The 227,294-nt window shown below is 38.5% G+C and overlaps 7 protein-coding genes across 19 annotated transcripts; 3 read left to right on the forward strand and 4 right to left on the reverse strand.

The window, feature by feature from the left end:
* The first annotated feature begins 329 nt into the window (after positions 1–329).
* Positions 330–155,196, forward strand: LOC106091255 (PAN2-PAN3 deadenylation complex subunit PAN3). Of its 12 annotated transcripts, none has more exons than XM_059360123.1 (16): positions 330–446; positions 13,415–13,801; positions 18,590–20,638; positions 116,912–116,988; positions 118,829–118,921; positions 129,127–129,639; positions 129,709–130,198; positions 133,861–133,977; positions 140,069–140,189; positions 140,273–140,398; positions 140,477–140,606; positions 140,680–140,816; positions 141,023–141,214; positions 141,292–141,454; positions 145,623–145,739; positions 147,845–155,196. In XM_059360123.1, the coding sequence occupies exons 3-15, from the start codon at positions 20,605–20,607 to the stop codon at positions 145,731–145,733; spliced, it is 2,304 nt and encodes a 767-aa protein (XP_059216106.1). In that variant the 5' UTR covers positions 330–446; positions 13,415–13,801; positions 18,590–20,604; the 3' UTR covers positions 145,734–145,739; positions 147,845–155,196. The 12 variants fall into 12 exon arrangements, with proteins under 12 accessions (XP_059216106.1, XP_059216126.1, XP_059216086.1 ...); XM_059360143.1 differs by lacking the exon at positions 330–446 and adding an exon at positions 13,070–13,227 and having other exon boundaries at positions 140,480–140,606; XM_059360103.1 differs by lacking the exon at positions 330–446 and adding an exon at positions 13,072–13,227.
* Positions 155,197–164,283: 9,087 nt separating this feature from the next.
* On the forward strand, positions 164,284–183,226 carry LOC106091248 (synaptobrevin). 2 transcript variants are annotated; one of them, XM_059371041.1, is made up of 3 exons: positions 164,284–164,391; positions 173,646–173,905; positions 182,856–183,226. In XM_059371041.1, the coding sequence occupies exons 1-3, from the start codon at positions 164,387–164,389 to the stop codon at positions 182,885–182,887; spliced, it is 297 nt and encodes a 98-aa protein (XP_059227024.1). In that variant the 5' UTR covers positions 164,284–164,386; the 3' UTR covers positions 182,888–183,226. The 2 variants fall into 2 exon arrangements, with proteins under 2 accessions (XP_059227024.1, XP_059227023.1); XM_059371040.1 differs by lacking the exon at positions 164,284–164,391 and adding an exon at positions 173,057–173,509.
* Positions 183,227–191,713: 8,487 nt separating this feature from the next.
* On the forward strand, positions 191,714–194,461 carry LOC106091247 (vesicle-associated membrane protein 2-like). Its single transcript, XM_059368864.1, has 3 exons — positions 191,714–191,866; positions 191,953–192,212; positions 194,454–194,461. Exons 1-3 carry the CDS (start codon positions 191,805–191,807, stop codon positions 194,459–194,461), a joined length of 330 nt encoding a protein of 109 aa, XP_059224847.1. The 5' UTR covers positions 191,714–191,804.
* Positions 194,462–199,577: 5,116 nt separating this feature from the next.
* On the reverse strand, positions 199,578–200,315 carry LOC106091257 (uncharacterized). Its single transcript, XM_013257728.2, has one exon. It carries the CDS (start codon positions 200,225–200,227, stop codon positions 200,054–200,056), a length of 174 nt encoding a protein of 57 aa, XP_013113182.1. The 5' UTR covers positions 200,228–200,315; the 3' UTR covers positions 199,578–200,053.
* Positions 200,225–205,740, reverse strand: LOC106091256 (uncharacterized). Its single transcript, XM_013257727.2, has 3 exons — positions 205,614–205,740; positions 204,787–205,355; positions 200,225–200,501 (listed from the first exon to the last, which is right to left on the reverse strand). The coding sequence occupies exons 2-3, from the start codon at positions 205,075–205,077 to the stop codon at positions 200,322–200,324; spliced, it is 471 nt and encodes a 156-aa protein (XP_013113181.1). The 5' UTR covers positions 205,078–205,355; positions 205,614–205,740; the 3' UTR covers positions 200,225–200,321.
* A 3,451-nt stretch (positions 205,741–209,191) lies between these two features.
* On the reverse strand, positions 209,192–212,286 carry LOC106091258 (protein ST7 homolog). The gene is made up of 3 exons (XM_013257729.2): positions 211,696–212,286; positions 210,527–210,975; positions 209,192–210,458 (listed from the first exon to the last, which is right to left on the reverse strand). Exons 1-3 carry the CDS (start codon positions 211,835–211,837, stop codon positions 209,466–209,468), a joined length of 1,584 nt encoding a protein of 527 aa, XP_013113183.1. The 5' UTR covers positions 211,838–212,286; the 3' UTR covers positions 209,192–209,465.
* A 4,623-nt stretch (positions 212,287–216,909) lies between these two features.
* LOC106091259 (putative neutral sphingomyelinase) lies at positions 216,910–226,296 on the reverse strand. The gene is made up of 5 exons (XM_013257730.2): positions 226,090–226,296; positions 225,340–225,513; positions 225,091–225,274; positions 222,892–223,049; positions 216,910–218,255 (listed from the first exon to the last, which is right to left on the reverse strand). The coding sequence occupies exons 1-5, from the start codon at positions 226,128–226,130 to the stop codon at positions 217,502–217,504; spliced, it is 1,311 nt and encodes a 436-aa protein (XP_013113184.1). The 5' UTR covers positions 226,131–226,296; the 3' UTR covers positions 216,910–217,501.
* Between the last annotated feature and the right edge of the window lie 998 nt (positions 226,297–227,294).

The raw sequence follows: 227,294 nt of genomic DNA on the forward strand, positions 1-227,294 counted from the left end.
ATTTTTTATTTTTCTCAAATAAATAAAGAAAAACGAACAAACAAAAATAATGCCCGCAATGGTTTCAAGTGCTGCCACTATAATGGTTTTTTGCCATTCTCCTTACTACAAACAGAGTCGTTTTTTTATCTGGAGTTTGACAGCATTTCGCTCGAAAATCTGAACTTTTTGAAAGAAGTCCATTTATGGCCTTCAGAATGGAATTAGTTTATCTCTGTGTAGCTTTTTTTTCGACTATTGGATAGCAAAATCGATTACTCAACTTTTGAATTCTTTGAAAGTCGACTTCGACTTTTGTACACAAAAAGTCAACTAACCGATTAGTCAAAAGTCGACTCTGGGATCCCTCAAACAACATAACACAAACGAAATGTGAAAAATAGCAAAATAAATTAAAAAAATGTATTAATGTATTAAGCTATAAAACCATGTTGGTGTTGTGTAAAGTGAGAAATTGTTTTAATAATAACAAAAATATGAAATATGCTACTGGCCTAACCATAAATGAAAGAAATAAATGCAAAAAAAAAAAATATGTACATGAAATGGTGGATGGTTGTTATTGTCGAAGACAAAAAAGAAATGAAGAAGCCACCAACCAAGAAGAGGAAGCAATGTCCAGAGTTCCCATAAAAAAAGTGTTCTATTACTTACCAATCAAGCTTTGTATTTGTGTAACCTTTGGCAAATTCTGCAATTAATTGTATATGATGACCATAATGGGGAATGTGTGGAAATTAGATGGAATAATGTTACCTTTTATGTGGTGCCAACAAAAACCGGTCACAGATTTTCGTTAAGAACTGAGATATGTTGTAGGGGGCATTTTTTTATGGCCTACTTGTGTTTTTGTTTGTGTATCTGCCAAAGCAATTTGCAAATTGTTTTGTTTGTTTTTAAGCTTTTTCGCCAGTCTTAAATTGCGTTTTAATTTTTGTTAACTTCTAGTCTGTCTCCCGGTATGTGATGTGGTGGTAGTAGTAAAGATCAGTAATGTGATTGGTTGTTTTTCTTTAAAAGAAAATATGAGATGGGGGGAATCAATGTTTCTGGATTTATCTATCCATGAAGGAAGGCCTGTTTGGTTAATTGCAAAAGAAAGTGTAGTATATTATTGAAATTTAAAACAAAGTATTAAAATTAATTACCTATTGTAAATTTTTGCATTTCTTGTTTTACACTCTGTGTGTTTACAGTTATGGGTTTTTATCGTATTTGTTGGTATATTTGTTGTATTACCTACACACTCTGCAAAGGGCAAAAGCAAAGCATTTCTCTAGCATAACTTTTGCCCCTTTTTCTCGCATGCTATATTATAGTTTTTTTCCTGGAGTTTATTGCTGTCTCTTGCATTTGCTTCTCTGTTTTGTTTTCTTTTATGGTTTATTATTATCATTTCCTTGGGGGCAAAGGAGCATCAGACATACTGACAAACAGCACACACACACATAGAAACACAAGCATGCACTCAGTTGGTATATATAGGAATCAACATGCAAATATGGCGTCGCAATTTGCAGCTGTTCCCCCATTCGGATTCATATGTTTTTTGTTTTGTTTTTTTTTTCCCCCTATGCCTTGGTTAAGTTTCTGGCAGTATGTCTGCCTCGTCAGGTATTATAGGTGACAGTAGCGTAGCGCAGTAAGTGATGGCTTACGTTGATATCAGTGTTTTTTTTAAGGAATGCATTTCTTTCAACGCTTGCTGGTAATCAATCAACTGAAATTAATTATGCCATTGTTTATGAGACCGGCTATATTTTGTTTAATTAGAAGAAAGAGGGGGAAAGAGAGAGAGAGAGAGACATTTTAATATTATTTTGTGGTGGGCTTACAAGACAAAACAAAATGCAATGTATTGGGTTGCCCAAAAAGTAATTGCGGATTTTTCATATAGTCGGCATTGACAAATTTTTTCACAGCTTGTGACTCTGTAATTGCATTCTTTCTTCTGTCAGCTGTTACTTTCAGCTTGCTTTAGAAAAAAAGTGTAAAAAAAGTATATTTGATTAAAGTTCATTCTAAGTTTTATTAAAAATGCATTTACTTTCTTTTAAAAAATCCGCAATTACTTTTTGGGCAACCCAATAGAATGCATCACTGATTTCGATGAAATGTGGTACAAAGACATCGTTAGACCTCAGGACCACAAATCTGATGACTGTTTCGACAGGGCAAATTGCAATGCATTCCACTAGGGAACAGGGGCAAACTTCTCACATATCAATCAGTGCAGTCCGATTCAAGTTTAAGCCCAATAATAAAGGGGCTCCTTTTTATAGCCGCGTCTGAACGGCGTGCTGCAGTGCGACACCTCTTTGGAGAGAAGTTTAACATGGCACATGTGTTGCCAGCATTAGGAGGGGAAAACCACCGCTGAAAATTTTTTCTGATAGTCTCGCCTGGATTCGAACCCAGGCGTTCAGCGTCATAGGCGGACATGCTAACCTCTGCGCTACGGTGGCCTCCGACAGGGCGCACCTCCGATTTCGCCGAAATCTGGTATGTAGATCCCGGGTTTAATTTTTAGACATGTTTTATCACTTTCGTAATCTACTCGACAATACCTTTCATTTGATACCCATATTTCCTAGGTTCGCCCACTTCCCCCCAAGGGCGTTTTTTACCTCTAGGGGGGCCAGTCCCAAAAACGGACTTCAGATTCGTGTTCCTGGGATCAAAATTAGGGGGATGAATAAAATGAAAAGATCGGTGGTGCGCCCTGTACAGTGCATTTTTGCCCCTGTTACTAGGCCTTGGACTGTGGACTACCCTTGTGGCCAAAAGCACCGCCTTGGGGGAAGTGTAGCCAATTGCATGCAACAAATTTTCTTTCTCAGCACGCTGAGTTGGCGTGGACCGTGGAATACCCTTGTGGCCAAAAGCACCGCCTCGGGGGAAGTGTAGCTGCTCTCAACAAGTTTTCTTTCTCAGCACGCTGAGTTGCTCTCAACAAGTTTTCTTTCTCAGCACGCTGAGTTGGCGACTAAGTTTCTATTCCCAACAGCCACAAATTTCTGTAGAAGGGTCTGTAAAGTCTGTGAAATGTGATCAGATATTTTATGCTTGGAATCGTTATGGCATGAACTTTTATAATCAGCTGCCGACGTACTTCGGAACAATGTGTCCGAAGATTTGGTGGGAGATATCTTGCCCCTGTTCCTTAGTGGAATGTTCATGGGCAAAATTTGCAAAAAAAAATTGCATTTTTATCTTGAAATCGTCAAGGTGGACGTTTAATTTTTTGCGGATGTAATCAACGTAAGGTCGCTCCTAAAGTCTTGATCGTCGGCATAGGTCAAGATCCATGCCCCTCTGGTTGTTACCTAATGTTACAACTATATGAAGCACATTAAAGTCTGCTTGAATCCAGCGATTATAGCCGAACAGCAGGCGACTGAAGTCAGGCCTATAACGTGGGGCACAACTACCAACTGGCGGTTTGTGTTCCCTATCTCGGGAGTACCGGACTTGGTTGTTGTTGTAGCAGTGTTATACACTGCGGCGGCAGCCCTTGCCGATGAAGAACTCTATCGGGTCAATCCGGTACGTACAACCGGCTGCCATGGGATTGACCGGACTTGGTTGATGCCCCGGGTTCACAATAATGCAAGAAAGGAGTTTCAATAAGACCACTTCCCCTTCATAACATCGTCTGCGATTCTTTCGCCCACATTAAAGTTGTGACAACTTTTAAAGCTGCAGTTATTGGTCATTTTCGATTCTTGGATCTCAGCGACATTTATGTTTTTCAGACCCCTAAAGTCCAAAGTAGTCAGTATGACTACTCTCCCGACTCGTCAAACAGAGCGGAGAGAGGAAATGCACCCTCCCTATGCAAGAGACATACCTCAATAACACCGACTGATGATGAAGAAGGTCTCGGCAAACAGAAGATGAACTAGGTCCGCTCAATCCCTGCAATATTATACGTAGTAGGAACTCCGGGGTGTGGCATCCCCATGCCCTATGATAATTCCATTGGGTCTGTCCGGTGCAAAGTAAAGGCCGCTTTGAATTATAGGGAAGTCCTTCTGCCATGGGAAGTCTTGCTCATTGTCGAGACGTATTAGGACAGACAGGGAGCAGAACGCATGGCAATTCTTTGCAATCAAAAGGATATCCCCGGCACGGTTTGGCTGTGAGCTCCACCCATCGGCTGAAACATTGGGGTTCGATCTGTGTGGTGTTCAAGAGAAGCCTAGCTGCGAACTATCGGGCACGTCCACAGGGTGCGGAAAGTGGAATGCTCCATACGGAGTAGTTGCAGTATCGAGCGGAGAGTCTCAGTGAGAGGCCAGGCGGCACCGGCTCTTGCACAAATACTGAGTGCCTATGATGCTCGATATGACCAAGCTGGTTGTTGGCGCCTTTAAATAACCAATGGCCATCCTGTTCCTATGGTGATCGGTTCTTCGGAACGGAACGAGCTTGCTCACATACAGAAGCTTGACGAGGATCGCCACCTCCACATGAAAATGTGGCTACAACAACAACATCCATTTCAATGATAACGTAGGAAGAAAACGACATCGATGCGAGATCCGGTACACTGATATGTGGGATGATGAAGAATCTCCTTGGGAGTTAATTGAGGAAAGTGTTGACTACATTTATGGCATGGGGCAATACCTGGCTTCTTCCTTTTGATAGTTTTTGCTGGTAAGCCTCGTTTACTAAAATCCTCATCTTCATAGGTATCATATAAAGTACCATGCCAGGTCAATCCCAATCATTGAGCTATGGAGGACAGTTTTGCTAAAATTTGCGTTAAAGGGCCTGAAGTTGATCTGAAAACAGATAAACTCGCCCCTTCTGTTGGACCTTCGACTTAAAATTGCACTGAAATTTTGTCTTTGGGGAAAATTTCACTGAAATTTTTAGGGAAAAATTCATTGAAATTTTGTGTTTAAAGAAAATTTCGCTGAGATTTTGTAATTCACTAACCTTGTCTTTAGAGAAAATTTCATTGAAATTTTGTATTTCACTAACATTTTGTCTTTAAAGAAAATTTCATTAAAATTTTGTCTTTAGAGAAAAATTCATTGAAATTTTGTCTTTAGAGAAAATTTCATGGAAATTTTGTCTATAGAGAAAATTTCATGGAAATTTTGTCTTTAGAGAAAATTTCATGGAAATTTTGTCTTTAGAGAAAATTTCATGGAAATTTTGTCTTCAGAGAAAATTTCATGGAAATTTTGTCTTTAGAGAAAATTTCATAGAAAGTTTGTCTTTGGAGAAAATTTCATAGAAATTTTGTCTTTAGAGAAAATTTCATTAAAATTTTGTCTTTAGAGAAAAATTCATTTAAATTTTGTCTTTAGAGAAAATTTCATGGAAATTTTGTCTATAGAGAAAATTTTATGGAAATTTTGTCTCCAGAGAAATTTTACTGAAATTTTGTCTTTAGAGAAAATTTCACTGAAATTTTGTCTTTAGAGAAAATTTTACTGAAATTTTGTCTTTAGAGAAAATTTCACTGAAGTTTTGTCTTTAGAGAAAATTTCACTGAAGTTTTGTCTTTAGAGAAAATTTCACTGAAATTTTGTCTTTAGAGAAAATTTCACTGAAATTTTGTCTTTAGAGAAAATTTCACTGAAATTTTGTCTTTAGAGAAAATTTTACTGAAATTTTGTCTTTAGAGAAAATTTCACTGAAATTTTGTCTTTAGAGAAAATTTCACTGAAATTTTGTCTTTAGAGAAAATTTCACTGAAATTTTGTCTTTAGAGAAAATTTCACTGAAATTTTGTCTTTAGAGAAAATTTCACTGAAATTTTGTCTTTAGAGAAAATTTCACTGAAATTTTGTCTTTAGAGAAAATTTCACTGAAATTTTGTCTTTAGAGAAAATTTCACTGAAATTTTGTCTTTAGAGAAAATTTCACTGAAATTTTGTCTTAGAAAATGTCATTGAATTTTTGTCTTTTTAGAAAATTTTATGGAAATATTATTGATTTATTGATTTTTTCCACTAATTTTTGTATTTACTCTTAGAAAGGTCTTATTTGAAAAGTCAAATACAGCTGTTGACAATACGAAAATCATAAATATCAATTACTGAAATTTTTGGCAATCAATTGAAAATGAATAAACTGTTTTTATTACTACTCACTCACTCATTTATCAATTAGGCTTCTTGAATTTGTTGTTGCGAGACCAACAGTATTTATTTTTTTTTCATTGGTTTCTTATTGAAGAGAAGATCTAAGTTAAATTAATGTATTTTAACTCTCCCTCTTTGCCATGGCACATTTGTCAGTTGTGTGACGACGACAGTAACATCTAAACATGTTGGACGCTATTTAAACTGTTAGTAAATGGATACTGTTCAACTACTCTACTCCTGTTTCAGAAAATGTTTTTTTAACCCGCAATAAGCACCATTCCATTGGATACGAAACGGAATTCCGCCTCAATTATTTTTTATTGCTTGAATTTTTTGGTTTTGTTAGCATAACATTCACACATGCAAGGCATTACCATTTGAGAAGGCCTGTCCGTCTATCTGTCTAGCTACTCTTCGAACTCATACATCGAAATAAATTGACTATAAGAGTGGCAACACCAACTTTCGTTTGTTTCGTATTTTCTCCTTGAAATGCTCTCTCTGGGTTTGTTATTGCGTTACGAGGCTATAGTGTTGCCCATATGTTAGTTATATGATTAATGGTTATTTAAAGTAGTGACGCTCTTGGGGATGTTAAACCCCATCGATTGATAACCAATAAAAGTAGCACATAAGCTTTAATAATAAAAAAAATTATGAAAAGTTCAAGTGGTGAAGTTGGGAAATAAAGAATATATCGAAAAGTGCATATATCTGAGCAACAAAGACATAGGTAGTAGGAGTTAAAAAAACACATTACTTCAAATTTCATCAAAATCGGATGAAAAATACGTCCTCTTGACAAATAAATTAAATTGTTCTATTTGAACGCTCCACGTTTACACTTGGAGCAAATCCAGATTTGCGACGAGATTTCCCACACATTTGCAGTGCAAGCAAATCTACTTATTTGAGGAGATTTGCAAAAAATCTCCTTCGAAATTCAAATGTAACACTGCGTTTGTATTGAATACCGGTTATTATCGCTAGTTTTGGACAGCACTTTTTCTCAACATTTGACAATTTCTTATTGGAATAATAAAATTTTGTACTTAAATTAAAAAAAAAAACGTTTTACGAAATTAATTGCTGACCGACCACACGTACAGCTGTGTTAAAAAAATATATAGGAGTGCTACCATACTTAGCACAATTGCTGGAAGTGATACCAAAACACTTCTGAAAAATCAGATAAGAATTGCGCTCTCTAGAGGCTCAAGAAATCAAAACCCAAGATAGGTCTTGTGCCTAGCTTGACTTTGTGCCTAGCTTACTCTTCCGAAAGTTATCGTGCTTTCAACAGACGGACGGACGGACATGGCCACATCGACTTAAAATGTCATGAGATCAAGAATATATATACTTTATGGGGTTTAAGACCCATATTTCAAGGTGTTACAAACGGAATGACGAAATTAGTATACCCCCTTCCCATTTAATATTTCATTGAAGGACATCATCGGGGATAACTGGAAATGCTGTATATACTTTTAATGCTGGACGGCGCTTCAAAAATCCACCTACTGCTCAATACTCAACCGGATCCCAAGGATGGCAACAGCCGCACTGACGACGACACCATCTGATGCACTGAATTTAGAAGCTACATCTAATGCCTCTGGACATTAGGACTGGTGGATGGCGCTTCAAAAGTCCACCTGAATTTAATGCTACATCCAATGCATGTGGGCATTGTGGCTGTAAAAATTGCTGCAACCACTGCCGTGAGGCTAAAGTAGCTTTCTCTTTGGTCAAGTGGCGGCTACGGACACTGTGTTATCCTTGATACAATATCCGATGTTTCCGGCAGGGTGGATTACAATCTACCAGAGCCGCTTTTTGAGCTATATCGGTCCATGTTTTGACATAGCTGCGATATAAACCGTTCCTGGATCTCTTGAATTCTTGAGCCCCTAGAAGGCGCAATTTTCATCCGATTTGGCTGAAATTTGGCATGAGGTGTTTTGTTATGACTTCTAACATCTGTGCTAAGTATGGTCAAAATCGGTTCATAATCTTAAATGGCTGCCATATAATCCAATCTCGGTTCTTGATTGCTTGAGACGCTAGAAGACGCAATTATTATCCGAATTGGCTGAAATTTGACATGGAGGGCTTTATTCTGATTTCCAACAACTATGCTAAGTATGGTCGAAATCGGTTTATAACTTGATATAACTCCCATATAAACTGATCTCCCGATTAACTTCTTGAGCCGCTGAAGGTGCAATTCTTATCCGATTTGGCTGAAATTTTGTACAACGGCTTCTTTTATCAACTTAAACATAGGTGCCAAATATAGTCTAAATCGATAAATAACCTGATACAGCTACCGTATAAATCGATCTGCCGATTTTACTTCTTGAGCCCCTCTAGGGCGCAATTCTTATTTGATTTGACTCAAATTTTGCACAACATGCAAATCAAGTGTGGTCCGAATCGGTCCATAACATGATACAACTCCAATAAAATAGCAATTCTTATCAATTTTCCTTTTTTTGCCTATAAAGAGAAAACGGGCAAAGAACTTGACACAAGTGGTCCATGGTGGAGGGGATATAAGATTCGGCCAAGCCGAATATAGCACGCATTTACTTCTTATTACAAAAAATCTATCTACATTAAATTAATTCGTATCACCCCGATGTTAAAACAAAACTTTGATTCAGTCTTAATATCGGCGGTGATTCGGTTTAAATACCGGTTATCCAAAGTAATTATAAATCACAACACTATCACCATATTAGTCCACCCGCAGTGTGAACCTACACCCTTTTTACATTCTAAAATTCAATTTTAGCTTGTGGTTTGTTTTTCTTTTTTTTTTTGCATATTCCTCGAGTTGGAGAGAGGCTATGTCAGTTGTGTATGGATGTGTGTGCGTCTGCATGTCTGTAAACTTCTTGTTTATTATTTTTCTCAAATCCTAATAGAGAGAACGAGGATGAGAGATAGTATGAGAAAGAGAGAGAGAGAGGGCATTGCCGAGTGCATATGTTTTAAGTAAAGTTCGACTGCCGCTAGGGGGTTTATTTTTGTTTTGCAAATTTTAATGAAGTGTGAGAGCCAATGTATTTGATGCACCAACAAACATGTGTTGTTGTATATTTCCCATATTGTTGATTTAGTAAATAAATTTTTGTTACTACCCAGCTCATTATTGAAGAGTTTGCTTTTGTTTACAAACACTCAGCGCCAAAGAAATGTTGCAGGGGTTGTCAAGTAAGTAGTTAGTTTATAGGGGAACATGAACTAGGCTCGTAGGTCCTTAAGGTAAATAGTCGGAAAATTTCAATATGAACTATAAATAGGTATAAGTCGGGAATCTCCAAAAATAACGTTATCTAAGCCAAAATCTAAATTTTGTTAACAAAAAAACCAGTAAAATTGTGATAAGTTCGGTCGGACCGAATCTTGGGAACCCACCACCATGGATTATGCTGAAAATGTATACAAAATAAATTTAGTTGAAGGGCAAAATTTTGTTCTACATACAAAACTTCTGTCAAACTAGCAAAAATTAAAGCTCTAGGTATCGTAAAAGGGTGATCGAGAGTCAGGTTTACATAGGAGTTTGACCTATTTGGACCGTACTTGGCACAATAGTCATAACAGATCACTATGTGCAAAATTTCAGTCAAATCGGATCAAAATTGCGGCTTCCAGGGGCTCAAGAAGTCAAATCGGGGAGATCGGTTTATGTGGGAGCTATTGTATATCAGGTTATGGACCGAGTTAAAGCGTAGTTGCACAGTTGTTGGAAGTCATAACAAAACACTATATGCAAAATTTCAGTCAAATGGGATGAAAACTGACGCTTCCAGGGTCTCAAGAAATCAAATCGGGAGATCGCTTTATATGGGAGGTATATCAGATTCTTGACCGATTTGGACCCTACTTGACACAGTTGTTGCAAGTCATTGCAGAACCCTATATGCGTAATTTCTCAAAGGCATCTTTCAGGGCCTCAAGAAGTCAAATCGGGAGGTTAGTCAAATCGGATCAAAATTGCGGCTTCCAGGGGCTCAAGAAGTCAAATCGGGGAGATCGCTTTATATGGAAGCTATATCAAGTTCTTGACCGATTTAAACCGTACTTGGCACAGTTGTTGAATATTGTAACAACGAGAGATCGGTTTATATGGGAGCTATATCTAAATCTGAGCCGATATGGCCCATCTGTAATCCCCACCTACCCACGTTAATATTAGGTATCTATCCGAAATTTCAAGCGGCTAGCTTTACGCGTTCGACCTCTATCGTGAATTCGACAGACGGACAGGACATGCCTAATCGACTCAGAATTGAGACGATCAGGAATATACTTTATGGGGTCCTAGAACAATATTTCGAGGTGTTACAATCGGAATGGCTAGGTTAGTATACCCCCATCCTATGGTGGTGGGTATAAAAATAGCTAAATAAATATCAAAAGCAATCTGCTTCTTCGGTCGACATTTGGCCAGTGTTTTCAGTAGTTTAGTGACACAGACAGCCCTTTTTGGTATATTCGTCTGCCCCTTTCAATTCCTGGAATATCATTGTGTCTGGAAACTTTAGTCAGCGCTATGCCGTCAATGTCAATCTTACTTTCCTCGAACTGAAGGCCTTTAGAGCTCCATATAAATTTCAAGCTTCAAAGGAGACAAATCCCTTCTTAGGATTTAATGTGGTTATCGCTATGCGACATCATACCGTTCAGCGGTTTCAGTGATATACCGATATAGAGTGTATTGATGTAAATCCCCGTTTCCCATTCGTAATTTATCTTAGAGCCTTCATCGATGGACAGATTTCTCCTCGCTTTGGGGGTAATTTCGCCGTGCCCGAGGATTCGTTGCAGAAATATATAAATGTTGACACAAAGAGAAAGCCGAGTGTATGTGGGTATTGGCATTTAGCCATATTATTCTTGTAGACTTAATTCTACTTAGTAATTCTATCCAGTGGTCCTTCGTCTGGAAGTCTAGTGTAGCTAAGTAGGTGGAAATCTTTGATGAAATCTTTCGGTGACGGAGACCTTTATAGGTTCTCCAAACATCGGTGTGATTCGTTTCAGAAGGCCCAAATAGGAATTTTCAGCATATTACAAAGATTCTGAGGTTAAAATCTTGATGAGTAGTCTAGTCTTCATTGGGATCCTTCTCAGAAGACCCAAAGTCGAATTCTTTGGGTCTAGGGAAGGCTGGTGATTCTCTGGAATGTCCAGATGATTTGGGGATAGATGATACCTTGATATGTTCTCTAGTCTTAACTGGGTATTTTTCTCAGTAAGTCCAAGGCTGTATGCTTCGGGATGTCCAGAAGACTCAATGTCAGATACCTTGATATTTTCCCTAATCTTCGTTGGGACCCTTCTCAAACGATCCAAACTGGGATTTTTCGGGCTATCTAAGTGATTCGGGGATAGAGACATTGATAAATACTCTAATCATCTTTGGAACCCTTCTCGAGTTGGGATTCTTCGGAATATCACAGGGAGTCGGGGGTAGAGACATTAATCTAGTATTTGCTGGAACCCTTCTCAGTAGGACAAAATGTGAAATCACGGGCGCAACATGCGGTAGGAGAAGAATAGCTTGTATGTCGGGCATATGAACGACTGCCGCAGCTCAAGCAAGGGAACTGGGACAGGAATTCAACAAGTGACCTTAACAAGTACTCAAGCAAAAAGTCTTCGACCAGAGATCTTAATAAGTAATCCGAAAATGATACAGGGGATTTTGAAAGGAGTGCTAGGATTCTATAGAAATAATCCTTTATAGGTTATCCTTGCAGGGATACTACTGGTTTCTACAGCAGGAGACCCTAATAAGAACTCTTAACAAGAATACGACACCGTTCTACAAAAAGGACCTTAATTAGGACACCTATCAAGAATATGACAGGATTCTATAGCAGAAGTTCTTAATAAGTATACCTAGCAAGAGTACGACTGGACTCTTACCTTAATAAGTACTTCTACAATTGCTTAACTTTTGCAAGTTGCTTTTGTGGGATTGCTTTGCAGAGTTGCATTTTTCAACGCAACGCTTAAACACAAAGCTCAACTGTTTTGGCCCTAAGTGGGTCTGACCGCAGACTGCCACTTTAACATAACCTAACCTATCCCTCGCTAGTGTTAGCGACATTAGCGTGGTAATCAACTTCGCTACAAAGTGGTGTAGCTCTGCGGTACGCCGTTCGGACTCGGCAATAAAAAGAAGCTTCATCGATCAGCACTCATTAATAGGGGTGTTTGTGTACTCAAAAATCTGTACAAATTTGCACAATTTGTTACTGGAAGTCGTTCGCGTACTGTATTTGCCAGCAGAATAGAGCGAAAGAGTCCGCGAGAGCAAGCGAAATTTGAGACTTTGGTAATTGGGAGCTTGCAAATTTCTGCTGCGGGTTTTTGAACAGCTGAAATTTTTAGCTTTTTTATGAAAACCAGCTGTTTAATTCAAATAAACAGCAAAAGAGATTAAAGGCTATTTATTTTCTTTCTAGTTTTAACTGGAAAAGTACGCGAGCAGACCTAATATGAAAGTAGTATCACCGCTGTTTTCTCATAGAATACTCAAGGGAAAATTTGCACTAACATAAAGCCTTCCATAATTGTTGTACACCTATTTAACCACTGTAGCATTACGAAAACTAAATTAAGGAGTAGTGAATACAAAAACAAAGTTTACATTCTCATTTTCCTTGTTCCGCACAGCTACAGTGGCATTTTATTCGTAAATTAAAAAGAAAAATATATCCTGATCCCCCCATGCAGTCAGTACAAAGTCTGTTTTGTGTGCGCGAATGTAAGCTAGTGTGAGAGAGTGTATCCATGGGGGATACTCGTGAGTGTTTATTTGCAATTTCTATTTTGAGTATTGTTTTTCGCTCTGCATGTATTTCACATCAGTGTGTGTTGGAGTGTGTGAGTGTGAATGTTTGTCCATGACGTCGAAAAAAATAACACCAGGCAACAGAAGAAGAGTTCTTCTTTTAGTTTCATTCGATACCTTACAGGAGAACAACGTTCGTTGTCGTTGGCGGCGCAAAGCCCAATGCAAATTCAATATGCGGAACGGTTCAACCGAGCGAGTGTGTTGAATGTAACCAAATAATCATAAAAATACAAAACAAATGTAAATTGGAAAATGTTTTCAAGTCTGTCCAGTAGCAGGCAACCATAATGGATGATGTTGGGCAATAAAAGAAAGAAGAATATATTTTTGTTTGCATTTATTTCACAAAGTGTCTGAAATTTATTTAAGAAAACAAAGTGTTGTTAAACATATGATAATATTTTCTATGTTTCTTGTTTATTTTTAGCCATCAATATGTGCGCGTATTTTGTAAATTTTTTTCAATGAAAAAGATGAAAATCAAAAAAAGAAAATATATATATACCTATACAAATGTATGTACATAGACAAACAACCAACCAAACAACAAAAGAAATATCTTCATACGTCCCCCCTTAAACTTTTATTTTAACATAATAACACAAATGATAATAACTTAAAACATGCAACAATAATAGCAAAAAAAAAAACAACAGCACGAACAAATCAAATAAAAATGTAATTTAAAGTAATAAAACGAAAAAGTGTACCCATCGAAATTTTGACATCAACATCAAGTAGCAGCAGCAGTAGCAACATTTACATTTTACATGCATACGCATACATATGTATGTTTATGTTCCGCCAACAAAATGTATGTAAATATCAAGTGTTTCCTTGTGTTTTTTTTTCGCTTCTTGTCATTGTCGTCGTCGTCTTCTTTTTCAATTGCTTTGAAAATGTCAGACTGACAATATACAATACACCACAAAAATATATGCTGTATATATACTCACACACACACACATTAATACACTTGCCCATACATATTCGTCCGTTCATCCAGTTATCCTAGCCAGCCTGCCATTCATATCCTTATTAAATTCCCAACAGAGTTTTTATTGTCATAGACTCGCATCAGCAACAACACTGACACACATTCATATCTACATCAACATACATTATTTACAAAAACAACAATAAAACTATCACACATTAAGAGAGTTATTATTACGTGAGGAATTAAACAGTTGAGACTGAAAGAGAGAGAGAGAGAGAGATTTTGCATATTTCCTTGACATTTACTTGCGCGCTCTCCATAATAATATCTCGGGTTAATGCCTCTCTCATATAATCTTCCTGTTCCTAGTGTTCTATTTGGCAAACAAAAGTTTCTTACTTTATTTTCCTTCTTCTTTCGTAATATCCTTGTAACACTTATTAGGGTTGCCATTTTGCATAAAATGTCTGATTTCAAACAAAAAAGAATTCTAAAGGCAATTTTTGCTGGCATCTGCTGCTTTATAGTGCAGTGCAATGAACTAGGTATGAAAAGGACATTTATTCAGGACAGCGAAGTTCTGAATAAACTACCTGTTCAGGCTTATGTAGAACATCCATAGATAAATTATATATAAATAAAGAATTTGAACTTCGCGCATAGACTGGTTGGTGGCGCTTGTGAATATAGATAAATGAGAATTATCTAAGAACATGTCGCAAGCAGAGTTCTGCTCTCAATATACTAAATATGCACTATTTCCTTTCCCGTGAAGAAAACTATGGCGTAATGCACGTATATAGGGTTTCCACTTGGAGCAAATCTAGATTTGCGACGAGATTTCGGAAATTCCGTGTTTTCCAACGAGGTTTCCCATCATTTTCAATGAGAGCAAATCTACTTATTTGAGATTTGCAGCAAATCTCCTCCAAATTCAAAGCATTACTGCGTTTGCATTGAATACCGGTTATTATTGGTATTTTTGGGCAGCACTTTTTCTTAACATCTGACAATTTCTTATTGAAATTATAAAATTTAGTAGTAATTTAAAAAAATCGTTTCACAAACAAAAACGCTATCAAAAGCGTCGCTGTTGACAAATAAAAACCGCATAAATCGTATTGGAAAGGGGTTTTGGAGATTATCTCAAATCAAGTGGATTTGGGCTTTAGTGGAAACATGGTTTTAGCTTACAATATGTATATCTTTCTTTTTTTATTTCCTTTCTTTTTGCTGAAAATTCGATTTTTTATTTTTTTGTCAGAGCTGCTTGCTTTGAAGAAAAATAAAATAATTACCGACACTTATAAGTTTGTTATTTGCTGTCTAATTTTGAGAGCACAAACATTTCTCTGTTATTTTAATTCTCTTTGGGTCATCCGCCGTCAGGATTGCCAAATATGTTTTTTGCAAATAAGTGTTACCACCTTATGGCAAACAAACAGACATGCACTGAAAACTTTTTTTGCGTTTTATTTTCGCGCTTCACGGCTTGTCTATTCAGTACTAAAATACATATATGCGTCTCCCCTCCTATACATTTATGCGTCTCCCCTCCTAATGCTGGCGACATTTGTGAGGTACTATCCCATGTAAAAACGTCTCTCCATAGAAATGTCGCACTGCGGCCGTTCGGACTCGGCCATAAAAAGGAGGCTCCTTGTCATTGAGCTCAAAATTGATTCGGACCGCACTCATGGATAAGTGAGAAGTTTGCCCCTGTTCCTGATTGGAATGTTCATGCTCAAATTTGCATTTGTTTATGTCTCCATGTTTAGTAGTGGTCATCCGTTATCTTGACTCGGAGCAATTTTGTTCATTATTTTTGCAGACCAATGCCTTTGGGTTGACTCGGGGGATCAAAGGATACCAAGTAAAAGTTCTTATTGGCTTTAAGTGACCAAAAATCCACGAGAATCATGGTTCCATCCTCATTTCAATTGTGAACAATAAACTCCACTTGGTGTCACCCGTGGACGCTTGGTAAAATCTACAGGTTGTTACATACTATAAAAACAGCCAAGTTCAGCCGGGTTGGATCTTGGGTACCCACCACCATGGATTCTGTTAGAATGGTGTGTTTATTCGTAGGCCAGTGTAGCACATTCAGATAACCTAGTGAGAACAAGTAAAAGCGCGGTTAGTTCGGCCGGGCAGAATCTTATATTCCTTTTTCAAATATATATTTGAAGAGAGGCTAAACAAGATATACCCCAATGAAATAACTCCTATAGGGGATACATCAAGTTATGGGTCATACTACTCATGACTACAAGAAGTCATAAAAAAACATTACGTTTAAAATTTCAGCCAAATCATAACTGCACCCATTAGAGGCCCCAGAAGCCAAATCGTGCGATCGGCTTATAAGGCTTATATATCAGGTTATGGACTGATTTGGACCATCCCTAACAAGGCACGGTTGGATGTCAGAACAAAATGCATGGAAAATTTCAGTCAAATCGGATAAGCATTGCGCCCTCTAAGGGCTCAAGAAGTCAAGTAACAGAACATGGGCCGATATGGCCCATATATTGGGTTGCCCAAAAAGTAATTGCGGATTTTAACAAATTTTTTCACAGCTTGTGACTCTGTAATTGCGTTCTTTCTTCTGTCAGTTATCAGCTGTTACTTTTAGCTTGCTTTAGAAAAAAAGTGTAAAAAAAGTATATTTGATTAAAGTTCATTCTAAGTTTTATTAAAAATGCATTTACATTCTTTTAAAAAATCCGCAATTACTTTTTGGGCAACCCAATACAATCCCAACCGATCTACACTAATAGGAAGTATGTAATTGTGCGTGCATAATTTCATTGTGTCTCCCGTTGAAACCATATCATTCTTATTGTCGTACCTAAGGAGACTTGCCAGAAACACATTTGCAAGATCGCCTGGATTAAATTAAGACGTCTATGGGCTCAGTAATTTAAATCGGAGGATCGGCTATATGGAGGATATGTCTATATCGACGTTTTGCTCTGAGAAACGATCGTAGAAGGCGTTCATGCTGCCCTCACAGGATAGGTATTCTTGGCATGCTCCCTTTTGAGTTCAAAGTCGTTCTGTTGTATATACCCGATCACTGGGGGAACCGGAAGAGAGATAACTGATTCAGTAGCACGATCGGCGCTTGTCAACGATCCTTTCCTGGCTCGCTCATCGTCTCTTAGAGAATGTCCACACTTCCAGCAGAGCCAGAAACCCTTCCAAAGAAATTCTTTAGCTCTTCAAACCTATCTCGTCGTCACATGAACCGTTGGCAGAGCATTAAATGGCTTTTTAATGCACACCTATGCCGTGACCGTCCGATCGGCCAGCAGATTCAACATCAATAGCGTCTTTAAAAAGATGGGTCGGTAATCTACAACATAAATCCATCCGTGTATATAAAAGGTCCTGCAAAAGCCGGGGTATTCCAGCTTGTCAAAGGAAGACCTCACCTACCATATAAACGTCCAAAGGCTTACGATCGAATCCCGTCACATCTCGTGGCAAAGTTCGCTCCAGAGATCAGCACCGCTGCGGCTCGCTGTACCCTGTACAGATCATCGTTCGTGACTTTTCGATCCTGGGAAATGGGGAACCTCCAGCCCAGATATCATTGTAAGGGAAAATGACCGAAATAACTGACTCCAAGGTACACAATGCACCACACCGCATTTAGACTGCCGCAAGCTCAAATCCCTATAAGATTAGAAGAATACCCACAGTTCGGGAAAGGCCAAACTCCCGACCCCATAAGAGGGTCTTCTTCCACTAAACATAAAAGTGCAAAACCATAAGATCGAGCGTGACATTTAGTGCCTTCCTAGTGGCAGTCCTCCACGCCCCAGAGCTCAGGACCGCTGCAGCACCTTATAGTCAAACGATCTCGATCCACGGAGGACACAGCTGCTAAGAGCCTGATACCCTACCGGTCACCCATAGGGTTTTCAGTCTAAGAGTAGTCTTTGTCGCCGTACACCCAACATAAAGGTGCAAAGGCGTAAACACATAGTCTACCGCTTCTGGCCCCTGCCTTAACTCACTATCGATTTGCTAGAGGAGTACACCGCATCCCGAACGCCGATACTCTTTTTGTTTTTTTTGTGAATCCCTTGGGTCCTTGCCCATCCAGACAATTTCCCTAAGCAAGGTCGGTATTGCTAGGGATAAGTGACCACTCATCATGATGGCAACATCATCCGCACATGACATTGAAATCGGGCCTGCAGATTTTGAACCTTTAGTGTGAATCCCCTCAGTCGAGCATTGTTACCAACTTGGCTACATTTATCAATTGTTGTCATTGCAAGATGGGGCAGGATTCACGAAATAAAGCAACCGACAAATAATTTTTTGATTTTTTTTACAGAACTCGCCATTGAAAATGACAACTTGTTTTATGTTTACTTTCATTATTTGTTTACGTTTTCTCCTAATCGTGGCATATTTTTTTTGGCACATCCTTAATTTCATGGAACTTTTTTGCTTTCGAAGAATTAAGTAACCTTCTATTAGTGAACCCTGAAGATTACCGTTACTTAAGCCTTTTCGACTTCAGTTGGCATTACTTTCAAAAGTGTAACTTTTTATTGACAAATGGCAACTCTATTGAGTTTTACTGTTACTACCTTACAAAACGACCATACTGTGACATTGCTTCAATTTTATTCTTTACAGCTTTAGTTTTATTACATCTTCCTTTTTGAACCAGAACATCAGCAAAACAATCACGAAACGAATTTCCATTAACAAAAAGAAATTGTAAAACAAATAAAAAAACAAAGTGCAAAAAAATAAAAACAATAAAATTGGATAAAAACAACTTCCACTAACAAGTATAAAACTCTTAACAACGCCATCATCCATACCAGTCCTTTAATAAATGCAGCAGCTTCCCCTTCCATGCTAAAGTGTGTGATTAGTGAAAACCACAATAATAAAAAAAATTAACAAAGAACAAAAAAACATTGGCGAAAATATACACATCAAACACAGCTGAGCCAAGTGTGTGAGAGTTTAAATGTGAGAGAAAGAGAGAAATCGTAAAATATGCAAGACTAAAGCAGCAGTGCAAAAGGCATTTTGCAAAAACACCACATATTGTATTTACTTCGACTTAAGCGCCAGACACAGCGCAGAACAAAAGTATTTTGTTTTTATTTTGGTTATGTTCTTATCGGTGAGCTTATGTTTTTGCATTTTTCTATGCACCTCAACAAAACAAAAGCAAGCAACGTAAGCGACAACAGAAACTGAAGCAGCGGGCGCAACAGCAGTAACTAACGGCAAAGTCATAGCCAATAACAAACAATCAACCAACCAGACAAAACCAGTCTTTGCCAGCCAAGCAGCCAACACAAACATCTGTTTCGACCTCTATATAACTTTCTTTTTTCGATTTTAACACTCCACACTGAGATTTCCATAATAAAAAGCCTACTCTCTTGCTAGCCTAACACACCGTGTGTCTCTCACTCTCTTAAAGTGTTGATGGGTGAGTGTTGTTTGATTGCTGTTGCCAATGGTATATGCTCCAGCTCTTCAACCCTCCTCCAATAAAAAATCTTGAAAAGCAAAACAAAATTGAGAATAAACAGACATAAAAACAACGATGACATGCCCCCCTTCGAAGGCATGTTTGAGTAGAAAAAGCCTTTGGGAGAGCAACTGTTAATGTTTGTATGTGTTGGTTGTCAGTGCAAAACGAAAAAAAAAAGAGATAGGGGAGCACCAAAACAAACCATAAAGTGAAAAATAAACTACTGGCGGCAAAAACGGTGTTGACAACAATCAAAACATCATCACCAGCTGCAGCTGCGTCATTGAGAGATAAAGAAACAATCGCAAAAAAACGCAATTGCAGTCTATTCGCCATATCAATTGTCAATTCGTCCATCAAGCATATATACAAGTCCGAAGATTTGAAGTATGCTTAAAAATATCTCCCACTCATCGCATTAAAAAATCAACACTTGGGTTGTGTGGTGTGTTGTGCTGCCGACCCTCATGCCATGTAGGTTTTGCTATGAGTGAGAGCTAGGTTATCGAGAACCACACTAATTGCAGAATTCTTGTCCACTCAAAAAAAGAAGACGACAGACAACAAGTCAAGCCAGTGAAGAAACCGAATTAAGCAACGATAAAAAAAAAATAAATAAACAAAACTAAATGCACTTTATAGTACCATTCTCAACGTCGACGTCATCATCATCCTCATTCTCATATTTACCAACAATAACAGCCATTAAAAGAGCACTGCCACCAGCAGCAGCTGTAGCATAAAAACTGCAGCAAGCAACAACAACAACAACGTCTGCAATTGCAACAGTTTTCTAAAGAATTCAAAACAAAAAGTAATCACTCGGTAATTCTCACACGTTCACCAGTCCACCCCTTCACCCATCATCATTCCCCCCTTTTATAGCAACAACCGGCACAGACTATGTGTAGACCCCAATCTTAACAAAAAAAAAAACAACCAAAAGCAACAACACCAATAAAAGTCACACAGACACTAATAAAAAGAACAAACGACGAATGTATTTAGCTAGCCAACAAAAACAACAAAAGAAATTTTACCGAACAGCAACAGAAGCGGTAGGAGCCGCAGCAGATAGAGAAACACAAAAGCAACAAGAACCGCAAAAAGACAACAACACACGGCGTAACATAAAACAAGTGATACTTGAAAAATGTCAACGTTCTTAAACAATTTCTTCCCGGCAGGTAAGTGTGTAGAAAAAGATGATGATAATGATGATACAAAACAAAAACGCAAAATAAGACCTTACCATCCATATACAATATATACACAACCATACGTATTTATGAGGTATATAGTTATTTATGTGCTGAGCATTTATGTATTTGCCCTTTCTCCATTTAATGGGGACCCCCTTCACAGTTTTAGAGTGGCCAGATTGGTTAAAATTGATTTTGGGATTTGTGATTGGGTATGAAATTAGAAGAATTAAGATTTGGGAGAAAAGATGAGATAGTTTGTTCTGGATTGTTATGAGAAAAAAATATTTAGATCTTAGAGTTAACATGTCCAGCATGGGAAAAAAAGAGATAGTTTATTCTGGATTCTTATAAGACAAAATACTTAAATCTTGAGTTACCATGTCCACATACATATGACGCTAAAGGTCAGTTTGCAAATGTTGACGAAAACAACCGAAAAAAAAATTGTCCGCAGTGGTTATGCAAATGCATATTTGCTCATGATCATTCTAGGCGTAGCGGGGAAACTTCTCTCATACCAACGGGTGTTGTCTGCAACAATGGTAAGAGACTGCCTTTTTATTGCAGAGTCCGAACGGCTAGGGATCCCAAGATGGGACGAAAAGTCGACTTTAAGACTTTTCGACATATTTCTACAAAAATTCGATTTTTTTTTAAAAAAATTTGCAAATCTTTCTAAATAAAATTTTCTTTCAAGTTTTCGTAGATTTTTGCCATCAAGATATAATCATCCCTTTGTATTTTCATAAAGGGATTAAGAGTTTTTAATGCAAAATTGGCACATTTGTATATAAAAATCACTTCGCTCGCTTAAAGCCAATATGGCTTATTGCAAAAGCTTCCACATTCCCGTTTACTTTTCCCATTTTATACCCTACACTACCACTGTGGTACAGCCGAATCTTATTTACCCTCTACCATGGATTCCATTTGTCAAGTTCTTTGGCCGATATCTCTTTATAGACAAACAAAGGATAACGGATAAGAATTTCTATACTATTTTAGCTATACCAAGTTATGAACCGATTGGAGCCAAACTTGGTTTGGCTGTTAGAGACCAAGGTGGAATTCGTTGTGCAAAATTTCAGCCAAACCGGAGAAGAAATGCTCTCTCTAGAGGTTCAAGAAGTATTATCGGGATATTGGTTTATATTAGAGCTATATCAAGTTGTGAACCGATTTGGGTCATACTTGGCGCAATTGTTGATGGTCATATCAAAACACTTCGTGCAAAATTTTGAGCCCCGTAGAGGCTCACGAAGTCAAGATCCGAGATAGGATTATATGGGAGCTATATCAGGTTATGAACCGATTTAGGCCATACTTGGCGCAGTTGTTAAAAGTTAGAAAAAACACTTCGTGCAAAATTTCAACTAAACTGGATAATAATTGCGACCTCTAGCGGCTCTAAAAGTCAAGATCTGAGATCCGTTTATATGGGAGCTATATAAGGTTATGAAACGATTTAAACCATACTTGGCACAGTTGTTGATGGTCAAACGAAAACACTTCATGAGGATGAGAAATAGGATAAGAATTGCGCCCTCTAGAGGCTCAAGAAGTTAAAACCCGATATCGATTTATATGACAGCTATACCAAAATATGAACCGATTTGGCTCTTTTACAATCCCTACCGACCTTCACTAATATGATTTTTTATGCAACATTTCGGACGAATCGGATAAGAGTTGCGCCCTCTAGAGGCCCAAGAAGTGAAAACCCGATATCGATTTATATGGCAGCTATACCAAAATATGAACCGATTTGGCCCTTTTACAATCCCTACCGACCAACACTTATAAGAAGTATTTGTGCAAAATTTCAAGCGCCTAGCACTACTGCTTCGAAAGTTAGCGTATTTTCGACAGACAGACGGACGGGAGGACAGACGGACGAAAATGGCTAGATCGACTTAAAATGTCATAACGATGAAGAATATATATGCTTTATGGGGTCTTAGACGCATATTTCGAGGTGTTACGACGGGATGACGAAATTAGTATACCCCCCATCCTATGATGGAGGGTATAATTAGAGGTCAAGTCCCAGGGGGTGCGACCATGTGAAAAGGAGAAGACAAACATCTAAGGGTGTCTCTAAGCACACCGGGAAGGATAGTAAAGTATATACATATATATATATATATTATTGATCGTCATGACATTTTAAGCCGATCTAGCCATAACCGTACGTCTGTCCGACCATCTGGTGCAATTGTGCAAACTTTCGGAGGAGATATGCTAGGCGCCTAAAATTTTGCATTGAAACTTTATATTACTGTAGGTCGGTTGAGATTGTTAAAGAGCCAGATCGGTTCATGTTTAGATATAGAGGACATATAAACCAATCTCCCGATTATTCTTCTTCAACTTTCTTCCTCTTCTTGAAAGCGCAATTCTCATCCGATTCGATTGAAACATTCCACGATGGCATTTCCTATCACCTCAAACAAATGTACCAAGTAAGGTCCAAATCAGTCTAAAACATGATATAGCTCCCATGTAAACCGATCTCCCAAATCTACTTCTTGAGAGCCTCTAGAGGGCGCAATTTTTATTCGATTTATATGAAATTTTGCAAGACGACTTCTTATATGACCACCAACAGTTATTCTAAGTAAAATCCGAATCAGTCTATAACTTGCACAGACATTTCTGGGATACTGGAATCTGTGGGTATGCCTCTAGCGACATGTAAGCTAAGTTTTCAGGACCAGGCCCGGAAGATGGTCACAAAGAGGGGGCTGTGAGCATTCCACAACTATGTGACCTAATCTAGACTTGAAGAGGTCTACTGCTTTGCTGTCATTGAACAGAACAGGCGTCTCAGTCATTGCGTCCGTCATGACAGGTCACCGTCTAATCGGAAAACATGCTGACAGACTGAAGGTTGCCAGCAACGACTTTTGCAGAAGCCGGGAGGTCATCGAAGAAGATGACTTTTCCTATCACCTCAAACAAATGTAGCAAGTATGGTTAGAATCAGTTCAAAACGTGATATAGCTCCCATGTAAACCGATCTCCCAAATCTACTTCTTGAGCCTCTAGAGGGCGTCATTCTTATCAGTGTATAGAACTTGGAAGCCACTGTGGCGCAGAGGTTAGCATGTCCGCCTTTGACGCTGAACGCCTGGGTTCGAATCCTGGCAAGACCATCAAACATGTTCATCAATGGCAACGTTTGTTAGGTACTATGCCATGTAAAACTACTCTCCAAAGAGGTGTCGCACTGCGGCGCGCCGTTAGGACTCGGCTACAAAAAGGAGGCCCCTTATCATTGAGTTTAAACTTTAATCGGACTGCACTCATTGATATGTGAGAAGTTTGCCCCTGTTCCTTAGGGGAATGTTCATGGGCAAAATTTGCAATTTTTTGCACAGAACTTGGCAAATGCGAGCCATGATGAAGGGTATATGAGATGCGGTCCAAACGAACTTAACATGCTTTTACTTGTTTTTGTTCGGCTAAAGATTTATTAGCTCTAAATCAACATAATGAATTCATTAAAAATGTACGCTCAGTTGTTTGGGGCACATTCAAAAGGCGTGTGCTGAATAATATTTTAAAATTTTTGACAAATGACATGTTTTTTTTTGTCTGTATGGAATACTTTGTTTGCGATCTAAGAAATGAAGTTTTAACAATGCCTGACCCCCAATGCTTGACACAAGTGATGGGTAGTAAATCAAATAGCCAATTTTTAATTTATTGCCGTTATAATTGTTAGCATTTAATGAATGTTTCATTCATATGCGTGTTTTAAACCTTTGATTTCTTTAAAAAACAGTATGGTGATAAATTTTGCATTACGATAAAATTTCAGTGAAATTTGAAATGAAATTTTCCCTAAAGGCAAATTTTTATTGAAATTTTCTCCTATGATAAAATTTCACTTAAATTTTCTCCACACGAAAATATTTGTAATTTTTTTCTTCTAAAAAGAAAATTGTATTAAAATTTTCTTTAAGGATAAGATTCGTACTTCGTATTAAACCAAAATTTTCCAAAAATTTTGAAATTTTAGGATTTTTTTGTAGTTTCTTAAAGAGAAAATGCTTTGCTTGAAACCTCAATAGAACACGAAAAAAACATTTGCCTTCTTGGGATTTGCATTTCCTTAAAAACAAAAAAAAAAAAAAAAAACACTCCCGTTTCCCAAAAGACATTTTTCTTCATTTGAGCTTGTTTCTGCCTTCATCATTTCATCTATGAGCTGCTTGTGTCTTTGTTGTGTTGGGCCGCTGGCAGTCCCATGCACATTTTTCTGTCTTTCGGTCCGTCCATATGTCTGTCTGCCCGTTTATTCCCCATTGTTTTTCTTTGCCACTACGCGAACTTGAATACAAATTCCACATTAACCTTTATTTTTCTGAGAAAATCTAAGGCAACAGAGAATGGGGAGCAGCAATATAACGAACAACAACAACAATAACAACTACAAAACACAGAAAACCCAAGAAAACATGTAATTTTTGTTACAGCCCCCTTTGGGGATGTCTTCTGCTGCTCTGGCTCTCTGGGTTGATTTCGAGAAATCTTCATTGTTCTAAATCAGCACCATACCGACATACATGTATTATACTCGTACAACCTAACATATATAAAATATGTAATGGTTGGTATATATACATACATAAATATGTTTGATCCAACAGTTAGTATGGTCTTACATGCATGCTAACATTGAAACATATTTTAGTTACGTTTATATACATTATATATACAATTGATGATAGTTTGTAGATAGTATCAGCAACAGGTCTTATGTTTGGTTTGCCAGCCAGTAAACTATGCATGGAGCCAGTCGGAGAGGCACTCTTATTAGGAAGGCCTTTCCTTTTCAATGTTCTTTTCCCTAAAGACAAAATTTCTGTGAATTTTCCCTAAAGACAAAATTTCTATGAAATTTTGCCTAAAGACAAAATTTCTATGAAATTTTGCCTAAAGACAAAATTTCTATGAAATTTTGCCTAAAGACAAAATTTCTATGAAATTTTGCCTAAAGACAAAATTTCTATGAAATTTTGCCTAAAGACAAAATTTCTATGAAATTTTGCCTAAAGACAAAATTTCTATGAAATTTTCCCTAAAAACAAAATTTCTATGAAATTCTCCCTAAAGACAAAATTTCTATGAAATTTTGCCTAAAGACAACATTTCTATGAAATTTTGCCTAAAGACAACATTTCTATGAAATTTTCCCTAAAAACAAAATTTCTATGAAATTTTCCCTAAAAACAAAATTTCTATGAAATTCTCCCTAAAGACAAAATTTCTATGAAATTTTGCCTAAAGACAAAATTTCTATGAAATTTTGCCTAAAGACAAAATTTCTATGAAATTTTGCCTAAAGACAAAATGTTTAAGAAATTTTGGCTTTTGGGAAAAATTTCATAAAAATACAACATTTGGATTGGAGGTGTGAACGTGAGTCGTGATTTGTCGTGTCACGCGTGAGTCACGTGATTCGCAGGTGAGATTCAAATCCAATCACGTGATTTTGCGTGACCGTGATTGAGTTAAAATTCTTCGCGCGTGTGAAATCATGCTCACGACACTAATCACGACTCACGGGAAATCGTTGCTCACGTGACTCTCACGAGTAACGGTTAAATGAATAATTTTCCATCCAGCGATGTGATTTTCTCGTGAGTCGTGCGTGAGAGTGCGTGCGTAAAATTTTCGTCTCGTGAGCGTTCGAGAGTAATAAAGGGTGATTTTTTTGAGGTTAGGATTTTCATGCATTAGTATTTGACAGATCACGTGGGATTTCAGACATGGTGTCAAAGAGAAAGATGCTCAGTATGCTTTGACATTTCATCATGAATAGACTTACTAACGAGCAACGCTTGCAAATCATTGAATTTTATTACCAAAATCAGTGTTCGGTTCGAAATGTGTTCATTCACCGTAACGTTGCGTCCAACAGCATCTTTGAAAAAATACGGTCCAATGATTCCACCAGCGTACAAACCACACCAAACAGTGCATTTTTCGGGATGCATGGGCAGTTCTTGAACGGCTTCTGGTTGCTCTTCACTCCAAATGCGGCAATTTTGCTTATTTACGTAGCCATTCAACCAGAAATGAACCTCATCGCTGAACAAAATTTGTCGATTCACTGAAAATGATTTCACTGAAAATGATTCACTGAAAATGATTTTCAAGCGTTGCTCGTTAGTAAGTCTATTCATGATGAAATGTCAAAGCATACTGAGCATCTTTCTCTTTGACACCATGTCTGAAATCCCACGTGATCTGTCAAATACTAATGCATGAAAATCCTAACCTCAAAAAAATCACCCTATATATTTTTTCTCGTGAGCGTGTGTGAGCACGATTGTCTCGTGATTTTCTCGTGAGTCGTGCGTGAGTGGAAAATCACTCACGCGCACATCTCTCATTCGGATTCTCATAGAGATTTTGGAAATATTAAACAATCAAATAAAAAAAATCGTATATAAAATGAACTTGCAATATTTCACGAACAATAGCTCTATCAGAGGTGTGACTCGAGATATCAAACATAATTGTGTCGATAAGTATCGTAAATAGGTCTTTAAATAAATTTGTCGTGAATTCCTGATTCTTTCGTAATTCGTAAATTTGCCCTGAGTCATGAGTTTTTCGTTAGTCGCAATTTTTTTTCGTAAAACATGCGTGAATGATAAATTTCGCACGTGAGCGTAAGGTATCATGAACAAATTTGTGCATTTGTTTGATTTTTTCTCGTGAGAGTGAGTGAAATATCACTCAAGGGCAAATTTCTAGTCCTTACATTAACCTTGCAAATTTTTGCTTCTTTAGTAGCCAGATAAAATGCTTCTCTAATTTGAATAAGGGGAGAGTAATGTTGATGTGAGAAATACCGCCTTCTCTACATAGTGGTGTCACTCAGCGGTTCTTCATTCGGGCTTTGCTCTAAACTGAATTCCCTAATTATTGAACTTAAATTCAAATCAGACATCAGTTATTGTTGTAAAAGAGCCCTCTTTGTTCCTCAATCGGATAGTCCAGGGAATTATGCATTTTTGTTTAAAAAAAATATTTCCCGGGATTATTTTAATCAAATATTTATTTTAAAAAGGAAGCTGGTTTTCGCCTCGCTTCATTTCGTTGCATTGCATTTTTTTTTTCATTACATTGCATATCTTCCTGCAAATGTCTTTGTTGTCATTCAAGGACCAACAGTTCTTGAGCATATGTCCATCATAGTTTATCGATAACTTGGGATGTTATCGTATACAAATGGCGTCACGTAGATTTTACGACGTCAAACTTTAAATGTCACACGAAGGAGATTTTCGATTCGTGCGTTGTTATCCCCGTGTTCTTCATATACACATACACACACACATAGCCAAACAAGTCCATTTCAATCATCTCCTGCCATTTGCCTCTCAAATTGAACTTTAAACTTTTTTGAACACAGGATGGATGGATAGCTGTGCCATTTTTATCGTCGTCCATACACATTGTTGTTTTTGTTTTTTTTTCCACAATGTTGGTTTTTGTGTTGTGTTTTATCCCCCCACACTCGTACTGTGGTGATTTACTCACTGCCTTTCATACTCCCTCTCATGCGGTGGCTCTCTTGGGGCCTTTATCTGTTGTTATTGTCAAGGGAGATTATATGGCATTGTCATGTACATACACACATATATACACAATATATTGACTTGGCGGAGGAGGGGATAACAGGTTTCATGTTGCAAGAATAAGTTGCCACATCGCTTAAGACAACTAGCAGTGTTGTGTGAAACCAAAACATAGGACTAACAACAACACGACTACAAAGAAAAACAACAATTGCTACTGCAACCACAACAACTGCATGACGCTCCACAAAAGCTCATCTTGTGGGGATGCCAATGATCAAAACAAAAACTCTGATAATCATGAAAACAGGTACCCAAAAAGAAGACCAACCACAAGAAAACTACAACGCAAGAGCGCACACACCTCGACACAGTCAGTCAATGGTAGAAGCGATTCTCGCAAAACAATTGACCAACAACAGCAGCAACCAGGAGCAGTCAGTCAGTTCGCATCGCAGCCACAACACCAACAGAAGAATGCCATTTCCGGTTTTCTTCAATGGCCAAGAAGTCGTTTGCTTCGCCTTTGATTTGCACCATCCAAGCGCAATGTAAACAAGTTGACCTGAAATATAAAACTGGATTTATTGTAAGAACTTTGTTGATGGGTTTTGTGTTATAGACAACTGCTCCCGGAAGAGCATGTGAGTGAGAATGGAAAACTAGTTTCGTTTTGTTTTTTTTTTTTTTTTTGATTTGTTTTGTTTTTCTTGGTATATGAACTGAGAGGGTATATAAAAACAAATCACAAATCAGAGAATTATTTACGATATGTTGGTGAGAGGTGGGATAGTTTTAGAATGCTCTTCAGGCGATTGATGTGGCAATTTTTTTGGAAAATAATTTTATGAATTGAACTTTTCATATTCAAAGTAATAAATGGAAAGGTATGAACGCTGCATTAACGGTGATGTTATCAGTCCTTTGTTGAAATTTTTGTATAAAGAGTATAAACATTTTGTCTTCAGAGAAACTGAATTGGAAGTGTCACATTGGAAGGCTCGCAGATGTTGGGCACTATGTAGACGGGCCGTAGGCTCGAAATGGGGCCTGAATCTGAGAATAGTCCACTGGCTCTACAGGAGCGTGATTAGACCAATACTTACTTGCGCCTCAGTAGTTTGGTGGATTGCTATGTAGAAAAAGTGCTAAAGGGTGATTTTTTTGAGGTTAGGATTTTCATGCATTAGTATTTGACAGATCACGTGGGATTTCAGACATGGTGTCAAAGAGAAAGATGCTCAGTATGCTTTGACATTTCATCATGAATAGACTTACTAACGAGCAACGCTTGCAAATCATTGAATTTTATTACCAAAATCAGTGTTCGGTTCGAAATGTGTTCATTCACCGTAACGTTGCGTCCAACAGCATCTTTGAAAAAATACGGTCCAATGATTCCACCAGCGTACAAACCACACCAAACAGTGCATTTTTCGGGATGCATGGGCAGTTCTTGAACGGCTTCTGGTTGCTCTTCACTCCAAATGCGGCAATTTTGCTTATTTACGTAGCCATTCAACCAGAAATGAGCCTCATCGCTGAACAAAATTTGTCGATAAAAAAGCGGATTTTCTGCCAACTTTTCTAGGGCCCATTCACTGAAAATGATTTGCAAGCGTTGCTCGTTAGTAAGTCTATTCATGATGAAATGTCAAAGCATACTGAGCATCTTTCTCTTTGACACCATGTCTGAAATCCCACGTGATCTGTCAAATACTAATGCATGAAAATCCTAACCTCAAAAAAATCACCCTTTACATAAGGACCATACAACAGGTTCAGACAACATGTTGTCTTGTCATAGGCGGAGCGATGGGGACCATGCCTACTAGGGCCCTCGAGACTATTCTAGATATCCGACCCATTGACATACAGATTAAGTGTGAGGCAGACAATGCGGCTATGAGACTTAAGGCGATGGGAGAATGGATTGAGGATGGGAGCAGCTCATACCATCGCGGTTCGATCGAGGCGACGATAGGAAACCTGGAAGGAATGAAAGAGGTTTCCGATTGGATATCTGAGATGAACCCTCAGTTCGAGTGCGAGGAACTGCTGCCAGGGGCATACTCTTGGATTGACAGAACTCTAGTATTGCCATCTGGAAGATCATGTAACACGGATGGATCAATGCTGGAGGACAGGGTGGGCCTGGGGTTTACATAGAGAACTCAGGGACGGGAGATCTGTTTAACCTGCCTGACCATAATACGGTCCTGCAGGCCGAGATCCGGGTGATCGCGGAATGCGTGAGATGGTGTGGTGCTAACGTAAGGACGTCGAGTGTGGACATCTTTACGAACAGTAAAATTGCCATAAGGGCAATAACAACCAGAACGGTAAGGTTATGAACAGTCTTGCAGTGTAAGAAGGAGATCAACGCATTCTCTGAGGATGGCAAAATCCACATCATTTGGGTGCCGGGCCATAACAGAGTTAGGGGGAATGAAAGGGCAGATGATTTTGCAGTGGGGAGAGAGAGAACTGCAGTCGATAAGCTTGGTTAACCCGAAGCCTTTTGGGTCGACGCAGTCCAAACTAAAGACGTGGGCGATGAATGCGCACACAACACTGTGGAACAGCGAAACGGTCGGTAGGACGACGAAAATCCTATGGGATTTACATTAATAGCCTCGTCTTCGTGAGAAGACGAGGCTATTAATGAGAGGAAGTAAGAAGGAGGTCAGTATAGCTATTGGTTTCATAATGGAACACATAAGACTACGAGCTCACGTATCCAAAATCGGTGCGGCAAGTGATAGCATGCGTAGGGCATGCGGGGAAGATGATGAGACGTTGGAGCATTTCCTTTGACACCGTCACTTAGGGGGGACACAATACCAGATATGAACGAACTTAGGGACGTGCCATGGAAAACAATTAAGGATTTTGTAAGTAGCACGGAATTCCTAACTTAGATTACTGGCTTAGGTGTATGTCTACAATGGCATTCTGAAATTTTGTCTTCAGGGACAATTTCATTGAAATTTTGTCTTTAGGGAAAATTTCACTGAAATTTTGTCTTTAGGGAAAATTTCACTGAAATTTTGTCTTTAGGGAAAATTTCACTGAAATTTTGTCTTTAGGGAAAATTTCACTGAAATTTTGTCTTTAGGGAAAATTTCACTGAAATTTTGTCTTTAGGGAAAATTTCACTCAAATTTTGTCTTTAGGGAAAATTTCACTCAAATTTTGTCTTTAGGGAAAATTTCACTCAAATTTTGTCTTTAGGGAAAATTTCATTGAAATATTGTCTTTAGGGAAAATTTCACTAAATTTTCTATTTAGAAGAAATTTCACTGAAATTTTGTCTTTCGAGAAAATTTCACTGAAATTTTGTCTTGAGAGAAAATTTCACTGAAATTTTGTCTTTAGAGAAAATTTCACTGAAATTTTGTCTTAAGAGAAAATTTCACTGAAATTTTGTCTTTAGGGAAAATTTCACTGAAATTTTGTCTTTAGGGAAAATTTCACTGAAATTTTGTCTTTAGGGGAAATTTCACTGAAATTTTGTCTTTAGCGGAAATTTCACTGAAATTTTGCATTTAGGGAAAATTTTACTGAAATTTTGTCTTTAGGGAAAATTTCACTGAAATTTTGTCTTTAGGGAAAATTTCGCTGAAATTTTGTCTTTAGGGAAAATTTCACTGAAATTTTGTCTTTAGGGAAAATTTCACTAAATTTTGTATTTAGAGAAAATTTCACTGAAATTTTGTCTTTGGAGAAAATTTCACTGAAATTTTGTCTTTAGAGAAAATTTCACTGGAATTTTGTCTTTAGGGAAAATTTCACTGAAATTTTGTCTTTAGGGAAAATTTCACTGTAATATTGTCTTTAGGGAAAATTTCACTGAAATTTTGTCTTTAGAGAAAATTTCACTGAAATTTTGCCTTTAGAGAAAATTTCACTGAAATTTTGTCTTTAGAGAAAATTTTACTGAAATTTTGTCTTTAGAGAAAATTTCACTGAAATTTTGTCTTAAGGGAAAGAGAGAAAATTACATTGAAATTTTGTCTTTTTTGTTCCGAATTAACCTTAAAGTGTCTTAAAAACAATTGCTTTCATTCATATTAAATTTCCAAAGGAAAAAACTAATTGGATTTTTATAGAAATACATGAAGCATAATATTTATTTGCTCGATTGAATCTGAACTGTAATTTGTTCAAATGATTCCAAGTTACTAAACTTTTTTTTCTGTTTGATTTTTTCATGTAAATATTGCTGGCATAAATTTGTTTAGATTCCCTTTAAGAGAATTGCAAAGCAATGCCAACATGACGAAAAAAACTTTTACCTTTGTTGCCAATTTTCTTTTATGCGCAAAATTTTTCTATCCATACCCCCCCACACACACAGATACACATACACACTGAATGAAACTTCATTAGCAAACTTTCTGAATTGAAATGATGAATAAATATTTGCGAGTGTGTTGTAAGCAAAAATTGGGAGTAAGTATGGATGCAAATATTTCGATAAAAAAGTTAGGATACTCTTAAGGAAATGATAGGAAAATTTCATTCAATGGATTCAAGAAGAAAAGAAAATTATAGAAAATATCATATTACAAAAAAAAAAAAACTGTTCTTTGGGGTAAACGAGTAGGAGGGATAGCGAGTTTTGTCTAAGGCATCTAATTCGAGAAATTTAATAACGCCAATGGAATTTGAAGTTTTATTTTTTGCTTTTTTGGAGCGTGGGCAAGCCTGAACATTTTATGTGAGCTGCCAATTCCTCCATTTACCAACATTTTCCCTTATCCTTACCAGATGGTAATGATTTCATACTTTTCATATAAGCTAGGTAGGGTTAGGAAAAGTATCGAGATCAAGGAACTAACTCGGGTAAGCTGCTAACAGAGCGATCTGATTGTGTAGGTCGGGTAGGTTTGGTCTGGGAATGTGCTCCCCTTGAACAAAAGACGTTGATAGACAGGCATTAACAGACAGACATTACCACTGAAGCACTGGTCCTTGGCAGATAAAAGATTCCCCTGCACAGAACCGGCAGCCACGGTTTTGAAGTTATATTAAGATGGAACCTTGAGCGTTGACAGGGTTTATCTTCGTCTACTTACGGACTCACTTTATTAGATTTATTTTCAAAATTTCCCAAGTTTGCATTAGCGAGCCAAAAAAAACCTCAATAACCTTAAACTCTGACACAGTGCACTTTATAATATTTGGTGTGTGATTAATAGCTCCGCTGGCAACCCATCGGCTCCTACTGCTTCATTGTTTTTTACAACTATTTTGACATAACAGGGCCATAAAAGACGCATTTATTGTCCGATTTCGCCAAAATTTAGGACTGTGAGTTGTATTAGGCCCTTAGACATCCCTCGTGAATTTGGCCCAGATCTGTCCAGATTTGGATATAGCTGCCATATAGACCAATCTCTCGATTTAAGGTCTTGGACCCATAAACGACGTATTTATTGTCCGATTTCACCGAAATTTGGGACAGTGAGTTGTGGTAGGCCCTTAGACATCCCTCTTGAATTTGGCCCAGATCGGTCCAGATTTGGATATAGCTGCCATATAGACCGATCTTGCGATGTAAAGTCTTGACCCCATAAAAGTCACATTTATAATCCTATTTCGCTAAAATTTGTCACAGTTACTAATATTAGGTTTTTTGACATCCTTCTCGTATATGGTTCAGATTGGTTTATATTTGGATGTAGCTACCAAAAAGACCAATATTTTGTTCTATAAAATTGAACAATAACTTGTATTTATTAGAACACTCAAAGTCCGTGCCGAATTTGGTCCAAACCGAACCATATTTCGATATAGCTGCTATAGGGGCATAAACTTTGCGTTTTTCATCGGATTATGACGAAAGGTGGTTTACATATGTACCCGAGGTGATGGGTATCCAAAGTTCGTCCCGGCCGAGCTTAAAGCCTTTTTAATTGTTTATGGATTGCTTTGTCTTTACCAAAGCAATGAGTCTGATATTCTACTCTTTTTACAGCTTTCACTCTAGCTACTGGATTCCTTGATGAGCTCTTACATTATTTATGTTGTTGCAATATGAGCGCTAAAATTCATCAGATTTAGAAATACCCCTCATATGTATGCGATATGCACACTGGCTATGACTGAAGAAGCCACAATTTTGTTCCGATTATTGCCAAATTTGGTGAGAGATTTACTATTTGATGTCTTCAAACGTCTGCCAAGTCTAATCAAATTCGATTCAAATGCATATATGGCTCTCATCTTTTGTCTTCCTCTCCCTTCATCATTTGTTTTTATTATCCATTTCATTAATGCTAGATGTGCTTTACATTCAAAAAGTTCATCGAACACATCCTCCTCATACATTTTTAAAGGTTATTTAAATTGTTTCACATTACCACTTAAACATAAAAGCTTCAAAAATACTTTTATAAGCTAAAAAGCCGTTAAAATTACTCTTCGTCTTTATTGTTGTTTATCTGTTATATGTGCACTGGGGGAATTATGTATGTGTGTGCGGCATAATAACTGTATATGTGTCGTTGTTGTTTACCACCCACCCAAAGGAAAGTTTAAAAAATAGCTAAACGGGTGAAAGAAGAAATAAATTAAAACAAAATGTTGCATATTTTTCAGCGCACAGCTACTCACACACATTGACATGAACCGGAAACACCTATTGCAGAGCTCTTTCTACATAAATAATGACTGCTTCTTGACACATACGCAATCTCATGGCCATAGCAGTAGCGTCAAATCTCCACGGAAATTGTAGAAAGAATGCTAAAATGAGTTATTCATATTTTAATGGCCATCCTTAATAGAAAGCTTGAGGGCGAGGGAAATGGCTGCTAAGAAAGCCCAGTAAAAATTCTTAGAGTAAAGACAAAATTTCTGTGAAATTTTACATTAAAGATAAATTTTAGTAAAATTTTCCCTAAAGACAAAATTTCAGTAAAATTTACCCTAAAGACAAAATTTCAGCAAAATTTCCCTAAAGACAAAATTTCACTGAAATGTTGTCTTTAGGAATAAATTTCACAGAAATTTTGTCTTTACTCTAAGAATTTTTACTGGTGCGGATTGTGTCATCCTCAAAGAAGGCTTTTATCTTCTTTTCACAAAGCCTGTTCGTGACCTTACTGTCCTGGTTGTTATTACCCTTATGGCAATTTTACTGTCCGTAAAGATGGGCATACTCGACGTCCTCGCGTTACCACAGCACCAACCCATGCATTGCGTGATCGCCCGGATCTCCGCCTTCTGGACCGAATTATGGTCAGGCAGTCTAAAACAGATCTCAGTCACTGGGTTCTCAATGTAAACCCCCAGACCCACTCTCTTCTTTAGCTTTGATCCATCTGTGTAGCACGATCTCCCAAATGGCAATATCAGTTCCCTCAATCCAAGATTGTGCCTCTGACAACAGTGTCTCGCATTCGACCTCAAGTCTCATCTTAGGTATCCGATCGAAAACCTCTTCTAATCTATCCGGGTTTCCTGTCGTCGCCTCGATTATACCACGATGGTATGACCTGCTCCTATCCTCTATCCATTCTCCCATCGGGGTGTGGTCCTTTTCGCGACGCCTAGGCCAAGACAACATGTTCTCTGAATCTGTTTTATAATCGTAATGTAGCACTTTTTCTCTATCGTCCACCAAACTTTTGAGTCGTAAGTAAGTATTGCTCTAATCACGCTCCTGTAGAACCAGTGGTCTATCCTTTATTCAGGTCCGTCTCCTGTCTACATAGTGCCCAACATCTGTGAGCCTTCTCAGTACGCTCCTAAATGTGACTCTTCCAATTCAGTTTCCTGTCCAAAATCACTCCTAAGTATTTGACGTTGTCAGATGTCGAAATCGTTATATTGAGGAAACATGGTGCGTCAATTTGACCACTTTAGTCTTCCTCGTGAACAGGCAGTTTTCAGTTTTCTCTGGCTTAGAATTGAGACACCTTGCCTTGCCTTGTCGGCCTTGGGTATAAATACCACTCATGCTTTCTGCCAGCCTTTCGGAGTATATGCAAGTCCCAGGCACGCTGTGAAAATATTGGCCAGATGGGGCGCCAGATAGTCGGCCTTCTGTAATAACGCAGCAAATATTCCATCTGGTCCGAGTGACTTAAAACGTTGGAAGGTCCTCAAGGCTTCCTTTATCATAGTTTCTGTAATGATAAGCCTTCGATCCCTAGAGAGAAAACTTTGATAAAATTTTCCTTATCGTAAAAATTTCAGTAAAATGATCCGATAGACGAAATTTCTGTACAAGATTTTCATTGATTTTTTCTCTTAAAACAAAATTTCAGAATTTAGTGAAATTTTCTCTAAGAGAAAATTTTAGTGAATTTTCTCTAAAGAGAAAATTTTAGTGAACTTTCTCTAAGAGAAAATTTTAGTGAAATTTTTAGTGAATTTTCTCTAAGACAGAATTTTAGTGAAATTTTCTCTAAAAAGAAAATTTTTGTGAAATTTTCTCTAAAGAGAAAATTTTTGTGAAATTTTTTCTTATAGAAAATTTTACTAAAATTTTCTCTAAAGAAAATTTCAGTCAAATTGTCTGTAAAGAAAATTTTAGTGAAATTTTCTCTAAAGAAAATTTTAGTGCAATTTTCTCTAAGAGAAAGTTTTAGTGCAATTTTCTCTAAAGGGAAAATTTTAATGAATTTTCTCTAAAATAAATTTTAGTGAATTTTCTCTAAGATAAAATTTTAGTGAAATTTTTTCTAAAGAGAAAATTTGAGTGAATTTTCTCTAAGACAGAATTTTGGTGAAATTTTCTCTAAAGAGAAAATTTTTGTGAAATTTTTTCTTATAGAAAATTTTACTAAAATTTTCTCTAAAGAAAATTTCAGTGAAATGGTCTGTAAGAAAACTTTAGTGCAAATTTTAGTGAATTTTCTCTGAGAGAAAATTTTAGTGAATTTTCTCTAAGAGAAAATTTTAGTGAATTTTCTCTAAGAGAAAATTTTAGTGAATTTTTTATAAGAGAAAATTTTAGTGAATTTTCTCTAAGAGAAAATTTTAGTGAATTTTCTCTAAGAGAAAATTTTAGTGAAATTTTCTCTAAAAAGAAAATTTTTGTGAAATTTTCTCTAAAGAGAAAATTTTTGTGAAATTTTTTCTTATAGAAAATTTCACTAAAATTTTCTTTACAGAAAATTTTATTTTTAAATTTTCTCTAAAGATAACTTTAGTACAATTTTCTCTAAGAGAGTTTTTTGTTGAAATTTACTCTTGGTCGGAGTGGTATTTTTCATAAAAATGTCTCGAAATGTATATAGCTCCCATATAAACCGATCTCCCGATTTGACTTCTTGAGCCCCTGGAAGCCGCAATTTTTGCACATAGTGTTTTGTTATGACTCTCAACAAATGTGCCAAGTACGCTCCAAATTTGTCTTTAACCACATATAGCTCCCATATTTTAGCAGAATCCAGAGTGGTGGGTTCCCAAAATTCGGCCAGGCCTTAGCAGGCTTTGATTTGTTGTTGTTTTTTTTTTAATGTCGAAATTTGATTTTGAATGCTTTGCTGGGTTACTGCGCTCTTACCTTCCTCCCCCGTGTTCTCTTCCATGTAAGTGGGTGTTTTTTGTGATTTAGCATTTACCTCTTCTCCCTGGTGGCACCAAGTCTACTTCCTATTCTCATGTGTACTACATTTATTCCTTGTCGTTTTTGTTTCTTCTCATGTTTCCCAACAATATCACCATTTAGTATTCGTATATGTGCTATTTGACGTCGCTACGTCTACAATTGCTGACAAAGTGCGTTAATTCAATTTACAACGCACTCATATCGCTAAGGCGCTTAACAACCTTTCTTTTTTTTAGTGCTTAAAGGAATCCGTTAAGGGCATGGGATAAATGGGTTGGGGCATAAAGAGTGACAAAATAATGGGTGATTTGTCTTGCCACCATATGCCTGTGGAATGTGAAATGTAATAGGGCGTTTAATTAGAAAGAGAAGCGCAATTGAGTTGGTGAAGAGGCGCGTAAAAAAATTTAGCTAATAAAAGTTTGTTATGCAGGGTGATATTTTAGCTATTATCTTTTTGGCAATACTGATTTAAACAGCTCTCGCACGTTTCGTGTTTTGCTTCACTGTTAAACATCTTCAGTTTGGTCTATAATTTAACCATGAATTGGCTTACAAACGAACAACGTTTGCCAATTATTGAATCAAAATGAGTGCTCTGTTAAGAAAATTCATCGCGCGCTTCTTCCATTGAACGATGAAGCTCATGTTTGGCTCAATGGTTATGTATGTAAGCAGAATTGTCGATTTTGGAGCAAAGATCAGTCGGAAGCATTGCAAGAGCTACCAATGCATTCAGAAAAAGTCACAGTTTGGTGTGGTTTATGGGCTGGTGGCATCATTGGACCGTACTTCTTCACAAATGATCCGAATCGTAACGTTACTGTGAATGGTGAGCGCTATCGTGAGATGATATCCATCCTTTTTTTGCCCAAAATTCAAGGGCTTGACATGAATGACTTGAGGTTTCAACAAGACGGTGCCACATGCCATACAACACGCGTAACCATGGACTTTTTGGGAGACGAGTTCGGTGAACATTTTATTTCACGTTCGGGACCGGTCAATTGGCCGCCTAGATCGTGCGATTCAACGCCCTAAGACTGTATTTTTTTTGAGGGGGGTGCCACATGCCACACAGCACCCGTAACAATGGAAGGCGAGTTCGGTGAACATCAAATGGCCGCCTAGATCGTGCGATTTAACGCCTTTAGACTATTTTATGTGGGGCTATGTTAAAGCTCATGTTTATACAGACAAGCCCGCTTCAATTGACGCATTAGAAGACAACATTGAAGCATTTATTCTTGAGACAACGGCCGAGATGTCGGAAAGAGTATGCCCAAAATTTCAATAAGCGGATAGACCATTTGAGCCACATTCACGGTCAACACTTGCATGAAATAATTTTCAAACATTAAAATTTATGGATCGTACTATCGATTCAAATAAAGCTATCACGGATTTTTCTGAATTTTATGTGTTTTTATTTTTTGAAAACTTTCCTATATCTCCTAAAAATGACCCTTTAGTACCACAAAAGTTTGTCATTGGTACTCATGCTTCGGGGAAAAAGTTTGAAAATTGTATTGGTTAAAGCTTGACTATGTTGAGTAGCCCCTGTTGAAATTGGGTATGGTCTGTGTGAATTATGAGCAAGTCACATATTCTTAACTGTCATGGGGATTAGTAAACAGACATAAAATGAAGCTGTCGGCAGGTTTCGTTCTGCGGCCTATTTATTCACAAATGTGGCCGTTCACTTCAGCTGGCACCCCATCGGCTCCTGCTGCCTTTTTGACTAACCGGCATATCCTTCATACCGTTGCCTGTTCGATTCGTAAGAAACCTCCCCACCGCTACAATTTAAGACCAAGGGTTTCTCTAGGTTAGGTTAGGTTTAAGCGACAGCCTGCCATCAGACTCACTTGACGTTTTCGTCACAGGAACAGAAGAAGGAAGATGCCTTCTAGTTCCTACCGTTGAACCGTGCAGATTGCTTAAGAAAGCCCAATAACTTGCGAATGTTCACATCCGCTAAATCAGACAGGTTCTCAAAGAAATGAGAACCTTAAGTAGATCTCCTTCTGGCTGCTAGTGCGGGACACACACACAGAAGGTGTTCTATAGTCTCTTCTACTTCGATGTCCTCACAGCTTTTGCAGAAGTCGTTGCTGGCAACCTTCAGTCTGTTAACATGTTTTCCTATTAGAAAGTGACCTGTCATGACGGACTCAATGACTGAGACGTCTGTTCTAACCAATGACAGCAAAGCAGTAGGCCTCTTCAAGTCTAGATGAGGCCACATAGTTGTGGAATGCTCACAGCCCCCTCTTTGTGACCAGCTATCATTCGTTGAACGGTTTATTTTTAGATTCACTCCATATTCTCCGTACGCCTCTGTAGGTAAGAGATGGTGATCTGGCAACATTTCGTATATGTTTCCAATGGAAACCACACAGATGGGACCTCAATGTTTCGGCCTGTGTGGTGCTCACAGCTATCCCGTGCCTGGGTGGGTTTCCAGGGTGGGGATTTCCAAGATTCGACCCAGCCAAACTTAGCACTGTTTTACTTGTTTTTACTTTTTAAAACTTCTACAAGAATCGTATCAAATTTTGACCTGTAGATTTTTATTCTGTTTATACCCTCCACCATAGGATGGGAGGTATACTAATTTCGACATTCTGTTTGTAACACCTCGAAATATGCGTCTAAGCCCCCATAAGCACAAGAATGCTCTTACTTGTTTCTTATTAATTATTCCTTTGAATAAAATCAATTTTTTCTACACCTGCTTCAGTAAAATCATGTTATTTTACTGCAACCTACAAACCCACCACTCAATCAACTTTTATTTTAAATTCAAATCTAAAGCTGTATTTAAATCAATCATAAGCCTAAAAGTATGCTCTCCTCATCATGCTACTTGGCATCCTTTCAGCCATGCAACATAATTGAGTAATGTTGTAAGTGCAAGCAGCAACGTGTCCCAGCGCATTTCTAATATAATTAGAAAATTAATTAGGGTATAAATAAATCATTTGATAGCTACTGCTGCTGCTGCCTCCTTCTACATAAGAGAAAATCAACTCGCACTTAAATACACACCAAAATAACCGCCACTCAAGTTTAGTAGTATTTACCTAAGAATTATACATACGGATACATCAAAATGCCATATATATGCATGTTTGTGCATGTGTGGCAAATGCTCATATAACATATATTAGTACGATGTGTTTGTATATGTAGGTGCCACTTCAAACCGGCCCAGCCCCCATAGTAATATATCTGGCCTTTTGACATTTTTAATCTCCCAAAAGTAGGCAATGATTTGTAGGATACACGACACTAGCAACAGCAGCAGCAGCAGCACACATGTCAACGTATATACATACATCATTATAGATGAAAGAAGGTATTTTTCATTTAGTATATGTATTTTTTTTTGGTATAGTAGGGTGTAACGAAAATAACGAACAGACCAGGCCTCTGGTGGTAAACGAACCCATGACCTCCGCAGTGGTAATCCAAGCACAACAACAACAACAACAAGTGAAAGAGCGTTAAGCTTCCGCCGGGCCGTTTGTTGTTTGTTTTTCCCGACTAGACTCGAAAACGGCTGAACCGATTTTCTTGAAATTTTCACAATATTGTGTAGGATGGTCTAAAAGGAATAAAAGGCTATATTATTTTTATACCCTCCACCATAGCATGGGGGGACACTAATTTCGTCATTCCGTTCGTAACACCTCGAAATATGCGTCTAAGACGCCATAAAGTATATATATTCTTAATCGTCATGACATTTTAAGTCGATCCAGCAATGTCCGTCCGTCTGTCTGTCGAAAGCACGCTCACTTTCGAAGGAGTAAAGCTAGGCGCCTGAAATTTTGCACAAATACTTCTTATTTGTGTTGGTCGGTTGGAATTGCAAATGGGCTAAATCGGTATATGATATTTTTTTGATGCCTTCTTGAGCTTCTAGAGGGCGTAATTCTTATCCGCTTCTAGAGAGCGCAAAACACCACGTGTTTTGATATCATTTAACAACTATGCCTAAATCGGTTGATAGCCCGATATAGCTGCTATATAAACCGACTTTGGGTCTTGACTTCTAGAGTTTCTGGAGGGCGCAATTCTTATCCTATTTGGCTGAAAGTATATGCTAAGCATGGTCTAAAAAAGCAGTCCATAACCTGATATAGCCGCCATATGAAGCGATCTCCCGATTCGACTTCTTGGGCTTCTAGGGGATGCAATTCTTCACCAATATAGTTAAAATTTTGCGTATATCGTTTTAGTATGACTTCCAACGACTGTTTCAAGTATGGTCTAAATCAGTTGATAACCTGATATAGCTGCCATATGAACCGATCTTGAATCTTGACTCCTTGATCTTCTAGGGGGCGCAATTCTTATCCGATCTGACCGAAATGAAGCATAAAGTGTTTTATTTTGACTTCCAACAATTGTGTTATGTATGGTGTACATCAGTCCATATGCGGATATAGCCGCCATATAAACCGATCTCCCGATATGACTTCTTGTGCTTCTAGAGGGCGGCAATTCTTGTTCAGTGTGGCTGAAATATTGCAAGTGGCGTTTTGTTATGACTTACAACAACTGTGCCATATATGGTCTAAATCGGTTCATAATGTACATAGCTGCCATGTAAACGAACGATCTACCAATTTTACTGCCTGAGCCTCTGGAGGTTGCATTTATTACTCGATTTGGAGAAAATTTGGAGGTGGTATTTTTCTATGACTTGTAACTGCCATGATAAGTACGATTCATATCGGTCTATAACATGATGTAGCTATTATATATTTGAAAAAGTCATACAAAAAATATGTCTATGAAAACAAAGTCAACTTTAATTAGCGGAGACACAAACCCATCCAATTTTCAGCATAATGTTAACACATTAACAGAGCGCTGTTATAAGGCTTACAGCAAATGCTTAGTAATAAATAAGGGTTTCAGTTCCAAATTTTGCAAAAAAAGAAGACATAAAAACCCAAAATAAATCAAAAACGCTTTAAATTTTACAAAACGTACTAAATTAAGCAAATATTTACCATTTTCATGAATATACAACAACTTTTCTAATAAGTGCTATTCGAGAGAAAAATTAGCCCAATTGTGGTCAATTGGGAAATAGTGGGCTGACCCCGCTTATGGGAACTATAATATGGATCACACTCTTTTCGAATCTATTCAATGTGGGACCCTATGAGTTAAAGAAACCAAGATATTGGGGATTTTTGGCAAAAATTTGGTAATTTCCTATTTTTCAGAGTAAATGGCCCACTGTGGTCAACTGGGAAATTGTGGTCTAAAACCGCTTACAGGAAATATGGCATGGAGCACACTCTTTCCGAGTTTGTCCATTTTGGAACCCTGAGTATTAAAGAAACCAAGATGTTGGTAATTTTTGGCAAGATTTGGTATTTTTTTCTAAAAATGCCCCATTTTACATAGTAAATGACCTACTGTGGTCAACCTGCAAATAGTGCGCTTAAATTGCTTACAGGAAATATAACATGGACCACGCTCTTTCGGAATCAGTTCATTTCGCAACCCCATGTATTAAAGAAACCAAGATATTGGGGATTTTTGGCAAAAATTTGGTAATTTCCTATTTTTCAGAGTAAATGGCCCACTGTGGTGCACTGGAAAATAGTGGTCTAAAACCTCTTACAGGAAATATAGCATGGACCACGCTCTTTCCGAATCTGTCCATTTTGGAACCCTAGGTATTAAAGCAACCGAGATATTGGCGATTTTTGGTCACATTTGGCCTTTTTTCCTTATGATGTCCCATGTTTCGGAGTCAATGGCCCACTGTGGGTTATTGGGAAAAAGTGGACTGAAACCGCGTTACGGAATTTGAAACCCTTTGTATTAAAGACAACAAGATATTGGCGGTTTTCGGCAAAATTTCTTATGATGTCCCACTTTTCGGAGTAAATGGCCCACCGTGGTCAGCTGGGAAATAGTGGTCTAAAACTGCTTACAGGAAATGTAGCATAGACCACGCTCTTTTCGTATCTGTCCATTTTGGAATCCTATGTATTAAAGAAACCAAGATTTTGGCGCTTTTTACCAAGATTTGAGAGTTTTTCCTAATAATGCACAATTTTTCAAAGTAAATGGCCCACTGTGATCAACCGGGAAGTAGTGGGCTAAAACCGCTTACAGGAAATATAGCATGGACCACGCACTTTCGGAACCGGTCCATTTTGCAACCTTATGCATTAAAGAAACCAAGATATTGCCGATTTTTGGCCAAATTATGTAAAAAGTTTTCCCTTATAATGTCCTATTTTTCATAGTAAATGGCCCACTGTGGTCAACTGGGAAATAGTGGGTTGAAACCGCGTATAGGAATTTGGAAGGAATTATGACGTCCCATTTTTCAGAGTAAATGGCCCACTGTGGACAACTGAGAAATAGTTGGCTAGAATTTGTCACAAGCGTTTCATGGTTTAGGTTGTATAAAATTCGGCCCTGCCGAATTTAACTTGTTTTTATTTTTTTTGTTAATTTTTTTACAGTTTTTTTTATTTTTCTTTAAATATTTTTTATATGTTTGTGTGTATTTTTTTTTGCTTTTTTATTTTTATTTGCGTTTTGTTATCTTTTTTGTCGTTTTTAATTTTTGTTGTTTTTTCCAAGTTTTTTTTTGTTTATATTTTCTCATTTTTGTTCCCCCATCATTCGTTACACCCCAATGTGCCTTTACATAAAAAAATTATATACATTTAAATGAAACGATAGTTGTTGCAAAGCCAAGCAGCAAATGATAAATGATGTCATGCTCACTGGGGAAAATTATCGTCTGGGATTTTTGTCCTTTATAAATAAATGGCTTCGGTAGTACACTCTGACATTAAATAACATATGCCCCCTAAAGTATGCTTCATAATTAATTTTTTCTCCGATCTTAAATTATACTATGGCTATTTTCGAATCAGAGCTTTTAAATATTCCCAGAGCGATTATTTAACGGGAAAAGGAAATAATAGCCAAGGGTTTTTATGAAAATTACATTTTGTCTGCATTAAATGCTGCAGAACAACATTTAATAGCTTAAACCTGAAATATTTACCCAAAAAAATTCTAATAAAAAATATTTTTTTATATTTTCAGGTAATTTTTTTTAGAATACTATAAACTTTTTGAATAGAAAAACAAGTAAGTAAATTAATTTTAATATGTTTTTCACACAGTCGACTTTTAAGACTGAAACTAATTTATGTGATTCAGGTCTAATTTAGATGTTGGATCAATTATCTGTAAAAGAGGTTTTGCGAGTAGAAGTTGTCGTTGTTGTTGTAGCTCCATTTCTATACGTGGAGGTGGCGATCCTCGTCTAGCTCCTATAGGTTGAGCAAGCTCCTGCCGGTCCAAAGGACCGTTCGCCGTTTTGCAATTTTCAATTAAAAATTTGGCAGTTTTCAATTAAAAATTTGGCAATTTTCAATTAAAAATTTGGCAATTTTCAATTAAAAATTTGGCAATTTTCAATTAAAAATTTGGCAATTTTCAATTAAAAATTTGGCAATTTTCAATTAAAAATTTGGCAATTTTCAATTAAAAATTTGGCAATTTTCAATTAAAAATTTTGCAATTTCCAATTAAAAATTTAATTTATTCAATAATTTTTTTAATTGAATCTTAAAAAATGTTCAAGTATGGTACTTAAGTAAATTCAAATTAGGGCTATTTTGTAATTTTTTTTCAAGTTCACGCCGGAATTTGAACCCGGACGTTCGGCCTTATAGGCGGACATGCTAGATAAGTTGAGGTTAGGTTGAAAAGAGGGTGCTCATATTAATCGCCCCATGCCACTATGGACATACACCTAAGCCAGTAATAGGCTCGTTGTGCACTCTAAATACTAAAAAAGTAGTCTCGAAAAAGATAACCCACGTTAGGAATTTCGTGCTACTTACAAAATCCTTAATTGTTTTCCATGCCACGCTTCTAAATTGGTTCATCTGGTATTGTGTCCCCACCCAAGTGTCGATTAACAGCGAAAGCCGGGCAATGACATAGATAATACTCCAACGTCTCATAATTTTCCCCGCATGCCCTACCACCTGCTATCACTTGCCGCACCGATTTTGCATGAGTGTGTAGTCTTGTGTGTCCCGTTATAATACCGAAAGCTGTACTGACCTCCTTACTTTCTTTTAGTAATAGACTCGTCTTCTTACGATCTGGATCTCCTCATAGGATTTGCGCCATCCCACCCACCGTTTCGCTGTTCCACAGGGTTATATGCGCATTCGTCACCCATGCACTCAACTCGGACTGCCTCGATCCTTCAGGTTTCGAGTTAACCAAGTTTATTGGCGACAGTTCTCTGGCCTTCACTGCCAAATCGTCTGCTTTTTCATTCCCAGTTACTTCGCTATGGCCCGGCACCCAAACGATGCGAATAGTGCCATCCTCAGAGAAGGCGTTAATCTCCTTAAATTCCAAGACTGCTCCCGATTTTACCGTCCTGGTTGTTAATGCACTTATTGCCTGTTTAGTGTCCATAAAGATGTTCATACTTGATGTCCTCGGGTTAACACCACACCACCTCACGCATTTCGTGATCGCGCTGATCTCCGCCTGCATGACCGTATTATGGTCAAGGCAGCCTAAAATAGATTTCACTAACTGGGTTCTCAATGTAGACCCCAGGCCCACTCTGTCCTCTAGCTTTGATCCATGCAGATGGCAATCCAAGACTGCCGCTGGCAGCAGTTCCTCACACTTGACCTCAAGTGTCGTCTCAGGTATCCGATTGCGATACCTGAGACGACAATTATACCGCGATGGTATGAGCTGCTTCTATCCTCAATTCATTCTTCCATCGCCTTTAGTCTCATAGCCACACTTAATCTGTATGTCTTTGGGTCGGATATCTAGAATAGTCTCCAATGCCCTAGTGGGCGTGATCCTCCGATCGATCCGCCTATGTTAAGACAATATGTTCTCTGAACCTGTTGTATTATCCTTGCGTTGTACTTTTGCTCCATCGCAGTCCACCAAACTACTGAGGCGTAAGTAAGTCATCACGATTCTAAAGACCCAGTGGACTATCCTCTGATTTTGACCCCATTTATAGCCCGTCGGCATAGTGCCTAATAACTGTAAGTCTTCTTGGTACGCTCCTGAATGTGACACTTCCAATTCCGTTTCCTGTCCAAGATCACACCTATGTATTGACCTTGTCAGATATCGAAATCTATCCATTGAGAAAACGTGGTGCGTCAACTTGGCCCACCTTCGTTTTCATTGTGAAAAGGCAGATTTCAGTCTGCTCTTGGTTAACATTGAAACCCCTAGGTCTAGTCCAGTCGTGTGCCATCTGCAAGACCCTTTTCTCCCTTCTGTATAGCTGGTTCGGATCCTTTCCGCTTAGAAAGAAGTATCATAACATCGTCTGTGTAACAGACGGGTTCAAATCCCTACTCAGTCAGCATCTTTAATTGTTCATTTATGATTGTCATGCTAAACTCTGCGCCACAATGGCCTTCAAGAATTTTATTTTCACAAAGTACATATATTCTTGACCGTCCTAAAAATCTCTGACAATCTAGTCATGTCCGTCTGTCCGTCCGCCTGTTAAAATCACGCTGATCTGGCGATTTAAAGTCTTAGGCCCATTAAAGCCACATTTATTATACGATTTTGCTGAAATTTGGAACAGTGAGTTGTGTTAGGACACTTGACATTCCTGTTCAATACGCCTCAGATCGGTCCAGATTTGGATATCGCTGCCCTCTATACCGATCTCCCGATTTAAGGTCTTGGGCCCATAAGGCCCAGGGTAATAAGGCCCTAAGGTCTTGGGCTCGTAAAAGGTGCAGTTATTATCTCATTTTGTTGAAATTATTTACGTTTGGCCTCTATACTTTCGTGCCAATTATGGTAAAGATCGGACTATATGTGGATATAGCTGTCATATATATTCCGATCTCCCGGTTTAAGATCTTGGGCCCATTAAAAGCGCATTTAATTGCCGATATAGCTAAAATTTCGGGCAATAGGTTGTGTTGTAAGGCCCCTCGACTTTCGTACCGAGTGTGGTCAAGAACAGGCTATATTAAGATATATCTGTCATATATTCCGATCTCCCGATTTAAATTCTTAGGTCCATAAAAGGCGCGTTTATTGTCCGATTTCAATGAAATTTGGCACAGTGAGCTTTATTAGGCTTCTCGACCTTTGTGCCCTGTATAGTTAAGATCGGTCTATATTTAGATATAACTGCCATCTCCCGATCTAAGTTTTTGGGCCCATACAAATCACATTCATTTTCAAACTTCGCTAAATTTTGGTAGAATGTAGGTTTCAGCACTTATCATAACTTTTCTATGGAGAATATTATTTTTATTATCTCAACTAACTTAGATTTATTCTCCATATTATAAATGTCTACTGTCACATACATAACATATATGGTTAAAGTCTTGTTCGCGCGAATAAATGCCACATTGACATTTATGCATGCGGGTGAGAGACCTCATTCTGTTTAAAGGGTAAAATCACAATGTAAAGATGCTATCCTCCTTAAAGAGTGCTTTGGTTTTATTTTACATAATACTCCCTAAAGTATACTTTAGTTTTCTGTTGGACTGTTTTTCCTTTTGTCGTTTAACAACACAAACATAAACGTCAGCAGTTTCGCAAAAGACATTAGGGTGGCAGAAAATTGAAAAAATGATAATAATAAGTTGATAAGTTGAAAATTTTTATTTTAATATCAGCAGACAAATTTCTCTGGGTGTAAAATATTTTGATGCCATTTTCAACAAAAACATTAAAAAAAATTTTATCATTACAAAATTAATGATAAAATTTTTTAATGTTTTTGTTGAAAATGGCATCAAAATATTTTACACCCAGAGAAATTTGTCTGCTGATATTAAAATAAAAATTTTCAACTTTTGAACGGCATCATACAAAAATGTTGAACTTCTAAACATATATTGAAGCATTTGCTAAATATAATCCCATGACGGCCGGTTGTACGCATCGGATTGATCCGATGGAATCTTCATCAGCAAGGGCTGCCGCCTCAGTGTAAGTGTTCGTCCTTTTTCGTCATGGGAGAGACACACTTCTGGTCCGTGCCGTGATTGAAAAGAACTCAGGAACCTGGTTCCGTTCGGTTTGCCAGAACCGCCTCCCTCATCGGTCGATGTCGGTGAGGTGTAACTGGTGCATGGAGTGGGTACATTTTCGATCTTGCTCTGGCCTTACATCACAACGGGAGTATAGTCACTGAATATGTTGCAAGGTGCAGTGCGAACATAGACAGCAGTGGATTGCAAGCGTCGTCGCCTTCTGCGTCCTCGTCGTTGGACTATTTAACCCACCTGACCTCTCCCGTGTGGCAATATACGCAACAGCAGCATCCCAGCTCCAATATTGCCAGGCCAGTGCCTCCAGGTCTCCGTGGCAAGATCGATGAGATTGTAGATTTCATGAGTCGGAAGAATATATTGGCTGCAGCGATCCAGGAGACCAACACCTGCAACTTGCACAATTGTCATGGATACCATGTGCTATGTAAGGATCGCTTAAGGAATGGAGGTGGGAGATTGGTCTTTCGTGCAGTATAGACACAACTCCCCTGCGCCTGGCGTTAGTGACCCCTACATGGATTACGTGGGGATAGCAGTCAGGTCCGGTACTGCTGAGATAGAGCTATACAACGTGTATATACCGCCGGTTGGTTACTGTGTCCCAATTAATTAAGCCTGGCTTACAAGCCCGACATAAGTGGGCTACTATCTGGCCATAATCGTCTGGTTCTAGAGGACTTTAATGCGCATCACACTTCATGGCATTCTCTCCTAGGTAACGACCAGCGTGGCATAGCTTTGGAAGAGCTGATTGAAAGCTCCACGTTTTGCACGGGGAATGAGGATGCCCACACTAAGATTTCGAGGAGGTGTAGCAGCTTGCCAGACATTTCCATTGCATCTTCTCATCTCCTGAGTGAAGTATCCTGGCAAGACGTCATTTCTTTGGGATCAGACCACCTCCCCATAATTCTCACCATCGACCGACCACCCGATTTCTTAACCTCTGAGCGCCGAACGTTCATCAATCGGAAGAAGGCCGATTGGGCTGGCTTCAGAGAGTATACCAATCGCCGCTTCAGTGAACAGCCACCTCCCTCGGATGCGCTAGTGGCCGAGAGGAAATTCAGAGACATCATTAACGCAGCAGCCGCTCGCGTGGCATAGCTTTGGCAGAGCTGCTTGAAAGCTCCACGTTTTGCACGGTAAATGAAGAAGCCCCCACTAGGATTACGAGGAATTGTAACAGCTCGCCAGACATTTCCATTGCATCCCCTGAGTGAAGTATCCTGGCAAGCCGTCATTTCTTTGGGATCAGATCACCTCCCCATAATTCTCACCATCGACCGACCACCCGATTTCTTAACCTCTGAGCGCCGGTCGCTTATCAATCAGAAGAAGGCTGATTGGGCTGGCTTCGGAGAGTACACCAATCGCCGCTTCAGTAAACTGGCACCCTCATCGGATGCGCTAGTCGCCGAGAGAAAATTCCGAGACATCATTAACGCAGCAGCCGCTCGCGTGGCATAGCTTTGGCAGCGCTGCTTGAAAGCTCCACGTTTTGCACGGTGAATGAAGAAGCCCCCACTAGGATTACGAGGAACTGTAACAGCTCGCCAGACTCGCCGAACGTTCATCAATCGGAAGAAGGCCGATTGGGCTGGCTTCAGAGAGTATACCAATCGCCGCTTCAGTGAACAGCCACCTCCCTCGGATTTGCTAGTGGCCGAGAGGAAATTCCGAAACATCATTAACGCAGCAGCTGCTCGCTTTATACCAGGCGGTCGAATATTTCAAGTGCGGCCCAATTTCCCGGAGCAGGCAGCGGTACTCGCAGACGAGCGTGATGGGATTCGTTGTACGGACTCCGCTAACTTTAGAATCAGCGAACTGAATCTGGAAATAAACAGGGTAGTCAACGAAAATAAGCGGAATTTGTGGCTGGAACACTTGGAGCAATGTAACGTAGGTAACGGTATAGGCAAGCTGCGGTCTACTGTGAAATCACTCTCGAACCCCCGTAGACGGGATGACAGGACCTCAATCACTTTTGGCAACCTAACTGTGACTGCTCCGAAAAGATGCGCCAGGTTATTCAACCGTCAATTTATTGTGCATCCCGAGATTGACGGGGCAAGGAGGAGAGCCATTCGTCGTATCCGTGGTCTTCAAGCCGATGGGCAGCTATCACAATTTACGATAGGCAAAGTTACGAATGTCACCCAAGTCGTTGGGCCCCGACGGAATCTCCACACTGATGCTGAAAAATATGGATCTGCCTGGAGTTGAGTACCTTACGACTGTCCTCAACCTGTCTTTGAACACTCTTATAGTTCCCGATGTCTGGAAAATGGGCAGAGTGATCGCGCTACTAAAGACTGGAAAATATCCGAGTTTGGAGGAGTCCTACAGACCGATCTTCCTTCTCTTACCAGCAGCCAAGACGCTTGAGGCATTACTCCTCCCAAGCTTCGTTGGAGAATTTCCATTCGCGGAGCACATCAGCATGAATTTCGAAGACTGCATAGCACAACAACAGCTTTGCATGCCATCACCACATACATTTGCGGTGGCTTTAATCAGCCCAGGCCATGTGATAGGACGGTCCTCGTGGCATTGGAGCTATCGAAGGCATTCGACAAGGTCAGCCATGCCAAACTATTTGAGGACATCACCAACACGTCCCTCTAGCCAGGCCTGAAACGCTGGGTCGCGATTTATCTGTGTGTTCGCCAGTCATTTGTGGACTTTCGGGATAAGAAGTCGAAGCACCGTAGAGTGAAACAAGGAGTTCCCCAAGATGGGGTAATATCTCCGGCACTGTTTAACCTCTACCTATCCTCCATTCCACCCCCTCCAGACGGCATAGAGATCGTTTCATATGCGAATGATTTACGATCATGACATCAGGCCCCCCCACCCATTGTTGACATACGAACTTGCCTCATATTTCCCTGCGAGAAATTTGAAGATATCTGCCACCAAATCTTCAGCCACATTGTTCACTACAAATATGCGTGAGGTGAATACTGAGCTGACTGTGATGGTCGATGGAGAAATAATTCCGATCATCATGTGTCCCAAAATACTTGGCGTCACATTTAACAGCTCTTACACATTCTTCCCACATGCCATAGCAATTTGCGATAAAGTCAAAAGTAGAAACAAGGTCCTCAAGGTCCACATGGTGGCAGCACTTGGCGTGCAGACAAAGAAACCTTGTTGACCACGTACAAAAGCAATTGGCCGGTCTGTGGTAAGTTATGCAGCGCCAGTGTGGTCTCGTCAACTTTGTGACACGCAGTGGAATAATATTCAGATCTGTCCGAATGCCGGCCTCCGAACTGCGACGGGCTGTCTCCTCAGTGCTCATGTGGTCCACCTTCATCAGGAGACAAAGATCCTACCAGTGCAAAGACATAACTACATGCTGTCTAAGCAATACCTTTTGGGCTGTTATCGCAGAGACCATCCAAATCATTATCTTGTGGATAGATATCCACCGCCCAGAAACCTTAAGGTAGATCTACATGATCTAGAGCGTGAGGTTCAGCGCTACAAGAGAGACTTTAGATGAAGCGGCATATCAAGCGGGTCTAGACAACATTCATGCAGACACGGTAGCAGATGCGGTAAATGGCTACGGGGTGAATGTAGTCCTTGGAGAACGATCGCCTCCCATTGCACCTGAAGAAATTGACCTCCCCCGGAAAACCAGAGAAGTTCTGGCTCAATTACGTTCCGGCACATGCAGCCGCCTCAATTCCTACAGAGCAAGGATTGATGCCGATGTGCAAGATGTATGTCCCGATTGTAATCAGGGACCGCACGATACACGTCATCTGTTTAACTGCCCGGCCAGACCCACTCGACTCAGACCCAGATCCCTGTGGACGCACCCCTTTTTGATCGCAGAGTTGTTGGGTTTTGACACTCAACAGAATCAAGCAGACGAAAGATAGAACACAATAAACTGCTACAACAACAACAGAGTAGGTCGGTTGGGATTGTAAATGGGCCATATCGGTTCATGTTTTGATATAGCTCCCATTTAAACCGATCTCCCGATCTAGCCATGTCTGTCCGCCTGTCTGTCAAATGCACCCTAACTTTCGAAGGAGTAAAGCTAGGCTCTTAAAATTTTGCACAACTACTTCCTATTAGAATAGGTCGGACGGAATTTGAAATGGGCTATATGGGTCCATGTTTTGATATAGCTCCCATATAAACCGATCTCCCGATTATACTTCTTAAGCCTCTAGAGGGCGCAATTCTTATCCGATTTGGCTGCAATTTTGTACAACGACTTCTCCTGTGACCTTAAAAATGTGTGCCAAACATAGTCTAAATTGGTCTATAACCTGATATTGCTCCCATAGAAACCAATCTCCCGATATTACTCCTTAAGCCTCTAGGGGGCGCAATTCTTATTCGATCTGACTGAAATTTTGTACAATGACTTCTGCTATGGTCTCGCATCATCCAAACCAAGTGTATGGTCCGAATCGGTCCATAACCTGATACCAGCTAAAAAACTTGAAAAATGCGATCCATGGTGGGTTGCCCAAAAAGTAATTGCGGATTTTTTAAAAGAAAGTAAATGCATTTTTAATAAAACTTAGAATGAACTTTAATCAAATATACTTTTGTTACACTTTTTTTCTAAAGCAAGCTAAAAGTAACAGCTGATAATTGACAGAAGAAAGAATGCAAATACAGAGTCACAAGCTGTGAAAAAATTTGTCAACGCCGACCATATGAAAAATCCGCAATTACTTTTTGGGCAACCTAATAAGATTCGGTCCGGCCGAGCATAGCAAGCTTTTACTTATTTTTGCACTACCCTAATATCTCCACCACCAATGTATGTATGTTAAAACTCTCAACTATGTCGTTTTGGTTGGAAGTGTGCGTGCGAAATCCTTTGAAATGAATTACGGCTATAATTGTGCTTGTGTGTGCACTTAAAACCTCAAGACTCTGCCACCCGACCCAGACAAGAATGCAGCCGGCCACAACCAAAGCAGCAAAATACCAACAACAGAGCCCCAACTTTTTCATTTCTCCACCAACTTGACTATGGAGATTTTGTTTCACTAAAGGATGTGGGATGTTGTTTTGGGTTTTTTTTTTCGTTGGTGTTCTTGGGTGGTGGTTGTGCTGGCTAGCGGGGTTTCTTTTCTATTTTATAACCGCCTTAAAGCAAACTACTAGTAAATGGAAAATTTTCTCTTACGTTGAATGCCTGCTGATGATTACTTGGTAAAAATTTGCCTTTTTTTTTTGTTTTGGACCTTGCGTTTTAATTTTGCCTTCCTTTTTATGATTTTAAGTCTTAGTTTCCTTCCTGGCCTGGGTTTTATGTGATGGTGGTGTTACATACTTTGATGGCACGTTTTTCTTGGTTTTTTTTTCATAAGTGAGTTTTTTTTTAACCATTTTTCCCGCAGCGTAGAAAACATGGTCGAGCAACAAACAAAAAAAAATAAAATTTAGAACAAAAACGTTAACAAAATTTTGACCCAAATTATTTAATTTTCTGTAGATATAAAGTGCCAAAATACTTTTTTTTTTGTTAATGTTGGTCGTACGTTACAGTTTTTTTTTCGCAAGTGACCATCTGGATTCTTTGTTTTTGATTGGCTTGCTGTTTTCATTGTCTTTTTAAAGTTTTTTGGGTGCTGTAACAGTTTTGGGTTTTTTTTTTATAGAAAAGAAGATAAAAAAGACAAAAATAAAGCGGAATTTTTTATGGGAATGTTCCATAGAAGGTGTCTTTCGGGACGTGGGGAGACGACAGAAGCTGGTGTTATAGGTATAATTTCGGTGGCTCCGTATCACATCTTCAGCTGGTGATTTTATATGCTGGGCACAGCCGGCAAGATGATAAAACCACATCTTCAGAAGCCATGCTTTAGGAAGGTGAACCCTGAAGGTGACAAACCACCAGGAAGATTCAAAATTAAAGCCCTTTTCGGGGCCAATAGTCCTCTATGGTACGCCAGAATGCTTCCAATATGGGAATTTGCTACCCGGGAACTTTAATGTAAAACTAATGGGTTGCCCAAAAAGTAATTGCGGATTTTTTAAAAGAAAGTAAATGCATTTTTAATAAAACTTAGAATGAACTTTAATCAAATATACTTTTTTTTACACTTTTTTTCTAAAGCAAGCTAAAAGTAACAGCTGACAACTGACAGAAGAAAGAATGCAATTACAGAATCACAAGCTGTGAAAAAATTTGTCAACGCCGACTATATGAAAAATCCGCAATTACTTTTTGGGCAACCAATATATCCGATTCAAATGATGAATGGCCGAATATGGTCCACATAACCGAATACTTAACCATCATACTTAAGAAGGTACGAGTAGTTATAAAAGCTTCGCTGAGTTCCATATTACGACCGGACATCTACAATATCAGCTACTAGGGTATATTGGAAATAGAGTTGCCAGATGAAACATATTTAATTACTGACATTAACACGCGTTCTGTCCATTTGCTCAAGTCTGATTAGGTCTCTGCGCTCTTTCTCCAATTTCTAACACCTAGTTTCGAGAAGACTTTCTTCTAGTGGTATTTCCAAGGGAGTTGTGGTTTACTACCACTTTGCGTTTCCAGTACCCTTTTAGTACCCTTTCCACGTTGCCTCAACAGAACGATTACATTATCCAACAAGGTCAAATGCTGAGAAGATTCACAGATTGTGGAGACTATGTAGATTGGCCGTAAGTTCGAAATGCGGCCTGAATCCAAGGGGAGTGTAATTAGACCAAAACTAGCTTACCACCATGTATTGTAGTTTGATGGACGGCGATGGAGAAAAAGTACAACACGAGTACATTGCAACAGTTTCGGAGAACATTTTCTCTTGTATAGGCAGGGTGATAAAGATCACTTCTACCAGGGCACTGAAGTCTATTGTAGATACCTGTCCCATAAACATACAGATTCAGTATGAGAAAGCCGCTACGGCTTTGAGACTTAAGGCGATGGAAAGTGACTGTAAGATAGGAGCAGGTGAATGAATTCGCCAGCTTACTGATTGGATATCTGGGACGGTACTGGAGGGCAGGGTTCGGTCTTGGATTGACGGAACTCTGGCATTGTCATTTGATAGTTTATGCTATATAGATGAATCGAAATTAGGAAACGGAGGGTCGTACATAATCTAGAACCATTCAAAATTTCAAAGAGTTTTCTGTACCCGTTCCTACACGACAAATTTTTTACTATTTTTTTTTTTTTTAATTCTTTCCCATTTTGAGACGTATGAATCTCAAGCTATATGATAACGTTGGCATAGTAGAACGTATTAAACTACAATAATTAACAATGGCTGGGTTGCGCCTACCGCATTGGCACGATGGAGTTCTTCATCGGCAAGAATTGCCGCCTCAATTTACAAAACACTTCTTGTGTGAGAGGGTAGTTTAAATAACCTCTCCTATGGTAAGAGGTAGTTTTAGTACTCTTTCCTATGGGAAAGGATAGTTTTAGTACCCTTTCCTTTTGTAAAGGCTAGTTTAAGTATCTTTTCCTTTGGGAAAGGGTAGTTTTAGTACCCTTTTCAAGTTGGCTAGGACATGTTATCATACTGAAGCCCCAGCTTACGGCATTTGATGATGAACGTGGCAGTAAACGCAAAAGGGTACTATAACTACCGTTTTCCAAAGGAAAGTGGACTAAAACTACCCTTTATCATAGGAAAGGGCACTAAAACGACCCTTTCCCATACTAAAACTACCCTTTCCCATAGAAAAAGGCAATAAAACTACCCTCTCCCATAGGAAAGGGTACTAAGCTATACTTTCTCATAGGAAAGGGTACTAAAACTACCCTTTCCCATAGGAAATGGTACTAAAACTATTATTTTCCACAGGAAAGGGTACTGAAACTACCCTACTAAAGGGTAATACCAAAACTACCCTTTCAGAAAGGAAATGGTTCTGAAACTACCCTTTACAAAAGGAAAGGGTAAGTTTAAAAACATTGGAAAATTTAAAAACAACTAACTTTTCCTATTGAAAGGCTATTAAACCTACCCTTTCTCAAAGGAAAGGGTACTAAAACACCATTTCTCATACGAGAGGGTACTAAAATTGAATTTCTTATAGGAAAGAGTACTAAAATTGCCCTTTATCATAGGAAAGGGCACTAAAACGAGGAAATGGTACTAAAACTATCATTTTCCACAGGAAAGGGTACTGAAACTACCCTTTCCCATAGGAAAGGATTCTAAAACTACCCTTTCCCAAAGGAAAGTGTACTAAAACTACCCTTTCCCAAAGGAAAGGGTACTAAAACTACCCTTTCTAATCGGAATGGGCACTAAAACTATCCTTTGTACTCGGAAAGGGTACTAAAACTACCCCTTCCCAACGGAGAAGGTACTAAAACTTCCCTTTCCCAACGGAAAGTTTACTCAAACTACCCTTACCCAACGCAAGGGGAACTAAAACTACCAAAGCAAAGGTTACTAAAACTACCAAAGCAAAGGTTACTAAAACTAACCTTTCCCTAAAGGAAGGAAGTACTAAAACTACCCTTTCTACCCGAAAAGGTTACTAAAACTACCCTTTACCCGAAGAGTACTAAAACTACCCTTTCTACACGGAAAGGGTACAAAAAACCATTATTTCCCAAAGGGAAGGGTACTAAAACTACCCTTTCTACCCGAAAAGGTTACTAAAACTACCGTTTCTACTCGGAAAGGGTACCAAAAACCATCTTTTCCCAAAGGAAAGGGTACTAAAACTACCCTTTCCCAAAGGAAAGGGTACTAAAACTACCCTTTCCCAAAGGAAAGGGTACTAAAACTAGCTTTTCTCCAAGAAAAGGGTACTAAAACTACCTTTTCCCAAAGTAAATGGTACTAAAACTACCCTTTCTCAACGAAAAGGGTACTAAAATTACATTTTCCCAAAGTAAATGGTACTAAAACTACCCTTTCCCAACGAAAAGGGTACTAAAACTATCTTTTCCCGAGGGAAAAGGTGCTAAAATTACCCTTTCTCAAAGGGAAGGGTACTAAAACTACCCTTTCCCAAAGGGAAGGGTACTTAAACTACCCTTCACAAAGGAAATGGTTCTGAAACTACCCTTTACCAAAGGAAAGGGTACTTAAACTACACTTTCCCAAAACAAAGGTTACTAAAACTACCCTTTCCCAAAGGGAAGGGTACTTAAACTACCCTTCACAAAGGAAATGGTTCTGATACTACCCTTTACCAAAGGAAAGGGTACTTAAACTACCCTTTCCCAAAACAAAGGTTACTAAAACTACCCTTTCCCAAAGGGAAGGGTAATAAAACTACCTTTTCTACCCGAAAACGTTACTAAAACTACCCTTTCTACTCGGGAAGGGTACCAAAACCATATTTTCCCAACGGAAAGGGTACTAAAACTACCCTTTCCCAAAGGAAAGGGTACTAAAACTACCCTTTCACAAAGGAAATGATTCTGAAACTACCCTTTACCAAAGGAAAGGGTACTTAAACTACCCTTTCCCAAAGCAAAAGTTACTAAAACTACTCTTTCCCAAAGGGAAGGGTAATAAAACTACCTTTTCTACCCGAAAACGTTACTAAAACTACCCTTTCTACTCGGGAAGGGTACCAAAACCATATTTTCCCAACGGAAAGGGTACTAAAACTACCCTTTCCCAAAGGAAAGGGTACTAAAACTACCCTTTCACAAAAGAAATGGTTCTGAAACTACCCTTTACCAAGGGAAAGGGTACTTAAACTACCCTTTCCCATTGGAAAGTTTACAACAACTAACTTTTCCTATTAAAAGGCTATTTAACCTACCCTTTCTCAAAGGAAAGGAAACTAAAACTACCCTTTCTCATAGGAAAGGGTACTAAAATTGCCCTTTCTCATAGGAAAGGGTATTAAAACTACCCTTTCCCATTGGAAAGGATACTAAAATTTCCCTTTTCATAGAAAATGGTACTAAAACTATCCTTTCCCATAGGAAAGGGTACTAAAACTACCCTCTCCCATTGGATATGGTACTAAAACTACAAAACTACCCTCTCATATACGAAAGGATACTAAAACTCCCCATTCCAAAGCGAAAGGGTTTTCCCTTGGATAAACATTCCGCCCAAATCAACCGAGCGTTTAGCTGTTTTTACTTGCTCATAATCTAAATGGGGATGTGTATCCATGATTGTCATAGTTTACCCCATTCTTACTGGTTGGCAGCTATTCACTCTCTTGATTCTCTCCTTTGTTTGGACGAGATAAAATTTCAAAATATTATTGTTTTGGGGCTTATAAAAACAAATACTTTTCGTGTTTTGCCAGTTGTTTATATGTTTGCTTATTCGAGTTGTTTTTATACCCTCCACCATAGGATGGTGGTATACTTATTTCATCGTTTCGTTTGTAAAACATCGAAATATTGATGTGGAAACGAACAAAGTACATAAATTCAATGATGGAATGTGTAGGGCATGCGGGGAAGTTGATGAGACGTTGGAACATTTCCTTTGTCATTGCCTGGCTTTCGCGTCCCACAGATACTGGCACTTAGGTGGAGACACAATATCAGACATGGACCAACTTAGGGGCGTGGCATGGAAAACAATTAAGGATTTTGTAAGTAGCATGGAATTCTTAACTTGGATTTTCTATTTCGAGGTTAGTTTTTAGTTTTTAGAGCCCACAATAAACCGATTACTGGCTTGCGTGTATGTCTATAGTGGCATCTTTTTTTCAACCTAACCTATATAAATTCTTGATCGTTTTGCACATTCTAAGTGGATTTAGCCGTCCGTCTATGAAAGTCAACTTCTGTGGGATTAAAGCTAGGCACTTGAACTTTTGCACAATTACTTCCTATTAATGTAGGTCGGTTGGGATAGTTATTGGGCCATTTTGGTAAATGTTTTGCTATAGCTGCCATATAAACCTATGGTTGCCTAAAAAGTAATTGCGGATTTTTTAAAAGAAAGTAAATGCATTTTTAATAAAACTTAGAATGAACTTTAATCAAATATACTTTTTTTACACTTTTTTTTAAACCAAGCTAAAAGTAACAGCTGATAAGTGACAGAAGAAAGAATGCAATTACAGAGTCACAAGCTGTGAAAAAATTTGTCAACGCCAACTATATGAAAAATCCGCAATTACTTTTTGGGCAACCCAATATACCCAACCCATTACTATTCGATTTAGAAGAAATTATACTCCCTATATATTTGTATTACTTCTAACAGCCTTGGGCAAATGATGTGATTTCTTTAAATTTGATATGGTCATTCGAAGAACTAGCCACTTTGCGATACATGGTAAAGGGTATACAAGATTCGGCCCGGCCGAACTTGGCAAATTTTTTTCTTTTTTTTTGCCCTTGCAATGTTGGTGGTTTTTATCAATGCGGGCTATTTATGGGTGAAGCTAAAGGTTAACCACACTCTGGAGATAAGAACCAGCTGTTGAGACCAAGTTTGGATAGGCAGTGTGCATTAATAGCTTAGTTAACATTCAATTGCTGAAGTTTAAGGAATAAACGCGAATATCACTACAACACAAGTTCTCCTGGGACAAACAGTTGACATTTTTTTTTTTAAATCAACGTAATGGCCCAAATCCCACTTAAAGAAAGACTGCTAATCCTATTCATACAAATAATCATATTGACATTTCTTATAATAGTCATATATTATCTACTAAAATTGCTAATGTGGCTGTGAGAGAGAAAGCTAACACCATAAAACTATGGTTTTTGGCAAGGAAATTACGGTTGCATCAAACCCTCGAAGGAGTTTAAACCTGTGAAAATGTTGAATTTTCAGTTCTATGGATCTGATTGGAAAAAAAATGTATACACTACAAACATTTAACTATGATAATTTCCTTCTGTTGCATACACCTAAGGTAGAGAAAAATAAGAAAAATATAAACTTAATTTATTTTGGTTTTGCTTTTGTTTATTCTCATTGATATTGAAAATATTCCAATTTTTTCTCATATCTTGAGTAGGCTTACCAACAAAACCCATCGACAAAAAAAAAACAAAAACTGTCAAAATAAATAATAACAATAATAAATATGCCAGCAAATTTAAGGCGTCTTATCATTGGCTCTTTTTGGTTTGTTTCTTTTGTTATACCCTCCACCATAGGATGGGGGGGGGGGGGGGGTATACTAATTTCGTCATTCTGTTTGTAACTACTCGAAATATTCGTCTGAGACCCCATAAAGTATGGGTTGCCCAAAAAGTAGTTGTCGTTAATATAGTAGTAATATAGTCGGCGTTGAAAAATTTTTTCAACGGCTTGTGACTCTGCAATTGCATTCTTTCTTCTATCAGTTATCAGCTGTTACTTTGCTTTAGAAAAAAAGTGCGCGAAATTTTGTTTACATTTGTTTGTTTGGCGTCAATTTTAATATGGGTACCACATGTATTGAAAGAAATTCATTTAACAAACCGAATCAACGCTTGTGATATGCACCTTAAACGCAATGAATTCGATCCGTTTTTAAAACGAATCATAACTGCAGGTGAAAAATGGATTGTTTACAACAACGTTAGTCGAAAACGATCATGGTCCAAGCATGGTGAACCAGCTCAAACCACTTCAAATGCTGATATCCACCAAAAGAAGGTTATGCCGTCTGTTTGGTGCGATTGGAAGGGTGTGGTATATTTTGAGCTGCTTCAAAGGAACCAAACGATTAATTCGGATGTTTACTGTCAACAATTGGACAAATTGAATACAGCCATCAAGGAGAAGCGACCAGAATTGGTCAATCGTAAAGGTGTCATATTCCACCAGGACAACGCTAAGCCGCACACATCTTTGGTCACTCGCCAAAAATTGAGTGAGCTTGGCTGGGAACTTTTGATGCATCCACCATATAGCCCTGACCTTGCACCATCAGACTACCATTTATTTCGATCTTTGCAGAACTCCTTAAATGGTAAAACTTTCGGCAATGATGAGGCTATAGAATCGCACTTGGTTCAGTTTTTTGCAGATAAAGGCCAGAAGTTATATGAGCGTGGAATACTAAATTTGCCAGGAAGATGGCAAAAGGTTATCGAATAAAATGACAATTATACATTTGATTAAAGTTCATTCTAAGTTTTATTAAAAATGCATTTACTTTCTTTTAAAAAATCCGCAATTACTTTTTAGGCAACCCAATATATATATTCTTGATCGTCGCGACATTTTATGTCCGTCCGTCTGTCTGTCGAAAGCACGCTAACTTCCGAAGGAGTAAAGCTAGCCGCTTGAAATTTTGCACAAATACTTCTTATTAGTGTAGGTCGGTTGGTATTGTAAATGGGCCAGATCGGTCCATGTTTTGATAAAGCTGCCATATAAACCGATCTTGGGTCTTGACTTCTTGAGCCTCTAGAGGTCGAAATTATTATCCGATTTGCCTGTCGTAGGTCGGTAGGTGGTTGGTATTGGAAATGGGCCGTATCGGTCCATGTTTTGATATAGCTGCCATATAAACCGATCTTGGGTCTTGACTCCTTGAGCTTCTAGAGGGCGCAATTCCTATCCGATTTGGCTGAAATTTTGCACGACGTATTTTATTATGACTTTCAACAACTGTGTCATGTATGGTTCAAATCGGTCCATAACCTGATATAGCTGCCATATAAACCGATCTTGGGTCTTGACTTCTTCGGCCTCTAGAGTGCGCAATTCTTATTCGATTTGAATAAAATTTTTCACGATGTGTTTTGTTATGATATCCAACAACTGTGCCAAGTATGGTTCAAATCGGTCCATAACCTGATATAGCTGCCATATAAACCGATCTGGGATCTTGACTTCTTGAGCTTCTAGAGTGCGCAATTCTTATCCGATTGGAATGAAATTTTGTACGACGTGTTTTGTTATGATATCCAACAACTGTGCCAAGTATGGTCGAAATCGGTTCATAACCTGGTATAGCTGTCATATAAACCGATCTTGGGTCTTGACTTCTTGGACTTTTAGAGTGCGCAATTCTTATCCGATTGGAATGAAATTTTGCACGACGTGTTTTGTTATGATATCCAACAACTGTGTCAAATAAGATTCAAATCGGTTCATAACCTGATATAGCTGTCATATAAAGAGATCTGGGGACTTGACTTCTTGAGCTTCTGGAGGGCGCAATTCCTATCCGATTTGGCTGAAATTTTTGAAAGACGTATTTTATTATGACTTTCAACAACTGTGTCAAATAAGGTTCAAATCGGTTCATAACCTGATATAGCTGCCATATAAATCGATCTGGGATCTTGACTTCTTCAGCCTCTAGAGGGCGCAATTCTCATCCGATTTGGCTGAAATTTTGTACGACGTATTTTGTTATGATATCCAATAACTGTGTCAAATAAGATTCAAATCGGTTCATAACCTGATATAGCTGTCATATAAACAGATCTGGGGTCCCCAAAGGACGCAATTCTTATATGAATTGGCTGACATTTTACACAGATCTCCAACATATAATTTAATTGTGGTCCGAACCGGAGCACAATTTTACGCTTTATCGGAAGAATTTTTAAACCTTGAGAGTAAGTACAATAATTATATTGGGTTGCCCAAAAAGTAATTGCGGATTTTTCATATAGTCGGCGTTGACAAATTTTTTCACAGCTTGTGACTCTGTAATTGCATTCTTTCTTCTGTCAGTTATCAGCTGTTACTTTTAGCTTGCTTGAGAAAAAAATAAACCAATAAATTATTGGTTGCACAAAAAGTAATTGCGGATTTTTTAAAAGAAAGTAAATGCATTTTTAATAAAACTTAGAATGAACTTTAATCAAATATACTTTTTTTACACTTGTTTTCGAAAGCAAGCTAAAAGTAACAGCTGATAACTGACAGATGAAAGAATGCAATTACTGAGTCACAAGCTGTGAAAAAATTTGTCAAGGCCGACTATATGAAACATTCGCAATTACTTTTTGGGCAACCCAATAAGTTAATACAATTATTTGCAATTTTGGGGGGAAAAACCATATTAGGATTGTTTTATGAACCATCTTTGAATTGATTTGATAACAGAAACCCAATTCAATTCACCCTTATCGTTGTTGACATAACATGACTTTCAAATTTATTTTCGCTCCAAATAGTTTTAAGAAGCCATCTGTTTCAATTACACTAGCTTGCAAATATTATACAAAGAACGACAGGTTTCCCCTCGCCTGCTGGGGTATAACTTGCGGCGGTTAGGGTTCGTCATAGAAATTTATATTTGCAGCGACCAGAGTAGAGAAAGACGGTTATGTATTATGCATTTAGGTTCACAATCTATTTTATTGAGGTTAGAGAGAGAGAGAGAGAGAGAGAATGACGTAAGGAGTAATCTTACGCATGGCGACTACACTACGCGCGTCGTGGGCATAGGAGCTTGGAAACTACATACTTGAATGAGTTCGGGCTAGAATTCACCGGCACTGTCGAAGAACTCCGAAGGCGTTTCGGCCAATTCCTAGGTACAGAACACACCCCAGAGCAGTTAGTAAGATTATTGGAGTTGCAGGAACTTCATGATCCATCGACTTCAAAGCGTGATGGCAAAGCGAAGTTCAGCCCAAATAAAGCACACAACGTCGCTACTACTGATGAGTCAGGGAACACCACAACCATGGAATCTGGATCGCATCTGCCTGACTTCGACAGGGTGGAACGTCCGGTGGAGTTATTCCCCGAAAGAGTCCCGGCCTGATGACTCTCGTCGAGTGCTGACTTACGCACCTTAGCCGATCAGGTCCGTAAGTGGAATGTCAGCTTCGATGGTGTTAAGGAACCGCTGGAGTTCATGGAACGATTAGAAGAGTTAGCCGACATGTACGATGTCAACGCCGATATATTGCCAAAGATGATGCCTGAAGTACTTCGTGGCAAAGCGTTGGTATGGTACCGCAACAAGAACCGTGCTTGGGCCAGGTGGCCAGACTTTCGGGAAGACTTCCTTCGGCTTTTTCTACCAGTGGGGTGCTTTGAGCAGCGGGAAGACGAAGTACGGAAGCGGAAGTGTCAGAAGCCTAGAGAACCATTCCGTAACTACACGCTTCACATGCAAGATTTGATGCGACACACCCAATACACAGAGCAACAGAAGGTCGAATGGATCTTCCACAATGCGTTGCACGAATACCGATGGTACATACGCCGGCGGGATTTCCAGAATTTGCACAACCTACTCACAATGGCGGACGACTTGGAAAGCTTACCCCCATTGGTATCGCAGCCCCGGGAGCAACATCGGCGAATCGACCCTGAGGTGGGACATAATGAAACCCTGCCGCGAATCAACCCCAACACAGCTTGTCGAAACTGCGGCCAAAACGGACACTTCTCAAGTCAGTGCCGAAACGAAATCGTGCTCTTTTGTTGGGAATGTGGCCACGGGGGGTACGAACGGTTCATTGTTGCCGTAGAAATTCGGGAAACGACGGGCGTACCCGCCACAATCATGGGCAGACCTAAACACCACTCTACATCTCGAACCCTAGAAACTGGTAGCCACCATAGGCATTGGAGATCGGCGCGTCGCTGCCATCGTCGACACGGGTACGACCGGCTCATTCGTCAGCGAAACCTTCGCAAGCACATTAGGTGAAACCGGTCTTTTTACACCCTACAACCCTAGAAACTGGTAGCCACCATAGGCATTGGAGATCGGCGCGTCGCTGCCATCGTCGACGCAGGTACGACCGGCTCATTCGTCAGCGAAACCTTCGCAAGCACATTAGATGAAACCGGCTTTTTTACACCGTACCTAGCCAACTTGCCTTGGCTGACCAGTCCCAGCTGCAAACGCAGTAGGAAACCAGAAACCTTGTCGTGCCTGATGCGTCGGAGGACGTCATCCTCGATCTGGACTTTTTGGCCAAGATAGGAGCCAGAAAATCTACAGTTTCGAAATTTTTTAAGTCTATTGGGTTGCCCAAAAAGTAATTGCGGATTTTTTAGAAGAAAGTAAATGCATTTTTAATAAAACTTAGAATGAACTTTTATCAAATATACTTTTTTTAAAGCAAGCTAAAAGTAACAGCTGATAACTGACAGATGAAAGAATGCAATTACAGAGTCACAACGCCGACTATATGAAAAATCCGCAATTATTTTTTGGGCAACCCAATATATCAAAACATGGACGGACTAGATTAGTATACCCCCATCCTATGGTGATGGGTATAAAAGACCTATTAACTTTACTGATAAAAAATATCTTGCAATCAAGTGTAATTTGTATTTGTTTTTGTACGTAGATAGGAATGAGTTTATAAAATTTAAGTAAACAAAAACTCCAGTCTACAATAATTGCCCTCCATAGATAATAATGGTATCACATATTTAATGATGAATCGATAATTGGTTACTGATTAACGGAATGTCTAAATTAAACTTCAAATCATGATATGACTGAAGATAAGTCATTTTAGATTTCTCAACAATTTAAATGTAACTCAGAGGTTAGCATGTCCATTTATAACGCTGATCAAATCCTTGCGAGAACCTCGAAAAAATGTTTCAACGGTTGTTATTAAAGCTGACAAACTATCGATAACAGCAACATTCGATGCAGGGTTGCCACCCTGTCATGATTCAAACTTTTTAGCAGAAATATGTTCAAACCTAAAAAAAATTTTCAAACTTAAAAACAAATGAATGAATTTAAACTCGCCTTAAGAGTTTATTGTGCAGAATTTTCCAAAATTTTTAAACAATGTATCATAAGATTTAAAAAAAAATAATTTAAAAAAATAAAAAAAATATTTTTGTTTTTGCAAAGGTTTAACCCTTTATGTCCCCTTCGATTTTTTTCAATTATGTCTCAAAATGTTCCTTACTTCGTCACCTTTCTACCCTACAAAGGAAATTTTGGGACAGCCATGTTTGTAAGAGATACAAATTAATTATTCTGGTCACCCCAACTCTCAATGCCCGCCATAAATTTGAAATTTTTTTTTTTTTAATTTTTTGATACTTAATTTTAAAATTAAGAAAATTCTGCTGACATATAAACCGATCTTGGGTCTTGACTTCTTCAGCCTCTAGAGGGCGCAATTCTCGTCCGAATTGACTGCCATAATGTAATGTTGTGGTAATGTTTTGGTATCACTTCCAACAACTTTATTAAGCATGGTTAAAATCGGTTCATAACCTGTTATAGCTGCCATATAAACCGATCATGGGTCTTGACTTCTTCAGCTTTTAGAGGGCGCAATTCTTATCCGATTTGTCTGTAATTTTGCACATGGTGTTTTGGTATTACTTCCAACAAGTGTGCTTAGAATGCTTGAAATCGGTACATAACCTGGTATAGCTGCCATATAAACCGATCTGGGATCTTGACTTCTTGAGCCTCTAGAAGGCGCAATTCTCTTCAGATTTGGCAGAAACTTTATACAACGACTTCTCCCATGACCTTCAACATACGTGTCCAATATGGACTAATTCGATCAATTGGTTTAATACAGCTCCCATATAAACCGATCTCCCGAATTTACTTCTTGAGCCCCTACAAGGCGCAATTGTTATTATATTTCACAATGGCTTCTGCAATGTTCAACATTCAATTCATTTATGGTTCGAATAGGCCCATAACTTGTTTTTAAGTTTTAGCGGTTTGAACATTTTTCTGTTAAAAAATTTTGCGGTATGTAAAACCGGCTGCCGTGTGACTTGAACTTCTGGTAGTCGTCGAGGAAAGTGTAGTGCAAAATTTTGGTAATATTGGCCAATAAAAGGAATAGAATTGGAATAAATGGCCAGAGAATGGAAACTTAATACAGACTTACTAACAGGGACCCGACGATGAAACCATTACCGACTTTATAAAGATTCGGGAGACTAGGATAGGCAAAGAACCTAATACGATGATATCAGGCAGTATAGTGACGGGAAATTCAATGCAGTCTAAAGAACAGGAAGCTGACGATGAGATCATAACCTAATTCCAAGATTTCCATCTACTGGAGGACCAATGATTGAGGTAATCCAGATAAACCCTCACCGGAGCGAGACTGTTACACACGCACGTCGTAAAAAAGCCGAAGTTTATTGGGATGTGTACTACACACGGCTCAATACAATACAATAAGATCAACAGAACGGCAAAACGTGCCTCCCGGAAGCTATTCTGCGAACAGGTCGCTAGTCTTAATGATGCCGCCTAGTTAAAAAAGTTTTTCTCAAACACCCATGCCCAAAGTGAAACTTTAGTAGACGACATGGGAGTGAGAGCAGAGACAACGGAGGACATGTTGAGGCTTTTGATGAAAACTCATTTTCCACAGGCTACGACGGCGCTCACGGAGATACCGGAATCTTGGAATAATGATGTTGGTCAAAGGTTTATAATTACGAAACTTATGGTGAAGGAATCCTTGAGAAGCTTCAAATCATTTAAGTCACCCGAACCATTATGGAATATTTCCGGCGTTGTTACAGAAAGAGGCAGACTATCTGGCACCCCATCTGACCACTATTTTCACAGCGTGCCTGAGACTTGTATATAATCCGAAAGCCTGGCAGGAGGCAAGGGTGGTATTTATACCCAAGCCCGACAAGGCAAGTTATGCGACACCAAAGGCCTACAGATCTATAATCCTAACGTTCTTTCTACTCAAAACCATGGAAAGTACTGTGGATACCGTGATAAAGAGTAGAACATCCAGCGAACTGCTCAAATACAAACAGCATGCCTATGTCAAGGGAATGTCGGTAAAGATTGCCCTGCACGAGGTTGTGCATAAAATAGAAGAATCCTTCGATGCCAAAACGTACTCACAGGCGGTATGCATTGACATCGAGAGGGCTTTTAACTATGTGCGGATCGACACATTGATCCAATTCTTAGACCAGTACCGGGTGGACCCGGTCCTTAGAGACTGGATAAACGATATGCTAAGGAATAGGTGGTTAAATTGTGTGTACCATGATATAAATAAGATATAAATAAGAGAGAAAGTGGCACAAGGCCACCACAGGGAGGCATTTTATTGCCACTCCTATGGGTGACCACCATAAATGACCTATTACGGATGCTGACTGAGGAGGGATTTGAGACCGCCTGCTACGCAGACGATGTTTTAATACTTCTAAGGGGTAAGGATCCGAAACAGCTATGCAGAAGGGCCGAAAGGGTCTTGCACTGGGCTGGACCCAGAGGTCTCAATGTTAGCCCAGAGAAGACTGAAATATGCCTGTTCACGAGAAAGACAAAGTTGGGACAATTTAATGCACCACGTTTCCTCAATAAAACGATTTCGATATCTGACAAGGTCAAATATTAAGGTGTGATCTTGAACAGGAAACTGAATTGGAAGTGTCACATTCAGGAGCGCACTGAGAAGGCTCACAGATGTTGGGCACTATGCTGGCCATAGGCTCGAAATGGGGCCTGAACCCGAGGACAGTCCACTGGCTCTACAGCAGCGTGATTAGACCAATACTTACTTACGCCTCTGTAGTTTGGTGGACTGCCAGGGAGAAAAAGTTCAACATAAGGAACATACCACAGGTTCAGAGAACATGTTGTCTTGGCATAGGCGGGGCGATGAGGACCACGCCCACTAAGGCACTGGAGACTATTCTAGATATACGATCCATAGACATACAGATTAAATGTGAGGCAGTGGCTGCCTCACATTTAATCTATGAGACTTTAGGCGATGGGAGAATAGATTGAGGATGGGAGCAGCTCATATCATCGCGGTATAATCGAGGCGACGATAGGAAATCTGGAAAGAAGGGAAGAGATTTCCGATCGGATAACTGAGTTAAACCTTGAGGTCGAGTGCAAGGCACTGCTGCCAGCGGCACATTCTTGGATTGACGGAACCCCAAAATTGCCATGGATGGATGGATCCTAACTAGAGGACAGAGTGGGCCTGGGGGTATACATTGAGAACCCAGGGACTGAGATCTGTTATAGACTGCCTGACCATAACACGGCCCTGCAGGCCGAGATCCGGGCAATTGGGCGGAATGCATGAGGTGGTGTGGTACTAATGCGAGGACGTCGAGTGTGGACTTTACGGATAGTAAAATTGTCATAAGGGCAATAACAACCAGGACGGTAAGGTGTAAGAAGGAGATAAACAAAATCCGCATCGTTTGGGTGCCTGGCCAGAGGACTGCCGTCAATAAACTTGGTTAACCCGAAGCCTCTCAGGTCGACACAGTCCGATTTAAGAGGGTGAGCGACGAATGCTCATGCAACCCAGTGAAATAGGGAAACGGTCGGTAGAACGGCAAAAATCCTATGGGGGCAAAAATTCCAGATCGTTAGAAGACAAGGCTATTACTGAAAGAAAGTAAGAAGGAGGTCATTATTGCTATTGGTATCATGACGGGACACATAGGACTAGGAGCTCACTTTGTGAACTCAGTGCGGCAAGCTATAGCATATGTAGAGCATGCGGGGAAGATGATGAAACGTTGGAACATTTCCTTTGTCATTGCCCGACTTTCGCGTCTAACAGATACCGGCACTTAGGCGAGTGGCATGGAAAACAATGAAGGATTTTGAAAGTAGCACGAAATTCCTAACTTAAATTTTCTTTTTCGAGGTTACTTTTTTTATTTAGAGCGCACAACAAACCGATTGCTGGCTTAGGTGTATTTCATCAACCTAACCTAACCTGGTCAAAAAATGCGATTGCAGTGGCTCAAAAAGTGGAAATCGGGCAATATACATATATGGCAGCTATATCGAAATATGAACCGATTTCAGTGAAATTCACCAGTAATATTTAAAGTCAATAGAAAATCGTTCTTGCCAAATTTCGAGAGAATCGGTTAACAAATGAGCACTTAATTGAAATATTTCTCAATATCGTACGAACATATGGGAGCTATATCTAAAACTGAACCGAATTTGACCAAACATCTTCGACTGCGGCTCGCCGTTCAAATTCGGCTATAAAAAAGAGACCCCTTGTCATTGAGTTTAAACTTGAATCGCACAGCACTTATTGATATGTGAGAAGTTTCCCCCTGTTCCTTAATGGAATGTTCATGGGCAAATTTGCATTTATCAATTCGAACGATAGTCTTAATTAGCCCTCGGTTATGAATTACAAAAAAAATAAAAGATTAGATTAAATATAAATGCCACTTTGTTTAATCATGGTCAATGTCAACATACTGCCAGAACCGCTACCAACTATTTTGTCACTCGATTCGTCCGCCATTTAATCCAAAAGCAACTGTTTTTCCTAATTAAAATCAGCTGATGCCGATGCGTTGCCAACAAATCGAGTGACACAATGTTAGTGGTTTTGCCAGTCAATGTCTGACGATAAAATTTCCCCCTTAGAGTTTTAAACCCCACAGTTACCTTACCCAATAGAAAGGTGACTAATATATTTCTTTACAGACTTTCAGTCCAAAGTAGTAGATGTGCAAATTGAATGATTTTGGCTACAAATTAAATGCTGTTAAAAGTTTATTATTATTTTTTTAAGTAATAATTCAATAGACGTGCTTATTGTTGTTTATTTGGCGTTTATTTTTTTGTTTGCTATGTTATTCCACTTTTAAATATTTTTATCAATAAACAATTTAAATTATTTTATTTTTTTAATACCGGCTTTTTAAATTTTAAGGCGCCAGACACCACATCACACCACACATATTATCAATTCACATTAATCAAGGTTTAATTTAATCGATCACAACAATCAGTTCAGAAATCGAAATTGAGAGAAAGAAGACAACAATGAAAAATTATCCAGAAACGCATATGCATGTCGAAAGCCTAAGAAATGTACATGTGTGTATGTATGTTCGTATCATTGGTAATATGTGTGTATGTATTCATGTATCTTTTGGATTTCATGTTCTCTTTCTTTTTTGCCCATTATTTAAACACCCCTTTCTCTCAGTGGCTAAAGCGCTCATGGCGAGTGTTGTCATTATAGCGTTTTTCATAAACAACAGAGAAGGAAATTGTACCGCGAGAAACGTTTTTTTCAGCATTAAGAAAAAATAACTGACTGAGTTTGCTGAGTAATTAGGTTAAAATATAGTAGCTGTCTGCAAGGGAAAGTCTTCTAATTCTTACCGAATAGCTTTAAAAAAAATGATAACATCGGAATGTTCTCATCCTCTATTCTAGACAAGCCTTCAAAGAAACCTAAAGTGGATCTTCAGATGGCTTGCGCTGGTCACTTCAATAGCATATGTTCTATAATTTCCTCTTTTTTGATGTCCTCACAGCTTCTGTAGAAATCGTTTCCTGAAATCTTGAGTGCCGTATGCATGTTTCCCAACAAAGAATTGAGTTATCATGACGGCCATGATGAGTGACTCTTCTGCTCTAGCCAAAGACAGCAAGAGGATATACCTTTTCAAGAAAAAGTTGGGCCTCGTTTACAACCCCCAAATTGTGCCCGTTTGTCACCCATCGAACTACGAGTTTCAGAGTTCAGTTTTGCATACAGATTTCAGTCTCCCTGGAGGGGGTAAACTGGGTCCTAGCCTTACAAGTTTGTCTAATGTATAATTCTTTGGGTATCTTGTCGACCGGCCCTAGAAAAGTTGCAATTTGAACTACCTGATTGAGATATTTTAGTCCACTTTATTGTCTAGTTGGGAAATATCCAAAAATGGATTTGAATTTTCGCTCTATTACCACTGTGGGTGCATTATACAGGGTTTTTTCTTCACGGACGCTACAAAAGTAGACAGAAAACGACGCCATATTTTTTTGTCGCTCTTTTGACATTTCTCTCCTCAGTAAAGTTTGCCATTTCATGGTGGATGTGTATGTATGCGTCGTATCTTCGTGAATTCGGCTGAGCAACGACCTGCAAACGATTCGGATTTTCATCGAAAAATCATCTTGAAGATAATCATTTCTGCTGAATGTTTTAATGACTTTGAAAACATCGTCTGTGTTCCAATGTATTAAGGCGTTGCCAACCATTCAATCCGATTCGATTCTCAGCAGAAGCACAACTTTTTACGCTCTTTGAAAACGATAGAGAATAGTAGTTGTTGAACTGGTCACCATGCATTGGAAAATTGTACACCAGGCGTTGCCAAAATATAAACACCCGGAGACAGTTTTGTACGTTTCATTCAGAAAATAGAGTTTTGATTTATGAACATTTGTGGTTAATCCGATAACATCTGTGTATGGAGTCAATATTGACAACATGTGCCTAATTTTTTCTTTAGGTGTATGGATTTGGAGTTGTGGTTGATCTGATAACACCTGTGTGTTGAGTCAATATTGTGCTTAATTTTTTCTTTGGGTGTATGGATTTGGAATTCGAAGTATTTTTTCTAATCCAGCCTACATCGTCACAATCTGAAAAAGGTTCTGTCGATTATATATGAGCTTAGGAGAATACCAAGGGCAGTTCATCTACTATCACGCACAAACTATGCAGCTTTTTCCTTCTTTCCAGACTTCCTATGGCTTATAGCCATAGGAAGTCTGGCGCATCCATTGTAAAAGTCAAGGTTTGGTAGCAGACAACAATCTATGGCCTGATGCCACGAGCGCAGTTGTTGGGTCTTTGTAATCGATTCTAAACCTTTTTCTGAGCTTCAGCTAGCGTTCCAATGGAGAAATGTACCTACGTATTTCAAATCACTCACTGTTTAAGGAAAAGCCGGTGCCGCCCGGGCTCTCACTGAAACCGCTGATTGTCCTCGACAGCAGTTACAACTACTCCGCATACCTACGGATCATTCCACTTTCCGCAACCAGTGACAACGATAAACACCGCACATATCGAAGCTCAAAATTCCGGGTAGGTAGTAACGTGAATTGTTTATGCTACTGTATAGCCAAGTTCTGCCTCTTATTTAATGAATGACTTTTCGACTACCGTCCAAAACAGGCGTTTTTCCCACCCCTTTAATGTTGACACTACTGACCGACCGATTGATTGCTTGTTTATGCTCCTCTACCTTTAAATATGTGCATTTGTATTAGTGATATCTGTTGTTTTACTATTTCACAAATTATTTGTGAGCGCTACAAGCAATTACAGAGCACCAGAGAGAGAAAGAGAGAGCGAATTAATCAAATGATACTCACCTCAAGAGGAGAGCAGACAAGAGTAAAACTGTCAGAGAATGTGGCGGTAAATTGTCTCTGTGGGGGCAAATCATGTTACCAATAATGTTGACGACTTTAGTCATTCAACGGTTTCTTAAACAGACGGCTGTGTCTCTCTTTAGCCTATCGTAAGTGAGCGCGTAACGTAGTACCTACCATCCGTGTATCGTGGCCAGTGTCGTGTCTTTCGTTAGCAGCAAGCGCGCTTTGCTATTAAGTGTGTGTTTGATTGTTTGCTTTATTTTTTTTTCTTATTATTATATTTCTTCATTTTGCTTTCGTTGCCGTTTTGTTTTTGTATACATACAAGCCAACAAAACAAAAAGAAAAAAACACGCACACATGTGTTCGTCATCATAATCACCATTACTATTGAAAGAATAAAATAAGAACAGCTGTTGCGACAAAGAAAACATCAGCAACATCAGTGCCAATAACAAAGCCAAATCTAAAGTTAGCAAAGGCAATGAAAACCAAAAAAAAAAGAAACAAAAACAGTTTTTTTGTGTGATATTGACAGCTAAAATACAGTGACGGCTACGACACACTTACACATGACACCATAAAGAAACGTAATAGAAAACAATTGCTTTTCCTTGCGTTTTATTATATTTTGTTTTACTTGCTGCTGGTGTCTTTCCAATATTTACTTACCTTCGTTTTTTGTCGTAATGCGTTTATGTGTTTGTGTAGTGTATTGGGGATATGATGCATACGTTTTATGGATTTCATAGTCCCTCACGCGTGAGTGAGTGAATGAGTTAGTTGAACGAGCGTAAAAGCAACAACTACAAATAATGTTGCCATCGATGCCAGATGTGTATTGAGAAGAATTGTTAAAATTTGCATAAAATAAAGATGAGAAGGAATATTATTTTATTGTGCCTTTAAAAACACTCTAGGTATGGTGGGACTGAACCGCTAGCTTTTTTTGTGTGTAGGGTCAAGTATTACAGCGACATATTCCAAAATACTAGTTTGTGAATTCTTGGCCACATCAGAGACACATATTCGACCGGGTTGTACAAAGCGGTATGCTGCCGGCTTAATTAGGTCACGAAATTTTCTTTCACCCTCAAGTAAATTTGGGGAGGAGGTTGTAGTTTAGTGAAGCGACGATTAGGGTTATCTCTGAAGTTATTCCTATCGGTTTTTTTTCTTGATCGATAGTCGTGTGTAGGTTGCAAATGCAAATTTGTCCATGAACATTCCATTAAGGAACTGGGGCAAACTTCTCGCAAAAAAATGAGTGCTGTCCGATTCAGTTTTACGCTCAATGATAAGGGACCTCTTTTTATAGCCGAGTATGTCTATAGTCGAAATACTATTTTAGGAGGGTTATAATCCAGAGTTTCGAGGAACTAAGCTGAGACATGGCTTCTGACACCATTGGAAAGGCGGGTTTTGGGAAAAAGACTTTACAATCGAAAATTATTTGGTGCTATAATTCTATGTGTTTCTCCTGAATCTAATCAAGATGTTGCTGGATTTCAAAGCTCTGAAGCCACACCATACACTCTGTACGCAATGACAAAATAAACCTATTGACCGGTTAGACTTCTTGACGGAATAGCTTTTTATACCCTCCACCATAGGATGGGGTATACTAATTTCGTCATTCAGTTTGTAACTCCTCGAAATGTTCGTCTAAGAACCCATAAAGTATATATATTCTTGATCGTCATGACATTCTAAGTCGATCTAGCCATGTCTGTCCGCCTGTCTGCCGAAAGCACGCTAACTTAAACTAAACCGATCTAGGATCTTGACTTCTTGGGGCACTAGGGGTCGCAATTCTTTTCCGGTTTGGCTGAAAATTTCCATGAGATGTTTTGTTATGCTTTCCAACAAGTGTGGTGGTTCAAATCGGTCCATAACTTACATAGCTGTCATATGAACCGATCTGGAATCATGATTTCTTGGGCCTCAAAAGGGCGTAATTATTACCCGATTTGGCTCAAATTTTGTACAACGACTTCTCTCATGACCTTCAAATTACGTGTCAAATATGGTCTGAATCGGTCTTCAGCCTGATACAGCTCCCCAATATACCGATCTACCCATTTTTCTTCTAAAAGCCCCAATTCTTTTTCGATTTGGCAGAAATTTTACACATAGACTTCTACTGTGATCAATGGCGGAGGGTATATAAGATTCGGCCTGGTTTCCTTTTAAAAACAAGCTTCCCTGAGGCCTTATCTTGTTTTAATGGAAACACATGGGAATAGTTGCCCTCCTCTATAAATCAACAAATCTGGCAGCCTTGCTCCCATCTTAGTAACGTTGTTAAGCTTTCACGTTGTAGAAAGTGTGTGAATATTTTGGTGTCGTTGTTGTGTGTTGTGCTTTACTTATCTCCAACACGCCCGTTTGTTGTTACAAAACGTCGTCGTATCTATCGAATGTTGTGCTTACGATGAAGAGTGGCTGGCTCAATGGTTGGTTGGCTCCTTGTCATCATCATAGTTGTAGATGATAGCTTTACACGTCCGCACATATTAATAGTACCTAGTTGTTGGATATTGGCTCGTGTTGTACAAAACCATCAGCAATAGCCGATGATTGCCTGCGTATTGCTGTGTTTGCATTAGATGTAGCTGTTGCCATTATTATTATTAGTTTATTTTATTATTGTGCCACATTGAGCATCTTTATTATTGTACACACATTGGTTACTCTGCTTTGCTTTGCTATATCTTTGCCATCATCTTTCATATACAAAAGTATCTATTTCTCAAGACGATCAGTAAAGTCAATATAAAGTGTTATGAATAACAATAACAACACCGGCGTAACATACAAAATCCACCACTATCACGCACACACACCACGGTAACCAATAACCTAACTCAGCTGTGGCCAACAACAACAACGACAATGTTGTAAACAGTATGCCAACAAAATTATACTACCTAGGTGTCAAGCCTACAACGTCAGCAGTTTCTTTTTTCGCTCTCCTCTCTCCCCTCCCTCCTGTTTAGTTAACAATGTGGTGTGTTGTGTTGTGTTTATAATACATTGTACGTTATCGCCTTTAAGAAGTGTTGGTTCTGAAATCAGCTGTCATGCACACCTGAGAATTGATTAACTTTTATAAGGAAATCTAAAAACACCATCCTCGTAGGTATTTCTGTTCGTCTATTTTTTTTTTTTGGCTCATTAAGAGAGTTTTAATGATAAAGATAAATATGAAAGTAAATATACATTTACACACATCAACACATACATACATGCATTGTATGTGCCTTTTATCAGATGTGTGGTAGGTAAGGTACTAACCGCAATAAATTTCATTGGATGAAAACCCAACAATGTCATGGGCCTTTACCAACGGCGAAAATACTTGTTTGGAAAAATAAATTCAAACATAGATTGTTAGCTGTTGACGTCGACGTCTAGTAGACGTAAGGTAGATTTACACTATTTAGCTAAGTGTGTTAAAAAAAGTTAATATAGATTCAAATATTCATACAAATACAATATTTTTTTTTTGTAGAATTACCAAAAAACAGAAAAATCGACTTATGTTTGAATATAGTTTCCATATAGATGGATCTGAATTGGAGTTCTTAGGAAGCAAACTTTTTATTCGATTTGGCTGAAACTGTTTATGTGCAAGTGCAAGTATGATTTCCCATATGAATGCCAAGTATGGTCCGAGTCAGTCCGAAACCTTTGTCACTTTTACATAGTCGAAAGTGAATGAGGGCCAATGGTCTCTACTAACCGGGGTTTTTAGAATAATTTGGCAGAAGACTTACTGGAGCCTAAGTCATATTGTCTCAAATGTGGCAGCTTTGTATTTCAATTTTGTTTGTTGAATATCCTCACTAGGCACTTGTAGAAAATATCCACTTATTCACCAGACTATTTTAAGTTTTGCCAATGTAAGTCGTTTCGTATTGTAAGTAGGTAAATGGGTCCGATTGATAAGATCATTCGATTCAAAATTCTAAAGTAACTGGAGTAAATAAGTAAAAGAGTGCTAAGTTCGACCGTGCCGAAACTTACATACCCTTCACCATGGATCTTTTGTCGAGTTCTTTGCCCGGTATCTCTTTTTAGCCAAACAAAGGATAATGGATAAGAATTGGAACGCTATTGAAGCTATATCAAGTTATGCGATTCGGACCATAATTATATTGAATTTTGGAGACCATAGTAAAAGTCATTTTGTAAAATTTCAACCATTTCGAATAAGAATTGCGCCGAATAAGAAGCCGTTGTACAAAATTTCAGCCTAATCGGAAAGGAATTGCGGCCTCTGGAGGCTTAAGAAATGTAATCGGGAGCCGTCCGGTCCGGCGGATCTAAAAAGCTAAGATGTTTGAATCCAAACCTATCGAACGATAGGGTCTTCCCAAGTTGAAGATCATGTGGTTATTGCGATATTTTACAGTGCAAGTTCCGTTATTTCTGCTCAGAAAGCTGGGCGTGTTGATATCCCACGAGAGCACTTTGCGTCACTTCCAAATGTGCACAGAACTTTGCTTAGGAACTTCTCTTCGCTCTCCTTCTTAAACCTACCCAGGGCTTCACGAAATTTTCCCATCCCTTGCCAGCTTCCCAAGTTCTTACCTTTTAAATCTTTGCTTAAACCATTTGCAACACATGTGGGTCACCTTAAATCAAAAAAGCCTTCTATTTACAAGGCCTACCTATTCTACTGATTGGGTTACATCGTATACACCTCCCAAGTCTATATATGTACTATGTATTTAGGATAAGTGGGTGTTTTATAGCACAAAAGCTAAATATATTTACCTTTTCATTATATTGTGTGGGGGGAGAAGAACATTTAATTGGCATGCTGTGTGGATAAAGTAACCATAAATATTTTTATTAGACACACTTCATTAATTATGATTGAAGAAATGACAAAAGACTTACATTCGTACAAACACACAAACACACACACACTCAATGCCCTAATGAATTCGACTAAAGTTAAAGCCGTTTAGGTTTATCGATAAAATTATCGACATCAGGATGTCAATTATTATTACAAGACCCCCATAAGAGTTGCCATATCATGGGAATAGTTAATAATAAAAAAATCCCCCCAATTGGAAATAAGAAACAAAAAACAAGTTTAAGTCCGATTCGGACCATAAGTGAATTGAATGTTGAAGACCATAGTAAAAGTCATAGGGTAATATTTCAATCCATTTGGATAAGAATTGCGCTTTGTAGGGTCTCAAGAAGCATAATCGAGAGATCGGTTTATATGGAAGCTGTATCAGGCTATATATCGATTAACACTATATGGAACATGTATGTTGAAGGTAATGGGTGAAGCCGTTGTACAAAATTTCTGCCAAATCGGATGAGAATTTCGCCCTTTAGAGGCTCAAGAAGTCAAGATCTCAGTTCGATTTATAAGGCAGCTATATCAGGTTATGTACTGATATAGCAACTGTGCCATACTTAGCACAGTTGCTGGAAGTCATAACAAAACATCTCATGAAAAATTTCAGCCAAATCGGACGAGAATTGCTCCCTCCAGCGGCTCAATAAGTCAAGGTCCAAGATCGGTTCATATGGCAGCTATACCAGGTTGTGAATCGATTTGAATCATACTAAGCGCAATTATTGGAAGTGATACCAAAACACCACGTGCAAAATTACAGTCAAATCGTATAAGAATTGCGCCCTCTAAAAGCTGAAAAAGTCAAGACCCCAGATCGGATTTTAAGGCAGCTATATCAGGTTATGAAACGATTTAAACTATACTTAGCGCAATTATTGGAAGTGATACCAAAACACCACGTGCAAAATTTCAGTCAAATCGGACTAGAATTGCGGTCTCTAGAGGCCCAAGAAGTCAAACTCAAAGATCGGTTTATATGGCAGCTATATCAAAGCATGGACCGATATGGCCCATTTACAATCCCAACCGACCTATACTAATAAAAATATTTGTGCAAAATTTCAAGCCGCTAGCTTAACTCCTTTGAGAGTTAGCGTGCTTTGGACAGAAAGACGGGCGGACATGGCTAGATCGACTTAAAATGACATAACGATCAAGAATATATATACTTTATGGGGTCTTAGACTCAATTTTCGAGGTGTTACAAACAGAATGACGAAATTAGTATAACCCCATCCTAGGGTGGAGGGTATAACAAACAAAATTTTTTAATTGACTTGACATAGCCATCCACTTGACATAGCCATCAAAATACTTAACAGTTATAGTAGAGTTGCCAACACCAAATTGTTTAGCCGCTTGTTTGTTAATATGTAAATGCTGAACGACCGACCACGCAATGTGTGTAAACGCCATGCGGTTATATGTTGTGTCTCCTTCGCTTGGCTGTCAGCAATTCGCTGTGCTCATTTGAATGGGGTTACCTCATTAACGAAATGGAGTTGAAAAAAAATTAATTATAAAGAAGAAATTATGCATAACAAAAATATTAAATAATTTATGTATATCATTTCAAATTCATATTTCATAAAAAAAAGGTGTGTGTTTTAGTGAATTTCACCAAACCAATGTGAAAGAAAAGTGAGCAAAATTCAGGGAAAAATTAATGAAAAGTGTAAACAAATACAATTTTTTACAAAAACAAATATATAACAAACGACCCATCCTCCATTGCTTCCTGACAATTTCCGGCGCAACCATTAGCAACAAGTGACCACACGGATATGTGCCACATGCACTGAATTCATTATTGCAACAGGTAAATATATATGGTCTCCACCCCCAACTTTAACCCCATTACATATAAACTAAAAGCATATATGTTGGTATGTACATATGTATGTAGTTATAAGCTACTCCTTCCTTCATTACCAATTTATTTCATTTGAAACTTTGTGTGTGTGTGTGCGTTATAGGTAACTAAGAGAAACTTTTTTTGAGTTGTTTGCTGTTTTTTTTTGTGTTTCCTTTTGTTGGTTTTACAAAACCAAACCATTACCATGAATCATCATAGTTGTTTTTAAAGTTTTGGCGCTTGTTTTTTTTGTTTGAAGGGGAAAGGCTTTATAATAAAACAACTATGAAGGTAATTTCCTATTGATGGCTAGTTTGGTATGATAAGTTTGGTTATAACAGTAGCAATCTTCAAAAGAGGCCTATTTACATACAAGGGAGACACAGATAAGTAGTCGTAGTTAAAGCAAGTAAAAAGGTGTTAAGTTCGGCTGAACCTCTAAACCCATCACCATGGATCGGGTTTGTCAAGTTTTTTTGGGAAAATTAATCCATTTATTATACCAACCAACTCACAAAACTAAAAACGTTTTTGGACAAAATTTTGAGACTCTACTTTTAACCGTTTGAAAGTTAGCTTTCTCTCCAGACGGACGGATATGGCCTGATCGATTAAAAATATCATGACGTTCAAGAATATATATAACGGGTTTTAGAGTTGTTAAATTTTTTTGGAAGACAGCACTGGTAATTGTGTCCAAACGTCATCGGCGAAAATGAAAAGTATTCATTATACTCTGCCATTTCATCAGGGAGAAACTCACAAACGAGCACCGGCTGAATCGATTTTTATGAAATTTTCACAGATGGTAGAGTTTGGGCCACCGGTGAAAATAGGGTACTACATTTTTTGATATCCAAAGGGGGGCGGACCCTCCCCCATTCCCCAATTTTCAAAAACGCCATATCGCGGAGATCCGTGCACCGATTTAAGCGAAATTTTGTATGCCACCTTATGGTACCCCAAAAACACGAAATTGGTAAAAAAAAATTTGGGGTCAAATAATCTGGGGGGACGCCCCATCCCAAAACCCACACGAACGGACATGTGCATCGATTGGGACACAATATGGGTATAAAATGAAAGGTATTTAAGAGTAGAGTACGAATTTGGCATACAAATTTCACTCTTAAAAATGTTATGCCACAAAGTGTTATACTGTTATACCACAAAGTGTTATACCACAGTGCTATTCTTTTATTTTACAGTGTTATACTAATATATCACAGTATTATTTTATTATACCGCAGTGTTATATTGTTATACCACAAAGTGTTATACTGGTATAGCACTATGTGTTATACTGATATATCGCAGAGTGTAATACTATTATACCACAAAAGTGTTACACCATAAAGTGTTATACTCTTATACCAAAAAGTTTTATACCACAAAGTGTTACACTCTTATGCCACGTAGTTTTATACCGAAGTATATATATGCGATATACTGATATATCGCAGAGTGTAATACTATTATACCACAAAAGTGTTACACCATAAAGTGTTATACTCTTATATCAAAAAGTTTTATACCACAAAGTGTCACACTCTTATGCCACGTAGTTTTATACCGAAGTGTTACACACTTAATCCCTAAGTGTTATGCTCTCATACCACAAAGTTTTGTACTGTTATACGAGAAATGCCTTTTATATTTTGGGATGGTACAACCCTTATATTGCAATCTGCCAACTGACAGCTCTATCGAAATGCTTGACATTTTTGAGGTTATACGTACTCAGAACGTTTTGACATACGAGCGCGATTTGTGTTGTCTACAATAACTTACAAGATTCATCTCACCCAAAAAATGGAATTAAATCGTGAACATATTCGTGCGATTATTTTTTACAACTTTCGACAACTTGGATTAACTCAATAACAGTGCATCGATGAACTTACCAGTGTTTATCGATGGTATGGTGAATTCAACATTCATTCAAAATTGCATGAACATTTGTTCGCGTTGGATCCCACACAATAAGTACCACGTAGTGTTATACTGTTATACCACGTAGTGTTATGCTGTTGTACCACGTAGTGTAATGCTTTTATACCACGTAGTGTTATGCTGTTATACCACATAGTGCAATGCGCCCACGCTGTGTTATACTGTTGTACCACGTGGTATTATACTGTTATACCACGTAGTGTTATACTGTTGTACCACGTAGTTTTATGCTGTTAAGCCACGTAGTGTTATATTATTATACCACATAGCGTTATACTGATACACAACGCTGTGTTATACTGTTATACCACGTAGTTTTATACTGTTATACCACGTAGTTTTAAATTGTTATACCACGTAGTGTTATACTGTTATACCACATATTGTTATAATGTTATACCACGCCGGGGTATACTGTTATACCACGTAGTGTTGTACTATACTTAGTGTTGCACTGTTATACCACTTAGTGTTATACTGATGTACTACGGAGTGTTATGCTGTTATACCACATAGTGTTATACTGTTATACCACGCTGAGTTATACTGTTCTACCACGTATTTTTATAATGTTATATCACGTAGTGTTATACTGTTGTACCCCGGAGTGTTATACTGTTAAGCCACGTAGGGTTGTACTGTTATACCACGTAGTGTTCTACCGCATAGTGTTATATTTATATATACCACACATTGTTTTACCTCGAAGTGTTATATCAATATATACCACTTAGCGTTATACTGTTATACCACGTAGTGTTATGCTATTATACCACATAGTGTTATACTGTTATACCACGTAGAATTATACTATTATACCACGTAGTTTTATACTGTTTTACCACGTAGTTTTATACTGTTATACCACGTTGTGTCATACTGTTATTCAACGTTGTGTTATACTATTATACTACGTAGTATTGTACTGTTATATCACGTAGTGGTTTACCGCATAGTTTTATATTAATATATAACCCGCAGTGTTATACCACATAGTATTATATTAATATATACCAAATAGAGTTTTACTGTAATACATAATGTTATACTGTTATACCAAATAGTTTTTCATTTTTATACCACAGTGTGCTTTATTTGTATATACCACATAGTGTTTAACTGTTATACCGAAGTGTGTTATATGAATATAAACCACGTGGTGTTATACTGTTATATCACATAGTGTTGTATGAATTTATGCTATGCAGTTTTATACCACATAGTGTTATTCTGTTCTACAAACAATGTATTTTACTGTTATACCACATAGTGTTATACTCTTATACCACAAAATGTTATATTCTTATACCACAAAGTGTTATCTTATTACTCTTATACCCCTAAGTGTTATTCTCTCATACCACAATGTGTTACGTTATAAAAAAAATGTTTGTCCATTTGTTTATTTTGTCCGTTCCGTATAGACTCAAAAACGGCTGAACTTATTTTCATGAAAATTTAACCGATGGTAGAGTTTTTATATATACCGATTGGGACAATATGGGTATCGAATGAGTGGTATTTGGAATTATAGTACATATCTGGTATGAGAATTTGATCCTTACGGGGCCTCCCCAACCCCATAACGGGCATGTATGTCCAACGACACAAAATGAACCTGGTATTCATAATTGGAACAATGAGCGACCGCTCCACCCCCGGGTTGGGAACAATATGGTAATTCAATGAAAGGTATTCGACAGTAAAATGTGAATCTGATATGGATATAAGGATCTAAGTATCTAGAACATATGAATCAATACAATAGGTGAATCAAATAAAAAGTCTTTGAAGGAGATGTATACAATATGGGTATCAAATTGAAGGAAATTGGAGGTAGAATAGGAAAATTTATAAAAATTTTGCGACAAGAGCCAAGGTCGAACCACCCGATTTAAACCATACTTGGTACATTTGTTGGATATCATTACAAAACACGTCGTGCAAAATTTCATTCCAATCGGATAAGAATTGCGCACTCTAGAGGCTCAAGAAATCAAGACCCAAGTTCGGTTTATATGGCAGCTATATCAAAACATGGACCGATATAGCCCATTTACAATACCAACCGACCTACACTAATAAGAAGTATTTGTGAAAAATTTCAAGCGGCTAGCTTTACTCCTTCGGAAGTTAGCGTGCTTTCGACAGACAGACGGACATGGCTAGATCGATATAAAATTTCACGACGATCAAGACCTTTATGGGGTCTCAGACGAATATTTCGAGTAGTTACAAACAGAATGACGAAATTATTATACCCCCTATCCTATGGTGGAGGGTATAAAAATAAAGTTTTTCGCTGAGTTTGTTTGTTCCGAAAAGCTTCTGGACCCATATGTCTGCAATTTTCACATATGGTAGAGTTTGGCACCCCGATGAGAATAGAGTACTTCATTTTGCGATATACCCGAGGGGGCAGACCCTCCCCTATACCCCAGTATTCAAACATCGATTTAAGCGAAATTATGTATGTCACCTTATGGTAATACAAAAACACAAAATTCGTATAAAACTTTGGGTTGAAATAAACGTGGGGGACGACGCCCTACCCCAGAACCCATCCAAACGGACTTGCTTACCGATTGGAACAATATGGGCATCAAATGATAGGTATTTAAGTGTAGAGTGCTCCCCCGATACTTAGGGCTAAATTAAATCATAGAATACGAAACTTTTATACAAGTTTGGGGTCTATTCCCTGGCGGGACGCCCACCCCAAACGGTGGCCCAAATTAACACATCGAACGGGACAATATGGGACTCAAATGAAAGGTATTTGAGAATACGATACTTATATAAAAATTTAGGTCAATAACCAGGCGGATCGCCCTACCCCAAAATTATGCCCCAAATGGAAGGGTACACCAAACGGGACAACATGTGATGAAATGTACTTGAGGGAGGAAAGCTCAGTGCGCGTAGAATTGGGGAAAATTATATATTAAGGAAAGACCCTTCCCTTCAATAAGAAAATTCATGTAAGTTTAATAAATATTTTAATCCATTAAAAAATAAAATGATGTAAGTATTTCTAGGATTTGGAAACACTTTGCAAATTATTGCTCTTTTCTGTATTCAAATATGATAAGGGTTTCTTTTTTGCAATCATAAAAGCAGTGTACAAGTATGCTTAACGATTCTAAAGATGAAACATTTTTCACTTTGAAAATATCATGTCCTAATCAATTGCAGGGTTGAAGCTATGACTATACCATAAATCTTCCCATCCTTTTCCTTTAGAGGTCATAACGAAAGGTTAGCTCCTTTTAGATCATTTATTTCGGCAATTATTCATTTAAAATTTATGATTAGCTTAATCATGATGTGCCCCCCTCCCCCCAACCATCTAAAAGTGCCTAGTTACGCTTGTGCTATACAACAAACCACGCCAGCTGCTGAGGCTGATATCAGCGTGAATGAACATTTTCCGTGATGGTGTTGCGTGCGATACGTGCGTCGACGGACCGTAACTTATCAACGTTGGTTGTTTTTTTTTTTTTTTGCATGCTTCTTTTTCGCTTTTCAAGTAACAAGTATTGTTTTCATATGCTGTTTTTTTTTTAATTTTCGTTTGCTTCTTTTTCTCTTTTGCGTTTAATAAATATTTTCTTTATTAAAATTTCTTATGTTTTCTCTTCTTTTTTTTTTTTTTGTGTGATGAGGTTGGAGTGTAGGCAAATTGTGGTGATGATGATGCTGATATTGTTGTTGGTTAAAAATAAAATGAAAAAAAAAAACAGAAGATGAAGAAAACATTTCTTCTTTCACTTTGCATTCTACTCGCTTGAGTTGATGCCACCATAATCATCAGCGACTCAACAAAAACCCCAACTACCAAGCACACAAACACACAGCTGGCAGTAATTTCATGGGGCTAACATTTCATGGCTGTTCCTCCTACTGATCGGCCTATGGAAGTCATGGCTATACCTGGTGGTGTTGCTATTTTCAACTGGGGTAGGTCGTTGTTTAATCTACAAAATACTACAAAAAGAGGTTATTGAAGTTAATTGCGCTGTATAAGCTATTAGAAGGTGGTTTCCTTGGTTCTTGTATGTTGTTAATTTAATTTTATTCAAATTAATTTTTTTAATTATTTTCTGTGTCGCTGACATTTTATGTGAATTACCTACCGAGTTGATGGTTGTAGGCGGAATGCCTGGTGGGTTCGCCATGTGGGCGGTATTTTGTGATAGCCTTAAAAACAGTTTGGAATTGCAGTAACCACAAAATGGTTTATGTTTGGTCAGGTCGAAACTTATATTCCCTTCAACTTAGATCACATTTGTGAGAAGGCTACAATTTATAGAAGAAGGTAGCAATTGGAAGTCATAGCAGAAGTTTACATGTTAATATACCCTCACCATAGGATGGGGATATACTAACTTCGTCATTCCGTTTGTAACACATCAAAATTTCCATTTCCGACCCTACAAAGACGATTCAACGATGTGCGTTTGTCTGTCCGTCCGTCTGTTGTAAGCACGCCACAGCCTTCAAAAATTGAGATATTGAGCTAAAATTTGACACAGGCATGTCTTTTGAACCGAACTGCCGATTAAGGGCCTGAAGCCCATAAAGCTTTATTTATTATCCGATTTCGTTGAAATTTTAAAGAGTGAGTTGTATTAAGCCTTCCTTCATCCGACCAGAATATTATACAGATCAGACTTTTTTAAGATATAGCTACCATATAGACCGATCTGCCGATTAAGGGTCTGAAGCCCATAAAAGCTTTATTTATTATCCGATTTCGCTGGAATTTTAATCAGGGAGTTTTATTAAGACTCCCGACATTCGATCCACATGTGGCTCAGTTGGGACTAAATTTAGATATAGCAGTCATATAGACCGATCTGTCGATTAAGGGTCTGAAACCCATAAAAGCTTTATTTATTTATTTTCCGATTTCGCTGAAATTTTAAACAGTGAGTTGTTTTAAGCCTCCCAACATCCGATTTAAACATGATTCAGATCGGACCATATTCGGATATAGCTGCCATATAGACCGATCTACCGATTTAGGGTCTGAAACCCATAAAAGCTGCATTTATTATCCGATTTCGCTGAAATTTTAAACAGTGAGTTATTTTAAGCCTTTCAACATCCGACCCAAATATGATTTAGATCGGACCATATTGGGATATAGCCGCCATATAGACCGATTTGCCGATTAAGGGTCTAAAACCCATAAAAGCTGAATTTTTTACCCAATTTCGCTTAAGTTCGAATTGGTGAGTTTTATTAAGCCTCTCGACATCCGATTCCAATATGGTTCAAATCGGACTATCCACTATGACCTTCAACATATGTGCAAAATATGGTCTGAATCGTTCCGTAACATGATATAGCTCCCACAGAAACCGATCTCCCGCTTTTACTTCTTAAGCCCCTAGAGGGCGCATTTCTTATTCGATTTGGCAGAAATTTTGCCCAATGACATCTACTATGGTCTCCACCATTCATGCAACATATGGTCTGAATCGTTCCATAACATGATATAGCTGCCACAGAAACCGATCTCTCGATTTTACTTTTTGAGCCCCTAGAGGGCGCATTTCTAATTCGATTGGGCTGAAGTTTTGCACAATGACAACTACTATGATTTTGAACATACGTGCCAAATATGGTCTAAATCGTTCCATAACATGATAAAGTCCTCTAATAAACCGATCTCCCGATTTTATTTCTTAAGGCCCTAGAGAGCTCAATTATTATTTGATTAGGCTGAAATTTTGCACAATGACGTCTACTCTCGTCTCTAACATCCAAGGCAAGTATGGCCCGAATCGTTTCATAACCTGATAAAGCGCCAATAGCATGACAATTCTTATCCGAAGAACTTGACAAATACGATCCATGTTGGATGCCATATAAGATTCACCCCGTAAGAACTTAGCAGCCTTTTACTTGTTTTCATTTCTGAAAGAGGCGAGACCGTAACAGTGCCATCATTTGTAAAACCCCGTTTACGCTGTTCGTTAAATCCGGATTAAAGACTCTCGTCAGCTGATTTTATAAAGGGAAAACAGATGGTTGAACCATTAAATCCGGATTTAAAGAGCAATGTAAATGTGGTTAAGGTTTTGTTCTTTAAAGAAAAGGTTCTTCCGTTTTTGTTTTAACATTTTTTCCCCATTAAATATTTTTCCTTGGGTGTACTACGGCTTGAAACTTGGCCTGCTTGCTGTCTATTGGTTGAAATTGTCTGGTTGTCTTATATGATTTTGCATTTATTTGCCGCCTGCATAGGAGTAGAATAAAATGGTATGCATACTCGAATGTTAAGCGCCATTTCGTCATAGAAAAATATAAGCCGCCTTTACTGTTACTGTTACGGTGGCCGGTAGCGGTGCAAATTACCCTATGTCTTTTGATACTTTAATCTATGCTACACTGTGGGACAGAAAAGTTTGGCAATTTATTTGGGTTTGATAATGATTTCATTCAAAGTATTCATTAAAGATAAATAAGGTCTAAATTAATATCGGCACTTTTTCGTTCACTGGTTCATATCGCAGCTACATGAAAAAGCTATTTTATAAAAACCGCTTGAACGTTATTATTTAGTTAGGTTGCAAATCAAATGAGTGGCAACATTGTCAAAATTGCATTATTGCCACCCCCATATTGCCAATGTGGCAACATTCTAGCAGCTGACTGATGTAAATAAAGAGTGGTGACCAAGTGAGCGATGTAATTGTTGTACAGTAATTGTTGATAACTGAGATGAAATATGCTTACTGAATTGATGAACGAAAAGGATCGTTCATTTTCCAATTCGTTAATTTTTCTTCTGTTTTTCGTTCACCGCTTCATTTTCCTCGTGGTGTGTAATGCTATCTGATCTCGACAGAAAAGGAATTTAATGAAAAGAGCATCATTCGAATGTGGCAACAGTGTCACAATAGCATGATTGCCACCAACATTTTGGAAATGTGGCAACATTAGAGCAGCTGATTGATACAACAAAAGAGTAGTGACCAAGTGAGCGATGTAATAAATGTACAGTAATTGGTTGCTGAGTTGAAATAGGTCAGCTGGGCTGATGAACGAAAAGGATCGATGGACGCAAACTAGTCCAATTCGTTCATTTTCTTTTCTTTTTCGTTCACTAGTTCATTTTCCTCGTGGTGTGTAATACTATCTGACCTCCATAGAAAAGGAATTTAATGAAAAGAGCATTATTCGAATGTGGCAACAGTGTCACAATACCATGATTGCCACCAACATTTTGTCAATGTGGCAACATTCAAGCAGCTGTTTGATACAACAAAAGAGTAGTGACCAATTGAGCGATGTAAAGAACAGTAATTGATTGCTGAGTTGAATTAGGTCAACTGAGCTGATGAAGGAAAATGACAGACTAATGCAAACTTGTCTAATTCGTGGATTTTAGTGCAGCTTTTAAACGAACTAGTTCGTTAACATGAACTCAAAAGTTCATTGGCCCTTACTGAACTTGTTCGTCGACCCTAAGTTGACCAGTTAGTCAACACTAACTGAACTAGTTCAGTATTTGATTTCTGAGCAGAATGACACACCCTGAGTTCATGAACGAAAAGAATAGACTTTTATACAAAATAAATCAATTCGTTCATTTTAGTAAAACTTTTAATGGAAGAACTAAAATAGTTTGTAGCACTAACTGAATTATTTCGTTAAACTAACTGAAAATTCGCCCGAGTAGCCGCATTAATAGCATGCTCGGATTACCAGTGAGGAAGTCGTGGGATCGATTCCGACTAAAGGTCTGGTCTTTCGCAACTGTGGTATCCCAATGGACTTAAATTTTCTAAGTGAGTCAGTTTAAAAAAAAAAACTGCCATTCTTACCTATCTTATCTTACTGAACTAGTTCGTCGATACTAACTGAACGTTAACTAACTAAATTATCCAGTAACCATATGTTAAGGAACAGGTGGATAAATAGCGGGCCCCATGACAAATATAAAGAAGAAAATGGCACAGGGCACTCCACAGGGGGGCATTTTATCGTCACTCCTTTGGGTGATCACCATAAATAACCTATTACGGATGCTGACTGACGAGGGATTTGAACCCGTCTGCTTTGCAGGCGATGTTATATCCGTACCAGCTATGCAGAAGGGCCGAAAGGTTCTTGCATATGTCATGTGACTGGGCTGCAACATAAGAACCATACAACAGGTTCAGAGAACATGTCTTGGCGGAGCGATGAGGACCACGCCCACTAGGGCACTGGAGACTATTCTAGATATCCTACCCATTGACATACAGATTAAGAGTGAGGCTATGAGACTTAAGGCGATGGGAGAATAGATTGAGGATGGGAGCAGCTCATACCATCGCGGTATAATCGAAGCGACAATAGAGACCTGAAAGGAAGGGAAGAGGTTTCCGATCGGATACCTGAGATGAGCCTTGATGTCGAGTGCGAGGCACTGCTGCCAACGGCACAGTCTTGGATTGACGGAACCCTATTATTGCCATCTGGAAGATCGGATTACACGGATGGATCAAAGCTAGAGGACAGAGTGGGCCGGGGGGCCTACATTGAGAACCCAGGGACTGAGATCTGCAGGCAGAGACCCAGGCGAATACGGAATGCGTGAAGTGGTGTGGTGCTAATGCGAGGACGTCGAGTGTAAACATCTTTACCGAGAGTAAAAATGCCATAAGGGCAATAACAACCATGAGGGTAAGGTCACGAAGAGTCTTGTAGTGTAAGAAGGAGAGGATGAGGATGGCACAATCATCATCGTTTGGTTGCCGGGCCATAACGGAGTAAGAGGAAATAAATTGGCAAACGATTTGGCAGTGAAGGCCGGATAAACTTGGTTAACCCGAAGCCTTTCAGGTCGACGCCGTCCGACTAAATCGCGTGGGCGACAAATGCGCATTTATCACGGTGGAACAGCGAAACGGTCGGTAGGACAACAATAATCCCATGGGGTGATCCCGATCGTGAGAGGACGAGGCTATTATTGAAAGGAAGTAAGAAGGAGGTCAGTATAGCTTTTGGTGTCATAACAGGACACATAGGACTACAAGCTCACTAATGCAATATCGGTGCGGCAAGTGATAGCATGTATAGGGCATGTACTTAGGTGGGAACACGATACCCGACATGGACCAACTTAGGGGAGTGGTATGGAAAACAATTAAGGATTTCGTAAGTAGCACGGAATTCCTGACTTAAAATCTTTTTTCGAAGTTACTTTTAGTTTTTAGAGCGTAAAACAAGCCGATTACTGGCTTAGGTGTATGTCCATAGTGGCATGGGGCGGATAAATAATATCTGCACCTTCTTTTCAACCTTACCTAACTGAACTAGTTCATCGACACTATCTGAACTAGTTCGTTAACTAATTAAGTTAGTTCGTCAACACTAACTGAACAAGTTCACACCGCTAGCTAAACAAGTTCGTTAACTAACGGAATTATTTTGTCAACTCTAATGAAATTTTCCAAATGCTGGCAACATATGTGAGGTACTATGCCATGTAAAACTTGTCTGCAAAGAGATGTCGCACTGCGGCACGCCGTTCGGACTCGGCTATAAAAAGGAGGCCCCTTATCACTGAGCTTAAACTTGTATCGGACTGCACTTATTGATATGTGAAAAGTTTGCCCCTGTTCCTTAGTGGAATGTTCATGGGCAAAATTTGCATTACTCTGTGGCACTGCTCACCAACACTAAATAAACCAGTTCGTTAACTTACTGATCTAGTTCGGAGTCACCTATTGATCTAGTTCGTCACCATTTACTAAACTAGTTCTTCAACACTAACTCAACTAATTCGCTTACTAACTGCATTAGTTAGTATACTAACAAAACTAGTTTGCATCAGTCGTTCCATTTTACCCAGCCACTAAGTGAACTAGTTCGTGTCAGCCGATACCTTTTGTTGACCCCAGTAATCACATGCCGCCAATCCACTTACTTGGTTCAACTTTCAATTTCGTAAACACTTTCCTTAACTAACTGAAATAGTTCGTCATCACTAACTGAACTAGTTCGTTCACACTAATTGAAGTATTTCATCAACGCAAACTAAACTTGTTTGTCAACTAACTGAATAAGTTTGTTAAAGCTAACTGAATTAGTTTGTCAACACTATCTGAACTAGATCGCCAACACTTAATAAACTAGTTCGTTAACTAACTGATCTAGTTGGTCAGCACTAACTGAGCTAGTTCTTCGCCACTTAACTAGTTCTTCAACACTAACTGAACTAATTCGCTAACTAACTTCATTAGTTAGTTAACTAACAAAACTAGTTCGCATCAGTTCTTCCTTTTTACCCAACCACTAACTGAACTAGTTCGTGTCAGTCGATACCTTTTGTTGACCCCAGTAACCACATGCTGCCATTTACTTGGTTCAACTTACAACTTCGTAAACAGTTTCGTTAACTAACTGCATTATTTTGTCAACAGTAGCTGAACTAGTTCGTTCTTGAAGTATTTCATCAACGCTAACTAAACATGTTTGTCAACTAACTGAATAAGTTGGTTAATGCTAACTGAATTAGTTCGCCAACACCACCTGAACTAACTCGCCAACACTAGTTCGTTAAACAACTTCGCTAGTTGGTCAACACCAACTGAACTAGTTCGTCACCACTTACTAAACTAGTTCTTAAACACTAACTGAACTAATTCGTTAACCAACTGCTTTAGTTAGTTACCTAACAGAACTAGTTCGCATCAGTCGTTCCTTTGTACCCAGCCACTAACTGAAATAGTTTGTATCAGTCGATATCTTATGTTGACCCCAGTAACCACGTGGTGCCAATCCATTTACTTGGTTCAACTGTTGGCTGTACCAACAGTTTTTGTCATTTGAAAAAAGGAAAGCAGTGATTTATACTATTTAAAAAAATCCGTTAGCTATTCAGTCAGCTTTTTGTAGTGGTCAACTCTTTCTTTTGACTAACTATAGCTACAAATTGGGACACATTTTTTTTGGCAGTGCTTTAAGATCTTCTGCAAACCACTGTACCAACAATACTGTTAAATCTACATTAGCCTAAAGCGACCCCCCACACCCAAGTACTACTGTTGACGATTAATAACGACTCACACTTACTCTCGTAGTCATGCTAAGACATATAAAACTAAGCTAAGCTGACGTTAGGCGTTTTTTTTTTTCATTTCGTTGAGCTTCGAGCTGTGTTGTGTGTTTTCTGTTCAAACGTGATTTGATAAAAATTGGGTCAAAATGTGGTATTCAATGTTGTTGTGGCGTTTTTTTTTGCTTCTTTTTTTCAAAGTTAAATTGAGTGGCAGTCTGGCGACTAGACCTGAGCTTTAGGTATGTCTATGAGTGTGTTTCGGCAAACATAACAACTCGTTTCAGTTAAAAGTCACGTTGTCAGTGATTTTGAGTTTCTTGGGCACCACCGACCACACAAAGAACGCAACGCAACAAACAATCGGTCAGTCTTAGGTGACTTCTGGGTTACGAACCAGAAATGATTTTTATTTCAGTTATATTTTGTTATTTGCTCTTATTTTTCTTCCGACTGCAGTTAGTTGCTCGTTTTTGTAGTTTGTTTTTTTTTCTAGAAATGGAAAGAGGTTATTAAAAAGCCATTAAAGTTTCATTAATAGCAATGAGATCTCTGACATTGAATTTGGTATTAGAATTTTGTTGTTGTATGGTAAAGCTCTAGTGCTTGTTAAATAGAACAATGTAAAACAGAAATAAAAATGATTTACAATGATTATAGACTCTATGGCTATATATATGATTATTTGAAAAAGGAGGCCATAGGAGTTTGTTTAAAGGTACCATTTGATGATAGTGAAAGAGGGTGAAAGTCCACTGTGTGGTGGCATTCTCAACATATTGCTATAACCCAAAAACTGAAGAAGTAAGTTTCTCATAGGCTACGGCATCTCACAAGGAAAATGCTCGGTGGCTGCAGTAATTCGCTAGACCTGCGGGAATAGACCCCAATGATATAAACTGCTCTCGCCGCTGTTTGTATAAATCCATTCTGTTACTGTTTTAATCAAAAATATTTCCAAAATCTGGATTGAGCCATATCCTGCTTGCCATACCATTCATCATAGTATGGGGGTACACCAATTTAGTCATTACGTTTGTAACACCTTGGTATTGGTCTAAAACCTAGAGCTGGCAAAATGTCGATACTAACTTTGTCGTTTCGTTTGTAACACCTTGAAATATTGGTCTAAGACATAGAGCTGTCAAAATATCGATGACATTATCGATATGTTATTTTTTGTCTGAATATCGATTGATATTTTGATTGATATTTCGGCAAAGTTAAATTTTTTGCAAAATTTAACAAATATTACCGATTAGAGCACTTAGATGAGGCCACCTTAGCTCAGAGGTTAGCATGTCCGCCTATGACGCTGAACGCCTTGGTTCAAATCCTGGCAGGAACATCAGAAAATTTTTCAGCTGTGGTTATCCCTTCCTAATGCTGGCGGCATTTGTGTGGTACTTTGCCGTGTAAAAACGTCTTCCCAAAGAGATGTCGCTCTGCGGCACGTCGTTCGGACTCGACTATAAAAAGTAGGTCCCTTTTGATTGAGCTTTAATTTGAATCGGACAGCACTCATTGATTTGTGAGAAGTGTGCTCCAGTTCCTTAATGGAATGTTCATGGGCATATTTGCATTTGCAACCGATTAGACACTGAATGTGTCCTATAAGAAATATTGCGCCTATAGAGGGCGCAAATTTGATTCGATTGGACTGGAAATCATCCGATTGTGTACGATGATTTCTCTTATGGCTATCAATTTAGTTTATTAAGTTTGGTTTTATTCGGTCTATGCATTATCATTCTTTTTGTAGACGATAACCACCGCTGAAAAATTTTTTTCTAAGGTTCTCGCCAGGATAAGAACCCAGGCGTTCAGCGTCATAGGCGGACGTCCTAACCTTTGCGTCACCATGAACATTACACGCCCACAAAACCTAGCATTTTTTCAAGAACCTTACAGGTTCCGAAGAATATCACAGGTTCCCAAGAATCTAACTGAATCCCAAGAATCTTACTGGTTCCTAAGAACCTTACAGGTTCCCAAGAACCTTACAGGTTCCCAAGAACCTTACAGGTTCCCAAGAACCTTACAGGTTCCCAAGAACCTTACAGGTTCCCAAGAACCTTACAGGTTCCCAAGAACCTTACAGGTTCCCAAGAACCTTACAGGTTCCCAAGAACCTTACAGGTTCCCAAGAACCTTACAGGTTCCCAAGAACCTTACAGGTTCCCAAGAACCTTACAGGTTCCGAAGAATCCTACAAGTTCCCTAGAACCTTTCAGGTTCCCAAAAAACTAACCGTTTCCCAAGAACCTTACAGGTTCCCAAAAAACTAGCTGGTTCCCAAGAACTTTACAGGTTCCCAATAACATTACAGGTATCCAAGAACACTATAGGTTTCCAAGAATCTTACAGGTTCCCAAGAACCTTACAGGTTCCCAAGAACCTTACAGGTTCCCAAGAACCTTACAGGTTCCCAAGAACCTTACAGATTCCCAAGAACCTTACAGGTTCCCAAGAACCTTACAGGTTCCCAAGAACCTTACAGGTTCCCAAGAACCTTACAGGTTCCCAAGAACCTTACAGGTTCCCAAGAACCTTACAGGTTCCCAAGAACCTTACAGGTTCCCAAGAACCTTACAGGTTCCCAAGAACCTTACAGGTTCCCAAGAACCTTAAAGGTTCCCAAGAACCTTAAAGGTTCCCAAGAACCTTAAAGGTTCCCAAGAACCTTACAGGTTCCCAAGAACCTTACAGGTTCCCAAGAACCTTACAGGTTCCCAAGAACCTTACAGGTTCCCAAGAACCTTACAGGTTCCCAAGAACCTTACAGGTTCCCAAGAACCTTACAGGTTCCCAAGAACCTTACAGGTTCCCAAGAACCTTACAGGTTCCCAAGAACCTTACAGGTTCCCAAGAACCTTACAGGTTCCCAAGAACCTTACAGGTTCCCAAGAACCTTACAGGTTCCCAAGAACCTTACAGGTTCCCAAGAACCTTACAGGTTCCCAAGAACCTTACAGGTTCCCAAGAACCTTACAGGTTCCCAAGAACCTTACAGGTTCCCAAGAACCTTACAGATTCCCAAGAACCTTACAGATTCCCAAGAACCTTACAGGTTCCCAATAACATTACAGGTTTCCAAGAATCTTACAGGTTCCCAAGAACCTTACAGGTTCCCAATAACATTACAGGTTTTCAAGAACATTGCAGGTCCCCATGAAGGATTCCCAAGAACCTTACTGGTTCCCAAGAACCTTACAGGTTCCCAAGAACCTTACTGGTTCCCAAGAACCTTACAGGTTCCCAAGAACCTTACTGGTTCCCAAGAACCTTACAGGTCCCCAAAACCTTGTATTTTCCCAAGAACCTTGGAGTTTTCCTAAAACTGTATAGGTTCCGAAGGGCCTTACAGGTTCCCAAGAAACGTACTGAATTCCTTACTGTATGAGCAGATTCTCAAGAATCTCTCATGATCCTAAGAACCTCTCATGACCTCGCAGATTCCCAAGAATTTAACAGGTCCCCAAGGTTCCTACGGGTTCACAAGAACCTTACAGGTTCCCAAGAACTTAACATGTTGCCAAGAATCTTACAGGTTCCCAAGAACCTTACAGTTTGACAAGAACCTTACAGGTTGCCAAGAACCTTACAAGTCCCCAACAACCAACAAGTTTACAGGTTTCTCAAAAGTTTACTGTTTTACAAAAGCCTATCGCATCCAAACCTTTATTTGTATGGCTATACAATCAAAAATATTACTGGACAGCCTGTTTTGGATCATTAGAATGCATTAGTTAACCATAGATCATAGATCCAGACACGAGAAAGGAGAGCCAGAACGCTCTCGTATAACGATACACATGCATGTATGCTCATCCTGGTATGAGAATTGGCCCTCACCCCATGAGGATCTACTTTCCTGAGTGCCCACATATGATGCAGGTAGTCCCTATCTGAACCATTTCTTCATGTTGATTTTCATGTGGAGAGGTTAGGGTTACCGTCCTAATGATGGGGCAATGAGTCCAGGTGATCCTACCTTTCCAACTTAAGCTCCCTTCCACAATGTTCGACAAATGGCGAAGAAGTCACTCGTCGAGACCGAGCCCTTCCATGAGGAGAGGTTAGGGTTGTCTTTTTAAAAGATTTCCTAAATCGGCGAAGAACCGTTTGTATTGCCTGGCAAAGTGCCCTAATGAGAGGATAATGTGTTCAGTTGATCTGATATTCCCAGCTTAAGCTCCCTTCCACAATGTTCAACACAATGGCGAAAAAGTCACTCGTCGAGACCGTGACCTTCCTGCCATATTTGACCAATTTATTATTTCCTGGAATGTTGCCGTGTCCCAGAAACAAGACATTGTTGTGTAATGTGCTTAGAGTTTTGCATTGCTTCACGCTCTTTGATCTTGCTGGCCCTAAAATCAATTTCTTGTCCTCATAGATTCTGAATACTCCCCTTCAGTTTTCGATTGAGTTAATCGCACACAGCTCTGACTGAAAGTTATGTCCGACAGTCTCAACAATATGTTGGGATCAAGTGCATGGGGGTAAATTTTTGCTCAGGTTTCCAACTCCATCATGATCGAGGTCTTATCGACAGCACAGTGTCCGCCACTCAAACTTCTCTGTTATGAATGCGTAATCGAGCGAAAAGCGGATTACACCCCTGATCATTTTATTCAGTTCAACTTGAAGCAATCCCTCAAAATTTTAGTCTCTTTGTCCCCAACATCATTATCCGTATATCAAATTTCCCTATTGGGTATGCATATCTATAAGATCCTAGGTTAGGTAATGTAACCTTAAGATCCTAACATGTATTACTCTTGATGCCGGTGGTCTAAAATCTTCCCCAGTTTTCCCTTGGCGTTTATCGTATCGAAAATGTAATTGTGGTCGTTCCTTTTCTATTTTTAACAAATACGAGTTTCCTCAGCCTAAACTATTCAATATCGGTTCCAATTGTCAGTATTGCCACTCTAAACTTCCGTACTTCTGTAGGATTAAAAGGCTCAGTGCTGCACTCTGTAATCTTTTTCCAGGAGGATGGCTTGTAATCGAGATATGCAAATGCAAATTTGCCAAGACACATACCCTTAAGACATATCAATGAGTGCTGTCCGATTCAAGTTTTAAGCTCAATAATAAGGGGCCTCCATTTTATAGCCGAATCTAAACGGCATGCCGCAGAGCGACACCTCTTTGTGGAGAAGTTTTAACATGGTTGCCATACCAAATGGTACAATACCTCACATTAGGAGGGAATAACCACCGCTGAAAATTTTTCGAACCCAGGCGCTCAGCGGCATAAGCGGAGATGCTTACCTCTGCGCTACAGTTGCCTCCGAAGTGTATATCATCGAGGTATAGGCTTAGGAATTTTCCTTTCTTTGTTAGAAGCAGCGGCCCAATTCAGAGACGCAAGTTTGAATTTTGTTGCTTTTTACATAGAAGTAAACAGAAGCAGTCCCGTTTTTTCCGGTTTCATCCCAAGTTCATTCATCATTTTCAAATTCGATGGTCTTCTGAGTGCTCTTTCTATAATTAATGATCGTTAGCAAGTATTTGCCTCGCGCAAATAGCTTGATAACGTTTGAATATGCGCTAAATTTATTTCCTTGTTTCTTCAGACCAATTAGAATTTAATTCTAAACGAGATGCCAGAAAATAGGCCGTCTTAGGTTATTTTTGTTGTCGTCCAACTTTTGATCATACCATCTCCCAAGTCCGCGTTAATAATTTTGCAGTTCATGATATTACCCTGTTTTGAATATACTGAGGTTAAACCCCATATTGGTCGTATTCGTTCTGGAGAACCGTTTAGGTTTTCAATATACATAGGCGTATGTATATATGGCACCACTAATATATTAAGACCCTACGTTACGTTACCACCACTATTCAGAGCAAACATATCGAAGATCTCCCTCCCTCCACCTCTAATGACAAATCGCGCACACTTTTAGTCGGCTGGCTGTAATCGTCACAGGGTCATTGAAATTTTACGTAATGTTTATTTATATGTGTGTGCAGTGTCGTCCGGGTTGGTTGCATTGAATGGGTCGCCCCCCCCTTTTTCGCCTTTCTTTTCGCCACTGAAAAAACAAATGCATTTCAATTTCTTAATTATGAAGAGTGCAATGAACACAGAAGCAGAGCGCAATGCGCTACTGTATACTTGAAACGAAGTGCATGCAATTAGGGACGAAAGCAAAATAAAAAAGCCAATAACCACAAACACATCTCATCTCATCTTTTTTACGTGGTGCCGACCGAGCCTTATATAAATACAATAAACATCGATTTGAAGGCATGTGTAAACGAAGAGTGCATTCACAGGGGAGAGTAAATGAATGTGTGTGTGTATGTGTTGAGTGCAAGAATTTTAATTTCAATGATGTTTATAATTCAAATAAAACCGATTGTTTATTTTTGCTTTAATAATCGTTAATCTCACACTTAATAGAAAGTTGCGAGAATCAGCCAGCCAGTCGGTTTTATTGCGATAGTCCCAGACTGGGTGACGGGCAGTGTTGCCACAAGAAACTCTTTTTATTTATGAACAATGTTTTTTTAAATAGGTAATGAAAAGTATTTTAATCACAGCTCATTAATAAATTACGTTTGATTAATTTATTTTGTAATTATGTAACTCTATGGAACAGCGAAACTATCGATAGGGCGAAGAAAATCCTATGGGGAGATCCGGATTATAAAAAGACGATGCTGTTACTGAAAGGATGTATTAAGAAGGATGTCAGCATATTTTTCGGCATCATAACGGAGCACATAGGACTACAAGCTCACTTATGTAAATTCGTTGCGGCAAGTAATAGCATGTGTAGGCCTTGTGGTGAAGATGATCAGAAGTTTGACTATTTCCTATGTGATTGCGAACACCGTAATAATAAGATGGGGGCACAATACCAGACATCAACCGACTTAAGGGCGTGAATTTTTGAGAAGCGCTGAGTTTCTGACTTCGATTTTCTTTTTCAGAGTTACTTTTTATACCCTCCACAATAGGATAAGGGGTATACTAATCTAGTCATTCCGTTTGCAACTCCTCGAAATATTGATCTGCGACCCCATAAAGTATGTGGTAGGGCATGCGGTGAAGATGATGAGACCTTTCCTATGTGATTGCGCGGCTTTCGCGGATAACGGTACTAAGATTGGGGCTCAATACCAGACATGAACCGACTTAGGGGCGTGGATTTTCTTACTAGCACAGGATCCCTGACTTAGATTTTCTTTTTCAGCGTTACTTTTTATACCCACCACCATAGGATGAGAGGTAAACTAATCTAATCATTCCGTTTGTAACTCCTCGAAATATTGATCTGAGACCCCATAAGGTATATAAACTCTGGATCGTCTCGACATTCTGATTCGATCTAGTCATATCCGTTCTTTTGAAATCACGATAGCAATCGAACTCCTAAAGCTAGCCGCTTGAAATTTTTCACAGATACTTCTTATTGATGTATATCGTTGAGATTGCAAGTGGGCCAAATCGGTTCAGATTTGGATATAGCTCCCATATAATTCGATCTGACGGTTTGACTTCTTGCACCCTTATAAGCCGCAATTTGTATCCGATTTGGTTGAAATTGCTTCTAGTGTTCTGTTACTACCTTAAACAACTGTGTCAAGTACGGTCCAAAAGGGTCTTCCTGAGCCTCTAGAACCCTCAATTTGTGTCCGATTTGGCTGAAATTTTGCACGTGGTGTTCTGTTATGACTTTGTTATGACAACCGTGTCAAAGACGGTCTAATTCGGTATATAACCTGATAAAGCTCCCATATAAACTGAACTCCCGATTTGATTTCTTGAGCATCGAGAGGCTTAAATTTTCGTCCGATTTGGTTGAAATTTTGTATATGATGTTCTGTTACGACTTTCAACAACCGTGCCAAGTACGGTCCAAATCGGTCTATAACCTCATATAGCCCCTATATAAAACCGATTTGACTTCTTGAGCCCCTGGAAGCCGCGATTGCTAGCTGATTTGTCTGAAAACCTGACATAGCTCCCATATAATCCAAACTACCAATTAGCTTTCTGCGATCCCTAGAAGTTGCAATTTTTTACTGAAATTCGGTACGCTAAATACACCTGTGCCCATCAACTAAGTGTGTATGTGTAAATTCTTAGTAGAATCCATGGTGGTGGGTTCCCAAGAATCGGCCCGACCGAACTTAGCACGTTTTTACTTATTAGTATTTAGCGCACAACAAGCCGTTTACTCGCTTAGGTGTATGTCTATAGTGGCATGGGGCGCATTAATATCTGCACCTTCTTCTTAACCTAACCTTATTAATTGTTCACCATTATGTTGAAATCAAAATATGTTATTTGAAAAATAAATTCTTGCTTTTAAGAATTTATAATCCTAAGGGGTAAGGACCTTAGTGTATACTAATTTAGTCATTCCGTTTGTAAATCTTCGAAATGTTGTGCTGCGACCCATAAAGCAAATATATATGTATTCTTGGTCGTCCTGACATTTTAAGACGATTTAGCCATGTTCGTCCGTCCCTTCCTCTCTCCGTCCGTCAGTGAAAATTACGACTGGTCGAACGAATAAAGATATTTTAAACTTCCAGACATCCGAATCAATGAGTGATTTTAAGCCTACAGACATCTGACACAAGTATGGTTCAGTTCGGGCTATATTTAGATATAGCTGCCACATAGACCGATGTGCCGATTAAGGGTCTGAAGTGCATAAAAGCTTTATTTATTACCTGATTACGCTGAAATTTGAAATAGTGAGTTGTTTGAGCTTCCCGACATCTGACCCAAATAAGGTTCAGATCGGACTATTTTTAGATATAGCTGCCGTATAGACCGATCTGGCGATTTAGGGTCTGAAGCCCTAAAAAGATGTATTAAAACCCGATTTCGCTGAAATTTAAAATAGTCTGTTGTATTAAGACTCACTTCATCCGACCCAAACATGCTTCAGTTTGGACTATATTTAGATATTGCCGCCATATAGAACGATCTGCCAATTAAGGGTCTGAAGCCCATAAAAGCTTTATTTATTACCCGATTTCGCTGAAATTTTAAATAGTGAGTTGTTTAAGCTTCCCGACATCTGACCCAAATATGATTCAGATCGGATGATATTTAGATATAGCGGATTAAAAACGAATATGTTGCTGTTGAAACTGTGACTTTTATGATAGTTCTCGGAACCTGAATCAAATATGAGCCAAACCAGCTCTTTTTTACATATAACTATGGATATGGTAGTGGAGCTATAATAAAATAGGATGATTAATATATCATATATATATGATATATATCCAAAGTTAACACGTTATTACTTGTTTTTTGAATAATTTATTTTTAATTTTAATGTAGTTTATAATTTTATTTAATATTATTTATTTTGCATTATTTTATATAATTTTATTATATTTTAAATTTATTTTATTCTATATTGTTTTATTTTAATTTGTTTTATTTTTTTTTTAAATTTTATTTTATATTATTTAATTTCATTTTGTTTTGCTTTATTTTAGTTAACTTCATTTGTTTTATTTTATTGTTGCATACAATTTTCTTTAGTTTTTTATTTTATTTTTTTATTTATTTAATTATATTTTACTTTATTTCCCTTTGTTTTATTTAATATTATTTAATTTGCCTACAATATTTTTGGAAACGGCAACCCTACCTTCGACTGTCTCAAAACGTTTCGCTTTTCAAGTGGCAGCATACATAATTAAGGCACGCACACACATGCGTACTCACATGTCAAGACAAAAAAAAACACAAACAAAAGAAGGCTGGCTGTACGGCTGCCTAAAGTAGTTCGGCCTCAAAAAATATATAAAATCTTGAATTCCATGGTTCAGTCGATATTCGGAACAAGCAAATTTCAGTCTTCAATTAGGTTAACCCATTTCGGATCGAACAATGGAAATATCTGAAACTACGTATTCACCAAATGAATTAAAAAAAATAACATCAAGGAATGCTGCTACGCAATTGGTATATGTAGCGCTATTAATCAATAGCAGAATGAGGTGATGTGGGAGGGAGGGTTGATTTGCCCCCCCAAGAAAGTCAAATACAAAAAAAATGTTTTTAAATACCATCGATCAATGGGCCTGCTCCAATGCGTAGTTTGATTAAAACATGCTAAAAACAAAGAGAGGTTACTAAATTTGTATATCGATTAAAGAAAATCGATTTATATACAAGTGTAGGTATGAATTAGAGGTGTGCGCGTGAGTAGTCGCGTCATGCGTGATTCGTGAGTGAGATCCATATCTAATCACGTGATCGTGCGTGAGCGTGAATCACAACTCACAACGCTAATCACGACTCCCAAAAAAATCACAAACCACGAAATATCACGACTCATAAGAAAATCACGGGTTGGAGTTCTTTCGGAAAAGTCGGTGAACTGTTTCGCGAGCAAAATATGAACGCAATCAAATGCTTTTGTTTCCATACCAAGACACGTTTTTTATCTGCACTTATCGTTTTCTATACTTGATTTATTTTTTCGGAAATAAATGAAAAAACTAACCATTTAAACCAATAAAACAAAGAAAAACAGTGCCGCAATGGTAGCCATAATGATTTCAAGGGTTACTAATATAATTTTTTTGCCATTTACCTCACTATAAGCAGCGTACTACTATTTCGCCTATTTTTCTCCAACTTTTCGCTGACGTTTGTAAAACAAAAATATTAATCGCTTCATAAAAATATTTTTTTTAAATAAAATTTTTGCCTCGTGAGTGTGCGTGAACGTGAGTCTACATTAAAAAGTCGTGCGTGAGCATGTGTAAATAATTTTTTTGTATCGGTAACGTGAGTCAAAAATCACTCACGTGCACATGTCTAGTATGAACGACATGAGTTGACTTTGTTGATTAATCGAATGATTTGGCGAGGATGAAGAAAGTAGGAGACTTAAGAATGGTGTAAAATTTCTTGCACTTAGCTTTAAACTTCGATGAATGGTATGCCACTTGCACTTTTTCTCTGCCACATCACTGTAAATGTCCTTTGTCCAAATAAGTTTATGATTTTCGATGACAACTTAAGATAGATAAACACAATAGAACTGTAATTTTCTTAGGTTGACTCATACCAACAGCAGTTTCCTTACCTGCGAATCAGCTGATTCTGTATGATAAGCTAACAGAAGCTGTGTGTTCAGTTTCAGTTTGACTGCACGAAGCAAACAAACAGCCTCGGATAACCCATTAGTTGACATACCTAGTTTTTATATTTTCTCTATTTTTTTATTTATGAGCAAACTCTCAATTATTCCGCTAGTATGAACTTAAACGCTCAAGTAAACTCAAAATTGTATTCCCACCAACAATAACCACCAATTACCTACTGTTGTATTTCACATCAAGCGATACCGATAACTATCAACTGACTTTTTTTATTCGATTACATTTCATTAAAATGCATTAAAAGTAAACACAGATTGTTTTTTGCAACTTGCTTAAAATTTGCACTTTCATCTTTTTCATCATCTATTTGCATATTAATCTCTTTTGAAGTCGATTTCATTTCTATAGGTGTCGTGTTTATTTATAGCCGGTCTAATTCCTCTTTTTTGCGTTTTACTACCTTTACCGTTAACAAAAAAAAAACACATTCCCATTGTCTTGATTCTTTTATTTGTTTTTTTTTTTACCCAGTTTCACCTGAGAGCCATTCTCATCTCATAATTGAGGTTACTGCTCGTACACTAGGAGACACAAGAAACTCATGACTGCGATCACCCCCCTCCCCACCCAAAAAGGTGAAACGAGTGTGAGAATGCAGGCAAAGAACAAAGGAGAAATGTCGTTCGTTGCTGGTTGTTTTCATTTCCCACTGTATTAAAGGCCAAAAATATAATGTTTACTTGCACTCTTTCTCTTCTCTTCTTTGAGAAATATCTACGAAACAAAATTATTGTGTTGGTACCATATGCATGTATCGAGGTATATAGATATGTTTGTATGTCAATGCCTTTCTTTATGACCAAGCAAATGATGCTCAGTTGTAAACAATCGTCCAAAGAAAATATTGCGTGAACGGAATAGGTATTGTCTTATGACGTCTGCTTAGCCAGACATTAATGGCTTGAATCACTTCGGTGAATAGGTGAGTGTCTTCGTGTGTGTACGTAGATGTTCGCTCCTAAACTTACACTACATATGTACATAGTTGGCTCAAGAAGTCATTTGCAATTTACAAATTGTCTGCAAACGCATATAAATACAAATTTTTTAGTAAAGGTTGATTTTTTAAGAGCTATAGGAAAGTTTTCAAAAAAAAAAAAAACTTCGATTGGGAAAAATGCATGAAATCTTTATTTGAATCAAAAGTACGGTTCATATAATTTAATGTTTGAAGATTATTTCAAGCAAATGGTGACCGTGCCTGTACCTCAAATGGGGCATACTCTTTCCAACATGTCGGCCGTTATCTCACGAATAAATGCTTTAATGTTGTCTTCCAATGCGTCAATTGAAGCGGGCTTGTCTGTATAGACACAAGACATGTTTATTTGCAGGAAGTGGCAGTTGCACAACAATAAAATATTAAGTGCACTATCTGTCAAAATCAGTGATTAGTGCAACTCTGATTTTGTGTATGTACGAGTTCGCGCCATTTTGCGTTGTTTGTGTGTGTTATGGTTCTTAACTTTAATGCACGCAATCAAAACACGTTGAAAGATAGTGTACTTCGCGAGAAAAATATTGTACTTAGCTACCTGATAAGTATGTCATGTATAGATAACGTAGCCCCACAAAAAATAGTCTAAAGGAGTTAAATCGCACGATCAAGGCGGCCATTTGACCGGTCCCGAACTGAAATAAAGTATTCACCGAACTCGCCGCTCAATAAGTCCTTTGTGCTGAGTGGCATGTGACACCGTCTTGTTGAAACTACATGTCATGCAAGTCAAACTTTTGCATTTTGGGCAAAAAAAGGTTGGATATCATCTCACGATAGCGCTCACCAATCGACGATTCGCATCATCTTTGAAGAAGTACGGTCCAATGATGCCAACCGCACCGAACTGTGACTTTTTCTCGATGCATTGGTAGCTCTTGCAATGCTTCTGGCTGATTTTCACCCCAAAATCGACTATTCTGCTTATCATGAACCAAAAATGAGCTTCGTTCGAAGAAGCGCGTGATGAACTTTCTTGAAAGAGCACGCGTTTTGATAATAAAATTCTATAATTTGCAAGCGTTGTTCGTTTGTAAGACGATTCATGGTTAAATTATAGACCAAACTGAAGATGTTTGACAGTGAAACAAAACATGAATGGTGCCAAAAAGATAGCAACTAAAAAATCACCCTTTACTGCCCTATGTGAATGTGTTTTTGAGTTTTTTGTTTCGCGTGTCAAGTGGTCAATACATTTGACAACATTTTGTCATCGCTCGTAAATATGTATCGAATATTGAAGTGACAAGTTACCCCTGAGCAGTGATGGAAAATTTTAATTTTGAAATGGTACTAAAAAGGTACTTTTGGGTCCGAAAGAGTACTTTTTGTCTTCCACAAAGATTTTTTTTGCCTGTTAGGGCGAGGGTCAGTTTTTTTATGATGGTTTCATTTTTCTTTCGAGACGAGCTTAAGGATCGAACATTTCTATGGAATGGTTAATGAAAGTCATAGTAGAAATCAAAAGTATTTCTTTGGAAACCCTCTACCTTAAGGTCTACACAACACAACAGAGGTGTGGAATATTTCAAGCGATGTTGATGGTAATGGTAAAAGAAACCCACAAAAGAGTTCTCAGGACTATCTATTATATATTGGAGATTTCATCAGCAATGAGTTTTTTGTTTCGCGTGTCAAGTGGTCAATACATTTGACAACATTTTGTCATCGCTCGTAAATATGTATCGAATATTGAAGTGACAAGTTACCCCTGAGCAGTGATGGAAAATTTTAATTTTGAAATGGTACTAAAAAGGTACTTTTGGGTCCGAAAGAGTACTTTTTGTCTTCCACAAAGATTTTTTTTGCCTGTTAGGGCGAGGGTCAGTTTTTTTATGATGGTTTCATTTTTCTTTCGAGACGAGCTTAAGGATCGAACATTTCTATGGAATGGTTAATGAAAGTCATAGTAGAAATCAAAAGTATTTCTTTGGAAACCCTCTACCTTAAGGTCTACACAACACAACAGAGGTGTGGAATATTTCAAGCGATGTTGATGGTAATGGTAAAAGAAACCCACAAAAGAGTTCTCAGGACTATCTATTATATATTAGAGATTTCATCAGCAATGACATTCTTGGAGGTGCCTTATCATTGATCGTAAACTTGAATCGGACAGCACTCATTGATATGTGAAAAGTTTTCCCCTTGTTCCTTAATGGAATATTTATTGACGTTGATAACAACCCACCGGCCACCGTAGCGCAGAGATTAGCATGTCAGGCTATGACGCTGAACGCCTCGGTTCGAATCCTGGCAGAAACATGAGAACATTTTTCAGCGGTGGTTATCCCCTCCTAATGCCGGCGATATTTGTAAGGTACTTTGCCATGTAAAAACCAAAGAGGTGTCACTCTGCGCCACGCCGTTCTTACTCGGCTATAAAAAAGGAGGTCCCTTATCATTGAGCTTAAAATTGAATCGAACAGCAATCATTGGATTGTGAGAAGTTTGCCCCAGTTTCTTAATGGAATGTTCATGGGCAAATTTACATTTGCATTGATAATAAACCAACAACTCAATTTTCAATCCAAGTACATTGGGGGAACGCCCGACCTCAAACAAACGTATAGACCGATCGGCACTACAGAGACCTAAATTTTGGGAGTATATCATAGAAATTGGGAAACAAGTGTCGGGGCCGCCGCTAATCTCCCAAAGCTTTCTAGAGGCACAATTAGTTAAAAAAGGCGGCAAAAATAAACTGGGCAATATCAGTTACAATTCCCAAAAGGTCCGCATGAGGCGAATTCGATAGTCGGACATCGACTAACTAGTGAATATCTCTATTTTATCGTAGCTCGTTTCATAAATCGAGAACTTCTCGTAATTTAGGATGAAAAAAAATTCACAAGTATCCGAATTGTTCGAAAAATTCGTAGTGCTTAAAAAGTCGATTTTGCAGTCACGGGGGTACTACGGTACTCCTTAGGTAGAAATAGTACCGAAAAAAGTACTAAAGTACTGACTTTTCCATCCCTGCCCCTGAGTGCTGGAGTACACCTCACCTGATTTAAAAAGTTCGTCGCAAAAATAAATTTGACCTAAGACAGAGAGTGAGAGTCATGATTAAAAAATGTTTTCCATGAAGCGACCAATAATTTTTTTTCATGGGTCTCATATCATACAGCATATGAATGTACAAATATAACTCTGGTTATACTGATTTTTAAGTGCGGATTTAATGGCTCGATCATCTGTTTTTTCCTTTATAAAATCAGCTGACGAGAGACTTAAATCCGGATTTAATGAGCAGTGTAAACGGGGTTTAATGTTATGTTATGCAGGCTCACACATGCATCACTTTCCCATTGAAGTTCGTCCTATGGTTATTTAATGTGACTTAATTCAGTTAGAATATTTTAAATTTTCCTTTATTTAGATTTTGGATGTGAATAAATACTCGTTATAAAAAATGCCATGATTCCTCCTCCACTTCTTTAACTCATTTTTCTACTGCATTATGTAATGTCGTTGAAATCTTCTTAACAAAGTGTCCTTGAATTACATTAACTTTTATGGCGAGTTTTGACAGAATTTTGCAACCCAACATAGTATATACATGTGTACATTCTTATGGATATGTACTTGAGTGATTTAACTGTATATCACATATGTGTGTGTTTGTTTGTTTCTATCACTAGCAAATTGTCAAGTCATAGACCAATGCGTTCGCATAGATTTCAGTGACATTTATTGACGGATAGACGAGTGTTTGTTTATTTTTTTCTATTTTACATGACGTTTTTTTATTTTTTCTCTAGCTCTCGCTTTCGTTCTCTCTCTCTCTCTTATCCATGGCAAACTCAAACATTAGCAATAGTTTATATTTTTTCAATAAAAAAAAACACCAATTCGTTTTTTGTTATGCCTGGTTTAGTAGACGGCGGCGCATTTTTTACAATAGCCAACGTCATGTAAAAGCAATGTTGTAATATTTGTTGTTGGCGCTGCGGCGCCAAATCGTGCACGTCGTTGTTGTCTTCGAAGTCACATCATTTAATGTAGTAGTGACGTAACTTGCTGTATTTATTTATTTATTTTTACACAAGTGAATAATTTTGTTCCTTTTTTTGTATTTTCATGAACATGATCGTGATCTTTGTAGGCTTTTTTGCGTTATTTTTTGCTTTCTATTTAATTTTATTGCATGTTGTATTACTTAAAATTTTTTTTTGTATTCGATGCCGTCGAGGGTGCGTGCAACGTCATTTTAGGCATTGTTATTGAATTGTCGTAGGTTCATAACGTAACAGAAAGAGGCAAATTTTGTTATGAATATAGATTCCCAAAAATGAAATAGTTTATAACATTTTATTAAAAAAAAAAACAATAATTATAGTATTTAAAACAACTACCTTTAAAAATTTCCACTTTTTGCCAGCGTCATAGACAGAGGAAGAGAAGAAAATTTGACAGTTTAAGCAGCATCTCTTTTTGAGTTCCTAGAAGAAAAAGCTTCAAGCAAACATAACTACATACGTAACTATGGGTTGCCCAAAAAGTAATTGCGGATTTTTTAAAAGAAAGTAAATGCATTTTTAATAAAACTTAGAATAAACTCTAATCAAATATACTTTTTTTACACTTTTTTTCTAAAGCAAGCTAAAAGTTACAGCTGATAACTGACAGAAGAAAGAATGCAATTCCAGAGTGACAAGCTGTGAAAAAATTTGTTAACGCCGACTATATGAAAAATCCGCAATTACTTTTTGGGCAACCCAATACATACATAAATACGTTCTACATAAACTAACAACAAACTAGCGATACCCAATAGTCCAGGCCACTAGTTCCAAACCTGTATATTTACTAGTTCCAAAGTAATCTAGAACTAGTAAATAAACAGTACCTGATTTAACATGGGGTTGTCATTGGAGTAACCAGTTGACCCCAGAATTAGTACTCTTCTGTTAATTCCAACGAACTAGTTCCGTAATTGACTTCTTTTGACATTTGTCAATGTTTGAAAAATATTTTTTTTTATTTTTCTGCTTGCTCCGGTTTTCATACCCACCACCATAGGATGGGGTCATTCCGTTTGTATATTGATATAAGACCCCTTAAGGTATATATATTCTTGATCGTCTCGACATTCTGAGTCGATCTAGCCATGTCCATCCGTTTTTTCTTTAGGTAAAATTTCATAGAAATTTTGTCTTTAGAGAAAATTTCATAGAAATTTTGTCCTTAGAGAAAATTTCATAGAAATTTTGTCTTTAGAGAAAATTTCATAGAAATTTTGTCTTTAGAGAAAATTTCATAGAAATTTTGTCTTTAGAGAAAATTTCATAGAAATTTTGTCTTTAGAGAAAATTTCATAGAAATTTTGTCTTTAGAGAAAATTTCATAGAAATTTTGTCTTTAGAGAAAATTTCATAGAAATTTTGTCTTTAGTGAAAATTTCATAGAAATTTTGTCTTTAGAGAAAATTTCATAGAAATTTTGTCTTTAGAGAAAATTTCATAGAAATTTTGTCTTTAGAGAAAATTTCATAGAAATTTTGTCTTTAGAGAAAATTTCATAGAAATTTTGTCTTTAGAGAAAATTTCATAGAAATTTTGTCTTTAGAGAAAATTTCATAGAAATTTTGTCTTTAGAGAAAATTTCATAGAAATTTTGTCTTTAGAGAAAATTTCATAGAAATTTTGTCTTTAGAGAAAATTTCATAGAAATTTTGTCTTTAGAGAAAATTTCATAGAAATTTTGTCTTTAGAGAAAATTTCATAGAAATTTTGTCTTTAGAGAAAATTTCATTGAAATTTTGTCTTTAGAGAAAATTTCATAGAAATTTTGTCATTAGAGAAAATTTCATAGAAATTTTGTCATTAGAGAAAATTTCATAGAAATTTTGTCATTAGAGAAAATTTCATAGAAATTTTGTCTTTAGAGAAAATTTCATAGAAATTTTGTCTTTAGAGAAAATTTCATAGAAATTTTGTCTTTAGAGAAAATTTCATAGAAATTTTGTCTTTAGAGAAAATTTCATAGAAATTTTGTTTTTAGAGAAAATTTCATAGAAATTTTGTCTTTAGAGAAAATTTCATAGAAATTTTGTCTTTAGAGAAAATTTCATAGAAATTTTGTCTTTAGAGAAAATTTCATAGAAATTTTGTCTTTAGAGAAAATTTCATAGAAATTTTGTCTTTAGAGAAAATTTCATAGAAATTTTGTCTTTAGAGAAAATTTCATAGAAATTTTGTCTTTAGAGAAAATTTCATAGAAATTTTGTCTTTAGAGAAAATTTCATAGAAATTTTGTCTTTAGAGAAAATTTCATAGAAATTTTGTCTTTAGAGAAAATTTCATAGAAATTTTGTCTTTAGAGAAAATTTCATAGAAATTTTGTCTTTAGAGAAAATTTCATAGAAATTTTGTCTTTAGAGAAAATTTCATAGAAATTTTGTCTTTAGAGAAAATTTCATAGAAATTTTGTCTTTAGAGAAAATTTCATAGAAATGTTGTCTTTAGAGAAAATTTCATAGAAATGTTGTCTTTAGAGAAAATTTCATAGAAATTTTGTCTTTAGAGAAAATTTCATAGAAGTGATGTCTTTAGAGAAAATTTCATAGAAGTGATGTCTTTAGAGAAAATTTCATAGAAATTTTGTCTTTAGAGAAAATTTCATAGAAATTTTGTCTTTAGAGAAAATTTCATAGAAATTTTGTCTTTAGAGAAAATTTCATAGAAATTTTGTCTTTATAGAAAATTTGGTTTTAAGGTAAAATTTCATAGAAATTTTGTCTTTAGAAGAAAGTTTCATAGAAGTTTTGTCTTGTAGCCAAAATCCAACAATTATTTCTAAAATTTAACACAAAATAGTTATAAATCTGTTTTACTTATATCATAATATAATGAAATCCCATTTATAAATATTATTTTTTCCCACCTATATAATCTAATCAATGTTGCTTATACTTTAATCAATGCTATCTCAAACAGAAGAAAATTAATAGCTACTAAATGGATTTGGTATTTTTTTTCTGGCTATGAGTTAGTTGCCAAAAGCGAAATGAAAACAAAAACAATTTGGGAATAAATGAATTAAAGTAATGTTTTGGTTTTGAACATTTCAAGGTCAAATTGTGAGAGAATCCAATTTGTTTTCTGCGACGTTCGCCCCCTTTATACACACCCCCTTTTTGCATATCGCGATTAAAAACAAAAGAAAACAACAAATCTCAAAGAATATTATCTGTTGGTGAGAGATTCTCTCATGAGTTTCATGTGCTGCATTAGTGTTTGTTGTTAGGAAATGAATGAAGAGACAGACACCAAGAGAACACTTTCCATTTTATTTCAAATAATTATTTTATCTTTTTGTTTATTTTTTGCTTGAGAAAAAACAAACAAATAAGTCATAATTTATTATCGATATTTTTAATAATATTTATGTGTACTTTTAAAAGACATTTTTATTGTAATGGAAAATAGCTAACTGATAAAACGATATATCATCGAAGTTATTTATGTTTGTCATGGATGTCAATGCAAAGAAGTAACTAATAGGGTTGCCATTATTTAGAAAATTCGAGGACAAGTTCAATTCAATGTATTTAGTCAAACAAATTTCAGTCATGGTTGATCTTGGAGAATAATGCAATTTTATGAAAATTTCTTTTGTCAAATGTGATGTTGAATTCAAATTTTGACTTGTGTTTTTCTACAGTTTTTATGTTTGTCCAATTCGCTTTTCTCCACTCTTACTCGACTTAAGAATGAAACAGAAGAAAGCGTGAGATATCTAATCGTTGTTCTTGGTAGCCATTTTTATGAGAGAGGGAATATTCATCTATAAGAATCTATTGTCTGTGGTCGAAAGCAGGGATCTAATGGGGATTTTACATGCCACATCATGATGCGTGGTCGTTGTAATAGTATTCGTCAGTGGCAGTTGCCCAACAACAAAATATTGAGTGCACTACCTGTCAAAATCAGTGATTAGTGCAACTCGGATTTTGTGTATGGTACCAGTATAGTTATGGTTCTTAACTATAATGCAGCCACACAACCAAAACTCGTTGACTAATAGTGAACTTCGCGAGAAAAAATTGTACTCAGCTGTTTACGGTACACTACCTGGTAAATATGTCATGGTATTCGTGAAGACAAGGATGTATGCGTCACATGTGCACATAACCATTAGTCATGGCTCAAAAATCAAAATCATTTGGTTGGCATGTTACCAGTATAGTTATGATTCTTAACTATAATACACACACACAACCAAAACTCGTTGACAGATAGTGAACTTCGCGAGAAAAAAAGTGTACTCAGCTGTTTACGGTACACAACCTGGTAATTATGTCATGGTATCCGTGAAGACAAGGATGTATGCGTCACATGTGCACATAACCATCAGTCATGGCTGAAAATTCAAAATCATTTGATTGGCATTTATCAATTACCTTTTACACAAAAATATGTAATCATTTCTTGACAGATATAGAAAAACACGCTCTGTCCAAAATATGGAAAAAGAGAAGAAAAGTATGGAACATTAAAAAAAAGAAGAAATTGATGTACCGTTTTGGCAAAAGCTCTAATCAACATGTACACACGATGAGTACGGTTATGACGTGCCGTATAAACTGCCTATAAGTTTTTTTTCGACTAATCGATAAATCGACTTTTTGTGTAAAAAATATAAAATTTCACTGTTTAGAAAAGTCGATTAAACGGCTTTCAAATCGAATAATGGCGAAAAGAATCAAAAAGTAAAAAGGTCGAAACAGATTTAGTGTTAAGTCGAGTACCTCGAAATGGACCGTTTTTTTTTTTAAAAAGAAAGTAAAAAACCCCCAAATACACCACCAAAAATCAGAAATGCACCGATTGGAATAATATGGGTATCAAATGAAAGGTAATGAAGAGTAGAATACGAATATGAATATAAGAATTGGTACCCAGGGGGTCGTTTTAACCCCACAACTCCTCCAAACAGACATATTGGACTTTCATGTCAATATGGGGCTCAAATAAAAGGTATAGGGGATTAGATAACGAACATGGCATGCAAAAATGTAGTACAAATATAAGTAATTTGCGGTCGCCCCTCCTAAAAAAATTCTCCAATGGGAATACAAGTCGATCATGGCTATATGGGACTCAAATGAATGGTAGTTAGGAGTACATTACGAATCTGGGAGGCCTTCTACGCCTTAAACTCAAATAGGTTAATTAACCCATCATGGCAATATGGGTCTCAAAGGAAAGGTATTTGAGAGTCAGAAATGAATTTGATATCCAATTGTGGGGTCAAGTTTTCGGGGGACACCCCACCCCCAAAACATCCCTAAACAGGACATAGCAATATGGGGCTCAAATCAAAGATATTTAAGAGTGGATTACGTATTTGTTATCCAATTACGAAACCAAGTGTCTGGTAGGTCACCCACCCCCATTATTCCCTCGAGTAGTTCTTATTTTCCTAAAATGGCAATATGGAGCCCAAATGAAAGGTATTTTGAAGTAGAGTTCAAATTCGATATCTATATTAGGGACGAAATGTCTGAGGAGCCATCTCACGTTCTCATAAAGATCTCCCCATTATCCTAATTTTCAAAAACGCCAGATCTCGGAGTTGGGTGTTGAGATTCAAGCGAAAATCAAGCCTAGGTTTCCCATCCCTAAAACCCGCCAATCTCGACAATATGGGACTCAAATGAAAGGTATTACGAATCTTCCTTTATTCTATGACAGAGCTGTTGAAGAAATGTGTCGCGAGATCAAGCCGGAATAACGGTCGGGCCAGTCCCCATTTTCAATATTTTGACTTGCCAAGACCAAAAATTTAAGGCGGAAAATCTTTTTTATGCTCACCGCTATATCATGGGAAGAATATTTTTATTCGCCTCGCCTCAAAAAAACGATTTACGACCCTATTTGATATTTATTCCTGATTTTTATTTTTTTTCGTTCCATGTGTCCCGCGTTTATCGAAACAATGAGCGTACAAGCGAAAACAGCTTGTAGCCTTAAATTTTGTACATATATTTTTTTAATATAGGTCATTGGTGATTGCATATGAGGCATATATATAAGAATATATCCCAAAATCCCCATAGCCCCTAAGAGCCTCAATGTTTATCCAATTTGGCTGGAGTTGACCATTATTGTCTCAAATACTCAAACCAGCCGAGATAGTTCTATAAATAGATGTAGCCCCGAATTTGTTTCTTGAACCTCCATAGAACTTATTTGTTTTGGATTTTGCCGATTTTTTTATATGAGGAAGCTTACAGTGAGCGCCAACATAAAGTGTACAAAAGCCATACTTTTTTTTGCCAAATATCTCAACTTACTTTTATCATTAAATAAATGTTGCTTCAGAAAGGAAAATTTTTTATTTTCGTATTCCGTCTAACTAGTAAATATATAGATGAAATATTTTTTTTTATTCAAATGCTTTTCTACATTTCATTTTGACGCTCACTGTATACCCACCACCCCTACACAACAAATCACGCATGAATTATTTGTATGGTGTTTTCATCTCTGGCAGTCTAAACAGACTGCACGATCTGATTTTTTTAATTCTAGGCAATATTCTAAAAAATTTTTCTACCCAATTATTAATCTTTGAGAACAAATGGGACATATATCCCATGTTTTTTCTCATAGAATGGACAATATTTTTACCATTTTGGCGACAATTTACTTAGTATATAGGACTATTCTAAGAACGAATATGCATTAGAATCCAAACTTTATCGAGCGGTTAATTCTTCGTCATCAAAGGGTTAACGGTCTTAGCAAAAATTAGACATAGATTTGTTTTAAATTCGGATTTAAAGCTGTATCAAGTTTCTTATCGGTGGTTCGATTTTCTGCTAAAGTCAAAATTAAGAAAATGATTTTTTCTTGTAAAAAAAAGTGTCTTATGAAATAAAGATTTTTTTTTTATTTTAAATTTGTATAAAAAAAAAACAAAAAAATTTAAACAAATTACTATGGCAATATAAATCATTTAAATCGGACAAGGTAATCGGGGGTCAGGCGCTAATGGGTTAATCAATTTTTACTTTTTTTTTTTTAATTTAAAATTTTTTTAATCATTTTGTTTGTATTTTCCTTTTAGATACTGCTGCTATGGATCCAATCTTTTATTCACCATCAAATGTCATACCTTCTGAAAGTAAACTCGCAACATATATGGTAAGTTTAAGAAACTAAAATGATGCTAATTAAATAAGTTTAAGATTTCATTCTAAATTTAAAAAAAAATCGTATCAGTCATAAATAAGATTAAGAAAGCAAAAAAGGAGGACGATAAGCAAAAATAAGGATATAAGCTCAGTGGCGGGCAGATGCACACACACTATGACACATTTTTTTGTACGCGAACAAGAACATTTATTTTACCGTACAAACATTTTTCATAATTTAGGAAGAGTGTTCGTCCCCGCGATGAAAAACAATCTTCTGGAAGATTTTTACGCAATTGTTCTTCCGTATGAGTTGCGAATCACTCTTCTACGATTGGCAGTCTATTGCCTGTGCAGATGTTGTAGCAACTTTTCACCACGATTCTCTTACAATCCATTGCGTTATAAGTCGTGAAACACTCTTCTGGGTTATCATTGGACAATTCATTGCGCGTGCAGAAGTTTAGGCAACTCTTCTCTTGTCATTGGCAATCTATTGCCTGTGCAGATGTTGAAGGAGCTTTTCACTACAATTCTCTTACAACCCATTGCGTTATAATCGTCCGTATAAGTCATGAAACACTCTTCTGGATTATCATTGGACAATCCATTGCGTGTGTAGAAGTTTCAGCAAATCTTCGCGACGATTCTATTACAACCCATTGAGTTATAATGGCCCGTATGACTTATGAAACCTTCTCTAGGTTATCATTGGACAATCCATTGCGTGTGCGGAAGTTTTAGCAACTCTTCGCTACGATTATTGGGCAACCCATTGCGTTAAAAATCGTCCAAAAGATTTGTTTATAAATCGCCTGAGTTAACATTTTGCGATTTTTTTTATTTTCATGCATGGTGTGTTTAGGACTTGTATTGAATTATGTTATGCGATGTTTTGTTTTGAGTGGACACCTTCCACAACACCAAACAGAATTCTCAATTGGTTTATATGACGATTGGTAATTGATATAACGAATATGAGGACTAATAAAAAAAAAACTTTTTTAAGTTTTTCGTAGTTGTTTCGTCTTGTATGAACAACTTATCTTGATATGCATTTTTTGAATCTTCCAACCGAATAACGCACAACTCTTTTAGAACCATATTTAATAAATATTCCAAAACACTTGTTTTTTACACGTCCTGGAGAGTAATGCGCAACTCATCCAGAAGAGAATTTTTTTTTATAAATCTTCCGAAACACTAATTTGTTACTCGTCCATACGATTCTTCTACGATTCTTAGGTCTTCAAGACACTTTTGACTTACTCTTTAGTAATTCATGTGGAAGATTCGCGGAACACCCTTCCAGTAGATTCATTTTGAGGATACAACTCCTCACGACTAGAGAGTGGCCACGACTCTTAAACGAGCTCGTCCGTGAACGTAACCTTCATCTAGATAATTCGCGGAAGATTGTTTGGCGATCAATATGAAAAATATTACGCACTATAGCATATTTGTCCAATGCTGATATAAATGAACAAAAATATCTCCGCAAATTTCCATAGAGATTTGTAAGGCATTTTAGTTGGGGCATCATAGACTTTTGTCGTTCACTGGATGTACAGTGAACGTCAAAATAATGCATACAGAAGCAATTGTTCGAAAAAATTTTTTTATTTCAGCCTTTAAATTCACTATTTATACAAATAAAGAAGAAGAACGACATTTTATTTAGCGATAGTAGTAATGCAAAATCATGCCTCTTGTATACTTTATTTTGAAGCTCACTGTATATACCAATTTTAGTTCTCATGTTTATCTTTCACATATTAAATCTTATTTCTTCTTGATATTATTATTATTTTTTTCACTCGAATCGAATGAAATCCATTTGAATTCAAAAGAATCGACAAAATGTTGCCACGCCAACATATGGTGTCAATGCGGGATTTTCCTTACTTAACCTGGATTCACCGTTATCGAATAAAAAATCTCAGGTAAAATTAATTGAAACCCACCCTAGATAGAGGGGTCCCCCTAATTGGGAACATACGGCATCTATGATTGTCAAAAGAAAGTCCAGTTGTATAGAATGGCTTGACATCATATTGCAGTATATCTAAAACTTTCTTCATTTAATGCCGCACAGTGGGCCAGAATCAATGTAGTCCATACAAGTCTTAAGTAGATTTTTTTTGATTCTGCAAAAAATCAAAATCGGTTCTATCTCCCCGTTAAACCGATGTTCACATTTGATGAAGCTGTTTTTATTCCAATTGGCTGAGATTTCGCATGCGGATTTTGTGTATGCCTTCCAACATACATTCCAATACATCTTCCGGAGAATATGGTAGAGCATACATTAAATTCGGCTTGTAGAACATGGAAACATTTGGTTGTTCATTAAAAAATATTTGTTGACATTTTTTATACGTTGGAATAAAAAGAAAGGCTTTGCGGAATCGAAAAACTGCCTACCGAAGTTAATGACGTTGGCCGATTTGGTACCACTGTCCATCGCAACATATATGAAGGTTCAAACATGACAGGCATCGATGCCGTTGTTCCCGTTGTAATTTAGGAGGAGCTCAATACACAAATGTTAAAAAATTCCTTGAGCTTCACCCAAAAGTAGTTAAAATCACATAGTAGCAAAATTAATGTCTTTAATAGGCCTGTTTAATTTTTGGACTGGTAAGATATCCATATTCATGTGATAGCATAACGATAACGATAGCTCGCTCTATACACAACATATGGTACTAAAAACGGAGTGTAGTGCGTAGAAAAATTAAAGGTGGAGTAAAGCTGGGGTTACATACCACGCGCAGCACTCTGCGTGCTTAAGCCATCTAATGCGCCCACATGCGTTCGTTTGGTTGTGTTACATGCAACTTTTGCTGCGCACGAATTTCTAAAAATCAGATTATTTATGTCATTTCCAAAGTTAATTTCAATGAAAATTGGCAACTATGTGGTTTAATATGATTTTAATAAAAGAATTTCTTTAATTTACGGACTGCAAAAGAATTTTTGAACAGTAAACATATTCAAATCATATGTTTTGCGCCTTGAAACGCGTTCAAAGTTAAGAGTTGGTTAACTTGCGTGCGTGCATTTGTTGTGTAACTCACACAATACAAACCAAACTATTTTAATTTTTTGACATGCACGCGTAAGTACGGATAAGTGCTGCGCGTGGTGTGTAACTGTAGCTTTACATACAATGCGTGCGCATTAAAAATACAACTCTGCAAACAAATCCAACAAAAGCAACGCGCAAAGTTAATCAACTTTGACGATTGAACTCGAGGGTCATTTTATGTTGAATAAGTGTTTTTATGCGGCAAAGCTAGAAATTGCTTAAAATGTGCGCGTTGCTTTTGTGGTATTTATTTGCAGAGTTGTATTTCTAATGCGTTTTTGATGCGCGCGCATAGTATGTTACTTCAACTTATGGCCCAAACAGAATGAGCGCGTCGAGCTTTGTTTGCAAAAATCAACTCTGCACACAAATCCCACAAAAACCATGCGGAAAAGTTAAAATAATTCGGTGCTGCATTCTGAAGTAGTGTTCTTAATCGTCAATGTAAAAATTGTTTAACTTTTGCGAGTTGAGTTTTTGATATTTGTTTGCAGAGTTGCATTTTTCAATGCGACGCTCCTCAACGCTCTAATTCTGTTTACGCCTTAAGTGTTGCCTAGTTTTAGTGTCAGTGCCAAGCAATTGTTATATTTTATTATGCAGTTATCTGTTGCTATTTCAAAAGGATTAGATATCCAGAGAGTACAACTTTGCGCTGGATATCTATCCGGTTAAAGATTAAAACAGGCCTAATGTATCACTTTATATTAGAAGCTTAGTATCTTTTAGCGTTGGTTAACTTAAACATAAGAATGTTGGAAAATTATCGGACATATATGGACAAGAAAGGCTCTTTTTTATTTTATCATGATCAAAGGAAAGTAAAATTTTTTTGCATAGATTTTACGGTGGAAAATTGCACGATACGATAATACTAAAACAAGGCCGTCCGAATGACCTCCTCAGATGCGTTTAGTTTAAAATTTCAAATATTAAAAAAAAAATATTGGCCATACACATATAAATCCGATAACGATAATTTTGGAAAATTATCTTTCCCCGACGATATATTTGCTGTGTTTTATTTTATGCTGAGTTTACATGACACATCTGATGTATGATCATTGTAATAGTATTGGTGAAAACAAAGGTGTATTCATCACATGTACACATAACCATCAGTCATGGCTGAAAAATCAAAATCATTTGATTTTTTCGATGAATGACGTCTATCGATTACCATTTACAAAGGAATGTGTAATCATTAATTGACAGATATGAAAAACACGTTCTGTGACAAATAAGATTAAGAAATGCGAAGTAAAGTATGAAAATTTAAATAAAATCAAAGAAAAGAAAAAATCGATGTACCGTTTTAGGCAAAAGCTGCAGTTAACACGATGAGTACGATCATGATGTGCCATGTAAACTCTGCTTTGGAACTGTTAAGTGCACATCACGATTAATCGATCATTATTATCTGTTATCGCATGATGTACAACTTTGCAGCACTGAAGAAGAAGAAATTTTGTCCAGAACATCTGATTTGAACTGGACAAGGGCTAAAATAAAACACAGCATTTTTAAACTGTTTTAGTGTTTGTGTGCGTGTAATATAGAGCTTTAACGATAGATTTTAGTTGTGTATAATATTGATATGTTTTTCCTAGTTCCTAACATTTGGCATCACTGACAATAACATAGACATAGAATAATTAATTATATGAAGCATATTCTGGAAAAAAGCCACTTAAAAATAGTGTTATATTTTTTTGGTGACAATTATAGGTCTGTTCGCGTACTTTTCCAGTAAAATTTTGCAGGAGATTAAGGACAGCCTTTACTCTCTTTTGCTATTAATTGAATTAAACAGCTGGTTTTCATAAGCAGCTGTTCGATGCTGCAAACTTCTGCTGGGAAAAAACCTCCAGCAGAAATTGCAAGCTCTCATTTACCAAACTCTCAGAATTGTGCTAGCTCTCACACACTCTCCCGCTCTCTTCTGCTGGCAAATAAAGTACGCGAACGACTTCCAGTAACTATTTGCCCAAATTTTTGGGTACGCGAACTCACACTATATATGTTTTAATACATGTAAAAACTGAAAAAATAGCATAATTTTAGGCCCGTGTAATCCAGAGCTGCCATAGTTTTCAAAAAAAAAAATACTTTTCGAACCGCTATTTTTTAAAAATAAATGCATGGATTTGAAAGCTCCCAATGAGCTTTTTCTGCAGAATTTCTCTAAATTTTAAAATTATGTATTACCAACATAACAGATACATTCTAACAGTAACTGTATGAATGTTAGCGGGCAAGGCTCAAGCGACTTAGAATGTCAACTTACAAGAATTATATACTATGTTGGGTCTCACATTAACATTTCGATGTGTTACAAACGGAATGACGAAGTGACTAAGTGACTATACTCCCATTCTATGGTGGTGGGTATAAAAAGAAGTTATTCGTGAAGGAGTACATGCCTAATAGTGTGATTGCGTTATATTTGGCTGGCAAATTATAAGCGGCTGTTGTTGGCGAACTCAAACACCTCAAGGTGAACAATATGAGTTTATGTCGTCTCATAAATCGTTATATTCATACTGGTAGCGTTGCCAAATGCTATGTTGGTGGTGGTTACACAAAAGCAAAAAAGTTATAAGCGGGTGTTGCTGGCGAACTGAAACACCTCAAGGTGCACAAATTGCTTTTTTATTGCTCCATAAATCGTTATAAGCGGGTGTTGTTGGCGAACTCAAACACCTCAAGGTGAACAAATGGTTTTTGTATCGCTCCATAAATCGTTAGAATCATACTGGTAGCGTTGCCAAAAGCCATGGTGATGGTGGTTACACAAAAGCAAAAAAGTTATAAACGGGTGTTGTTGGCGAACTCAAACACCTCAAGGTGAACAAATTGTTTTTATATCGCTCCATAAATCTTTATAATCTCACTGGTAGCGTTGCCAAAAGCCATGGTGGTGGTGGTGGTTACACAAAAGCAAAAAAGTTTGACTCGAAGGAACAAAAATGTTACTGCGTTAGCACGAACGTAACGAATTTTCCAAAAATTTAGCGACTCGTAAACTACCAGAAGATCATATTTCCTTAACCGAGCGCACGAACTAGAATTTGAGCCTACTCCAGCGGCCATCCGAGCGCACAACAAACCGATTACTGGCTTAGGTGTGTGTTCATAGTGGAGTGGGGCGGATTAATATCCGCACCCTCTTTCCAATGTAACCTAACAGCCATCCGAAATAATTTTCCATCTCATGTTATTGTATGAGCAGGTGTGACCGTCGATGGTCGCTCTCCAATCGTTTTCATAGAGCCTGAGGTTAGCATGTCCGTCTATGTTATTGTTGTAGCAGTTTGTTGTGTTCTATCTTTCGTCTGCTGGATTCTGCTGTTCTGTTCTGTTGGATCTGTCAAGACCCAGGGACTCTGCGATTAAGATGGGGTGCGTCCACAGGGATCTAGGTCTGAGTCGGGTGGCTCTGGCTGGGCAGTTAAACAGGTGACGTGTATCGTGCTGTCCCAGGTTACAATCGGGACATACATCTTGCACGTCGGCATCAATCATTGCTCTGTAGGAGTTGAGGTGGCTGCATCTGCCGGAACGTAATTGAGCCAGAACTACTCTGGTTTGCCGGCGGAGGTCAATTTCCTTACGTGCAATGGGCAGGTCGTTCTCCTTGGATTACATTCACCTGGTAGCCATTTACCGCATCTGCTACCGTGTCTGCATGAATGTTGTCTAGACCAGCTTGATATGCCGCTTGATCTAGAGGTTCTCTCTTGTAGCGCTGAAACTCACGCTCTAGATCATGTGGATCTACCTTAAGGCTTCTGGGCGGTGGATATCTATTCACAAGATGATGATTTGGATGGTCTGATGGCGATCACAGACCAAAAAGTATTGCTTAGACAGCATGTAGTTATGTCTTCGAACTGGTAGGATCTTTGTCTCCTGATGAAGGTGGTCCGCATGAGAACTGAGGAGACAGCCCGTCGCAGTTCAGAGGGCGGCATTCCGACAAATCTGAATATTATTCCACTGCGTGTCACAAAGCTGACGAGACCACACTGGCGCTGCATAACTTACCATAGACCGGCCAATGGCGCCGAACGCTTGGGTTCAAATCCCGGCGTGAACTTAAAAAAACTAATTTTTTCAGCGCCGGTTATCCCCTTACTAATACTGGCTACTTTTGTAAGGTATCCTGTCATGTTAAAACTTCTCTACCAAGTGATGTCACTATGCGGCACGCTCTTCGGACTCATCATAAAAAAGGAGACCCCTTATCATTGAGCTTAAACTTTAATGGGACTGCATTCATTGATATGAGAGAAGTATCCCCTGTTCCTTAATGGAATGTTCATGGGAAATTTAGTACACCCTACTAACCACGGATGTTGGGAATTCTAACAAAACACTACGTGTCAAATTTTATATGGATAACAATTGTGTCTCCAAGCGGCTTAAGATCTCAAATCCAGAGAACGGTTTGTATGTTCGACCGCTATTGTGATTTTGATAGACGGACGGACAAAAGTGCAGTCGTTCGAAATGGTAACACTACGTGTAAGCTACCCTGTATGTAGCTCAGCATTGGCTAAAAATTCAATACGTAAGAGTCCATCGAAATTTCTCTTGTATTGGACAAATGGGTGGAAGATGTCTATGGGTTTGTCTTAAGTCTGGCTCAGGACCTGACGAGATTTGAATATCTGGTACATGATCGTCGAAATCGTATAGAATTCCTGTCTGCAACCCAAGTAGCCAGCAAGTGACTTTAGTATTTTGTTTCTACTTTCGACTTTGTCACAAGGTGCAGTGGCAATCGCGGATGACCTGTTAAGGGCTCCGCAAAATACATGGCAACGTTGCAACCCACATATCCAGCTTTCGTTTCGTTTGCGCTGTCATCGTAAAAAACTTCCACCCTAACAAACAGATCGTATAGGGGGAGTTGAGTGATTTCGTAGCACTGTTTGCATTCAACATAGACTCATACCAGTCCCGTTCCAGCCTCTTTTTGATGACACGGGACCCAGCAGAGCCTCTATGGGCTTTTTGCATCTTTTAACTAGCCTCGATGTTACATGGCCCGCTGCAGCATGAAAACCGCTTTCAGTACCCCTAGGACAGCGCAGGTCTCCGCCTGAAAGACGCATTGTCATGGAGTCCCTTACAAACAAGAACATTTGAAACATCACAACAAGAAGCACTCCTTCAGGTAGCAGATAATCCAAGTTTGGTTTTCGAACTGAGTTAGATTAAAAGTTTTCTCGCTACACATAGACGATTATGAAAACGTTGGTGCCACAAAGCAGTGATACGTATCAGAGATTTGCAGTGGTGTATTGCATTTGTGGTGCACCGCAAAAATACTTGACTTTTTAAAGGAACGCAACTAACGCAACCACTCAACTCTAATCAACGCAACCAGTTTGTGCAAAAACACAAATGATTTTGCGGTGGCGCTGATGTGTATGAGTATTTGCGAGCTACGCAAATACTCATGCTTATGTCCCTCTTGTATTTGCGGTGGTATGACGATTGTTCGCCAAAAATAACACAAACAACGCAATTTTTTTTAGCATAACAAATTTTTAAGAAATTCAAAAAAAAAAAACATTTTCTGCTTATTTCGGCTCTAGGTCATCGAACTTATTTAAAACTGGTGTTGTTGTTTAGTCATTGGTATTATTTTTCGAATATTTCGATCACCGCCCTTGATCATCCTCTAGGAATTGAATTTTAAAACAAAAAATTATATAAAAAACGATTTCTTTCCTACAGTGTACAGAGTCGTTCTTATACGAAATGTTGGAAAAACTAAACTTAAATCGACTAATTAAAACAACAACACCAAGTTTTAATATTTGTCGGATTACCTGGAGCCGAAATAATCTGAAAATATGTACAGCGGTCAAAAAAAGTATTCATCATTAGCAAAATTGATAATAAATTCACTTATTTTGGGTAATTGAAGAAAATTTAAAGTAAACAAATAATGCAGTTTTATGCAATAGTTTATTTTTCGTAATATGTTTTAAAATAAATTCAAAAAATAAATTTAATTAGCGCAAAAAATGCAATTTTATATAATAACACCAAAAACAGAACAAAAAAAGTATTCATCATTGATGTGCTATCATCAAAGTCAAATTCAAATATTATTTGGGAATCCCCCTTTTCTGTTTTATTTAGTAAAGGAGGCTTTGCCCTTGACAGCAAATATTTAATTTCATTGAAAATATAGTTTTTGTCAAAATGGGTCGTAAGCAAAACGAGGTTTCTGATGAGGTAAAAGTTTTGATAATAAAACACCACAGGAATGGTTTAACTCAAAAAACTATCAGTGAAATATTAAATAGACCACGATCTACTATACAATCCATCATCAGAAAGTGGACAGAAACGAAAACTGTTGACAATAAACCAAGATCTGGTCGACCAAAAGCACTTTCAGTTGGAGATGTGCGTTGGCTAGTGCGGCAAGTTCAGAAAACTTCGAAGACAAATGCGACCATTCTTCGTAAAAACACTATGGAATATTTAGGGAAGGAAGTTACTACACAAACAATTCGAAATACACTCAAAAGGCATAGTTACAGAGGAAGAACTGCACGTAAGAAGCCCTTTATAAATAAAATAAACCGAGTGAAAAGGCTAAACTTCGCAAAAATGTATGTAAAACAGCCCGAATCATTTTGGAAAACAGTCATTTTTGCAGACGAGAGCAAGTTTAATCTTTTTGGGTGCGATGGAAAGGTCATAGTGTACAGAAAACCAAATACAGAGCTTGAAGAACGAAACACAGTTCCTACTGTAAAACATGGTGGAGGTGGTTTAATGGTTTGGGGGTGTATGGCGGCTTCAGGAGCGGGAAATCTTGAAATTATTAATGGAGTAATGGATCATAAGTATAACATTGACATTTTAAAGAGGAATTTAAAAGATAGTGCTGTAAAACTTGGGCTTGGTAATAACTTTCAATATTATCAAGATAATGACCCCAAACATTCTGCTTTAAATACCAAGATGTGGATGCTGTATAACTGCCTCAAAGTCATTAAAACTCCTCCTCAAAGTCCCGACTTGAACCCAATTGAACATCTTTGGGAACATCTCGAACGCAAATTGAGAACGCGCAATTTTTCGAGCAAGAGTCAAATGCAACAGGTGATAATGGAGGAATGGACTAATATAGACCAAAATATAACCGCTAAATTAGTCCAATCGATGTCAAACCGTTTAAAAGAAGTTATAAGACGCGGTGGTCGAATAACAAAGTATTAATTTTTTTAAATTATGTTATTTATTTTTTTGTTTTTTTGCAATGATGAATACTTTTTTTGTTTAATTTTTTGTGTTCAGCTGTAAAATGGCCCTTTTTGTTCCAATAAATACTATTTTTTTCTTTAAAAACAATGAAATTGTGTACATATATATCACACAAGCACTACTGCATCATTAGTTTAATATGTTTTTATTCCAATTGTCTTTTGTAGACTTATTAAAAAAAAAACATTGAATGATGAATACTTTTTTTGACCGCTGTAAATATTAAAGGTCAACAATTCAACATAAAAGATTCCCAAAAATGTTTCAAAAATTAGTATTCAGGAACGAAATTAAATATTAGCAATAACAAATATTAGCAATAAAAGAAACACCGCAATTATGATTCAATTTAATGCATTGCTTTAATGCGGTGTATCCATTCTCGTTTTTCATCCACTCAAAATACCGCAATGTACAAAGACGATTTTAAAAGCGATGGTACCAGAAGCATGGAAATGAGTGTACGAGTATTCATACGATTGCCACCTAAATCAGTGTAATTGTCGTAACACCGCATCAATTGCGGTGGCAATAGATACTAACACCGCATTTTTATGAGTATACCGCAAATCAGAAAAATGCCACCGCTTGCAGCTCTCTGATACGAATCCTATTGCAGCCGGTTGTACATACCGGATTGACCCAATGAGTTCCTTCATCGGCAAGGCTTGCCAACCCAGTGTTCAACACCCTACTACAACAACAAAAATAAAGATTTAGAGTTGTGTCCTCGTGGAGACAAGATGATTATGCCCCCCCCCCCCGGGTTTAAACGAATAGCCATAATTCTGTGTGTCTCCTTTCGGGGTAGTCGTTTTATGTCTCACTCTAATTGGCGATAATAGATGTGTTCGCGTACTGAAAAATTTGTTCAAATTTGCTTATATTGTTACAGAAGAGAGCGGGAGAATGCGAGAGAGCGAGAACAATTTTGTGTGTTTGGTTATTGAGAGCTTGCAAATTTCTGTTGCAGCATGGAACAGCTGTTTTATGAAGTTCAGCTGTTTAATTCAAATAAAAAGCAAAAGAGTGTAAAGGCTGTGCTTACTATCCTGCAAATTTTTACTGGAAAAGTACGCGAACAAACCTAATATCGACATTGTACTTCCAAATTTGCTCATATTGTTACAGAAGAGAGCGGGAGAATGCGAGAAAGCGAGCACAATTTTGTGTGTTTGGTAATTGAGAGTTTGCCGAATTTCTGTTGCAGCATGGAACAGCTGTTTTATGAAGTTCAGCTGTTTAATTCAAATAAAAAGCAAAAGAGTGTAAAGGCTGTGCTTACTCTCCTGCAAATTTTTACTGGAAAATTATGCGAACAGGCCTAATATCGACATTGTACTTTCCTAGTACATACGCCAGTATAGTAATTGGTCCATTTCTTTATATAGATCTGAACATTCCAGGTTAAGATTCAAAAAAAATCGTTCTTTAAACATTTGACTTAAAGGTATACCTTGTTAGTTGTTGGACTACTAACGCAATATACCTCACTGTGAAAGTGAGCGGCACAGTGGGAATGAAAAAAATGTGAAAATAGATTAGAGTCGTTAGAGTATCCTAATTGTTGTGGGCCTGGCTTGAAGTAGTGACTACACCTAGCATTATTTGGTTTCCATGTAATAGACCTAGTTTTGTAAAATACATAGTGTTTGTCTTGTTGTACATATATTGTCATGTAAATAGATCTTTAGTTGACCATCATCTGAATGTATACAATGACTAAACATTTTTAAACACTTCCCCCCTTTGCCACTGCAGGTAACACAGCAGTCGCCCGAATTCATTCCAACACGCATCAGCTCATCGCCAAATTTTTATTCGCCGTATCACAATACACCTATGCTGAGTAATGGTCTTAATGGTGTCGGTAATGCAGTGAATGGTCTAACACCCACCACAAGTACAAGCAGCAAGTCCGTCAATGGTACGCCGTCTATGCTGGGTCTGCAAAAAGCAACAGCCGCCGCCGTGGCACAACAAAAACAATTACAACAGAAGCACCATCAGCAACAAACACAGCATCCCTCGCACCTGCAGCAACAGCAAGCGCAGCAGTCCCAACACGGTCTGGTGAACGGTGGGGCCGCACAACAAATTGGACCGCCGAATAGCAATCAGGGCTACGTAGGCATGACAACGACACCATTGAAAGGTGGACGGCCCAGCTTGCGGCGCAATGAGTCTCCATCGAGCATAGGAGAGAAATCACCGCCGCGCATAACCCCACATGCTTCGCCCATACCCACCACATTGCCCGCCAGTGTGCATCAGGTTAGTATTCTCCAAACATTTTTTTAATTCTTATGATTTCTAAGTTTGGATTACCTGTTTTTTTTCCAGGAAAATGTTGGTGGCACCGTCTATTTTTATCCAACTGCCAATCACACAACCGGCCAAAATTCCAATTCTGTTGGTATTGGAGCCAGCGGCGTAGTCGATACTGTGGTCTCATCACATCACACCGGTCCCGCGGGTGGTCCGCCTTTAACGCCCGTACAACCATCTCTGCTGTATACGGGTCATGTGTATCCAGGTCCTGCGTCAAATGTCATCACAATGCAGCCGAAAACTCAACTGGAATCGGCCTTTTTTGTGCCGGATAAAATGCGTAGCGATCTTTTATCGCGAAATATGATCTCGAATTTACTGATGGATGCCAGCGAAGCAGCACAACATGCCCTGCCATTGGAAATTGATAATTATCATTCATTGTATCCACTGGAATCGTTGCCCGTACAGCCATTACATGCCAAGTTAACTCTGCCCTCGTCCACCTATAAGGCAACACATAGTACAACTGGTATCAAATATTGTCTAAGGAGATTACATGGTAAGTTTTGGCCGGGGGGAAGATAGACAAATCGTCATTGTGCTAAAAAAGGAATTAAAATTAAAAAAATTATAATAAATTCACTGTCACTGTCACTGCCATAGGATAACTCCAGCAGGTTAAAAAAAATATCTTGGCTTAACAAATGTTGCTGTTATAGCTCACAATAGTCAATCCATGATAACGATACCGTCGATATAGGTATGTCTTCTTGTCTGAAACCTCGATACTCGATCATCAGTTGAGTTCTTCACGGAAAATGTTATCGAGTAACATCAAAATCGACCATCAGTTTAGGTCTTTACGGAAAATCTAGTAGTTTTGAGTAGCTGGGGTACCAAAATCCCACATGGTTGGAAGTACTTTGCGGAGGGTCGAAAGCAGCCTTTTAATCTATGAAACGCTGAAATTCTGCTGCCTTAATATTTCTTAGGTATTTTGACATTATGTGTGGTTGTTGTTGTTCCAACAGTTTATTGTGTTCTATCTTTCGTCTGCTTAAATCTGTTGAGTGTCAAGACCCAGAAACTCTGTGACTAAGATTGGGTGCGTCTACAGGGATCTGGGTCTGAGTCGAGTGGGTCTGGCCGGGCAGTTAAACAGGTGACGTGTATCGTGCGGTCCCTTGTTACAATCGGGACATACATCTTGCACGTCGGCATCAATTCTTGCTCTGCAGGAGTTGAGGCGGCTGCATCTGCCGGAACGTAATTGAGCCAGAATTACTCTGGTTTGCCGGGGGAAGTCAATTTCTTCAGGTGCAATGGGAGGCGGTCGTTCTCCAAGGACTACATTAACCCGGTAGCCATTTGCCGCATCTGCTACCGTGTCTGCATGAATGTTGTCTAGACCTGCCTGATATGCCGACTGATCTAAAAGGTCTCTCTTGTAGCTCTGAACCTCACCTCATGTAGATCTACCTTAAGGCTTCTGGGCGGTGGATATCTATCCACAAGATGATGATTTGCATGGTCTGATGGCGACAACAGCCCAAAAAGTATTGCTTAGATAGCATGTCTTCGCACTGTAAGGCCTTTGTCTCCTGATGGAGGTGGTCCACATGAGAACTGAGGAGACAGTCCGTCGCAGTTTGGAGGGCGGCATTCTGACAGATCTGAACATTATTCCACTGCGTGTCACAAAGTTGACGAGACCACATTGGCGCTGCATAACTTATCACAGACCGGCCAATTGCTTTGTACGTGGTCAACAAGGTTTCTTTGTCTGCACCCCAAGTGCAGCCAGCAAGTGACTTGAGGACCTTGTTGCTACTTTTGACTTTATCGCAAATTGCTGTGGCATGTGGGCAGAATGTGTAAGAGCTGTCAAATGTGACGCCAAGTATTTTGGGACACTCGATAGTCGGAATCATTTTTCCATCGACCATCACAGTCAGCTCAGTATTCCCCTCACGCGTATTTGTAGTGAACAATGTGGCTGAAGATTTGTTGGCAGATATCTTCAGATTTCTTGCAGCGAAAGTTCGTTGAGGTAGACGTTCAACGACGTGGGGGGCCCGATGCCATGATCGTACAATCGTCCGCATTTGATACGATCTCTGTGCCGTCTGGAGCGGGTGAAATGGAGGATAATTAGAGGTTAAACAGTGCCGGAGATATCACCCCTCCATGGGAAACTTCCTGTTTCACTCTACGGTGCTTCGACTTCTTATCCCTAAATGACTGGTGACAATCGTCCGCATATGATACGATCTCTATGCCGTCTTTGGGGGATGAAATGGAGGATAATTAGAAGTTAAACAGTGCCGGAGATATTACCCCACCTTGGGGAACTTCCTGTTTCACTCTACGGTGCTTCGACTTCTTATCCCTAAATGACTGGCGACCACATAGATAATTCGCGACCCAGCCTGGCTGAAGTGAAGTGTCTACGATGTCCTCAATTAGTTTGGCATGGCTGACCGTGTCGAATGGCTTCGATTGGTCCAGTGTCACGAGGGCCGTCCTATCACATGGCCTGGGCTGATTGAAGCCACGGCAAATGTGTGTGGTGATGGCTTGAAAAGCTGTTGTTGTGCTGTGCAGTCTCCGAAATCCGTGTTGATGCTTGGCGAATGGAAATTCTCCTACGAGGCTCGGGAGGAGTAATGCCTCAAACGGCTTTGCTACTGGTGAGAGAAGGGAGATCGTCGAACGGTCTGTACGACTCCCCCAAACTCGGGTCCTTTCCAGGCTTCAGTAGCGGGATCGCTCTGCCCATTTTCCAGACATCGGGAACTATAAGAGTGTTCAAGCACAGGTTGAGGACAGTAGTAAGACACTCAACTGCAGGTGAATCCAGATTCTTGCCTGCACCGGTGCCTAAGTTACATTGCTCCAAGTGTTCCAGCCACAAATTCCGCTTATGTTCGTTGACTACCCTGTTTATTTCCAGATTCAGCTCGCTGATTCTGGGGTTGGCGGGGTCCATAGCACGAATCCCATCACGCTCGTCTGCGAGTACCACTGTTTGCGCCGGGAAATTGGGTCGCACTTGGGGTATTCGACCGGCTGGTATAAAGCGAGCGGCTGCTGCGTTAATGATGTCTCGGAATTTCCTCTCGGCCACAAGCACATCAGAGGGGGGGTGGCAGTTCACTGAAGCGGCGATTGGTATACTCTCTGAAGCCAGTCCAATCGGCCTTCTTAGAATTGATAAACGTCTGGCGCTCAGAGGTTATGAAGTCGGTCGATGGTGAGGATTATGGGGAGGTGGTCTGACTCCAAAGAGATGACGGCTTGCCAGGATACGTCACTCAGGAGATCAGGGGATGCGATTGAGATGTCTGGCGAGCTGCTGCACCTCCTCGTAATCCTAGTGGGGGCATCCTCATTCACCGTGCAAAACGTGGAGCTATCTATCTGCTCTGCCAAAGCTATGCCACGCTGGTCGCTACCTAGGGGAGAATGCCATGACGAGTGATGTGCATTAAAATCCCCAAGAACCAGACGACTATGGCCAAAAAGCAACCCACTTACGTCGGGGCTGTAGGCCTGGCCATTAATCGGGACACAGCTACCAACCGGCGGTATATATACGTTGTATATCTCTATCTCGGCAGTACCAGACCTGACTGCTACCCCCATACATTCCATGTATGGGTCACTAGCGTCAAGCGCAGGCGAGATAGAAGCATACGGAGAAGGCACTTCGGGATGTGCCTCTCCCATGACGAAAAAAGACGAACACGTACACTGAGGCGGCAGCCCTTGCCGATGAAGATTCCATCGGGTCAATCCGGTGCGTACAAACGGCTGCCATGGGATTGCCACAACCACAACCTTTGTGATATACCGTTGTTAGCATAAGTCTTGATATGCACTACCGCTTGGATTCCTAACAAGCTTTTGACCCCAAAGGGAATTGTACTGGCCTATGATCACTACTCACCATGGTAGGAACATCAGGAAGACTTCTCTCATATCAATGAGTGCTGTCCGATACAAGTTTATAGCTCACCAAACAGCATGCCCTAGGGTGACACCAGTTCGTAGAGAAGTTTTACATGGCTAGAGTCCCGTCCCTAGGTGAAGAGATAACCAACAATAAAAAATTTGGTGAATATTCTAGTCAGGATGTAGACTATGCCGGTATAGATGTTTTAATGTGTGATTTTTTTTTATAATTTCACTAATATTTTTTCTTCTTTGGCTTTTTTCTAGGTTTCCGTTTGCAATCAACAAAATGTATGTCAGTTGTGGAAATGTGGAAAAAGTTGCAACATTCAAATGTGGTACAATTACGTGAAGTCTTCACAACAAAAGCATTTGGTGATAACTGTAAGTTTTTATTTAGGTATCTCTACAACAATGTATGGAGCATTCCACGACAATTGGAAAGCTATATGCTATTGTGTATGAGAAATTTTGTAAAGAAAAAGGATTTCTAAAGCATGTCCTAGTTTTAGTTTGGGTTTTACTCTTGTAATTATAACTCCACCAAAGGCTGCTGTACATACAGCACACTAGGGAGGGTCTTCCAATTGGTTGTCGAGATCAAAATCGAATTTCCGGTCTTTAACGCCAAACTCTTCTTTTGGCCTGTGTATAAAAGCGTGCATTGATGAGGGACTATATGGATCATAAACGATTAGGTGAAACGTCTGCCACTGAGGGGATCAGAGACCGGGCGGAATTCGAACATTCCTGAATTTTTTCTCGTACTACATTTCAGGCCATCCTTTGTTAACGAATTGGACGCTGTTTTTCAAAAAGCCTTGCTCTGAAGAAACCCCGTTCATCTTTGGACCACAGTGATGTGAGGTCAAAGGTAGTGGAATACAAAAAGCATATTTGAACAAGATCTTGATGGCTGATACGGTTAATACCATTAAAAAAGAAATGAGAACCTTCTGACTGCCAGTGCGGGACACACACACAGCAAATGTTCTATAGTCGCTTCTTTCTCGACGTCCTCTCAGTGTTTACAGAAGTTGTTGCTTGCAACCTTTAGTGTGTCAGCATGTTTTCCGATCAAACAGTGACCCGTTATGACGGACACAATGGCTGAGAGGTCTATTCTAGCAAGCGAAAGCAGAGCAGTAGACCACTTCAAGTCTACTGTAGGTCACATAATTTTGGAGTGTTCACAACCCCCCTTTGTGAGTATCTGTCATTTGTTGCCTTTCGGCCCTAATCCTGAAGATTTAGCTTACTTTTCGCTAGAGGCATACCCACAAATTCCAGTTTCCCTGGAATGTGTAAGGTAGTTCATAGTCTCGCAAGTTCGTTTGCTCTAAAATTTCTTGGGATATATCTGTGGCCCAGCAACCAGATGGTCCTTAGGGTTGCTTTTTGACAGGACTAAGGGTTTTGCCACTGCATATGGCTTACTGCTGCGGTTCACATTGGCGATGAAAATATCACTTCTGGTCGGCGAATCACTTTCTAGATGGTTAATAATGTCCAACACATAAAGCTAGCCACTTGAAATTTTGCACAAAGACTTAAAATTTATGTAGGGCGTTGGGGATTGGAAATGGGCCATATCGGTTCAGATTTAGATATAGCTCCCACATAAACCAATCTCCCAATTTGAATTCTTTAGTATCTGGAAGCCGCAATTTTTGTCCGATTTAGCTGAAATTTTACATTTAGTATTTTCCTATGACTTTCAACAACTGTGCCAAGTACGGTCTAAATCGGTCCATAACCTGACATAGCTCTCATATAAACCGATCTCCCGATTTGACTTCTTGAGCCCATGGAAGCCGCAATTTTTGTCCTATTTGGCTGATATTTTGCATGTAGTGTTCTGCTATGACTTCCAACAACTGTGCCAATTACAGTCCAAATCGGTCCATAACCTGATATAGCTCTCATATAAACCGTTCTCCCGATTTCATCCGATTTAGCTGCAATTTTTCATGTAGTGTTCTGTTTAAGCCACCGTAGCGCAGAGGTTAGCATGTCCGCCAATGACGCTGGCGAGACCATCAGAAAAAATATTCAGCGGTGGTTTTTCCCTCCTAATGCTGGCAACATTTGTGAGGTATTATGCCATGTAAAACTTCTCCCCAAAGCGGTGTCGCACTGTGGCACGCCGTTCGGACTCGGCTATAAAAATGAGTCCCCTTATCTTCGAGCTTAAACTTGAATCGGACTGCACTCATTGATATGTGAGAAATTTGCCCCTGTTCCTTAGTGGAATGTTCATGGGCAAAATTTGCAATTTTTGTTCTGTTTAGACTTCTAGCAACTGTGCCAAGTACGGTCCAAATCGGTCTATTACCTTATATAGCTCTCATGTAAACCCGTCTCTCGATCATCCTTGTTCGGTTGCTAGAAGCTTCAATTTTGCTGGTTTCTCAGAAGTTTGGTATGAAGAATAAAATTATGCCCTTGCAACTAAATTTTTTACAGGATCCATGGTGGTGGGTTCCCAAGACAAACTTAGCACGCTTTTACTTGTTACTTCTAATTTTTGTTTGAAATACAGGTGATGGGAAACTAACGATAATATTGGGTTGCCCAAAAAGTAATTGCGGATTTTTTAAAAGAAAGTAAATGCATTTTTAATAAAACTTAGAATGAACTTTAATCAAATATACTTTTTTTACATTTTTTTTTCTAAAGCAAGCTAAAAGTAGCAGCTGATAACTGACAGAAGAAAGAATGCAATTACAGAGTCACAAGCTGTGAAAAAATTTGTCAACGCCGACTATATGAAAAATCCGCAATTACTTTTTGGGCAAACCAATATCAATACTATCGATATTTATTATAAGAAATATCGAAAATATCGAATGTTTCGATTATCGATAATTTGTGAGCTCTGTGGGAGATAGCTTTAAGTTTAAGATCTTTCGTCTGCAGATCCTGGAACTTTGCGATTGAGATGGGGTGCGTCCAAAGGGATTTGGCTGGGCAGGAATTAGGGTAGTTGTTGTTGTAGCCACATTTTCATGTGCAGGTGGTGATCCTCACCAAGCTCTTGGTAGATAAGCAAGCTCGTTCCGGTCCAAAAGACCAATCGCCGCGGGAACAGGGTGGACATTGGTTATTTAAAGGCGCCAATAACTCGCCTTGTCATATCGAGCATGATAGGCACTCACTATTTGTGCGCAATCCCATGGCAGCGGGTTGTACTTACCGGACTGAGCCGATAAAATCCTTCATCGGCAAGGGCTGCCGCCTTGATGTAGAACACACTGCTACAACAACAACAACAGTACTTATGCAAGAGCCGGTGCCACCCGACCTCACACTGAGACTCTCTGCTCGATATCGCTGATTGTCCGCGACTGCGGTTTGAGCTACTCCGTATAGAGCATTTCACCCGACCTCACACTGAGACTCTCCGCTCGATACCGCTGATTGTCCGCGACTGCCGTTTGAGTTACTCCGTATGGAGCATTTCGCTATCCGCAGCCTATTTACCTGCCCGGTAACTCGCAGCTAAGCTTCTCTTGAGAGCAATGAACACCACACAGATCGGACCTCAATATTTCAGCCTGTGTGGTGCTCACAGCTATCTCGTGCCGGGAGGAATTGCGATCTACGAGTGAAGCAGCTAGCGACTAAGGATTGCTAAACGAGTGCCCTTCATCCTAACCTAACCTAGCAAAGTTCAGTGTTTTTATGGATACGTTTTCAACGTTTGAACGCCTTGAACGTTGATTTACTTGGTTTTTGTCTCCGTTTACTCCCTGATCCATTTCCAAAGGCTGCAGTACCTGTTAATGTCTGCGTTTGTTAAAACCTTAAGAATTGAATTTTAACAAGTAAAAGCGTGCTAAGTTCGGCCGGGCTGAATCTTATATACCCTCCACCATAGATCGCATTTGTCGAGTTCTTTTCCCGATATCTCTTTTTAGGCAAATAAAGGATAAAAGAAAAGAATTGATTTAATATTGGAGCTATATCAAGTGGAAGTAATTGTGTAAAATTCCAGCCAATTCGAGTAAGAATTGCAACCTTTAGCGGCTCAAGAAGTAAAATAGAGAGATCGGTTTTTATGGGAGCTGTATCAGGCTATAGCGGTCTATTCGGTATATTCAGACCATATTTAACAGGGATGTTGAAGTACATAGGAGAAGCCGTTGTACAAAATTTCAGCCAAATTGGATAATAATTACGCCTTTAATTACGCTTTGCATGCCATCACCACACACATTTGCCGTGGCTTCAATCAGCCCAGGCCATGTGATAGGACGGTCCTCGTGGCACTGGAACTATCGAAGGCATTCGACACGGTCAGCCATTTGAGGACATTGCCAACACGTCCCTCCAGCCAGGGTCGCGAATTATCTGTGTGGTTCCAAGTCATTTAGGGATAAGAAGTCGAAACACCGTAGAGTGAAACAGGGAGTTCCCCAAGGTGGGGAAGGCATTAGACACGGTCAGCCATGCCAAATTATTTGAGGACATCGCCAACACGTCCCTCCAGCCAGGCCTGAAACGATGGGTCGCGAATTATCTGTGTGGTCCCCAGTCATTTAGGGATAAGAAGTCGAAACACCGTAGAGTGAAACAGGGAGTTACCCAAGGTGGGGTGATATCTCCGGCACTGTTTAACCTCTACCTATCCTCCATTCCACTTCCTACAGACGGCATAGAGACAGTATCATATGCAAACGATTGTACCATGATGGCATCAGGTCCCCCACCCATTGTTGACATCTGCGATAGGTTGAACGTCTACCTCTACGAGCTTGCCTCATATTTCGCTGCGAGAAATCTGAAGATATCTGCCAACAAATCTTCAACCACATTGTTCACTACAAATACGCGTGAGGTGAACACTGAGCTGACTGTGATGGTCGATGGAGAAATGATACCGACCATCAAGTGTCCCAAAATACTTGGCATCACATTTGACAGCTCTTACACATTCTCCCCACATGCCACAGCAATTTGCGATAAAGTCAAAAGTAGCAACAAGGTCCTCAAGTCACTTTGGGGAGCACTTGGGGTGTAGACAAAGAAACCTTGTTGACCACATACAAAGCAATTGGCCGGTCTGTGGTAAGTTATGCAGCGCCAGTGTGGTCTCGTCAACTTTGTGACACGCAGTGGAATAATATTCAGATCTATCCGAATGCCGCCCTCCGAACTGCGATGGGCTGTCTCCTCAGTTCTCATGTGAACCACCTCCATCAGTCAGGAGACAAAGATCCTACCAGTACAAAGACATAACTACATGCTATCCAAGCAATACCTTTTGGGCTGTTATCGCCATCAGACCATCCAAATCGTCATCTTGTGGATAGATATCCACCGCCCAGAAGCCTTAAGGTAGATCTACACGATCTAGAACGTGAGGTTTAGCGCTACAAGAGAGAACCTCTAGATCGAGCGGCATATCAAGCTAGTCTTGACAACATTCATGCAGACACGGTAGCACATGCGGTAAATGGCTACCGGGTGAATGCAGTCCTTGGAGAAGGACCGCCACCCATTGCACCCGAAGAAATCGAACTCCCCCGGCAAACCAGAGTGGTTCTGCCTCAATTACGTTCCGCCAGATGCAGCCGCCTCAATTCCCACAGAGCTAGGATTGATGCCGACGTGCAAGATGTATGTTCCGATTGTAACCAGGGACCGCACGATACACGTCACCTGTTTAACTGCCCGGCCAGACCCTCTCGACCCAGAGCCAGATCCCTGTGGACGCACCCCATCTTAGTCGCAGAGTTCCTGGGTCTTGACACTCAACAGAATCAAGCAGACGAAAGATAGAACACAATAAACTGCTACAACAATAACAACAACATAATTACGCCCTCTGGAGGTTCAAGGAGTCAATATCCCAGATATATCAAATTAAGAACCAATATGGTCCATTTACAATCCCAACCGATCTACACTTATAAGAAGTATTTATGCAAAATTTCAAGCGGTTAGCTTTACTCCTTCGAAAGTTAGCGTGCTTTCGACAGACGGACGGACAGACTGACGGACAGGGCTAGATCGACTTAAAATGTCATGACGATCAAAAATATATATACTTCATGGGTTCTTAGACGAATATTTCGAGGAGTTACAAACAGAATGACGAAATTAGTATACCCCCATCCTATGGTGGAGGATATAACAAGTCCACAAGATAGGCTGTCTTTTTTAATTGCAACCTCATAAAGGATTGAATAGCCTTGAAACGTTTTTTTTTTCATTTTTATTCGTTATTTTACACACAAGCTGACACTTTGGCTCTTGATCCTTTCTTAAAAAGTTCAGCAGGCTAACCATCGGCTCCTGCTGCCTTATTATTCTTAAGCCAGAATGCCACTATTTTGATTAAAGTGGCTTCTTTGCCATAATGATTTTGCTATAATGATTTTTTTTACTTCATTATCAATTTTTCATGGAAAGCCCCATATATAAATATTATTTTTTTTAATAATTACTAATTTTTTTTTAATACTTACAGCATTAGTATTAGTCTACGACTATCATCCACAATCACATACGTTATTAGCGAAATATTTCACACCACCGCCAGAAAGTAATGGCTACAATGATCCATTCCAGGGCGAAGCACGCCCCTTCAGGTATTTAAAACAATTCAATCCTAAACTTTATACAAAATACATAATATGGGAATTTTCTTTTTGTGATTTTTTTGTTTGTACAGTCATAAAAGCAATTTACAACGTACAACGGGCAATGGTCCACTTTTACCCGAAGCTAAAATTTGGGCAATAATAATGCAATTAACCGCTGGTCTACGTGCAATCCATCAAGCTGGTTTGGCCTGCAGGTGAGTTGAAGTTACCCAACAATCATATCTTAGGCTCTTGGGATGTTTAGCTATACACTTTTCTTTCATTTGATTTAGAAGTTTGGATCCAACAAAGATTATTGTTACCGGCAAGCGTATACGTTTTAGTTTTAGTGGCACAAGTGATATCGCACAGTTTGATCCCAATGTTGCGAATCCATTGGCTGTTGTTAGCATGCATCAACAGGTGTGTTATACATGATGCGAGCATGTCCTATATACATATATGATGTCTTCAAATCTGATTTTGAAAATTTCAGGAGGATCTCACAGCATTGGGTCGTTTAGTATTAGCATTGGCTTGCAGATGCTTACAATCGGTACAACGCGACAATGTACAATCAAGCATTGAGATGGTCTCACGTCATTACTCCTCCGATTTGAGAAATTTTATTGTGTAAGTTTAAAATGGATAAGTAGCCGGTTTGTATCGTCATCTTCTATGTTATGGGGTTTAAACTTAAGATATGTAAAGAAAAATACACCAATTGAGGTCTATTATAGAAACAAAGCCAAGGAGCAAACCATGGACTCTTTCATTTACCATATTTCAATGACCTTTTTGTATCATATTTCTTAAATGCTTTTCCCTTTCCCTTACAGTTATCTATTTACAACGACTCAAAGACGTTCGGTCACCGATTTAATGCCTATGATTGGTGCACGATTTTATACGCAATTGGATGCCTTGCAAGCTCAATGTGATATGCAAGAAGATGAACTTGCCAAGGAAATGGAAAATGGACGCCTTTACCGAATATTGGTGAAATTGAATTGTATTAACGAGAGACCAGAGTAAGTGCCTCCACTTCTCACCTTGAAAGTCCTTTATACGCCACTTGACTTAACCTTTGTTTTTTTGTTTTTCTCAGATTTAATTTGGATTGTACTTGGTCTGAAATTGGTGATAGATATATGTTGAAATTATTCCGTGATTATTTATTTCATTCCGTCACTGAAGAAGGCCGACCATGGTTAGATCACGCACATATTGTACAATGTTTGAATAAACTTGATGCTGGCTCATTAGAAAGGGTAAGTAGGGGTATTCAAAAGAAGTTGTGTATATGATTTTTTGTTTTTTTACTGCTCTATTGTATTGGAGACTAGCTGACCCGGGCCCGCTCCGCTGCTCCTTCTTTTACTTTATGTGGAACAAAATTATCCTTTGAATATTTATTTTCAACAATTAAAGAGCTTTTAATAAAAATGGAAAAGCAAATGCAAATTTGCCCAAGAACATTCCATTAAGGAACAGGGGCAAACTTCTCACATATTAATGAGTGCTGTCCGATTCCAGTTTTAAGCTCAATGATAAGGGACCTCCATTTTATAGCCGAGTCCGAACGGCGTGCCGGAGTGCGACACCTCTTTGTGGAGAAGTTTTTACATGGCTACCATACCAAATGGTACAGTACCCCCAAATGTAGCCAGAGGGGATACCCACCGCTGAAAATTTTCATGATGTTCTCGCCAGAATTCGAACCCTGGCGTTCAGCGTCATAAGCGGGCATGCTAACCTCTGCGCTACGGTGGCCTCCAACGAAAAATAGTATATGTATATCGCTTGACCAGCACTATAACAATGTATTGGGTTGCCCAAAAAGTAATTGCGGATTTTTCATATAGTCGGCGTTGACAAATTTTTTCACAGCTTGTGACTCTGTAATTGCATTCTTTCTTCGGTGAGTTATCAGCTGCTACTTTTAGCTTGCTTTAGAAAAAAAGTGTAAAAAAAGTATATTTGATTAAAGTTCATTCTAAGTTTTATTAAAAATGCATTTACTTTCTTTTTAAAAAAATCCGCAATTACTTTTTGGGCAACCCAATAAGTGCCTTTATCTGAATTCCAAATGATCTTTAATGGACCAAGAATTCGCTCGGAGGGTTTAATGCCATTCTAAAAAATTTTATTTCCGCCCGATATTCTAATGATTTCTGATTTGGGAGACCCCTAGACATTTGACCCTGAAAAAAATATCAGCATCGCGCTCTTGTCTCAAATACCATTTATTTAAAACCCATATTGCCATTGGTTTAAGTAGAGTTTATAGGATAAGGCGTCCCCCAAACACTTGGCCCCAAAATTGGTTATCATAGTAGTTTTCTAATCTCAAATACCTTTCATATTGGCATGGTCGGCAAATTGTTACCCTTGTGGGGGGTTTTTGGTGAAAAAGCGGTGCCCCAAATACATGGTCCCACATTTGGATATTCGTATTCTACTCCCAAATACCTTTATTTGACCCCCATATTGCGATGGTCAGTAAATAATTGCTGTTTGTGGTCTATTTTGGGAAAGGGGTAGACACTCAGAAAATTGCTCCTTTTCCTTTCATATGAGCCCCACAATGACATGGTTGGTAATATGCCCGATTTAGGGGTATATTGTGGAGTGCAGTGGTCCCCCAAACTCTAAGCCCTTAAAATATATATGCATTGTGCTCTGTTCTTATGTATCTATATATCATTTATTTGAACCCCATATTGGCATATGCCTCGAAATTGGATGTCAAATTAGTTTTCTTATCTTAAGTACCTTTCATTTAAACCCCTTATTGCAAAAGTCAGTAAATATGTTCGGTTTGGAGTATGGGCCCCAAAAACTTTCAATATCGAGCTCCACTGTCTTGAAGATCCAAATTGTCTGGGTGAGCAAATACGTCCTATTTGGGTGTTGTTATGAGGATGGGACGTCCCCTAGACAGTTTGTCCCGAATATTGATATCAGATTTGTGGTCTACTCTCAAACAACTTTCACTTGAGCCCCATATTTCCATAGTCGACAAATATGACCGGTTTGGCGGTGTTTAGGGGGATAGGGGGTGGGCCACTCTTTGACCTGGCCTTGAAAATATATATCATATTCGTGTTTTACTTTAAAATACCTCTAATTTCAGCCCCATATTGCAATGGTCAGCAAATACTTCGTATATGGGTGGTGTTATGGGTGTGGGGTGGCCTTATAGATACTCCCGAATATTGATATCAAATTCGTGCTATACTCCCAAAGACCATTTATTTGAGTCCCATATTGCTATGGTCGTAAATTTGTCCCCTTGGGGGGATGTTTTTGGGGAGAGGCGGCCTCCCAAACACTTGGTCCCACATTTTGATATCAGATTCGTATTCTACACTCAAATACCATTTATTTGAGCCCCATATTGCCATGGTCATAAAAATAATTTCTGTTTGGGGGTGTTTTGGGGAAGGGGTGGAACCCCAGAAACTTGATACCACATTTGGATATCAAATTCGTATTCTACTCGTAAATACCTTCCATTTGAGTCCTAATTGCCATGGTGAGTAAATATGTCCGACTTTGGGCTATTATGAGGGTTTGGGTGGTCCCCCAAACACTAAGTCCGACAATTGCATATCAGATACGTTTTCTAATCTTAAATACCTTTCATTTGAGTCCCATATTGTCGTTATTGGTCTATATATATATACTGTAGGTTTTGGGGGTGGGGCTTCCCCCCTAGGTGGGGGTTGGGGTGGTCCCCCAAACACTTAGTCCGACAATTGCATATCAGATACGTTTTCTAATCTTGAATACCTTTCATTTGAGTCCCATATTGTCGTTATTGGTCTATATATATATTTTGTAGGTTTTGGGGTGGGGCTTCCCCCCTAGGAGGGGGTTGGAGTGGTCCCCCAAACACTTAGTCCGACAATTGCACATCAGATACGTTTTCTAATCTTAAATACCTTTCATTTGAGCCCCATATTGCCGTTATTGGTCTATATATATATATACTGTAGGTTTTGGGGATGGGGCTTCCCCCCTAGGTACCCCATCCAAAATTTGGAAACCAAATTTTAATTTTTAGGTTACTATAAGAGAGCACACAAATTTTCGCTTAAATCGCACCACCCATCAATGAGATCTGGCGTTTTCTGAAAATTAGGGTAAGGGGGAGGGTCCGCCCGCCCCCTTCAGATATCAAAAAATGTATTACCCTATTTTCACCACGGTGTCGAGAAAATCGGTTCAGCCATTTTTGAGTCTATAAGGAACACATAAACAAACAAACTGATATACAAACACAAATTGTCTCAGACGAAATATTCGTCTGAGACCCCATAAAGTATATATATTCATGATCGTCGTGACATTTTATGTCGATCTACCCATATCCGTCTGTCTGTCGAAAGCACGCTAACTTTCGAAGGACTTAAGCTAGCCACTTGAAATTTTGTACAAATACTTCTTATTAGTGTAGGTCGGTTGGGATTTTAAATGGGCCATATCGATCCATGTTTTCATATAGCTGCCATATAAACCGATCTTGGGTCTTGACTTCTTGAGCCTCTAGAGTGAGCAATTCTTATCCGAATGGAATGAAATTTTGCACGACGTGTTTTGTTATGATATCCAACAACTGTGTCAAGTATGGTTCAAATCGGTACATAACCTGATATAGCTATCATACAAACCGATTTTGGGTCTTGACTTCTTGAGCCTCTTGAGTGAGCAGTTCTTATCCGAATGGAATGAAATTTTGCACGACGTGTTTTGTTATGATATCCAACAACTGTGTCAAGTATGGTTCAAATCGGTTCATAACCTGATATAGCTGTCATATAAACATATCTGGGATCTTGACTTCTTGAACCTCTAGAGGTTGCAATTAATATCCGATTTGCCTGAAATGTTTACGACGGATCCTCTCATGACCACCAACATACGTGTTTATTATGGTCTGAATCGGTCGGGAAAAGAACTCGCAAATGCGATCCATGGTGGAGGGTATATAAGATTCGGCCCGGCCGAACTTAGCATGCTTTTACTTGTTACTATTCCTTCGTTTCTCATAGTAGTTCTCATAGATTTCCGGGGGCGGGTTACTGGCCCAGCGTCCCAATCGCATGGGTTTTGTGGGATTGCACATGTATCCCTCGTTGTGGCCCAAGATCCGACGCTCGTCCCTAACCTGGGAACAGACGCCGATGTTGGCCATTGATTATTTGAAGGCGCCAATAACTCGCCTTGTCATCTCGAGTATCATTGGCACTCAGCGAGACTTTCCATTCAAAAATCGACAATTTTCACCTCCTTAAAATTGACTTGCTCGTTCTTGTTTATTTTTGTGTCCCACAGTGTTATACATCTTAGCATTTATTTCCACAGTGGTGTAGGGCATAAAAATGTTGGATATGTTCTAATTTTATTTTAATTTATTGTTATTCTCCTCTTTAGGTTCAACTCATGTCACGTGATGAACAATCGGTTCTAATTGTTACTTATGCTGAGCTCAAAAATTGTTTGGAAAAGGCATTTTCCGAATTAATGGCCAATGCTGCCTCATAATGATAGGTAAGTGAATTTAAATTTTTCTTAAATATAATGCAGTGACACCTTATATTGCTTACAAAAAAACCAGTAAAAAGCCGTTAAGTTCGGCCAGGCCGAACTTTGGATACTCATCACCTTGAATATATATAAAAACCACCGTTCGTCAAAATCCGGTGAAAAATGCATACCTTATGCCCCATAGCAGCTATATCGAAATATGTTCCGATTTGTACCAAATACTAATAAGTGCAAGTCATTTTTCAATTGTGTATAACAAATAGTATAACATAAGACACTTTGTCAAATTTCAGTGAAATCGGCCAAGACTTTAAATCCAGATATCGGTCTATATGGTAGCTATATGCAAATCTTGATCGATCTAGGCCAAATTGCAGAAATATGTCGAGGGGTTTAACTTAACCTACTGTCCCAAATTTCGGCAACATCGGACAATAAATGCGCCTTTTATGGCCCCAAACCTTAACTCGATAGATCGGTCTATATGGCAGCTATATCCAAATCAGGACCGATCTGGGCCAAATTGAAGAAATATGTCGAAGGGCCCAACACAACTCACTGTCCCAAATTTCAGCAAAATCGGATAATATATATGGCTTTTATGGGCCTAAGACCTTAAATCGGCGGATTGGTCTATATGGCAGCTATATCCAAATCTAGACCAGTCTGGGCCAAATTGAAGAAATATGTCGAAGGGTCTAACACAACTTACTGTCCCAAATTTCGGCGACATCGGGCAATAAATGCGCCTTTTATGAGCCCAAAACCTTAAATCGAGAGATCGGTCAAATCAGGACCGATCTGGGCCAAATTGAAGGAGGATGTCGAAGGGCTTAACTAAACTCACTATCCCAAATTTTGGCGACATGGGACATAAAAGCGCCTTTTATGGGCCTAACACCTTAAATCGAGAGATCGGTCTATATGGCAGCTATATCCAAATCAGGACCGATCTGGGCCAAATTGAAGAGATATGTCGAAGGGTCTAACACCACTTACTGTCCCAAATTTCGGCGACATCGGGCAATAAATGCGCCTTTTATGAGCCCAAACCCTTAAATCGAGAGATCGGTCTATATGGCACCTATATCCAAATCAGGACCGATCTGGGCCAAATTGAAAGAGGATGTCGAAGGGCTTAACTAAACTCACTATCCCAAATTTTGGCGACATGGGACATAAAAGCGCCTTTTATGGGCCTAACACCTTAAATCGAGAGATCGGTCTATATGGCAGCTATATCCAAATCTAAACCGATTGGGGCCAAATTGAAGAAGGATATCGAGGGGCCTAACACAATTCACTGTCCAAAAATTCAGCAAAATCGGATAATAAATGTGGCTTTTATGGGCCTAAGACCCTAAATGGGCGGATCGGTCTATATGGCAGCTATATCCAAAACAGGACCGATCTGGGCCAAATTGAAGAAATTTGCCGAAGGGCCTAACACAACTCACTGTCCCGAATTTCAGCAAAATCGGATAATATATGTGGCTTGTATGGGCCTAAGACCTTACATCGGCGGTTCGGTCTATATGGCAGCTATATCCAAGTCTTGACCGATCTGGGCAAAATTGAAGGAAGATATCGAAGGGCCTAACACAATTCACTGTCCCAAATTTCATCAAAATCCGATGATAACTGTGGCTTTTATGGGCCTTGGACCTTAAATTGGCGGATCGGCTTACATGGGCGCTATATCAAGATATAGTCCGATATAGCCCATTTTCAAACTTAACCTGCATATGGAAAAAAAAACAGTCTGTGCAAAGTTTCACCTCAATATCTCTATTTGTAGACTGTAGTGTGATTTCAACAGACAGACGGACGGACATGGCAAGATCGTCTTAGATTTTTACGCTGATCAAAATCGTTCGGTGGTGGGTATAAAATTCGACCCTGACGAAGTGTTGTCATGTCCAAAAGGTTGAAATGTGTTTTCTAAAATTAAGAAATACAAATTGAAAGTAAAACAAGGTGTGAGTGTATTATATTTAAGAAAACTTTGAATTTCAAAAAGCTTTTAAAAATATATTTAACATAGTTTTTTTCTCTCCCGCCCGCTCTTCTGCTAACTATGTTGGTTCTTGATCTACGATGTTATCTAGACTACCACCATGTCATTCGCACTTCTTTTACCCTCTCTTGAACACAAATCTTCATCATTTTTATCATCAACAACAACAAAAGAATAAAACAAAAAAAAAAACCCTTCCCCAACGAAAATGTTACCATAAAACAAAAAATGAAAATTAAGGAAAAAAACTATAATTAATTAATTGTTAAGCTTAAAGTTTTTTTTTTTATTAATAACATTTAATTTGAAATGAATTCATAAGAATTCATTTAAAAAGGCATGATTAGTTAAATAATGAAAAGAAGATAAATGAAAAGAGAAATAAAAAACAACACAGACACCCATACGAACGAAACGAAATTAAGTGAAAACTTTCCAAAAACAAAAAACAAAGAAAAAATATTCAAAAAAAAAAGAAATCTCTTTAATAAACAAAAAAATTGAAAAATATCTTAAAAAAAAAAACATTGTTATAAAAATTGAAAAAAAAACAAAACTATATTTTTACAGAAAAACGAAAACGAAAAGGAGAACAAACTTCAAATGAAAGAAAAAACCCCCCTTTTGAATAAAATGCCGTGTGAATAATCAATAAAGAAGACAAACTCAATTCTCTCCAGAAAACAAAATCGAAATCGAGATCTAAATGTGAATTCTACACACACTAAACAGAACACACACACACAAACACACCCACAACAAACGCAGACATCAAATGGCTACACTGTGCTACAAAATAAAAATGCGATTTCCAAAAAAATTTGGTCAGCTACAATTTGAGGAGATTAAAAGCAAAAACAAAAAATAATTTTGAGGTAAATTTTAATTTTTCTTTTGTTACAACAAAATGTTTTCCAAAATTTTTGCAAATGGAAGTACACGAAATGTTTGTGCTAGTGTTTTGGGATTTTTAGTCCATTAATGTATTAGCAACTCCATTTTGGTTTATTGGACAAGTTTGTTTGTTTATATTTGTAATTCGTTCAGTTAGTACACAATTTCGTTCAGTTAGTTCACTTATTCATTTAGTTCACAAGTTCGTTCAATTAGGTCATCAATTTAGTTCATTTGTGCTTTCATTTAGTTCACTGATGTTGTTGTCATCACCACATGTCTATATGTGGAGGTGGCGATCCTCGTCTAGCTCCTATAGGTGAGCAAGTTCCGCGGGAACATGATGGCCATTGGTTATTTAAAGGCACCAATAACTCACCTTTTCATAACGAGCATTATAGGCACTCAGTATTTATGCAAGAGCCGGTGCCGCCCGACCTCTCATGGAGACTTTCCGCTCGATACCGCTGATGGTCTGCGACAGCAATTGCAGCTACTCCGTAAGGAGCATTCCACAATCTGCAATCTGTGGATGGGCCCGGTAGCTCCCATCTAAGCTTCTCTTGATAACAATGATAACCACACAGATCGGAGCCCAGTTAGTTATCCCGTAACGGGTAGTTACTGATTCTTTCACTTAGTTCACTAGTTCGTTCAGTTAGTTCACTAGTTCGTTCAGTTAGTTCACTAGTTCGTTCAGTTAGTTCACTAGTTCGTTCAGTTAGTTCACTAGTTCGTTCTGTTATATTACAAATTTCTTCCGTTTGAAGACTTTCACTAGTTCGTTCAGTTAGTTCACTAGTTCGTTCGGTTATATTACACATTTCTTCAGTTAGATGACTTCTTCGTTCTGTTAGTTCAGTGAGTTGTTTTTGTATAATTTCGTTCCCCGCCCAGTCTCTTGCAAAGAAAATGTACCTAACTGAGAGAGCGATAATAAAGCAATAATCATGCGAACGGCTCATTACTAGAACAAAAGAACGACGAATAAGTGAATAAAGTGTTTTAAAACAACAGCATGTGATAACTAAACTGAAATGAACTGGTGAACAAAAAGGGCCAATGGCTGCAACTAGTTAAGTTTATTCATTTCAGTGCCATGTTTGTTTAAACTAGTTCGTACGTAAACTGTGCAACTCTAATGTGAGACAAAATACTTCTAGAGTTGAGTAATAAGTAATGAAAGCATTTTTGTCTGTTGGTAATTCCAATATTTCTGATGGGGTTTGGTTAGGTGATTTCAACAATCTGATACCCTATTCTTAAGAAAGAAAATATAAGAACAAGTACTATCACTTAAACCAAGAGGTGAGAAAGCTGAGTAGGGTATTGACCCTATAGTGTCCCCTGTCGGAATTTTAACAGATCATTGCTAGGTTTATTTGCAAGGTTTCAAAGATTAAGAAAGCATCGCCTTAACATGTACTTCTGCAGATCCGCTTATGAACAACCAGACAGCATCATTAAACCGTACTTCCATGCGTACCGTCCTAGAACGTATCGAGCTGTGCCCAGTCAGGACTTCCTTAAGAGTAGTAAGATGTTTCTTGCCCAAAAGCATATAGTTTATACGGTAGCGGTTATTGCTAGGCTAGAGAGATCGAGCGTTTCCCCGTATCCTTAATAGGTTCAGTACTTCAAGCAATGGTACGTAAGTGAAGGTTGACACTGGTTCGCTCATGCAGATCGAGACTGTGAAGCATATTCATTCATTTTCTCATCTTTTGCTATATGGTTGTTGTTGTACACTGAGGCGGCAGCCCTTGCCGATGAAAGACTCCATCGGGCCAATCCGGTACGTACAACCGGCTGCCATGGGACTGCTATATGGTCGTACACAGTTATCCAAGTCATCCTAATGTTTTCTATCCATCCCTCCTAGATCCGTTATTGGAATTACTGCCAAGGACGCTGCCATATTATACACATCAATCATGAGTTTAAAGGGTGCAAGATTCCTATTTATGATTTTAAATGTGGCAATAGTTATGGCCCAGAAAACGATCTGAAAGACATTCGTCCGAAAGTGTCAACATCATGTCCAAATGAAGTGCAAACCGGAGCTATTCGTGAAGGTCTTCAAAATCAGCATACAAATTTTTCATATTTGGAATGCTTATCATGAAGATCCTAACATTAAAGATCTTGAGTACAGTTAGTCTGGGAAAATCCTGAGCTTTCGCTGATTAAGGTTTGGTAGTCTATTCATCCCCTTAATGTCTATAGCATTCATTGTAAGGGGGACAAATCTCTTCCTGTAAAATCATTCGTCTCTCAGATGTTGTTGTTGTAGCCACATGTCTATATGTGGAGGCGGCGATCGTCATCTAGCTCCTATAGATGAGCTCGTTTCGGTCGAAAGTACCGATCGCCTCGGCAACATGACGGCCATTGATTATTAAAAGGCGCCAATAACTTGCCTTGTCATATCGAGTGCTCATAGTCAGTCTTCATACCAAAATTATGTAACCACTGTACCTGTCTTTATCTTGGAGCCGTTTGAGAAGATCGGCATATAATCGTCCCCAAACAAAGCATATTTCGCTCAATGTCTCCTATTGGAATCTTGAAGATTCTAAAATGAGTGATCTGGGCCCGGTAGCGCGCAGCTAAGCTGAACACCACACAAATCGGAGTTTAAAGTTCCAGTCTGTGTGGTGCTGCTCATGGTCAGTCTTCATGCCAATATTATGCAACCCCTGTACCCGTCTTTATCTTGGTTTGAGAAGATTGAGATATAATCGATTCTAAATAAATGATTTGGGCTCTGGTCATCTATCGGAAATTCCCTCATAAAAAAATTCAAAATGAGCTTAATCAAGCTGTGTGCTTTGTAATCATTTAAAACTCCTCATCTAGGCGTATCATCAAATTTTTTTCAAAATTGTCATTTTACTGTAGCACAGTGTAATGGAAATCATGCAACAGCAGCAAGTTTTTGCAATCATAGATGAGATCGATAACAACATAAAAACTTACAAAAGCATTTGTTGGCACTCAACTTTGGTATTTATTTTTATATAAAAAAAAGCAGATTAACAAAAAAAAAATCAGAAAAAAACTGTATAAAAAAAGATTTTAAGAAAATTATACCAAAAAACAAAGTGAAATAACACAAAACTGATGAGAAAATCCAGATGTAAAATATTACATTTTGATAAAGTGGTAATTTGTTGAATTTTATAAAGAATTTGTAATATATATATATGAATTTTTGTTTTATAAAACTAAATGAGAAATCTTTTTTTTTAGGTGTAGGCCATACAATTATCCACACTATGTGCGGATACAAATTCAGAAATCACAAAAAAAAATTTCTTATCGTAAAGTGGTCTCTATGATGGTAAAAATCTAGAAAAATTGTGCTTTAAATTTCTCTAAAGACCCAAAGAGTTCGTTCTTAAATCATATCATTTGTATGCCTGCGGTTGTTGACATAGAAGTCAGCATATGAATGTGTTGATGTCATTCCTAATGGATGAAATTTCCCACTTTGAGTTCTTCGTTTTGATGTCTTAACGATATCATCTAATACATATAACTAACTGTGCTTTTCGATCGCACATTTGTATTGGCTTTTAGCTCACAAGTTCCTTCAGTTAGTTCAGTTGTTCATTTATTTAGTTCATTTAGTTTGTTCACTAGTTCGTTCTGCTAGCTCACTAGTTCGTTCTGTTAGTTCACTAGTTCGTTCTGTTAGCTCACTAGTGTGTTCAGTGAACTTCTTGTGAATTTTTTCGTTCGCCGTTCAGTCTCTTTTACCATTTTACATGCCATTCTACCAGAATTTAAACCACGGGTTCTGTAGATATTTCTTATTTTATTCTTGTGAAGTCTCTTGCTTGAGGCGTATCAGCGTTCTCGATAACTCGCAAAACGTAGTCTTTAACGTATAAATCGTTTTATACCGTATATCTGCACAAGGTGTCTTTTACGGCCTTAAGATGATTCATGCAGACTTTTACTTTCCATTGCAAAAATGTATAATTTATTTGCATTAAATTACCATCCAAAGAATCGAAAAAGGAAAGATCAAACATCTCAAAATTTTTGTAAAAATATTTCCGGCTGTTTCCTCTAAAATGTTATTAGCGACATCTATCGATTTTTAATTTTCGAAAAATATCGATAACAAATGTTTGTTTGCTTCACTTCTACAAATATCGAAGCTCTACAATGAACCGTTATGAGATGCGAGTGAAAATTATTTTCATAAGTGCTGCACACACTAACACTAATGCACATTATTCTCAAGGTTATGGGTTTGTGTGGCATATACATGTATTCTTAAGTGCAATACTAAGTTCATTGGCACCTCTGGCAAAATTTTCGTTACCATAAAAAATGCATTGACATATCCTAAACGAAATTTTCGTTACCGTTACCGAAAATTTCGGTTGCAGGTGCGTACGCAGCTCAAATGAAAATTTCTTTGCGTAACAGGGTGACACAATAGTCTTCGGTAATATTTTTTTTGCAACTACGAATGAAAATGTATATTTTAATAGATCCATGTAACATGAAATAAAGTTATTTGCAAATAAAGACGATTAATTAAAGCACATATGTACTTTATTAGCCAAAAATGACCATAATTCTGCCAAAATTATAAATCGATGTTTGTCGCCATCTTGTATTCTACACAACTATTTTTCAGTGGCGACATAAATGTCTTGGCTACAACCGAAAATTTCGCCAGAGGTGCATATCCAGCCTTAATTGATATAATCTGACGCACTATATTGGTCGAAAAACAAAAGTAAAAAAACAACACATAAAAAAGGCAAGCACATTGCAACAGAGTTGATTGTAACCTAGTTCGTGAACATTAAACCATTTTCCTTCAGCGTTTCGCCGACGTTTTTTTTTTATATGGAGTTTGACAGCATTCCGCCTGAAAAGCTGAAGAGAATACTCAGCTTAAAACAGCATTTCCTGTATAAGTTAGCTTTTGTCGCCTACATCGTATTGGGCAGAGGGCGTTGCAAATTTCCGTTTGAAAGTTAAATAAACTTGTCGATAATCGATAACAGATTGTTGTAAAAGATAGCTTTCTCTCTCTCTCTCTTGCTCACATCACATGGCAAATCAGCCAAGAGAAATGAACTGTGAATATGGCGAAGTGGCATATAGAATGCCAGGAATGTCACGGCATAGAAAATAACGGAACTTGGCAAATATCTATCGATCGCATACTGCTCTGAACAAACAAATAAATGCTAAGAGAAACATACGATTACTTTGCTCCTTTCTTAAACACAGGAACTGTTTTGAATTGTTATTGTAAGAAAATTTTAAAATTGCCATCATTTTTGTGGCTTTCAATTAGGGACCTGAAGCTGAACTAACTCAAAAACAATTTTTTTGGTAATTTTTGGGTTATTATTTCTTTTATAATCCATGCTTTATTTCTGATAATTTAAATTTAAAATTCCATAGTTGCCATTTTAGTTTTTCTATCAGTGTGTGTTATTTTATTAGAAACCGAAAAAATACAAAAAAAAAAATTTGAAGTAAGAGAACGAACCCACTATTTTGAAAAGGACATACATACATATTTTTACAAAAACAAAAAAATGTAACCAAAAAATAATATGAAATAGAAAACAATTTTAATTTATTTTCAAGATCACAAAAGCCAATAAAAAAAGTTACAAAAATAAGCTGAAATATTAGTTATTAACATTTTATTTCCCCCCAACCAAAAAAAAATTGTAAAAAATAAATACGTATATAAAAGGCTCGTGTCTCAAGCAAGAAAGTGGTATTTCATATACAAACACATAAGCAAACATATTTTCAAGACCCCTCCTCAAAAAAGAGAAAAAAGTCAATATTCTAGAATTTTAAAACGATCATTTATTGTATTTTTTCGAAAAATGTTTCAGAAAACTGTGATCTTTTTAATAAATATTATTGTTTTTTATTTATTTTAATATTGTTTTAAAGGAAAACTGAAAAATAAAAACAAAAGCAGCACCACCTATAAAACGAAAACAGTAACAAACAAAATTTTAAACATTTCTGGAATTTTTTTTGCTAATCAAAATTGTGTATAAATAACAATGGAAATAAAACGAAACCATCTTTAAAGAAGAAAAAAATAAATATCTTGTTGTGCTACTGTTGCTTAGATTTGAAACGATATTGATTTTTGGTTTTTTTTCTTCAATAATTTAAAATTAAACCACAAACTTTGTTGTTAATTGCCACAGCATCACTCTGCCGCAAACCCTTGACCCAAATCCAAAATTTTTTATTCTCTTTATCATGTTTTCTATTCTTTTTCTTTTATTATTTTTTTAATAAGTTTACACATAATAATAACGGTATGTTCTCCCCTTAGGTTTTTCTGATCCATTATTTTAATTTAGATATTATAAATTATTTTTAATTATTGTACTTGAAAGTAAGACTTATATTTAGTTATAAAGAACAACAACAACAAAAGTAAACATTTAAAAAGAAAAACAACAACAAAAAATAAAAAAGAAAATTGTCAAAAAATCTACAAAAAAATAATAAAATGTTTGAAAAAAATTTTTAAAATTTTGTGTTTTTTTTTAGGGAATCGGAACATTGACAGGGGGAAATCATCAAAATGACAAACAATTTGAAGTTGATTGTGGTTGAAACTATAAAGCAATAATTGTTCATCACTAAACGAAAGCACTGTGGAACAGCGAAACAGTAGGTAGGACGGTGAAAATCCTATGTGGTGATCCGGATCGTGAGAGGACGAGGCTACTGAAGGTCAATATAGCTCTTGGTCTGAGAAACCTAGGACTACGAGCTCACTTATACAAAATCGGTGTGGCAAGTGATAGCATGTGGGGATAACGAGGAGATGTTGCAGTATTTCCTAAGTCATTGCCCGGCTTTCGCTGCTAACAAACACCGGTACTTAGATGGAGACACGATACCAGACATGAACCAACTTAGAGGAGTGGTATGGAAAACAACCAAGGATTTTGTAAGTAGCATGGAATTCCTTACCAATTCCATGCTACTCAGTTTTTAGAGCGCACAACATGCCGATTGCTGGCTTAGGTGTATGTCTATAGTGCATATATTATGCACCCTTTTTTCAACCTAACCTAAACAAAAGCATAAACATTTTGAAAATTGAATCACAAAGGTTTCTAATGGATATCAAAACTTCGAGGGACTGAGATGACGAGCAATAGGACCCCAGGATTCTTTAGGATACTGAAATTGCACATCGTCTGCTTAATAGCTCAGCTATTGCCACTCCAAATTTTAAGCAGATATCTCTGCGAATGCACCCTCTTTTCAACCGAACCTAAACAAAAGCATAAACATTTTGAAAATAGAACCACAAAGGTTTCTAACGGATATCAAAACTTCGAGGGACTGAGATGACGAGCAATAGGTCCCCTGGATTCTGAAGATACTGAAATTGCACATCGTCTGCTTAATAGCTCAGCTATTGTCACTCCAAATTTTAAGCAGATATCTCTGCAAATTTGGCCATGAACATTCCATTAAGGAACAGGGGCAAGCTTTTCACATCAATGAGTGCCGTCCGATTCAAGTTTAAGCGCAATGATAATGATAAGAGACCTCCTTTTATGAGATGTTTTTACATAGCTTAGTACTTCAATTATTTTTCTGAGCCTCTTTTGAACGCTGAATTAGCTATACCAAGAATTTTTCAAGTCTGTATAAACCCTAGGGCCTAATTCTCGCATCCGTTATTGAGATTAATTCCGTTCCGTAAACATTAATTTAATCATGGCTAACAAATGTAAGTGTCTAAACCCGATCAAGGAGTCTGCGTCAAGTTAATTTACACGCTGCGGCTAAAGTCAGAGTCTAGCATCGTCATGACGCTGAAATAGAATCTATTCTATTTAGGCAGCGTCGTTCTCAAAGTTCTCTTCTCGCAGTACATTTATATCTGAAATGTTGCCACATTTTCATGAAAATTCTTTACGTTGCCAACTATTTTCGGAGAATTTTGCTAAAAATATGGTAGCCTTATATGAAAAAATTTACATGTTTACAAAATTGCAGATGTTTGGGCTAAATTTATACAAAAAACATGCAAATTCTTTAAAGTGATAAAATTGCAATATATTTTAAATGCATTTTCGTGTACTTCGAAGTTATTGAAAAGCGTAAAAACTGTAATAATTAAATAACATCTCTAACACCAGTCTGGCTGTTTCTCTTTCATCTCTCAAATTTGACTCCAGACTTCGCGTCTCTTATTTGGTTTTACCGCTAGCGATTTTTGACTCTTCGGTTGGGTTTAGATAAGTAAAAAGGCGTTAAGTTCGGCCGGGCCGAATTTTGGATACCCACGACCTCGGTTATATATGTAAACCACCTTTCGTCATAATCCAGTGAAAAATGCATATGTTATGCCCCCATAGCAGCTTTATCTAAATTTGTCCGTACCAAATTTGACACGGATATTGAGTGGTCTATTAAGTACAAGTTATTGTTCAATTTTGTAGAAGAAAATATTGGTCATATTCAAGTATAGACCGATCTGAACCATATACGACACTGATGTCGAAAAGCCTAACATAGTCACTGTGTCAAATTTCAGCGAAATCGAATTGTAAATTCGCCTTTTATGGGGCCAAGACTTTAAATCGAGAGATCGGTTTATATGGCAGCTATATCAAAATCTAGACCGATTTGGGCCAAGTTGCAGAAAAATGTCGAACAGCCTAACATATCTCACTGTCCCAAATTTTGGCGAAATTGGACAATAAATGCGCCTTTTATGGCCCTAAAACGTTAAATCGAGAGATCGGTCTATATGGCAGCTATATGCCAATCTAGATCGATCTGGGCCAAATTGAAGAAGGATGTCAAAGGTCCTAACACAACTCACTGTCCCAAATTTCGGTGACATCGGACAATAAATGCGCCTTTTTTATGGACTCAAAACCTTAAATCGAGAGATCGATCTATGTGGCAGCTATATGCAAATCTTGACCGATCTGGTCCAAATTGAAGAAGGATGTCAAAGGTTCTAACACAACTCACTGTCCAAAGTTTCGGCGTTATCGGACAATAAATGCGCCTTTTTTATGGACTCGAAACCTTAAATCGAGAGATCGGTCTATATGGCAGCTATATCCAAATCTGGACCGATCTGTGTCATATTGCAGGAGTATGTCGAGGGGCTTTACAAATTCACTTAGAATGAACTTTAATCAAATATACTTTTTTACACTTTTTTCTAAAGCAAGCTAAAAGTAACAGCTGATAACTGACAGAAGAAAAAATGCAATTACAGAGTCACAAGCTGTGAAAAAATTTGTCATCGCCGACTATATGAAAAATCCGCAATTACTTTTTGGGCAACTCAATATATAGGGTCGGTAATGGATATTTCGATGTATTGCAAACGAAATGATAAAATGTGTTTTATAACCACCTTCCTTTGGTGGTGGGTATAAAAATCGATATGCCGAAACTATTTTACCATCTCAAAGGTAAACAAAGCAAATGGTGTTTGTTGAAAAAAGTTATTACTAACTAAACTAAAATATATGTGTCCAACAGTTCTTCTTTCGATTTTTTTTTTCTGCAGGCCCAAGGTTAAAAGCATTTCCTTGAAAAATATCCGGCTGCATTAAATTTAGTGGTTAAATGACAATATTTGTTTTGGCCATGTTTGTATGTGTTTGCACATAAGCACAAAGTTAATTATTGTCCAAATTAATTTTGCCTAATTTCTTGTAAATGGACGAAAATTCGTTATTTACGATAGGTAAATTGCTGCGGGCAAAAACTAGCACTTTTCTATTCGAAGTTTCGATTAGAATTAATCGATAACGGATGTCATAAAAATGCAAAAAACGGTCGTAATAAGTCGATTACGGATGCGAGAATTGGGCCCCTACCCTTGAGGCATGCGTGCTGTGCCTCACTGCAATGAGTCAGTCTACTTCTCACATGAAGTTCGAACTGTATTTCCAGTGTTTTTTTTTTTTTCAACACTATGAAATTTTTATTTCTTCGTCACGTTATGGATTATTTTTCACTTGTGGATAATGACCACACTGATCACTCTGTTTGCCTTCTGTTGAAGCCATTGCAGAGGAGGGACTAATTCAATAGTGCCAGGTTGATTTCTTCCGGTCTGGCCGATAAAAACGGTTCGAAAATGTGCACCGCTCACACCGTCATATTTTCGCTGAAAATGTCCCCAATGAGTTTATCCGCTATGGGAACTCCTGAGGATAATGTGATATTGTGTTCACCGACCTCTTCCGGGTTAAACAGAAAGTGAGTCTCAAACAGAAATTCCACGGTCTCTTGTTTTGTCGTCGCTAAAAGTCCCGTTATCATTTCTTAGGCAGCTATAAGATGCCTCACTAGTGCCTTCCAATTCGCCTCAGAATTACGTCCAATAATTCTTCACTATCCTTGTCGCCTCTCGAATCTGCCCAAAATTGCATGGTATTCGTCTCAGCTCCTCCCCTACTATCCTTCCTGACCACCTATAGTAAGGTGTTCACTATGACAGGCTATACTTACGCGACGAAGCTTATTCTGAACATGATTTCAGAAAGGCTTTCATCAGTTACTTCCAACCAATCTCCACTGCGGGTTCTAGTTTTCTTACCTTCGATATTGGTTGGCAGCTTCATGCACATTTTCTTTGAACTTTCCTTAATTAGTCTTAGTGAGCTAAGTGCCGCAGCGACTTTTTATTTGGATTTTAAAGGAAAAAAATAAAATTGGGTGTACAAGTGGGAATCTAACACGGCCACAAGTTTTAATCATTGAGCTTTATTACGTTGGGAAAACCTAAAATAAATTGTTTGGGTTTTCGATGACGCCATTACAAAGGACCCTTTTACGCGTGGGGTATGCATTGATGATTCTTTTACACTGTTATGCAAAGAATTGCTGATATTTGCAAGCGGACATTTATAATAAGATTTAATACGTCCGTTCGCGGACGTATTAAACCTGGAAATGTCAACTGACTTAAGTTTGTTGGTAGCTAAAGCTGAGTATGCAACTCTAGTGAAATTTTCGGTTGCAGCATATACACTTATGTCGCCACTGAAAAACAGTGGTGTTTATTTATAATTTTGGCCGACAGGAGGAGTTGGGATTAACTTGGGCACACCGTTCGACAGATCAGCGACAACAATGTTGGACGTGTGGTCTGCCATGCGCAAGTATTTTTTGTATATTTACTGGTTGATGTTCTTATTGTCCCTCGTTGGAATGGTCAATGACTGGATCCCATTCTTACAGGCTGGGGTAAGCGGTGTTTTTCACTGCGGCTTGGATGAAGGATTTTAAAGGGAAGGATTTTAAAGGGTCTAACACAACTCACTGTCCCAAATTTTGGCAAAATCGGGCAATAAATGCGCGCAAGACCTTAAATCGAGAGATTGGTCTATTGGGTTGCCCAAAAAGTAATTGCTGATTTGATATTTGACAGCTGATTTGATATATGACAGCTATTTCCAAATCTGGACCGATCTGATACTTGAAGAAGGATATCGAATCATCTAATACTCACTGTCCCAAATTTCAGCAAAATCGGATATTAAATGTGGCTTTTATGGGCCTAAGACCCTAAATCGGCGGATCGGTCTATATGGGGGCTATATCAAAATATAGTCCGATATAGCCTTCTTCTTCGAACTTAATCTGCTTATGGACAAAAAAAGAATCTGTGCAAAGTTTCAGCTTAATATCTCTATTTTTAAAGACTGTAGCGTGATTTCAACAGACAGACGGACGGACATGGCTAGATCGTCTTCGATTTTTATGTTGATCAAGAATATACATATATATTGTACTTTAGAGGGTCGGAAATTGATATTTCGATGTGTTGCAAACGGAATGACAAAATGAGTATACCCCCATCCTTCGGTGGTGGGTATAAAAACGGCTGAACCGATTTCCTTGAAATTGGTCTGAAAGGAAACATAGCCTATATAGTTTTTTGATAACGGAAGGGGGCGGCCCTATCCTAAAAGTACTGCCCAAAAATAAAACTATACCGATTAGGACAATATGGGACTCAACTGAAAGGTATTCAGGAGTAGAGTACGAATTTTATATTAAAAATTGGGTCCGAATAACTGGGGGCCTCCCCAACCCCAAAACTCCCTAAAATAGGCTTATTGGAGATCATGAGAATATAGCACTCAAATTAAAAGGTATTCGGGAGTAGATTATGAATATGGTGAGGAACAGGCTTTATAATTAGTTGGGGGGGGGGGGGGGGCGCACCCTCCCCCATTACCCCAAAAAACACCACCCAAAAGCAAAAGTGGACGGATCGGAACAATTTGGGTATCAAATGAAAGGTTTAATTTAAGTCTAAGTACCCGGTGGGCCTTCCCAATCCCAAAACTCCCCAAACAGACATATTGGACGTTCATGTTAATATGAGACTCAAATAAAAGGTATTCGGGAGTAGATTACGAATGACGCAAAAAAAATCAAGTCCATGTAATGGGAGGTGTCCCCACCTCCAATAAACCCCCCTAATGGCCATATTAGCAGAACATGGCTATATGGGACTCAAATGGAATCAATTATGGAGTTGAATAGAAAAGTGACATGAAAATTTTTGTTAAGGTATCTAGGTGGTGCAGAGATGGCCTGTCAGAAACAGTGACGTATATGACATACATTTCCGACGTATATTACATACGTCGAAAACGTCGTAAACCTAGCCAAAAAAATAGGTTTCTGACAGAAAAAAAATTCGAACGAAAATATGTCGAATTTTTGATCTGATTAACTAAAAATTTTGGCATAAGTAATTTTTTCCTCCTGGAGACGAACAATATTGAAATTGGAAAAAATCGGTTCAGAATTAGAAAAAGCTACCGTAGGTTTACACGATTTTTACCAATATTGCAATAATGTGGTCATTTGTTAACCGATCTTCACGAATTGTGGCACACGCAAAAGCCCTCGCTAAATCCCTCTGGCTGTTGCGAGTTATTGGGTGGTTGCAACATTTTTATTTATTAATTATTTCTTATCCTTTTGCAAAATTATTTGTTTCTCCCGCTTTAATTTGCTTTTTGACAGCTGTTGACAACGACATATGTTATAAAATGAATGACATCTGAGGTAGTGTCAAGTGAAATGGTAGATGGCGTGTTAAGTATGCTAATGTGAGGTAATGTCAAGTGAAATGGAAGATGGCGTGTTAAGTATTTTATTGAATAAGTAATGTTATTTTTAAGTATTGTTATTGAATAACATAATTAACACTCCATGTACCATTTCACTTGACACTTCCTCAGATGTCATGCATTTTTAACATATGTCGTTTACAACAGCTTTCAAAAAGCAAATTAAAACGGGAGAAGCAAATAATTTTGCAAAAGGATACAAAATAATTGCAATTTCTAAATATAATTGATGAAAACTAATAATTTATTGATTTTTTGCTTCACAAAAAAAATCCTTAAACGTTACTTTATAAATTGACTTGAAATTTGCGTATATTTTCAATTTATTGTGTGAAAAATGTAAATGCAAAAATTAAAAAAAAAAAACTTAATATTTCTTTTATTGTGAAATTTTTTTACATATAAACTCTTCTATATACAACAAATAAGTGACAATAATATTTGTTAAAAATCAAACTTTTACACTGAGTTATTAAGGTTTATGACGTTTGCGACTTTTTCTACGTTTTATACAAGTATACGACGTTTTCGACTTTTACAACTTTTTGACAGTCGGAAACCTAAAAAATCGTCTTACGGACCATCTCTGAGGTGGTGCTTAACCTACATAAATCACCTCAAACAGGTTATTTGTCCTTTGGGTAACCCAAGTCCTTTGGGTAAGCCCTAAACAGGGTTTGAATTGCTTGGACATTTTTCAATGTAAACCAAAGTTGGTTTTGCTTTGCTGCCTCTATTTTGCCACTCCCCATCAAATGGATATATAAATCAATCACTACAACATAGAGCTGAAATAAAATAGGAATTATTTACCGACTATAATAATATGGGGCTTATATAAGAAGTATTTGAGAGTATAGCAAGAAGCTTATATTTACTTTAAGGACCAAGTGTCTGGGTTGCCACCTCACTCCCAAAATACACCACAAACCGGACATATTTACCCAGGTTTCAGATGGATGGAACATCGGCTGTTATTTTTATATCCTCCACCATAGAATGGGGGTATGCTAATTTCGTCATTCTGTTTGTAATACCTCGAAATATGCGTCTAAGACGCCATAAAGTATATATATTCTTGATCGTCATGAAATTTTAAGTCGATCTGGCCATGTCCATCCGTCTGTCTGGCAAAAGCACGCTAACTTTTGAAGTATTAAAGGTAGCCGCTTGAAATTTTGCACAAATACTTTTTTATTAGTGTAGGTCGGTTGGGATTGTTAATGGGCCAAATCGGTCCATGTTTTGATGTAGCTGCCATATAAATCGATCTTGGGTCTTGATTTCTTAAGCCTCTAGAGGGCGCAATTCTCGACCGATTTGACTGAAATTATGCACGTGGTGTTTTGATATCACTTCGAATAACTGTGCCAAGTACGGTCGGAAGCGGTACATAACCTGATATAGCTGTCATATAAACCGACCTTGGGTCTTGACTTCTTGAACTTTTAGGGGGCGCAATCCTTTTCCGATTTGGCTGTAATTTTGCACGTGGTGTTTTGGTATCACTTCCAACAACTTTGCTAAGGATGGCGCAAATCGGTTCATTACCTGGTATAGTTGCCATACAAACTGATCCTGGATTTCGACTTCTTGAGCTGCCTGAGGGCGCAATCCTTTTCCGATTTGGCTGAAATTTTGCATGAGATGTTTTGTTATGACTTCCAACAACTGTGGTAAGTATGACGCAAATCGGTTCAAAACCTGATATAGCTGCCATGTAAACCGATCTTGGATCTGGATTCTTGAGCCTCTAGAGGGCGCAATTCTCATCCGATTTGGTAGAAATTTGGAACAACGGCTTCTCCCATGACCTTCAACATACGTGTCCAATATGGACTGAATCGATCTATAGCTATAGATAGAGCTCCCATATAAACCGATCTCCCGATTTTGCTTCTTGAGCCCCTCTTATTCAAATGGACTGAAATATTACACAATGAATTCACCAATGTTCAGCATTCAATTCATTTATGGTCCGAATCGGACTATATATAGCTTTTGAGTTATTATTCTTTATTTCTTTTCCTTTTTATCCACTAGAAAGTACAGTTATGTCTGCAACACTCATATCTTATACGGTCCAGTTGGGTTTTTTTTATAAATATAAGACCCACATAAACCCACACCGATTTTCTCTCCTAACTACACTTTATAACTGTCCTAACTCTACTTTACACCTAAACAAGTTGTGCTTTGTAGACTAGTGCCCCCATTAGTACTGTCGGAGATTTATTTAAACATACCTATACATGAATGAAAGTATTTGTATAGTTTTTCTATTGACCCTAATGGAATTTTTGGAATGTTCGTTCACATCACCACAGTGAATAAATAGCAATGGGTAGGCGACAAATTCTACCCCTCTAATGTCATACTCGTATACGAAGGGGTAGGGATCTAGGTAGATAATATTAGTCATTCCCCAAGATAGACATAGACAAACTAACTCTCGCTAGTAAAATGGTGTTCAGTACGATTACGGTTGCACTTAAGTGCTAACGTCTATAAAAGTAACCGTTGAAGTTGTCGCTATTTATTATAGGCAAGGATACATAACAACTGCCGCAATAATGACGTGAGTTTAACTAAAACAAAAAAGTGATTAAATTCATTTAAAATGTATTGGTTTTTATGATTTCTTAAGTAAATGTTGGAGTTTTGCATAGTGGTTAATGATTAAAGTTTTCTATGTGGCATTGATTACAATGCCAAGTGCAAGTGCGATTTTTTAAACCCATCAAAATCGATAAAGAAAACTTAATACATAAAAATTGTCCCCTGAAGGTGCTGCAGAATTGAATTCGAAAACAGAACACCAAGGGCAAAATTTCACCAAAATCGAAATTTAATTATACGTTCTGTGAGGGTTCAGGATGTTGCATCGGTAGATCGGTTTGTATAAAAGCTAAGGCTTATGACCAATTCAAACCATACTTCGCATAGATGCTTTGTTCAATTTTGGTATAACATTGAACGACTGTGCGATGCGATACTCTCGTTCGCTTAAGCCACAGTAAAGTAAAGGAGGCCCATATTTATTTATCTTTATTTAAATGGAACCATTCAAATAAGTGTTATCAGATGATGAATTTTATCTAGAATTTTGGATACATTTTTTAAAAACTTGTTTTGTGTGCAATTTGTGTAGAGGATAGGAGAAACGTCAACAGGAAAACAAAAAGCGTTAAAATTAAAAAAATAAAAATATTGGGTTGCCCAAAAAGTAATTGCGGATTTTTCATATAGTTGGCAAATTTTTTCACAGCTTGTGACTCTGTAATTGCATTCTTTCTTCTGTCAGTTATCAGCTGTTACTTTCAGCTTGCTTTAGAAAAAAAAGTGTAAAAAAGTATATTTGATTAAAGTTCATTCTAAGTTTTATTAAAAATGCATTTACATTCTTCTAAAAAATCCGCAATTACTTTTTGGGCAACCCAATACATTTATTTCGCCCGGACCGAACTTTGGATATGCAAATGCAAATGCAAATTTGCCCACGAACATTCCATTAAGGAACAGGGCCAAACTTCGCACTCATATCAATGAGTGCTGTCCGATTCAAGTTTTAAGCTCAATGATAAGGGACCTCCAGTTTATAGCCCAGTCCGAACGGTGTGCCGCAGTGCGACACCTCTTAGTGGAGAAGTTTTTACATGGCTGCCATACCATGGCCATCGAAGCTGAACGCCTGAGTTCGAATCCTGGCGGGACCATCAGAAAAATGTTTCAGCGGTGGTTTTCCCCTCCTAATGCTGGCAACATTTGTGAGGTACTATGCCATGTAAGACTTCTCTCCAAAGAGGTGTCGCACTGCAGCACGGCGATCGGACTCGGCTATAAAAAGGAGGCCCCTTATCACTGAGCTTAAAACTTGAATCGGACAGCACCCATTGATATGTGAGTAGTTTGCCTATGTTCCTTAGTGGAATGTTCAAAGGCAAAATTTGCATTTGATTGCATTTGCCATACCAAATGGTATAGTACCACCCAAATGTCGCCAGCATTAGGAGGGGATAACCACCGCTGAAAAATTTCATGATGTTCTCGCCAGGATTAGATATGCACCTTCATCTATGATACAAAAATGAAAGTGTTGCGCTTTGTTTGTTAGTTTGTTTGTCTGTTCCGTATAGACTCAAAAACGGCTGAACCGATTTTCATGAGATTTTCACAGATGTTAGAGATTGGGCTCTCGGTGAAAATAGGGTACTACATTTTTTGATTTCCGAAGGGGGGTCGGACCCTACCCCACACCACAATTTTTAAAAATGCCATATCTCAGAAATGCGTGCACCGATTTAAGCGAAATGCCACCTTATGGTACCCCAAAAACACAAAATTGGGAAAAAATGTTGGGGTCAACTATCCGGGGCAGAAACAAATTTGTATCCAACTATACAACTATCAACTATCCCTACCCCACACCACAATTTTTAAAAATGCCATATCTCAGAAATGCGTGCACCGATTTAAGCGAAATGCCACCTTATGGTACCCCAAAAACACAAAATTGGGAAAAAATGTTGGGGTCAACTATCCGGGGGGACGCCCCATCTCAAAACCCACACGAGCGGACATGTGTGCCGATTTTCACAATATGGGTATCAAATGAAAGGTATTTAAGAGTAGAGTACGAATTTGGTATACAAATTTCACTCTTCATTTTCGGGGGGTCCCCACCCCAAAAAAAAACCCTAAGAGGACACTTTCACCGCTTTGGGCAATATGGGTATCAAATGAAAGGTATTTAAGAGTAGAGTACGAACTTGGCATTTAAATGTTACCCTAAGTGTGGGAGGACCACCCACCCCCAAAACACTAACCAACAGGACACTTTAACCGCTTTGAGCAATATGGGCATTAAGTGAAAGGTATTCAAAAGTAGAATACAAATTTGTTTCTGAGGGTCCTTCCCACCCCCCAAAACCCCCCACCAGGACATAGTTACCGATTGGGACAATATGGATATAAAATGAATGATATTTAAAATAATAGTAAAAAGCTGATACAAAAATATATTCCTTGGTATTTGAGGCGCCCCCACCCATCAAAAACCCCTCAACAGGACATATTTATCGATTGGGATAATATGGGTATCTAATGAAAGGTGCTTGGAAGTTGAGCTCACATCTGTTATAAGAATTTGGTCCTAGGTGTCTACGGGGACCCTCCAACCCCAAAAACGCACGCCCACAAAGGGCATGAATATCAATGAATATAAAATGAAAGGTCTTTGAGAGTTGACTATGAATCTGAAATACGTATTTGGGACAGAGTCTGGGACCGGCCCACATACCTAATTCGCCTCAATAAGACGTGTAGTTCGATCGGAATAATATGGGAATTAAACAAAAGGACTATTACAGTAGAGTTTGAATCTAATGTTGATATAAGAAAGTATCTGCGTCACGTTCTGCCATTCATCAGGACATGTGGATTGCGACAATAAAGGACTCAAATAAATTGTCTTTTGGGTCTTAGCGTCGGGGGAACCGACCCTCAGCTGCCAATAAAAAGTGTACTCTACTACCAAAGACCTTTTATTGCTGTCCTATTCTATCCACGACAGTTCATGGATAGAATGGGACAGCAATAAATAGACTTTGATAGTAGAGTACACTTTTTACCCTCAAATTGGTGAATTTCATAGAAATCGGCTCCGATATAGATATACCTATCATATATGTATATCGCTCGATTTTCACTTCTAGTTTGGATATGAATAATGCGATTTTGAAGCAATACTCTAACGTTTTCATGGAAACAGAAAATGGTATTGCTGCGTCCAGCACTGTTACGGAAAGAGATCTTCTTCACGAATCCAACGGTGTTTGAAATTCGCTTAACAAAAGATGTTACAGCAATTTCAAATTCACCTTGATTTTTTTTACCATTTTTCCGATATTATTATGCGATTTTGAGCTTGTTTTTTGAAGAAAAAACATAGGAGTTGCACTAATCTGAATTTTTGTGCCATAATCTTCAACACTGTATACTCAACTCGAAAAAATTTTTCGCTTCAAAAATTGCAAATTTTTATAAGGGGTTAGCCTATGATAAAAAAATGCAAAAAAATAAAATGTGAAATTCTAAGTAATACTGTTTATTGTACGAATCTTCTTCGAATTTCGAATTGCGGAATGCTGGAAATTTTTCGAAATTCGAAAAAATGAAGGAGTTACAGCGTTTTTAGCCTTGAAAAAGACCCTGAACTTTTACTCCAAAAAAATTTGGTTTAATGCGATATTTTTCACAGAAAACTTTACAGTGTTGCTTTATCCAGCACCTCTACAAAAAGAGATTTTCCTCACGAAACCAGCAGTGTTTGAAAAATTCCGAAGTTTGCAAAACTAAGGAAGTTACAGCAATTGCAATCTTACGTTGTTTTTTTGGAATTTGTATACCCTACACCACTACTGTTGGAGGCCACCGTAGCGCAGAGGTTAGCATGTCCGCCTATGACGCTGAACGCCTGGGTTCAAATCCTGACGAGATCGTCAGAAAAAATGTTCAGCGGTGGTTTTCCCCTCCTAATGCTGGCAACATTTGTGAGGTACTATGGCATGTAAAACTTCTCTCCAAAGAGGTGTCGCACTGCGGCACGTCGATCGGACTCGGATATAAAAAGGAGGCCCCTTATCATTGAGCTTTAACTTGAATCGGACTGCACCCCCTCCACCATGGATCGCATTTGTCGGGGTTCTTTTCCCGGTATCTCTCTTTAGGCAAACATATGATAGAGGGAAAGAATTGCTATGATATTGGAGCTATAATATCAAATTATCGTCCTATTCGGACCATAATTGAACTGAATGTTGGAGAGCATCGTTCTGTAAAATTTCAGCCAATTCGGATCGCCCTTAAGGGCGATCGATTTCAAACCATAATTGACACGTATGTTGAAGTTCATGAGAGAAGTCGTTGTACTAAATTTTAGCCAAATCGGATAAGTGGATCAAGAAGTCAAGATTCAAAATCGATTTATATGGCAGTTATATAAAGTTATGGGCAAATTAAACCACTATTTGGCACAGTTGTTAAAGGGAGGTGTCCTGCAAACTTTCAGCCAAATCGGATAAAAAGGGCGCTCTCTAGTTGATCAAGATTCAAGATCGGTTTATATGGCAGCTATATCAGGTTATGGACCGCTTTGAACCGTACTTAACACATTTGTTGGAAGTCATAACAAAACACCTCATGCTAAATTTCAGCCAAATCGGATTAGAATTGCGCCCTATAGGGTCTGAAGAAGTCAAGATCTCAGGTCGGTTTATATGACAGCTATATCAGGTTATGAACCGATTTGAACCACACAGTTGTTGGAAATCATAACAAAACACCTCATGCAAAATTTCAGCCAAATCGGATAAGAATTGCGCCCTCTAGCGACATAAGAAGCCAAGATCCGAGATCAGTTTATAGGGCGGCTATATCAAAACATGGACTTATATGGCCCATTTACAATCCCAGCCGACCTACACTAATAAGAAGTATTCGTGCAAATTTCAAGCGGCTAGCTTTACTCCTTCGAAAATAAGCGTGCTTTCGACAGACAGGCGGACGAACATGGCTAGTTCGACTTTAAATATGAAGACGACCAAGAATATATATATTGTATGGGGTCTCAGAGGAATATTTCGAGGAGCTACAAAAAGAATGACGAAATTAGTATACCCTCATCCTATGGTGGAGGGTATAATATGACGGATTTTTAACAAATGACGGATTTATAACGATTGCAAAAGAATGCGCGAGTCAAGTTTTTTCTTCTATAAAGTTTTTTTCCTTCTCCTGAAAATAACACAAAATCGAATTAGGCCCTTTTTATAATAAGCCATCGATATGTACACATAAACAATAGAATGTTAGCATGCCAAATAAAACACACTTATAGTGAATAAAACACGACACACAATATATATATGTACATATACAACTACATATACAACTATAATTGTTTTTGGAGAAAATTAAACAGACCGCACAATAGCCTAACATTTCATAGCACAGTAGTTCAAAAGTCCACAACTTTGTTCTTCTGTGATATTGATACTGATGTGAGCAGTGCAAAATGTTCTAGACATTTGTAGACAAGGCACCATGTTTTCATGTATTCCCCTTATACCAATATTGAACCCATTGTTTCATAAAAGTCAATCAACACACTGATGTGATCAGTTCAACAAATAATTCTCATAAATCAACAACTAACTCACATTTATGAACTTAACGTTCGAATAGGTCACCGGACGTTTACATTCTGACAACGTCTTATGTACCTCACCACATTGCACCCAAGACGGCTATTTATGCACAATGTTTTATAGTGATTTAAACTGAAGGCTTGTATTCAACCACATTGTAGAGGGACGATGTTCGTAACGTTCTCGGTGTACAAAATCAACAACATGCGTTCACAAAACCGACGCCGCATGTTGCCAATATTTTAACAACTCCTGATTATGATAATGAAACCGTTGGGTGTAGTTAAAAAACGGTTACAGATTTTTGAGGTACACGCAAAAAAATAATTCTTTTTCACGTAAAGGAAGTTTTCATCAAGTAAACTTCTTTTCTGAAAAAAGTTGGCATTTGTTTACGATAAAAGCTGTTTTGTGATGTTGCTGTTGAGTTGATAATCTTGGGAGTATTTTAAGCTCGAATTTAGTACTTGGGAGTATTTTTAGCTCGAATTCATAACTCATAGTGAGTTATGAGAAATTACTCGCTGGATATGAAAGCGTTTCACTAACATTTTTAAAATATGAATCGATCTCACAAAACGTTTGCAAACTGTTTGTTTTCTCATATAAAACCTGTAGGGAAAGGCAAAAGTCGGACGGAGCCGCTATATAATACCCTACACCTACCCTACAATTATAAAATCGTGTAATATGTAAATATATATGCATATGGGAGCTATATCTAAATCTGAACCGACTTTCAAACAGTTCGTTTGTTACTACGGCCATATCCGGTGCAAATCCGGCGATATATATGTTTGAGTGCTACATCCAAATTTGAACCAATTTTGATGAAATCTCGCAGATATGTTAAGATCAGTAACAAAACAATGCATGCCAAATGTTGTGCAGATCGGCTAGAAATTGCGTTTATTACAGCCTTATAAGTGTAAATCGGGCGATACATATACATGGGAGCTATATCCGAATCCTAACAGATTTTGATGAAATCCATCCACATATGTTAAGATCAGTAACAAAACAATTCATGACAAATTTTGTGCAGATCGGTAAAAAATTGTAGCTACCACTGTCATTTAAGTGGAAATCGGGCGATACATATACATGGGAGCTATATCCGAATCCTAACAGATTTTGATGAAATCCTGCCCATATGTTAAGATCAGTAACAAAACAATTCATGACAAATTTTGTGCAGATCGGTTAAAAATTGTAGCTACTACTGTCATTTAAGTGTAAATCGGGCGATAAATATATATGGGAGCTATATCTTAATCGGAACCGATTTTGATGAAATCTCGCACATATGTTAAGATCAGTAACAAAACAATCCGTCCCAAATTGTGTCCAGATCGGTAGTCAATTGTAGCTACTACGGTCATTTAAGTGGAAATCGGGCTATACGTATATATGGAAGCTATATCTTAATCTGAACCGATTTTATTGAAATTTTGCAGATATATTAAGATCAGTAACAAAACAATCTTTGCAAAATTTTGTGCAGATCTGTGGAAAATTGTTGCTGCTACGTCCATTTACGACCAATTCGGGTGATACGTATATATGGAAATATTTTACCAAAGCCAATAGCGTTCGTCCTTGGGCCAAAAAAGTAATATGTGCAAAATTTGACTTTCTTTCAGCATTTTCATGTAAACAATAGAAAAAAATAGAAGCAAATTTGCATTCATTTTTCGTGAAGTAGTGGTTCGCGAAGAGGTTCCATGTACAAAACTTTCTAAAATTGGGAAATAATTAATACAGATGTCTTTAAAATAACATTACTTGTCTTAATCGCCGTGTTTTCCTCTTTTCCAAAGTAAGACCTTAAATATCTCCATATTACAACGTTCGCATTTGCATTATAACTGCCAAGGCGCATTTAACAAGGTGGTCTCACGCGAACAGCAACCGGTCTGGTTTGACGGTATCAAGATGTCAGATCTTTGTTTGCATTCACTTTATTGCCATCTTCTTTCTCGCATATTCTCTGCTCATGTACGCACACGTATGCACACGCATGCACACAAATTTCTTTGTGTGTTTTGGCAAACCATCGATCAGCTTGATGGCAAAATGACGGATTACGCCATATGATTTGTGGTTGTTGTACAAATGAGACCACCTTTAATTGTTTCCCCATGTATAACTGCTAGCAGCAATGGAAAATATATCTGAAAAGTATTCATTAAGCAAATATTTACTATTTTCTGGCTTTTTCCTGTATTATTATGCGCATATCTTGTTTACTTTTGATTTTTGATAAACGTCAAAATTTTTCATTGTTAGAAAAATGGTCGATTGGCACAGCAAATTGAATTTTTTTTCTCACCAGTGTAAAAAACAACACCCTACGTCATTTTTACATCTCACCATAGGAGATTGCTATTATGCGACTCACGCTTTAACATCCACATCATATATGGGCCTGCAATCATTTTTAGCAAACAACAGAATTTTCAGCCGCCAGCCCGCTGTGAAATTGCAAACATTTGGTTATAATAGCAGAACTCCTACTGTAAGCAGCAATCTTTACTACTAACAGTCAGCAGCGGGTATGAAGACTGCTTAGATCAGACTTAATTCCACTTTTCTAATCTCTTGCATTACTGTGCGTTGTTTTTTTATTGCACATCTTGTTCAATGTTTCGAGTTCATAATAAAAAAAACATTAGATGAAATTGTATTTGTATATGTATGTACTTCTCACTCTCTTCATTTAACTTGAGTTGTTTTTGAGAGAGATCTGCATATCTCACAAAAAATACACAGTCTCAGGGTCTCGCCTACGTCACAGAATTTTGCTGTTCTCATCGAGTTGGCAGATACATGTACTTATGTATGTGTATGTACATGGCAAGCAAGCGTAGGGGGTATTGAATTCGATTCAATCGTATGTTGCACGATTGTTTGTGTTTTTATCGTTGCTGCTTTTTGCATAACGACTTCATGCGAGGGATTCCCCAAGAGCAGAGACCAACGAATCAACAGATAGTCTCTCTCTTTATTTCTGTTTTATTTACCCAACGCTGGCAACTTTGATCTCAGTCGAAAGAAACAAATATACGCGTGCGGTTGGTTCCACATAGCGAAATTTGCGGTTCAATGTGAAATGAGTCAACAAACGCCGCCGCAAACACACTCGTGTTGAAACAAAAATAAAAGTAGACATTACCTACTTAGTATTCATATATTTTTTGTCCCGTTTAGATGTCGACGAAAAGCAAAATAATTATCATGTATTTTTAATTGAAGTGAAAATATAAAGTGAGGAAAATAATAACAATTGTTATTATAGATTTCCATAACAACAATTGTCTATGTGGGATATTGAAAATTGGGTTTGTGATACTCTAACTAATCCCCAATAAATTTGACCTTCTATTGGTTAATCTAAAAAACAAAAATTAATTAAATAATAAAAATGTACAACGATGAGCATCTCTATGAAAATGTTTACTATTCCAAAAGGGCATCGACCATGGATGAGTAAGTTTATAGTTTAGCGAGTGGATTTATAGCATTTTTTGAAAGTTAAGGCATCTATTCTTGATTTAATGATCGTCTTTTGTGTGCTCGTGCAGGATTAAGATTTTTTGTTGTGATTTTTTTCTTACACTTTTAGTCATCACACACCGGAACTGCTACAGCAGACCCAAAAGCAGGCCGATGAAATTGTCGAAATAATGCATGGCAATATCAAAAAGGTGATGGACCGTCAAGAGAAACTCGAGGACCTTAATGCTGCCGCTGAATCATTAGAAAGACAAGCCACAGTATTTCAAACCCAGGCGAGAGATGTGAAACGGAAAAAATGGTGGGCCCACATGAAGACCAAGATAATAATCGCCTTTATAATCGCCGTTCTTATTTTAATCTTGATTGGTAAGATATTTTTCTATACTAATAGAGCATAAACAAGGGGATTGCCTAAAGTGTGTGTCCTTCAGAGTTTGCAAAAATGTAAAAAGAAAAAAAATGGCAAACTCAAATGAAATCTACTAAACTGTGATATTAGTTTGAAACGTTTATCCAAATATTAATCTAGAGTGCAAAGAATCTTGAAGCTTTAATTGTTTAAAAATGAGCTCACTTTTCGTGGTGTGCTTATAATTCTGATAAAGCCATTGTGGTTTCCTAGAACGCTGTGTGATATTCTTTAATTAGAACGGAATTTGTGTTTGTAAAAGCGACATGACATGAGGTTCGATGCTTAGCAAAGAATGTGAAACTTAAACTACACTTCAAATAAGTAATAAATAATGCGAGTTTTGTATACCCTCCACCATGGGGGTGGGCAACAATGCACTTTATAGGGCGCACCTCCGATTTCGCTGAAATTTGGTATATAGATGTGGGTTGAACCCAGGAACGCGAATCGGAAGTCCTTTTTGGGGCAAAGGTCCCTCTCTAAAAAATCTCTTAAAAATATTTAGGGTGAAGATCATAAAATTTTACAATTCTTGTTTGTTTCTCTTTCGAGACGAGCTCAATGATAGGAGATGCAAATGGAATAAGAAAGCCAAAGATAGCAACACACACCAACCGCTATGGGACGCGTTTCGTCTTTAGTTAGAAGACTTTTCAACCATATTAGTTGTGATGGCTACAAGGAAAAGTACATGCATTAGGAAAAGTACAGCTTATAGACAGGGTTGTCGAGCGTTGTTATTGTGGTAATTGTATCATAGATGCGTTTTCGCTATTAATACAATTCAAGTACAACATACCAACTCACGGCCCTTGAAGCCATCACACCTAATATGGTTGAAAAGTTTTCTAACCAAAAACGAAACGCGTCCCATAGTGGTTGATGTGTGTGTTGCTATCTTTGGCTTTACTTTTCCATTTGCATCTCTGATTATTGGGTTCGTGTCGAAAGAGAAACAAACAAGAAAAAAAATTTTTTTCAAAAAATTGCGCGATTTTCCTTTAAGCAATATTTCAGCCAAATTGGATATAAATTGCGCCCTCTGGAGGCTCAAGAAGTAAAGATCCGAAATCGGTTTATATGACAGCTATATTAGGTTATGAACCGACTTTGACCATACTTGGCACAGTTTTTTGTGGTCACACAAAACACATCATGCAAAATTTCTGCTAAATCGAATAATAACTGCGCCCTCTAGCGGCTCAAGAAGTCAAGATCCGATTTGGACCATACTTGGCACAGTTGTTAATGGTCACCACCAAAATACTTCATGCTAAATTTCAGCTAAATCGAATAATAACTGCGCCCTCTAGCGGCTCAAGAAGTAAAAGACGAGATCGGTTTATATGGGTGCTATATCAGGTTATGAACTGATTTGAACCATACTTGGCGCAGTCGCGCGAATTAACAAAAAAACACTTCATGCAAAATTTCAGCCAAATTTGGTATAAATTGCGCCCTCTGGAGGCTCAAGAAGTCAAGATCCGAAATCGGTTTATATGGGAGCTATATCAGGTTATGAACCGATTAAGAACGTACATGGCACAGTTGTTGATGGTTTTACCAAAACATTCCATGCAAAATTTTACCTTAATCAGATAATAATTGCGCCCTCTAGCGGCTCAAGAAGTTAAGATCCGAAATCGGTTTATATGGCAGCTATATCAGGTCACGAACCGATTTAGATCATACTTGGCAGAGTTGTTGAAAATCAAAATAAAATACAAGGTATGGGAGCTAAACGCAACATGGACCGATATAGCCCATTATTTGTGCAAAATTTCAAGCCCCTCGCTTTATTCCCTTGAAAGTTAGCGCCCTGTTCGTCGACAGACGGACGAACAGTGCTTAATCGACTTGGAATGACTAGACAATCAAGAATATATATACTTTATTGGGTCTCAGATCAATATTTCGATGTGTTAGAAACGGAATGACAAAATTGGTATACCGCTCATCCGAAGGTGGAAGGTGTATAAACGACAGACGTACTATCAGCACAGAAAGGATATCCGGACAGATGGACATGGCTACGCCGAATCAACAGGAATTGTTGAGTCGAAATACACATTTTATCACAGCCACAGTGCTGGTGTCGGGTACAGTTTGTGCTTTTGTATAAAATTCCATATAAATGTGTACTTACACTGAAAAAAAATTGTGTTCTAATTTTAAACAAATTTAACTTAAAGATAATAAATTTTTCAACTTTTTAAGGAAACATTCTCTTTGGTGAAAAACATTTTACTCATATTAAGGATTTTTTATTTTAAATGGTAGGTTAATAAATCCTTAACTTTGCGTCTTGTTATTAAATACAAAAATTTTAAATTAAGATCAATATATAGTTGAAAGTTAGGAAATTGACTTTGGGACAAGACAACTGGGTACCGTAGTAAAAGACGCAAAATACAAATAGGATTGGCTTTAAATGTTTAGTTTTTGTATCTACAGCGATAGTTAAGCAATGTTTAAGGTTTTATTTGGCCCGAGTATAAGATGTGCGTGTTTTGTTGGATCGCTGTCGAGAGGTTTTAAATTATCTACAGAGGTATCATAACCTGGGTCATGTGTCAATACTGGACGCATACCCACCACTAGCGGAAATTTTTGTGGAATTAAGAATCTTTATAAGGATACATGGTTAAATCGCTGAAACATAACAGCCGTTTGTGAACAAGTAAAGCATTTCGGGGACGAACGCTCGAAATCGAACATAGATAATTTGTTAGCAATGGGGAAGGCACATCTGAGTATGGTTATCGGTATTATAACAGGACATAATAAGCTAAGTAAACATATGTCTTGTATTGGCTCTAGGAATGATGCCATCCCATGAGATCGGAGCCTCGGAGGATAGCCTTCACTTTCTTTGTCAATGTAGTCTTTTATGTTGAAGTAGAAACAGGATATTGGCTTCTATTTTCTTTCAGGTACTAGAAGAACTGGGAGACATAAATTCCTGCACGATCAACACGTTTGCTTTTTCATCTGGGTAATTCCAGAAAGTACTTTAAAGTACGGTTTACTTTGTAAAGTAAATTCATCGGAAGGAGAAGAGGGAAGATGGGGAATCACAATGGGACTTAATCTGGCCAACATGGATATCTAGACGTCTAATGTCTTGGCATCATCCTCCGCCAAACTTACCTAACCTAGCGCGTGAATAGATCACCGTAGCTTGATTATAGACACCATCCGTCTACGTGTGTACACGTCTGGACGTGTGTTCGCGGGCTCAGCGGCTCCTATGTAAAGCTGCCAAACTATCGATAGTTGCAATATTCGATATTTGTAATAATAAATATCGATAGTATCGATACTATCGTTAATTTCCCGTCACCTATATTTTAAACAAAACTGAGAGGTCAAAATCAGGATATCGATTTCTATAGAAGTCTTATCAAATTCAATAAAATCATGGGTAAAATAATAGTAAACAACTTTAGGTTAATAGGATGAAAATTGCGCCCTCTATAGGCACAATGTATCTTAAACATTCAGTGTCGGATGGCATAATTTTGTTAAATTTGGCCAAAAAAATTTAACTTTACCGATAGTATCGATAGGAAAAATATCAATCGATTTTCATACAAAAAAATCGATAGTCGATAGTATCGATTGTGCCATCGGTATTTTGCCAGCTCTACTCCTGTCTGATTGACAAGGGCAAAATGTTGGCTATTGTAATTACGGAGAAGTGATTCACGCAAGGCCTTTGCGTGGCACTAGAACTCCGGGATGCGATAGTAGGCAGATGGTGCAGGTGCGATGTCACCGCCGCTCAGCGGCTCCTACGTCGAAGTGCTGCCTGCTTTAATCATCGCAGCGTAATTCACTCACGGCGTGGTGGCTTTGAAATGGATCAGGTGCGTGGTCTCTGTCTTTTATCTGATTAACACCTGGCAAAACGCTGGTGACGAGGTTTAAGTCCCAGGCTTCTTTTCTCTGACTCAACACGCGCATCATTTTTCTCACTCCACTTAGCTTGGTACTTTCTCGGCTTCGCTTAATACTTGACTGTCTACTTTCCACGCTGTTGCTGCCTTTTAGAGCCTTCAGGATAACGGTAACTTGTTTACCATATTCTCCGCAGGCTTTGTGTTGTTATTGTCGATGTTGGCGAATGTCGGAAAAATCCTATGTGGTGTTATTGCCCACATTTGTTGTTGCCTCGAAAAAGGCTGGTACTAGAACAAACAACATAACGCTATAAACTCCGCTTCGTGCTAGAACAAACAACATAACACAACACACTAGAGTACGTGTTCGTCTTTTTTCGTCTTGGGAGAGGCACATCCCGGAGTGCCTTCTCCGCACGCTTCTGGTCCGTGCCGGGATTAAAAAGAACCCCGGACCCTGGTTCTGTTCGGTTTGTCAGAACCGCCTTCATCATTGGTCGGTGTCGGTGAGGTGTAACCGGTGCATGGAGTGGGTACATTTCCGTTCTTGCTCAAGGAATGGAGGTGGGGGATTGGCCTTCGTTAAACACCATTCCGTGCAGTATAGACCTATCTCGCCTGCGCTTGACGCTAGTGACCCATACATGGAATGTATGGGGGTAGCAGTCAGGTCTGGTACTGCCGAGATAGAGATATACAACGTGTATATACCGCCGGTTGGTAGCTGTGTCCCGATTAATGGCCAGGCTTACAACCCCGATATAAGTGGGTTGCTATCTGGCCATAATCGTGTGGTTCTAGGGGATTTTAATGCACATCACACGTCATGGCATTCTCCCCCAGGAAACGACCAGCGTGGCATAGCTTTGGCAGAGCAGATAGATAATTCCACGTTTTGCACGGTGAATGAGGATGCCCCCACTAGGATTACGAGAAGGTGCAGCAGCTCGCCAGACATCTCAATTGCATCCCCTGATCTCCTGAGTGACGTATCCTGGCAAGCCGTCATCTCTTTGGGGTCAGACCACCTCCCCATAATTCTCACCATCGACCGACTTCATAACCTCTGAGCGCCGGACGTTTATCAATTCTAAGAAGGCCGATTGGACTGGCTTCAGAGAGTATACCAATCGCCGCTTCAGTGAACTGCCACCCCCTCTGATGTGCTTGTGGCCGAGAGGAAATTCCGAGACATCATTAACGCAGCAGCCGCTCGCTTTATACCAGCCGGTCGAATACCCCAAGTGCGACCCAATTTCCCGGCGCAAACAGTGATACTCGCAGACGAGCGTGATGGGATTCATGCTATGGACCCCGCTAACCCCAGAATCAGCGAGCTGAATCTGGAAATAAACAGGGTAGTCAACGAATATAAGCGGAATTTGTGGCTGGAACACTTGGAGCAATGTAACTTAGGCACCGGTGTAGGCAAACTGTGGGCCACTGTTAAGTCACTCTCGAACCCCGGTAGACGGGATGACAGGACCTCAGTCACTTTTGGCGAGATAACAGTGACTGATCCGAAGAGATGCGCCAGGTTGTTCAACCGTCAATTTATTGTGCATCCCGGGAGAGATAGGGCAAGGAGGAGAGCCATTCGCCGTATTCGTGGTCTCTGAGCCGATAAACAGCCATCACAATTTACCGTAGGCGAAGTTACGAATGTCATCCGTGACGCCAAATCTTCTTCTGGGCCCCGACGGAATCTCTAAGAATCTGAATCTAAAGAATCTGGATTTACCTAGAGTTGAGTACCTTACTACTGTCCTCAATCTGTCTTTGAACACTCTTATAGTCCCTGATGTCTGGAAAATGGGTAGAGTGATCCCGCTACTGAAGCCTGGAAAGGACCCGAGTTTGGGGGAGTCGTACAGACCAATCTGCCTTCTCTCACCAGTAGCAAAGACGCTTGAGGTATTACTCCTACCGAGCCTCGCAGTAAAATTTCCATTCGCTGAGGAGTGATCCCGCTACTGAAGCCTGGAAAGGACCCGAGTTTGGGGGAGTCGTACAGACCAATCTGCCTTCTCTCACCAGTAGCAAAGACGCTTGAGGTATTACTCCTACCGAGCCTCCCAGTAAAATTTCCATTCGCTGAGCATCGACATGGATTTCGAAGACTGCATAGCACAACAACAGCTTTGCACGCCATCACCGCACACATTTGTCGTGGCTTCAATCAGCCCAGGCCATGTGATAGGACGGTCCTCGTGGCACTGGACCTATCAAAGGCACTCGACACGGTCAGCCATGCCAAATTAATTGAGGACATCGGAAACACGTCCCTCTCCATGCCTAAAACGCTGGTTCCCGAATTATCTGTCTGGTCGCCAGTCATTTGTGGAATTTAGAGATAAGAAGTCGAAGCACCGTAGAGTGAAACAGGGAGTTCCCCAAGGTGGGGTGATATCTCCGGCACTGTTTAACCTCTAACTATCCTCCATTCCACCTCCTCCATACGCCATAGAGATCGTATCATATGCGAACAATTGTAGGATCATGGCATCAGGCCCCCCACTCATTGTTGACATCTGCGATAGGTTCAACGTCTACCTCAACGAGCTTGCCTCATATTTCGCTGCAAGAAATCTGAAGATAACCGCCACCAAATTTTCAGCCACATTGTTCACTACCAATACGCGTGAGGTGAATACTCAGCTGACTGTGATGGTCGATGGAGAAATGATTCCAACCATCAAGTGTTCCAAAATACTTGGTGTCATATTTGATAGCTCTTACACATTCTCCCCACATGCCGCAGTGATTTGCGATAAAGTCAAAAGTAGTCCTCAAGTCACTTGCTGGCTGCACTTGGGGTGCAGACAAAGAATCCTCGTTGACCACGTACAAAGCAATTTTGGCCGGTCTGTGGTAAGTTATGCAGCGCCAGTGTGGTCTCGTCAAGTTTGTGACACGCAGTGGAATAATATTCAGATCTGTCCGAATGCCGGCCTCCGAATTGCGACGGTCTGTCTCCTCAGTTCTCATGTGGACCAGCCCCATCAGGAGACAAAGATCCTACCAGTGCGAAGACATAACTACATGCTGTCTAAGCAATACCTTTTGGGCTATTATCGCAGAGGCCATCCGAATAATCATCTTGTGGATAGATATCTACCGCCCAGAAGCCTTAAGGTAGATCTACATGATCTAGAGCTTGAGTTTCAGCCCTACAAGAAAGAACCTCTAGATCAAGCGGCATATCAATCTGGTCTAGACTACATTTATGCAGACACGGTAGCAGATGCGGTAAATGGCTACCGGTTAAATGTAGTCCTTGGAGAACGACCGCCTCCCATTGCACCTGAAGAAATTGACCTCCCCCGCCAAACCAGAGTTGTTCCGGCTCAATTACGTTCCGGCAGATGCAGCCGCCTCAACTCCTACAGAGCAAAGATTGATGCCGACTTGTAAAATGCATGTCCCCATTTGTAACCAGGGACCACATGATATGCGTACCCTTTTTACTGCCAAGCCAGACCCACTCGACTCAGACCCTGATCCCTGTGGACGCACCCCATCTTAGTCGCAGAGTTCCTGGGTCTTGACACTCAACAGAATCAAGCAGATGAAAGATAGAACACAACAATCTACTACAACAACAACAACAATGGCCTGTTCAATAATTCATGCACAAAACTAATTGGCAATAAAATATGTAGAGGAAAACGACAGATTAGGGACATTCCTCGTACCAATACTCACATCAAGAATTTAGAAGGAAGCAGAGGTGCCGCTGTCGGCAGCCCGTACATAATAAAGAAGTCTCAATCCCATGGCAGCCGGTCGTACGTACCGGATTGACCCGATGCAATCCTTCATCGGAAAGGATTACTCCAGCAAAAAAGTCTTTTGGTACCTGAAACTGGGACGACCAAAATCCCGATGGAAAGTTCAAGTGCTGGGAGACACCTCGAAACGTGGTGTCAGGGATTGTAAAATGAGCGCAGAAGATCGAGGCGCTTGGAACGCTATTCCACATTCGGTTGGTGGAACAAATGTTCTGCCATAGCCAATTAAAGTAAAGTAAGTAAGACAGTGCGTTAACTCGGCATACAAATGCAGTTGGGTACTGTAAGATAGTCTACCTAGGTGGCGTATGATTGTTGAGATTATTATCGAATGGTAATTATACGCACCCAAGGACAGCAAATTTAATAATGAAATTTTATATATGGTTAAAGGAGCTATTCTCTCCAAATCATGGCTGTTACGAATTTGATGGCATCTCTTTTTACACTGGATCATAAAGGTAGCTACATATGGTGGGTTTGGACAGGTTACAGCTGTTCCACTGGAACGAATCAATCAATGTTGAATCGATTTATAAGCTCAGTGGAATGTTTGTGATCGATTCGGACACATTTTTGCCTATTTTAGACAGGTTGAACATTGGATTTTGAGGCACTAGATCGGTCATTTCGCCCATAATGCGTTGCCATACCACATATTGGGTTGCCCAAAAAGTAAATGCGGATTTTTCATATAGTCGGCGTTGACAAATTTTTTCACAGCTTGTGACTCTGTAATTGCATTCTTTCTTCTGTCAGTTATCAGCTGTTACTTTTAGCTTGCTTTAGAAAAAAAGTGTAAAAAAGTATATTTGATTAAAATGCATTCTAAGTTTTATAAAAAATGCATTTACTTTCTTTTAAAAAATCCGCAATTACTTTTTGGGCAACCCAATACATTTGACTCATGTGGGAGCCATGATTTGTACTGAAGACCTTATTCTGATTAACATAATTGTTTTGGGGCACAGCTGATATGCAAATTTGAATTTATTTTACACAAAATTTGAAAATTGCCACAAAAATATTTACAGTGTAAAATATTTCTTCCTCCTCAGATGTGGCAAACATTCTTTCTCCTTATGCATTGCACACCCCTATTATATTTTGCCAAATTTCTGTTTATTCATCTGCAAGAAGGCACACACACGAAATTACCTTCAAAAAAATCTTAAAGTAAATATAAAATATTTTGTATTTTTTATTTCCAGGAACTCTTTGGTCTGCTCTTAGCGGTTCCTAAAAGAAAACCTCAATGGGAGTCATTGTCTTGTAGATATTTTACAGGCTATGCGCCAATTGTACGCGAACAATTGATGTGGTGTGCCAGGCAAAATTTTCATTGAAACTTTTCTAAAAATATAAAATTGAACTTTTTTTTTGATTATTTAATTTTTATAGATGTGTGAACACATTATGTATTTAAGCTTTACGAATATATTTTTGAAATATTGACACAATACTACATGGAATAAAAATAACTGTTGATAGAATTAATAACATAAATGTGTAAGACTAGCATTAAGTTAGGCTGATAGAAATTTTTTTTTTGTAGAAATAAAATTTTAACTTCAAATTTAAATTTCTTTCTATTCTCTAGTTTAGTCTGCTCAAATAATGTGTGCACATCTGAATCCATGCAAAAAGCTGATTTTGATGAAATTTTCCGAGTATGTAGAGTTGGGGCCAGCGATGGGTGCACTGATGAAAAGATAACTTTTTTTAACACTCTTATGGTAAACCAAAAACACGAAGCTTTGGCTTTAAATAACCTGAGGTGTGTCCCAACCACAAAACCTCCCAAGATTGACATGAAACACTAGCTGGATTTAATGGGTATCAAATGAAAGGTATTTGATATACGAATTACAAATTTAGCAACAAGAGCCAAAGGGGCCGCCCATCCCCCAAAAACCAACGACAGGAAATATTTGCCGATTGGGACAATATGGATATCAAATGAAAGGTATTTAGAAGTCGAGTATAAATCTGACGTAAAGTATGTATAAAAGGTGTCTGGGGCCGCCCATTCCCAAAAAAACTACAAAACGACACAAAATGAGTATCAAAAAAATCTGGTATAAATGTTTGGGACAAAGTGTCTGGTAGCCACACATCCGCAAACCTTCTCCACCGGATCATATCGGTGGATCGAGACAATATAGGATGCGACTGCCTCATATCTAACAAGAAGTCAAGATTCAAGATTGGTTTATATGGCAGCTATACCGAGTTATGAAGCGATTTGAACCATATTTAGCACAGTTGTTGGAAGTGATACCAAAACACCACGTGCAAAATTACAGCCAAATCGGATAAGAATTGCGCCCTTTAAAAGCTGAAGAAGTCAAGACCCAAGATGGGTTTATACGACAGCTATATCATGTTATGAACCGATTTGAATCATACTTAACACAGTTGTTGGAGGTGATACCAAAACATCACGTGCAAACTTTCAGTCAAATCGGATGAGAATTGCGCCCTCTAATGGCTCAAGAAGTCAAGACCCAAGATCGGTTTATATGGCAACTATATCAGGTTATGAACCGATTTGAGCCATACTTAGCACATTTGTTGGAGGTGATACCAAAACATCACGTGCAAACTTTCAGTCTAATCGGATGAGAATTGCGCCCTCTAATGGCTCAAGAAGTCAAGACCCAAGATCGGTTTATATGGCAGCTACATCAAAACATGGACCAATTTGACTTTTAAACAATCCCAACCGACCTCTAGAGGCTCAAGAAGTCAAGACCCAAGATTTGTTTATATGGCAACTATGTCAGGTTATGAACCGATTTGAACCATACTTAACACAGCTGTTGGAAGTGATACCAAAACTTCACGTGCAAACTTTCAGTCAAATCGGACGAGAATTGCTCTCTCTAATGGCTCAAGAAGTCAAGACCCAAGATCGGTTTATATGGCAGCTACATCAAAACATGGACCAATTTGACTTTTAAACAATCCCAACCGACCTCTAGAGGCTCAAGAAGTCAAGACCCAAGATTTGTATATATGGCAACTATATCAGGTTATGAACCGATGTGAGCCATACTTAGCACATTTGTTGGAAGTGATACGAAAACACCACGTGCAAAATTTCAGTGCCCTCTAGAGGCTCAAGAAGTCAAGACCCAAGATCGGTTTATATGGCAGCTGTATCAAAACATGGACCAATTTGATCCATAAACAATCCCAACCGACCTCTAGAAGCTCAAGAAGTCAAGACCCAAGATGAGATTATATGGCAACTATATCAGGTTATGAACCGATTTGAGCCATACTTAGCACATTTGTTGGAAGTGATACGAAAACACCACGTGCAAAATTTCAGTCAAATCGGGAGAGAATTGTGTCCTCTAGAGGCTCAAGAAGTCAAAACCCAAGATCGGTCTATATGGCAGCTATATCAAAACATGGACCAATTTGGCCCATTTACAATCCCAACCGACCTACACTAATAAGAAGTATTTATGCAAAATGTCAAGCGGCTAGCTTTACTACTTCGAAAGTAAGCGTGCTTTCGACAGACAGACGGACATGGCTAGATCGACTTAAAATGCCATGACGATCATATTTCGAGGTGTTACAAACAGAATGACGAAATTAGTATACCCCCATCCTATGGTGGAGGGTATAAAAAAATACTTTCAACAGGGCATGTAGATAGCTGAACTGAAATAAGAGGTCTTTGACAGTAGAGTACAAAATTTGATATTAAAGGGGTCCAAGTATATTGGGAAATGGAAAGATGTGAGTGCGAGCGAATTGAGATGTACAGGAGTCAGAATGAAGTCCGGAAATTCTACCAAAGAATTAAACATCAAACCGATGGCTTTGGTACAGGCACATGCAGAGACAAAGAAGGAAATCTAGTTACTGACACAGATAACATGCAGAGAATATGGAAAGAACATTTTACGCAACTGCTAGTGTCCGACATTGGCGGCGAAGAGGATACCGCAGAACCAATCAATGATGATGGTATAGAATGATTACCTCCTAGTCAGAATGAGGTACAGTGCAGTGCAGTGACCCGACTAAAGAACAACAAGGCAGCAGGAGCCGACAGGTTGCCCGCTGAACTATTTAAGGCGACACGCTGATAAGGCGTATGCATTAGCTTATCTGCGCAATTTGGCTATCAATGCGGCTTTAGGTAAATCCACCCTGGACCAGATATTCACACTGCGCCAAATCCTGGAAAAGACCCGAGAAGGACAAATCAACACCTACCATCTCTTTGTTGACTACAAAGCCGCTTTCGATACTCTTTTACGTTCAAAGGTATTTCAAGCCATATCTGAATTTGGTATCCCTGCAAAATTAATAAGACTCTGCAGGATGACACTTGCTGATACGCGTTCCTCACTAAGAATAGGAAAGAATCTCTCCGAACAATTTAGTGCCAAACGAGGTTTCAGACAAGGAGACAGCCTATCGTGTGATCTCTTTAATATCCTGCTGGAGAAGATTATACGAGATGCAGATGTGAATAGATATGGCACACTAATCACAAGAGAACATATGCGCTACTCGCATATGCCGACGACATCGACATCATAGGTCGGTCACCGGAAGTAGTAACTGCTGCTTTTGAAAAAATCGAAAGAGGGTCAGTGAAACAACCGAGCAGATAAAGAAAATGGAGAAACATTGAGATAGTCAGTAACTTTATCTACCTCGGCACCGCCGTAACCGAAACGAATGACACAAGTTTTGATATAAATCGACGAATACTACAATACCAGCAAACAGATGCTACTTTGCACTAAGTAAGCAGTTTAGAAACATGGCCACCTCTCGACAGACGAAGATTACACTATACAAGACACTGATACTACCCGTATTGTTATATGGTTCTGAATCATGGATTCTTGTGAAAGCCGATGAGGCAGTGCTTGGAGTATTAGAGAGAAAGATTCTTCGTAAGATATATGGACCAGTTTGCGTTAATGGAGAATATAGGCGACGTATGAACCACGAGCTGTACGAGCTGTATGACTACGATAGCATAGTTACACGCATCAAAATACAACGGCTGCGTTGGCTAGTTCATGTTGCCAGAATGGATGAAGAAGCTCCAGCAAAGACGCAAACCGGGAAGACCAAAATCCCGATGGAAAGATCAAGTAGTGGGAGACACCTCGAAACTTGGTGTCAGAGATTTCAGAATGAGCGCTGAAGATCGAGGCGCTTGGAACGATTTTTTTACGTTAGTGGAACAAATGTTCTGTCATAGCCAATTAAAGTAAGTAAAGTATATTGGGCATCGAGTCCCTCCCCCCAAAGAAATTAAAACCAAACGGTCATGTAGGTCGGCCGGGACTTCGGGAGTGAAGTACGACTCTGATTTTCAAATTTAGCGCGTAGGAGCGTCGTCTCTAGACCGAAAAACATGCCTATATCAAATTTGAAGACTGTCGGATGAAAATTGCGACCCGTAGTTTATACACAAATTACCATGGACAGACAGACGGACAGCCAGACAGAAGGACACAGCTAAATCGAATCAGAAAGTGATTCTGAGTAGATCGGTGTACTTATAAATGGGTATATCTCTCTTCCTTTTGGGTGTAACAAACAAATTCACTAAGTTATAATACCCTATATCACAGAAGTGGTGTAAATGTAAATGCAAATTTTATCCATGAACATTCCACTAAGGAACAGGGGCAAACTTCTCACATATCAATGAGTGCAGGCCGATTCAAGTTAAACTCAATGATAAGGGGCCTCCTTGTTATAGCCAAGTTCGAACGTCATGCCGCAGTGCGACACCTCTTTGGAGAGAAGTTTTACATGGCATAGTACCTCACAAATGTTGCCAGCATTAAGGGGGGAAAACCACCGCTGAAAATTTTTTCTGATGGTCTCGCCAGAATTCGAGCCCAGGCGTTCAGCGTCATAGGCGGACATGCCAATCTCTGCGCAACGGTGGCCTCCAACAGTAATGGTGTAGGGTATAAAAATTAAAAGCAAAAAAAAACATCGTGCTGTAACTTCCTTAGTTTTGCAAACTTCAGAATTGTTCACCGTTGGTTTCGTGAGGAAAATCTCTTTCCGAAGATATGATGGATGAAGCAATACTGTAAAGTTTTCTGTGAAAAACATCGCTAAAACCAAATTTTTTTTTGGACGTAAAAGTTCAGGGTCGTTTTTAACGCCAAAAACGCTGTAACTCCTTAATTTTTTCGAATTTCGAAAATTTTCCAGCATTCCGCAATTCGAAATTCGAAGAAGATTCGTACAATAAACAGACTTACTTAAAAGTTCACATTGATTTTTTTTGCATTTTTTTAGCTAGGCTAACCCCTTATGAAAATTTGCAATTTTTGATGCGAAAAAATTTTTCGAGCTGAGTATACAATATTGAAGATTATGGCACAACAATTCCGATTAGTGCAACTCCTATGTTTTTTCTTCAAAAAACAAGCTCAAAATAGCATAATAATATCAGAAAAATTGCAAAAAAATCAAGATGAGTTTGAAATTGCTGTAACATCGTTTGTTTTGCGAATTTCAAAATTCTGAGAACACCGTTGCATTCGTGAAGAAAATCTCTTTCCGTAATGGTGCTGGACACAGCAATACTCTTTTCTGTTTCCATGACAACGTTAGAGTATTGCTTCAAAATCGCATAATTCATAACCAAAAAATTCAAAAAAACCAACATGAGTTTCCATCTGCTGTAACATCCTTAGTTTAGCAAACTTCAGAATTTTTCAAACACCGTTGGTTTCGTGAAGAAAATTTCTTTCCGCAGATATGCTGGATGAAGCAATACTGTAAAGTTTTCTGTGAAAAACATCGCTAAATCAATTTTTTTACTTTTGGCGCAAAAGTTTAAAGTCTTTTTCAAGGCCAAAAACGCTGTAACTCCTTAATTTTTTCGAATTTCGAAAATTTTTCAGCATTCCGCAGTTCGAAATTCGAAGAAGATTGGTAGAATAAACAGAATTTCTTAAAATTTCACATTTTATTTTTTTGCATTTTTTTAGCTAGGCTAACCCCTTATGAAAATTTGCAATTTTCGATGCGAAAAAATTTTTCGAGTTGAGTATACAGCATTGAAGATTATAACACAAAAATTCATATTAGTGCAACTCCTATGTTTTTTCTTCAAAAATCAAGCTCAAAATCGCATAATAATACGGGAAAAATGGAAAAAAATCAAGGTGAGTTTGAAACTGATGTAACATCGTTTGTTTTGCGAATTTCAAAACCCAAAAAGCGGTTAGCCTATGATAAAAAAATGCAAAAAAAATAAAATGTGAAATTTTTTGAATTACAACTTTTTTGGGATTGAAAACGACCCTGAACTTTTGCGCCCAAGTAAAAATGGATTTTGGCGATGTTTTTCACAGAAAACTTTACAGTATTGCTTCATCCAGGATCCAGCTCTACAGAAAGAGACTCTCCCCTCGAAACCAACGATGTTTGAAAAGTTCTGAAGTTTGCAAAACTAAGGAAGTTACAGCAATTGCAAACTCACGTTGTTTTTTTTTTTTTTTGAATTTGTTTACCCTACACAACTACTGTTGGAGGCCACCGTAGCGCAGAGGTAAGCATGTCCGCCTATGATGCTGAACGCCTGAGTACGAATCTTGGCGAGACAAACAGAAAAAAAATTTGCAGCGGTGATTTTCCCCTCCTAATGCTGGCAACATTTGTAAGGTACTATGCCATATAAAACTTCTCTCCAAAGAGGTGTCGCACTGCGGCACGCTGACTCGGATATAAAAAGGAGGCCCCTTATTTTGTCTCTAGAGAAAATTTCATTGAAATTTTGTCTTTAGAGAAAATTTCATTGAAATTTTGTCTTTAGAGAAAATTTCATTAAAATTTTGTCTTTAGAGAAAATTTCATTGAAATTTTGTCTTTAGAGAAAATTTCATTAAACTTTTGTCTTTAGAGAAAATTTCATTGAAATTTTGTCTTTAGAGAAAATTTCATTGAAATTTTGTCTTTAGAGAAAATTTCATTGAAATTTTGTCTTTAGAGAAAATTTCATTGAAATTTTGTCTTTAGAGAAAATTTCATTGAAATTTTGTCTTTAGAGAAAATTTCATTGAAATTTTGTCTTTAGAGAAAATTTCATTGAAATTTTGTCTTTAGAGAAAATTTCATTGAAATTTTGTCTTTAGAGAAAATTTCATAGAAAATTTGTCTTTAGAGAAAATTTCATAGAAAATTTTTGTCTTTAGAGAAAATTTCTTTAGAGAAAATTTCATTGAAATTTTGTCTTTAGAGAAAATTTCATTGAAATTTTGTCTTTAGACAAAAATTTCATTGAAATTTTGTCTTTAAAGAAAATTTCATTGAAATTTTGTCTTCAGAGAAAATTTCATTGAAATTTAGTCTTTAGAGAAAATTTCATTGAAATTTTGTCTTTAGAGAAAATTTCATTGAAATTTTGTCTTTAGAGAAAATTTCATTGAAATTTTGTCTTTAGAGAAAATTTCATTGAAATTTTGTCTTTAGAGAAAATTTCATTGAAATTTTGTCTTTAGAGAAAATTTCATTGAAATTTTGTCTTTAGAGGAAATTGATTATTTTTAAGACATTTCTTTGTTAATTTATTTTTTTTTTTTGAGTATGTAAATTCAATTGAAATTTCATCTTCTGTGAATTTTTGCTTTGGTTTGGCAAAAATCTGAGATGATGCTCAAGAGAATGCCAAAATTCCTCCTTTCTCTTTATACGTAGAGTAACATCAAGTTTTGATGTGAAGTTAATCAATCAACACTCGTATACACAACAACAACAACAAAGGTATTACCCGACTAAGTGAAAGACACAACAAGTAAGAGCGTGCTAAGTTCAGCCGGGTCGAATCCTATATACCCTCTACCATGGATCGCATTTGTCGAGTTCTTAGGCAAACAAAGAATATTAAATGGGAACTGTTATGCTTTTGGAGCTATATCAAGTTATAGTCCGATTCGGACGATAAATGAATGAATATTGTAGCAGTCATTGTGTATTATTTCAGTTCATTCAGATAAGAATTGCGCCTTGTAGGGGTTCAAGAAACAAATTCGGGAGATCAATTTATATGGGAGCTGTATCAAACTATTGATAGTTTCAGACCATATTAGACACGTACGTTGAAGGTCATGAGCAAAGCCGTTGTACAAAATTTCTTTCAAATCGGATGAGAATTGCGCCCTCTAGAGGCTCAAGAAGTCAAGATCCCAGATCGGTTTATATGGCAGCTATATCTGGTTATGTACTGATTTGCAACGTACTTAGCACAGTTATTGGAAGTCATAGCAAAACACCTCATGCAAAATTTCAGCCAAATGGGATGAGAATTTTGCGCTCTATTGGGTCAAGAAGTCAAGATCCAAGATCGTTTGTTATGACAGCTAAACCATATTCTGAACAGATTTGAATCGTATTTAAAACAGTTGTGATACCGAAACACTATGTGCAACATTTCAGTCAAATCGGATGAGAATTCAAGAAATCAAGACCCAAGATAGGTTTTCATGGCAGCTATATCAAAACATGGACCGATATGGCCCATTTACAATCCCAACCGACCTACACTAATACGAAGTATTTGGGCAAAATTTCAAGCGCCTAGCTTTACTCCTTCAAAAGTTAGCGTGCTTTCGACAGACAGACAGACGGACGGACATGACTAGATCGACTTAAAACGACATGACGATCAAGAATATATATACTTGATGGGGTCTCAGACGCATATTTCGAGGTGTTACAAACAGAGTGACGAAATTAGTATACCCCCATCCTATGGTGGAGGGTATAAAAACGATACTCAAGAGATCCCCAAATGTTTTTTTTTCTCTTTGGGCCATTTAAAAAACCCACTGTTAACTTTAATCGCAGTTTAACGACAAGTTTTGATATGAAGTGACTCAATCAACACTCAGCGCGTGTCCAACAAGACGTTTATTAACAAGCTAAAACAAAGGCATATAAACAAAAACCTGACTCAAATACTCATATGTATATAGTCGTTGAAATACAAATTTTATTTAAAAAAAATTTCAAATACAATTTTTTTTTTTAAACAATAAATAAAAATTATGAAGCCACTTGGTTGTTGAATATCGAAATTAGAGTAAATCCACAGAATTTTACTCTATCATCAAACGCAATAAAAATTTTCTAGTTATAAAACTAAAATGTCCGACGATCAACTTTACGAACATGTCTACTATTCAAAAAGAACTCCAACGTTGGATGCGTAAGTATCTGTGTCATAAAAGATCAACAATTGTTTATGATTTATAAGATCGTCTCAATAATGGCAACCGTTTCATCCATTTTCAGTTACCAAACACCGAAACTACTGCAGCAGACTCAAGAGCAAGCCGATGAGATCGTTGAAATCATGTGTGAAAATATCAACAAAGTTATGGCACGTAAAATAAAGCTTGAGGATTTAAATGAAACTGCAGAATCAGTGGAAAGATTAGCATCGAACTTTCAAGTGGGAGCTGTTAAAGTAAAGCGCAAAAAATGGTGGGCTCAAATGAGGGCAAAGATAGCTTTGGGTGTTGCAGTTTTTATCTTTATTCTCTTTGTAATCGGTAAGTTTGGTATTATTCGAAATCAACGAAAAGTCGTCTTAGCTTTATCGAAACGCACACACTTAGAAACATTCTTTTGTACTTCCGTTTGTATCCTTCCTTTGTAATTCCGTTTGCCACACCAGGTAATATTGATCTTAGACCTTGTAAAGTATATATGAAGACATTTTTAATCGATCGAGCGATACCCGTCCGCATGTCTTTTAAAATGTCCACTAAATCAGTTTGTTTTGAAATACACCTTCTTTATATCGATGGTTTAATATAAAAAGCGCCTAACTCAATTTTTATACCCTCCACCATAGAATGGGGGTATACTAATTTTGTCATTCTGTTTATAACTCCTCGAAATATTCGTCTAAGACCCCATAAAGTATATATAGATTCTTGATCGACATGACATTTTATGTCGATCTAGCCATGTCCGTCCGTCTGTCTGTCGAAAGCACGCTAATCGAAGGCGTAAAGTTAGCCGTTTGAAATTTTGCACAAATACTTCTTATTAGTGTAGGTCAGTTGGGATTGTAAATGGGCTATATCGGTACATGTTTTGATATAGCTGCCATATAAACCGATCTTGGGTCTTGACTTCTTGAGCCTCTAGAGGGCGCAATTCTCACCTGATTTTCCACGTGGTGTTTTGGTAGCACTTCCAACAACTGTGCTAAGTATGGTCTAAATCGATGCATAACCTGATATAGCTGCCATATAAACCGATCTGGGGTCTTGACATCTTCAGCTTTTAGAGGGCACAATTCTTATCCGATTTGGTTGTAATTTTGCACGTGGTGTTTTGGTATTACTTCCAACAACTGTGCTAATGTGGTCTAAATCGGTGCATAACCTGATATAGCTACCATATAAACCGATCTTGGGTCTTGACTTCTTAAGCTTCTAGAGGGCGCAATTCTCACCTGATTTTGCACCTGGTGTTTTGATATCACTTCCAACAACTGTGCAAAGTATGGTCTAAATCGGTGCGCAGCCTGATATAGCTGCCATATAAACCGAGCTGGGGTCTTGAATCCCTTAGCTTTTAGGGGGCACAATTCTTATCCGATTTGGTTGTAATTTTGCACATGGTGTTTTGGTATTACTTCCAACAACTGTGCTAAGTATGATTTAAATCGGTTTATAACCTGGTATAGCTGTCATATAAACCGATCTTGGGCCTTGACATCTTGAGCCTCTAGAGGACGCAATTCTTATCCGATTTGGCAGAAATGTCTACAACGGCTTCTCTCATGACCTTCAACATACGTGTCCAAAATGGCCTGAATCGATCTATAGCTTGATACAGCTCCCATATAAACTGATCTCCGAGTTTGCTTCTTGAGCCTCTACAAGGCGCAATTCTTATCCCAATGATCAGCATTCAATTAATTAATGGTCCGGATTGGACTATAACTTGATGTAGCTCCAATAGCATAACAGTTCTTATTCATTATTCTTTGATTGCCTAAAAAGAGATACCGCGCAACTCGACAAATGCAATCCATGGTGGAGGGTATATAAGAATCGGCCCGGTCGAACTTAGCACGCTCTTACCTGTTTTTTTAACAGCATTTTTTGTCAGATACAACTTGCCTCCACATTTCAAATGGATTTAAAAAGGCGGTCTCACGCGAACAGCTGATAATAGCCGGCCAATTTAACGGTATTATCAAGACACATTCATTAACAGGTAGTGGCAGTTGCCCAACAACAAAATCTTTAGTGCACTATCTATCAAAATCAATGATTAGTGCAGCTCTGATTTTGTGTATGTTACTAGTCCGCGCCATTATTCGTTGTTTGTGTGTATTATGGTTCTTAACTATAATACACACTCACAACCATGGCGAAACAATTAAAGGTGGTCTCATTTGTACAACAACCACAAATCATAAGGTGCAATCCGTCATCTTGCCATCAAACTGATCGACGTTTTGCCAATACACACAAAGAAATTTGTGTGCATGTGTGTATACGTGTGCGTACATGAGCAGAGAATATGCGAGAAAGAAGATAACAACAAAGAGATCGCAAACAAAAATCTGTCATCTTATTATCGTCAAAGCTGGCCGGCTGCTGACAGCTGTTCGCGTGAGACCAACTTCTTAAATTCGCCTTGACTCACAACCAAAACTCGTTGACAGATAATGCACTTCGCGAGAAATGATTGTACCCAGCTGTTTACGGTACACTACCTGGTAATTATGTCATGGGTATAATGATGTCAATTCTGTGTTTACATCACAGATGTTTAGAGTTGGGCAATGGGTAAATACCCAAAAGGTATTCACCCATTTATACCCAAAACTGGGTATTTATAATTTTGCCGATATCTTGGACATAAAAATATATTCCAAACAATTTTTTGTGATTTCGTATTCTTTGTATATAAACGTGATTTTCTGATCTCATAAAATCGGATCTCCAGACTTAAAGTCTTGAGGCAATAAATTGGTAATTTTTCAACCGTTTCCGATAAAATTTGGCACGGTGATTTCTGGTAGACCCCTACATACTTTAGTGAGGTATGGTTCAGATCGGACTATATTTGGATATAGCTGCCCTTAGACCGGCCTCCCGATCTCCCGATATATAGCATTGAGGCCATAAAAGATCAATTTTTTATCCGAAGTCGATAAAATTTGGCATATTGTGTTCTGGTAGACCCCTACCCATTCCTGTCAATTGTTGTCACGATCCGACCATATTTGGATATAGCTGCCATATAGACCGATCTCTCGATATAGTGCAATGAGCCTATCTAGGGAGCATTTTTCATCCGATTTGGATGAGCAGTTATTGAGATTCATAACAGAACACTATGTGCAAATTTTCAGCCAAATCAGACAAGAATTGCGGCTTCCAAGGGGCTCAAGAAGTCAAATCGAGGGATCGGTTTATATGGGAGCTATATCAAGTTCTTTAACGATTTGAACCGTACTTAGCACAGTAGCTGGAAGTCATAATACAGCACCATGTGCAAAATTTCAGCCAAATCCGACAAAAATTTCGGTTTCCAGGGTCTCAAGAAGTCAAATCGGGAGATCGGCTTATATGGGAGGCATCTTAGGCATCTAAATCTGAAACGATATGGCCCATTTGCAATCCCCGACCTTCGCCTAAATTCTCCATTAACGCAAACTGGTCCAGAGATCAGCAAAGTAGTAACCTTGCTGAATAGCAACAAGGCAGTAGGGGCTGATGGGTAACCAGCTGAACAATTAAAGACCGACGTGACACGTTTTTTGCATCCGATTTTCTGCCTTATTTAGCCTAGAATGAGATCAGCATATCACTAACCCTGCTGAATAGCAACAAGGCAGTAGGGGCTGATGGGTAACCAGCTGAACAATTTAAGACCGAGGCGAAACGTTGTTGCAGCGTATGTATCCGCTTTTTTGCCCAATTTTAAGAGAAGAACGCGTACCCAATTTTTGAAAACTCAGTGTATGTACTCGGAGGGCACCGTGCAGCAGAGGTTAGCATGTCCGACTATGAGGCTGAACGCCTAAGTTCAAGAAAAAATTTTTCTCCAAAAAATTTTTCTCCAAAAAAAGAAAATTGACTTTCAAAGTAAAAGTCCTCTGTCTTTGGAGAAATTTCTATTTTGTCTCTAAAGAAGTTTTTATCGAATTTCAGTCTTAATTGAAAATTTTATTAAAATTGTTTCTTGAAAATGTTTTATCTAAATTCTGGCTTAAAGTAAGTTATCGATTTTTATCCGATTGAGAAAAATAAATTGTTACCCAAACTATTGTCTGTTGGCAACTGAATGTTCTCTTCTGCTGTGCTTGTTGGCTGTGTGGCGAAATATATCTTCGCCCAACTTTTTATGTATTTTTTGAAAATCCTTCTCACGTCAGATGGTAAGTCGATGATATGCAACATCTCGAGAGTGAATCTTCGTCTCTAGTTGTTCTCTTGAGCTGAGATTTCCACGTCGTTGAAGTTTGGCTTATGACCAGTCAATACACAGTGTGCTGCTAGAACAGTTTTTTGCTCGATTGATTTATCCTTGGGTTTTTGGGTCAGATTTTTGTGCAGATAACCCAGCTTTTAAGTTTGTCATCTGAAAAAATTTTCTTTAGCAAAATCAATGTAGGAAAAGGTTGGAGCGATCCAGTAGACAAAGCTGACCAGCACCTGCAGCTTGCACAGTTGTCACGGATACAATGTGCTATGTAAGGATCGCTCAAGGAATGGTGGGATTAGCCATCATGATACACCATTCCGAGCAATATAGAGCCATCTCGCCTGAGCCTGGCGCTAGTGACGCCAACACGAAGTGCATGGGGATAGCAGTCAGGTTCGTCGCTGCTGAGATAGAACTATACAAGTTTGGTCTTGATTTTTTTTACAGTTTTTCGGATTTTATTATGCGATTTTGAGCTTGTTCTTTGAAAAAAAAAAAACATAGGAGTTGCACTTATTTGAATTTTTGTGCCATAATCTTCAATACTGTATACTCAGCTCGAAAAATTTTTTCGCTTCAAAAATTGCAAATTTTCATAAGGGGTTAGCCTTTGCTAAAAAAATGCCAAAAAATAAAATGTGAAATTCTAAGTAATACTGTTTATTGTACGAATCTTCCTTGAATTTCGAATTGTGGAATGCTGGAAAATTTTCGAAATTCGAAAAAATGAAGGAGTTACAGCGTTTTTGTCTTTGAAAATGACTTTGAACTTTTAAGCTCGAAAAAATTGTTTCAGTGATGTTTTTCCAACAAAACTTTATAGTATTGCTTCATTCAGCACCTCTACGGAAAGAGATTTTCCTCATGAATCCAACGGTGTCCTTAGAATTTTGAAAATTCGCAAAACAAAAGGTGTTACAGCAATTTCAAACTTACCTTGATTTTTTGCCATTTTTCGGATTCTATTATGCAATTTTGAGCTTGTTTATTGAAGAAAAAAGATAGGAGTTACACTAATCTGAATTTTTGTGCAATAATCTTCAATGCTGTATACTCAACTCGAAAAATTTTTTTCGCATCAAAAAATTGAAAATTTTCATAAGGGGTTAGCCTATGCTAAAAAAATGCAAAAAAAATAAAATGTGAAATTGTAAATAATTCTGTTTATTGTACGAATCTTCTTCGAATTTCGAATAACGGAATGCTGAAAATTTTTCCAAATTCGAAAAAATGAAGGAGTTACAGCGTTTTTGGCCTTGAAAACGACTATGAATTTTTACGCCCAAGCAAAAATGGATTTTGGCGATGTTTTTCACAGAAAACTTTACAGTATTGCTTCGTCCAGCACCTCTACGGAAAGTGGATTTCCTCGCAAAACGAACGGTGTTTGACAAATTCTGAAGTTTGCTAAACTAAGAAAGTTACAGAATTGTAAACTCAAGTTGTTTTTTTTTTTTAATTTTTGGGTATGAATTATGCGATTTTGAAGCAATACTCTAACGTTTTCATGAAAACAGAAAAGGGTATTACTTTGTCAAGCACCATTACGGAGAATGATTTTCTTAACGAATCCAACGCTGTCCTCAGAATTTTGGAATTCGCAAAACAAAAGATGTTACAACAATTTCAAACTCACCTTGATTTTTTTTACCATTTTTCGTATATTAATTATGTGATTTTGAGCTTGATTTTTAAAGAAAAAACATAGGAGTTGCACTAATCCGATTTTTTTGCCATAATCCTCAAAACTGTATACTCAACTCGAAAAATTTTTTCGCATCAAAAATTGCAAATTTTGCAAAAAAAATGCAAAAAAATAAAATGTAAAATATTCAGTAATTCTGTTTATTTTACGAATGGTCTTCGAATTTCGAACTGCGGAACGCTGGAAATTTTTCGAAATTCGAAAAAATGAAGGAGTTACAGCGTTTTTGGCCTTGAAAACGACTATGAATTCATAAGCCCAAGGAAGAGAAGCCCAGCTCTACAGGAAGAGATTTTCCTCACGAATCCAACTTCTTCGTTTTTTGGAATTTGGAAAATTTGAAGGCATGCCGCAGTTCGAAATTCGAAGTCCATTCGTAAAATGAACAGAATTACTTAAAATTTCACATTTTATGCATTTCTTTTTAGCAAAGGCTAACCCCTTATGAAAATTTGCAATTTTTGATGTGGAAAAATTTTTTGAGTTGAGTATACAGGACTGAAGATTATGGCACAAAAAATTCAGATTAGTACAACTATTATTTTCTTCATAAAAGAAGCTCAAAATTGCTGTAACATCTTTTGTTTTGCGAATTTCAAAATTCTGAGGACACCGCTGGATTCGTGAAGAAAATCTATTTCCGTAATGGTACTGGACGAACTAGCAATGCTCTTTTCTATTTCCACAAAAATGTTAGAGTATTGCTTCAAAATCGCATAATTCATATACCAACTAGAAGTGAAAATCGGGCGATATACATATATGACAGTATATCTAAATCTAGGCCGATTTCTATGAAATTCACCAGATGATGTCCAGAGTCATAAGAAAATACTTCCTGCCAAGTTTTGAGAGAATCGGTTAAAAAATGAGCACTTTTTTGCAATATTTTTCAAAATCGGACGAATATATATGGGAGCTATACCTAAATCTGAACCGATTTCGACTAAACTTCTCAGATACTGTGACAGTTGTCCAGGAAAGCGTTGTGCAAAATGTTGGCAAGATGGGTCAATAAATGCGCTTGATGTGACTCTGGAATCAATTACTCTAGAAATTACCGGTTTCTCTAGAAATTCCCGATTTCTAGAAATCGTGAAAACTCTGGACCGATTTCTATGAAATCCACCGGTAATATTAAGATTCCTGCCTCTGCAACCGCATTTATTAACCAATCTTGCTAAAATTGTGCACAAGTCTTTTCTCAATGCCTACCACAATATCTATGAAGTTTGGTCAAAATCGGTTCAGATATAGATATAGCTCCCATATATATGTTCATCAGATTTTGGCTAATTTGCAATAATGTTGTCTTTTGTCAACCGTATTTATTACAGTTTGAACATATTTGCTCGAAATTTAATACGGATTGTTTGAAAACCCATCCGAAAACAACCGCCGAGGTACATCAATATTGTTTCAGAATTAGATATAGCTCCCACTATGTACCTAAAGTGTAGGTGTAGGGTATTATAAAGTCGGCACCGCCCGACTTTTGCCTTTTCTTACTGGTTTTTATTTAAATTTTTTATTTCTTTATTCTTTTTTTGAATCGTTTACATATGCATTAAATACAGCAATGCAAAGAATCTTAAGACACATGTTGTTAGTATAATAAAAATAGATTTGTAAAAATTTTAATCGAGTGTACAAATTAAAGTGATATGTTAGCTTAAAAAAAAGGACTACAAACAAAAGAGAAGAAAACTTCCCTTTCATACTTATAAAATGGACGGTTGGAGGAGGGATTGAATAAAAAAGCTACACAAACAGTTTAGAATGTAATACACATAGTGTTGGAATGAAACTCTTATATTAAGGCACTCGAAAATAAGGTTCACGGTTAGAACTTGAAGAATTTTGAAGCCAATAGTTATGGAAATTGAATAGTGCTTATCTTTACTCATCTTATTTGATATAAACTCTATATACCAGCGAGCTAAGCATCTAAGAGAGCTGCCAGTTATGCTGCTTAACTTCTCAAGGAGTCTAATTCTGCCAGCTATACTACCAACCATTTCACTGAGAGTATTCTGAAATTCTTCAAATGCCAACTGTGGATACCTTAACTTAATAATCCAATGTTGAAAGATTTATGTGGCATATAATAATAATATAGTGTAATAAAACATTCTTAACTAATCGACTAATCGATAAAAAAAATGTATTCATCTATAAAATGAACGAAATAGTTTGAAGAAATTTTTTTCGAGAAAAAATTGTTTGTTATTAGGCATAGCTGATTTCGTGTTCATAAGCTCGTCCCTGCCAATCTTCCCTGTCGGGCAGAGCATGATGGCGCAGTCCACATAAGCGTGGACCAAAACGTAAAATTATCATTATGACACCGACAATAAAAAGGGCCAATGCAGCTACAGCTGGGTACAGAGTTATAAATGCCATTGCTTAGTTGTTGATTGATTGATTATAAATTTTGGAAGAATATTAGTATGAGCTGATGATGATTTTGTTTTGAGCAATTTGTATGCTTTTTAGCTTAAATATCGCTTTCGCGTTTTGTTTGCAATTCAACGTACTCCTCCCGTTGCCTCTGTTGATGTAAGCCACGACCTTCTGGGCGTGGTGGTCGACTTTGGTATTGTTGGTGCTGATGCTGATGTATGGGAACTTCTTCGCTCTGGGTTATAACGTCTTCAGGGAAAATACGAGGTGCAGGCTAAAGAGGGGAAAACAATAGCAAATTAATGATAAATAATGAAGATAGCTCTATTTCGACATAAGACATTTTTATCGTACAAAGCAGTTCCAATATCACACTGAACTAAAGTTAAAACAATGCAGCGGCACACTAAAAGAATAAATTTTTGGTTTCCTGGCGGAGATAGATGAACCGATTTAAGAGAAATTCGGTTTTGTATCTTTAAAGTCTACAAAAAAAACGTGAATCTGATATCTAACTTTGTGGTCGAGGTACCTGGGGGAACGCCCCACCCTAAACCCGCTAAGGCGTTATTTGTAAAAAACTGAATGGTTTCTAGGGGTAGAGCACGCATCTAATTCAAAAATATTAGGTCCCAAGTAACTGAAGTTTATTTTCACCCCAAAAAGCGTGAAATGTGACCAATTAAGACAATATGAGTGTCAAATAATAGTAGACAGCTGATAATGATCGAATCAAGCATTGCCTACAGGGATAACCTTGTCATCATGGTGGTTTCGTTTTCTTTCTACTATTATAAACTAAGGAAGACATTGAGTAAACTGTCGAGATATGCAGGTGATGTCCAATGGACTTTGTGGTCATTGGTTATTTAAAGACGCCAATAACTCGCCTTGTCAAATCGAGCATTATAAGAGCCGGCGTTGCCCGGTCTCTCACTGAGACTGACTCTCCGCTCGATACCGCTGAATATCCGCAACTGCCGTTGCATCTACTCCGTATGGTGCATTCAACTATCCCCAACCTGTTGACGCGCTCGGTAGCTCGCAGCTAAGCTTATCGTGACAGCAATGAACATCACACAGATTGGACCTCAATTTTCCAGCCTGTTTGGTGCTCACAGCTATCCGTGCCGGGATAGTGTTTCGGCCGATTGTCTCCTGTAAATGCATGGTCTGATATCAGGCTCAGCTTGATGTCCACCCAGAGGGTCAAAATCCCTGTTCTAGATGGAGCTCATGTTCTCTCAAGAAGTCATGTACTTGGGCGTGATGATCGGAGACTGAGTTGGAGAAGGAATTTCGAGGAGAGCGTAAAAAGGGGACTGAATTTGCTCCACCCCGATTGCAACACATAGGTGGGAGTTAGTATCTTAGGCCAGGAAGAGTCAGCTAAATGTTTATGTCAGTGTTGCGGCCAATTGTCACCTATAGATGTGAGTTCTGGCATCAGGCTCTGGGTAGGTGTGTTATTCGTAGAATGAACGAAAAACTACAGGGTATTGTTATCGATGCAAAAGAGGCTGTCCGATCGGACTATCGCGACATACGTGGACATCGTGTAAAGATGCGTTGCCCCATATGAAGTCAAGACTTGTTGTGTGTGGGATGCAAAGAACAACTTCGAATCAAGAGAAAGGCTTTCATGAGTTTCTGGGTCCGCCGCCATTATTTTGTGGCAGGGAACGGTGAAGAGAACGGCAAGCTATCCTGGAATCGATCGTTTATAAGTGCTACTGAATCGGTAAACCCATTCTTGTTCGACCTCTTTGGTAGAATAGACGCTTCCAACGATGGCCAACGGGCCGTGAGCTGGTTGGACAAGCTCCTATGGCTGAAATTTTCACGGAGGATGCTATCCTGGAATCGATCGTTTATAAGTGCTACTGAATCGGCAAACCCATCCTTGTTCGACCTCTTTGGTAGAATAGACGCTTCCAACGATGGCCAACCGAGCGTGGGCTGGTTGGCCAAACATCTATGGCTGAAATTTTCACGGAGGAAGACAGCATTTACCTTAGGGTCAAGGAAGTATGTCCTCTAGCTATTGATAAGAGTTGTAACTGGTCATTGCAATGTAAAATCTTGGACGTTCCACTGGACACAGAGATGCGGTTTGTGGTATTGAGATGGAGTTGGAGACTTTTGAGCATAATTTATGTCACTATCCTGCCTTCTTTGCGGAGATAAGACATAGGATAATGGATGAACACCTTTTTTCGTGCCAGGCTCATATGTTCTTATCATTCTGAACAACTGTAGGAGCTCAATACCACGGTTGTATGTACCGTATTGACCAAATGAAGTCCTTCATCGTCAAGGGCTGTCGCCTCAGTGCTCAACAACAACAATTGTAGGAGCCTGTAATGAGTGACCGGAGAAAACACTTCCTATGCGGGCTCAAGTCGGTCGTTGTTGTTATTGTAATAGCCACGTTTTTATATAAGGAGGTAGTGATCCTCGTCAAGCTCGTTTATTTAGGTCCATAGGACCGAACGCCGCTGAATCGTTATGGCCATTGGTTATTTAATGGCGCCAATAGTTGGCCTTATCATACGAAAACCACAGGCATTCAGCATTTACGCAAGATCCGGAGCCAACACCTTCTCTCTGAGACTCTCCATTCCATACCGCTGATTGTCAGCTACTACTGTTGCAGCTATTATGTATACGAAGCATTCCACTATCCGCAACCCTGCAGCTCGCAACTGAGATTCTCGTGTTGGCGATAAATATCACATACATAGGAACTTAAAGTTCCAAGCCGTTTGGTGCTCATAGTAATCCCGTGCCCTTCGATGTTGTTGTAGCAGGGTGTTGTGAACTGAGATGCCAGTCCTTGTCGATGAAGGACTCCTTTGGGTCAATCCGGTACGTACAACCGTACCATGGGCTTGTGCCCTTAGTTGCCATGTGCTTTAGTTTCCATTTCCTTCTCTTCTACATTCTACGTTTTTTAACCGCAGTATGGTGAAAGTCAAAAAGTTTTTTTCTGCTTCTCTTAAAGGACGAACACAATGGTCGACGGAAGGTCGACGAGTGAAGGTGCTAACGATAGGATTACTAAAAGCGTTTCCTTCTACATAACCTAACCAATCGTACATCTGGATACATAACCGGAACCTAGCCAACAAATTAAGGGGAAGACCAAAACACAGCTACAACAACAACAAAGTTCAAGCAGATCTAGACAACATTCATGCAGACACGGTAGCAGATGCGGTAAATGGCTACCAGGAGAATGTAGTCCTTGGAGAACGACCGCCTCCCATTGCACCTGAAGAAATTGACCTGCCCCGGCAAACCGGAGTAGTTCTGGCTCAATTACGTTCCGGCGGATGCAGCCTCTTTAACTCCTACAGAGCAAGAATTGATGCCGACGTGCAAGATGTATGTCCCGATTGTTTAACTGCGTAGCCAGACCCACTCGACTCTGACCCAGATCCCTGTGGACGCACCTCATCTTAGTCGCATCTTAGGTCTTGACACTCAACAGAATCAAGCAGGCGAAAGATAGAACACAACAAACTGCTACAACAACAAAATTCACATCTGCGGTTGGGTTTGCATACCGGGATATGTCCAGGATCATAATCAAAGACTAATCAAAGACTGTTCCCTCTCCGCAGTCCCTATAAAAGATTCGACCCGGAATTTTATACTTGCTTCCCTTAGGTTGGGTACAAAAAGATAGTGCGATTTCTTATCCGCCACCTTGCCACTGTGGACATAGACCTAAACCAGTAATCGGTTTGTGAAATTGCAAAATTGCCCATAAAGCTTCCATTTCCATCACAAGGGGCCTCCTTTTTGTTGCGCAGTCCGAACGGTTTGCCGCTGAGCGAAACCATTATAGTAGAGAAGTTTACACAGCTGATTACGTAAGGTGAATAACATACAAGTATCAGCAGCACGAGGAGGAGATAACCACCGCTGAAAATTGTTTCTGATCTTCTCTCCTTGCTGCTCAAAAAATCCCTAAGTTGTTAGCTTTTTGTCCCTAAGTTGCTTCAAATCTGGTATCTGCGGGAGTTTTTTAGTTGTGAAAGCCTGACATTGACAAAGGACATGTTCCAATGTCTTATCATCTTTCGAACAGACGCTATCACTTACCGACCCTTTTTGCATAAGAGCGCCTGCAGTCTTATGTGACCCGAAATGATAGCGAAAGCCATACTGACCTCCTTCTTCTTCCTCTCAGTAAAAGCCACAATTTCTCCATCCATAGGGGTTTCGATTGTAGCCCACGCCCTGAAAGCGGACTGCGTCACCCCGATAGCTTTTGCATTCACCAAGTTTACTGATGCCAGTCCCCTAACCCATAATTTGGTTACCACATTGTCTAAAACCTACCTCTAAGGAGGAGCTTGGGTGTACCCAGACCCAGGACTTCGAAACGTGCCCCAAATTCGAATGTCCTAGGTCATTCCGTAAAGTACACTTAAACCTGGGCATGCCAGTGACGTTTTTTTTTTTATAGATTGATGAATCATATTAATTAAATTCTAATAAATCCGAGGCCCCAATTAAATACCATAGCAGATACTCAAGATTCTACATACCTGCAATTTTTGAAAATATGAGACGTCTTTCAGTTCAGTTAAATCCAATGGTGGTTGCTTATGTGGCGTTGCAGTCCAAATCGAAACTAGCCAACGATTTCCCGTATGTCTATCTTGCCAATATTTCCTATGCTTGGAGCAGCAACCCAGAATGATATTCAACAATATAATTGAACCAATAAACAATGTGACAATGGTAATTGTTACATAGAAGGGAGAATAGTTCCCATAAATGTGACCCTTAAAATATGTATTATTTTTATAGAGTTCTCGTTCGTCGAGTGTTGACATAGTCTGTTACAGCAGCAGACACGCCGTGAGCCGCAGAGACACAGATAGCGATGGTGGGATAGCGCGTTTTGGAAAGAATTCACTTTCTTGCGGCCAACAACAGCAACAACAAGAATAAGAAACCAGCTCTCAAAAATGTTGTAAACTCATGTGTGGTGCTTTAACATAAACGACGCAGACGTTGGCGTGTGCTTGTGTTGGTGCATTTGATATTGGAATAAGGCAACGTTTGATTGAATATCCACTCGATACAAAAAGATTTCGAAATGTAAAGTTTTCTGAAAGAAAAACAAATTAATTTAATTTAAAATATCAATTAAATGTATCGCTAAAGCAGGTGTAAACAAATAATCCGATTAAAATCATGAAAAAGTTGAGTGTGTGTCACATTCCCAATTAAAACAATGAAAACACTTCAGACACTCCCCAATTTGTTGGTTTAAGCTTGGTTTAGGGTGTGGCGTTGCATGATGGCTTAATGAATCCAATACGACTTATAATCATTGTTTTAGGGAAATTCCTTTATTTAAACTTACTAATAATTTGATCATCAACAAGATTGCAAATGCTTTTATGGGAAAACTTTAAATTCTGTCACAAATTTTTAAATTTGTTGAAGCCCGAAAACAAATATCTTGTCTCTAGAAAAACAAACGAGTAAGTAAGAGAATGAGGTAAATTGTCAAGAAAAAGAGGGTACAGAGCAGTATGATTACTCGGTTATCCATTCACAAATAAACCAACACTTTCGATTCGATTGTCATTGCTAGCAGATTTTTCAGTATGTGCTAAAACAAGCGGCAAAAAGATATTCATTTTACTCTTTAAATATTTTTATATATTAATTTTTATTTGTTTTATGAAACGTTTTAAGGGAATTAAACATTTCGTTTGAATTCCAAGCAAGTTATGGTTATAAAAATCGATTTGATAAGCTGTCGGTAATGTGGTTCAATAAAGTCAGGGATGTATGCGCAAGAAACAATCAATTGAAAACTACAGGCCGTTATATATTTTTTGCGATCCTCGTCAAACACTTAAAGGCGAGTAAGCTCGTTTCGCCACATACGACCGATTGCCGCGGGAACAATGGTACAATAAATATTCTTATTATTTACTTGAGATGCTTTCACGAATTTTTGCCAAATTTTACATTCTGCGAAGTAGAGACATGCATACTCGTGGTCTCCTCTACAACAAAGTTATCGTTTTCGAAATCGATTATTTAATGTCGATAATGTGGTGAGTGAAGACTGCTGGCCGTTAATCAGCCTAAGATTTATATTGAGTCTTTTTTTTTATAACATTGAATGAAAATTAAAAACATAATATAATATGGAGGCATATATCTTTCCTGCAGTGAAATAAGCAGTTAGAACTATCAAAGATGTCATCAACATTTTGGAGATATATGGCCACATCAACAACAGCAATGTGGAAGCCTTGAAGTCACGATCGTTCCACTTTACGGAGCTTTGACTTCTACGACATCTGCTACACCAATAACAACAGATTGAGGATATTGATCAAGCAATTAATATCAATTTTTGAGCATCAGTGTAGAGATTCCGTCTAGCCCCAGCTACTTTTATGATTTATCGTGCAAAAGGTGATTGGTACTTTAACCGATGTTATTGTTATAGTAGCCACATATTCGCGTGTGCAGTAGCGACCTCGTCAAGCTCTAGCAGGTGAACAAGGACGTTCTGGTCCATAGAACCGATCTCCGCATTAACTTTATAGCCATTGGTTATTGCAAATGCAAACTTCTCACATATCACTGAATGCTATCCGAAATTTTAAGCTCAATGATAAAGAGCCTCCTTTTTATAGACGAGTCCGAACGGCGTGCCGCAATGCGACACCACCTTGGGGAGAAGTTTTAACATGTCACAAATGTCGCCAGCAATAGAAGGGCATAACCACCGCTGAAATTATTTTCTGATGTTCTCGCCAAAATTCGAACCCAGGTGTTCAGCATCATAGGCGGTTATGCTAAACTCTACTTTTGGTGTCCTCCATTAATTATTAAAGGCTGCAATAACTCGCCTTGTCATATCGAATATCATAGGCCGGCGCTACCCGGCCTCTCAGAGACTCTTCTCTCGATACCGCTGATAAATGTAGTATGCACAGCGTAATACATTTGTTCTCAACCCGTATCAAGCCACATGTTGAAAATTAACACAAGTTGCATGTGATACTGGATATGACAATCCGAGTTACTGGCGCCTTTAAACAAGTAATGACCTTAATGTTCACGCGGATCGGACCGGAATGAACATGCATACTGTTCCTAGAATTGAGGTCGATTTTCTTCACTTTGTCGACATCATTAGTGAGGGGATGGTTGCAGTTTAGCGGCCAACATACGGCAACATTATGAGTATTTCCCTTGTTGTTGTTGTAGCAGTTTATTGTGCTCTATCTTTCTGTTGAGTGTCAAGACCCAGGAACTCTGTGACTAAGATGGGGTGCGTCCACAGGGATCTGGGTCTGAGTCAAGTGGGTCTGGCCGGGCAGTTAAACAGGTGACGTGTATCGTGCGGTCCCTGGTTATAATCGGGACATACATCTTGCACGTCGACTTCGACCCTTGCTCTGTAGGAGTTGAGGCGGCTGCATCTGCCGGAACGTAATTGAGCCAGAACTTGTCTAGACCTGCTTGATAGGCCGCTTGATCTAGAGGTTCTCTCTTGTAGCGCTGAACCTCACGCTCTAGATCATGTAGATGTACCTTAAGGCTTCTGGGCGGTGGATATCTATCCACAAGATGATGATTTGGATGGTCTCTGCGATAACAGCCCAAAAGGTATTGCTTAGACAGCATGTAGTTATGTCTTCGCACTGGTAGGATCTTTGTCTCCTGATGGAGGTGGTCCACATGGGAACTGAGGAGACAGCCCGCCCCAGTTCGGAGGGCGGCATTCTGACAGATCTGAATATTCCGAGTTGACGAGATCTCCCTGGCGCTGCATAATTTACCACAGACCGGCCAATTGATTTGTTCGTGGTCAACAAGGTTTCTTTGTCTGCACCTCAAGTGCTGCCAGCAAGTGACTTGAGGACTTTGTTTCTACTTTAGAGCTGTCAAATGTGACGCCAAGTATTTTGGGACACTTGATGGTCGGAATCATTTCTCCATCGACCATCACAGTCAGCTCAGTATTCACCTCACGCGTATTTGTAGTGAACAATGTGGCTGAAGATTTGGTGGCGAATATCTTCAGATTTCTTGCAGCGAAATATGAGACAAGCTCGTTGAGGTAGACGTTCAACCTTTCGCAGATGTCATCAATGGGTGGGGGCCTGATGCCATAATCGTACAATCGGCCGCATATGATGCGATCTCTATGCCGTCTGTAGGGGGTGGAATAGAGGATAGGTAGAGGTTAAACAGTTCCGGAGACCCAGCGTTTCAGGCCTGGCTGGAGGGACGTGTAGGCGATGTCCTCAAATAATTTGGCATTGCTGACCGTGTCTAATGCCTTCGATAGGTCCAGTGCCACGAGGACCGTCCTATCACATGGCCTGGGCTGATTGAAGCCACGGCAAATGTGTGCGGTGATAGCATGCAAAGCTGTTGTTGTGCTATGCAGTCTTCGCAATCGATGTTGATGCTCGGCGAATGGAAATTCTCCTACTAGACTCGGGAGGAGTAATGCCTCAAGCGTCTTTGCCACTGGTAAAAATAAAGATTTCCCTTTAAAACCAACAGCAGTAATGTCAATAACAAGTAAATTATTTTAAGAATACGTTTTTATTTATTAAATACAATATCTTTTTCAATCTTCGAATATTTTGGATTTCGATATCCCTTTGTAAGATTGTGTTCATGTTTAGTTAAGAATCGGGTTTGAATAAAAAAAAACTAATTAATTATTTTTTTCAAATATAACAAACAAATAAATAAAAGCAAGTAAATTGTTAAGACTTGTTTCTCATTAATTTTAAAATAAATAAAAAAGAAATAATAAACTCAGAAAAAAGTAAAATCATTAGGAATAATTTGATTATCTGAGTCTGGAATAAATGGATGAGTTTGATGTAGAAGAATTGTTTAAGGAGAGATATAGTGAGAGAGACTTAAAGAGAAGAGAGAAAGGTAACGAAAATAATTTCAAAATATAAGGATCTAACAACTGACTTGTACCTGTAATAGTAATTTCTTTTTATCCTTGGCCCTGAAAAGTTAGCCAAATTTACACAGAGAGAAATTTGTGCGAAAACAAAATGTGTATGTATGTGTATGTAGGTGGACATCATTATAATCATTTGCACTTCTTTGATATTGCTTAACAAAGCAACCAAAAGTAAGTGTTTTTGTGGTGTATATGAATATTTTTTTTTTGCTTTTGTTTCTTTTTTTTTGTGTGTAATTGAGTAGTTTAAACTCTTGATATATGTTGTAAAAGATTACAAGGCCAAAATGCTTCAATGCGTTCCTTGAGCAATTGAAAGGGATACGATATCCAGGTAAGTACTGTTTGAGCCAACAAACCCATTGGCTCTGGATACTGATGTGTCAGTAGAGCCAACAAAGCGGTAAAGGAGCACAGGCCCGCTGTGAAGAGTATAAAGAAAGGTAGCTCTTTTTTTGGGTAGACGGATACTTCATGGAATGCCGGCAATAACTCGCGATCTGCACACTCTGTACATGTGGGATATGGATAGAATAGATGGCCACGTTCCAAAGGATAGGGTAACATGCGGAATGTACCCTCCCAGGTGCAGTGCAGCAGATTTAATGCACCATCAATGTTCTTCCAGTGTTTTAGGTGAAAGAAAGCATAGGCCAAGGCTTCGGAATCACCACGCTTTAGTATGTGCTCGGGAGGCAGGATAAGAGGTTTAGTTTCAAGCAGATATTTCGGCACGTGCGGATTAAATTCCACAGCTCGATGTATTGCCTCTACAGCACACATTTCCGCAGGACTTAGACCACGTTTCGATGCTATATCCGGAGAAAATTTATCAGCCACAGCTCTGGCTTTTAGCAACGCCGCTGTATAACATATGGTAGCCGATTTGGGCAAGGAGATGTCATCGTATTTTGCTAACACTGCTTGGCAATCAGCATACGCCTGCATCTCCAACAAAGTTTCAATGAGATTCTCATGGATGTTCAAAACATTCATAATAGAGGGAATTTCTTTTGTTAAATCGCGAAACATTTTCGCTGCCTCCTTCAATTTGCCCAGCTTGCGAGCACACATGGCCAAACGACGTCTTATATAAATGAGAACATTTGTGTCGCGACGATGTATACCTTCAGCAACGGGACCCTGGTGCTGGGTGGCTTGAGATTTACGATAATTTTGTTCGGCCACCTTTAGGGCGGTGCGCAAAATCCTCTCTGCTTCAACAATGGTTGTGGCTTCCTGGAAAGCATACACAAAAAACATTCATACTAAAAGTTTACAAATTTTTATTTTTTTATCATAAATACCTCTTCTGCCAAAAGTATATAGGCCGGAGCGCATTCTGGATTAATCTCTATAGCATTATGGGCAGATTTAATACGTTGCACTGGATTACGCTCACGCCATGCCGTTTGCATTATCTCATATTCCTCTTTACGCGCATCACCTTCACACGTGAAAAATGTCTGATGATCTTGGGCCGATAAATTCATGTCATAATATGTCAAGGGCTCCTTGCTTGTAGCCCAAAAGAAACGCTGGTATTCGGCACCACGAAATAGATTCAGCGGATTACGCCATACCTTACATTCGGGCATTTGTTGGCCACTGCTCGATGTACCGCCGCCGTTTGAAGTACTGCCAGTGTTGGAATTGCCACCTGTGCCTGCTCCTGCGCCGCTAGTATTGCCGTTAGAATCAGCTGCAGAATCACTGCCATTAATCCAAGGACTAATGTGATTGATTGATACTTGCTCTAAAAAAAGGGGGAATACAATTGGATTAGGAACCAGAAAGAAGCGGAAAAGTAGTCGCAGATTTTCAACAACTGGAAAGCAACAAAAAAAAATACAGAAACATTAAGGACTAGAAAGAAGTCTTTGGATTAACTCAGACTTTATAATTTGATAAAATCTCCTCAATCTCAAGAACAATTTTCCTGCACAATTTTTAAAGCTGACCAACACCTGCTGCGGCTTTTTTATATCAACCAACAGGCAGAGGATATCCACCTATTAAAGCAGTGCGGCTTTGTGCATCCGATGGACCCGGTGGGCTTCAGAGATCAGTCAGGGACGGCAGACAAAGAAACATTGTTGACCAGCGGTAAAGTATGCACCACCCGTGTAGTCAAGAAGAATTTTCCTGATTCTCCAGTCGGCCGCATCGTACACACCATGCAATCTCTCCGTATCCAGACTCAGATAGCTGGGAATGGGCCAAAGCAAGACCCTAAAATACCAAAGGCCTAAAATCGGAAGTTGCATGGCCTCTCGACAACCACGTATTTCTATAATTTTTACTACATCAATTAACTAAAGCTTGTTCCAATGTCAATACTTCTGAACTGTATAAAGGGAATAAATGACCAAGGATTTATCGGAATGTTGAGTTAAACTTATATACACACAGACACACTTCAGCACACGACGTACTTGTTCAAAAGCCCTATTGCTGCTCATAGCATTTCACTTACCTATAAATGATGTGCCGTACTTGCGAAAATACCACCACTCGAAAATCAGTATTAAACCTGAAATCAGACTGGAAGTCCCCGTCAAAGCAACATAAAATTTAGGCGTCAAAGTGGAAAGGAACATCGACGAGGAGTCCCACATGACGCCGTTGTTGTTGATAGAGTTCTGTTGTTGGAATTTTTCAATTGTTGCCAATTTCGGTTTTATTTTCCCACCAACTATGGCACAATGACATCTAATCCACTGTTAAAAGCAAATTTTTATGGTTGTATTTTGTTTCCAGGATATACTTTTTTCCTCTTGCAACTTTTTCTTTGCTTATGTGTCTCTTCTTCTTCTCGCTCCTGCTGTGCTGTTGATGATTTTTTAGGTTTTTTTTTCTCTACTCTGGATGTTTTCCCGTTTCTGGCTTCGTTTAGATTTAATCCATGTCTGTGGTTATAAAGTGGTTAGCCGCTTAATGTAACTACGTTTTATTATTTTTATTTCCAACTCAATTTAACAATTGTTTGTTAATAAAATTATTTATTTTGCAAAATTTCAGCACTTGGTACCAAAACATTAATGAGTCCGATTAGGCGATATTTGAACAATCGATATTAGTCTGTTATGGATCTATAAATCGACTTTCAACTAATCGTTCAATGACAATTTTATTTAAAAAAAAATCGAAGTCGACTACAAATCGAATAATCGATATTGAAAAGTCGATTTGCATAATCAAAAGGTGAAAAGGCGTTAGAAAATTTACACCCAAATATTAAGTTGTGTCACTTACCTACATCAAAGCCTTATGCAGAACTAATACCTTTAAGAGTAAGCGTTTAATTCCAGCACTACATAAAGCAAAAAAGCGGTATTATATCGATTAAACAATTTAAGCAAAATTTTTATAAGATATTGATTCAGAAATTGTGGGACAAAAAAACACAACAAGGCTAAAATGCAGTCTACGGGGAAAACCGCAAGCAAATCGAATTTTTTGCATACCCCCTAAAATGACCTCAGGTACACGAATATGAAGTCCGTTTTTGGAGATTGGGCCCCCAAACGGTACTTCCCCTCATTAAGCGAAATGAAGCCGAATATAGGCAATAATGTACTCAAATTTAAGTAAATTTTTTGTAGAACATGAATATGACCAAATATGTTGGAAAAGGGGCTTTTTAAATTTGGAGCCAGATTTTGCGAAGAATTTATATAAAAAAAGACAAACATGGAGAAGCCTTTTTACATTACAACTAAAAAAGAAACAAAAATTCAAAAAATATCGCGCAATTTTTTCTGGACAAATTTTTCGCCTGTGGCGCTATTTGCAAAAAAAAGGAACATTTTTTGACAAAATTTTTCGCCCTTTAGAACTTGAATCTTTCCGTCGAACATTGTCAATTAGCCGCCAAATTAACCGATCCCTTAAAACCTCCTCCATCAGTTGAGCAAGAGTCGGATGCAGATTTCGATGGTTTGGAGGATTCAAATTTGGAAAATATGAATACCCTGAATGATAATCCAGGGTAAAATTTCCAAATTTGAGTCTCATAAACCAATGAGAAAAAGTAATTCATACAAAAAAAGCCAGTTCCGTGAGATTAAAAGGTAATGTCGGCATTGAAAGTCCTAAAGGGGAATGAAATCTGACCATCATCTCCACGCAGTAATCGCTGGGTAACGCCAACGATAGCAGTAACATTTTTTTCACATAAACACTTTTTTTTTAAATTTCCAAAGGAGGTTCGAAATTCTCAAGGGACTGCAGCCTCGGGATTTACTTTTTTATGGCTTTTTTTCTGCGTTGGCATTCTACCAGGCAGTATGATGCACTTTCACTTGATGAGGGAGAAGGCTAGTTTTGGCGCCCCCAGGCCTGAGCCCCAACAAACTGACTTCATATTCGTGTTCTCAGGGTCAATTTAGGGGGTGTACAAAAAGTTAGATTTTTTGCCATTTTCCCCCGTAAAGTTTTGCCAAAATGTGCCTAGTTTCACAAAACATGTTCTAGAAAACTACATCATAATGCCTTACAGGAAGTGCGATGGAATGGGAAATGGAACGTTGTTGTTGTAGCAGTGCGTTGTACACTGAGACGGCAGTCCTTGGCGATGAAGGAATCCATCGGGTCAATCCGGTACATACAACCGGCTGCTATGGGAATGATAGGTATTGGTTATATAAAGGTGCCAATAAATCGCCTTGTCATATCGAGCATCAGAGACCGTGCTTCCCGCCTTCTTACTGAAACTTTCCGCGAAGCTACTTCGTATGAAGTATACACAACCTGTTGACTCGTCCAGTAACTCGCAGCTAAGCTTCTCACGAAATGATGACCACCACGTAAATCTGAGAGCATAGTTCCACATGTGTAGTTCTCACGTGTCTCTTCCTCTCTCTCTTTCGTGAGGCCTGATGGATCAATCGTGTTGTTATAGTTCATGAGGGATTCACGGCACATATTAGCACAATACAACACAGTGCCAAGTCACTATTTGTGACTGAGAACGAGGTAACGGAAGGGAAGTTGCTGGGAGGTGAATTGAATTGAACCCCACAAGTAAACGGAGTTGATGTTATACGACTCCTTGAGTTGATTTGAAGGAGCTTCGTTTTTCTGGAAATCCGCAAGGAGGGGTTATTTCCCCTCATCTGTGGCTTCTGTTTATCAGTGGGACTCTCAGGTCTTTAAAGAAGAGGACGAAGGTCGTTGCCTACTCAGAGGTTTTTGTTGTTGTGACCACATTTTCATGTGGAGGGGCGATCCTCGTCAAACTCCTGTAGGTAAGCAAGCTCGTTCCGGTCCAAAGAACCGATTGCCGCGGGAACAGGATGACCATTGGTTATTTAAAAGCTCCAATAATTCGCCTTGCGATATCGAGCATCATAGGCACTCAATATTTGAGCAAGAACCGGTGCCACCCGACCTTTCACTGAGGCTCTCCACTCGATACCGCTGATTGTCCGCGACTGCAGGTGAAGCTACTCTGAGTGGAGCACTGTATTATCCGCATCCTGTGGACAAGACCGGTAGCTTGCAGTTAAGCATCTCAATGCTGACGAGACCACACTGGCGCTGCATAACTTACCACAGACCGGCAAATTGCGTGGTCAATTGCGTGCACCCCAAGTGCTGCCAGCAAATGACTTGAGGATCTTGTCTCTACTTTTGACTTTATCGCAAATTGCTGTGGCATGTGGAGAGAATGTGTAAGAGCTGTCAAATGTGACACCAAGTATTTTGGGACACTTGATGGTCGGAATCATTTCTCCATCGACCATCACAGTCAGCTCAGTATTCACCTCACGCGTGTTGGTAGTGAACAATGTGGCTGAAGATTTGGTGGCAGATATCTTCAGATTTCTTGCCACGAAATATGAGGCAAGTTCGTTGAGGTAGACGTTCAACCTAACGCAGATGTCAACAATGGGTGGGGGGCCTGATGCCATGATCGTACAATCGTCCGCATACGATGCGATTTCTGTGCCGTCTGGAGGAGGTGGAATGAAGGATAGGTAGAGGTTAAACAGTGCCGGAGATGTCACCCCACCTTGGGGAACTCCCTGTTTCACTCTAAGGTGCTTCGACGTCTTATTCCTATATTCCACAAATGACTGGTAACCACACAGATAATTCGCGACCGATACGATCTCTATGCTGTCTGGAGGAGGTGAAATGAAGGATAGGTAGAGGTTAAACAATGCCGGAGATGTCACCCCATCTTGGGGAACTCCCTGTTTCACTCTAAGGTGCTTCGACGTCTTATCCCTAAATTCCACAAATGATTGGCAACCACACAGATAATTCGCGACCCAGCGTTTCAGGCCTGGCTGGAGGGACGTGTTGGCGATGTAATCAAATAGTTTAACATGGCTGACTGTTTCGAATGCCTTCGATAGGTCCAGTGCCACCAGGACCGTCCTATCACATGGCCTGGGCTGATTGAAGCCACGGCAAATATGTGCGGTAATGGCATGCAAAGCAGTTGTTGTGCTATGCAGTCTTCGAAATCCATGTTGATGCTCGGCCGATGGAAATTCTCCAACGAGGCTGGGGAGGAGTAATGCCTCAAGTGTCTTTGCAAGTTGTGAGAGAAGGGAGATCGGTCTGTACGACTCCCCCAAACTTGGGTCCTTTCCAGGCTTCTGTAGCGGGATCATTGTGCCCATTTTCCAGACATTGGGAACTATAAGAGTGTTCAAAGACAGTTTGAGGACAGTAGTAAGGTACTCAACTCCAGGTAAATCCAGATTCTAGTGTAGAGATTCCGTCGGGCCCAACGCCTTGGATGATTTGGCGCCACGGATGACATTCATAACTTCTCTCATGGTAAATTGTGATGGCTGTCCATCGGCTCGCAGAGCACGGATACGGCGAATGGCTCTCGCAGGTTATAATTATGGTTGGTGACCGATTCCTCCCTCTACTGTTGCGGATCTCGTTCAGGGAGCGTTGAGGAATTTGTATGGAAAAGCCATAATATATTGGGTTGCCCAAAAAGTAATTGCGGATTTTTCATATAGTCGGCGTTGACAAATTTTTTCACAGCTTGTGACTCTTTAATTGCATTCTTTCTTCTGTCAGCTATCAGCTTTTACTTTTAGCTTGCTTTAGAAAAAAAAGTGTAAAAAAAGTATATTTGATTAAAGTTCATTCTTAGTTTTATTAAAAATGCTTTTACTTTCTTTAAAAAAATCCGCAATTACTTTTTGGGCAATAGGGAGGTGCGAATAACTTCTTCGAACTATGGGAAAGGCTGCGGGATCCAAGGCCATCAAGGAATGGCGGGAAACGGATCACGAACGGATCGTTGTTAAGCACAGATCGTGTTGCGAAATCCCCTGTACGACCTTCTTGATAGGGTGAGCGCTTTCTTCAGTTCCTTGATACAGCACTGGACACAAGAAGAAGCACAGTGCCATTTGTGTCACTGCCCCGCAATTGCGTGTTTGGATTCCCTCCCACTTAGTTCTCGCATCACGCGATGGTCTAATTTGACTGAATCACCGGTGACAGTTTCTCTCCGGTCCGCTTGATTCCCTACTTTTCTGTCGCGTGTGTTGGAAATTCGTTCAAGACAACATCGAAGGATAATCCACACTTGTTTATGTTCTTGTCGCGATAGATTTAGTCTTAAAGATGGATTTGCTAAACTATAGTCCTTTCTGGGCTTTAAATCACGGACAATGGTTTCTCTTTTGTGAAAATATGGAATTCCTTTATTTCACTTAAAGTCATTTATGGGTTAATATAATACAAGTAACTGGCTTATGTAATTTACTCTTATGTACTGGTCTATCTTAATAAACTATATAAATATATCTATTGTAAATACATATCAACAGTGTGTATGTACCAATAGCAAAAGATGAGAAAATAAAGTTTAAAATAATTTCAAATTAAATGGAAAAAGAATAGTGGTATGGTTTGGTGAATCAATAGTTCTGTAAGGAAATGCATTGTAAAAATAACGCACCAGTTTGCATTGTCATACTCGTATCCAATATGGAAGGTATCACAATAGGAAAGAAAAGATGTTCATATGTAAATGCTGTTTGAGCTTGTTGTTGTTTGGTGTTAGATAAGAGGTAACTTCTAGTATCATCATTGGCAATGGCTGTGATAGTGGCTTTCAGTGAGAAGGAGTAATGATGTTTTAGCTTTCGTCTGGCAAAAAGTTATGGCCATGATTCTTGCGGTCTTAAGGAAGTTGAAGATAATGAGGATGGCATCACAGATGGTGATGGCACAGCACTGATTGTCGAACCCTTAAGTATGCCAACGGCTATTATAAGTCAATCTTTTTTTACTCACTGCTATTGGGCATCGATCAATTTCATTTCCATGGATGTCTTTCCCGACAGAGTGCCATTACGTTCCATAAGATTCCATAAAGAGCCCATGAATGCACAAAATAATATAACTGCAAATACCAAAAGTTTGAGCAATAGATATAGGGTCATATATCCATGGGGAACTGGAAATTCTGCCATGACAATTAAGGCGGCCAACAGGAATAAGGCTACACAGAAATATATAATACGATCTGTTTTTAATTTTTTCAGATGTCCCTCGCACAAAGCAATCGATTCTTTAATTAGGGCATATTTCATTGGCAAACTCTTCGGTACAGCATTTTCTTCGCTGGGACATTCGCCTTCATCAAAGGCGCGGGCATTGCTCACACCATTTAAGGTTGGCGTTTGTGGTGGTGTTAATTTAACATCATACATACTACCTTCACCGGCACTAAGGTAGGCCGCATCGATATGACGTATCGAACATGTATCACCATCTTGCTTGGTTTGCATCAGCAAACGTACTTGAACCGCTTCGTGATCAGAATAACTGAATTTTTTACCCGGTACACGATCGGGCAGTGGCAATTTATATTCCAATATTGTGGTTTTAATTGTATCAGAGCTGCGAACAAGTATATGATCGATGCGTTGGCCATTCGGATTTTGTTTTCTTGCCTTTTTAGAGGTATACGAATTGTGTTTGCTTTCATTCGTTGACGTTGATTCCTTATTGCAGGTGTCCTTTAATTCGGCGGTATGTATTAAAACTCTGTAAGAGGAACAAAAGCGAATCAAATAAAAAAAAATTGGAATATTTTGGACAGGTTAGATAATGCGTCTAGCAACATCAGTCGCTAGCCGTTTTACTCCATAGAGTTCACCCTAGAAGAGAAGAAGAAGAATACATAGAGTTCCACCACCGTACGGTGAAAGGCAGTAGAATGAAAGAAGCGGGAAAGGGAAGCCAAAACACATGAGCACCACATAGATTGGATCTTTAAGCTCCGACTTGTGTGGGGTTAATCGTTATCATGAGAAGCTCATAAAAAGGGTATTAATTCTACCGAGCCAAGTTTTGAATATCCTGGATATTTGTATTTGTGGTTATGTCACACGCCTGTATGTTATCATACAGGTGCGATAGTAAAAATGATTGGAAGTCTTGACAAACATTTTAAATTACATGTGAATATAAAAATTGATGTCATAAGACAATTACATACCGTGTAATAGAGGCTTAAAAAACGATTAATCATAATCGCGGCATAAATTTATCTATCGATAATGCTATCGATTTGCTAGCTCTGCCAATATCTATCAAGCTTCCGTGGCGATGGGTCCTGTGGACCGTAATGAACTTACTCACCTACTTGTAGAGCTGGGAAAATATCGATGGCACAATCGATACTAACGATATTTAATTTTTTGACTGAATATCGTTTGATATTTTTCCGATGGATACTTTCGCAAAAGTTAAACTACTACTACTTACAAAACTTAACAAAAATAAGCAATCCGACACTGAATGTATCCTTTAAAATACATTGCTCCTATAGAGGGCGCAATTTTTATCCGATTAGACAAACATTTTGTACAATGATTTCTTTCATGACTTCCAACTGGCATTATTAAGCATGGTTTTATTTGGACTGTGAATTGATATTGCTACTATATATTGGGTTGCCCAAAAAGTAATTGCGGATTTTTCATATAGTCGGCGTTGACAAATTTTTTCACAGCTTGTGACTCTGTAATGGCATTCTTTCTTCTGTCAGTTATCAGCTGTTACTTTTAGCTTGCTTTAGAAAAAAAGTGTAAAAAAGTATATTTGATTAAAGTTCATTCTAAGTTTTATTAAAAATGCATTTACTTTCTTTTACAAAATCCGCAATTACTTTTTGGGCAACCCAATATATTCTTGATCGTCGCGACATTTTATGTCGATCTAGCCATGTCCGTCCGTCCGTCCGTCCGTCTGTCTGTCGAAAGCACGCTAACTTCCGTAGGAGTAAAGCTATCCGCTAGAAATTTTGCACAAATACTTCTTATTAGTGTAGGTCGGTTGGTATTGTAAATGGGCTATATCGGTCCATGTTTTGATATAGCTGCCATATAAACCGATCTTGGGTCTTGACTTCTTGAGCCTCTAGAGTGCGCAATACTAATCCGATTAAAATGAAATTTTGCACGACGTGTTTTGTTATGACATTCAACAACTGTGCCGAGTGTGGTTCAAATCGGTCCATAACCTGATATAGCTGCCATATAAACCGATCCTGGGTCTTGACTTCTTGAGCCTCTAGAGTGCGCAATTCTTATCCGATTGGAATGAAATTTTGCACGACGTGTTTTGTTATGACATTCAACAAATGTGCCGAGCATGGTTCAAATCGGTCCATAACCTGATATAGCTGCCATATAAACCGATCTGGGTCTTGACTTCTTGAGCCTCTAGAGTGCGCAATTCTTATCCGATTGGAATGAAATTTTTTACGACGTGTTTTGTTATGACATTCAACAAATGTGCCGAGCATGGTTCAAATCGGTCCATAACCTGATATAGCTGCCATATAAACCGATCTTGGGTCTTGACTTCTTGAGCCACTAGAGTGCGCAATTCTTATCCGATTGGAATGAAATTTTGCACGACGTATTTTGTTATGACATTCAACAGATGTGGCGAGCATGGTTCAAATCGGTCCATAACCTGATATAGCTGACATATAAACCGATCTTGGGTCTTGACTTCTTGAGCCTCTAGAGTGCGCAATTCTTATCCGATTGGAATGAAATTTTGCACGACGTGTTTCGTTATGACATTCAACAAATGTGCCGAGCATGGTTCAAATCGGTCCATAACCTGATATAGCTGCCATATAAACCGATCTGGGTCTTGACTTCTTGAGCCTCTAGAGTGCGCAATTCTTATCCGGTTGGAATAAAATTTTTCACGACGTGTTTTGTTATGATATTCAACAAATGTGCCGAGCATGGTTCAAATCGGTCCATAACCTGATATAGCTGCCATATAAACCGATCTTGGGTCTTGACTTCTTGAGCCACTAGAGTGCGTAATTCTTATCCGATTGGAATGAAATTTTGCACGACGTGTTTTGTTATGACATTCAATAAATGTGCCGAGCATGGTTCAAATCGGTCCATAACCTGATATAGCTGCCATATAAACCGATCTTGGGTCTTGACTTCTTGAACTTTTAGAGTGCGCAATTCTTATCCGATTGGAATGAAGTTTTGCACGACGTGTTTTGTTATGATATTCAACAACTGTGCCGAGTATGGTTCAAATCGGTCCATAACCTGATATAGCTGCCATATCAACCGATCTTGGGTCTTGACTTCTTGAGCCTTTAGAGTGCGCAATTCTTATTCGATTGGAATGAAGTTTTGCACGACGTGTTTTGTTATGATATTCAACAACTGTGCCGAGTATGGTTCAAATCGGTTCATAACCTGATATAGCAGCCATATCAACCGATCTTGGTCTTGACTTCTTGAGCCTCTAGAGGGCGCAATACGTATCCGATTTGAATGAATTTTCGCACGAAGTATTTTATTTTGATATCCAACAACTGTGGCAAGTATGGTTCGAATCGGTTCATAATCTGATATAGCTGCCATATAAACCGATCAGGGATCTTGACTTCTTGAGCCTCTAGAGGTCGCAATTATTATGCGATTTGCCTGAGATTTTGTGCGACGGATCGTCTCATGACCATCAACATACGTGCTTATTATGGTCTGAATCGGTCTATACCCCGATACATCTCCCATATAAATCGATCTCTTTATTTTACTTCTTGAGCCCCCAAAGGGCGCAATTCTTATTCGAATTGGCTGACATTTTGCACGGGTCTCCAACATATAATTTAATTGTGGTCCGCACCAGACCACATCTTGATATCGCTCTAAAAGCAGAGGAAATCTTTTCTTATATCCTTTTTTGCCTAAGAAGAGATGCCGGGAAAAGAACTCGACAAATGCGATCCATGGTGGAGGGTATATAAGATTCGGCCCGGCCGAACTTTGCACGCTTTTACTTGTTTAACCTAAATCTTTCATTTGTTTGGGGGAGTTTTTTTCCAAGTTTTATCGTCTCATTCTCCCTTTTATATATCGATTCTGAATAGCTACTTTTTTCCCTGGGAGATATTTCCCTTTTTCGAAGTGTGTTTAGAATAAGGGAAAAGGGATTAGGGAAAAAACTCCCAGTAAAATGTTATTCAGAATAGGGGAAAAGGGAGTAGGGAATAAACTCCCAGGGAATTGTTATTCAGAATAGGGCTGAATATATTTCATAATTTTGTATCCTAACTCCCTTTCATTTGTTAGGAGGAATTTTTCCCGAGTTTTATGTCTCATTCCCCCTTTTATTTCGATTCAGAATAGCTACTTTTTTCCCTGGGAGATATTTCCCTTTTTCGAAGTTTGTTTAGAATAAGAGAGAAGGGATTAGGGAAAAAATGTCCAGTGAAATGTTATTCATTATAGGGGAAAAGGGAGTAGGGAATAAACTCCAACAGAATTGCTACTCAGAATAGGGCTGATATTGTCGGCATAAAGCTATCTGGTTACATATACCAGTTTTCGGTTCCCTGATGTTAAGACACTCTCTTTCTGAATCTACAAGAAAATCCCACGCATTGTATTTAGTTTTCGAGCTAATGAGTTAATATGCCCTATTTTAATGAATGTTGCAAACTTCAAGTGCGTTTATCTCAAAATCAAACAAGATGGGGGTATGGAATAATTATTACCCTTTCTGCAGCTTGACAAGATAAAAACATTAAAGGTTTTAACCGGTTTTTAGTAATTATATGGAAAGTATTAAAAACTATTGGGTTGCCCAAAAAGTAATTGCGGATTATTCATATAGTCGGCGTTGACAAATTTTTTTACAGCTTGTGACTCTGTAATTGCATTCTTTCTTCTGTCAGTTATCAGCTGTTACTTTTAGCTTGCTTTAGAAAAAAAGTGTAAAAAAGTATATTTGATTGAAGTTCATTCTAAGTTTTATTAAAAATGCATTTACTTTCTTTTGAAAAATCCGCAATTACTTTTTGGGCAACCCAATATTTGTTTATTTATCCCGCCCATGTATTTATTAGCATGCAATTTAAAGTGTCCATCAATTATTTTGTTGTAGAATTTTAAATTTGTAAAATGGGCTAATCACTACTATCGTCCAGATGTTGTTTCCCACAAAGCTATATTATGGTTCTTCTATCTATAAATGTGTGGGACATATCAAAAATAGCATAAATTGCTGTAAATAGGCTATTTAAAAAATGTTATTTCGGAAATCACGATATGTTAACACAAATAAATGTGACCTTTAACTTTGCTTCTAACCTCCTTTAGAGCTTTAACAGACTTTGTATACTTACTTGTAAGAGATATCCATGGGTTTTGCATTTAAATCACCAGCTAAAATTTGTACATCTGCATCCCAACGTGTGGCCTCTATGAATTGAGCAGTATCGAATGCTTGTATAACACGATGCGTTTTGTAATCATCATTATCCAGATCATATTCAGCATGTAACTAAAATAAAAAAAAGAAAAGAAAAAAAAAAAGAGTTAAGGGAGTTAAGACTGCCGACACCCTATATAAGTGCATTACGCCATAGTTTCCTTAACGGGAAAGGAAATAATGCATATTTAGAAGACGCAAACTGTTTGCCATTGAGAGCAGAATTGTGCTTGCGTCATGTTCTTAGATAATTCTCATTTATCTATATTCACAAGCACCAACCAACCAGTCATGTGCGAAGTTCAAATTCTTTATCTATATATAATTTATCTATGCTATAAGCTTGACATTTGCTGTACAATTTTCAGAGAAATTATATCCCTCTGTATTTTCTGTCTCTACACTCTTTGCTTTGGTATAATAGGGGCAAACTTCTCACATATCAATGAGTGCAGTCCGATTTAAGTTTAAGCTCAATTATAGCCGAGTCCGAACGGCATGCCGCAGTGCGACACCTCTTTTGAGAGAAATTTTACATGGCATAGTACCTCCCAAATGTTGCCAGCATTAGGAGGGGAAAACCACCGCTGAAAGTTTTTTCTGATGGTCTCGCCAGGATTCGAACCCAGGCGTTTAGCGTCATAGGCAGACATGCTAACCTCTGCGCTACGGTGGCCTCATTGCTTTGGTATGTAGTATACTTAATTTTCTTAGTGCTTCTTGGAGCACAGCTCTTTATTCGTCCTCGACCTCGCCCGACCAAATGTATATGGGTCTCGTTTGAAAGGTGATTTTGGCTACTTTCATGTTTATAAAGTTTCATGTGCCCGAATTAGCCATAAATAGGAAAATTGAGTCAATCTTTATATAAAGCTCCGATATAATCCCATCTCCGAGCCCTTACAGGCCGCAATCATTATCCGATATCATCAACTCGAAGTAGGCGTAGCACAGATATTATGGACTCCAAACTCTGTCAGCGTCGATTTTATGCCCCAGGGTCGCTGGTTTAACATTTTAGATTCCTAACTGTTTTTAAGATTTGCTGCCTCTAAATTTTAAGAATCCAAAACCCTTTATTGGGCCGTAGGTAGAAGAGGTAGAACATTTGCCGAACTCTTCATTCTTAATCTAGCGGAACTCACTGACTCATTTTTGGCTCTTGATTATCAATGAGTTTTTTAGGTCCTTCGAGTAGGAAAGGGTAAAATGGTGTCGTCTCCTTGGTGGGCGGCAGCTTTCTACCTACTGTTACGGACCTTGTTCAGGGGACGTAACAGTAGGCTCTTGATTATCAATGAGTTTCTCAGGTCCTTCCAGTAGGAAAGGGTAAAATGGTTTCGAATCTCGTTCAGGGGACGTAAAGAAAGCTGTGTGGATGGGCGAAGGACTACTGTGGAAGGCAAAAGTAGATCGCTCTCGCCTATAAGAGCTTCTCTCTGGTCAGCCTGGTTTCTTCCATTTTATCTTGGGATTGTGTGATGCCGTGCAGGAAGCGACTTTGTTGGAAATAAAGATTAACACCTTTATTAACAAGTGCAATCTACGTTGTGGTTGAAACATTATTTCTTGTTAGGCTGCCAAAAAAACTGTTACTGCATAGACCTTAAATTGTTTCTAATACCTTTACCTTACACCGTTTTGAATACCCGGCACGGGATAGCTGTGATCATGACACAGGCTGGAACATTGATGTCCGATCTGTGTGGCGTTCATTGCTGTCATGAGAAGCTTAGCTGCGAGCTACTGGGCGCGTCCACAGGCTGCGGATAATGGAATGTTTCATTCGGAGTTGCTGCAACGGCAGTCGATGAGAATCAGCGGTTTCGAGCGGAGAGTGAGAGGCCCGGCGGGATCGGCTCTTGCACAAATACTGAGTGCGTATGATGCTCGATATGGCGCCTTTAAATATTACCTTGTTCCCGCGGCGATCGGCCCTTTGGATCGGAACGAGCTTGCTCATATAGAAGCTTGACGAGGACCGCTACCTCCACATGAAAATGTGGCTATAACAACAACAACCGTTTTGGATTAACTTATGCAAATGCAAATTTGCTCATGAATATTCCACTTAAGAACTTTGGAAATCTTGTCAAATCAATATAACACTTACATGGGCATTATAAAGATGGACATAGCGATCGGCCACACGTATCCTACACAAGCCAACACCCTTGCCACCAAACCAATCGGCATGTTGAATACGATGACAATAGCCATTTACAGTCCAGCTGTGGAAAAGTGTGGTAACTATGGGATATTTGGATAAGACCAAAAGACCAGCACCTATGACACCACTGTAAAAAGAAATGTTTATTACTATTATTTTCCACTATAAACTAAATGGGTATTAAATGCATACCTATAAAAGTAATGTGCATATGGCAGTATAGCCTTGGTTAACTCCTGCAGCAGTAAACTATCTTTTTCAGTCCATACCTCTTGTAATGATACAATATCATATTTACCCGAACTCAACTCTTGGCCAATCTGTTGCATGCGTTCGGCTCGATCGGATGAAACAAATGGAATGCCCCTGGAAATACAAAATGGGTTGGCATTTACTTAATAAAATCAAAAAATTGCGATGCTACACAACCATTAAAAATCTCCTTTTAGCTCGGGAAAATTTTTAAAAACACAAACAGGAAAAACTAATTTTCTGCTGCATCAAGGCTTTTGGAAACAAAGAAAATTAAAACCTCAAGGGAGAATGGGCCCAATAGACAGTATGAAGCATAAAGGAACTCATTGAAAAGATATTGCATTCACAATATGAATCTTTGTGATTTTTACAATTTTTCGCTAAGTTTTCTAAATAAAAACCACACCGCCGATTTTCATCAATAATCTAATCAATCAATCAATCAAATTATGCATTGGTTATGACCAGCACATAAACTTCCCCAACTTGTTTATTTAATTGGGGAACACAAATTTAATTTTGTTTGTCTGTCTACTCATTTAGGAAATTTGCAATTTAATAACACCTTGGGTTTCCATTTTTGGTATTAACTTAAAATACTTCCTTTAAACTGTTCCAGCTTTTTGTTATTAGCTAAAGCTTCCTTACGGCTTGTACCCATTCTCGACATTTTTTGCAACTTCTTACCAAACATTTAAAGTTAGCACACTCAGTTCCAGTGACACCATATTACAGGCCTTATTTCCTTAATAAAATACGCTTCTTCGACTGTGCAAAGTTTCGAATAGAAGCAATCAGTTAGCCAGCTAGACAATGCTGACAAGACACACTCAGTTTTATCACAAAAGATTGCTTTCCTTTCACTCAACCATCAAAGCGCTCATTCCAAATCGATGTATTCTTTTGTTTATATTGTAACAGCTGACTTTGTAGCGAGACCTAGAAAAAAAGCGTGCGGAGTGCAGGGTTGCCAGGGCATAGCCTAGTGAAAAAAACAGCTAAATTTTACGTTTACACTGATCATTAAAAACTGTTTTACTCTCTCAATCATCAAGGTTTCCCTTTATAAAATCAGCTGGTGTGAGGATTTACTAACATCGTCATGTCGTCTGCAAACATTTCCAACCGAACTTTTCAAACTTTTGCCGCATATATTTATTAGAAATATACGCCATCATACCTAACAAGAGCTGTTTTAAACCCGGTTTACACTGCTCTCTAAATCCGGATTTAATGGTTCGATAATCTGCTTTCCCTTTATTAAATCAGCTGACGAGAGCCTTAAATCCGGATTTAATGAGCATTGTAAACGGGGTTTTATTTTAGCACTGGATAGACAAGCCGTCAAGGGCAAAAATAAAACGCAAAAATGTTTCCAGTGCAAGTCTGTTTGTATGCCATGAGGTAGTAACGCCATTTGCCTACCTGTCAAAACAATACGAGGAAAAAAGTGCAAATATTTGTAAAATTTACAACTAAAATTTGCAACAAATTTGTGAATATATAAGTGAAATAAAATTTAATAAGATTTCTGCTCGCTTTTAAAATTGGTTTCAATTTTATTTTACAATTCACAATAGATAGATTTCTGCAAGTGGCCACACTTATTTGTGAAAAACATATCATGGCAACCCTGAAAACAGATGTTCTATATAAAGCTGCCATTAGACGATAAGACATGTCATATGCATACGTACCAAGGCGGATTTAAAAAGGTGGTCTCACGCGCACAGCTGGTAACAGCCTGCCAGGTTTGACGGTATTAATATGTCAGATTTTTGTTTGCATTTTCTTTGTTGTTATCTTTTTTCTCGCATATTCTATGCTCATGTACGCAAACAAATGTACACACACGTCGATCAGCTTGATGGCATATGATTTGTGGTTTTTGT

The sequence above is a fragment of the Stomoxys calcitrans genome, chromosome 1, assembly GCF_963082655.1.
Source record: "Stomoxys calcitrans chromosome 1, idStoCalc2.1, whole genome shotgun sequence".
Lineage (NCBI taxonomy): Eukaryota > Metazoa > Arthropoda > Insecta > Diptera > Muscidae > Stomoxys > Stomoxys calcitrans.

Excerpts from the sequence above, each read along its gene's own strand:
- LOC106091255 (XM_059360123.1), top strand. The coding sequence starts at position 20,605 with ATGTCAACGTTCTTAAACAATTTCTTCCCGGCAG. Across the intron at positions 140,190-140,272 it reads GGCGAAGCACGCCCCTTCAG|TCATAAAAGCAATTTACAAC; the intron begins GTATTTAAAACA and ends TTGTTTGTACAG. Across the intron at positions 140,607-140,679 it reads TTGTTAGCATGCATCAACAG|GAGGATCTCACAGCATTGGG; the intron begins GTGTGTTATACA and ends TGAAAATTTCAG.
- LOC106091248 (XM_059371040.1), top strand. The coding sequence starts at position 173,445 with ATGTACAACGATGAGCATCTCTATGAAAATGTTTACTATTCCAAAAGG. Across the intron at positions 173,510-173,645 it reads AGGGCATCGACCATGGATGA|TCATCACACACCGGAACTGC; the intron begins GTAAGTTTATAG and ends TTACACTTTTAG. Across the intron at positions 173,906-182,855 it reads TCTTATTTTAATCTTGATTG|GAACTCTTTGGTCTGCTCTT; the intron begins GTAAGATATTTT and ends TTTTATTTCCAG.
- LOC106091247 (XM_059368864.1), top strand. The coding sequence starts at position 191,805 with ATGTCCGACGATCAACTTTACGAACATGTCTACTATTCAAAAAGAACT. Across the intron at positions 191,867-191,952 it reads AGAACTCCAACGTTGGATGC|TTACCAAACACCGAAACTAC; the intron begins GTAAGTATCTGT and ends ATCCATTTTCAG.
- LOC106091257 (XM_013257728.2), bottom strand. The coding sequence starts at position 200,227 with ATGGCATTTATAACTCTGTACCCAGCTGTAGCTGCATTGGCCCTTTTT.
- LOC106091256 (XM_013257727.2), bottom strand. The coding sequence starts at position 205,077 with ATGTCAACACTCGACGAACGAGAACTCTATAAAAATAATACATATTTT. Across the intron at positions 200,502-204,786 it reads CATATTTTCAAAAATTGCAG|CCTGCACCTCGTATTTTCCC; the intron begins GTATGTAGAATC and ends TCCCCTCTTTAG.
- LOC106091258 (XM_013257729.2), bottom strand. The coding sequence starts at position 211,837 with ATGTGGGACTCCTCGTCGATGTTCCTTTCCACTTTGACGCCTAAATTT. Across the intron at positions 210,976-211,695 it reads GTACGGCACATCATTTATAG|AGCAAGTATCAATCAATCAC; the intron begins GTAAGTGAAATG and ends CCCTTTTTTTAG. Across the intron at positions 210,459-210,526 it reads ATATACTTTTGGCAGAAGAG|GAAGCCACAACCATTGTTGA; the intron begins GTATTTATGATA and ends TATGCTTTCCAG.
- LOC106091259 (XM_013257730.2), bottom strand. The coding sequence starts at position 226,130 with ATGGTGTCACTGGAACTGAGTGTGCTAACTTTAAATGTTTG. Across the intron at positions 225,275-225,339 it reads TATGCACATTACTTTTATAG|TGGTGTCATAGGTGCTGGTC; the intron begins GTATGCATTTAA and ends TTCTTTTTACAG. Across the intron at positions 223,050-225,090 it reads TCCATCTTTATAATGCCCAT|TTACATGCTGAATATGATCT; the intron begins GTAAGTGTTATA and ends TTTTTATTTTAG.